This window comes from Populus nigra, chromosome 4 (assembly GCF_951802175.1).
Source record: "Populus nigra chromosome 4, ddPopNigr1.1, whole genome shotgun sequence".
Taxonomy (NCBI): Eukaryota; Viridiplantae; Streptophyta; class Magnoliopsida; order Malpighiales; family Salicaceae; genus Populus; species Populus nigra.
The window spans coordinates 506,717-784,552 of NC_084855.1; the positions used below are offsets into that span (position 1 = coordinate 506,717).

At 34.3% G+C, this 277,836-nt stretch overlaps 37 protein-coding genes, 1 long non-coding RNA gene, 2 other non-coding genes and 1 pseudogene across 58 annotated transcripts in view; 27 read left to right on the top strand and 14 right to left on the bottom strand.

Annotated features, from left to right (window-relative positions):
- Positions 1-1,497: 1,497 nt before the first annotated feature.
- Positions 1,498-3,068, bottom strand: LOC133692640 (high mobility group B protein 3-like). 2 transcript variants are annotated; one of them, XM_062113727.1, is made up of 8 exons: positions 2,913-3,067; positions 2,770-2,818; positions 2,493-2,609; positions 2,343-2,400; positions 2,209-2,253; positions 2,028-2,108; positions 1,852-1,941; positions 1,498-1,770 (listed from the first exon to the last, which is right to left on the bottom strand). In XM_062113727.1, exons 2-8 carry the CDS (start codon positions 2,808-2,810, stop codon positions 1,750-1,752), a joined length of 453 nt encoding a protein of 150 aa, XP_061969711.1. In that variant the 5' UTR covers positions 2,811-2,818; positions 2,913-3,067; the 3' UTR covers positions 1,498-1,749. The 2 variants fall into 2 exon arrangements, with proteins under 2 accessions (XP_061969711.1, XP_061969710.1); XM_062113726.1 differs by having other exon boundaries at positions 1,733-1,941; positions 2,913-3,068.
- Positions 3,069-9,822: 6,754 nt separating this feature from the next.
- Positions 9,823-14,532, top strand: LOC133692177 (uncharacterized). The gene is made up of 9 exons (XM_062112921.1): positions 9,823-10,345; positions 10,930-10,966; positions 11,128-11,206; positions 11,335-11,380; positions 11,464-11,562; positions 12,396-12,464; positions 12,545-12,884; positions 12,994-13,139; positions 13,432-14,532. Exons 1-9 carry the CDS (start codon positions 9,911-9,913, stop codon positions 14,257-14,259), a joined length of 2,079 nt encoding a protein of 692 aa, XP_061968905.1. The 5' UTR covers positions 9,823-9,910; the 3' UTR covers positions 14,260-14,532.
- An 11,038-nt stretch (positions 14,533-25,570) lies between these two features.
- Positions 25,571-28,690, top strand: LOC133691146 (probable serine/threonine-protein kinase PBL21). 3 transcript variants are annotated; one of them, XM_062111506.1, is made up of 6 exons: positions 25,571-26,021; positions 26,245-26,402; positions 26,560-26,749; positions 27,242-27,633; positions 27,923-28,267; positions 28,519-28,690. In XM_062111506.1, exons 1-5 carry the CDS (start codon positions 25,922-25,924, stop codon positions 28,223-28,225), a joined length of 1,143 nt encoding a protein of 380 aa, XP_061967490.1. In that variant the 5' UTR covers positions 25,571-25,921; the 3' UTR covers positions 28,226-28,267; positions 28,519-28,690. The 3 variants fall into 3 exon arrangements, with proteins under 3 accessions (XP_061967490.1, XP_061967492.1, XP_061967491.1); XM_062111508.1 differs by having other exon boundaries at positions 25,572-26,013; positions 26,254-26,402; XM_062111507.1 differs by having other exon boundaries at positions 25,573-26,021; positions 26,254-26,402.
- Positions 28,691-33,184: 4,494 nt separating this feature from the next.
- On the top strand, positions 33,185-37,621 carry LOC133691510 (probable serine/threonine-protein kinase PIX13). Of its 2 annotated transcripts, none has more exons than XM_062112046.1 (7): positions 33,185-33,493; positions 33,589-33,953; positions 34,787-34,922; positions 35,343-35,479; positions 35,570-35,693; positions 36,064-36,488; positions 36,880-37,621. In XM_062112046.1, the coding sequence occupies exons 1-7, from the start codon at positions 33,289-33,291 to the stop codon at positions 36,901-36,903; spliced, it is 1,416 nt and encodes a 471-aa protein (XP_061968030.1). In that variant the 5' UTR covers positions 33,185-33,288; the 3' UTR covers positions 36,904-37,621. The 2 variants fall into 2 exon arrangements, with proteins under 2 accessions (XP_061968030.1, XP_061968029.1); XM_062112045.1 differs by having other exon boundaries at positions 33,186-33,493; positions 36,064-36,533.
- A 10,752-nt stretch (positions 37,622-48,373) lies between these two features.
- LOC133691829 (uncharacterized) lies at positions 48,374-61,807 on the top strand. 2 transcript variants are annotated; one of them, XM_062112430.1, is made up of 39 exons: positions 48,376-48,688; positions 49,040-49,116; positions 49,225-49,324; positions 49,457-49,564; positions 49,648-49,764; positions 50,088-50,238; positions 50,620-50,867; positions 51,037-51,216; positions 51,350-51,426; positions 51,502-51,619; positions 52,051-52,134; positions 52,680-52,775; positions 52,949-53,050; positions 53,311-53,379; positions 53,501-53,596; positions 53,678-53,785; positions 54,312-54,425; positions 54,631-54,714; positions 54,886-55,014; positions 55,616-55,814; positions 55,925-56,068; positions 56,212-56,255; positions 56,499-56,582; positions 56,676-56,744; positions 56,842-56,918; positions 56,993-57,062; positions 57,176-57,325; positions 57,902-57,967; positions 58,126-58,270; positions 58,429-58,493; positions 58,577-58,642; positions 58,964-59,057; positions 59,501-59,537; positions 59,683-59,740; positions 59,850-59,960; positions 60,329-60,396; positions 60,977-61,043; positions 61,128-61,196; positions 61,532-61,807. In XM_062112430.1, the coding sequence occupies exons 1-39, from the start codon at positions 48,632-48,634 to the stop codon at positions 61,616-61,618; spliced, it is 3,885 nt and encodes a 1,294-aa protein (XP_061968414.1). In that variant the 5' UTR covers positions 48,376-48,631; the 3' UTR covers positions 61,619-61,807. The 2 variants fall into 2 exon arrangements, with proteins under 2 accessions (XP_061968415.1, XP_061968414.1); XM_062112431.1 differs by lacking the exons at positions 60,977-61,043; positions 61,128-61,196; positions 61,532-61,807 and adding an exon at positions 60,080-60,135 and having other exon boundaries at positions 48,374-48,688.
- A 184-nt stretch (positions 61,808-61,991) lies between these two features.
- Positions 61,992-69,187, bottom strand: LOC133691830 (protein NLP4-like). Of its 4 annotated transcripts, XM_062112436.1 has the most exons (6): positions 68,607-69,187; positions 67,035-68,055; positions 64,648-64,695; positions 63,586-64,555; positions 63,248-63,321; positions 62,988-63,125 (listed from the first exon to the last, which is right to left on the bottom strand). In XM_062112436.1, the coding sequence occupies exons 2-6, from the start codon at positions 67,926-67,928 to the stop codon at positions 63,120-63,122; spliced, it is 1,992 nt and encodes a 663-aa protein (XP_061968420.1). In that variant the 5' UTR covers positions 67,929-68,055; positions 68,607-69,187; the 3' UTR covers positions 62,988-63,119. The 4 variants fall into 4 exon arrangements, with proteins under 4 accessions (XP_061968417.1, XP_061968416.1, XP_061968419.1 ...); XM_062112433.1 differs by having other exon boundaries at positions 61,992-63,321; positions 67,035-68,043; positions 68,607-69,182; XM_062112432.1 differs by having other exon boundaries at positions 61,992-63,321; positions 68,607-69,182.
- Positions 69,188-71,515: 2,328 nt separating this feature from the next.
- Positions 71,516-75,548, bottom strand: LOC133691243 (catalase isozyme 1). Its single transcript, XM_062111670.1, has 8 exons — positions 75,387-75,548; positions 75,056-75,152; positions 73,950-74,227; positions 72,660-73,436; positions 72,391-72,480; positions 72,079-72,146; positions 71,887-71,980; positions 71,516-71,789 (listed from the first exon to the last, which is right to left on the bottom strand). Exons 1-8 carry the CDS (start codon positions 75,399-75,401, stop codon positions 71,730-71,732), a joined length of 1,479 nt encoding a protein of 492 aa, XP_061967654.1. The 5' UTR covers positions 75,402-75,548; the 3' UTR covers positions 71,516-71,729.
- Positions 75,549-78,038: 2,490 nt separating this feature from the next.
- Positions 78,039-80,893, bottom strand: LOC133692756 (U-box domain-containing protein 15). The gene is made up of 4 exons (XM_062113889.1): positions 80,579-80,893; positions 80,374-80,490; positions 79,270-79,695; positions 78,039-79,174 (listed from the first exon to the last, which is right to left on the bottom strand). Exons 1-4 carry the CDS (start codon positions 80,891-80,893, stop codon positions 78,119-78,121), a joined length of 1,914 nt encoding a protein of 637 aa, XP_061969873.1. The 3' UTR covers positions 78,039-78,118.
- Positions 80,894-85,895: 5,002 nt separating this feature from the next.
- On the top strand, positions 85,896-89,340 carry LOC133691163 (cyclin-B2-4-like). Of its 3 annotated transcripts, none has more exons than XM_062111534.1 (12): positions 85,896-86,210; positions 86,395-86,455; positions 86,557-86,689; positions 86,932-86,985; positions 87,095-87,146; positions 87,242-87,394; positions 87,481-87,606; positions 87,896-87,985; positions 88,086-88,307; positions 88,399-88,497; positions 88,578-88,756; positions 88,849-89,340. In XM_062111534.1, exons 2-12 carry the CDS (start codon positions 86,401-86,403, stop codon positions 88,991-88,993), a joined length of 1,308 nt encoding a protein of 435 aa, XP_061967518.1. In that variant the 5' UTR covers positions 85,896-86,210; positions 86,395-86,400; the 3' UTR covers positions 88,994-89,340. The 3 variants fall into 3 exon arrangements, with proteins under 3 accessions (XP_061967518.1, XP_061967517.1, XP_061967519.1); XM_062111533.1 differs by having other exon boundaries at positions 85,900-86,210; positions 86,929-86,985; XM_062111535.1 differs by lacking the exon at positions 86,932-86,985 and having other exon boundaries at positions 85,901-86,210.
- Positions 89,341-94,141: 4,801 nt separating this feature from the next.
- LOC133690899 (BTB/POZ domain-containing protein At2g30600-like) lies at positions 94,142-101,643 on the top strand. The gene is made up of 13 exons (XM_062111177.1): positions 94,142-94,296; positions 94,740-95,644; positions 95,814-96,143; positions 96,703-96,933; positions 97,284-97,445; positions 97,888-98,100; positions 98,182-98,229; positions 98,324-98,382; positions 99,044-99,176; positions 100,763-100,837; positions 100,918-100,998; positions 101,167-101,235; positions 101,336-101,643. Exons 2-13 carry the CDS (start codon positions 94,859-94,861, stop codon positions 101,552-101,554), a joined length of 2,406 nt encoding a protein of 801 aa, XP_061967161.1. The 5' UTR covers positions 94,142-94,296; positions 94,740-94,858; the 3' UTR covers positions 101,555-101,643.
- A 345-nt stretch (positions 101,644-101,988) lies between these two features.
- Positions 101,989-103,909, bottom strand: LOC133690900 (small nuclear ribonucleoprotein SmD3b-like). Its single transcript, XM_062111178.1, has 5 exons — positions 103,678-103,909; positions 102,899-102,951; positions 102,727-102,793; positions 102,582-102,638; positions 101,989-102,427 (listed from the first exon to the last, which is right to left on the bottom strand). Exons 1-5 carry the CDS (start codon positions 103,834-103,836, stop codon positions 102,365-102,367), a joined length of 399 nt encoding a protein of 132 aa, XP_061967162.1. The 5' UTR covers positions 103,837-103,909; the 3' UTR covers positions 101,989-102,364.
- Positions 103,910-106,458: 2,549 nt separating this feature from the next.
- Positions 106,459-109,194, top strand: LOC133692612 (dolichol-phosphate mannosyltransferase subunit 1). Its single transcript, XM_062113688.1, has 8 exons — positions 106,459-106,746; positions 106,934-107,033; positions 107,166-107,199; positions 107,281-107,357; positions 107,690-107,715; positions 107,834-107,998; positions 108,079-108,193; positions 108,791-109,194. The coding sequence occupies exons 1-8, from the start codon at positions 106,646-106,648 to the stop codon at positions 108,893-108,895; spliced, it is 723 nt and encodes a 240-aa protein (XP_061969672.1). The 5' UTR covers positions 106,459-106,645; the 3' UTR covers positions 108,896-109,194.
- Positions 109,195-109,911: 717 nt separating this feature from the next.
- Positions 109,912-110,777, bottom strand: LOC133692614 (uncharacterized). Its single transcript, XM_062113689.1, has 2 exons — positions 110,655-110,777; positions 109,912-110,567 (listed from the first exon to the last, which is right to left on the bottom strand). The coding sequence occupies exons 1-2, from the start codon at positions 110,761-110,763 to the stop codon at positions 110,050-110,052; spliced, it is 627 nt and encodes a 208-aa protein (XP_061969673.1). The 5' UTR covers positions 110,764-110,777; the 3' UTR covers positions 109,912-110,049.
- Positions 110,778-110,864: 87 nt separating this feature from the next.
- On the top strand, positions 110,865-114,514 carry LOC133692615 (uncharacterized). 2 transcript variants are annotated; one of them, XR_009841964.1, is made up of 6 exons: positions 110,865-110,982; positions 112,222-112,356; positions 112,435-113,094; positions 113,169-113,573; positions 113,667-113,745; positions 113,830-114,514. It is a non-coding gene; the product is annotated as an uncharacterized LOC133692615 (long non-coding RNA). The 2 variants fall into 2 exon arrangements; XR_009841963.1 differs by lacking the exon at positions 110,865-110,982 and having other exon boundaries at positions 111,557-112,356.
- Positions 114,515-115,247: 733 nt separating this feature from the next.
- On the top strand, positions 115,248-118,253 carry LOC133692332 (butanoate--CoA ligase AAE1-like). 2 transcript variants are annotated; one of them, XM_062113197.1, is made up of 2 exons: positions 115,248-115,682; positions 116,643-118,253. In XM_062113197.1, exons 1-2 carry the CDS (start codon positions 115,485-115,487, stop codon positions 118,098-118,100), a joined length of 1,656 nt encoding a protein of 551 aa, XP_061969181.1. In that variant the 5' UTR covers positions 115,248-115,484; the 3' UTR covers positions 118,101-118,253. The 2 variants fall into 2 exon arrangements, with proteins under 2 accessions (XP_061969181.1, XP_061969182.1); XM_062113198.1 differs by lacking the exon at positions 115,248-115,682 and adding an exon at positions 115,864-116,257.
- Positions 118,254-118,547: 294 nt separating this feature from the next.
- LOC133692758 (stemmadenine O-acetyltransferase-like) lies at positions 118,548-125,269 on the top strand. Its single transcript, XM_062113891.1, has 2 exons — positions 118,548-118,639; positions 123,518-125,269. Exons 1-2 carry the CDS (start codon positions 118,548-118,550, stop codon positions 124,911-124,913), a joined length of 1,488 nt encoding a protein of 495 aa, XP_061969875.1. The 3' UTR covers positions 124,914-125,269.
- Positions 125,270-125,574: 305 nt separating this feature from the next.
- LOC133692762 (BAHD acyltransferase At5g47980-like) lies at positions 125,575-126,297 on the top strand (annotated as a pseudogene).
- An 841-nt stretch (positions 126,298-127,138) lies between these two features.
- LOC133691846 (uncharacterized) lies at positions 127,139-130,431 on the top strand. 2 transcript variants are annotated; one of them, XM_062112457.1, is made up of 11 exons: positions 127,139-127,348; positions 127,442-127,502; positions 127,612-127,722; positions 127,927-128,064; positions 128,195-128,264; positions 128,337-128,392; positions 128,704-128,829; positions 129,002-129,141; positions 129,729-129,801; positions 129,889-129,963; positions 130,064-130,431. In XM_062112457.1, the coding sequence occupies exons 1-11, from the start codon at positions 127,236-127,238 to the stop codon at positions 130,379-130,381; spliced, it is 1,281 nt and encodes a 426-aa protein (XP_061968441.1). In that variant the 5' UTR covers positions 127,139-127,235; the 3' UTR covers positions 130,382-130,431. The 2 variants fall into 2 exon arrangements, with proteins under 2 accessions (XP_061968441.1, XP_061968443.1); XM_062112459.1 differs by having other exon boundaries at positions 127,141-127,348; positions 127,445-127,502.
- Positions 130,432-130,631: 200 nt separating this feature from the next.
- LOC133691845 (pentatricopeptide repeat-containing protein At5g42310, chloroplastic-like) lies at positions 130,632-134,792 on the bottom strand. Of its 2 annotated transcripts, XM_062112456.1 has the most exons (6): positions 132,914-134,792; positions 132,118-132,270; positions 131,951-132,022; positions 131,034-131,218; positions 130,794-130,929; positions 130,632-130,702 (listed from the first exon to the last, which is right to left on the bottom strand). In XM_062112456.1, the coding sequence occupies exons 1-4, from the start codon at positions 134,699-134,701 to the stop codon at positions 131,111-131,113; spliced, it is 2,121 nt and encodes a 706-aa protein (XP_061968440.1). In that variant the 5' UTR covers positions 134,702-134,792; the 3' UTR covers positions 130,632-130,702; positions 130,794-130,929; positions 131,034-131,110. The 2 variants fall into 2 exon arrangements, with proteins under 2 accessions (XP_061968440.1, XP_061968439.1); XM_062112455.1 differs by having other exon boundaries at positions 130,684-130,929.
- Positions 134,793-137,497: 2,705 nt separating this feature from the next.
- On the bottom strand, positions 137,498-140,525 carry LOC133690905 (uncharacterized). Its single transcript, XM_062111184.1, has 7 exons — positions 140,086-140,525; positions 139,895-139,984; positions 139,668-139,748; positions 139,421-139,555; positions 139,036-139,254; positions 138,562-138,654; positions 137,498-137,985 (listed from the first exon to the last, which is right to left on the bottom strand). The coding sequence occupies exons 1-7, from the start codon at positions 140,326-140,328 to the stop codon at positions 137,824-137,826; spliced, it is 1,023 nt and encodes a 340-aa protein (XP_061967168.1). The 5' UTR covers positions 140,329-140,525; the 3' UTR covers positions 137,498-137,823.
- A 783-nt stretch (positions 140,526-141,308) lies between these two features.
- On the top strand, positions 141,309-141,388 carry TRNAL-UAG (transfer RNA leucine (anticodon UAG)). Its single transcript has one exon. It is a non-coding gene; the product is annotated as a tRNA-Leu (tRNA).
- A 2,707-nt stretch (positions 141,389-144,095) lies between these two features.
- Positions 144,096-149,732, top strand: LOC133692527 (O-fucosyltransferase 16-like). The gene is made up of 10 exons (XM_062113550.1): positions 144,096-144,435; positions 144,541-144,600; positions 144,684-144,771; positions 144,956-145,032; positions 146,033-146,121; positions 146,234-146,417; positions 146,952-147,133; positions 147,887-147,989; positions 148,256-148,587; positions 148,681-149,732. Exons 1-10 carry the CDS (start codon positions 144,277-144,279, stop codon positions 149,093-149,095), a joined length of 1,689 nt encoding a protein of 562 aa, XP_061969534.1. The 5' UTR covers positions 144,096-144,276; the 3' UTR covers positions 149,096-149,732.
- Positions 149,733-150,101: 369 nt separating this feature from the next.
- On the top strand, positions 150,102-156,724 carry LOC133692528 (WD repeat-containing protein DWA2-like). 4 transcript variants are annotated; one of them, XM_062113551.1, is made up of 13 exons: positions 150,102-150,256; positions 150,342-150,425; positions 150,511-150,643; positions 150,767-150,878; positions 151,011-151,116; positions 151,355-151,482; positions 151,860-151,929; positions 154,770-154,858; positions 155,033-155,078; positions 155,324-155,625; positions 155,720-155,796; positions 155,872-155,930; positions 156,411-156,724. In XM_062113551.1, exons 1-13 carry the CDS (start codon positions 150,212-150,214, stop codon positions 156,450-156,452), a joined length of 1,293 nt encoding a protein of 430 aa, XP_061969535.1. In that variant the 5' UTR covers positions 150,102-150,211; the 3' UTR covers positions 156,453-156,724. The 4 variants fall into 4 exon arrangements, with proteins under 4 accessions (XP_061969535.1, XP_061969536.1, XP_061969537.1 ...); XM_062113552.1 differs by having other exon boundaries at positions 150,106-150,256; positions 151,011-151,110; XM_062113553.1 differs by having other exon boundaries at positions 150,110-150,256; positions 155,552-155,625.
- Positions 156,725-158,537: 1,813 nt separating this feature from the next.
- Positions 158,538-162,384, top strand: LOC133691455 (protein EARLY STARVATION 1, chloroplastic-like). The gene is made up of 11 exons (XM_062111970.1): positions 158,538-158,987; positions 159,076-159,167; positions 159,237-159,430; positions 159,888-159,927; positions 160,041-160,122; positions 160,247-160,324; positions 160,441-160,566; positions 161,102-161,223; positions 161,829-161,868; positions 161,945-162,019; positions 162,148-162,384. The coding sequence occupies exons 1-11, from the start codon at positions 158,692-158,694 to the stop codon at positions 162,314-162,316; spliced, it is 1,314 nt and encodes a 437-aa protein (XP_061967954.1). The 5' UTR covers positions 158,538-158,691; the 3' UTR covers positions 162,317-162,384.
- Positions 162,385-171,215: 8,831 nt separating this feature from the next.
- Positions 171,216-173,597, top strand: LOC133691231 (uncharacterized). Its single transcript, XM_062111650.1, has 2 exons — positions 171,216-171,996; positions 172,428-173,597. Exons 1-2 carry the CDS (start codon positions 171,430-171,432, stop codon positions 173,199-173,201), a joined length of 1,341 nt encoding a protein of 446 aa, XP_061967634.1. The 5' UTR covers positions 171,216-171,429; the 3' UTR covers positions 173,202-173,597.
- A 9,508-nt stretch (positions 173,598-183,105) lies between these two features.
- LOC133692974 (uncharacterized) lies at positions 183,106-184,357 on the top strand. The gene has a single exon (XM_062114158.1). It carries the CDS (start codon positions 183,319-183,321, stop codon positions 184,213-184,215), a length of 897 nt encoding a protein of 298 aa, XP_061970142.1. The 5' UTR covers positions 183,106-183,318; the 3' UTR covers positions 184,216-184,357.
- Positions 184,358-188,802: 4,445 nt separating this feature from the next.
- Positions 188,803-191,993, top strand: LOC133691419 (protein ALTERED PHOSPHATE STARVATION RESPONSE 1-like). Its single transcript, XM_062111914.1, has 4 exons — positions 188,803-189,832; positions 189,938-190,101; positions 190,227-190,450; positions 190,682-191,993. The coding sequence occupies exons 1-4, from the start codon at positions 188,980-188,982 to the stop codon at positions 191,394-191,396; spliced, it is 1,956 nt and encodes a 651-aa protein (XP_061967898.1). The 5' UTR covers positions 188,803-188,979; the 3' UTR covers positions 191,397-191,993.
- A 7,589-nt stretch (positions 191,994-199,582) lies between these two features.
- LOC133692238 (serine/threonine-protein kinase BSK1-like) lies at positions 199,583-205,447 on the top strand. Its single transcript, XM_062113026.1, has 9 exons — positions 199,583-200,190; positions 200,290-200,425; positions 201,101-201,234; positions 201,412-201,517; positions 202,626-202,711; positions 203,565-203,753; positions 204,132-204,299; positions 204,415-204,528; positions 205,074-205,447. The coding sequence occupies exons 1-9, from the start codon at positions 199,810-199,812 to the stop codon at positions 205,329-205,331; spliced, it is 1,572 nt and encodes a 523-aa protein (XP_061969010.1). The 5' UTR covers positions 199,583-199,809; the 3' UTR covers positions 205,332-205,447.
- A 684-nt stretch (positions 205,448-206,131) lies between these two features.
- LOC133692237 (ATP-dependent zinc metalloprotease FTSH, chloroplastic) lies at positions 206,132-209,361 on the bottom strand. Its single transcript, XM_062113024.1, has 5 exons — positions 208,009-209,361; positions 207,309-207,555; positions 207,024-207,207; positions 206,620-206,791; positions 206,132-206,497 (listed from the first exon to the last, which is right to left on the bottom strand). Exons 1-5 carry the CDS (start codon positions 209,296-209,298, stop codon positions 206,276-206,278), a joined length of 2,115 nt encoding a protein of 704 aa, XP_061969008.1. The 5' UTR covers positions 209,299-209,361; the 3' UTR covers positions 206,132-206,275.
- Positions 209,362-211,722: 2,361 nt separating this feature from the next.
- Positions 211,723-212,580, bottom strand: LOC133692769 (uncharacterized). The gene is made up of 2 exons (XM_062113905.1): positions 212,293-212,580; positions 211,723-212,151 (listed from the first exon to the last, which is right to left on the bottom strand). The coding sequence occupies exons 1-2, from the start codon at positions 212,578-212,580 to the stop codon at positions 211,723-211,725; spliced, it is 717 nt and encodes a 238-aa protein (XP_061969889.1).
- A 1,880-nt stretch (positions 212,581-214,460) lies between these two features.
- Positions 214,461-215,288, top strand: LOC133692771 (uncharacterized). Its single transcript, XM_062113909.1, has one exon. The coding sequence runs from the start codon at positions 214,461-214,463 to the stop codon at positions 215,286-215,288; it is 828 nt and encodes a 275-aa protein (XP_061969893.1).
- Positions 215,289-218,114: 2,826 nt separating this feature from the next.
- On the top strand, positions 218,115-218,578 carry LOC133692772 (non-specific lipid-transfer protein 13-like). The gene is made up of 2 exons (XM_062113910.1): positions 218,115-218,473; positions 218,563-218,578. The coding sequence occupies exons 1-2, from the start codon at positions 218,115-218,117 to the stop codon at positions 218,576-218,578; spliced, it is 375 nt and encodes a 124-aa protein (XP_061969894.1).
- A 791-nt stretch (positions 218,579-219,369) lies between these two features.
- Positions 219,370-219,487, bottom strand: LOC133693044 (U5 spliceosomal RNA). Its single transcript, XR_009842057.1, has one exon. It is a non-coding gene; the product is annotated as a U5 spliceosomal RNA (small nuclear RNA).
- A 6,010-nt stretch (positions 219,488-225,497) lies between these two features.
- Positions 225,498-232,095, top strand: LOC133691023 (uncharacterized). Its single transcript, XM_062111330.1, has 2 exons — positions 225,498-226,297; positions 231,857-232,095. Exons 1-2 carry the CDS (start codon positions 225,572-225,574, stop codon positions 231,956-231,958), a joined length of 828 nt encoding a protein of 275 aa, XP_061967314.1. The 5' UTR covers positions 225,498-225,571; the 3' UTR covers positions 231,959-232,095.
- Positions 232,096-237,412: 5,317 nt separating this feature from the next.
- On the bottom strand, positions 237,413-239,195 carry LOC133691025 (cytokinin riboside 5'-monophosphate phosphoribohydrolase LOG5-like). Its single transcript, XM_062111332.1, has 7 exons — positions 238,976-239,195; positions 238,803-238,900; positions 238,656-238,686; positions 238,474-238,573; positions 238,297-238,367; positions 237,894-238,037; positions 237,413-237,784 (listed from the first exon to the last, which is right to left on the bottom strand). The coding sequence occupies exons 1-7, from the start codon at positions 239,096-239,098 to the stop codon at positions 237,686-237,688; spliced, it is 666 nt and encodes a 221-aa protein (XP_061967316.1). The 5' UTR covers positions 239,099-239,195; the 3' UTR covers positions 237,413-237,685.
- Positions 239,196-247,657: 8,462 nt separating this feature from the next.
- On the top strand, positions 247,658-248,365 carry LOC133692781 (uncharacterized). The gene has a single exon (XM_062113928.1). The coding sequence runs from the start codon at positions 247,658-247,660 to the stop codon at positions 248,363-248,365; it is 708 nt and encodes a 235-aa protein (XP_061969912.1).
- Positions 248,366-248,919: 554 nt separating this feature from the next.
- On the bottom strand, positions 248,920-251,505 carry LOC133691084 (NADH dehydrogenase [ubiquinone] 1 beta subcomplex subunit 2-like). Its single transcript, XM_062111418.1, has 4 exons — positions 251,297-251,505; positions 251,081-251,126; positions 250,939-250,995; positions 248,920-249,171 (listed from the first exon to the last, which is right to left on the bottom strand). The coding sequence occupies exons 1-3, from the start codon at positions 251,398-251,400 to the stop codon at positions 250,939-250,941; spliced, it is 207 nt and encodes a 68-aa protein (XP_061967402.1). The 5' UTR covers positions 251,401-251,505; the 3' UTR covers positions 248,920-249,171.
- Positions 251,506-256,725: 5,220 nt separating this feature from the next.
- LOC133691181 (probable CoA ligase CCL5) lies at positions 256,726-260,455 on the top strand. Its single transcript, XM_062111574.1, has 5 exons — positions 256,726-258,000; positions 259,625-259,770; positions 259,872-259,939; positions 260,021-260,123; positions 260,216-260,455. Exons 1-5 carry the CDS (start codon positions 256,767-256,769, stop codon positions 260,327-260,329), a joined length of 1,665 nt encoding a protein of 554 aa, XP_061967558.1. The 5' UTR covers positions 256,726-256,766; the 3' UTR covers positions 260,330-260,455.
- A 4,210-nt stretch (positions 260,456-264,665) lies between these two features.
- On the top strand, positions 264,666-267,174 carry LOC133690796 (lysine histidine transporter-like 8). The gene is made up of 5 exons (XM_062111060.1): positions 264,666-265,176; positions 265,323-265,456; positions 265,677-266,104; positions 266,207-266,338; positions 266,457-267,174. Exons 1-5 carry the CDS (start codon positions 264,776-264,778, stop codon positions 266,940-266,942), a joined length of 1,581 nt encoding a protein of 526 aa, XP_061967044.1. The 5' UTR covers positions 264,666-264,775; the 3' UTR covers positions 266,943-267,174.
- A 90-nt stretch (positions 267,175-267,264) lies between these two features.
- On the bottom strand, positions 267,265-270,176 carry LOC133690797 (uncharacterized). The gene is made up of 2 exons (XM_062111061.1): positions 269,893-270,176; positions 267,265-267,915 (listed from the first exon to the last, which is right to left on the bottom strand). Exons 1-2 carry the CDS (start codon positions 270,003-270,005, stop codon positions 267,708-267,710), a joined length of 321 nt encoding a protein of 106 aa, XP_061967045.1. The 5' UTR covers positions 270,006-270,176; the 3' UTR covers positions 267,265-267,707.
- Positions 270,177-273,823: 3,647 nt separating this feature from the next.
- Positions 273,824-277,836, top strand: part of LOC133692681 (lysine-specific histone demethylase 1 homolog 1) — a 4,070-nt gene continuing 57 nt past the window's right edge. Inside the window, exons 1-3 of one of the 2 annotated variants that reach the window (XR_009841980.1) lie at positions 273,824-276,263; positions 277,024-277,191; positions 277,603-277,836. The exon at positions 277,603-277,836 is cut by the window's right edge and continues 57 nt beyond it. Coding sequence is in view for 1 of the 2 variants with exons in the window: in XM_062113786.1 (XP_061969770.1) it covers positions 273,842-276,229 (2,388 nt within the window). In the remaining variant the exon portion in view is untranslated. Of the gene's footprint in view, positions 276,264-277,023; positions 277,223-277,602 lie in introns of those variants that run through there. The other variant, XM_062113786.1, reaches the window with a different exon arrangement.

Consider the following 277,836-nt stretch of genomic DNA (forward strand, 5'->3'; position numbering starts at 1 on the left):
CAAGACACATAATGGGGTTAAATGTCAATAGTTTTGGAAAGTGAAGAGCTTTGCTTTTTAATCACCAAATCATGGATTATGACAGAAAATCAGCCTATGAATTTTTAATGCTTGCCCTAGCTTAAACCAACCATCAACAAAGCTAGCAAGACAGTTTCTTTACTTGCTTGACCCAGCCCCCAACTACATCGGCTTGACTTCCACCCATTGACCTTCATCTGAAATTCCACATATTTTTTTCCTTCTCTAAACACGTTTCTAATTATTGAACATTAAAAAACATAGCAAAAACTAAAAGTCAAACGAAATAAATATCAAGAGGTTTGAATTTCTTGCCAGATAGGAGTTAAAAACAAGGTTCTTTTCCTAAGAGATTGGGTAGAGTTCGTTTAAGAATTGAAAATTATTTCCCCTACCTGAGGGTGCAGATAATTTACTATGATGTTAGCCGTTGATTTACCGCTTTAATACTCGTCTATCTCTTGCTAGCCCTGATTTACCGAGATGATGTGGCTCAACTCCGCCGGAACTTAACAAGCATATCCAAAACACGTTCTACAAGCATCTTGGGGGTCAACGGATTTATCAAAGTAACAAAGGCGGTATCAAAATTAAATTTGTCATCATCTTCGTCATTGCACTTACTGTGAGAACCCCATCACCATGAGAGGAAAAGCACAGCGATTCCAATTGTGAATTTGTGAAAGCAAGAGGTGCTTCACCTCTCGACCCAGCACGGGTAACCATGCTCTCTCCTCGCAACGTGAGCAGCAATGAAAATCACCAAATCAGTCATGCAATCCAATAAAAATAACTGAAAAGTTGAAAGTACTTATTATCCGCGTTACCGCCCACAAATCACTGAAAGTGCAAACTAATTTTTTAGCCACCATAAAAGAAAGCTTGACGACAATAACCGTGTTGACTGAGGAAAATAAAATACCAAAAATAATAAATGTTGACATACGTGTTTCATGCAGCGTAAAGATTCGACCATTGCCATCCAAACAGCTCGGCAAGCAACAGATTCACATAAAAACTCATCCATATCCAAACCAGAATCATGCATTCAAATCTTCGACATTAGTTTGACAAGCGATACTGAAATTCAAAAGCGGGAGTAGAGGGAAAGTGACAAGCACGCAGGCTGCAATAAAAGTAAATTCAGTAACAAAGTGGAGGAGGTCACACACAAGGGAGTAAAGACGCCAACACAGACATCTTTAACCACACCAAAGTCGGCATAAACGCAATAGAAAAGGGACTGAACCAGAATAATGTTTTGCATTCACCAATGAAAACACAGCATCCAGTCAAAATTGCAGCCTAGTAATTAGTGAAACCATCCTGCCATTCAAAATGAGCCGAAATGCAGTGCAAAAGGCAAGACGAATAAGTTACACGCATGCTCTACCCTATTCGATCATATACCATCTTCTCCAGGCATAGCTATGGAATTGAACTGATGAAAGGGTAAATAGAGAGAACCACATAATCTACAGAAGATAACCACTTATCTAATTCATTAAACTTTGGTTCAAGTAAAACATAGAGTTCTCCCTTCTACACCTATTAACTTTTTTCCCTAGGAAGGAGGAGGATAAAATAACAAAGGGAGCAGTTCGCATATCCTTCCCTTAGAAGACAGTAATTGAAAAAAAAATTAGCATGCCAATACTCGGCCATTAACATACAATGTCCAAACATTGTCACGACCTACATGACTATGCTATTCCCCGTGTCCAAATCCTACTCGTCATCATCATCCTCCTGCACCAATTCCAAAATAAATTCCAAATTAGACAAAAGCAAAACAAGCAATGCCACCTAACAAGATGCACCAGCTCTAACCTCTGCACTGCCCTCCTCATCATCTTCATCTTCATCATTGACTTCCGACACTGACTTCTCGGATTCCTCTTCTTCCTTGGGCCCTTCAGCCTAACACTCACCAATGACACAAATCAATTTCACACCACAAACACGATTACAGCTTGACACTAAAACAACTAAGTCAACCCAATTACCTGCTCCTTGTTGTAGGCCTTCATCTTCTTCTCATACTCGACTTTCCTTTTATCAGCCTTGGCAACATAGGGTGCTTTCTCCTGTAACCAATCAATCAATTAATGTTAGCAAAATCAGTGAAAAACAATATTTACAAAAATTCACCCAGATATTAACATAAATTAAAAAAAAAATACTCACAGCCGCTGACAGGGACTTCCATTTATCTCCTCCAGCTTTTCCAACCTAAATTATAATTTATTTATCACATTAAAAACAACAAAAAATCGATTACAAACTATAATTACTAATTAATTAACAATATCTGAACTCACAGCAGCAACTGATTTGTTTTTAGGGTGTTCCTTCTTGTACTGCTCTCTAAACTCCTCCCTGCAGTCAAAGTCAACTTATAGCTAAATTATTGTTCCATAATTAGCTACAAATGAACAAGAATAAATATTAATCAAGAGTAAGAATATTACATGAAGACGAAAAATGCGCTAGCAGGCCTCTTAGGCTTGTTTGGATCCTTAGCTGCCTTGCCTGATTTCTTTGCTGCTGCTGCTCCTCCTTTGGTTGGTTTCTTGCTCACAGAGAGCCTGAACAACCACGTCAGAAAACGACATGAGCGTAATCACAAAACGACAACGAAAACTTGAAAACCGAATTTTCTAGATCTAAGATCTACGAGACCGCAAAACACGTTTCACACGTGACAATTGATGAAATTGAGAGAAAACGAGATTTGAAGAAACTTACTTAGCGCTCTTGGTATCTGACTTTGATCTACCTCCTTTCATGGAGAAACCTGCAGTTTTAACACCGGATCAGCTCAAAACACAATTTAAATCAATGAGAACCGATCAAAGGGTGAGAATCCGTTCAGAATCTGCGAGACTTACCGGTGTGGGGGGTTAGGGTTTGAAAGAGAGAGGAAGAGTGGTAGAGAGAGGATATTGAGTGTGAGAATAGGAAGAGAGTTGAGGGAGATGCGGAGATATTAAGTGTCGTGAAGGAAATTGAAATTCAATTGCGGGTGAAATGAAATTGGGGAGGTGGAAGGGGTTTAGGCGGGATTTGGAAATTTAATGACACGTCATCGATCTTTGCGCTTATAATCTATTGGTTGCGTGGGTCTTAAGTTTTGGACGCCTTACCCTTTGATATATGGCTTTCCTCTTTGTGCTTCTCTTTGTGCTTCTTTGCTCTCACATAAGTAATCATTTATGATAATGTAAGATTGGTTGGATTCCAGGGATCTCAGGCCCAACTTTGATTGCTGAAATGGTCCAGCCCATGGATCAACTCTGATTTCTGCAATAATCTGGCCCATTGCCAACTTTAGCATTTTCTTATTATTGTTACTGGATTTTTTTTTAGGATCAATTTTTTTTAATATAAAAGAAGATATTAAAATAAATATAACTTAAATAAACTTGAATTAACTTAACTAGCTCACAATCTAAGATAACATCTTAGAAATGAAAGGGAAAAAAATAAAAAGTTAGGACTCTAAAAATATAATTTCAAATGATAAAATTACAAATAAATTAATTAAAAAAAAAGAAACATAAAATAAAAACACCTAAACCGACACAGGTCCACTCTGCTAGCATATCAACCGTGATGCAGGATTGTGATAAGAAAATTATTTAAAAAAAAACTAGAGAAAAGGATCGGAGCTAAATAAATAAACTAAGTCACACTAGGTTAACCTAACGAAGATGTGACTAGTGATAACTCTATATAAATAAATCAAAAATCAAAAATCTCAAAACCCGGTAGCCCAACATCGACGGATTAAATTAAAAAAATATAGAAAACACTAGAAAACAATAAACTTGAGTTAATCCAGAATAACCTCAGAGGAAAAAAATTAAAAAAAAAATTCAATGCCCAATAACACTCGCAGTCGGACTGGCAAGAAGAGATGCAATGGGAATTGATTTCAAGATATTATTTGTCTGCCATAATGTTAAATGATAGAATTAAAAAAAATAAAGTTAAATCGGGATAATTTTTAAAATTAGAAACTTTGATCATAAAATTATTGAATAATTTTAACTATCAAAATAAAATTAGTAACTTTGACCCTACATAAAACGAAAAAGTATTGAATAAAATTATTAACTATCAAAAAATTAAAAAGAAAACAAATGGTAATCAAAACAATGAGGACCTAAGCTAGTATAAAACCAATAAAAAAAATATCAAGAGACTTTATTGAACAATAAAAATAATAATTATAAAAGATAAATAAAAGAATGAGGACTAAAATTAAATATAAAAAACAAATAAAATAAAATATTAGGGGAAAATTGAAAGAGAAAAACAAATAAAATAAAATATTATGGGAAAATTGAAAGAGAAAAACAAATTAAAAAAATGATAAGAAAAAAATTAAAAAAATAAGGATCAAATTGGATTAAAAATAACATGAAATAAAATGTTGATAGACTAATTGAAAGAAAAAAAATTAAAAAAATAAAAAAATAAGGATCAAAATTTATTTAAAAAAACAAATAAAATAAAATGATAAGGGATAAATTGAAATAAAAAAAATGATGAAAAAAACAATTAAACTTATGAAGACCAAAATTGAATAAAAAAAACAAATGAAATAAAATATTAAAGGAATAATCAAAAGAAAAAATTAATTAATATAAAAAAAATTAAAAAAAACGAGGACTGAATTTCTAAAAAAAATATAAAAAAATGAAATAATACCGCGAGAGACAAAATCAAAAGAAAAAAAAAACAGAAAAAGGATAATTAAAAAAAACCGTGAGGGACAAAATCAAAAGAAAAAACAAACAACGAAAAAGATAATAAAAAAATAGACAATAAAGAGTGAATTGCTAAACAACTCGATGATTTTAAAATCAATTTATGAAATCTTCATAAAGGTGACAATATCTGTACTTTTTGGTCGATAATGGTCGGTAGCCTGCTCTTGTTATTTGTCTGATGCCTCTGTTCATCTGCAACGGGTAATAAATCAGAGAAGAATCATGCGGGAAGGCGAGATGCGTTTAAATGGACAGAACACATGGATGATGCCTTCGGTGATGCACTTATCCGGCAACAAGGTCCGGGAAGCAAGTTTAATAACACGGTGAAGGAGCTGCGTGAAAAGATTTGAAAAAAGACCACTCGAAGAATCGTTCGAAAATCCCCAAGAAATAACTTCAACGAGTGTATTGAAACATTCAAGCTTGGCTTTGTTTGGAGTCCTGGAAATAAAATGCGGGGTGCAGAGCCTGAGACAATGAAAGGGCTCTCGACATTTTCTCTTATGTGATATACGCAACGTTTAATTACATCAATGCTCCTGGAAATTATGCGTCAAACATGCCTCATTTCATGTAGTGTTCGGTAATTTTCATGGGACCAGAGGGACAGAGATAATAGAGAGATTAATATATTTAATTAAAAAAATAAAGATAATAATATAAAAATAAATTTGTTTTTAAAAAATTTTAGGGTGGATTTTAGTATTTTTAAAAGAGAGATGCCTAGATTTTAGAGTAGATCTATGTACTTTATAATAGGTTAATTATTATTGAGTGTTTTTTAATCTTGAAAACAAACATATCCGAGCTCCGATAAATTTTTAATTTCAAGATGATTTTAGGTTTGAGTTGCTTTTTTTGTGTGTGTTTTGTGGTCATTAATTGGTTTAATGGGTTGAAGATATATTTTTTCATTAAAAAACTAACACTGGTTTTCCAGTCACGCCAATGGTTGGAATTTGGTGACTGATAGATGATACGTCGTTTTTTTTTGTCTGGAGCATTATGTCATCCACCCCATTTACTTATAAACTATTTGGGAATGCGGTGCAAACCACGTTGCTAAAAAAATCAATGTTTTTTGCTAAAATTTAATATGGTTTATATCTTTTGAATCGTTTTGGTGTGCTGATGTCAAAAATAATTTTTTAAAAATAAAAAAAATCATTGGCATGCATTTCAACATGAAAAGTTATTTGAAAAGCAACATCTACCACACTGCTAAACATACTCCAAAAACAATTAAAAGTCAGTGTGCGAGCCTTTTTTGGCCAAAAGTATGACCTGACTTTATTTCTAATTTTTTTACTAATAGATTTTTTTTATTAAAGATTAGATAGAAATGTTAAAACATGTGGGAAAATCATTATACATATTCATTTGTTTATTGTGAATTGTAATAATAAATTGACGGTCTTGCCTTTGATAAAACTATCACTTGGCTGTAATGGTATTTTCTTTTTGATCATTTGTCATTTTTTAATTGTTAAGGGTTGTTCTAGTCTTTTTTTAAATTTTTTTGTTTTGCACGGTTCAATGACATTTTACTCTTAAAAGCAAATAGTCAATTAACTATGGTTTAGAGTTTTTTTTTTTTTTGCATCTCATATTTTTTGCTAAATTCTATTACCGTTGGATTCAAATTTTTAAAAGCTTGACTCAAGGGGTAAATTTGTAATTCAAGACATAAAAGTACAACTTTCATGAGAAATGAACTCCAAATTGTATTGTTTCAAAGTTCAAAATCAACAATTATGGTAGCCTCTCTTTTACCACTAAAAATTTAGAGAACATGGATTTTCATCCCTTTAAAAAAAAAATTAACTTCCAACTTATTTTCATGCATAAAAATATTGTCCAAGATCATTTGACATTGTTAAATCACAAATTTAAACCAGTTTTATAACAAGACATTCAAACAATTTCTTAAAATAAGAAAATTCATCCCTTTAAAATTTCTCTTATTTCCTTTACACACTATATATATTAATATCAATGTTTAACATTATTAACTCAACAAAACAATGAACCCTTTATTTTTCACTTTCTCATTTTACAATTAAACATACATAACAAACCTTAACGGTTAATGTTCTTACATCGTCATCACAATAATAATTTCACCATGCTAGTTACAGTCCATGATAGTTTTTGTTAACTAAACAATTTGCCAGAAATATTATCATGGCCAACCTTAAATATATTTCATTTTCTAATTCTCATTCATTCAGATTTCTTAATGGTTCCACCTTATCCACACCCACACAACCTAAAAGTTAGCATTTTATTCATTAAATATGTTCATATAATAATGTTCATTTTTATTCTTACACCGTTATCATCCTTCCTCCCATTTTAAGAATACACAATTCATCCATAACAATAAAAACACATTTTACCAATACATGTTCCATAAACCTCAATACCCATACAATTTTAATTTCATCAAAACATGTATTCAATCAAGTTTTCTAAATTTTGCATAAACTAGCAAAAAAATTTCAAAAAACAATACGTCATTCATCTTAAATTATATTTTCAAACCCAACAGTTATAATATAGACCTTGCAATCTTTCACAATATATCTCAAACTCAGAGTGATCCAACAATTGAATATCTGTGTATCAGAATAAAAATCGAGCTAACCTAAGAAATAGTGAGCTATTGTTCAACGTGAATAAAACCTTTATGGAGAGTTTGTTCCCAATCTCTACCGTCTATGATGAAAACCACATCTAGGCGCATTGCATATCCAAAAATAAACGTGATCCAACAGTGTGAAATAGAGAAATTAGTCAATGATCGAAACTTCCCTGCAAGGTATTTTTTTTTCAGGATATCTCAGATGATGATTTTTATCAAACAAAAAATTATTTTTTCACGCCCCTCCAGTCAAATGGTAGAGTCTTATAAGTCAAACAATATATCCAAAACACAACATGGTCCAACAGTTTATGTCAAAGATATGATCGTCATAACACATTGCCTTCTATTATCTGGATCCTCTAGAGTATCCTATTCTCTTTTTAGCTTGATTCTCTCCCTTATTTCTCATGTTTTTTCTTTTTTCCATGTGGATTGGTCAGATTTTTTTTTTGTTCTAAAGGCATTTTTGTCATTAATTATAATTTTATCCCTCGTTTATGCCTTTAAGTATTTTATTTATTTGTCGCGTTAACTACATGATTTTCTGTTTAAATTGTTAGTCTTTATCAAACCTTAATCGATAAAAGATATTAAAACAAGGTAGGATAACATATTAATAGACTCTATGTAAATTTTTATCTTGGTCTAATAGTTGAATTGAGAGTCATGCTCTTTACCGTCAAATTGACTAGTGTGTGATTTTTCGTCAACAATCCAATTTTTCTTATTTAATTTTCACACAAATGATATTAATTTTCCTTTTAACTCTTAGGGTCATTTTATTATTTTGAAATGTGTTTATTTTAAATTTTCCAACTTTAATTATTTATCAGACTTATTTCCATTTCAATTTAACGTCACTGATTTTTAATTAGTGCTTGCACCTTTAATCTTGCCTTTTTGGTGCACTATCATTTCTTATGGTTTATTCTTTATTAACTCACTTATTCTTTGTAAACATTTTTATCATTTTTTCTTATTGTTTTATCCATCAAAATGTGTTACTGGTTTTGCGTCATTATGAATTCTAAACTAAAATTCATTTTATATAGGTTATCCTTTCCATTATACATCACAATTCTTTTTATCATCATCATTTATTTATTATTTCTTATCTCAATTTCCATCGCTCATGGAAATATTATTGCTTTTAATCTTATGTTTACACAGGGATTTACATTTTAAATTTGGTTGATTAAGAATTGAGATTTATAAATTTTTTATTTGCTATCTACGTGGTTATCACGGTCTTATAACTTAATTTGCAGGTTAGGTCGGTTGATTCATTTTTTTTAAATCAATCATTTAATATTAGGTTGATTGAGAATTAGACTTTATAATTTATTTCGATTTGCATTCTCCGAAGTTATCTAGGTTTCATGACCTGGGTTACAGGTTCGGTCGGTCGAGTAAGGTGTTTTTGATGTCATTTTTAATTGTTTTTTTAATTTATCTTTCAATATTGAGTTGACTGTGAATTGAGTTTTATAATTTGTTTTGATTTGTTTTTTATGAGATTTCAATATTGGATTTGACAGATTAACCTGAATCAGTCAAAGTTGATATAATAAATTGTTATTTTAATATTTTGAAAAATTATGCCATCCTGGTCATTTCAAGTCAAATTGCATTTTTAGCGGTTGTTCGTGTTATTTTCAAAATCTTTTAAGTTGATCGAGTAATATAAGTTAAATCTCCATATAATTAGTTGTTTTCGTTATAAAACACATTAATAACATTTATTTTTTTTAAAAAAATCTAATCTTACTCGCAGGCTCGCAGCATATCACACGAGCAATAATTTAGCACAATCTAAATTGATAACACATGCTTTTTCCAATTGATAGACATAGGCATGAGCAAAAGTATGATATTTTTTTACCGTGCAATAATACAAGTTAAATCACTCTATTAACTTATTATTAAGATAGAGTTTAGTTATTGTTTTAAGAAAAAAAACAAAAATAACGAGAATATATCTCTTCTATATTATATATTGTAAAAAATCATAAATATTTAACATTATAAAATTAGAGAAATTCATTTTAAAACTATATCGATACAACCATACGCTATACACTCTCACTTTTTGCATGCTTAACATACCCTTTTTAAATAAGTTTACCCATATTTTTTGAATCTCTTTCACTGTTCTAAGTATTATACTTTCGTATAGAAAATAAAATTTATGAAATTACAGTATATTTTAAAATTTCTCCATAGCTGTACCTAAAAGGGAACACCAAAATCCACCCAATCACGTGTCTCTCGCCCTCCACGTCACATTACAATTTCTCCTCGGCATTCCGTACGTTTCACACGTACCAACCACCCCCACACGCTCAAAAAAACTTCCCCTCAAAAAGAAAAAAAAACAGAAATAAAAGAAATAAAAAATAACGCCTGTTTGGAGAGAGAGAAAGATAGGGAGAGAGAGAAGGAGAGAGAAGCAAGAAGAAGAATGGGCGAGGAAGCAGACCCAACAATGAAGAAGAAGAAGAAAAAGGGACGTCCTTCTCTTCTAGAGCTTCAAAAACGCTCCCTCAAACAACAACAGCTACAGCAAACAACCCCTATTTCTCTTAAAAACCCTAACCCTCTCAATTCCAATTCTGCCCTCCCTAACCGTCGATCCGCTCGCCGGAGCTCTAATTCCTATGCACCGGAGTGGATTGACGGAGACGACGACGAAGAAGACGACGAAGACGATGAGCGTAAAGAGAAGAAGCATAAGCTCTTGCGTGGATTGAATTCTCAGAAAAATAACAATCAGAATTCCAATTCGTCGAGCCCTTCGAATTTGCACGGCTCTGATTCGAATGCTGGTGGCGGTAATCAAGAGGACGGAATTAGGAGGCGCAAGATCAGCGCTGTCCGTCTTGGATCTGATGATTTGGTGATTATCTCACCGAGAATTTAATTTAATTTTTCATTTTATTAGAAAATAAAACAAAATTTTTTCTTTATTTTTTTTCAGTGTTTTGGGATTTTTTTGTCTTCTATTTAAAGAGATTTTGAACGATACCCTTTTGGATTTCGCGCGTTATTCGCTGCTTGGGCAAGTTGGATCAGAGTGAGTTGTTGTGTTTGACTAGGTCATGTTTTCCAGGAATCTAATTTACTAAAAGATTTCTATTTTTCTAGTATTTTATTTTTTGGAAATCTTGGTACTGGTGGATTCAAGGCTTCTGTTTTATTTATTTATTTTCTTTATTTGCTAAGTGAGAATATTTACCATAAATATTTTATTCTTTAGCTGTTTGTTGTATTTAATCTTCTGGTGTCTGCCCAACACTATAGAAGCGAAGACATAGTGGTCTGAAAAGCTTAATTTGTCTTTTCTATAATAATTTTAAGCTTTAATTTTTTGTACTTGCTCTGCCTTTTAGTGTGACTTTCCTTGATTGTTTCTTCAATAATAGTTTAAATCACTGAGTTTGGGTGTAACTTGTATTGAAATGAAATTAATTTTTCTTGCAGGGTGAAAAGGTTTTGAAAGGGACAGACACTATTCATGGTATCAATTCAAACTCAAAAATTGATGAAAAGGGTTTTCTGGGAGTTCTTTAAAAAGTGTGTGTTGGGAAGTAATTAATTAAAACTGTGTCATATATGTGCGTGTGTGTGTGTTTGTTGTGTGTATATATTATGTATGTACATGTTTGTGTGTGTGTACAGGGTCATCTGTGGAGCCTGGTCCCACTACACCTTTGCCAGACAAAAAGTTGTTGGTCTTCATTCTTGACAGACTTCAAAAGTGGGTGTTGTTTTTAGCTGCTTAGATTTTTACTTTTCTTTTTGTAGTCCTCGTCTTTCAATTGTTGAGTTTAAGTAGCTGCTTTCAATTGGGTTTTGATTGGTTTGGTTTTAATTTATTGATTGCAGGAAGGACACCTATGGGGTTTTCTCTGAGCCAGTGGATCCAGAAGAGGTGCATTTTGTTTTACTTTGCAGTGCTGTGTTTGTTTGAAAGATAATTGAATATTAGTTGATACTGATTTGATTTTGGTACAGCTTCCTGATTACTTTGACATCGTTGAGAATCCCATGGATTTTTCTACAGTGAGGAAAAAGTTAGATGAGGGAGCCTACGCCCACTTGGAACAATTTGAGGTTGGTTTAAGATTATATTCTTTGCTAACTTGGATTTGCATGTAACTTTCTGTTAGTGGAGTTGCATCAATGACATTTGAGTCTTTGCATTGGGGATAGACAATCCGAGGATCTGCTTGGCTGCTTCAACTTTTCATAATCCTGTGGCTGTTTAGATCTTTTGATATGTTTGGAACCTGACAGCAGATTTATACTTAAACTGGAAGGATATATGTTTGAATAGAAAATGGATGTTGTAAGTAAGATATGTTTGAATCTGAAACTACCATCTTGCACTGGGTTGGAATCCAACTGAATAAAGACAATAAAGAATTCTATTCCTTAGAACAGTGTTTCCTTGAAGCTCGTTTCTGATGGTCAAAAGTATTTGTGCTAGTAGTTTTGTTAATTGCAACAAGAGCTGTTACATCAATACCCAACCCTTGAAGGCTTTTAGTTGCATTTCTTTTAATTGCTCGTTGCCATTTACAAAGGAAAAAGTTCTTGATTTGCCCTTGAATAGTTCATGTAGATGTTCAGATTTTCCCTGTGATATGCACAGACTGCCAGTCTCATTCTTTGTAACCTACCAAGCCCAGTTTGGTACTTTTGTATTAATTGCTTCCTAGCTAGCAATTACCAAGAGGCAAAAGATGATGATAGATTATGAAACTGCCGTGGACAAAATGAAACTGCACGAGGATGGATATAAAAGAAATGGCATATTTTACTTACCTGCCAACTAGCTGTTTGCGTTGAAGTCAATTTCCTGTACTCTTGGTATGCTTGTTGTAGAAATTATGTTTGATGTGAATCTCACTGGCATTTGAAATTGTGACAATTCTTTTGTGCAGAAAGATGTTCTTTTGATATGCTCAAATGCAATGCAGTACAACCCTTCCGATACTATTTACTTCCGACAGGTTTGGCTTTGTCTCAATTGTGCAATAATTCTATATAGTTATGTTGGTGTTATTTTTGAAAGCCATTGTTCTTAACTTAGGCAAGGGCCATGCAAGAGCTTGCAAAGAAGGACTTTGAGAATCTTAGGCAAGATAGTGATGACAGTGAACCACAAACTAAGGTTGCGAGGAGAGGGAGGCCACCAGCCCTAGGCAAGCTGAAAAAGGCACTTGAGAGGTCTCCAATTGACCGTGTTGGTCCTGAAGCTTCCTCGGATGCAACTCTTGCCACCGGAGGAGATCACAATAACTTGTCCAATGGTTACAATCTCAGAAAAAGTTCTTCATACAAGTACCAGCCTGGTGATGCATTTGTCCGGGCCTCTTACAGCAGTGAAAATTATTCTACCTGGTTATCTGAATGGGAAAATGAATTTCCTGGTACGGGACTGCTTGCTTCTGCTTCGTGCTTTATATTCCATCAGATTGCATGCCAATTTAGTTGGCTATCTCTATCCAATAGCTATTAAGGTATTTACCTATCATGCAGCATCTGTTGTCAAGGCTGTGATGAAGTATGGAAAGAAACCGTTTGTGCTAGATGAGAACAAGCGTGACACCTATAAGCATCCATTGGGCTCCCATGAGCCATCCATCTTATCGACCTTTGAAGGAGAATTAAAGCAACTAGTGGTGGTACGTGGGAAGAAACTTTTAGTACTTTGTTTTGGTTTTCCCAAATCGAAAGCTGATTTGACATCTGCTGGTCTCTGACAATATTACTTAACAAAGCTTTTCACAGCCATTTGTTTAGGAATGAACACACCCTGCTGCATGTGGCCTTTGCCCACACTGTTGTTTGCTTTAATCTCAACTTGCACTTATCAGCTACCTGCCGGTGTCGTAGTTTTTCCCACTTTTCAGTCTATAGGCAATTGATGGTTTTGTCTATTGCAACCTGATTTTGTTTGGCTTTGATGTGCATCAGGTAGGTTTAAGCTCTGAGCATGGTTATGCAAGAAGTCTGGCTCGATTTGCTGCTGATCTTGGCCCTGTTGTTTGGAGAATTGCTTCGAAGAAAATTGAAAGTGTTTTGCCAACAGGACTTGAGTTTGGCCCTGGGTGGGTAGGAGAAAATAAAGCAATGGAGAAGCAAAAGATTTTAAACAACCTTGTATCTGATAACCATTTAAGCAGATTTCAACCTGCTGCTTCTTCAAGTAGAGAGGCAGCATGGAATAGAGAAGGTGTGCCAGACTCTGTTGGCGGGTTAAATCCTCAAAATGAGTTAGCTACACTGAACAGTGGTGCTGGTGGGATGAAATCCATGCCTTCTCTCCAGATTCAGCAGAAACCAATAATTCATCCTGATATGAATGGTTTCAGTGGAGGATTTGGATATAACTCTTCACCTCAACCGGGGATGGCACGAACTGTGGCACCGACAGGAAAGCTCAATTTGGAGCAGACTGCAGTGCCTTCCCAAATGTTTGGTGTGGTTCCAACTGGCAACAGCGCCTTCATTTCAGTGCCCGGGAATGATTTTAATTCAAATAAAGCTATGCTGTCAGAAACTTCAAGTGGATTATTGCAGCCTGGAATTTCTCCAGCCGTAGGCTCCAGCTCTGACTCTCGTACATTTGGCAATGTGGGGTTTGGTGGCAAATCATCTTGGCAGGGATTTTTACCATATCAGCAACAAGGTACTGTTCCATTTCCACCAGATCTGAATGTTGGATTCTTGGCACCTGGTTCACCTACTTCGAGTGTGCCCATCGGTTCACCACGGCAGCCAGATTTAGCATTGCAGCTCTGAGGTGGATTGTATTGGATCATTTTCCTTCTAATCAGACCCGGTGGATAATGTAGTACTAGGTTTGAACATTTTCCAGTAAAAAAAAAAAAAACATAGAATAAGAAATTGGTGAAGTGGCAAGTCATCTTTTAACCAAGGCTGGCTGGCAACTCATTACTGGAATGATTCATAACATCAAATTGCGTAGGGGAGGAATTATGTACAGATTAATGTATCATTTTTTCTAGGTTTAAACCACAGTTTTATACTAGTATGGAACAGTTGAATTCTTAATCTCTAGATATTTTCAAGATATTCCCATCGAAAATGACAGCATTGATATGCCATTTTAGGTTGTTGTGTACCAAACAGCGGAGTTCTTACTGTAGATGAGAGGCTTTTCCTTTCCTTAATTGGTCTAGCTCTTCAAAGTTTTGCCCCCTTCTTGATCTGGGTTTGTTTGTGTAAAAAGGTTAGTGTTAAATCGTCTCTTCCGTTGCAGTTTGTCCCAAAAACTCGTCAAATTTTGGCACCTGACATTAAGAAGATCCATACAAATTCAATTTTCAAATTAGTCTCGCAATTATGTGTTGATTCTCAAATTGTCCCTAAACAAAATATCTTCTCAATTGAGCCCCCAGGTATCGTTAGGGTTGAATATTTTTAAGGTATGGTGTTCTCTTGGTGACATACTTGAACGGTAAAATTAGAAATTTTTTAATTTTTGATATAGCTTCTCAATTAGCCCTTAATTATTCATCTACTCTCCTAAACTCATTCCCCAAAAAACTTGAAGCTTAATTCTAAAAAAAGAAAAAAGAAAATATCTGAGCTTCTTTTGCAAGAGCAAGAGTAATGAATGGAGTGAGGTATTTATTCTACAAGGTCAAGATACCAAGTCGAAAGATTCTTACACCTTCCCTTTGCCTTTGCCGTGGAGCTGGCATGAGTACACTTGCGAATCGGGGATAGTATCAAGCAAGAACATGTTGTCAAATTTATTCATCATAAATTCTATTCCAGTGTGTTTTTTTTTTTGACTGAGACCAAACATTTTCTTTTGTTACGAATATGATGCCTCATAGCTGTTAAGACAATTTAATCCATCATTTTCATAATTTTTTAAAATTATTTTATTTAGTTTTGAAAAATTTCAATAATCAGTTGTTAACTTTTTAGTTTTTACATCTTTGAGCAAAAAATAAAATAAAATAATAATAAACCAAAACAATTTATCAACGGCATGCGTCTTTAAGATGGTTATTGATTTATCCCAAACTACACCAAATTGTTTTCTTAAAATCAATTAAATACAGAATTTGTTTTTATGATCCAACTGTACTTTTAAGAAATTTTGATTTTTTTTTTGTTTTGTTTTTTTTTCTTGATATTTTTGGACTGTTTTAATGTATATATATCTAAAAAAATTTAAAATAAAAAATATTATTTTAATATATTTTTAAATAAAAAATATTTTTTTAAAATAATCTCTATTATAATTTTATAAATGCTTTTTAGACCAGCTTGTTGAGGACTAGGAAGGGCTTCCCATTATAAGCCTAAACAATGTTGAGCACTTGCCTTCTTGGTCGTTAGTGTGCCCACAACTTAATCAATGGAAGAAGATGAAAAATTCACTTGAGGAACAAATTATGAGGATGTTTATAAGTGTGATAAAGATTATTATTTTAAAAGTATATTTTATTTAGAAATGTATTGAAATAATAATTTATTTTTTTATTTTTTAAAATTTATTTTTGATATTAACATGTTAAAATAATTTTAAAAAACTAATTTTTTTAATAAAAAAATTCAATTTTTAACTAAAAACAGATTAATTTAATCTCAATGCATTGTTGGTCGTTAAAATATAAAAATCCACGTATACTTTGCTTACAAATTCATGAATTCATGTTAATTTATTTGTTACAAAAATTTAACTTAGTGAATTCATAAAGCCTGTCGCTAATTGTATTAGAACAAGATATTTAATCCTGCCATTAGTTAAATCTAGCTTATTAATTCGATTAAACTGCAATAAAACCCTGATCCATGGTGGGATCATGAATTCCCAATTAACTTCTGTTAATTCCTGAACATCAGTAAATTAATTATTTGTTATCTGTAAAGATAATTTATAATATAATTACATTTGAATGTTGTCCGAAACTTGGAAATATCCTGTCATGGTTTTCTTCCGAAGCCATCTTTGTGTCAGCAACTTCAACCGCTCATCTTCATGTTCACAGAACATATTTTCCCACCCTGCTGGCTCCACTGCTTCAAACCCTAACCCTGGCGTCCTATATATCTTGAGACATAGGATTCAAATTTTGCGCCTAATCCACTACATACGCCGATACTCTTCTCCGAAACTTGGCCTTAAATTCAGACCATGCTTGGTACTTGTAATGATTGACCACAACAACTTTTAATCCAGTGTCTTCCGTGGATGCCTTTTCTGTTTCGACGGACCAGACTCGTTGCACCGAATCGAGACCTCACCAATAGTCAACGATGATGGGGTCTTCGGTAATAAAGATTGTAACATGCGATCATCGGTAATAAAGTTTGGCGGATCGCATCATCCTGGACGAAATTGACTGTCTTATAGGATCATGATTATATAAATTGTTTTACTATAATATGATTTCCTTATAAAAATAATTCAGATATTGGAAGAGGTCAATTATACCAAGTTTCTAAATATATCCCCGAGTGATTAATTTAATCAGCACGTAAGTTTTGAGATAGTCAACTATACCAATTATATATGAAAATAAATAAATAAATAAATTCAGATGTCTGGTTCCAAGTAATCAATCATTAATTTTCTACAATCTAAAACTACGTACTGAGTTTTTTTTTCTTCCACGAATTTCCAAAAGAGGGTGTATTTCTTGACAATGCATTCATGTTTCTGCTGGCATGACCATAAAATTTTATACACATTTTCTTTGTGAGGTGCCCACGCCTTGGTTTTCAATAATTTCAGTTTGATTTGGTGATCTAGGATGAAAGAGATAAATTTAGAAGTAATAAAAATATGTTTGACTAGAATGAAAAAAAAAGATATAAAAATAAATTTATTTTTTAATTATTAAATTTAAAGTAAATTTATATTTTTAAAGACATAAAGTACAAAGAATATATTTATATTTTCTCTATCTTAATTATCCTTTCAAATACTATTAGCCTATTTGTTTTTGTGTTTTAAAAGTATATTTGAAAAAAAATAATTTTTATTTTATTTTTTTCTTTACTTCAAATTAACTTTTTAGTATTTTCAAATTATTTTGATATATTGATATCAAAAATAAATTTTAAAAAATAAAAAATTTATTATTTTTATATATTTTAAAATAAAAAATACTTTAAAAAATCACTACAATCATAATATCAAATAAATTTTATCGATTATAGTGATGCACGCAAGGGAGGTTGGTAAAGGCTTGACCCTATATATGCTGACTTTACTTGAACAATATAAAATTTAGGATCACAACTAGTAAAATTAAAGTTTTAACCTCTATAAAAAAAAAAACTCTCGACCCTTTAAAAATTTACTTAATCCACCCTTGCATGCATGTTAATTTGTAATTGACTTATCTCTAGTTGAACTCCACTAAACCTACAATAACCTCTCCTACCCTTCGAATGTTTCTACGTTGGAGAATAATTACTGAGATCAAAATGTAATTAATTTTCATGTTTTCACAGCAAGTTCTGTAGAATTTCTAATTTTTCAAACTTTTATATACATATATAGGTAAGCCAGAGTCAATTTGATCAAATAATCAAGAGCACAACGAGGAGGCCATGTCATGGAAAATAATTAATTTATATCTACCAGAAGGACAAATCTAAAGGTAATAGTAAAACAACAGACAAATAATTTTAGAAACTAATAACAGTAAGACGTCATTTCATAATTATATATTATTTATCACCAAGAAGAAAATATGCAAAAGTCCTTTTTTTTCAATCCCATGATCACCTGTCCGTGCGATTATCTAATGTTAAAACAATAATGTAGAAATACTTTCAAGTTATTGTTTAATCTGAATTATTTTTCAGGTCCTAAATCTCGATCCAGGGTTTAACTATTATGTAGGTATATTTTTAATATTGTTTTAAAAATTAAACGGATAAAAATCAAGAATTCTAGAAAAATTAAGAATAAAATAAGATTAATACAATCAATTTAAAGTCGTATTTAAAGTCGTGATTTATTTGGTATAAAGTTTGGTGTATTGCATCATCTTGGACGAAATTGACTGTAGTCCTATAGGACCATGATTGTGATTCTAGTTGGGATTATATAGGTAGACCACACACACTATTATATCACTGATATTTCTTGTTTTTTTTTAAAATTATTTTCGTATTATGAAAATCATTGATATATATATATATATATCCAGAAGTTTGAACACGAGGAGTCAATGCTATTTTTTCTTCTTTTATTTTTTATTTTTTTCATCTTATAATCACGTGGCTGTGCAAGAAGCCGAGAATAATTGTTTATAACACTGTTCTGAAAATAGCTTGACAGGATTCACCATTTTAGGATGGATTAGTGGAAAAATAATAATTTTTTTTAATCGAAATAATGTTGTTTTATTATTATTATTATTATTTTAAAGTAAGAAATTGAATGTACCCAAATCCAATCTTTTTCTAAACCCTTTTAAAAAGTCAACCTCTTGATTAGGTCTCTGTGATTTATAAACGTTAAAGAGGAACCCAAACTGGTCCAGCATGTCAAGGACAGGAAACGGATTGCCTGATCGAGCAGCAAGTGAGCGGGGAACCATAGGGCATGGCTTTGCATCTAGGTAACGGATTTACACATCTCCTCACAAGAAAGTTCGGCCTTGATTCCATTGCACAAAAGTCCATTCCTCGACTTAATTTATGCTCCGAATATCGGCACTGCATGTGTATTGTATGAAGTGCATCTCATCCTTTAATTGCTTCAAAAGTTATCGCCTAAATCCAACTTTAACTTGCATATTGTGATCATAATAACTAACAAATTAAGATATAAAAAAAATCTATCAAGTTTGATTGTAACCAATTCTTTGTTGTAATTGAATTTAATTAATATAGTATTGTTCAATTGTGAATTCACAAGTTTAAAAATTATAGAATTTAATTCTTTTTATTTTATATACTACCATGGTTTCTTAAGAAGAAAAAAATGGATAGATAGGTATTTTTAGGAACCCAATTTAAACATTAATTTCTTATTTTTAATGTAGAAAATCAGGTGGGTTAACATCTAATTTGTTTTTGTATTTTTTTAGAAATTGAAATCCATATTTAGAATTTAATTGTAATTAACACTTAAAATGATTTCAAATATAAAATTTCATTAAAATATTTTTAATATAATTCAATTTAAGGAGCTACAAGCATGCTCTAAAGTCTAAAGACTTATTGCACGTGTTGGGATGTTGTCCAAGACACCCATTCATCCATGCATGCTATGGTAATTGTCGATCGGTTAAACTGTGTATCTTTTTAGAGAGGCATGCAGGAAAATGAATCGTGAAATATCACATGAAAGACATGGTGTAAAGCATGGGGTTGATTTCTCATGGGCAAATAATATGATGACATAGAAGTTGGGTTGATTTCCCATCACAATATTCCACTTTCTACATGATCTTTTCATGTTCTTGCGTTTTCTTAACTTTCACGGGTGCAGCAAAGGTAACCCTGTGGCTGCTGGAGCAGGTGAGTTGATTAGGAATAGCATGGGGACATGGATAAAAGGCATCATTATCAATCCAGGAGCATGCTCGATCGTCAGAGCTGAAATTGTGGACAGCATGTTATTGGATTTGAATTGGCTTGGTCGCTAGGACTTCACAGGTTAATCTTGGAATCGGATTCTTTACTCAAAATTGTTCAACTATTAGAAAAGTCTCCTGCCAAGGTAGACGCGAATTATGCCTTGATTTTCAGAGCAAAATAAATTCCAGGGAGAGAGTGAGAAGTCCAGACTCAACACACATTCAGAACGCGTAATTTATTGTGCTATCCAAATTAATTGTCACAGCGCGGGGAACCCCATGGTTGGAAAGGCAAATCTTTGGAAGTTTCACAAGATGAGAACAACTTTCAATACAGCAACGACATCGATCGATCTTCCCAAGGGAGTTAGAGCAGCTCTTGGTGAAGGTTTCGGTTCATAAGGCCAAAAACTATTGAGGTGTCTCCTGTACTTCCGTTTCTCTTTGGGTACTGAGACACACCAGGGATACAATCTGAACTTATTGCATAGACAAAAATAAATCTCATCCGTCGCTCCTGTAGAATTTGTTGGAGTTGTTCTCTGGAGTGAAAAACCTAGCATTTTTTATCCTGGAAATTATCCAAGTTCCTTCCAATGGTTCTATATATGATGATGTTCCCGCAATTGTCCGTGCCCATTAGTGTAGCATGAACTTTATAATCCCTCGAGGAGCAATTTCCAGTCCATCAAGAGATTTTGGAAGCTATTAGCTCATTCTCTGTCACATAATAATATAAATTATATTTTAAAATCTCATATAATAATAGTTTAAGTTATTAAATTAAAATAAATTTTTGACATGATATCAAAACCTGAATGATCAAATGATCACGAATATAAATCTTATCATCCCTATTTATTTGATAAAAACTAAAAACAATGTGTAATACTATGAGCCTATGCAAGTTTTAAGCCCGAAGGGCTTTCACTTGAGAAGGTGTATTAGATAATAATATAAATCATATCTTAAAATATTTCCTAACAGCTTAAGCTTTTATGTTGAGATGATTCTTTGATATGATATCAGAGTCTTTATGACTAAGCGGTCACGAGTTTGAATCTTATCATTCATATTTATTTAACAAAAATTAAGCACAAGGTAATGCGGGTCTATGCAAGTTTCGAGCTTAAAGAGTTTTCACTTGAGAGGGGATGTTAAAAAATAATATAAATCATATTTTCAAATCTTACCTAATAACTTAAGTTATTAGATTGAGATAGTTTTTTGACACTTAATCTCTTTTTTTATTATTATTTTTTATGCATGCATGTACTTTTTATTTTTAGTTGTAACATTCGTGGCATTCGAGATACTAGAGATACTAGGTGGGTATATGGGATACTAGCTTAATTTAGGGTTTTAAGCTCCTACTTATCAAAAATAAAAAAAAAACTTGGAAAAAAAACCATTTTTTAACCAATAAAAACACGAGAACATTCTATATTTACGATTTTACACATATATAAATTATACATTAAAACATCCTTCATTGGATCGTGCGTCAATATTCTTCTCAAAATGGAAAATATTAAACCAGCCCCTCGTTAAAACAGAAAAATAATAGTTCTTGCGGCAATTTTGTTGTAAAAAATTTCAATGGATATATATTCTCCCCGCTGATTCATCCTAGGATTTGAAACTTGGATAATAACATAGGAGGTCAAGGGTCTACGGGGTTTTGTATCGAGTCAACTCTAACTATGGAAGCTTAAGTCGCATTTGTCTATCTCTCAAAGCTGGACACTAGCCTACTAGCCTCGGACAGCAGCCGGTCCAGAACAAAGAATATGGGCTGGAAGTGCAGAAGATTAGAGAAACATCTAAAAAGTAAAGTAAGACTTAATAAGCCCTAGCCCATCAACAACACTTTACAAAAATGCTGTCCGTGAACCATTCTCGAGAGACCACATATCGATTCTCACCACAGTTATTAGATCTGTTCTGACTCGAGATCCACATCATAGATGGATTGACAGGTTGGCTTTTCAAGTGTTGAACTGAAGAGTTGACCTGCTGTTACGGATCGAGTTTCATAAATGTAACTCCAACATTTGATTATGGGATAAAACGACAAAGGAAAAGGAATAAATTTTATGGCCCTCAACATAAACAAGGGTATGTTAGGCAGTGCTGCAGTCTGGGTTTTAGCCTTTAGGTGTGTTTTACTCCTGTTGTAGTTTTAAAAGCATTTGGGTATTTATCACACATTACAGTTCTGTATGAGTCTCAATGAAACACCCTTTTAAAATCCTGCTAACAAAACAAAAACTATAATTTATAGTTTTTAAAAAATTTATAATATTTTCATTTTACAACCAACAAAACTAACATAATGTGATGGGCGGGGCTTGTAAATTCAAGCTGGGTCTACAGTGCTCGGGATAATGTGATGGGTTGCTCCAGCCTCCTGCTACTCGTGGCCAAGGCTATATAGTGAAGAATCATTCTCAATGTGGTCCTTGTGATGACATGTGATCGGCATTAACTATAGAGATAAATACAGGACCCGTGCATGTCAGTTGGTCATGAATCATCCTAGTGATATATGGGCCACTCTTTTTATTTTTATTTTTATTTTTATTTTAAAAGAGGCTTAAGTTAGGTTTTTCTTTCGATGGTGATTTCAGTTGAGGGCAAAAAAAGAAAAAAAGAAGAAAAGAATTCCTATTATTTCCGTATATTTATTATTTATTAGCCTTTGTTTCTTCTCGGGATGGAATTTAAAGGGTGCGGAAATCTATAACAAACAGGAGTAAATCATACTTGTTAAAGATCTTAAATGAATCCTATTTTTTCTATCGTAATTAATAATTTCTGTAGTTAATTAGAAAATAAAATGGTTGACTTCGTTTAGTATTACAAGACAATAACATATAAAAAACTCTGTTTTAATTTATTTTATTCCTATATGATAATTAAACACTGTCTGAAAAAACTAAACTAATCCCCCCACCACGAGATTTATTGAGGAAATAAATGAACTAGCGGCGGTTTATTTAATTTTACCTCTTGGGAATCGGCACCGAAAGGGCATGCAAGAAAGAACAAGGCTCCTCTTTGTGTGTGACGAGGAGGGACGGTCAAAAGGCGGAATCAAACTAACTTTGAGAGAATTAATCATTAGCCGACCGAAAAGTCAATTGATCAATCCAAGGCAGGCGTACCGGCGGATGCAGCAGATTGGTCCCCGTCCCAACCAGCATTCCCGGACATCAACTTTTCACCCGTATCCCCAGAAAAAGAGAAAAGAAAAACTTTCCCAGATAAAAAAAATTATTATCTCTCAAATCAACCTTTTCATAAATCCCAATGCATCCACCTGAATGCTTTAAAGCGGAGTTGTTGTTGTTTTTATTTTAAAAAAATATTAAATTAATGACTTTTCTAGTAATTTCCAATGATTTTAATATAATAATATAAAAGATAATCTAGAAGGTACCGTACACCATCATATCAAATAAACGCTAAAAAAATAAATCTCCTTGAATATAAATATTTTGAAAAATCAATTTTGTGTAAACATTTTTTTCTCCTTTTCTTTAGGGGGTTGTGTTTTTTTTTTCAATAATAAATTTGGCTAAAAAACAAACTAGCAGAATAAAGTACTGATTTGGGAAAAAAAAACTTTGACTATACCAGATAAAAATAAAATATTTTATGAAGGATGTAAAAATAATGCACCCTTGACTCCAAACCACGAGTGTGGTCAACGAGCCAGTTTTCACAGCAATTTTCTTATCGAAAGTACCTTTTTTAGAGCACCGAAGTTACTTTTTCAAAACTAGTGGAAAAACTCTTCATCCATGAGTCTTTGCTGTGGAAAATCCATGAAGAAAATGGGGAGGGGAATGGAGGCTAGCTGGAGGCTTTAAAAAGATATTTTGTTTTTGTATTTTAAAAAAAATTGATATTTTTTTTGTGTTTATCAAATTTTTAATATGCTAATATAAAAATATATTTTTAATATATTTTCAAATAAAAATTATCTTTAAAACAATTACTGCTGTCAAATTAAGCTGGAAGAGTAATTATTGCCTGGTTTTCTCTCCATCGACCCTCTTTGTGCTTCACGTCACATCCCATCTGTCTTTTACCAAACAAGCTTGACATCAAAAGAATTGAAGATAATCATATGGTTTTGATTTAATTGGACTTTTCTTTTTTTATGGTGGCAGATTAGACACAAAATTCTCAGTGATTTTGTCCTGAGAAACTAAAGAAGGATAGATGGAGACAACCTTACAACACGGAAACAAGGGGTATCTCACCCAAACAAAGAGGGCCATAAATCCCATTTAGTCCCTCTAATCTTGATGCTTGGTTAAACCAGACCACCCATTTTAACTTAGATAGATTCAGCCCCTTTTATCAGATTAAAGCTGACTTGATCCTCTTCTTAAACTACGCCACCAGCTAAGAAGCAAGGTGAGTGCCACGTATCACAAAACAATCCGCTGGAGGGTCAAAGACTAGCTTTAACCAGGCGAGAAGGGGTTGACTTGAAGCGATTGAGCACACAGGGACTTGATTTGGCTAGATGCGAAACATAGAGGCCGTGATCTTGAGCTTAAGCAAAAAGTGCTTCACGCGTATAATCCGAAGATTTGAAGCAACAGGGAGTTGACAGCTCAGTGTCAAGATAGAAGAAAGAGAGAAGGAACAAGGTCAAAAGCGTAAAAGCAACGGCATAGCCACACCGGAACGTTTAATGCCGGAAGAGAAACAGAGGTGAAAATGAAAAATCCAGAGGGCATGTGAAGAGCGACTTGCATTGATGCACTTTATTCAATAAGATAAAAATGAAAAATGAAAAAGAAGAAGGAAATAATAAATTTAAAAACAAAAAAAGCCCCACAAGCATTGATGGATGCACTTTACTCAATAAAATAAAAATAAAAATAAAAAAGAAGAAGAAAATAATAAATTAAAAAACAAAAAAACTCACATCTAATCCACTCAAACCCCTTAATGCAACAATTCCATCCATCGTTATATATTATTATTATTATTATTATTATTATTATTATTAGATAATTTGGATGGCGTTTGCGATAGAAAATATAAATACAAAGGACATAAAGAAATATAATTTTTTATATTCTTTGTTTTAAAAACATGTAAGCTCATTCCAAGATTATTTTAAGAATATATTTATTTTTATTCAATTATTGAATATATTTTTGTTATTTTTAACCTCAAGTTGAAATTTTAAAATTACATAATTTATTTTTATAAATACACTATACGAGTTTGATTTTTGAAATCATTTATAAATAAAAATTAGTTTAAGTTAAAATATAAACCGGTAAAACAAATTCATTCTTTTAATTTTAAGAAATTATTCTTATAATTACATCATCCGATATAAAGCATGGTTTTGGAATTATTAAGAAATAAAATTTAGTTATATTTTTTGTGTAAATTGATTGAAAAATCCTGCCAATAGCCATAGTAACAACAACAATAAAATTAGTAGTTTGTTATTATTATTAACCGCCGTTAAATCTGCCGCTTCATTTGTTCCTCTACTTGCCTTTCCTTGACTAGCAGACTAATTTTAGAAGTTCACGAGAGTTTCTCAAATTTGCCCTCTAAAGATCTGATTTTTCACAAGTGTTTTTCTGAAATTTAGGATCTTAAGAGACACAGACAGCATTGGCATTCAGGGTTTCGTTGTTTTTTCTCTCCTGTCTAGGAGGAGGAGGAGGAGGAGGAGAGAAGAAGAACGGAACTTGTTCGGGCCTTGTCTTTATAGCAGAGGCTTTTTGTTCCGATAATGTTGTTTGGTTTCTGTTTTTTAGAAACATAACAAGGACAAAGAAATACTTTTAACTACCATCTCCTCTGCGTGAGTGCGTGTGTTTTTTGGAGTAAGGAGGATGAGCTGCTTTTCTTGCATAAACCCACATCGAAAGGATATTAAGATCGACATTGAACACGCCCCAAGATCTAGTTCTCGATATTCATCTGGGTATACAGGTTTTTCCCTGATCTCCCATTTGTTCTTGGGTTCGTTTACGTTTTCTTTTGTGTTTTTTGTTGTTGTTGGTGAAGATAATGTGTAGAGTTTGTTGGTAGCCAGACAGCGAAGTTTAATGTAAATGGTGATTGTCGAATTCCGAACTCTTTTAGGATGTAGTTTGGGTTTTATAAGCTGTGTTTTGTTTTCAATTTGCTGTTTGGTTTTTTTAATTTTAATAAGGGGCCGCAGACAATGGGAAGGGTCAGGGTGCTGAGGAAGGGGCTCGTAGTTTCACATTTCGTGAGCTTGCAGCAGCAACAAGAAATTTTAGAGAGATTAATTTGATTGGTGAAGGAGGTTTTGGCAGGGTTTATAAAGGCAGGTTAGAAACAGGAGAGGTAAGTTGCTGTTAAAAGTTATGTTATGAAATTTATGCTGATTGTGTCAATTAATTTATGAATGCAGGTTCCTTTTGAAGTTGTAAATCTGTTGTTTGTTATGGTTCCGTGGTCAAGTTGTAATAAATTTATGTGTGGTTTGGTTTTTGATGATTAGATTGTCGCGGTGAAACAACTTAATCAGGATGGTCTTCAGGGGCATCAAGAATTTATCGTGGAGGTTCTTATGCTGAGTCTGTTACACCATTCCAATCTTGTTACCTTGATTGGCTACTGTACTTCTGGTGATCAGAGGCTATTGGTTTATGAGTACATGCCGATGGGTAGTTTGGAAGATCATCTTTTTGGTAAATTTCTTTAGCATCATCTTACACAGATTTTTTAACTTCATCTAATCTTATCCAAGGGTCTAAATTTGTTTAGTTTGTGATTTATTTTCATGTCATACGCTCCATTACGATTATTTTTGGTGGCACCAAACTTCCTGTCCCACCTTTCCACCCTCTTTCCATCCCTTGATATTGAAAACTTGGCTATAAAACCGAAACAGAAGATTGAGCAAGTTATTCTGGTATTACAAGTTTGTCATGTTGATTGTTCTGTTGCATGTCAAATCATATCATGGTAATCCCTAGAATTACGTCGTGGAATGATTACTTCATGGAATTTCATTTATCTGTATGATTTCTCCTTTTCTTGATAGATATATGTTCCCTCATTCTTGTTGGTCTTGATTCAATATTATGTGATGTTTTCGGCAAGGGAGAATTGTAGATAATTTAGACTTGATTTTTTAGCTGGCATGTGATTTGATAATTGATACTACTAGTGTTTCTCAGATCTAGAACCCGATAAAGAGCCATTAAGTTGGAGCACTCGGATGAAGATTGCTGTTGGTGCTGCTCGGGGACTCGAGTACCTACACTGTAAAGCAGACCCGCCTGTTATTTATCGCGACCTGAAATCTGCAAATATCTTGCTGGACAATGATTTTAATCCAAAACTATCAGATTTTGGACTTGCAAAATTGGGACCTGTTGGTGAAAATACACATGTTTCAACCAGAGTTATGGGGACATATGGTTACTGTGCCCCAGAGTATGCCATGAGTGGCAAGTTGACTGTTAAATCAGATATTTACAGTTTTGGTGTTGTTTTGTTGGAGTTAATTACTGGGAGAAAGGCTATAGATCGTTCAAAGAAGCCAGGGGAGCAGAACTTAGTTGCTTGGGTGAGTTAAAAACTTGATCTTTTTTCCAATTTATTTTTGTGCAGCTCCAATAGCTCATCCAAGCAATCAGCTTATCTGAGAGTTTAATCATAATTATTTGTTGTGATGAGTGAGCACTTCATGCACCTTCTATCCCCATCTAGATAAATACCAAAGCTCGACTTGTTTTCCAAATAGTTAGTTCTTTGGAGTAATTTGATTACCCTCCTTCAGAAAAATTTCAGACCCCAGATAATTATGACTAATGATAATGTGCTGATTTGTTTTTTCTTCTCAATCTCCTCTGCAGTCTCGCCCGTTTTTGAAAGAGCAAAAGAAATATTGTCAGTTGGCTGATCCTCTGTTGGAAGGTTGTTATCCTCGTCGTTGTTTGAACTATGCGATTGCTATAACTGCAATGTGCCTCAATGAGGAAGCCAATTTTCGCCCTCTTATTAGTGATATACTTGTTGCCCTAGAATATTTGGCTTCACAGTCCCGTGTCTCAGAATCCAGTACTGGTCGAGTACGAGGTACCAATCCATCATTGCCATATTCTGACACGAAAGCCGTTACTCGAGAACCAGATTCTAGGAGCAGAGCTTCCATTTAAAATGAAGTGGGACAGAAGCTAAAGCCCCTTTATTTCTGCACTGTAAGTAACCAATTCCCATTGTCTTGAACTATCACCATTTTCTTGCACGATCCTGCCCGTTTTGTTTCCATCCTTGCCAGAACCAAAACTCATTGTGACATAGCATTCTTATGGTTCATATATTTTGTTGGGTGCATGTTAGGGAGTTGATTTTTAGCTGCACTTGTTATGTTTTGTTTATATTTCCATAAATGATGCTTGATAGATTGGTCCGGGCTGCAGTCACAACTTCTGTTTCTCTGTTTTTGCAGGTGTCTCATCGAACTTAGAGGGGAAGCCTGTTACGTTTCATACCATGTATATGTTCATCAATACAGTGCGTAAATATGTTTGTTGACATGTATGTATAGACAGACATCTGGGGTTTGGAGTAGTGATTTTTTGTTTATGAAATCATGATAAACTCATGTTTCCTTTATGCCATCTGAGGTTCTTACTTGCATTGAAGTGAATTCTTTCCGAAGGGCATTAAGCAGCAGGCCATCAGGATTGTGTTTAGCATTCTTGAGAGGGATTTGGGATTTTGTTAGATATTTTTGTGCTCTCACTTCTTTCCTTTCTCTCTTCCCCCATTTGTGTCATTAAACTTAAAATAGGGAATAAATAAAGAACGTAGTGTGGATCATAAATCTGGGTTTTTAGCATTTTTGTTTTAGTTCTTTAGGTCTACCGGGCATCTCTAGCTCCACAGGAAAGTGGCTATGCTTCCTTCAAACACCCTCCCAAGTGTTTTATGCTTGATTTTGCTGGAATTTTTTCCGAGCACAGCCTGTTGTTATTCGCTTCATGAAGCTGCAGCAATTGAAAATAGGGGCATATATACTCACTTCATAGATGCTTACAATTTCCAACTGAAGGAAACCATTGAGCAGGAGTGTCTCTACTGTCACAACTATCGTATTGCAGTGTTAAGTTCAGAGATCATTGTTTATAATGGACATTATTCACTGTAACTTGCAAGTAATCCCTGAGGAGACCTCCAAGGCCTCCTCTCAATCATCGAAAATCATATTCTTGTGGCAGCAATTAATTATAAAGAATTAGCATTGGATCTTCCGCTCTGCCAGAAATCCAAGAACATGCATATGCAAATGTGGATTTTGGAAACATTCTGGTATCTTACTAGTCTTCGGACAAAATAATCGGATTTTTTTGAAGTTGGAATCTATTGATACAGCATGACACGAGGTAGAAGGGTTGATCCTATTGTTTTGACCAACTTTTCTTAAAAAGAAGGTAACATGTTGATGATTGGGTCAGATTTGGGTCGATCGGGTCCCTAAACTAACAAAGTTTTTAATCGGGCTAGCCAAATTTATTATTATTATTTTTTAATTGGTATCAGTTCAGATTCTAAATTAGCTGAATTCTACATCAACTCCTAGACCTGTCCATGTTTTAAAACAATGGTTAGGAGTGGAGGATGATTGCAACATTATTAATCACGGGCTTGTCTCTAAATCAACCTAAATTTTTAATAGGACCAGCCGAGTTTTTATTTATTTATTTTTTCAATCAATATCAATTCAAGCTCTGAATTAATTGAGATTCAAAGCAACCCGTTATACCTGTCAATGTTCATAACACTTTCTATCCTAAATATGAACGCAAGAGAGAAGACATTTGTTTTCCTCGGCCAAGAAAGAGTGAGGAAGATGTTGCCATAATCAATCACTCAAGTGCCGAAGACTAAACTCAAACACAAGATGCACATGCTTGTGTATCCTTGAGATAAGAATTCGAGTCTATCACTGCCGACCAGCCTTAAAGAAGTAGGGTCCTTTTAACCAAAAACAAAGAAAATAGAGTTCATGCGTCTGAACAGGGGGGGGGGGGGGGGGGACTAGTGTCTCTTCTTTTAAGAAGTTGCTGTTGAATTTCTCTTTGAAATATATCTTGGGCCAACCTATAAAACAATAAGTTCATGAATTATTATAAATAATGACTTTTTTGCTTCACCTTTTCGACAATGTCTTGGGTTTAAAATTGTTATTTGTTTAATTTTATTTTCATTTATAGTTATTAAATTTGGATCATAAATCCATATAAAATATAACTAACACTTCAAATGATTAAACTCGGTTAAAAATTCAGATAAACTCACAACTCAAGTTAAAACTCTATTTTCTAGTTGTCTCTTTTAAAAAAATATATAATATAATTTTGATTTTTTAAAAAACATTCTAGTTAATTTCGGTTAATCTTTTAAATTATAATTATAATTTTTTTCTCGAATTAACCGGACATTTCCCTGGATAACCATGAATCTATCATAAATGTTTATTTGAGGATTGTAGAATTTTAATTAGAACATGATATTGTCATCATAGGCATCAGCATCATTGAAATTACATGACCGGATCCAATATCTTTAACATGATAGCCTTCCCTGCCTGCGTTGCCGTGCTTATATAAGTTTCTGTTCTTGGTCTTATGCTAACACAAAAGGCATACATGGACTTTGCAAGTGTCAAATCTACAGGCAACTTTTAATTTGTCATCATCCACTCTATTTTCATTTCTATGGTATCCATTGGATTTTTTATTTATTTTTTTCTAATCAAATTTCTTGAAGTACGTATGGTTGCCCCTCGTAGATACATGAGGGCATGATCCTCCAAAAGAAATACATGTATTTTTGAATTATTCAATTTAGTCCCCCAATCTCCATATTTACTTGCATTATGAACAAGAAATAATTAAGGGACTAGATTATTTTTTTCTAATCAAGTTTCTTTTGGATATTTGGTTCCAATTTTTCTTCTCAAAAAGAGTATTTTCAAAAGATTCTTTTTCCATACATATAAGTTTTGAAAATATAGGTATACAATATGACTATCAAAGATTTTTCAAAGTGTTTTTTGAATTATTTTTTATTTGTTTTAAGTAATGTTTTTTTATTGTTTTGATATGTTTATATTAAATATAAAAAAAACCTTAAAAAAGTATTATTTTTAATTAAAAAACAATTTTTACAAAAATATTTTACACCGCATCACTAAAACACACACTTAATTACAAGGTCGACCTCTTCATACTTGATTTTTCTTACTTGGTATGGATTATCCCTGTGCAAGAAATTGAAATTCTATTCAAGGATTGTCATATCACCTATGTGCCTAAACCACACACACACACACACACACACACACACACACACATATATATATATATATATATGAAGGATCTTGTGTTAGTGGGATTTTACCCAATCTTCCTCTACCGATGATCTTGATCACCCACCAAGAATTAAGTATTAAAACTGCGTATAAAGATTGCAAATGTATCCATGATGTTTCACTTCATTAATTATAAAAATTGCAATTAGTGATCAATCAGTATTCAAGTCAAGCTTTTGAAATTCGGAATTCCACTAACTGATTAAGTTCACTTAATTAATTATGATACCATTAAGTTATGATTTCAAGACAGAAAAAATAAAGAGATAATTAATATAAAAAATGCATGTTTTTTAATTTGTCATTTATTTTCTTGAAAAGACATAAATCGATCTACTCTGAGATTATCTTTACATATATATTTATTTTTATCCTTTTAATTATATATACTTCCACCAGAAATTTGGGTGCGGCAATGTGGAAGAATGAAATCATAGTACAGTTATTCCTTGGGCCCACAATAAATTAGGACAAAAATAAAGAAACATCATCATCCCTAATCCTGTCGTGTTTCAAGGTGCAAGAATGAACGTACAAGGAAGCACCACAATATTATATCCATGTTATTTTTTAAAAAAATTAAATTAAAATAATATTATTTAAAAATATATATTAAAATCTCGTTTGTTTACTAGAAAGTATTTTTTAAAAAAACATAAATTCCAAGAAAAGTAAATTTTAGAAAAGTGAATTCTAGAAAAATATTTTTCGATATTTGATAGTGTAATAAAAAATAAGTTGAAAAAAACTTTCCAGTGTTTGATTATATTATGAAAAATGAACTGGAAAATAACTTATTAATATTTTATTTTTTAAAAATTTATTAAAATAATAAAAAATAAATTTTATAAATTAAAAAGTTGTAAGATTATTAGGAAACTACTCCTACACTAGTTGGAAAGTAATTTTTCAAAAATTATTTTTTAAAAAATAAATATGACATAAATAAACCTAGTTTTTCCAGATCAATTAACTCAATTTATCCATATAAACATATCGCTGGGTCAACTTGTCATACCGGGAAAAAAAAAAAAAAAAAAACTCCTTAGCGTAAAGAAAATATATAAAACAAACGTTCATGACTAAAACGTTGCTTCCACAAAATCTTGAAAATTAACGAAGTACAAAACAAATCAATGGTTAGACGATGAATGTACGTCGACTATCTATTGGTCCAATTGCCTATGCAGGTGATTGGTCGGAGTGATGCAATCGCCATTGACTTACGATGGAGTTGCGTGTATTTTTTAATATATTTTGTGTTTGAAAATATATAAAAATATTTTTTTTATTTTATAAAAATTAATTTTAATATTATAACATCAAAATAATTAAAAAATATTAAAAAATAAGTTTAAATTTTTTTAAAAAAATTACAAAACATACATGATCTGCAAAGATAAACAATATCTTAGTTGTGTTATGTATCTATTTATTTATTTTTATTATAACAAAAGAAAAAAAAATTTAGTATATTTTTTGGGTAAAACCATTACATTATAAATGAATAACCAAAAGATGACACGTATTCATTTCTCTTTTCTTTTATTTGAAAGATATTTTATTGAATTTTATATATATATAATTTCTTTTTATTTTTGTAGTGATTCTCTCATCGAAGTTCAACAACACAATCAAGTCTCTATATATTGCTTTCTCTAGCTAAACCTAAAACATTTACTAATTACAATACGCACATATTGTAAGCAAATATAATTAAGAAGAGGTGGGGGCATCGAAGGTAACAACTTAAACAAGGAACAAGAAAAGAAATGGAGAGTGCAAGAAGAAAAAGTCCAGATGCTAGCAACAAGTCTCCATCACTGAGATATTTCTCTATCTATGTTACTTCTTGACCCTTTCTTCTGCCTTTCGAGGAACCAACGCAACCAGTTTATCATTTCATATCCAAGGCCGGCAGGCCGGCCACAGCACAGCTCCAATCCAGAGACGATATCAAAAATCTCTATCCGCATGGGAAATTGTTGGGGAACTACTCCTGTCACTAACCATAATAGCCCCACGCCTACAAAGCCTTCTACTCCAGGTAATATTTCATTGATCATTACTTTTTTTTCTTGGATTCTTTGAGATTTGAGGGGGGTTTCTCGTAAATTTTGGTTTATGTACGTGTTAATGCAGAAACAACATGGAACCACAGCAAAGAAAATGGACTGGGGAGCAGAAGCAGCAGCCAATGTAAGGCAAAAGAAGATGACAAGTTTGGTATGGGTATGGAAAAGAAGGGAAAGGATGAAATAGCAATGATTTCTGCAGCTGCAAGTGGACAGATTATATTGGCACCAAAGCTGTTCACTCTAGCAGAGTTGAAAAGTGCTACTAGGAATTTTAAACCTAATACTGTGCTCGGGGAAGGTGGATTCGGCAGAGTTTTTAAGGGTTGGGTCGATGAGAAGACTTATGCACCAGCTAAAGTTGGTACTGGCATGGCTGTAGCAGTCAAGAAATCAAGCCCAGAGAGCTCTCAAGGTCTAGAGGAGTGGCAGGTAATCCCCCACCCCCCCCCCCCCCCCCCCTTCTCTTTCGTTTCCGCACTCCTTCTACCATCGACTAAAGCTGTTTTCTGATATTGGCTGGACACGCATGACAACCCTAACTTGATTTGCTTTCAAAAGTTCATACTTGGCCGTGTTCACGCATCATGTTGCCTTTCCATTGATCTTCATATGACGTTCATGCTGACATCTCAAATATTCATATGAATTTTTGTTTTGATTTATCTTAGTTTCTCGAACGATTGAAATATTCTTTCAGGAAAAACTCATATAGATCCATGATTTATCAATTCTCAATTAGGTTAACAACTAATTTAATTTTTAGTTGGATCCCTAATTTATTAGAAATCCTGGATTGATGTGTCCCACATCCATAATATAACTATATTATGCAATAAAACAATGGCATTTTGAAGAGAGAATATAATAGAACTATATATAACAATGCTTATTTTCTTTACAATGATTTTAGATCATAGAAGGGCCATCTTTGACTAATTAATCATGCATTCTTTTCAAATGTTCTAGTTACAAGAAAAATAAAATAAAAAAGTACGGACTCTTGAAAGAAGAGAAATCATTGTTCGATGATGAAAATAATTAAGTCAATACACCTAAAAAATCATATTTTATATTCTAATTAGAATAAAATTTGTAACGATCGATGGTGTCAATCCTTGACCATAGCAGAAAAGATAAATATATTAAACTGTCGTGAATTTAAAATTTTGCATCACCAGTAGTTTCGTTAATGTTGACCAGTTCTGCTATCTCTTTCGCAAAACTTTATTAATTATATATGTTGATTTTGTGCGTGGTTGCAGTCTGAGGTTGAGTTCCTGGGGAAATTGTCTCATCCAAACCTTGTCAAACTCTTGGGTTACTGCTGGGAGGATGAACATTTCCTCCTTGTCTACGAATACATGCAGAAGGGGAGCTTGGAAAAGCACCTTTTCAGAAGTAAGACCCCACGCATAATATTAATTTTAATTCTCGGAATAGAAAAGATAGAGAGAACAACAAAGATATATTTTCATGTATATTTTTTATTTAAAAATATAAAAAATTCCTTTAAAATTGCTACATAAACAATTTTATTTCATGTTTTTATCTTCGTCTCTTTAATTCAAGTATATTTTTGTTGCTTTTGTATTTTTTTTGTGTACCAAGACACTAACACAACACAACTTATTTAATTTTATCTAAAAATTCTTTTTGAAAAAAATTCATGTGGGTTGTATTAGTTAGATTTATTCGTTCAACGTGTGAGATTATTCTAGAAGTTAATATTGAAAAGAACAAGAAGAAGCAAGATTGGCGTTTTTTTTTTTTTGTCTGAATTAGTTTCACCGATGACATGATAAATTGTGGTTATTGCAGAGGGTGCAGAACCACTTGCATGGGACATTAGGCTTAAAATAGCCATTGGAGCTGCTCAAGGTCTTGCCTTCCTCCACACTTCTGACAAGAGCGTCATCTATCGAGACTTCAAGACATCTAATATATTATTGGATGGGGTGGATTTCTTTGTATTTTTGCTTTTTCCAGAAATAGACACGCCCACGGCCCCATCTTGACTTGACTCTATCTTTCCTTTCAATTTCCAGGCCTACAACGCAAAACTTTCTGACTTTGGGCTGGCGAAATTAGGTCCATTAAATGGCGACTCCCATGTTACAACAAGGATCATGGGCACATATGGTTATGCAGCTCCTGAATACCTTGCCACTGGTAATTACCCCTTCCCCCCCTCCTAATATTAATCAAGAGTAAATTGTAAATTATTCCCTTTAGTTTTTAAATTAATTAATCAGCTTAATTTAAAAAATAATTGATAAATCTCTTTCTCAATACTGTTCATGCTTAATTTAATCTTTTTTATTCTAAAGAACACCTTCCTTTCTAATCCATCTTTTCTATATTATTTTTCCCTTTCTATTTCTTAAAATAACAAGAAAAAATAAGTTGAAAGGGATTGTTTTTAAAATTAGAGGGATTCTTTAATTCTCTTTTACAAGAGATTAATTTATAATTTATTATATTAATAAAACATTTGACAAGAACAGTACTGATATCTAACAGTTACAACAAAAAATTACAGGTCATTTGTATGTCAAGAGTGATGTGTACGGGTTTGGTGTTGTGCTCCTAGAATTGCTGACGGGCCTAAAGGCCCTCGACACCAATCGGCCGAGTGGACAGCACAATTTGGTAGAGTATGCCAGGCCTTTTCTCTTAGAGAGAAGAAAGCTCAAGAAAATAATGGATCCGGGTCTTGAAGAGCGGTACCCTTTAAAAGCTGCAATGCAAGCAGCTGAACTGATACTGCGTTGTTTGGAATCTGACCTGAGAATTCGACCATCCATGGAAGAAGTTTCGGAGATCTTAATAAAGATAAAGGATGTGAAGGAGAAGCCCAAGAAGAGCAAAAGTAGTTGTTCCGATGGAAGTTATGCAAGGAGACAGGAAGAACGTTCCCGTCATCAATCTCCACTTCAGCCCAGACATGGTGGCACTGGTTACAAGGTTCGAGCCTTCTCCTCAGCTTAGATCGGTTCAAGTCAATGGATGGTGCGCCCTGGCAATTATATATTTTTCGTTACTCACGTCTAGTTTTGCTCTTTTATTTTGGAACACTCTGAAGGTGTACCACCTCCATCTGCTGCATGTTTATTAACTGTGTTGTAGAGGTCCAAACTTGTGTAAAATTTACTCGGCCCAGGTGCCTTGTTATTTTGCATTATGAAATTTTTTTTTCTGAGTTGGACTCTACCGAACCGAAATGACTCGAGATTCAATTCGGTTTGTTAATTTTTGAAACTGGACCGAGATAAAAACCGAATAATTTGTCATCTTCTTTGAGCCCGGCATATTTATCCAAATAATTCTGACAAAGTTAATTTGCTCCTTGAAAAAGCTTGGAAAGCAGAGAACACAATGATTCCGAGTCTCAGATGACAAGAGTTCTGAATTCCAAGTACAAGATAAGAATGAAAGGCTCTTGTAGTGGACGGGACATAATTAGGCCTAGCTTTACAGATTAACTACAGTTCATGTCAGCCCAGCATCGTCTAAACTATCATTGGCAGTGGCAATGTCATGCTCAGGAGTTATGGGCCATCTTTACTGGAGTACTTGATGCTTCCCTAGCCAGGGAGTTGAGCTATATTCATAATTCAGAGCTTGAAAGATTGTGGAACGAGTGCCTTGTTGTGGTCCATGCCTGATGGAGAGACATTTCTAGCTAGCATAGATCAATAATACTCTGGAAAGATGGTAGCTACAGCTTGACCCATGGAAATGCTAATGCTAAAGTCGTGGTGTTGCTTTCAGGCTCCCGCCAAGCCATTTTCAGCCACGAGGAACCCCGATCGACAAGTCAAGTGGATAGTGATGTTTGTTTGCTGACACTCTTGGCTGTGGTTAATGATGTTTGCTTACACTCTTGATCTCTTGAGTTTAAATTTTGAAAGTATAATCTAGGAAAACTAATTTCCTAAATGCGCCTTGCTTATTAATGTAGAAGATGTTTGGCATAACTTCATAGCTTGCCCTTGTTTTTGTTTTTAGTTGTTAATTTTACTCACGTGTTTCCATTTCAGTTAGTGTGATTTTGTGTTATTTAATCTTAGTTAATTACAAGCAATGATTTAAATCTATGCAAATCATATATTAGTTTTGAGTGATTATTATTATTATTAAACAATTTCAGTCAAAAAAATAAAGTTTATTTCCGAGTTTCATGTATATTATAAACGTAACGAGAAATGGTTGACAGATATGAGTTAATTTTCTTAATAATTCTATTTATTTTTTAAAAATTTTATCTCACATGTGCTATTCATTACCCGTCGACACATGCTAGATTCAAAGCAAACTTCTTCTATCTCTTAGAGTCACTTAATATCATATCATTTAAAAATAATATTTAATTTAAATTAAATTCAGTAACTTGTTTCAATTAACTTGAATCAAATAATATAAAATCACATTGATTAAATTGGAAGCATACGAGCCTAATTGATAACTAAAAATAAATAAAGGGGCAAACTATAGGATTAGGTCAAGATATTTCCTTAAGATTTAAATTTGAAAATCTAATCTTAGTTAACATTTAAACTTGATATTAAAAAAAGGGGGGGGGGGTGTTATGGGAAGGCCTGGGCCTTAGGTCACACACCCAAATAAAGTGGTGACTGTTTAATTCACTTTAAGCTGTAAAATCTATAGTTTGCATGCACATAAATATGCTATGTAAGTTAGTGCTAGGATTAATTAGCATAACACCCATGCTTCTCTTCTACACGTGAGACCTCAAATTGACTCATAAGATATGATTTGATTCCAGGCTAATTAATAATAATTAAACACAGTAATCACAGTTAATTAGAACTAGAAGCATGATTCCACATGCGGCACGCTCTCCATTGCTGGCCAACCTTTTCTTCTTCTTTTTTTAATCTAAGATGGCAGTGCTCTCTTTCTCATGATGCTTGGTGTGTATAAAAGGGATCTTCGTAATCTTCTTTCTTAGTGGGGTGGTGACTGCGGTGGACCCTTTCGTCGGCGCCATTCCATGCTAATCATGACTACATGATGAAGAAGAACCCATAATTTTCATTATATTTTCTTTCTTTTTCCAAACCAATGTTATTAAAACCGACTTTTATTATATTTTCATTTTTCTAAACTAGAATTATTAAATTCTATCCGCAAGTTAACATTTTAACTCATTAATTATTTTTTAACTTGAGTTGGATTTTAAATTAAATTATATAAAAATTAATCATACATTGTCCATTAATCCTATCGAGATCCAAGTATTCGAGCTAACTAGTTAAATAACTTTATTCTAGACACTAAGTTTTTGCTCCATATATCTTCATCTTCGACTATAATAGAAAATATAATTGAGGTTTTTATAATTGTTTGGTTCAAACTTTCAGAAGGCTGGTCCAAGGAAGGATGAGCGATTCATTGAATCTTGTCCTTAATTTGATTGAAAGCTCTGTATCAAGAAAAAACTAACCTTAATTATTCAATTTTGCCTCTGTAAATATTTTGGTGAAATTTAATGCTTCAATATTAGTTTGCTGCTTTAAGGGTATCGCATATCAACCAATGCTCAAGAGCATCATGGACTAGAAAGCAGACAGTAGTGTCTTTTCTTGTGGAGTCAAATGCTTAATCATGAGCTATAAAACGCTTCTCCACGTCAAGAAATTCCTTAAATGGCGAAATGATCAATCCAACTCGAGCATTTATCCAGATATTGTAATTATATTAACATTCTCTGAGTAAATATTTGGGACACCGGCCCCTTGTAAAAGGGACAGTGACCCTAACTAAAAGTATTTTACTGACAGAACTGGGAAGAAAATTTCATGGCTCGAGATGAACAGGCCAGTAATTATCCCTCGTTTCATAGCACAAGATCCCAGAATTAGTCCTTGGATCTAGAAACTGGATGCCTCGCGAGGCCTGTAGCCTGCTATCTTGTCAAAGGACCACCTTGCATACCCACACTTGTTGCCACCTATAAACCACAGCAGACACTGCTTACTTGATGCTCTAATTAGAAGAGCTGGATTGGAAATTGAGAACTGAGAGCTCAGTTATTAAACCTGGCTCGGTTTCTATTCTAGTTCAAAAGGAAGTTATTTTGATGAACTTGGTTAAATTGATTAATGCGTGACTCGTTTTTTGAGCCAAGTTATGGCTAGGCTGAGTTTAACAAGTTTTACTCACGAACAAAACTCCATTTAATTAGTTTGTTTTTGTATATCAAAATATAATCATACGTGACTAAAATCAAGTCTTGTAGCGAAAAAAAAAATTAACAATAATAGTAAATGTGAATGATATACGAGTAACGACTATGATAAAAAAAGAAAAAAAAAAGTGGAAACCAGCCAGAATTTTCGTGGTGTTGATGCAATGCAATTAACAAAAACCTTTAAAGTCTGTGGGAATTTCATTCTAGCTCAAGACATAGTTAATTATTGTTATTTAGAATTGCTAAGGTGAAATTATCATGTTGCTCATGAGCAGAAAAGAACGAGGTCTTGAGGGTGGGGTGTTTTAGTTTTTTTAACTGGTTTATTGATTATTAAAAAATTATATGGGGGTATTTATATTTTTTAAAATTTAAATAAATAATTCCAGTACATATAATTGGGTGAATGTATTATTCTACATGATTGAATATTTTGATATACATTCATCTCTTAATTTTTTCAGTTTTTTTCTTAGTTATTGTTAGAAATTTTTTAAACATGAATAGTTATTAATTTATTTGATTAAATATTCACATAAACTTTTAAATTTAAACTTTTATTTTTTATATCAAAAATATATATATTAAAACAATCCACATACCTAATTTTTAATATATATATATATATATATATATATATATATATATATATAACCCCCAGGAGAATCATGGAGAATAAGCCAAGAGGATATGTAATGCGAGGAAGTTCGTCCAAATTTTATGGACAATGGGTCTTACATTCATACTCGAATACCCACATCAAATTTTAATGAGGGGGGTCAAAATTATGCTAAAGTCAACAAACCATTGCAGACCTACTTGAATAGTCCTCGAGCTCAAATTCAATGCACGAGCACTCAATTTTATTTTTTTAGATTCATACGGGTGTCTAAATCAGCTTGCATGTATGTGTAGCTACAAATACCTTCTTCATCTTGAAATTTTAAATTATTGATTTTATATATTTTTTTATAATGTTCTAAAATTCGATATGCTCACAAATATTTAAATAGTAGTTAATTACATATTCATGCCAATATTATCTTATCTGAAACTCATGAAGTAGATGATTAATTATAGAAGACCTAACACCTGCAAACCATTCACTTTTAATAGGTTTTAGAGGTCCTCGTGTAACAAAACAGTAATTTTTAGTAGGGAATTATAATAAATGCTAGAATGACCTTTAAGTTTTAACAATGTGCATGTTTGTTCTTGTTTTATGATAAATGTTCTAAAAATTAAAGTATAAATATTTGAAAAATATAAATTATGAACCATTTATCTAAATAATTCAAGTAATATTTATAGTATTTAAACCTTATTGTCTTAATGGAGTTAAATATTAAATAGTTATTTTCTTATGATAACATTAATAAAGGATAAATATATTTTACACGTCATCAATAAAAAATAAATATATTTTACATATTATTAATGAGATAGAAATGTAATAAGTCATCGGTAAAGGTTTTATACACTTACAGGTGTAGGGAAACAAATATTTAAGACATTAATATTATATATTAAGAGTAAATAAACAAAGTCTTACACCCCTAACTCAAGTTTATAGCGATCTCCAAATCAATTGAGATTAGCATGTGGCAAAAGCCTAGGAATAAAGGGTCTAGTAACTCGTTAGATCCATGTTCGTTTGAGCTCAACATGTGGTCGGATTTGTGTTCACTTGAACTCACATGGACGAACCCATATATATTAGGTAAGACAACTTACCAAACCCTCCGATCAATGAGTTACCATCCTATTATTGATTTTTTTAGATAGGGTTTTAATTTTTTTCACATAGCATAAAAAATACTGATTCATCCACTTTTAATTTAATAAAATGATGAAAAAAAACCTTTTGTAGCCACTTTGCCTAAATATAGTTTTTTAATAAAAGTGTCAACGAGAATTTAAAATAGAAATACAGAATATATTGATTAATCAACAATTTTTTAATATATAGTTCGGAAAAAACACATATTACACCACATCATAGCATAAAAAAAATAAAAAAAGTAGCCCACGACATGACGGGGATGGAAAAGATTTGACAAATTACTATTTTCAGTCAAAAGCAAAAAAAAAAAGAACATTTATATATATATAAAATAAATAAATATATACATCACCAAGTTACAGCCTTTAACATCGTTAAGCATCTTTATTCACTGATTGAAAATAAAAGGCTTATAATCACCAATCATTTTTTGTGAATTTCCTAATCTCCCACCTGTCTCCAAGCCACATGATCTACATGCATGTGGGACTAAAATACAGAAGAAAGAGTCTCTAACATGACGTGTCAGAAACATTCATGAATCGCTGATCTAGGCGTGTCCAGAGTTACTAGAATGGCTATGCGGGTTTGACATTCTCGTACAAAGGCAATCGATGTGTGTGCAGCAGGCCGCCATGCTTGAAATCTAAGCAAGCCAAGCCTGCTTCAGAATTTACTGGGAGCGGAAGCAGCAGCAGCAGCTCCCTGGCTGGTCAAACAGTGTAGGGCCGGTCTCTGTAGGATGATTTGCCCATGGACCCCTGTTTTTCCATGTGAAAAGAAAGAAGAAGGACGGGCAGCTAGAATACTATACTGAAGTACACATCACTATCAAGCATTAATGCCACCTTAAAAGGAGAAGAAAAATTCGAAGTCACATGTCATCTGGTTTTCTTTTTTCTTTTTTGCTAAATCTTCTCCCCGGTCCAATAATACCGATGTATTTTGTATTGTATTTATAACGTTTTCGAGTATTTATATCAGCCATACGAATTATTTAACAGTTCGACATCTCTTTCTGTGTTACTCAAAGAACTACCTCAAGACTTTAAATCTCATCAAATTCTAATTCTATGTCAATGAATCACAAAATTAACATTTCAACACAGTGTTATCACCAGGCTTAGCAACTGCTGATGGGGAAAAAAAAAGGGTTTCAAATCTCATCAAATTCTAGTGGCATTTGAGGCTATCTGGATCAAATTGGTTGATTTTTGTACCAAAAAGTCAGCTAGAAATGTGAAAATAAACGGATAACTATGTGTATAAACAGCCATCTGGATATCTAACAGTACTCTTGACTCTCTCGTGAGAAAGCTCCATCCATACACACATGCAGAATCTGCATTGAGCCAAAAGTGTCTCTGTGGGAGACAACACAACAACATGCATGCAGAACGAAAACCTCGATTTAGCCCCTAATATATCAAACTTATTATTATTTGAGCTCCATACATTTCGATTTCATCTACATTCATTGCTCTAAACACAATTAACAATTAAATTAATTTCTTCATCCATCCACTCAAAAACATTAATGACAATTGATCACGAGTGTTTTTCAATCTGCACATGATTTTCAGGAGCTTCCATTAACTGCATATATAAAAATAAACTCTAGCATATTTTAAAAAACAATTTCAGTACCAATTTATATTAATTTTTTCTTCATTTTACTTTTTGTACAAGCCAATAAAGTTAATGGTGATTTTTATTTTAAAAAATATTAAATTGATATTTTTTTAGTATTTTTCAATTATTTTGATTTACCAATGTAAAAAAAATATTTTAATATATTTTTAAATAAAAAATATTTTTAAAAAATACTGTACACTATAATATAAAACACTATCTAAACAGAATATGCCGACACTGATTTTTTTTTAAAGAATTATTAGGGATTTATCTTGATACTTCGAACTACAGCACTCAACAAAGACGATGGACGGGGGGGTAAAATCATCCCGTCTACATGGATTATATTTAAAATAAAATTGATAAGATCAAAAGATTGAGGACTTATTGGTAACTCGTTAAAGATTAAATTTGAGTTTTCAATATATATACATACACACGTACGAATAACGTAGGGCAGTTTTGCACGATCGAGGCGTGGCCCGGGCTCCTCCAGCCATGATAACGTCAGATGAGTAGCAATCATGACCTTAAATGGGTCCTTGTCTTTTAACATAAAACCGAAGAAAAAGTCCATGAAAGCCAACAGCCAAGCCAGGGGCTAGCGAACTCCACCCCGCAGGTGTGTTGTTCTCTTTTCTCTCTCCCCCTTGGGTCCAGCATCTAGAACCAGTGTTTGGTGGACCCTCACCATCACCCTCAATCATCATTATTCCCACCCACTAATAGCCCAACTCCCTGGGTGTGCCACTCTAGCCATTTGTCACTCCTACTCGCCGTTGTTGCCCTCCTCATGCTCATCACATTTATGGTGCTGACGTTTCGCTATCTTTGAAATCTTAGATAAATATTTTTTAAAAATATTTATATTTTTAAATATATTAAAATAATATATATTTTATTTATTTTTAATTTAATTTTGATAAAATCATTTTAAAACGATACAAAAATAATAATTTTTAAAAAAAATTAGCACCACACATATGATAAAAGGTTTCAACAACAAAAAATAAATTCCTCTAATTGATCAACTATCCGTAATTATAAGGCAAATAAAAATAGTTAGATATACTATTTTTAATTCTAATTTGACCTAACCTAGTAGGTTAATTTAATGATAAAGTTAAGCTTTGTTTCAATAAAAATAAAAAAATAATATAAAATAATATGATAAAAATCTTGAGTTGATTTATTACTTGGTTAATCTTAAAAATAACTTGTTATTTTTTTTAAATTAAGGGAACTAACATATAAATTACTTGCTCATGAGCAGAAAAAATTACAATGCAGACAGAATAAGTATTATCTTAAAGAAACAAAATAGATAATAAAAATTAAATTCATAATTCGTTAAATAAAAATATTTCACCAAACCTGAAAAATATCTTTTTTTTTTCTCTAGTCCTGGCGTCTATCTCTTTTGAAACATTGCTATCTAAGGGAGAGAAAAAAAAGATAAATGGCAAAATATAAAAAGACAGCTATGATTGAAAGTTATTTTCAATATTTTTTGTAATTTAACTAAAAAAAAAACTTTCAATGTGGGAGTAATTAAAACAACCACCGTAGGTCACCACGTGGTTTTCAACCTCGTTCATTGACAAGCCTCCCCTGTCATTTAAAACAACCTCGTTTTACCAGGTGATTCCATACTTTCGTTTGTTTGAAATTATGGTATTAATAATAATTTAAAATGTTTTTTTTGTTTAAAAATATATTAAAATAAAATTTTTTATTTTTAACAAATTATTTTTAACATTAATATATAAAAAAAATTAAAAACATAAAAAAAATTATTTAATTTAAAAAAAAAACATAATTTTCACCATGTTTCAAAACACATCTCTAGTGGTGCCCACCGTAAGGGAGATAGAGGTTTTAAGGTGAAGAAGGGCACTCGTGCACTTGTTGAAAAACACCACCCATTGACTAGAAACTGGTAATGAAATAAATGTGAAAGGACAAATTTGTCTTTCTAATTAGCTGACGCGGCTGGGATGGGATAGCTTTGTCCCGTTGAAGAGGATTTTATATGTTGATGTAATATGTTTTTTAAATATATTTTTTAAAAAAGTATATGAAAATAACTTGTTTTAATATTAGTATATTAAAATAATAAAAAAATATTAAAAAAATATTAATTAATTTTTTAAAGCAAAAATATCCAAATACAATTAAAAACTAAATATCAAATAAGTAGATATAATCTTGTAGATAACATATATTACAGGTGACTCTCTAAATTATATTATTTTTAAATTGTATTTTTTTCTGGAATGATGTGAAATGAAATAAATCACAATGTTTGTCAACATGGTAGTAACTTTTATATCCTATTTGTTTTTGTATTTAAAAAATATTTTAAAATTAAATATAAATTATTTATTTTTTTCAAATTATTTATTTATGATTTTAAATTATTTTGACATGTTAATATTAAAAATAAATTTTTAAATAAATAATATTTTTTAAATATATATTTAAATAATAAATATTTTAAAAAATAATCACAATTATAATACTACGGCTTTTTTAATATCCCAACAAAAAAGGGGGAAGATTCTTTGCTCGGGTTAAGTCCTAGGGGATCATTTCGTAAAATTCTTTAAGATTTTTTACAAGTCTAGATGGGAGTTTGAAAACTTTCAAGACTTTCTATGAACCTCACCGTTTGCTTTATCCTTTCCTTTTTTTTTCTTTCTTTTTTTTAACAAACTGGCAGTTTTTTAAAAAAAATTATGAACTTTTCTTATACATGTAACAAATATAATATATTTGTTAATTTATACTAATTTAAGTATCATAAACCCCAAAATAATTAAAAATTTATATGTATATTAACTTTAGAGTCTAAAATCTTAAGGGATTGATAAAGATGTGCATAAACTGAAGCAAATATAAAAAATTTCCATCTAGAATATACTTGAATTATTCTTTTTTTTTCAAAAATTTTTCAAAAATAAAATATCCAAATCATAAAATTATTAAATATAGTATAAATTTCAAATTTGAAAAATATTAAGATATTGATATTTTGGTACTTATTGACTATAACTAGTTTTAAAGAAAGAGATAAACATAAAAAAAAATCCATATTCCACTAAAAATATCTCAATTTAAATGATTTTTCTCTAAGAATTCGATCTTTTTATCTATTTAAAGTGAGTTTCACATAATAACTAATAAAATATCAGTAAAGTAACTTTATTGGCACCACAAAATTACATGTACAGATGATTAAAAAATACTCTGTAAACACAGAAGTAATTTTCCATGTGTTATATTAAAAAATAAAGACTGCTAAAATCTAGCGGCTACGAGGCTATTTGTTTTTGTGGTAAAAAGTATAATGCGGTGTAATCATAGTCAATAGCTGTTTGAAAAATAATAAAATATTAGTTAAAAATGTGGGATCCATATAATAATTATGGCTTAACCGCAGGTTCATCAAAATCATGTCATACCTATTTTTCATGTTCTCCCTGACTTGCTTCTCATCATCCTTTTATTTCTATTAGCAGCTTACATTTTTTTTCCATTGATTTTTTTTTTTGAAACTTGTCATTGTTTTTTTATTATTAACTTGATACAGCATGAATTGAACTTGTCATTGTTCTTTTTTTTTTAATTTTCTAATATCTTAAAAATATCAAAAATATTTTTTTCAGGTATCGTGTTTTATTTGAAAAACTAGTGTTTAACATTATTCAATAGCACTATATAATTTATTTCGTGATGTAGTAGCAGTAGTTAAATCAACAATATTTAAATTTAAAACCATCAATATTAATTATATTTTTTAAAATTATTTTATAATCTTAATTTCAAAAGTATTCTTAACCAAATACATTAAATTATTTTTTGATCAATCTCAATTTTAACCATAATTTTAACCAAACATATATTTTTTCAAATCAATCTTAATTAAAAATATTTTTTATAAAACAATTTTTTTTAAATTATAACCACAACAATAACCATAATATCAAACACACTCTGAGTGTCTTAATTTCTGTTCTGGACAAGCGTTCCACGATTGGTCTGTAAGGGATAAACATGCGGTGAGCAGCGATGACCTAAAATATATCCCCTTATTGATTTCTGGAGTTTGGCAAATCGCAACACGTGTCCCATTCACCCACCGCCTTGCCAGCACTAAATTTCAAGCTGAAAAAATGGTTCACACTAGGAGAAGTCGAAAGTGCAGCAAGCAGACAGTTTTGCGCCTCCAATGCACTCCTTTTTCCGTCCATGGAGCCTCATTTTCGCCTGTCAGAAAATCAGCCAGTGGCCTGTTCGGTTCACACGGCAACCCTGAACCTTATAAAAGTGGGTAGAAAACAACAAGATAAAAACAAAGAGGATAGGAAAAAGGGAGCCAGTGAAGATTTTCTGGCACGAGAAATTCACTTCCAATTAAAATTAAAAAAGAATTTCCTGTCAATTTCAATTTTGGTAGGGAACCCAAATTCCATATCGAGAGTTTAATGACGGCTTGGCAGTCCAATGCCGCCTCATCAATTTGATATTACTCGTGTCACCCTTTAGCATTTCGTTACTGTACCATAATAATACTTGTAATTAATAGAGGGTAGTGTTAGTACGCTAAAGTGTGATTATAATTGTTTTTTAAAATATTTTTTATTTAAAAATATATTAAAATAATATTTTTTTATTTTTTAAAGATTATTTTTAAAATTAATGTATCAAAATGATCTAAAAACATCAAAAAAATATTAATTTTAAAATAAATTCAGATTTTTTCAAAAGCACTTTTAAACGTAAAAACAAATAGAACCTTAATATATCCATGTATTTTTTATTTCAAGAGTATAAAAAATTACTTTGAAATTATTTCAAATATATATTTGTTTCATATATATATTTATATTTTTTAAACCAGAGATGTTTCTATTTTTACTACTTTCATTTCTTATGTTGTGTTCTTTGAACTTTAATAATTTACTATTTTTTTTATTGTAGTGAGACATGAAACTATTTTAAAATTTTATTTCTAATTAAAAAATCAAAAATAAAAAACTATTCATCAATAAAAAAAAAATAGCAACACAGCATGGATAATTAAACTAGTTCTTAACAAAATTTAGTTGGCAAGCCATCACGGGAATTTTTTTTTTTTTAATATGAGAAAAATGGATAAAGTAACCGAAAGGAAGCGGCATTTACGTAAATAAAAACAAACCACATACCTCTCTATCCTCATTAATTTTCACCCTGAACAGAGTGATTGTTGCAAGCACCCAGTGAACAGAGAGCCTCTACTATGTTAAACTCTCCCTCCGCAGACAACTATAAATTCCGAAACTTTTGACTCTTTTCTCACTCTCTCTCTCACTCATTTTTCTCCTTTACAAACGTATCAATTCACGACTCTCGCTTCTCTCTCTCTCTCTCTCTCTCTCTCTACATGTACATAGACTGCAATTAGCGGCAGAGTTCATCGCGCTGGTTGCAATGGAGCTCTCAAGCAGGACGATGAAGCTTTTTCTGGTTTCGATTTTTCTATTACAGGCGAGGATTTTATTTTTTTATTTCCCCCCCTCGCATTCTCTTGATTTTTCCCCTTCTTCTTAAACGTTTCCGTTTGAAGAAGATTCTGTTTTTTTTTTTAAAAAAAAACATTTTCAGAGTTCGATTTTTGTTTTATAAGGGTTTCATTTCTTTTCCTCTGTTTTTTTTGAGAAAATTATAATTACTATAATTTGTTTGAATTTTTTTTGCTTTTAATTTTCACATTACGTGTCCTCATAGTGTGTGTGAGGACTAACATTTCTGCCGAGTCTCCAGTTTCTAAGAACTTAAGGACTGAATTGCACTTTTTGACGAGTTTTGGTACTGAATTTGAAATTTATGAACATGCAGGTGTTTTATGCAGTATCTGTAGTCAGCGCGGAGAGGTCTGATGCACGGTCGCTTAAAACACGAAATGCAGTATCAGGGTGAGATTTTTTTCTTTCCTTTTTTTTTTTAAATTTTCTTGTAATTAAAATAAAATAGCTTGGATTTTCTCGAATTGATCATCTATTTATTTTTGATATGATTTGCAGGGAGAGACATTCAGAGGAATATTGTGCAATGTATGATATTTGTGGTGCACGTGAAGATGGAAAAGTTGTGAACTGTCCTTTTGGCTCCCCATCTGTGAAGGTATCTGGGTTTTTTTTTTTTAAAAAAAATTAATTTTAAAAACTTGGATGCTGCATTTTGCTATAGTTCCTGAATATGCCAGTACGTGCTTCTTCTTCTTCTTCTTCTTCTTTTTTTCTATTTATTTATCAGCCAGATGACTTGCTTTCACAAAAGATTCAAAGCTTATGCCCTACAATTACTGGCAATGTTTGTTGTTCAGAAGCTCAGTTTGAAACTTTACGGTCACAAGTCCAGCAAGTAAGAAGACTTTCCGGCAACAAGATTGAGTACATGTGCACATGTTTGAGAAGCTTTTTAAGTGTTTTATTTATGTTTTGCAGGCAATTCCATTTCTGGTCGGCTGTCCTGCATGTTTGAGAAACTTTTTGAATTTGTTCTGTGAGCTTACCTGTTCCCCGCATCAGAGCATGTTTATTAACGTGACTTCTACGGATAAGGTTTGCAGTTCCTACTGTTTTGGTTGGATTTCTAAAGAGATTTTAGTGTTCTCGTATTATCATGAGCAAGAAAAATTCCAATGTGTTGAATCTGTTATGCGAATTAGCCAATAAATCAATGTCTTGCATCTTAGTTCTATTGCTTATCGCATAATAAAATGTTGTGAATTTTAAAAAGGAAATGCGAAATTGCTATAGCCTATTCTTTGAGCATTGTGTTTTTGATTGAACTGATGGTTGTTGGAATTCTTCTTGGAGCTTGACACATCATTCTTTTTGCTGAAGAGAGTAATTTTATTTAAGGTGTCTTATTCTCTTTTCAGGTTAAAGGCAATTTGACCGTGGGTGGCATTGATTTTTATGTATATGATTCTTTTGGTGAAGGGTTGTATGAATCTTGCAAGGATGTAAAGTTTGGGACCATGAATAGTCGGGCTCTAAATTTTATTGGTGCTGGTGCTAAAAATTTCACAGGTGATTTTTTACTTTAAAGCTGTAGCTTAAGATTCTGCTCCCTCATCTCTCTAGTCTCTTCTCTCTTTGTCTCTCTATCTCCCACACATGATGAGGGCGTCGTCGTACGTACAAAGCGAACTCAATATTTCTACTGTACCCATGATCTTAAAGTGGATGATGATTTTGGGTTTGAAGACTTTGCTGGAAGTTAGGCTTGAAGTGGAGAAGCGGGGGTCTATCTCAGAATGAATTTCTATCCGAGGAAGAATTTCTTTTGGACTATCTGTTCCTTGGAAGTTTCAGAGCTCTACTTCCTTGACTTATTGCTTCTGTTTTATGCATGATTTTCTATGTTTTTGTATGACTTATAGTGCTTATGCCATGAATTATTTTTGGCAGAGTGGTATGCATTTATTGGTAGACGAGCACCCCTTAATGTGCCGGGCTCACCATATGCTATGACATTCAAGCCTTCTGCTCCTGAGTCATCTGGAATGAAACCCATGAATGTTTCTACATATTCATGTGGTGATATTTCACTGGGTTGTTCTTGTGGTGATTGTCCTCAATCTCCTGTTTGTGCAAATACTGATCCTCCTCCACATCACGAGGGGGCTTCTTGTGCAGTGAGAATTGGATCTCTCAAGGTGAGGTATCATGCAGAAAATAACTTTTGAATTTAGCCTTTTCCACTGATTTACTTGTTTGGTTTGGATGCAGAGTAATTTGCTGATGATTACCATTTGACATTCCTCACGTAAAGTATTTTTATGTTTTGCTAATTCAGTTTCACTGTTCACTGTTCTCCTTCTGCAGGCCAAATGCGTTGACTTTATTCTAACAATCCTCTATGTTATATTGGTTTCCATCCTTTTGGGATGGGGCTTGTTTCATCGAAAAAGAGAAAGGGACCAGAGTTCTAGAATGAACCCAGTGTCGAATATCAAGGACAGTGGTGAAGTTACTGGGAAGAAGGATGAGAACCTTCCCATGCAGGTGCCTCCGGTTTCCTACCTATTCTTATCTAGTGGTTTTGTAGTTCTTTCTTTTTGACCTTAATCTGATCAGTGAAAAGGTCTACTCAATTCATTGGCCAATGTTGCTGAATTCTTTAAACTACTTTTATAAGATGCTTGAAGATTCTCCTCAAACCGGAAGCAGGGTTCAGCTTTCAATTGTTCAAGGATACATGTCGAAGTTCTACAGGTCCACCAAGTTTGCCATTAACGCTATCAGAGTAACTGAATTATTTTTGACCTTTTTGGTTTGTTTATATTTCAGGTGTTATGGAACATGGGTTGCTAGAAACCCAATCCTTGTGTTGAGCTTGTCGTTGGCTGTAATTCTTTTACTTTGTCTAGGTCTCATCCGTTTCAAGGTGGAGACACGGCCTGAGAAGGTAGAATTGAACATACAAATTGCTTCTTTAATCTTCTCTGTTAAAATCCTAGAGAAAGGGGGTGTTTTTGTTTTTTAACCATTCTACAGTTTTTACTAATATTTTTTCCCAACAAAGTCTTGATGCTAGAATTAACAAAATTGATGAATATTTCTGGAAAGAATTAGAGGACGTCAACGAATCCATTGAAATGAATATGAGAAACTAATGTGTATGTGGAAGTGACAAATTGGGGGGCAATATTCTGCTTTGGGAGAGTGGACATGATTTCCTGGAGAAGTCATAAAAAAATATCTATTATGCATTTAGTTGCTTAGTCGACCATGCTTCAAATTTTGGCAATTGGTCTAATAGAGTATTCATTATTGTACTCTTATTAGTGCTAAATTTCTCCATATGTCATCAAACTGCTAATACTTGTACTATTTCAGCTATGGGTAGGGCCTGGGAGTAAAGTTGCGGAAGAGAAAAGGTTTTTTGACACCCACCTAGCCCCTTTTTACAGAATTGAGCAGGTCCTGCAGTATTCTACTCATGTTTTTTTATATTTTTTGCTCCCTGTCTTGTTTCCTTGTGCTCTTATTTTGGTCTTTACAAATATACTCTTTTAGATGCTGGTTCTAGAGATTGAAAACTAGTTTCCTGTTAGTTATCACCAGTAGAACAATTTTTCTCTCCTTTTCTTCTCTGTATCAAGCGAACCAACTTACATTAGCTATCCTTTTCCTTTTCATCACAAAAATTTGCCATGAAAGTGACTGCAAATAGATTGACAGCATCAATCATCACACCAATGCTGTATTTATCATTATAATTTGCATGCATGTGTACTGTCATACCTGCATTATGTGATCGTTGCCCTTTTCTTTTTAATGTTTGAGCACAGAAAGACCACTATGCATTATTCTGACTGCTTTTTTGATACATGTTTTCTGATGATAAAAATTTACATGCACAGCGTTTTGTTTGCTTGATTTGGAATAGTTTTGAATCTTCATAGCTGCAGGATTTTTAGTCCTCTTCTAATTCTGGAAAGAACTAACGGTGACATGTTTTCCAGCTAATTCTAGCGACTGTTCCAGAAGCTGGGGCACAGAAAAGACCAAGTATTGTGACAGAAAACAACATCAAATTACTTTTTGAAATACAAAAAAAGGTATTCATTTGTCTGGTGCCACTTCCCAGACTTTTTTGGGAACAGATTGTTGCATGCATCACCATGTATCAATCCAGCTTTCATTTGCTGTTCTATTATATTATTTTTTCCATTTTCTTATTGGAAAAGGGTGATCTGAAATGTCATAGATTGATAGCATTCAGCTCTGACAGGTTGATGGAATCCACGCAAATTATTCTGGAACAATGGTATCTCTGACTGATATTTGCTTGAAGCCACTGGACAAAGATTGTGCCACTCAGAGTGTACTGCAGGTTTTTTTTTTGCTTGACGATCTTTATTTCGATGTATGTGTGCAACGAAATGCTTAAAATTATGTAAAAACGAATTTGTTCCACTCCAAGTTAGTGGTAACAATTTTAATAGGACTTTAGGAGTTCCTTATAAGGCTTTCCACTGTTCAGTTGCATGAGTTTGCAACAATGGAAGATGAATCTAGAGGTATTTATTTTGATTTTGATCAGTCACTAACTCTCTATATCTCTCTCTCACCCCATCCCCCCCTTCCCATCAGTATTTCCAAATGGATCCTCAAAATCTCGATAATTATGGAGGAGTTGAGCACGTGAACTATTGTCTCCAGGTATATCTTCTCAGTCTCAGGTTTTAATAATTCCCAAAATCATGTCTTCCTCTCCCACTCCCTATCTCAGCTCCAAGAATTCTCTCTGTCTGATTATTATGATGATACCATGTTATTTCAGCATTATTCCTCTGCAGACACATGTCGGAGTGCCTTCAAAGCTCCCCTTGATCCAAGCACAGCCTTGGGAGGTTTCTCTGGGAACAATTATTCGGAGGTATTTTTTCTATCCTCATAAATAGCAAATACAATTGGATCATATGTCTATAATAATCCTCCAACCACTTCTCTGTGACAGGCATCTGCATTTATTGTAACTTATCCAGTAAACAATGTGATTGATAAAGAAGGGAATGAAACTGATAAGGCGGTTGCTTGGGAGAAGGCTTTTATTCAGTTAGTGAAGGTTTGTTTTCTGTCTCAGTCCAGTGATTGTGTATATGGTGTCTGGAACAGACATGTATCTCCATTTTCAGATAACATGTTTACCGAAATGTTTTTCATGGTAGTTAAAATTTGTTGACATGAACAATATGAAGAGAAGGGAGAAATAAGAGAAGAACACAGAAGTGGCTGCGCTGTTGGAGCAACAGACCATCCTCCTTAGTACCCAGATTCCATTTGTTAAAAGTAGAAATCCGAATCTTTTGCATTTAATTAAGCTAATGAATCAGGGCTAAGATGTAGGAATCCACTATCAAACATAAAAAGAAAACAAAAGGGCTGCAGATATCAAAATGAGGGAAAGATATAAGATCTGATCCAAACTGTTTGTGCCTTTTTCTTCAAATTGGATCTGCTGCAAGCAGCAAGTGTTATCCTGAATACTTGACTGCTTAATAACATATATCTGCATCATCATTTCTATTGTTAATCAGTGGAGGTTTACTGCTTCATTTTATCTAAATCATTTCATGTTTTTCATGGGACAGAATGCATTATTGCCAATGGTGCAATCTAAGAATCTCACACTTTCTTTTTCTTCGGAAAGCTCCATTGAGGAGGAACTAAAAAGGGAAAGCACTGCTGATGTCATAACTATATTGGTGAGCTTTTTTCTTGTTGAAGAAAAAAAAGACATTTCCATTTTAAAGTTATGGAAAATTCACTGTTTAGGGCAATGATAAAGATCCAGGGTTTGGAGACGACAGGATGTCAATTCAAGCATGAGTGAGCCACTTCGTGTAATGGTTCAGGAGTGTGTTGGATGTCACTTATTTTGTTTAATTGTTGACGCTTCTTCCTTTTCAGATTAGCTATCTTGTGATGTTTGCCTACATATCTCTTACTCTGGGTGACACTCCTCATTTATCTTCGTTTTACATTTCATCTAAGGTATGTCCTTTTACTGGCTTGAACTTTGCCCTCTCCCTGGGTAGAACCTGTATTCCATTCCAAACTACTTATTGTATTCCATGAATGCTAGGTTTTCCGCATGAAATGTTCATATTTTCTTTTAACTTTCCCCTTTCCCTCATTCAGTTTTTGTGATTGGTTGACTTACAGGTATTGCTTGGTCTTTCTGGAGTTTTGCTTGTCATGTTGTCTGTTCTTGGATCTGTTGGATTTTTTAGTGCCATTGGAGTGAAGTCTACACTAATCATCATGGAAGTCATTCCTTTTCTTGTATTAGCTGTAAGTTTCTTTCTTCTTATTTCAGACTTCATGTGGTATTTGTCATTTTGCCTACATTAATTGTTGAGGGTAAGTTTTTAATAGGTTGCTTCAATTCTGACTAGCTATTGTGCCCCGAGACTACATATATCTTTTGTTGAAATGGTTCATGGATAAAAAAGAAAGGACTAGTTGCCATTCCACCTGCTCAACTCAGCAGTTGACTTGGGCCAACTAGAGCTGGATAAAAAAGAAAGTGACACAAGTGCTTGCAAAATGCAAAGGCATGATTTGTAATAACATGAAACTATAAAGTCATCTATCGATTGACTATTTGTGTCACTGTTGCATAAATTTATCTCTTGAGATTTAGCATAACTCTTTGGAGAATTCTTCAAATGTTTCATGCATATAACCTTTCTTGCATGCTGACCGACCATTATACTAGTCTTGAGGCTCTTAGTAAATATTATATTTATTTATTTCAAAAAACTTTTTTAATTTGAATGTTAGTATTAGATCAAATATTCTTCTATTTAATCTAGGTTAATTTCCAAAGCTAATTTTGACTAGTTTTTTCATAAAGTATTGCTATAGTTTATATAATTAACTGTCATATCAGGTTGGCGTGGATAACATGTGCATATTGGTGCATGCTGTCAAGAGGCAACCAATGGAGTTGCCGCTAGAGGGACGGATAAGCAATGCTCTTGTGGAAGTTGGACCATCCATCACACTTGCTAGTCTATCTGAGGTTTTAGCATTTGCAGTTGGAAGTTTCATTCCTATGCCAGCATGTCGTGTGTTCTCTATGTTTGCTGGTCAGATAATTTAATCCCTTTTCTTATACACAAGTTAATTTTTTTTTTTTTTAATTTCAACTCTTCTTTTCAAGACTGTAACACCATTTTATGCCATGCCTCTTTTGCAGCACTTGCTGTTCTTTTGGACTTTCTTCTGCAAGTTACTGCTTTTGTAGCTTTCATAGTTTTTGATTTTTTGCGAGCTGAGGATAAGAGAATTGATTGCATTCCATGTCGGAAAATTTCATCTTCATCTGCAGACTCTGATAAAGGTAGTGTTAGGAGGTTGTTTATAACTCATATTTGACTTGATGGATTATCTCATTTGCCACTTGGTTTTGTCAACTGCTTTATTTTGTTCCTTAATGTAAACTTGAGGTGGTCTCTTATTGAAAAATGCAATGTGAATGTTTAGGAATTGGTGGGAGAAGACCTGGATTGCTGGCTCGCTATATGAAGGTGCTGATTTGTATTAATGAATTTTTCAGAGAAATTATATCTTTTCAAATGCTAATATGGTTATGCTATATGTTTGCAACTGCATCATATGCACCTGTGATTCTGATTTAGATTCATGGTACTCTTGTTTAAGATTCTTGAGAGTTTTATACCTGATGAGGTGCTTCTTTTCTTTATAGAAGAAAGAGTGTGTTTCTGCTGAGCATTATTCACTAATCAAATTGACGTTCTTGTCATTATTAGGAGATCCACGCACCCATACTCAGTCTTTGGGGAGTTAAGATAGTAGTCATTGCCATCTTTGCTGCTTTCACATTGTCCAGCATAGTGAGATGCTCGATATCACTCTTACATATTCATACTTCTGTAGGTGCCTGTTACATGTCGTACTCTAACTTGTTATATATATGGATCATATAGGCATTATCCACTCGAGTTCAACCTGGTTTAGAACAAAAAATTGTTCTTCCGCGGGACTCGTATCTTCAGGTTCAATTTCTTGATACTGGTTTACAGCTTGCTATGTATATATGGATATGGTGTTCTATTGGCTGGGAGTTTATCATGCAAGCTTTTTTTCCTGCAGGGCTATTTTAATAATGTCTCAGAGTATCTCAGAATTGGTCCACCACTATATTTTGTAGTTAAGAACTACAACTATAGGTAATTCCAGTGCTTCTTTTTTGCATATTCCTTTCATTGCTTAGATCTTCAACTGATGCTACTGCACTCCACAGCTCAGAATCAAGTCAGACAAATCAGCTGTGCTCCATCAGCCAATGTGATTCAAACTCTCTTTTAAATGAGGCAAATCTTTCTAATCTATTGAACATCGCTCGTTATTTACTCCTTATGGGCATTAATTATTGGAATGGTTGTTTTTCCTTTGACAAGAATCTTTTGTCGCCTTGCTTCTGCAGATTGCAAGAGCATCCTTAACACCAGAATCTAGCTATATAGCTATGCCAGCTGCTTCATGGCTTGATGATTTTCTTGTATGGATATCTCCAGAAGCTTTCGGCTGCTGTAGGAAGTTCACAAATGGGACTTATTGCCCCCCTGATGATCAGGTTGTTTTCTAATCTTTAATAAAAGCTGGCTTTTATTCTGGCATGGGATTTTGTGCACATTTGGCCCTACTATTATGGTCACATGGCTGCTCCTGCCTATGCAGTTCATACGATCATTGTGTAATATTCTCCTTATGCAATGGCTTAAAATTAAAGTGAAAGTCTAGTAAATGGTAGATCAAATTAAAACTGTGGACTTAATTAAACTGGCCCTACTATTATGGTCACATGGCTGCTCCTGCCTATGCAGTTCATACGATCATTGTGTAATATTCTCCTTATGCAATGGCTTAAAATTAAAGTGAAAGTCTAGTAAATGGTAGATCAAATTAAAACTGTGGACTTAATTAAACTGGTAATGACACCCCCAGAGTTCAATATGAGACCAATTGCCAGCTCCTGTTGGTGATTATAGCGACTGATTACCAGCCTGAGCATCCATGGTAATTATGGGGATATTGTGATGATAACCTACCTTTTCATTTTCTGCTCTTATTTCTATTGCTTCCCATTGGTGTCATTATTTATTCTCATTAATAATGCTGAAGCTGACTTCCTTTTTCCTGTTTTGCCCAGTCTCCTTGTTGTTTATCTGATACAGGTTCATGTGGTCTTGGTGGGGTATGCAAAGATTGTACTACTGTAATCCTCATTCTTTTCTTCTTGAAATTTTATGAAACAATTTGCTGCCCATTTTCCTTTGAAATGTTTTGTGCTTGACTGTCATTTATATCAAGGCAGTAGTATCTATCATTTCTTATTTGTAGCTGGATTAATTACTAACATTTAGAATTTTTCAGTGCTTCCGTCACTCAGATTTGAATAGTGATCGTCCATCTACATCTCAGTTCAAGGAGAAACTCCCATGGTTCCTCAATGCTTTGCCCTCTGCTGACTGTGCCAAAGGTGGCCATGGTGCTTACACTAGCAGTATAGATCTACAAGGTTTGCTGAGTTGGACATTTGTTCTTTCAATCCAGTTTGATAAACCTTAGGGAAAGTCACGCCCAAGTATGCATGCTTTAAAATAGTTTGTCTGCATGCCATATGGTGGCTTGTTTTTTGAATGCTAATAAACTCCTCAACCCCCCTCTCCTTTTCAGGCTATGAGAATGGTGTTATTCAAGCATCATCCTTCCGCACGTATCATACACCTCTTAACAAGCAGGTAGGTAGTATTTTCTAATGTTAAAATTTGCTCAATGTGATATGTTTCTTGTTTCTGTATGAAAACATTAACATCTATTTTAGATTGACTATGTCAATTCAATGAGGGCTGCTCGAGAGTTCAGTTCAAGGGCTTCTGATTCTTTGAAGGTAAAAAATCAGTGATAGTGATTACTGCATGGTCAGACTGATATTATCTTTTTTAAATAAATTATCATGGTCAGATTTTCTAGTCTTGTCTTTCCCCTATGCTAGGAAGCCAACTCTTGTTGCTACTTTAGTATGATACTAGCCCTGCTCATCAAAGGACTGATTCTTTATGAATTTATTTACGACCTCCTACCTTAACATTAAAGAAGAATAGTTTTACCTGTTCATCCCATGTTCACTGTTGTTTGCAGACAGCACAGCCCATAGTTGGCTGTACGCTAGAAAGGCTGTCTCTTAAATGACGTTTGTTATCCTGTGCAGATGGAGATCTTCCCCTACTCTGTATTTTATATGTTTTTTGAACAATACCTTGATATATGGAGGACTGCATTGATCAACCTCGCCATAGCAATTGGTCAGTAACCCTTAGAAATTCAGAACTTGAACTGACATCTTCTTATTTTCTGTGGAGTTCATGGATTACGTGCTTGGGTTTTTTTCATCTCATTCTCGTGTTCTTGATGATAAAGCTGTCTTTTTTATTTTTCATGAATTGCTTCTTTTTTTCACTGAGAAGCTAAGCTTTTATTAACATGCTCTTCAATACTAGTAATCAGAAAAAATTCAGGCCTTTCAAAACTGAAGAGATTGTTTTGTCGATTTGTACTGCTTATGTCTATATCATTAATCATTTAATGATATCTCACTGTGGTCTGAGTAAAAAATTTACCGATGCAAATTTGCACTGTCAACCTTTATTGTTAATTGTTCTCCAAATGAACTTTTTCGTTAAACATAACTGGTCATTTTCCCTTCCATAAAACCTTAACTGGTTGGTTTTATTTGGTGATGTACCAGGAGCGGTATTTGTTGTTTGCTTGGTCATCACATGCAGGTAGGTGTTCTATTTGCCAATATTCTCCTTTTCCTTCACTAGAAAATACTGGCTTCAGTGTTCGGTTCTTTCCAAATGAACTGAACTGCTGTATTGGAGAATGACTTCATGATCACTTTGTTTCTTAACTTTCTTTAAAATGTAGTTTATGGAGTTCTGCTATCATTTTGCTGGTGTTGGCAATGATAGTCGTGGATCTCATGGTAACTCTGCTTCCTTTATCAATATCTATGTATTTTTCATTTTATTTGTAACAATTAACCTGTTCTGCCCATACTATAATCCCTCTGCTTACAAGATTAAACTCCACAGGGCGTGATGGCAATTCTGAACATTCAACTGAATGCAGTCTCTGTTGTCAACCTTGTCATGTCAGTGGGCATTGGTGTTGAGTTCTGCGTACATTTAACACATGCTTTCTCGGTTAGCATCACATCATTCTCCATTTTCTTTATATATCTTCTCTACTTTCTTCTGATAAGTCACTGCCAATTCTGTTCCTCCAATGGAACTTCAAGTTCATTCTCTTCTATTCCATTCAGTTAAAAGATGAATAGATGGAATCTGCATTTGGTTATTTTGGCTTAGTAGTTAACATGTAAGTTAGATCCCATATTATAATGCATCTCAATATTTTTCTGGATTCAGATACTTAGTTGATTACTAATGCAACTAGAGAAATGGTTTTCCTTCTGAATCTGGGAACTTTAATCTTTCAGCTCTAAGGTTATTATTGGTGCAATACTATACCTTTTCCTTTGGCTGCATGTTCTCACTCTTTTTTTAAACAGGTGAGTAGTGGCGACAGAGACCAAAGAGTCAGGGATGCTCTGGGTACAATGGGAGCTTCTGTCTTCAGGTTCCTTCTTTGGCTCATGTCATGAACTAGATTGCTGAGACCTCTGGGCAACTCACTCTGTCGATACAAATTATAGGATATTTTGATTGACACCCCCTTTATATTAGACTCTGTTCATCTTAGCTATTAATTATCACATGCAAGCCACTTGTTTTCCTAAAAAATCACCTAAGAATCATCAAAAAGTAAAAAAAAGAAAAGAAAACAGGACTTGATTTTTGATCAATTTTATCATATTGTAAATGATATTATGGTTTAATATTGGCGTGGTTGAATTTTTTTTTTAATCAATTTTTGATGATCTTTTGATTTTATAAGAAAACATGTGTAATTCACATATTATTTTAAATAAGTTTGATGCTGTCACCCTTTTTCCATGAGATACACCATGAAAGAACCAAATTAAAAATAGAAAGGCAAGAAAGGGAAATATAAAAACACATGTCTTTTGCACCCCTTCAATGCATACATCACTGCAGATGTGATTTTGAGCTCAAAGCACGTACCTTTATTTCCATGTGGAATTCTGTATTAATTGCAATTATCTTGTTGAAAAATTGTCTGTAATGTAATTTTGCAGTGGCATCACATTAACAAAACTAGTTGGCGTGATTGTTCTTTGCTTCTCAAGAACGGAAGTTTTTGTGGTTAGTGTTTCTCCACTCGAATACCCATCAAATGAGGCAATATTTTTTTCAGTTTATTTACCATCGTCCTCTCGTGTTCTGCAGGTTTATTACTTCCAAATGTACCTTGCACTGGTCCTCCTTGGTTTCTTACATGGGTTGGTGTTCTTACCGGTAAGTTTATCGAGCTTTCCAAAATCTCTCCTTCCACTTAAACGTTACCATTTAGCTTACAATCTGGATCAATCATGAAATTGATGCTGGTGGTAAATGTCAGTGGCAAGAAGAATGTAGCAAACACATCATCATATCTTGGATTTAGTGGTTTAGTAGCAATCTCCATATTTAGAGGGAAAACAAGTACATCAATCAGTAAAATGTTGTCTCAACTCTTAGGAACCGAACTTCAGGGGAAGCTGAGGTTTTTTATTTTGCCTTCAATATAGAATTTTCATCTCCTTTTCTCACCGAATCATATTGAAAACATTGTGCGGATCAACTGTTTGCAGGTTGTGTTGAGCATGTTTGGCCCACCTTCAAGGTGTAAACTTGTCGAGAAGCAAGAAGACCGGCCATCGGTTTCCTTGCGGCCTTGAGAAGCTGTATTGCTGTATCATAGTTCTTTTTGGCAGGCTAATCAATATTTTCTTTTTTCTTTTCTTCGAGATACCAAGTTAATTATAGAATTAGTGAAGCAAAAATGCTCAAATGGCAATCCTGAAATATGTAAAGTACGGTGTGTTTTTCCAAAAGGAAGAAAATCATTCAGCTGCAAGGTTGCCAGATTTGCCTGTTTTCTTTTCAAGCACACTTCGGCCGTTGATTCCAATAGCTTGTACTTCATTTGGGCTAAAGCCTTCTTGGCCTTGGAATAAAAACCAGATTTCTGGGTTAAAAGTAAAAAAAGGGAGAGAAATCACAAGAAATATACCTTGGATTGCAACAAGACTTGGGTTACGGATAGGAGAATTCAAAAAAATATTTTTTTCTTCTTTAATTCAGATTGATCCAGTCTTGGGTCAACCATGCCCAAGCCAATCCGGATTTTAAAATAATCAAAGTCAGTCTAGGTTTTAAAACAATAATTATGATAAGAACATACCCCGGAGATTTAGTTCTGGTGAGGAAGAAGAATAGTACATTTCTGACGAGGAACAGGGGATATCTTATATACTGAAGAGAATATCTGAAAACATACGCAAGTCCATCAACTTCTCTTACAAAGGCTCCCAACCAGGTCATGCATGAAACTCCAACCCTAGCAAAAACACAGGCTTCCTCTAATTTCATTGCATAGCTTTTCTTCTATACAGATCATGACGGAGAACTTCCTGTTCCTGTTTGTGGAATCGTTCTGATCTATCGTGCTCAAATCTCATGTCCATCAGAAAGAATTTAACATCGAATGGCAATGCCATGGACTACATGGAGGATTGAAAAGATCAAGACAGCCCACTGCTGTGCGAAGACCTCCCTAAGGGACGAGGAGAAACTTCGAGCAAGAGTTTAATTGTCTGGTTATCAGATGAACCGCATATAGCAATACACTCCTCCAAATCATCATCACATGTCAATAAGACCCACTCAGAATCATCATCCAAGTACTTCAGATCAAATCTATGTATGTCATCTATGTTAAACCGTCTGACGATCTCTTGCAATAGATCTTTGAATCCCCATTTGTTTGACATGCGGAGCCGAATTATCTCATTTCCATAAGTGACTTTCAATCTGTGAGCATCCGTTTCTTGAGAAAATCGGCTACTATCTTTAGATAAGGGCGGAATGCTCCCCAGTTCTGCAAGAGTTTTATGACTCTGGGATCTTGGCATTATCTCCTGTTCTCCTGGACTTGATGCATGGAGCTCCACATTGCTTCGGACCATCTTCAAAACAGCATTGCCTGAGTTTTCTCCAGACACAGGATCTTCACTAGCAGCAATTGCCCCACTGGAACAGCTATGGCTTGAACTGGAACTCAGACTACATGAGGGTGAAGGTGATTTTGGTGCAGTAACTTGGGAGCTGAAAGTACCTCCTTCAGGCTGCATGCCTAGTGGTTTCGGATGACTGCTTGGCTTTAAAGTTGATAGTGGACTAGTTCTGGACAAAGTTGGCGAGGCAAGCTCAGGGAAATTTTTATAAAAGGAATCAATCTGAACAGTGCCAGAGGCACCTTCAACTGAGTCGATAACACGTTGGAGTTTCTTTAAGGAGTGACCAACCTTCTTGATTTTTCGCGAAGGCCAGCGGTTAATTCCATGTTGCCTGCATATTCTTTTCAACGTAGTGGGGCAAACTGAAATTTGTGGAAAAAGCAGGTAAGATGTCAAAACAAAGACAAATTCAACTCTGCAAAGATAGAGGGTAATAAGAAACGTGTCATCAGTACTGTATGGGGGAGGGAATTTGTTCCAGAGTATTACCATACATGCAACAATGCAAATGAAGGGTGGACAAATTCAAATTACTTGGTGGCACACCAGTCACACAAAATGTGAAAACAAAGAGACATTTACTGTAAATAAGAAAATAAAATATTCTATAATGGAATAAAGCTTACCACCAATACTCTTCGCAGCATCCTTTAAGCTGCCAGCAAAATATTGCCGAAGAACTTGCAAGGTGATTGTTTTTTCTGCTTTGGCATGTTTTTTTTCTCCTGTTTTAGATGCGCCAGCACTTGAAAAGCTAACTTCAGCAGAAGTAGAATCTCTGCCACATTTAATACTCTCTCTAAGGCTATAATCTTCTCGATTTTCCCTGTTCTCATTGGATTTTTCAAGCAACATTACCTTTTGTTTGTCTTTTTGAGATAAAGAGTTGTTACTTCCACTTGGTTGGACCTCTGAGAGACAGGCAGTCCAGGGTGAATTATCTCTACTATGCCTTTCTGAACAAGACTCTTTAACTGTTGATGTCTCTTCTCCACTAGATCTACCATCCGAAGGTACTAACACTTCACTGAATGGCAGATCAGTTTCCTCCACGAGTTCTTTGTCTGTTACTACCCGTAAGGTCTGGCTAACATGCTGTATGATGGCAGACAGTGAATTAAGCATCTTCTTCTGCTCTTGAGGATCCCTGCAATTGACAGGCAAGAAGAACTCCAGGACAAAGTCTGTTGTACCAGTGTAAATGCTTCGCAAGCGAATTGCAACAGCAGCACACAGTCCAAACATCCTTGCATGGTGAGAAAGAGGATACTCAGTCTTGCCATATGAAGTTATGTCACCTGAGAAGCAGGGTTCGTTAGTCATAAAGGCTTGCCCAGCAACTCCTTGACCCTTTAGCAAGTGATGCTCCGAGCACGCCTCTTGAAAACCCTGGATAGCAGAATCAGCTACACAGCAAGCATCATCCACAGTAGAAACACATCGATAGTAATTCTCGTTGGAATGCCGGCAACCTCCCTTGCCTTGTTGGGTACATGGGACCCAAGTTTGAGCTAAGGGCAATCTGTGTGTCTCACAGGCAGCTCTCAGAAGCTTTCGAATCTCAGGTAATGCAGCTTGGTAGGACATATTACATGCCTGGTGAAAGGAAAACACCCCACTATGACGTCAAAAATACATAAGAGAACTTAAAGAGTAGCAATTTTCTTCTGCTATCTTTCTTGTTTTACCTGTAAGTTCTGTATGCTTGGAACTTCAGAACTCCTAAGATCAACAGTCTGCAAGTTAAAAAAGCTTATTATAAACACAAGTTTGAGTACACTGCTAACATACTTCTGAATTTGGACATTGCACTTAGTTTGAACACAAGGTTCTATCTGAAGTGAACATGTGAGCAATTGTTGTTTACAAATTGAAAACAAGAAGCCATAGTTGAACAAAAATAAGTACCCTCAAAAATGAAATCACTTGACAACAAAGCACTACCAAGTAAAATATACAGAAAAGTAGAAATTTGATTATTGATCTTGCTAAGTTACAAAAATCAAGCTCCCACTTCAAGGTTTAAAGGCCAAAACTATAGGCAATCGATGCTCCAAAAAGAACTCTTATTTGGGACCTAGCACCTAAATCTTAGCTCCTAAGACTTTCTGGCCCTGTGATTAGAATTTGAAAGGGTTCCAATCACACCTAGAATGGGAGGCTTAGGTGATTAAGCGGGATACTCTCCTTGTTTAGCCTAGTAACTGTGTCAAAAAACAAAAGGTAAAAAAAATGTAAGCATCCTGAAGGGCACCACCTTCACATATTCTGGCAGAGCAAAATAAAGAGTCAAGACCAAAAGGAAGCTGGATCTCATACCCCTCTCCTAATTACTATGATAATGCATCTTAGTTAAGTGTCTTTGATTATATTCACTTTAGAATCTTAGTTTAGTTAGCAAAGTAAACCAAGCTTTTTAGTTACTTTTTATTGTTATCTTGTGAATCAATTTACCAATCAAACATGCATTTATAAGTTTACACAACCTGCTGTCCATCACACAAACTTACATGACATCTTTTTATCTCGTCTAGTTCATTCACATATATTCTATATCTTTGTACATAGATTTTCTATTTAGCAATTACACATTAAAAGTGTCGATACATGATATGTTACATATGAATTTATATGTGTAATGCCACATACACAAAAACTAACCCATGAAAGAGACAATAGCACTAAGAAAAGACTACTTAAGTTACACTTCAAGCTAGGATTTCAATGACACTTCTGTTGGTAACCTATCACCCAAGCCCTCTTTTATTCTCACTTTGATTCTCTGAAAATTGTTTATCAATTATTGATGAGATAACCCAGTGAATGATTAAAGAAATAAGCATGGAAAACTTCACAAGTTTTCAACATTTAGGCCCAACATCATATTGACATAATATTTGCACAGGTTAACATGTATGACAATTCAATGTCCATATCTCATATATACTACCTCAATGGCAGCATATGTAGCATGTAGGTGGCCACTTTCATGTAAAGCAAGTTTTCCTCTTTTCACATGTCATGTGCTATTACATCAACACAAAATTTGGGCTAAAAACACATCCTTTACTTTAATAGAACACATCATAGTTCAATCTTTCACGATCATACTCTTATTTAGAAACTATCATATGAAGTTTCCATTCAAACTTAGGTCATATATATATATTCTGAAAATTCAGCAAGCATTTAAAGAAATTCTCCATACATAAAAATACCTAAATCAATAGGATTTATACATGTTAATTTAATCACTCACCTTAAACTTTAGCCCTTTTTCCTTTACTTTCTCTCTTTCTTTCCTTTTCTCTTCTTTCTTTTCTAACCTCACAATATATCTTTGGTTTTCTTTCTAACAATTTTATTAAATTTGGGCTCTAATACTCCACAATCTGTTTTTGGAATATATGGTTTAGTAGTGTTAGCTTGTAGGATGGTATTTAGCTCTCTCTTAGTTCCAAGAAATGGAAGAAAAAGATGGAAAAGATGTAGTTGATACTGAAAACTTTGAAGGAGAGCACATCTCTACCTTCCTTTTGACATCTCACAAGCATGGCATGCCAAAACTTGTCCTACTTCACTCATATGACTGCAAAATTGTCATGCTTCACCAACTTGGTCATTGTCCAACTTCACCAACTTAATCATGCAAAATCTATACTACTTCATCTACTTAAGTTGGTAATTGCATTTTGAACCTTCTTTTCTTTAGTTCTTTGGCTTTTGGCTCCTAATTTTCTCTAATCTTACTTTATTCTAAAGTAATCATCAATGATAGTAAATGCAGATTTAGGGGTGTTACACTGTATCTTTTGAGTATATCTTTTCCACTGAGCTTCAGATATGTGCAAGTATGTGCATATATGCAGGCCATATGGATGCCAGATTCTAGTGATTGGACATCAAGATTTTAGATAGCTTGTGAATCAAAATGTGAGGGCTTTCATCAATCAATTTAACATTCATCCTGGTGTTAGTTTATTAACACTCCTCAATGACGTGCTTTTCAATGGTGAAATACCTGAACTTTTAAACTGAGATGCAGAGAGAATCGTTCTGAAAATGGAAAACAAACCTCAAGAGCCTTGCAAACACTTTCAAGCTCGGGACGGTACTTGATCTTTTGTGAAGTGGTCACCACCTCAATAACACCCAAGCAAGTCCGGCTACCTTGTTCAAAAACAGGAAGGGCAAGAGTTCCACGTACATCATACAGCTGAGCGTGATTCACTCGTGGGTATTCATCACTTCTAAAGAATCGAACATCAGGAGTCCACTCAGGAACTTTACCCAAGAAAACCCGACCAGGCAAGCCAACTGAATCCTTGGAATCCTCCTCAGCAGAAAATTGATATTTAACGGATATGTCTCTGTAACTCGCCAGTTTCTCACTGCTGGGATCAAGTGAAAAAGGTTGATCATGGGTTGTAAGAACACGTCTACCTCCTCTATTAACAGGGACCCATATTTGTATAAGGACATCTTTATTTTTCGTTAAGTCTTTAATGCACTCCAATGCCTTAATTAATCTCCTCTTCACAGAAGTTTCAACACTTGGATTCGGAGTGGGTCCTATCCACCATCTTTTTCCAAGTTCAGAGCCATCAGTTGCATTGTCATCCCATCCAGCTACAGAAACCGCGGTCTCACCAGCAGGACTTCTGGCTTGGATATCACTCAGAGTAGAATTCCCTGGCAACATTGATATCTGGTTATCTTCTTGATTGCCCTTTTGGGATGGACTAGAGGCTGAGTCACCATGGTTAATCTCTGGAGTGGGCCACATATATGAAGAATCAAAAAAGGCAGCAGAATTGGACAGACTAGGATTAAGAAACTCAGATCCATCTGTTGTTTCTAACCAGCATCCTTCTAACAACAATTCATCCATGTAGTCGAAATCCATAACCGAGACTGAATCAACCGTTGCGCCCAGCATCGTACCCGGTGATAAACCACCATCTTCCATCACGATATTTTCTCAAAATCAAAACCAGAAGTACTGAAAAAGCTCAGCTTTTTGCATCAGATGACAGGGATCTCTAGGAACAATTCAAGTCTCGAAGCCTTCGAAAGCCAACAACCTGTCCGAATTACTGAAACGCAATCAACATAATAGAACACAGCAACCAACATAAAAACAACAAGTTCACTGGATGCAGGAAATCTCTATCCTATTTTACTTTGTCTGGAGAATGGAAAGGAAGGTTTCTACAAAAGCACCAGAGGTTTCTCATTTCATTTTCGCAATCTAAAGTTGACCAAAGAAGCAAAAATCAAAAAAGATTACGCATCAATACTTGCAAGCAACTAACACCAAGGTCAACCGAAGAATAAAAACCCAATTCGAAAACCACCATATCCATCGAAGCAGCATTATATTCTTGATTTAAATTCCAAAGAGACCAAAAAATACAATAAAAATGCAAACCCACTTTCCACAGATTCCTACTATATGATAGATAGAATAACAGCTTTCTCACTTTTAATTTAAGGTCCTCAATTTACCCACAAGAGATTAAAGAAACAGTGATAGTAATTCACAATCTCAAACTAATTCAGTAATCACCTCCAAAACAAGAACAGAAATGGGGGGGGGGGGGGGGGGAAGAAGAAGAAGGAAACAAAGGATTTATAGCTCACTCACTATCAAAGATTCTTGAAGATATCCTCAAAGGGTACTTTCCTTTTCTATTATACTCTATTTTATATCTGTGAAGCAAGAAACAGTCACAAAAGCTTGACCCTCATGAAAACCTCCTCCACAAGAAAATTACAGAGCCCATCCCTCTCTCTCACACACAGTAAGAATCTGTGACATTTTAGCCTCTTATGATTCCTTATTATTGTGCTTCAAGATTCTGCCGCTCTTCATGAGTGACCCCACATCACCAAACTCATCATATTGGGGCCTTGAAATTCTCGCTGTTAGAGCAAGAAGTCAACTGTTTAATGTCCATATCATCGAGCTACAGTAGACAAAGAGAGCCGGAATCAGGAACCGATCTATAGCTCATCTTCAACTTGATGCTGTAGTATTTTTTAAGTAAAAAACAACAAAAAAAAAAGGATGACTGGAATCTGATATCTTCTAAGTTGCTAAAATGGGTATTCCACTTTTGCTAAAATTATTACTCAAATGTTTGTTTATTCATGGATGTAATAATCAAGGAAGTGGGGGCTTAGGGTTGTTTGAGCCTTTTGTCTTTTTGTTTAACGTTAACTGTCAACGTTTTTTCAGCTAAGTTATTGTAATGATAATTGATTTGAATCATTCAAGATACGTGGCTTGAACGCTTCCTGTGTTCGCTGAAAAGTTATTAAATCCGGGTTCATATTCGAGTCAGAGTTAGGTAAGAGTTACATCGGTTATTTTAAGTAAATTAAAATTATTTTATTTTATTTTCTTAAAAATAAAGTTCGAACAATTTTGTTTAAAAAAATCAAAGTGAAATTTTACCCAATCAACTTTAATTTTATTTTCTTAACACATGATCAAAATTAGGTTTGAAATCAAATTAAATCTTAGATTAATCTGTCAGGCAAATCAAATTTAATAACTTGTTGTAAAATTAAGATCAAATTGAGTTTTAATCTAATTTTAATTAAAATTATGAGTTTATCACATTTAATTTTCTTAAAATCAGACTAGAATTAGATCTGAAATCAAACTAAATCTTACATCAACCCAACAAATAAGACCAGGTTTAATATCACCATTTGGTATGGTTTATGGTAAATGAGGATGTTCTTCGTTCTAGAAAGATCCTTGTAAGGGCTCATCACTCGTAAGAAACGCTATTTTTTTTTTTTTTTTTTTTAATGTTTATTTACAGATCAGAGTTCATTTCCCTCACCCATGTTCATAGTCTACACGTAACAAAGACAACTGGAAAGGGGTTTTCTTTTTTTTAAAAAAAAAAAGAAGCAGAACTATATATTTTTTTATTATCAAGAGATAACCCTCTTCTGTTACATATTAATCAAATAAATTATAATCACTGAAACTCAAATTTATTTTACCAAAAGACATATAAAGATTAAATTATGTTGTGTTTTTTTATATTGATTTATTTTAAAGTCAAACTCGATTTATAACATTATATTATCATTCACACAAACAAATGATAAATGTATATTTAATAATGTTGTGTATTATATTTTTTTTAAAAAAATTTAATTAAAATTATATTTTTTTTAATACCAGCACATTACAAACATTAAAAATATTTAACATTTTTTCAGGTTAAAAATAATTTGACACTTATGTTTGGTATTAATAAATAATACCTTTTAAAAATATTTTTTAATTAAAAATATATTAAATTTTTTTTAATTGTTTGTAGTTGTAAAAATATAAAAAACATGCTTTATATTTTCTAGAAAGAGCAATTTAAAAAGTACTTAGAGGCCGTTTGTTTGCATGGTTGTTTTTGTGTTTAAAGCAACCACATCAAATATTATTTTTAGTTACATAAAAAATGCAATTTAATTTTGATGGGACTCATGCAAACTCACATTTTGCACTCATGCAAACTCACATTTTGCATGCGAATTTGACGAAACAGCTCCTGGCTGCTTTTTGAAATTCTATGTTTATGTGCACAATACAATTCACTTGCACTATTCACGAGAACAGTGCAAGTGAATTGCATTGTTTGACTGTTCACGCACTGTTCGAGTGAACTTTTTTTTCTTTTTCAGTGTATTTAGTTTTTGTATATTTTTTTTTAAAAAAACTAGTTTAGAGTGAATTAAAGTTACTCGCATTGTCATGTAAACAATATTTTTTTCTCGAAAAACTAGTGTAAATTCACTCACACTGTAATATAAAATCAATTTTATTCCTGATAATATTTTATCTAATTTTATTGCACGCTCAAAAAATTATAGAAACTATAATTCTTATCGAATGAATTTTGTACATAATAGAATTGTAGATGGTTTAATGGCATAATAACAAATATTTTATATAAAGTATTATTTATTTTATAAAGTAATAGCAATAGTTAAATCTACAACATATAAATTAAAAACAATCAATTTTAATATATATATTTTAAAATTATTATATAACTTTAATTTCAAAAATATTTTTAACCAAACACAATAAATTATTTTTTATTTAATCTCAATTTTAACCATAATTTTAACTAAACACTAATTTTTTCAAACCAAAATCACAACCAAACAATTAACACAATCACAACCACACAATTAACGCAATATCAAGTACACTTACGCCTTTAAAAGCAAAAGCAGGTTGTAATTAAAAAAGGATGAGAATTCAGAATTGCATAGCCGCCTCGGCTTTTGAGCTCAGCCCATGGGAGTGGAGCGTGTAACAAGACGATTGAGATTGTACTCGTCGCCGAGAAAGATTTCTACGCTCGTGACTTAGCAGTTCAAATCTATTGAATGTGTGCAGGTGAGGGAAAGAAAAGAACAAGCAAGTTGTTTGAAACAAAATCTACACTCAACTTCAAGAAAAAAACGATCAAGAGTACGAAAACAGCAAGAAAAAATGGGAACTGCAAACCACACAGCAGATTAGAATTTTACATAAAGCCTAAAGGGCACACAGTTTGCATTTATTAGAGAAGAATGTTTGTTCAAGAGTAGAAGTCACACATAACATGCAAGTTTGATTCACTATTATAGCACAGCACAACTAGCAAAGATTATAATTTGATCTTCTGCTTGCAATCTGCAATCCCCTTTTCATTTACTCAGTTTCTGCAACTCGGAATATTGAGCTTTGGTGTCGTCTTCAAATGCTTGGTCTCACGTTGAGACGAGATGCTAGCTTCTGACCCAAAGATTTATCAGCCTGCATCGCATCATTGCCAGTAATGGATTTAGAATCAAAACATTTATATGCGATCCAGTATGAACATGACACTGCATAATTCCAAAGGGAGTCTTACCTGAGACCAGTACGAGATCCAGATGCTGCGAATCTCATGTGTGACGCGTGGGTCAGATAAGGCATCAACCCATCGGCAAATAAATCGTTCTTGCCTGTACAAAAAGATAGAGGGAAGAAAAGATAAGGAAAGAGCATGAAGGATCAGTCATATACTAGATCATTGTAAAGTACTCGCAGAACTATGGTTTACCTGTCTGGTGCCCAGGATCGGTATCTTTCTCCAGGTTGCTTGAAGTTGTTCTCCTTCTCAATGATGCACTGCAATAACCAGCAAAGGCTGATAAATTATGTGCTAATAAATATATCTCCGATCATATTAACAGCCCATCAATTTAACCCACAGCTCTATAGGATCATACAATAGCTTTCCAATCCCACTAGTCCTATTATTGCTCTGAAAAACATAACAAGAACCCCAAACTCACACACACAAGGACACTAGACAATTTCGTTTTAGCAGTGGACCCAAAAAAATAAGACAAAGAAGAGGGAAAAAACTTACCTTCTCACGCTTTCCACTGCAGACAGCAGGAGGAATGGGGAAACTCTCAGCATGGCGAACTGGATCATACCTTGATGGGAAATAGTTGACCTGAAGAATACACGATGATAATTGATCAGAACAAAAATTAAAAGCAAAGGCAAAAGGACACAAAAATAACCTCAACATAGACGAAGAAGAGAGAAACGATCCAATTAAACAGAAGGTGAAATAGCTGAGCTTCCGATTAAAGTAGTGTGTGTAGAGATAGATAGAGAGAGAGAGAGTACCTCCTCATCCCTGTGCATGAAATTCATGAAACCTTCATGGTGATTGTTATGATGAGCACACTTGGGAGCATTAGCAGGGAGCTGCAGATAGTTTGGTCCAAGACGGTGCCTCTGGGTATCAGCATAGGAGAAGATTCGAGTCTGGAGTAGCTTGTCATCTGAATAGTAAATACCAGGAACCACAATAGCAGGGCAGAAAGCAAGCTGCTCATTTTCAGCAAAGAAGTTGTCGATGTTCTTATTCAAGACCAAGCGACCAACTGGCTGCAGGGGCAAGATATCCTCAGGCCAGGTCTTGGTTACATCAAGTGGGTCAAAATCAAACCTGGCTTCATGGTCAGGATCAATTGTCTGGATGAAAAGTTTCCACTCAGGATAGTTGCCAGCTGCAATGGAGTCATATAGATCCTGAGTAGCATGACTGTGATTTGTGCCTCCTACTTTAACTGCCTCATCCTCCAACAAACATTTCACACCACAAGTAGGTTTCCAATGAAATTTCACATAATAGGCTTTTCCAGCCTTGTTGATCAACATGTAGGTGTTAACACCAGAGCCTTCCATATGTCTATAATCTTGCGGAACACCCAAATCATCAAATAGGAAGGAGAACATGTGCAAACTTTCAGGATGGTGGGAGAAGAAGTCAAGAATCCTCCAGTTCTCCTGAATATGAGACTTAGGGTTGGGCTTAAGGGCATGCACCATGTCTGGGAATTTCATTCCATCACGGATGAAGAAGACAGGGAAATTGTTTCCCACGAGATCAAAGTTACCCTGAATTAACAAGTCAAGGAAGGGCATAGAGAATAAGAAAATTGGAACCTTGAAAAGCTAAAGCAATAAACTTCATACAATCAACTAGAATTAATTATTCCTATGTAAAGGAATAATGCACAAAAACAAAGCTTCACGGATGTAAAAGGTTATGCCTTGTTGTTTGAGTACAGAAAAACAACAACATTCATGCTGGTGAATTGAGACACACAAATAGGAAAAAGAATTAAGTTCTCTCTTTTCTCAAGTCTTATTCATGCCAGTCATACCTTCATCAAAACAAGCAGATAAAGATTTTGCAAACAGTACATTTATGAACATCTAAAACTTTGTGGGATAATCATATTAAACTTTAATTCATCGATCCCTATGGATGTGATATATCTGCTGAATCTGTCTCCTATGGATGTGATATATCTGCTGAATCTGTCTACATCATCATCGGTGCCTCGCACATTTGCTTTCCTCCACCATATCACACTAACAGAAATAAAACATCAAATAAGACCTCACCTCTCTGGTGTAAAACTTCACTGCAAATCCACGTGGATCCCTCAGGGTTTCAGGGCTGCCACGCTCATGGATAACTGTGGAGAAGCGGACAATGACAGGTGTCTGAACTCCAGGAGCCCGGAGAAAATCAGCACATGTGAGGCCAGAGATATCATGGGTAACCTCAAAGAAACCCTTTGCACTGGCTCCCCTAGCATGGACAACACGCTCTGGAATCCTCTCCCTGTCAAAATTGGCAAGCTTCTCCACCAGATGGTAATCCTCAAGGAGGATTGGACCTGTCAGAGAACAAAGTATATGCAGATCAAACCTCAGTGTCTTAATCCTCTCTCTACATGACAAGCAAAAATACACTCCCAACAACTCAAAGTTACTCTCCAAGTCATACCACTACAATCATTATAAAACTTACAGCAAAAAAGGGAGGGAAAAAACACTTCTAAAAATTCACTCTACAATGCATAGACATTCATAACACTGATTCTGACTGAAAACAACATGCCAGTACTTGATCTGGGTTCATTTAATACATTCTGCCTTTCAGCACTAGGTTTGCCCTGGCTCACGATTCAGCTGACTTTATATTATATAAATAAGCTCGACTTGAATCACAATATCCAACCTCAAATAAAAAAATCAACCAGACCCAAAAAGGCCCCGCTCCTCAAATCATTTTGCATCTGATCGGAAACTTCACATTCTGCTATAAGCTTGCCACCAGCATAATGATTTCGACAACAGTACAATAACTCCTACCTTTTTCTTGCATCAATCTTAACCATAACTCTCTAAATATGCTACTTAATTCATCCTTGACATTTAAAATTCAGCGGAAACATAGGAAGCATCAAATAACCAATCACAAAGATGCAGCGAGAAACCAAAAAAAAAAAACTGATAATAACTCAAATTAAATAATAATTCTTCCAAAATGGACAACAAATTACTACACTGAAAAGTCAATCTTCATCAACATAAACACAGCAACAGTCTTAAAAAACATTAAGATATCAGAACAATATCCAAACCAGACAAGCATACATACACCTTAACCTAGCAATTAATTATCTAGCTCAGCAACCATAGATTTAAGAAACAAAAAATACCTCTAGATCCAACGGTCAAAGACGAGTTGTTGTTCCAAACCGGAGCTCCAGAATTTGTAGTCCAGTATGGGGTACCGAAAGCGCTTGATGGACGGTACTGCCACCACCACCATCGAATTAGTCAAAATGATGATCAAACGGGAAAAAAAAACAAGACAACACTACAACATCACTAATCTAATCTTTTTATTAGGCTCTAATTCCAAGGATGGGTGACAGTTAAGCTACAAGCTCATTCGTCGAATAATTTCATACATAAAAAAAGGAGAAAAAAGAGCAGAAAAACATGTTTTCAATAAAAAAAACAAGATGGATGAGGAAGAATCGGTACCTTGTAGGGATCCATGGAGGAAAGAGAAAAAACAACAACTCTACTGGTGGTTGAGGGGAGAGAGTAGCGGTAATCACAGGTCAATCAAAGCAATGCTTGTCTAATGGGAAATATATTTATAGCTGTGCTGTGCCTTGCACACCCATTTTCTTTATGTGTAGAATGCTTACCGGATAATATTTTTTTTTAATATATATATTATAATAAAATTATTGAGAATTATTGAAAAAAATATTAATTTAATATTTTTTAAATAAGAAATAATTTTAAAAACAGTTTTGAATCACAGAAATATAAACAATCTTTATCTACACAACGATGCACTTTAATAAAAAAATATCACCCATGTCTTTATAATATATAATTTAAACATGATATGGTTTATGATACTTGAAATTTAATTTGATTTAGGTTTTTAATTCAATTAAATATTAATTTAACAAAAACTTATTTAATCTAGTTAAATTTTTAACTAGTTTAATTACTTATTACGACATGGATAGTGTTTTTTTATTTATTATAATATTCTTATCGATGGATTAGTTAGAACACAAATAACGGGTCCTCAAATTACTCGTGATAAATTAGAGACTCCGTTGATATTTATAAATATCATGATAAGACAAAGTTTGAAATTGTGGTAAAAAAATTATTTTATTATTAAAAAAATATTTTTAAAATATTTTTAAAATTTATTTTTGATTTACCACATTAAAATTATTTAAAAATATCAAAAAATAATAATTAAAAAAATTCAATTTTTTTTAAAAAAATTATTTAAGAAGTTATGACCCACAGTGTGAATATCATGATATATTTGTGGCGAGAAAAGCAAGACTGAAGGCTGGAGTCGCAAATTGTTTTAAATAATAATAATAATAATAATTGAGTACGTCATCGATTCATGGTTCCTTATCCAAGTTTTGGTGCTTTGCTAAAACCAATTCGTATCCACGCATGCAGTGGGTGACATGGACCACTCTTTTTATGACACGTTTGCAGAAATACCTTGAAACGTAAACCAGGTAAAAAGGTCCCTGATAGAGCTGCTGTTTTGGTATTTTTCGAGAGCAGGAGGCTTGCCAAGAAGATTTTAATAGGGCATGAGGTGTGAGCTTAGCCACAAGGGATGAACCCTGGCCCACCCTGAATTAATTCTCTTGATTCCGTTCTCACTTGTAATTTGTTTTTTTTTTTTTTTTTCATTTTAACGATTTTTTTTTGTGAGGTGATGTATTTCATATTAGTTTGTATATGTTGATTTTAAAATTAAACTAAGATTAAAATATTTATGAAAAATACGTTTCGGGGAAAGAATATTTGGGTTTGGTTGTTGGAGGAGAGGGAGTTATGGATACATTCTTTCTTCCAATAATCTAGATTTTTTTGGCTTTACAAATACCGAGGCATAGAAACAATTATATTACGTTAAGGCCGTAATTATTAATATTTATAGTAGAAAAAAGAGATAGAAAAAATCATATCTAGTATTGAAAATAATAAAAATATTTATTTTCCTTCATAATTTTTTTTCAGTTCATTCTTTTTTCATGTCTTTTTTATTATATTATAAATAATTAAATATTAACGGTTGCTGTTTTACCTACTAAAGATAAAGATCATGTTTAAGAATATGTTTTTGTATTTTAAAAATATTTATTTTAATTTATTTTATCTTATATTAATATTTTTAATATTTTTAAATTATTTTAATAAGATAATGTTAAAAATACTTTTTTAAAAAATAAAAAATATTATTTTGATGATTAATAATTGAAAAACATTTTAAAAAACAGTTATTATTTTGCTTAGAAACTCCCATTAAGTTGTAATTAGTAATATCTATATAAGAGAAAATTCATTAAAAATAATAAGGATATATCTTTCATCCATAAAAAAATATTTTATTAATTTTTTTCATTTATTTATATATTTTATATATTTATTTACTGATGTTTCCGCTTCAGCATCATAAATTCGTAATAATCATGAAACAATTCTGTTTGATAAAAAATTAAAAATATCTATTCTCATCTAGAGCAGGAAATAGAAATGGAACAATAAACGGGCCAGGCCCACTTACAGGATGAGACGTCACCTTGATTCCTGTGCCGTTTCAGCCCACGAGGCTGGTGATAAGGTGATGATGCGTTACCACTCCGCCTTTTGTGTGGCCGTCAACTGCTCATGTTTGTTTTTTCCAACGCATGCCATCCAGAACCCAGCCTTTATTGAGCACACACGGAATGGATAATTATGGTGCCAACATGCCTTATTTCTTCTATACGGAGGAATTGTCGGTTTGCGTAGTTTTTTAAGCGTGGTTGTAAAACCCAGATCCGCACATTATTTGATTGACCGGAGTCAGGACCGGTCAATGTAAAAAAAAATTATCTTGGCAAAATTAGCGGGATCCTGAGTCGACCCACCATGCTGGGTTTAATAACTGCGGGGTCTTAGACATGGAGGAGAGAAGAATTTGTGCAGCAAAGTTTCCTTGAATCACTGAGCAACTGAGATTTCTGCAAGTCATTGTGTAATTAGCCTCAGATCCTGAGGTTTATGTGTTCACCAGATCACCTACTCCAATTCAAATTTCAAAGACCAAATGGAGATGACAGTGAACAAACAAGTGAATACAGAATTAATGGATGTCATTTATATAATTACAACAATTTAATATGGACACAGAACATTAGAAAAATTAGTATGTTCAACTTTAGACAAGTATCTCAAATGTGTTCAGCTTTGCTCATAAGCTGTAACAGAGAATTTGCCTTCCTCTGAGCTCTATTGGTTCCACTCTTTGAGATCTCAACTAAATTTTCGTACACACCAAATTGAAGTGCTGCAAGCATGAAAGAAGAATTGGTTGATCCCAGCTCAAGAAGAACTGAAGTTGCACATTCTTTGTTTTTGGGGGTGCCATCTTTCATGAGTTCTACAAGAGTTTCAATAAATGAGAGCTGTCCGATCTCATTTCGCCCTTCAGGATGCGATGCAAGGAGTAGAAAGATCGACAGGGCCTCATCGACCATGCCCAGATTCCTGTCCTTGACCAAGTGGAGTAATGGTGTGACAATGCCAGCATCTATAGCCCTACCTTTATTTGAATGGTTGAGGGATAAGTTAAAGAGTGCAGTGGCAGCATCTTTTTTTCCTCTTACAGTCCCATTCTGTAACAAATCTACTAATGGTGGGATGCCATCAGACAACCCTATGGTCACTTTGTTCTCATCAAGCATTGATAAGCTAAATAAAGCTGCTGCAGAGTTCTCTCTAGCCTCAGTGTTTCCACTATTCAAAACTCCTATTATAGCTGGAACGGCTCCCCCCTTGGTTATGAGACTCTTGTTATTCTCATCAATAGATAGATTCAGCAAAGCTGTTACGGCGTGCTCTAGAATTTTAGAATCCGGATAGTACAGGAGTTGAACTATTGGTGGGATTCCTCCATTGTTGGCAATCAAGATTCTGTTCTCAGGATTCTCTTTGGAGAGCATGCGAATCTTCTTCACGGCCCTTCTCTGCACTTCCAGCTGACTGGAAGATAGGTCCTTGACCAAATAAGAGACTTTCTCTTGGTGTTCAGAGGAGGTCTCGGGGTCTGAGCTTGCTGGAACATGCTTTTTGGGAAGCTCAAAATTATTATTCTCACACCACTGCAAGATTAAGTTTTTGAGTGCATAATTTGGTGCCAATGACAGGTGAGCCAGTGTTTCTCGAGTCTTCGGACAGGTCCGGTGATTGGAATCAATCCACTTCTGTATGCTCTCTCTCTCATAAGTCTTTAGGGGATCACCGAGGGAAAAGAAGGAAGATCACAAATTAGTATGCTGAGGAATTATGAAGAAATGTGTTTCACTTGGATATGACTGCTTACCTGACCGCTTGCAACAATAACAGGATCTGTCATTATTTCTAGTGTGATTGGACAGAGGAATTCATGTGGGATGATCAGAGACGGGCTCTTCTTCAGCATTTTAGGCACAACAGGATCATCAAGCACATCGATCACTTCCATGCCTACAATTTGCTTAAATTTGTTAAGAAGATCAATCATTTGCTGGGTGCTCTCAGTTACTTGGTTCCCTCTCTCTTTAACGAGATTCCTCATGGCCACAGTTTCATTCTCCAGGTCTTCAACGCTAAGCAGCTCTAGCTTTTTCGCTAGCCTTTCTATTATGGCCCTGTCAGCATTCCGGTCATCCTTTTTTGTTAGTACCACCATCATATCCATTGCGAGCTCTATATCTTGAGTATCCGTTCTCCTCTTTGCTCGTCTAAGCTGCACTTTCATCAGCTCAACCTGAACAACCATGTAGACTTGCCTCAGATTATGATACCACAACAGAATAAACAGCTTGCAGAAATTCAAAATACATCAGCTGAAAATGTCTCGAACAGACAAGTATCAAACTGCTAGTGCAAGTTCATGTAGAATCCCAGCCCAGCAACTTCATGTTCTTGTAACAATCATTTTCGTTCCAAAACTACCAACCATAAACCTCCAAACAGGCTACAGAGACTTAAAAAACATGAAGAGCACAAAATTAATTAAAGGGTAACTTTCCTTTTCCCATATCATTTCTTCAAGAAATCAATCCAAGCCAAAATGATCGAGGAGGGCTAATTCACCATCACATTCACCAACATGATCTAAAATTATACTACAATATCAAACACAACACATTATTTTGTGTTTGATATTGTGATAACTTTTGTTGTCATGATTTGAAAAAATAGATTTATAAAAAGCTAAATTTTTTTAAGAAAAAGTTTTCACTGTTACCCATACAAAATTGTAGTATATGTTGATTAAGCAAAAACTTTCCAAATAAATGGTTGTGACAAAATGTAGACCGCAGCACATAAATAAACAGAGCGTTACAAGCAAATTCATGAAGCACATAAAGGGGGGAAATCAAAGAACGAACCATTCAGTGTTCATTAAGATTACCAAAATTAAAATGCTCGATTAACATACCTGTTCTTTCACCTCATCAGAGATCTCAAATTCATCAAAAGGCACAGCTTCAAGAGCTTTCCATAATTTTTCAAGAACATTATGGAATCTCATCATAACCGCCTCGCTCTCGACAACCTGAACCACAAACAAGTCAGTAAATATGCATTAATAGCAAATATTAAATAATTAATCATCAGTTGAGAATTAATTGTAAAGTCATGACCAGATAAATTTTGCTTCCTTCATTGCAAGTTGTTAACAGCTTCTTGGCCAAAACAAGTGCCTTCTTCAAACTACTCAAAGAAGCAATACCCACGTCAGAAATTGGCCCATCAAAATCCTTTATCTCCTCTAAGAATGGCAACAAAAGTTTCATCCGTCTAACAAGGCCATAACATTCCTTCTTATGACTTCTTCTGTAATCTCCAAGTCTGGCAACAGATTCAATCACGCTCAAGATCTCTTGAGCAATATCGATTTCCTCTCGTGGGCTTAATTCATTTGATTCAGTACTTTCCTGATCTCTTTCTCCATCCATTACCATCTGCTGCTTGCAATCTTCCCCAGGAAAACTCGTGGATTCCAGCTGGGTTTTAGACATGTAATCAATCTTGGTCGTTTTGCATGAGAAAAAAAATGTTTGTAAGGGATGCGAAACTGGAAGGGAACGAAACCCTAACCCTAAATATTCTTCATGAAAGCCGTGGCTTGTTTCTTCGATGGATGTAAGCCTCTTCGCGGGCTTTCCGGCGGTTTGGTTCTTAAAATAGAATTTGAAAGTTAGTTAGTACGGGCAAAATGGATTTTGGAAGACACCTTCGCTTTGTCTGTCAAGTCTTTCTAGTAAAATTTGTATTCGGTTTTATTTATTTATTTCCGTTAGCATCCACATTTATGTATGTATATATATAAAGTTCAACGTGAAAATTTATTAATTAACCAGAATACTATATATTGGGTATAAATCAAATAAAAATATTATTTAATCAAGGTTATTAATTAATCTAAAATATACTGTAAATGTTAGTTAATTAAACCACTTTGAGGTTTAATCCATGAAGGATTCAAGAACATCGAATTATCAAAGCACCATGTCAATTTAGTTGTTTTTTTTCTAAACAAAGTTATTTTTTTATAAAAATAATCCGGGGCAGGTTAATATTAATTTATATGTAGATAAAAGAAGAAGAAAAAAAGGATTTCATGCATGTGGTGAATGTTATAATTGGTTCATATATATATATAGTAAGAAAACAGTGATTCATACATTTGCTTATGATCATGAAAGGCTGTTGATTTATAGGACCCAATCATATGTTTTCTCGCATTGCTTGAACTGAGAGAGCTGTTACGATCAAGGGATGTTTTCTTCTCAGGTTTTTTGGTTCTCCTCCACCTTTTGGTAGCTTAATTAATTTTGTGCTAATCATTGGTTTTCTCCCCCTTTCTGTGGCACAAAATATGAGAATCTGCTTGCAAGACGATACCAAACTGGATCAACCTTGATTTTCATCGTGGATACCAATTTTTAGCTGTCAGATCACAGTCTAGACAGTTTGGATTTTACAGCTATGAACTCCTTCCTTCATGCCTGCCAGGAGATAACCATGTTAGTTTAAGGCAATGTTTAGAAACACGAGTGAAATTGTATTTTTTAAATAAGTTTAATTTTTATTTTATTTTTTTATGTTTTTATATTCTTTCAATATATTGATATCAAAAATAATTATAAAAAAATAAAAAATATATATTATTTTAATATATTTCTGAGCGAAAATCACTTTAAATCATAATCACTACAATACTAGCTATCACACCCTATAACAATACTTTCAATAGGCATAACAAAATGAATAAAATTTGTTGCCATGTCCTAGCTATATCTATAAATTAGCCATGGATTCTCCGCTCAGGTCATGATGATTTTTTATTATTATTAATGTGGATGTCCAGATTAGATTGCGCGTACCTCGATTAATCTTACAAGCTTTAAAGTTAACAACCATATAAGTCTCTAATAACCCTAAAGTTTGTGAAATTCTCAAACTAGTGAACTTTAAAAAATAAATTTAAGATCTGACCATTTAAACTTTAGAATTGGATCATGATGATTTTGTTAACCATGTTACAGTTACAAATCAAGTGGCATAATTCAATCAAAACAACACAAGTTCTTTGGAATATATTAGTTAAACGACAGTTTCTTAAGTTTTGGCATAATGGAATCAAGGCCCGAACCAATAGCTTCTTTATATATATATATATATATATATATATATATATATATATATATATATATATATATATATATATATTCTGACAATTTATTTTTGAATATAAAACCTTGTCCAATATTTTGGGAGAGGGTGCAAAATTCATTACAACACTCCACCAAGTATTTTAATGTGTTGTAGTGTCTGTTGTTTGTTGCCTTCCAAGCCAATGAAACATTATTTTTATGTTTATAATGTTTTTTTTTTTTACTCGAATCGCAGTTTTCATCATGTTTCTATGAGCTTTAAATATTCTAGCCATTCAACTGCAAAACATATTGTATTAAACATTAATTAAATCAATGCTCAGTTCAAATGGACATGGTTTGAACTTGCTTCAAAATTCGAAAATTAGAGCGAAGAATTAATAACTCCCGACTCCAGCATAAAATAAAATAAAATAAAAATTGTGTCCTAGTTTGAATGAAGTCAAGATGCTCCTCAAACGACAGACCATTTTTCTAGAGAGGAATGTGGTAATTTTCAATGATATTTCTTATTAATTAATCTGTTAAAAATTCCGAATAAATCAATGAAGTAGTCCCTATTTAAGTAGCTAGTAGCTAGTTTAATCCTTATAATTGTATAAGTCACAGGTGTGTCTCGTTATTATTAAGATAGTATTTGATGTTGTGATGATGATGATAATTTTTTTTAAAAAAATTAGAAATATATCAAATAATATTTTTTTTTATTTTTTTTATTTTACTTTTTACATCAACATATTAAAAAGATCCAAAAATCCCAAAAATAATAATTAAAAATAAAAAAAATAATCATTTTCTTAAAGCACAGCCTAGATACATAAAGAAACAGTGCCTAACTCATTAACAAACTTCTCACCTCTTTTATATTTCTCAGAAATAGACAATAAAATAAAGAACTAGACTGTAAATGGATAATAATAATAATAATAATAATACAAGGATATCATTTGATACAAAATGATACTAGAAGGACTATATTTTTATTTATTAAAACTAAAATGCCCAAGTTATGATCTACTTAAAAATTCTTAACATAATCATAGTCACTGCAAACGTTGCCTGTACCAGGCTGTCGGCCTCCTGTTGTCGGGACACACAGTGCAGAGTCTACAGGCTCCATATTTATGAAGACCGAATTGTCCTTTTAAAAAATGGCAAAAAAAGAAAAAAAAGATGGCCGCTTTGCATTGCAACTCCGTCATCAAATCGATGATGATGGTCTCTCAGCCGCCCGATTCACCATGGTCACCAAGATGGAAATCCAATCAAGATCTAATCAATGCTTATCACGCATCGATGACGTGGATATTGACTCTCCTATGATCGTAGTATATAATGCCCCGTCCATTAAGGATGAACAACAGATTTTTTGTTTTAGCATGGTAAAAAAAAATTATAATAAAATGAAATAGTATAAAAAATATTTAGAAAAATAATATAAATAGTTGTAGATGATATATTTGATTTGAAAGTCACAAGTGTTATATATGACTAACTACAAAATTAATGAATAACATATTAAATAAAGAAAGGAGAAGAAAAAAAAAATTCATAAAAGTACATCAAAACTTCGATAACGATATCATTAATATCATTGAAAAGATATCGATAAAACAAATCAAATGATATAAAAAAAAATCACAGTCAGGATTGAAGTGGGTCACATGAGCAATCCAAAGGTAAGTAAACCCCAACACATTTGGATTGTTCATGTGATTCACTTTGTTCATCATCAATGACCTTGTTTGGTGTTTTCTTTATTTGTTTTTTCTCTCTCTCTTATATCCTCCTTATAATTTGTGGAGAGAGGAGAGATAAAAATAATTTTAAAAAATAAAGAGATCTTAAAGGCATAACAAAGCTCTAATAGCAACACCACCGGTACCATAAAAAGATCCCAACAACATAAATTCAATGACACGAGATAAGGTCACAAACGATGAATGGAGTGAACCACACGGGACGTTCAAAGGTGTTAAGGCTCACTTGCCTTTTGGACCATTCATGTGGCTCACTCTGGTCATCGTTAATAATATTTTTTGGTGTCATTAGATTTATCTTGTCGAGATTTTTTTAATGATATTGATGATGTTATCATTAGAGTTCTAATATGCCTCAAGAGTCTTTTTTTTTCCTGTCTCATCTCTCACGTCTCTTTATTGAATCTTATATCTAGCAAATTTATAATTTGATAAAGTCATATATAATATTTACAATTCTCAAATCTTGTATATCGTTTGTTATTTTTTAAACTTTATTATTTTTCTAAATAGTTTTTGCATTGGGTTGTTTTTTTTCTTTAATACTACTAGAGTACCAAAAACTCTAAATGAAAGGTATCACCTATCTATCATTGCCGTACTAAAATCATAGATATTGAAATCATATATATTTAGGTTTTGTATGCTTGTGTGGATCATTACACATATGGTGCAACACAGGCAAAGCAATCTTATTATATGGTTGGTAATTGGTATTATAGTAAATGATATTTTAAAAAATATTTTTTATTTAAAGTTATATTAAAATATTTTTTATTTTTTTATTTTTAATAATAGCATATCAAAATCACCAAAAATATTAAAAATATTAATTTAATATTTTTTAAAATAAAAAATATTTTTAAAACACACAAAAAAACTGAAAATTAACACACCACCGAACACATTTATATAATGCTCGGTAATAATGAATATCATTACTAATTTTTTTTTAAAAAAAATACATTAGTTTTGTTGCAATTAGAATTATTAAACTTGATTTATCAATCTAAAACAACACTGTTTCAATTTATTTTTTAAAAACAAAACATTATTTTATTTTTATTAAAAGAATTCAAACTAAATTTTAATAAGAACAATCAAATCATGAATTAACCATCAAATTACCCATGCTTGACAGGTAAACTTTCACATAATTTTTTTTAACATGACCAAAGTTACAAGTTAATCTGGAAAGCTGAGTTTAACATCATTGCCTTGCAGCATGACATGAATTTTTTGAGATTCAAAATTTTCCAAGGTGGGGGCTAAAGAGTAATAAACCCTTGCTTTAAAGACAACCAACCCTTAAAAAGGCAGTGTCGCAAGGATAAGGAACAAAAAAAATAGTAGGAGTCGAAGACAGTTGAGTAGAGTAATGGAGTGAGGTGTGTGGAAATTTTTTAAAAGGGGGCACATGGCAAGGTAGCCGTTGAGCGGCACACAGGAGAACGCGACTTTTCAATAAAAAAAGATCAGACGGTCAGAATTTACTAGCCGTTGGTTTTAAAAATATATAGAAGAGGGCACAGACACAAATCCGATATTTGCGTCTCAATTTCGCATACAGTTCAGTTCGTCTTCTTGTTTCTATCTCTCTTCTTCTTTCTTCCTCCTTCCTTTGCATTTCCTCTCTAGAACCCACAAAGATTTTGATTAGAGGGGGGAGAGAGAGAGAGAGAGAGAGATCGTGCTCCATTAATGAATGGGGTTCTTTTGATTAGTCTCTCTCTAAGATCAAGGCACGTACTTTAAGGGAAACAGGGTTGCATTGAATTTGAAGGTTTTTTGTTCCAAATCGAAGTAGAAGCTTAAAAGAATACTTGGATTCGAAGGTGAATTGTTTGATTTTATGATCTGGGTTTTGCGTTTTGATCTTAATTCTTGATTAGCTCTTTCTCTTTTCTTTTATTTATTTTTTTTTATAAAAAATCATATTTTGTACTTTTTATTAACTTTCTTTATAGCTATTTAGCTGTTCTAACAAAACCCCATTAATGGGGTTTTCTTTATTGGTAGAAAACAATGGCTGGATCCGATGAGAACTACCCGGGTGTGATCGGACCCGGAAATGTTCAAGGTAATAACAAAACCCCCAAAAGTTGTATTTAATTTTTATTATCTGTTTAGTTTAAAAAATGAAGGCTTTTTTTAAGCAATTAGTTTTTCTCAATTTTGAAGGGGTTTTACGTGGCGGAGTAGGGAAGTTTCCGGTGGCGACAGGAACTAATCGCCGGGCGTTGAGCAACATTAATCGGAACATCATTGGAGGTCCCCCGTACCCCTGCGCTGTCAACAAAAGAGGGTTATCGGAGTAAGTGTTCTTAAATCCTTACTAGTGTCTTAATCTTAATCTTAATCTCTTGTTTGGTTCCTGAGAAAATGAAGGAAAAGTAAAGAAAGTAGGCACTTGGCGGTGTGGAGTTTTCTTTCTTTATTTTTAATTGATTTTCCTGGGTCTTGAATGATGAAAAGTTTGAATCTTTCTTCTTTTTGCTTGTGTCTTGTCTTTGATTACTTACTTCTGAAAATGTTGTCTGTTTTACAATTTAGAAGAGAAGGTATTTGTATTAAGAACCCACCAATTCCAGTGCATCGACCTATCACTAGGTCAGTAACTAATTGACCTTTTGTCTGATGTTGAAGGTGCTGTTTTTGATGTCAATGAATTGATCTTTTAACTGAGTCTTTTTGGGTGTAATTCGTGATGTTTGTTTAGGAAGTTCGCTGCCCAGCTTGCTAACAAGCAGCAGCAACAATATAAACCAGAGGTACCTTTTAAAAGAATTGAATTTGCTGTTAATTTTTAGGGTGGATATACGGGGGTAAATTATGAGATGGGACTGAGAGTTGTTTATGTTAACAGGAAATAAAAAAACCAGTTCTATCGGAACCAATTTCTAGGGAGCCAGAAGATTGTAACATCATAGATGTGGAGGACTACAAGAGCAGTAATGACTTTGCTGTGCCAATGTATGTGCAACATACAGAGGCAATGTTGGAGGAGATTGACCGGATGGTATTAGCAATATAACTTTTTAGAATTTGTTTGTGTTGCTGTTGTATCTCTGGTTAGGGTGCCATTGAATTCTTGGTTTCCTACAGGATGAAGTTGAAATGGAAGATGTTGAAGAAGAGCCGATCATGGACATAGACGGCTGCGACAAGAAGAATCCACTTGCTGTAGTTGAATACGTTGATGATTTATACAATTTCTACAAGAAAGCAGAGGTGACACAGAATCTATCTTCGTATACAATTTGTGAAAAATAAACAAAAGCCTTCACTGCTCCTATCTAATTTAAGATATTTAGGCCAAAAAGGGCTGTTATAAATTTATTTTGAAATTTTAAATAAACAAGGGTGGAGCTTTATGTTACAAAACATGTTAGAAGGTCTATTTGTCTAACCATGTTGGATGGAAAATAGCTCTGTTGATGGTATGGTTATGGTTTTTCGTTTGAAGTATTTGCCTTCTCAGTTCACTTACCTAACTCTTTTTCTGGAAAATTATTTGCAGATATCTGGCTTTGTCGCACCAAACTACATGGAACAGCAATTTGACATCAACGAGAGAATGAGAGGCATTCTCATTGATTGGTTGATTGAGGTTTGCAGATGCAGTTTTTATTACTTAAATAATGATTAAAAGATTAAAGTTAGTTGTCTGGTTTCATCTGAACTGCTTACAAATCTGATGGAATTAACAGGTGCACTACAAGTTTGAATTGATGGAGGAGACCTTATACCTTACTGTCAATCTCATCGATAGATTTCTAGCAGTCCAGCCCGTAGCGAGAAAGAAACTCCAGCTCGTTGGAGTGACAGCCATGCTACTTGCATGCAAATATGAAGAAGTATCTGTTCCAGTTGTTGAGGATCTCATTCTGATTTCTGATAAAGCATACAGCAGAAAAGAAGTGCTTGACATGGTATATTAATATTTAATCAGTCATTGTTTTTTTCATTGCCATTATGATCAGAATGTCGATGCATATACGATATGAATTTTAATTCCTGCAGGAGAAGCTCATGGTGAACACCTTACAGTTTAATCTATCTGTTCCCACTCCATATGTTTTTATGAGGAGATTCCTAAAGGCTTCACAATGTGACACGAAGGTTTGTAAATAATTTAACTGCACTCGTTGGTTTTTTTTTAGTGTGCGATACTGATTAAACCGGTTGTTATTTTCATGCAGCTTGAACTTCTGTCATTCTTCATTGTTGAGCTCTGTCTCGTTGAATATGACATGCTCAAGTTTCCACCTTCATTGTTAGCTGCTGCTGCAATATATACTGCTCAATGTACTCTTAGTGGAACAAAGCAATGGAGCAAGACTAACGAGTATTATACTAGCTACTCAGAAGAGCAGCTCAGGTGAGTGTCTCTTTACCTGTTTCCATCTACATGTCAAGATCGACATTTGTTGACTCATCGTTTGTTTTTTCTGTCCTTATTGGGAAATACAGGGAATGTTCAAGGCTTATGGTTAATTTTCATAGGAATTCTGGAACAGGGAAGCTAACAGGCGTACATCGGAAGTATAGCACCTCTAAATTTGGTTATGCTGTGAAGAACGAGCCTGCTAACTTTTTACTGGAAGCTAAATTTTAGCAGGACTGACAAGCATAAGATGATTTGACATGAAAAGACTAACCTTATTCAAGTAAAATTTGGGGGTTGGGGGGGTTATAACAGAGCAACTGAAGTTGCCCCTGGACGAGGATCAGGCTTTGAGTTCTCTTTGAACTTTTGATATTCTTTCTTTTATGCTATTTGAACATAACAGGGATGTTTTCATTCTCCTTTCTCAAGAGTAAAATAATGTTTTCAAGGCTTGATTTTCTGTGTATGTTTCTTGTTGAATCATTCGCATTTGAAATTAGCGATTGAAGATGGGCACAACTGTTTTTTATAGAATGGTTTGAGATTTTGCTTGTCTCATGCCGTTTTTTATTGAAGATGGGCTAAGTTAGAATATGTGGTTATGTGTTGCTGTTGCTGCTGTTATTTATGCCATCATCATCACAAGCCAGAGAGTTGCGTCTTCACAGCAAAGTAGCCTTCAAGAAATCCTCTGTTCAATCTGATCCAAATAATTTATATAGGTACAGGTTCCAGGTAGCAGAGGCCTCGAGAATGAATTCAATTAATTATATAGATTGAACATGTTCACAATCCCTGTATTGCTTGAAGTCAGCACATTTCTTACCAGCTTTTCTTTAAGCTCGGCAGCACTTTTTTTTTAAACCACGTGAAATATAAAATTGTGTGTACAAAATAAATAAAAATATATTTGAGTAAGGAAAATAAAAATATATAAAATAAATTTGTTTCTAGAATATTTTTTATTTTAAAATAAAAAAATATAATAACTTAATTTAAAATATACGTCTTCTCTATTCATGGATTAACAAAAATGTGCAAAAACTTTATTTGTCTCTATCATTTTATGAGTTTTTTTTTAAAATGTGTGTATGGCATCGCCACTCTCTCCGGGAATATTCATCAATTCAAAACTTAATTTGAAACCATATTTCGACCCAGATATTTTAGGGATATTCCTTATAACCATCAAATGACAAATGTTTTTCCTTGTATAGATTCTATTTCAATGGAAACTTGATAAGTCAATCCGCTTGAACAAGTCTTGCTTCAGAATGTATTGCTTGGTGTAAAACAAGTAATGAATTTGTTTATGTTTTTTGTTGAAAATTTTTCATGGCTCAATAGAGAATTTGATATGCCAATGATTTTTTCCCTATGTTTCAAAAAAATAATGTTAACTAATTAATTACAATAATTTGAATCAGATTTTATAGTTTTTTTTTCTGTGGCACCTTAATGTGACATAAGTGTGCAAGGGATTGTAATAATCAATTTTCCTTTTATAAGAACTAATAAAATCATTTATTTTGGCTTTTTTACCTTATATTATAGGGTGGATCTCGAAAGAAATGATATACCTCCCTCCAAGATATACATACGACTTTCATTGAATACATCTTTCTACAAAATTCTATATGTATATGAGATTGAGTATGGAATTTTGTTCACTCACTTTAAATTGAGTATTCATTTCCCTCCTTTTCTTGCTAGGATTGTAAATCTTGTATTTTTCATATCCATGCAATTGAGTTATTGGGTTCCTAAAATAGTGTAAAAAGAAGTGTTTTAAATCATTGCTATTTGACTTAGACATTCTCTAAAAAAAATCAAGGCATTTTAAATTGTTTGTTGACACAGATAAAGTTAAGAAAAACCTATAAAATTATTCCAATATTGGACCTTGGACATAGAATAGTTCCAAATCAAAATCTCTTTAAAAAGAAGATCTTTTGTTTCATTGTAGCCTGTTTCAGTCCCTTTAAAAAAATTTTGTTACTGGGTTAGCCATACACTTTACATGTTTCTAGCAATTCACATGGCATCATCAAATGAAACAAGTCTTAGATAAGAATCTACAACGCACTAGAACGCCTTTATTGACGATCCTTTACTCTGACAGCATCTAGGATTCTTCGAACAATATGATATCACACTGGGTAAATCCTTCCCCCTCCTACTAAAAATATAAGATGTTCTTGCGAATTATGGCCAACACAAGGTATATAAGTACTAAGTAGTGGTTTCAAATCCAAAAGTTAATCGTACTCTAACAACTTTATGTAAGGCAGAGTTTGGTTTTCTAGGGGTGATAATGAAAAAATTGATAAATAAGTCATCTTTACTACCACTTTATAGAACCGTACATGATATTTTCACCTCATATGGCTTCTCCTTCAATTCTTTCATAGTCATTAAACCCTTTTCATAAGTCTAGAAGCTCTTTCCTCCATCCACTCCATCCCAAAAAGTAACTAGAACAAATTCAATCACGTCTTCATGTTCTATTTGAACACTTTTTTTATTATTATTCTTAAAAGAGAAGATTCTTCTTTTTATCAAACATATACAGTTCCAATCATGATCTTATAATAAGAATAAGAACAAGAGATCTTTTTCGATCAATCCTTTTGCCTCTCATTCTTCGAGAATCAAAAAGATTTTTTCAAGTTTGAATTTGTTCATTTGGAATATGGACTCTTTTTTTATATTTATATTTATTATTTTTCCTCTCTTTTTTTTATTCCCTTCCGTCATTCCTTAAGTCTTATAGGCTTGATCTTGTAGAATCTGACTCACTTTCTCATTGAGCGAAGGATATGAAATAAATCAGATTGATTTTTTGATCAAAAGTACTATGTGAAATCTTCGTTTTTTCCTCTTTTGTTATCCCTTACAACGTTTGAATCAATAGAGAACCTTTTCTAATTTATTTGTATAAATCGATAGTATTACATTCTAATTCTTTCCTGACACCTTCTAAGGAACATCCTAAATTGGTCCCAAGCTGATGAGTTAGTGTAAGTTTATCCATGCAGTTATGCACTCTTCGAATAAGAATCTATATTTTTGAAAGATTCTGGCATTTGTGCTTTGGTGGGTCTCCGAGATCCTTTCAATGACTTACATTTTTAATTAAGAATCTGATTGAATAAATCTAAAATTAAGGACTAAGATTGAGAGGGGAGATTTTAAACCTAATTTGAATCTAAAGCGCCAAAACAAGGTCGTTTCATTTAAATGAAATGACACATTTTATGTAAAATGACATCATTTTGGTAATTAATTAATAAAAAAAGGTTGCTGATTTAGGAGGCATTGTGGATTATCTTCAACCTCTCACAAGATAAACACACACCACCCTTACCGTCTGCAACAATACTACCTCCCAGCATGATTCTTGTCAAGTGGTTCCCCATGTAGCTGCTCCAACACCGATCCAAAACCACTGACTCGACTAGCTTTTGATAGCCTAGTTTAAGAGTACTAGTTGGTTTTGGCTTGGCATCAATGGTTGTGGTTAATCCCAAAGAGCTTAATAGTTGAGACTTGACAATGGGAGCCAAGTCACCTCCCTTATGCCCTATAAATAGGGACGTTTCATATCGATAAAAAAAAAAGAGAGGAGATCAGAAAAAAAAAAAGAAAAAAAAAGGGAAGAGACCCGAAAGAAAAAAAAAGACCAAAAAATGACCTCCCTACACCAGTTTGAATTTGTTGAAGATGCTAGAATATTTCTCTCGTTCTCTTTAAAAAGAAACCACCCTCCATTCTCGGCACCAACAACAACTCCTCTACATCTCAACTATTTGTTTCATCTTTTTTCTCAGCCATGCTAGCCTTCACCTCAAGTTACCAGGCACGCTACTAGTAGCACTTCTCCTCTAACTAGGCAAGTCCTCTCCTTTCTCTTCCTTCATTTGTATCTTTTCTTTTTTTGTTAAAACATTGCAGAATGTGAATTAATTCACGTTCTGCAAGCTTTGCATAGCTTGGTCATTTAGTCAGGCCAGTGACCAAGTTATATGGGATGGACCCTTAGCCCAGCCTAGCCCATCCCATCCCATCCCATCCTTATAAAAAATAATTGGGCCTTCAGTCGATCCAATAAACTAGGCTAAGATTGGGCCTCAAGCCCAATTAGTCCAGCCCTTTGAGCTAAGGGTATGTTTGACAAACACACTCTTATGCTTTTCTCTTAGTTTTTTAACTTGTTTTTATTTTAATATTTAGTCAAATAAGCCCTTTAAAAAAGCTAAGAAAATTTTGAAAAAATTCAGGGATCATTTTGAAATTATTTAGGGTCCCTCGTATATTTGTTTTTAGCAATTTTACCTAATATAGGACTATAGACTTTTACTGCAAGATATAAAACTGACATTAAAAAATACCTGATTTTTCTCCAAAAAAATCTCAAACAAAAAAAAGGTAAAAATCCTTTATTTCAAAATACAAAAATATATTTTAACTCTAGAATTGTTAGATTTTAACCTAATAAGATAAGGATCTCATTACCGATGAGGATTTTTCTTAAACCTTAGATAAATCAATAACTAGAAAACACAACAGTATCTTAGTTTATATCAGATAAATAAATAATGTAACTTACCTTATATAAAATGTATTAAGGATGATACGTTTTTTTATACACAATCAATTTTTTTATCCAAACTCTGAGACTAATTATGGTTTTTAATTACCGAAATATTAGATGATGACTTCATCTCTCTTTTCTAATAAGAAATAAGAATTTTTTATTCTTTTTCCCATCACCAAATAAATTCCAACCTAAAAAATGATCACCATAATACCACATACATGCAACATTAAAAATAACAATGAAGTGTCATAAAATTAGATCGAGGTTTCGAATTTCATATCCACCTTTATATCATTTTCAATGGACTATATTTATATATTTTATATAATTAATTTTATTAAGGTATAAAAATTATATATAAAAAAAATTATATTTAATAAACAAACTAAATTAAGATAATTTTAGAAAAATAACTGCATAAGTTATTTTAGATATATATTTTAAAACTAAAAATATAATATATATAAATTCGAGTATAGAATAATATCGAGTCGAGGGATACCAAGATTCTCTTTATATTGGTATTTTTATTCATTTTTACATAAAAAAATATCTCCGTATCTATTTTTACATGACTTTGATGGAGGCAGTTTCAATTCTCATCCCTGAACTCTAGCTGGCCTTGTCATGTCAGGACGGAGGTAACAAATATGAGAGAAGCATCCTTGTCCAAGCATGCACACCCAGCTGCCCAGCACTCAGTGCCACGTCTCGCTTTCAAACAATCTCTACAGCCACCATTTACCTATAATCCAAGTGGCAGCCTAATCCTTACAAAAACAAGACTAAAATCTCCCACTCCACCACTTCACTCTTTCATAAGATTTAAATCCTTTTCAAGTTGATCAAAGTATATTTTTCTTTTGTCTGGTTCTCGTTACATTTCGTGTTCAAGTTGCTGACAAAGATGGTTTCTTGAATATTCTACAAGGTAAAAATCGACGGAAAAAAAAAAAGAAACCACCTTTACATTGAATCTGATATTTTGTTGCTAGTTATCATCATACATATTGTTCACGGGCTTTTTTCGGTATGAATTTTTTTTTTTTTTGAGGGGAAGGTTAATTTTTGTAAAGATTTTTTTATGTATGTTCTTGTCTTACAAATAAGAATGTGGTGTAGGATTGATGATGAGTTCAGATTTGTTGTCAAGTTGGTTGGTTGTTTCTCTGGCAGATTCCAGCTTTCTCTCTAGATAATTTATTTTGGGTTACTACCATTACTACTATTTTTATTTAATTCAAATTTCTATTACTATAAATATGTCATGATTTGATCGAGTTTGATGGGCTTTCTTTATTTGACCTATGAAAATTTTTGAGCCAGTTACTTGTCTTTAAAATCTAATACAACTGTTCATGTCTTCTTTATCAGAGAGATAAGGTGGGGGCCCTTTTCTTGGTGTCTTGAGGCTCCGATAAGTATTGCTTATTCTATAGCGCAAGTGCGTCAGTTGAGTGTGGGCTAGCGGTTTTTATAATAGTAAGGAAGAGATGATAGAAGAGAAGAAGTTTCTCACGGTAGCACCATTTCAGTGTGCTTGGAGAAAAGATTTGAAATTTAAGGAAGCAGGAAGAGGCTGTGTGGCTTTTGATGCTTTTGCTCACAATGATGTTACAGTGGTGTTTAGGGAGAATGTAGGAAGCCAACACTACCATTATAAGAGGGATAACAGTCCTCATTATACTGTGATTCTTGGGAGTCATAGGAATCGCCGATTGAAAATTGAGGTTAATGGCAAAACAGTTGTTGATGAGGAGGGAGTTGCGCTTTGCTGCTCTTCCACTTTTCAAAGTTATTGGATCAGTATTTATGATGGATTGATTAGTGTTGGCAAAGGGAGATACCCTTTTCAGAATCTTGTGTTTCAGTGGTTAGATTCGAACCCAAACTGTAGTGTTCGGTATGTTGGTCTTAGCTGTTGGGATAAACATGTCGGGTATAGAAATGTCAATGTGTTGCCATTACCAAATAATCATATGTTGCTATGGAAGCAAGTTGACTCCGGAGAATATGAGGGGAAGGAAGAGGAGCTAGAAGGTGAACAGCTGAGCTATGAGAAATGGGGACTTGAAAATTTTCTTGAGAGTTGGGAATTGTCTGATGTATTGTTCATTGTTGGCAAGGACAAAAGACTTGTCCCAGCTCATAAGGTTATCTTACAAGCATCTGGTAATTTTCCTCTGAGCTTGCATAATGAAGATGTTATTCAGCTCCAGAACATATCATATCCAATTCTTCATGCACTTCTTCAATATATATACACTGGCCAGACACAGGTATCATCACCGCTCCACATTTCCAGATTTTATGCATCTTCATTGAGGATGATTCCGCCTTTTGTTTTATTGTCATGTTCATTTCTTTTAAGAATGAATCTAGCTTCCCGCATCACTTCTAGTTACTCTTGGGCTGTTTAATCTCACTGGTGTTCCCTCTTTGATATAGATTTCAGAGGCGCAACTTGGTTCTTTGCGGGCTCTGAGCTTACAATTTGAAGTGATGCCACTGGTGAGGCAGTGTGAGGAAACTGTGGAACGATTTAAACTGAATAAAAAGTTATTTGACTCTGGTAAGAGTGTGGAATTATCATATCCAAGCTTCCAGCCCCATTGCTGTATGGCATTTCCTTCTCAACTACCTATGAATGTGAAAAGGCTTAAGCAGTTGCAGTCGACTGGAGACTATAGCGACATAAACATTTACATTGAGGGTCATGGTCTTGTTGCTCAACTTCACAAAGTCATTCTAAGTTTATGGAGTGTTCCATTTTTAAAGGTGAGCCATCTTCATCTAGCTTGTGTTGTGTCTCCATGTCCTCTGTATAGCATGTTTTGGAAATGTTTATGAAAGTGTATTTCATGGTAAAAGGGACTGATGATTCAGTAATACCTGATTAAATGAATTTGACTAGTGTGCACTGATATCCAAGAAATTATAGAGATGTTGTAATATTTTTAATAAAATGATGTAAGGATATTTCTGTAAAGGTCTTTTGATGATTTTAAACTATGATACATGTTTTCAACTTTTCAGCTCAGAATTGGTTGGTGGTGGTATTTAATAATTATCTATCTGAAACATTTACATGTCATTGGTATTGACACACACTGATGAGATAGTCTCTTAGTACACATAGAACAGAAACTTCATATGCTCCCAAGGCAAACCTTGAAAACATTTTATCTAATGGCTGACCAAATATGTGATGGTCTATATATGCCATTTGTGTTCATTGCTACTGAGGTTTTATCCTGAATTTTCTTTATCAATGCTTTGGTCTATTGATTTTCCAAATCAGATGGATTATTACTAAAGGAAATAGTTGCTTTGGCAGATGTTTACAAATGGAATGAGTGAGAGTAGCTCCTCGGAGGTTTTCTTAAGCGATGTGTCACCTGAAGCCTTCAAGGTCATGCTTGAATTCTTGTATAGCGGAGTACTCAGCCTGGAAGATTCTGTGGAATTTGGAACCTTGCTACTCCAGGTTCTTTTGTTAGCTGATCAATTTGGGGTCACTCACCTTTACCAAGAATGCTGCAAAACACTTTTAGAGTGTCTCTCTGAGGTAGCTAAGCCTTATATTACTAATAATTTAATCCAGAAAATTTTTGTAGAATCATATCTTTGTTTTGTTGATACAGTATGCTTCTTGTTGACTAGAATTAAAAGAAGGAGAAGTGGCTTGCGATTTCGGGCTTCTGAAAACAAAAGAAGTGACCCCTTTATGACATTGAATTAAAAGATATTGATACCTTTCATGTCCATATTATATGCAGGGATGGAGTTCTCCTTGTGGAAGAAGGTCATACAACAAGTGTTTTCTATTATGCACAAATTTAATGGACGACGAAGCAGACAAATTTGGGAATGTAGTTGGTTATTGCTGATGAAGCTAACTATTGAACTTTGTTGCAGGACTCAGTATGTCCAATCCTTCAAGCGGTGTCATCAATTCCATCATGTAAACTCATTGAAGAAACATGTGAGAGGAAATTTGCTATGCACTTCGATTATTGTACCACCGCAAGCCTTGACTTCATCTTATTAGATGAGTCAAATTTTAGCAATATCGTTCAGGTTGGTTCTCATTCTTCAAATTGACAACTTTGAAATTGAGGGTTGATTAGAGGATTTATAGGCTGTGTCAATACAAGTGTGCTCTGCCAATAGAATCCAGGATTGAATGGTCCAAAAAATCCAGAAGAGCAAGCTCTTTGTATGTAGAATACTGTTTCCTTTTTGACAGTGGAGGTAGGTCCACGATATGGTAGTGGTTTACTGCTATGTTGCTCATTAGTTGCAAAGGAATGAATGGATTAGACAGCTCAGTACATGGGATAAAAGAGGATTTTGGAGATGGAATTTCAAAGTCGTGCTTTAGTTGTTTTAAATTTAAAATGGACTGAGGATAACATGTGAAATACATTACTCTGATAAGTTCTTCCTTAAAAGCAATTTGTGATTGTTGGCAAATAATATAATCATAAACATTCTCTATAACAAAGGATGGGTTTTGCAGCATCAAGATCTAACTGTAACATCTGAAGAAAGAGTCCTCAACGCAATAATCATGTGGGGTATGAGAGCTAGAGAATTGTGTGGATGGGAGGAGGTATCTGAGCTACTTGCACTTTCAACTCCTGACCTCCTTTTCAAGGACAAGCTTCAATCCCTGGATGACTTCTTGCCATTTGTGCGATTTCCATTGATGCCACACGACTTGCTTAAGAAGGTAAGTAAGCTTTGAATATGGAAAGAACAACTAGCCAATCTATTGAGAATTGTGCCCTGAACTCCTGCTATCACGTTGCAGCTGGGGCAGAGCAACCTAGGCAGGCATGTTCCCATCTTTCACGATCTTGTAAGTTATCATGTTTCAAAAGAGTTGAGATTTTTGAGAAAAAATGTTGCTTTTCATTTTCACCATCTAGATTTCACGCTTGCTAATGTCACAGGTGAGAGAGGGCATCAGTTATGTAGAATTCGAATCCCTAAGGCCTGGGAATGAACAAAAGTAAGTATAAGATGCTAGTTTCACTTTTCACGTTCATGTGTCTTGATCTTGGTTGTAAGAGTGCCTAGCCTTTTGATCCTTTTTTATCTTAACCTGTCCAATAGTGGAGATTGATATCTGTCCAAATTAATCCAAGTTTTGCATGGAGGCAGCTGATTATTATTCCTTGGCTCCACTAGAGTAGTAGAGGTTCTTAACTACTACCAAAATTCCCCAATTTAGCTCCTATGCTTGTATAATTTGGCGAATGAGCCACTGCAAAAAAAAAAAAAATTCATCAATGGCCACATTTTTTTCAATTCAACCCAGTTGGAATGAGTTGTAAACTATATAGTCTGTTCTATAAGGTAAGTTTGTCATAGTTTGTTTATAATTTAGTCCCATTAGGTTGGGATGGGTTGATGAAATGTGATGAATATATGGTAAATGTGATTTTTTCCATGGGGGTTTGTTTGCCTAATTGACACAAACGCCAATAAATAAATAAATAAAATTGAGGGCTTGTCAAAGTCAAATGAGAGTGAACATCTATTGAGTCATGTTACTAGCTTATGTAATTTCTATGTCAAAGTGGTTACTTTTTAATTCCATGCTTCTGAGGTGATGCTTGTTGATGAGCCATGGCATAATAAAATAGTAGCCAAGTGTCTTATTTTTGTAGCCTAAGGTTTCAACATAGGCGATCTAGCTACAAGGAGCTTCAGTACATATCTGATGGTGACAGCAATGGAGTACTCTACTTTGCTGGTACATCTTACGGGGAACATCAGTGGATTAATCCCCTTTTGGCGAAGGTGAATTTTGTGTTTTATATATATATATATATATATATATATATATATATATATATATATTGTGGAAGTATCTATAGATAAACCAGTGAAATGTCGGGTTTCTTAAAATATATGTGTTCAGTGAAAATTATAAATTAAATTTTTTTTTCAAGAGTTAAGGATTTTATTAGACATATTAGGATTGTTAAGGGTTTACATGAAGATTCCTTGAAGATTAAATGTTTTTTTTTTCCTTTTAATAATTGCTTTAAAGTTGAGTTATCGCAAACTATAAGTCATTTAAATATTAGGTCTCTAATGATAATCCATATAAACCACTAGTGATAATTCCCTTAAATCTTTTTAAGAGAAAGAGATTGTTATACCTTAAAGTACTAGCTTTTTTCTTTTATGTTTTAAGTGTTTACTTGCTATACTTTATTCACCTTGACTTAATCATACTTCAGGAAATAAGAAGTATGATATTTTATTTATAAAAAAGTCCAAAAACTTATAAATAGTAAATAAGAACTGTTTCTAGGTTTAGAATTATAATCCCCTATATTAATTACATTCTAGTCTTTAATTTTTAAAAATTTATTTACAATCAAGTTACACTTGATTAATCATTTCATTTTAATTTTTGACTAATTGTTTTTATATGTGTGAACTATTAGATTTCCTAATAAGTTGGTTCAAATATAAATCATAGTCCTAAATAAAGTATGATTAAATAAATTAAACAATTTAATTTATTATCAATTCAACAATTAATTTATTTCTATTTGAAAATCAAATATAATGTCTAGTAACATGTCATGATCCCTCAAATATTAGAAAATTCATAAGTGGTTTGATTTAACTTTTTTGTGACTAATTTCTTATTGTATTTATTATCCTTTCACCAATAATGTTTTGATTTAGATATTATAGCATGTAGTGTGTTTATTATGTTAAATCATGTTTGTTCTCAATACCATAGGTATTGATTATTTGAATAAGATTTGAAATTCTTTTCAAATCTCATTCCACCTTACGCAATGATTTACAATCAATATCGTCTAAGAACATGTGGAGTATTTTTCTAATTCACTTAGAATGATGAATCCTCTCTTGATTACTCAAATACTTTTATATAATTCATGTTATACCTAATATCTGCCAATTTGTTACCAAGCATCTACATATTAGTTTTAGGTATCTATCATACATCAGCTTATGAGAACAACTGTTTTTTTTTATATAAAAAAATAATATAATATGTATTAGTCAGATCAACTCTAATTAATATTCAGTCCTAATAAAGCATTGACTATGAACATTTAGGAACAATGCTTTAATGCAATAGGAATCTCATAAATATAACAACTTAATAATTTTTTTAGAAAAATATTTTTGTCTCGGGAATTTTATCTTTACTTTTAAATTTATTAATTAAATATTAGATTCATTAATAAAATATTTGATGAATATTAATATTAAATAAATTTTAATTAATAAATTAAATATATTTATATAAACAAAGATAACTTGTCACCTGTAACCATTTACACTTACATCAAGCATATTCAATAAACCGCTGCTTATCCTCGAACTGAATGTTCCAGAGAATCACGATCACTGCCAGCAGCCCCCCTTCGAGATACACTGACCCCAAGGCTTTAGTGTCTCGAACTTACCAGGTTAGTATGAATGATATGTCCGCAACATATATTATGTATAGTGTGTTTCTTTGGTAATTGAGTTGCCTTTCGTGCATCAGGGAACGTGTTTTGCTGGGCCTCGTGTGGAAGGTGGACAAATACATGCATGGTGGATGGTTGACATCGGCCAAGATCATCAGGTTTTTGTCCAATACTCATCGCAACCTTTTCAAAATCCTCTTTTAATAAGCTATATTTCTGAGAATCTTAAAGCAAACAGAGAAATATTGTAACAATCATGAAACAGTCAACCTCCAACTTATTAGTTTTCGACCCGAGTTGTAAGCTTCCTGCTGTGACTGATGCAGCTTATGTGCAACCACTACACTTTGAGACAAGATGGGTCAAGAGCCTTCATAAGATGTTGGAATTTGCAGGTACAAGTTCATTCATCCCTGTTCAGTTCTCCAAAAGGGTTAAATAGATTAAATGCTCAATAATCCACCATTGTTACTGTCGTTCCTTAATGCTTTCCAGGGTTCACTGGATGGGAAGACCTGGACAAACTTGAGAGTGCACGAGAACGACCAGACAATGTGCAAGGCTGGTCAGTTTGCATCATGGCCCATAACCGGGCCACAAGCTCTACTTCCATTTAGATTCTTCAGGGTTGTTCTTACAGGTCCCACGACAGATGGCTCGAACCCGCACAATTTGTGCATTTGCTTCTTGGAACTCTATGGTTACTTCCACTAGTTTGATGATTATGGGATTGCACGCCTCCGTGTTTTGTGCTTCTTTTTATTTTTATGGTATTTATAAATGCTCCTTCCCGTCCAATAAAATGCATCCATCCATTGCTGTAACCAAACAAGAAGGGAAAAAAAAAAACTCGACTGCACCTTTGTACAGTTCCTGCGTACCGATATTAAAATTTAAGTGCCTGCATACAGGAATATGGGTGGGAACACAGCTGTATAGCCTGGCTTTACAGGTATGCTCCGTGACCTGGCCTGAATCGAATTTGTTTTAACATGGCAGGTCAATGATCCGGTTTGTAGTGAAATCTTGCGGGGTCAGCTCTACAATTTTTTTCAAGAAAAATTATTTAAATCGACATTGTACATCATCCAAGCAGTGCCAAAAGGATGAAAAGAAGACAGGAAGAGGAGTTTTAAGCTCCTCGCATCTAGCAGTTAATTGTAGATATGCATTCAATTTTTCAACACGATCAAAATGTCTTTCTGCGGAGCAGATACTGATTTTTTGATGCCAAACTGCTAGAACCAACAAGATGACAGTGGATAAAAATAAGAACATAAGCATCTACAAAGCACAACACGCATTCGAGGTGACATGCTTTGCCCCATGATTGGCATATGAAGTTGACTGGTCATCATATCACTAGAAGAAACAATCCAATACCAAAATTGAACACATGCATAAAAGACGAGATTTTGGCACTCATAACCCAGGATTCATTTTTCGTTATCTCAAAAGGCACTACGAAAGTCAACCTTATACACCAAATTTGATTGAAGAACAGGGATCCTAACTACTCGCGGATTACCTCCTGACAGGTGGTACAACGCCTCTGCCAGGGGCTGCTCCACGACCAGTAGCTTGAGCCTGCAGGAAGAGTACAGCCGCTAGTTAGTCCTTACAAGCTGACCACAAATAAAAATAGTTGGAGGTGCTGAAATACAAAGCTGTTGAAGTGTTTTGGGCTCAAAAGACCACAAAAGAATTAAATTTAAGATATCAATGAGAGCAAAATGCTTACTTTGGACCGCATTGCAACAGATCTTCCCCTGCCAACACCTAGCGATGCACTCTTACCCTTCAAGCACATAAGAAATGGTTAATTAGAGATTGCCACAAAAATGACTCATTCAATAGAATACAAGGGCTCGCAAAGTGGGAGATACCTTGATTCTAGCATCCAAACGCTTGAACATGGGTGCATTCTTTAGCATATCAGGTATGACCATGAATCTGTTTAAATTTCACATTATCATCAACCAATTACAGTCAATATGTTAAAATCCAACAAACTGTCTCAATAACTACATGAGCTTTACTGAGGATATTATTAGCTACCTGACTTTACTGCCACGAATGAAAACATGCTCAAGCTGTGAGACCTTCCCATCCTGTCACGTGGAAGACCAAAATTAAAAACCAATAAAAACCCAGATACAATAGCCATAGCATCCAATCTCAAGAGATTTGCATCGGCGAGCATCAAAGAGACAGCAATTCAAATTGATTAGCTTGATCGAAAATCAAAACACTGATCGCTACGGGACAATATAAAAACCAAATGGCAAGCAATTAAAATCAGCCCTCTAAAATCTTTAAGCATTACCACATCTGCATCCATCCATCCATCTCAAAACTGAAAGTTCTCATTTAAATCTTTATGACTGATTAACTGCACTTTAAACTAAATTTATTTCACATTCCATTGCAACAACAGCAACAGCATTATTTAACATCATATCATAACCATTTCATCAATTTAAACAGTTAAAAGCAAATACATTCAAAATTCACGGAGAGCATAGCGTGTCAATGCATGATTAAAAAAACATCCCACATCATTACCTGTAAAAAGCACTTAAAAAAGCCGGCAAAGAAAAACATACTCAATTTAGGGTTTCAAGGTCACAACTTCCTTCCCCTCTCCTCCGCAACAAAACACTAACATTGGTTAACAAATTTTCAAAAAGCCCACGAAACTTTTCCCAATCTCACGCACTAGATCCCAGGGTTTCACAAAACAGTAAACGAAAAGGCTTCGAACTCGTAATTTCACTCTACAGCCGCAAAACCTAAGGTTTCATAAGCATGGATAAAAAAAAATAAAGGAGTGGTACCTTAGCAGTGTAAGTGATGCTCTCGAGCTGGCAATTCCAGTTATCCTCGCACTCTACCATGCTTCCTCTATAAAGCTCTCCGCTCTTCAGCTCCACCGTCACTATGTGACCGGAAGCCTCGTGTAGTAGCTTCACCGGAATCCCTAAGCTTCTGCTCATCGCTCCTCCTCTTCTTCTCTCTCTGTGCAAAACCCTAATTAACCCCAAGAGACAAACAATCTAGTTCTTTCCCTGTCTAATACTGAGTTTTATTTATAGCAAGCAAGGGTACATTTGCCATTTTAGTGAATACAGGGACTCTTTCGTAATAACAGAGATTAAGTCCTGATGTGGCGTGACTGCACCATCTCTTTTACGGTTCTTGACGTGGCTTGCTAAGAAGACCATGTAAACGGCTGTAGTCATCATAAAAGTAAACGGCTGTAGAAGAAATCTCTCTCAGTCTAGAGAACCAGAGGTCGTTGGATATGAAGACTTTGTTGATTAACTCTCTGCCATCTAATCATCGGACTTTTTGTGGCAAATTGTGATTTCATGACATTTTCGCGGTGGTTAAAAGCTTCATAATGATCTATACCAGTTTTGTCTCATTTAGATATATTTTTTTAAAATATAATATTTATTATATTAAAAATTTAAGATACCCTTCGATCATCAAGCTACATGTCATTATATAATCATATATGTCCAATAAATTGGAAACACAGATAGTTCAATATGACTTGATGATTCAAAAATAACTCGAATTTTCGATCAAATAATTTTAAAAGTAAAGAATTGACATTGATATAAATAAAATAAATCCAATTGTGTAGTTTTTTTATTACTTTTTTCTATAAAATAAAAAATATTTTATTTTTTCATAATATATGTATTTTATTTAATAAAAACTAAGTATGAAAAAAAAATATTATGAACATCCATCAACTTTTGCTTTCAGGTAAAATTAGAGGGTATGAGATTTATATTAGGTAAATTTAGATGATCCAAAAACTTTTATTGTCTAAAAAACATTAAATGGCATGAATGTTTTACTGTAATTTAATTTATAATAAAATATCTCTTGAGCTACAATAAAATTATTTATTTATTCTTCCGTCCAAAAAAATCAAACCTTTTAAATAAAGGTGTTGATGCTTTTTTTTCATATTTTTTTAATGATATGAATATTATTTTCCCTATAGTCAACAAGATATAAACTTGTTGATCAGTGATTTTCTTAACTTTGTATAGGTTTCTAACACAATAAAAATACACATTTGCTCTTATAGTAAATAAAAAAAAACTACTGTGCTGCTAGATAAAAGTATTTTAGGGTTTTTAAATTTTAATGCATAATGCAATCATATTTTTAATATTAGAAGAGACAAAACATAAGCTTATCATTCGAAGGTATTTTGATATTTTTCAAGAATTTTTTTTTAAATATTTTTAATGCTTAAAACGGTTAGAGTATGTTTATCATATCCTAATGTGTGAATGGCATTCAAGTAATGCGTGTGACGTCACCCAATAAATGTAACTGGCATTTTGCTATCTCTCTAGATGCTTTACTGTGTCCTCTTCCATTTAGAATGACACATGGTACCTGACAGTGGTTGGATTGTCACCACTAATTGTTTGATTTTTTTTCTTTTATTTTTTTGTTCATAACAAGTAATTTACATCATTGTCCTATTTATTTTGTACTTTTCAATCCCAATCTTCATTCTATTAATTTGTTATTTCATTTCTTTTTCATTTATAGAAGTTTTTATTCTTTTTAATTTAACCATCCAATTGCAATTCCTCACATGTTTGGTTTTTCATTTTAGTCATTTAAAAAATTTTAATTTTGTTCTTGACATTTTTGTTGAGTTTTTTTTCCCTTTCAATTTCATCATTCAATCAAAATTTTTGTTGTTTTATTCTTTACAGTTTAACCCTCACTCTTTTTATTTTTTTTCTTTTATTAAAGTTATTTTTCAATCCAATTAAATCCTCTAATTGAAAATTTTTATCTCCCCAACTAATGTTTTTCCTCACCCTCGGTTTTTTTTCTCAAACTTTTTGTGTAGTTATTTTTTTCTTTATAGTTTCATCTTTCAACATTTAATTTGTTGGGAATTCGGTTTCGTGCGGTTTTATTGTTCTACATTAGTTTTTTTAATACTAGTTTTGTGATTATTTTCAAGTCTTTTTCTATGAGTTTATCCCGATCTCATGACGCTGGTCACGATTTTTGCATGTTTTTTTCAATATAATACTTTTTTAGTAGTTCTGTTTTATTCATGTTTTATTTTTCAAGGTATTATTCTAATTCATCTATATTTTGTTTTTATTCAAATTAAGTTTTATTTTTAAAATAAAAAAATATTCATTTTAAATTATATTGTTGATGTGTTTGGCCTTGCATAATATTTTTTACGATATTAATTTATTTAATTAGTTTCATTTGTGTTTTATCTTTTAAGTTATGAATTTTTTAAGATATATATTTATTATTTATTTATTTAAATAAATAAGTTTAATAAACTCAATCGATTGCATGTCTTATTTTATATTATAAAATATTTTAACCTTACTTACATTGACTTTTAAATTTACATTTCAAATTCTTTATATAAAAAAATATCATATCTGATATTTTTTTAAAAAATAATTATAAACCGTGGCCAGTTGTTATCTCTATTCTTAAGGACTGCAATTAATTTTTGAAAACTTTTTACCGTGGTTTCTACTTTCCAGGCTTATGCTCCCTTCCTTCTTAACCGTGTCTAGCCCATCTAAGGTTGACCCAAAAGACGAAGCTTCAGCCCATATCGAACAAACCGGCCTACAAACCCAAATCATCCCTTCGTTCCTCGATCGCCACCACCACACCACCACCACGGATTCGTACCGGGGGACTTTTCTCCCTCTGTAAAATTTTGCGCCTTCTTCTAATCTCAGCTCTGCTCCAAAATTAGGGTTTACAATCAGAACAAAAATGGAGAAAGAGAAGAAGAACAAATACAGCATAATAGTGCCAACGTACAACGAACGTCTCAACATTGCACTCATCGTTTATCTCATCTTCAAACACCTCCGGTTATTCCACTCTTCGAATTCTCTCTTTTTCTCTATCATCATGATTTGATGGCATCAAAGTTTACTGCTTTCGGAAATTTTCTGCTTCGAATTCTGCTTTTTTTAGCATAGAAATGATTAAATTACTGTGATCATCTGTTAGTTGGAAGGTTAATTAATGCAATTTGTGTTGTCATGACTGGATTAGGGATGTTGATTTTGAAATTATTATCGTGGATGATGGGAGCCCTGATGGTACTCAAGAAGTTGTTAAACAGTTACAGCAAGTATATGGTGAAGATCACATTGTAAGTGTATCATGGCAATCAAAAGTTGACTCTTTTAGACCTTTTCAATGGGGTTGATCAATCTTTCGTTTTTGGGTTTGCTTGAGATGATAGTGTGTAATTAATTATCTCTGATTGGTTTTGATGATGCAGTTGTTAAGACCTAGAGCAAAGAAGCTTGGACTAGGTAGGTAGCATTGTTTCTGTGTTTGATAAATATAATAAGAATCGAAAAAAACTGCTTCTTGATGTTTGTTTATGTTGCTAGGCACGGCTTACATTCATGGGTTGAAGCATGCGTCGGGGAATTTTGTTGTCATCATGGATGCTGATCTATCTCACCATGTAAGCATTACGCAATTGTTTTCACATGTTTAATATTTAGTTCTAACTTGTAACTTTTGAGTGATTGAAGCCTCTTGGTGGTGTCTATATTTATAGATGTCTACTAATAGAGTTTTTTTCTTGGGATCTTCTGCATGTTGTTTGTGTATATCTTACTTGAAAATCCTGTCCTTTCCCATAGAAATGAATGAAAAGTTCAAACAGGAATGCATGATGGGCCATATGAGCTTTAGCTGCTTATTTAGCTTTTCCAAGCGTGCTCATGGTTGGAATTGGAAATGAAAATAATGGCTTGTTTTGTTAACCTGATCTGTGTTCTCTATATTTTGCAGCCAAAGTACTTGCCAAGCTTTATCAAGTAAGCAACCTTTTCCAATGTGCATTTATATGCTCTATACACTCATTTGCTCTTTCATTAGACCATAGTTGCTGATGTCCTAAAGTTTTCTGGCCTTTTCCCCATGATATGCCATTAGGAAACAGTTGGAGACTGGTGCAAGCATAGTTACTGGGACCCGATATGTTAAGGGTGGAGGCGTACATGGGTGGAATCTAATGCGCAAGCTAACTAGTAGGGGAGCTAATGTTCTTGCTCAAACACTTCTGTGGCCTGGTGTATCTGATCTGACAGGATCTTTCAGGTATGAATTTTTGTAAGGTTTTCATTCATTTAGTGCCTGATACTTGGTGATTTAGAACTGAAATTACTTCTTTCTCGAAGACTTTATAAGAAATCAGTGCTTGAAGATATTATCAGTTCTGTGGTTAGCAAGGGATATGTCTTTCAAATGGAGATGATTGTTCGGGCCTCCAGAAAAGGCTACCATATTGAGGAGGTAGTGTTGTATTTCAAGTTATTGTGGTTTATCATTAAAATCAATATACATGGACTGTTATTGTGTGCTTTGGTTCATTTCACGTCATACAATATTGTGACTGTTCTTGCCAACTTTGACTACCCTGACTTTTGAGATTACGCTTTTCATGCATGTGTGGCTATGCATCTTGATTTATGCTTTCTTCATCTTGGTTGTGGCTTGAACAACTACATAGCCTAGGACATGCCAATAGTTTACCCTGTTCCATAAACGTTTCAATTCCCTGTTCATTTAGTGTACACTATATTCTTGTCATCATGCCTGTTGGATAATAATATCTGTTGAACAGTAAAATTCCAATTGAATTCTGAATATTTAAAGATAGTGCTGGGTAAACTCTAGATAATTCTGAAAGCTCTACAGTTTACAGCTTCTTTTAGTTGTATTGCTTCTTTTCTCTGTTAACAACCTCTATCTGTGTGGTTATTGATCTCACCCAATTTCTCTTTCATGTATGGTTATGTTGTTTGTGTTGAAATTTGTACTGTAGACTACTTGATAGTATTGTCCAAAGATCCTTGACTTTAGTTGATTTTGGTTTTGAATTTGGCTCAGGTCCCGATTACCTTCGTTGATAGAGTATTTGGGAGTTCAAAGCTAGGAGGATCTGAAATTGTCGAATATTTGAAAGGCCTTGCATATCTTCTAGTTACAACATAAGATACAACGCTGTTTACGAACACTATCAGTTTTGTACACCTTGTGCACTTCTGCACTTCCTGTTGCTATCTTAATAGCCATAATCATAGTTTTTTATACTTGCAAAAATCGTGATCCTTCGTAGTTTTGTAAAGATTTGTTGACTTCTTCCTCGTACTGTGATAGGTTTTGGATTCAAATTAGAATTATTATCATATCAGCTCTTGTTTGATGATTTTTGTCAAAATTCAAGGCATAATCATCACCAGCACTGAACAGATATATTGCAAGAATTTCAATGATTTTTCCCCTTTGATGCATGTTCCGTCCATGGTTGCTAAAATCTCTCCCAGCTACTGTAGTTATCCCCAAAATCCATGTCAGTCTTGAGAGTATTGAGGCGGGTGCTACTGACATGTTGGAAAAATGCAAGCTGAAGCCAAGCTGGGAGAATATTAAATGAGACCGTTCTTCACAAATTATCAAGTTGCGTAAATTATTTACTAGGTAAATAACAATTTGTTTATTTTTATGTTTTAAAAATATATTTTTTTAAAAATTATTTTCTTTAATTTTAAATTAATATTTTTTTGGGTATTTTCAAATTATGCATTGATATAAAAATAATTTTTTAAAAATAAAAAATATAAATTTAATATATTTTTAAATAAAAAACAACCATAACCATCCATCAAATAAATTCTAACAAGGACTCTAAATCTCAGAAAAAAAAAATCCTTGCCTCCAATCAAGTTTCTGGAGAGAGATGCAGCCAGCTGATAATAATCCTATCACCTCGTGCATCTAAGGACAAAACAGAGATGCAAGGAATCAACAAACATTAATTCTGGTTTTTATATTTTAAAAATATTTTTAAAATAAATTAAAATTTTTTATTTTAAATTAATATTATTTTAGTATTTTAAAATTATTTTTATACGTTGATTTTAAAATAATTTTTTTAAAAAATAATATTATTTTAATATATTTTTAAATAAAAAATTCTTTAAAAAACAATAAAAACTATACTCCATACATGCTTGAACCCAAACAGGCTTTTGAAACAATAATAATACTCATAAGAGTATGACGTAGGATCCAGTTTCCCTTACAAAGCAAATTCCCAAAGAAGATTCAAAATCAATAAAACCATCTTTAAAACCCAATTCGAACACTCAGATTTTCCTAGCCTTCCGAGCAGTAACTTTCCTTTCACTTGCAAGCACAGATTTCTCGTAATTGTAAACAGGCAAAGGAGGCTTCTTGTTCTCTTTATTCATGCTCCTCAACATGTACCTTGAATTCTCATTTCTCTCCACATAGTAAGCAGCAGAAACAGATTTCCTCAAGCTCTCAAGCTTCTTCGAATCCCTCCTCTTTGAAGACTCAATAGTTACTCCAAGATTACAAGGAGTCTTCACCTCATTACCTGTGTCTCCTTTCTTTCTCTTCAACCTCTCATTTCTCCTAACAGAATACTCCTCATAAAACCTGCCTCTCTCAAACAAAGGGCTAGAATTTGCACTCAAACTTAGACCAACTCCACCATTACTAGACTCCCCATTTCCAAATTCACCGCGAGCCATCTTCGCTAGAGCACGTAATTCCCAGGATATTGATTGGTATTCAGGGCGGAGATCAGATTCTTCCATGTCCCATTTCCGGTTTGGTCTCTGAGATTTAGCTAAAGAACCTGACACAACCAAAAACTTTGTTAAAAAACCTTTAAACCCAACAAACAACAACTGCAAACAAGAACTATAATAAACAACAAACCTACCAGGAGGAGTCTGTGAAGTGGTGGATTCAGATCGAATAGAACGGCGAGGACGCAGCCTGGTGGGCGATTTAGCAAGTGGAGGCTTGCCAACGGTTTTCATCCTTGACATTTTCTTCAAAGAAAACTGTGCATGGAGAAAGAGGGTTAAAGAGATGACAGAAAATTAAAGAAAGAGATGGAAGATGGTTTACCTTTTGATTTGAAATGTGTGGTTTTTAGGGTTTTATTGAGAGGCAATGGACTGTGTGTTTGAATTGAGGCAGGGGAGCGGCTCAACGGTCAAATTCTTGAGCTGGCGGTTATGATTAGCAAGTATGATTTGATTAAGGTATGGCAGTGATTTCTTTCCTTGACATGTTCGGATTTTGCATAAATATATTTTATCGTTCGGATTTTGCATAAATATACTCTTATTATAGTAACTGTAACTGTCCCTTAATACCCTTTTTAAATTCTTAGCTGTAACTGCCCCCCACCAAAAAAACAAAAGGAAACAGGCTGAATAGGTTAACCTGTAGATTAGTTACTATTTGTTTTTTTTTTAAAAATTAAAATAAAACCTAGTTTCAGGTCAACATAATTATTACTTCAATAAAGGACTACAATGCTTGAATTTCTTTCTTTCTTTCTCCTTTTGAGAGTGATCTGATTTTTAATTTTCAGGCCAACATAATTATTACTTCCATATAGTTACCGAATTCGACCAAGGTGTAGAAACTAAACTAGTCTAAGGTCTGAATTACGAGTTGAGTAACTAGATTCAACTTAAAATGATGTTTTTAAAAACAGATTTTTTTCACTACTAGACTATGAGTCAACGGATGATCAAGTAGATCCGATTTATCCTTGTGTGGTCTGTACACTTCCAATGGGAGCAAAGTGGAAATTATCAGAAGCATACAAAAAGAGTGAGAACAACAGGGAGGAAAAAAAGCCTCAACAATTATGGCAACACCAACATCTTATGACTCTTCTTCTTCATCAAACAAAATTTCTCAGCATATGATTCAACAATGATAAATATTCCCATGAAATGAAAAGAAAAACAGAAGAAAAAAAGTTGGAACTCCAAAAACCACATGTCATCCATTACTGTTTTGTCAACAGCAGAAGAACACTGCTACTGAACTTCCACCTACACCACCATCTTACAGAAGCTCAACATTCAGTAATAGAAAAGAGAGAAAGATCTTATCTTAACATTTACTTCTCAAGCTGTGGTCTAATTTTCTTCTGTGTGGCTATTATTTAAACTCAGAATTGGAGACTTGACTAGCTGAGAGTATAGCAGTCGTAGTTGGATCATACTTGAGTCAACCTGATATAAATCAGTTAGGTGCCAAATGTATTCTTATACTTATCATATGTAGTAGCATGATCACAGATAGCTAGCTACCTGTATAAAAGGTCACTAGCTAGCACGATCTTCAACAAGAATCCAGCTAAAGTGCTTGTTTTGTCATGTTTTGAAACTCTTTTCTTAGATAATAATGGAGATGTGGTCTGTTTACTTCTCAGTTCTGGTAATAATTTTGCTTGTAATAAGCACCACTCATTGGATCTATAGGTGAAGGAACCCAAAATACAATGGAAATCTACCTCCTGGCTCCATGGGCTTCCCATAGATTGGGGAGACCTTGCAGTTTCTCATTCCAAGCAAGTCACTAGACATCCCAAATTTTATCAAGAAGAGAATTAGAAAGTGAGCAGAAAATAGCCCTCTTGATTTATTTATTTTTCACATTAATTAAGAATAATATCCATTTTTCTGTTATTGCAGATATGATCCACTGTCTCGAACCAGCTTGGTGGGTAGGCCAGTGATTGTATCATCAGATCCTGATTTCAACTATAACCTTCTTCAACAAGAGGGAAAATTGGTTGAAAGATGCTACATGGATTCCTTTGCCAAGCTTCTTCACCAAGACGCCACATCAGTTATTTCGAAACATGGTTCCATACACAAGTACCCCAGGAACTTAGTCTTGGCTTATTTTGGCCCTGGGCCCCTCAAAGATAAGCTGCTGCCAAAGTTAGAAACTGCTATAAGCCAAGCATTGCAGGATTGGTCTAAGCGACCAACTATAGAAGTGAAGAGTGCCAGTTCATCTGTAAATCAATTTTGAGCTTAAATTTCCAGTTACCTTTTGAATAACTTCTAAATTGTAGCTCTAGATTGATGGAATGAAGCATCATAAGCGCTGCTGTTTTTTGATGTCTCGCAATAAGACTTGTAGCTACTATCACTGCCTCAACATCTTTTTCTCTATTTTCTTCCAAAAACTTGCAGATGATATTTGATTTTACTGCAAAAGTATTGTTCAGTTATGAATCAGAAAAATCAGGGGAAAATATAGCTGAAAGTTTCACCAACTTCTTGCTAGGACTCATGTCAATCCCTTTGAATATTCCTGGCACAGCATTTCATAGATGTTTAAAGGTAATTATTTTGGAAAACCATAGCTCTTTTTATTGGCTTCATTCAAGTCACTTACTGTTTATGATTATATGCAGAACCAGAAGAGGGCTATAAAACCAATAACTGAAGAGGGACGGCGCCATCCAGGGATCCGCAAAGGAGATTTTCTTGATCAAATTGTGGAAGACATGCAAAAGGAAAATTTTTGGACAGATGAGTTTGCCATTTACATGATGTTTGGGCTGCTCCTTGCCAGCTTTGAGACTATATCCTCCACACTTGCTTTAGCCATTAAATTTCTCACAGACGACCCTCCAGTGGTGCAGAAACTGACGGTAAGTAAACTAAAAATTACTGAAAACTCTTGAAAACAAGTAGTTGATGAAGATTGATTCTGTACCTTCCCAAGTGGAGCATGAGAGAATCCTTGAGAGAAGAAAAGGTACAGATTCTGGACTTCCAGGAAAGAATATAAATCCATGACCTATATTACCCATCATGTAAGTCTTCACATCCTGGCTCTTTCTTCATCATCTCAACATATCTTTCTTTTCCTGATAAATTTTTCACCTGACCATTTCTGATGAATTCAGGTTGTTAACGAATAACTCAGGTTGGCAAGTGTTGCTCCAGGAATGCTTAGAAGGGCCATAAAAGACATTCAAGTTGAAGGTGAATTCCAATCCCAGATCACCTTGGCTAGTCTAGATAGTTAGCAAATTAGTCCTGAACTAATTAAGCCAAAACTGCTTGCAGGATACACAATCCCTAAAGGCTGGACTATCATGGTTGTTCCAGCAGCTGTTCAATTAAATCCCAACACCTACAAAGATCCCCTTACCTTTTTTTTTCTTGGACGGGTCATTGCTAGTTTTTAGATCAGATTGCTCCTTTATAAATTTAACCATTAGATTGCTTTGATTTTGTATATATTATGCTATACTCTTATTTTTTAGGGTGAGAAAGTATAGCATAATATATACAAAAATCAGAGTAATTCAATAGTTAAATTAGCTTTGATCTATAAAAACTTCATGGGTAAAATGAAGACATAGAGAGTTTGGTTTGGTGAGAGAAAAGGAAAGAGACGTTGGGGCTTGTTTTTTATTATTTTGATTTTAGGCGTTGTATTTTGTAGGTTCCATAAATTCAAGTTTAGGTAAAAAGCAAGAATCGTATCTCTTTTATGGACATACCAAACACCCTTTCTAATCTTCTGACATGACATTGCTTAATTAGGTTGACATATTATTACAGTAAGCTTGATTTGAGGGCATCATCTCTCTCATCCTCATCAATGAGGGGTTTAATGGCGCCGGCTGCTCCATCTCTTTCTACTCTCCCTTTCAGACCACCTCTCTAGGAGTTATATTTTTGTCCACGTATGATTGTCTAAGGAATCATTCTTTTTTCTATGAATAAAAACATCTTTTCCGTGCAATAGATGTGTTAGATAAGTTAAATAAACGCACATGAATGCGTATAAGTAATTATTAATCATCATTTAGATGTTGATGTGCAAATAAATAAATAAAATCAAGGGTATTAATATTATAATTATTAAATTGAAGATAAAAATAGAGTCACGAGTTTAGTATATTAATTTATTTTTAAAAAAATTAATAAATTTATTTATTAAACTTAATTTTAATCAATTAAATTATTAATTAGCTCGGATTTTCTCCTCAAAATCTCTCATTTGAGTATTTTTTTTATAATTAAAAATAAAAATCTTGCATTAAAAAATAGGTAACTTTATATTCAATGCTTTGACTTCCCATGAACAGTACGAGCTAACAATTATCTTTAAAACACCTGATGTGCATAATTTAAATACATTAATTAGATGTTTTTTCTATTCATTTTATAAAGAAAATAAATGAATATGCTTTTAAACTTTTTTTATTATATTTATCTCATGTTTTCCTCTCATATCCCCATTTTAAATATTTTAATTTTATAAAAGAGGTTGAAAATTCCTGTCGTCCCCTCGGGTTCCGTCACTCACTTTTCGAAAAAAGGCATTTTCGGGGCTTCGACACTTGATAACCTAAAATAAAATACAAAAGACATCCAAAAAAACAGGCTATTTCATGGCTATGGCTAGTATTGGAACTTTATAGAAAACAGGAGGGCAATATTGAGAAACTCTACATATAGGGGCAGAAGTTGAACATTGTTGACTCTACAGGGACAGAATAAAATTTACTCCAGCAAATCCCTTAAAGGGGTCCCGTCCCTTGTTCAGACAACCCTTTATTATTTTCAGCTGCAACTTTCTTGGTGTCAATGGCCGTAGAAACTAGTTAGTTCTTGCTGACATTAATTAATGTACGGATAGGCTTTGGTGAAGATAAGAAACAGAAAAAAAAAAAAAAACAAGAAAGGAAGTGATAATTTTGGTGTCAGAAATGGAGGGCATGGTCAAATGCTCAGCTAACTACGTTCCTTTGACTCCAATCAGCTTTCTCGAACGCTCAGCGATTGTTTACAGAGACAGAATCTCTGTTATCGATGGTGATGTTAAGTACACCTGGAAGGAGACTCATGAGAGGTGCATCAGACTCGCTTCTGCTCTTGCCCATCTCGGGATTTCCCCTGGTGATGTGGTAACTACTCTCTCTCTCTCTCTCTCGTTTTAAAGCGTTTTTGTGTTGATTTGCTGAAAGTTATGATAATCTTTACCTTCTTCATCTCAAAATATTTGAGGGTTTTGATCTTTTGTTTTTGAAATGGATGAATTTGGCTTCTCGTTGAATTTCATGTTGACTTAGTGGCAAGATTTAGCAGTATTTGTTTGTCTATTTTGTGATTTGTGGTTGGCCACACAGTGTCGTGGTGCTTGTAATGTCCATCACCTTACTAACAAAATGCCAGAGATCATAAAAGATAAGGAAGAATACAGGACAGATTTTTTGTTTCAACGTGTAGCGTACATTGCTCTTGAATGGACCGCATAAGATTCCCTGTCTGGGTTCACTTGGATGCAAGAAGTTGCCACAATGTAAAGAGTCCAATTTAGGTTTTTTTTTCCTTACCAAATGGTTGTGGTTTCTTTGAAACTTGAGATTATTTTCCAATGCATTTTGGGTAAAATGGGATCCTGCCCTAAACCATGATTGACACCCCCCCGCTCTCTCTTCGGTGCTATTCTACTATGATTGCTTAATAGTGGACCAAGAAGGTGGGTGGCTTTTGATTGAATGAATAGAGAAAGGACTTTGCTTTATCTCCTCTTACTCCCTTTTTCTTTTTAGAGAACTTTATCTCGTTGCTTTTAATCATACTGCTAGTCTTTGGCCTAAAATACAATATAACAATTCACCAATTGATACCTTGATACTTAAATTATGGATTTTTTTTTAAAAAAAATGGGATATTGTCTTGAAATAAATATACCCTCACAAATGGTAAAAAATGATGTGGTTTCTGCAAAAGAAATTACACCACTTGCTCTTGTAAATTTGCTTCTTAATCTATCCGGGGTTTATTAATTTCTTCAATCCTTGCATATTAATTGTACATAATGTAAATTTTTGCTAAGCTTTAACTTCTAGTAATTTTAACAGGTTGCTGCGTTGGCCCCAAATATACCAGCAATGTATGAGCTACATTTTGGTGCTCCAATGGCCGGGGCAGTTTTGTGTACTCTTAATGTCCGCCATGATTCTTCAATGGTTTCTGTCTTGCTGAAACATTCGGAGGCTAAAGTTATTTTTGTAGACTACCAATTTCTCTCAATTGCTCAAGGAGCACTTGAGATTCTCCGGGAGACAAAAACCAAGCTGCCGCTTCTTGTCTTAATCTCTGAGTGTGGTCAGCCGGCTGCCATTTCCTCTCCTGGAATCTTGGAATATGAGAGTCTCTTGGCAACCGGAAAATTGGACTTTGAAGTTAGATGGCCGAAAGACGAATGGGATCCCATTTCGCTTAATTATACTTCAGGCACTACATCAAGTCCAAAAGGTGTTATTTATAGCCATAGAGGAGCTTATCTTAATTCTTTCGCTGCTGTTCTTCTAAATGAGATGAGCTCAATGCCTGTATATCTATGGTGTGTCCCCATGTTTCATTGCAATGGATGGTGTCTTACTTGGGCAGTGGCTGCACAAGGTGGTACTAATGTTTGTCAGAGAAATGTCACTGCGAAAGATATATTTGAAAATATTGCTCAGCACAAGGTTACTCACCTGGGTGGTGCACCGACAGTTTTGAACATGATAATAAATGCATCAGCTAGAGATAGAAAGCCTCTTCCAGGAAAAGTGTCAGTCATGACAGGAGGTGCGCCCCCACCATCTCATGTGCTGTACAAGATGGAAGAATTAGGATTTCACGTGACTCACGCATATGGTTTGACAGAAACTTACGGTCCTGGTACAGTTTGCACATGGAAACCTGAATGGGCATCCTTACCTCGAGAAAGTCAAGCAAAGATCAAGGCTCGTCAAGGGGTGCAACATCTTGGGTTGGAGGAACTTGATATAAAAGATCCCGTTACCATGAAGAGTGTACAGGCAGATGCAAAAACCATGGGCGAGGTTATGTTTAGAGGCAATACTGTGATGAATGGATATCTAAAAAATTTAAAAGCAACAAAAGATGCATTCAATGGTGGATGGTTTAGGAGTGGGGACTTAGGGGTGAAACATCCTGATGGTTACATAGAGCTAAAGGACCGATCGAAAGACATTATAATTTCAGGGGGTGAAAATATCAGCTCGATTGAGGTAGAGTCTGTACTCTTTAGTCATCCTGCAGTTCTGGAAGCAGCTATAGTAGGACGACCTGATGATTACTGGGGAGAAACACCTTGTGCATTTGTGAAGTTGAAGGATGGCTGCAATGCGAATTCTGAAGAACTTATCAAGTTTTGTAGAGATCACTTGCCCCATTACATGGCACCTCGAACTGTTGTGTTTCAGGAATTGCCAAAGACTTCAACTGGGAAGGTACAAAAATTTGTCTTGAAGGAGAAGGCCAAGGCCATGGGAAGCATTTCAAAGGGAAACACTAGTAGACTGTAAATCAATGTTGATTGGAAGATAACAACCGGTTCCTGTTAGTATATTGAATTACATTGAACATGGTTTGTTGATTGATTGTGTTGTAATTTTGTCAATCTGCCTAAATTTTCTGCCTCCAATATGAACAATCGATAAAGTGTACTGTTGGATGAACACTTTTTTGCCCTTGTAGATTTCCACCCCTAAAATTTAAAACTGTCCGATGTTATCTTTCTAGTTTGCTATAGGATGACATGTATGGTGATGGTAGAGTGGGGATAAAAAAGGGAAAAGCAAGAAAAATAAAAATGTTAAAAAAGTAAGGTTTTTGTTACTTATTTGTAGTAAAAGGGCAAAATTGAATTTGTCTGGGAAAGATGCATGAGGAACTATGCGAATGAGAGCTACCAAAGATCGTGCGTTAGAGTTTCGCTGCAAATCTATTGGAACGATCAGCTGTGCAGGAACATGGGCTTTAATCCAAGAAGGAAAAAGTGGCTTCTAGCTGAGCTATTGGCTCCTCCTTGTCATGATGATGACAAATACCTATGTTGCCACAAGTAGATTATTCTAGTTAAGACAAGGTAGATGTAGTCGTGCTACACTTGTAGCATCAGCATATGCCTGTGCTTGTTCTCGAATGGTAGATCTCACTCTAGATTCTAGGACCCTTGTGGCTACATGTCAAGTGGCATGTTCTGTAACGAGCCCCGACCGAGTGAGGTTGTCGCAGATCTTGTACTGTTCCGCAAAATAAAAAAATATCAATGAAATCCTTGTCAAAAAAAAATAAAAATCGATCAAATCTAACGGAAACAGAACGGAAATATTTGCAGGACACCGCAGTGGGACGCCGGGAGTTGTAAATTTATTCAACTCTTCTTTTGAGAAGCACAGCATCTATAATTTTCTCGAATTCAGGAGATTTTATCAAGTTATTTATCAAACCCTGCATGCCCGATAATTCAGCCCAAGGACCTTGTTATGGGTTGGCAGGTCGATCCGTAGCTGTTGTGTTTTATTTTTTTTCAATGATAAAACAATATTTTTTAATTTGTTTAAAAATTACACTAGTTTTTGACCGGAATAATTAGGTTGTAGGTTATCCTGTCATATCAACGAGGCCTGACATGATCAGTTCACTTGTGATTTAATTTAAAACTAGAGTAGATCAGATCTTAGATCCACAAATCATTAGATTAACATGCTGGATCATGCCGTGCCAGGATTAATATTAATGGTGAAACTCCTTGACCACTGACTACTACATCATGGGATCTGATTGTCTGTGACAACATATTGTTGGATCTGCCGAAGTTGGTGTTTTATTTTTTGACACACTTAAAACATCGAAAGAGATACAAAAAACTGAGAAGTTGTAAGAACTCCTTTCATGTTCTAGCTAGAGACAGAGAACTCTTCGATGCTGTGCCTGAAATTTAATTTAAGTTTCCTTGTTCGCAAACAACAACACAGACGACTCGACCTAACTTATTATGCACACCTTATGAAAACGATGATGTGAAATCCAATAATTGATAATGCAGAAAGCTGCAAATGGCATTTTAATGAGTTAAAACCAAGAGTATCAGATGCTGTCGTTGCCATCAATCTAGTTAAAACAAGAAGCAGCAGGAGCTTTCAAGTGATCTCAAGATACACGTACCCAGGGAGTTTAAGCAAAATAATTGGATAGATATTCATATAATTAATGGGTGTCCAAAGATATTTAATTAAGAATCTAATGACCAAGAATGATGCTCAAATGATTCTCTGTTCCAAGATCACTTGTTAAGATTTGTCACTAAAGATTCTTCGTTCAGAAAGCCTAGTAGATTTATTTATGAATTAATATAGTATATTTAAGTTTTTTTATAAAAAAAAACATTTCCGTGCTAACAAATAATTTGACAGAAAAAATTTGTTATTTTTAAAATAATTATTGAATCATGTTCAAATTTGATCGAAAAACTCTATACATCCTATTTTATAAAGCTTTCGGCTCACTGTAACTATTCAACCCTAGAAAATTCTTAAATTAGACTTGAAAAATGTTGTTTAAGTTAATTTTGTTTTTATTTTTTTTTAATTTTAGTTTAATATGAAATTTTATGTTGTTTTTTCTATTTGACATTTCCCTACCTTGTAAGGGTCGTTTCTAACCTATTTAAAAAGTTAAATTTTTTTTTTTAAAAAGGCAAACTAGATTAGGAAGAATTATTTAGTTATAAAATATAAATTAGAGTTATTATGACGAGATCAACTCCAGGAGATTCTTTTCATAACTAGTAGTTGGATTTGCCAGAGTTAGAGTTGTATTTTGTGACACACTTAAACATCAAATTAAAGAGATTAAAAGAAAAAAACAGAGCAAAAGACAGAGAACTCCTTGACGCTGTCCCTGGAATTTAATTTTAAGTTTCCTTGGTGGCAAGCATCACAGATGTCTCCACCCCAGCGTATTATGCCCACCCTGTGAAAAAAGATAATGTTTGAATCCAATAATTGGTAAGCTCTCTTGCCCTTGTAATGTCGTCGTTACTCTATAATCTTGAAGGCTGCAAATGGTGTTCTAACGAGCTCAAACTAAGAGTATCAGATGCCTTTGTTGCTATCAATCTAGGAAAAAAGTTGTTTTCAAGTGATCTCACTCGACGATATACACATACATGACAAAGCAGTTTAAGTGGATATATATATATATATATATATATATATATATATATATATATATATATATATCCACGTCACGTGCTTTCCTAAGGGGACTGGTCTAATGGTTTGAACATTGAGTATTCATTGAATGATGCAACGGGCCCTCCGATTCAACAGAAACAGTTCAAACACGAATCCCAAAATAAATTTTTTGTTATTATTTTTGGTTAGGTTTGATTTTTATAAAAAAAACAAATAGAATTTTTTTTTAAAAAAACCGAACTGAAACCGGTTCAAATCGACTGATTTCGGTTTGGTTCTTTAGAACAAAAACCGGTTCAAACTGGTTTGGCTCAGTTTTTTCTGGTTTTTTTTGTTTGGGTTCGGTTTTTTCGGTTTCAGACTTACAAAACCAAAACCGAACCGAACCGGTTAGTTTTTTCAGAATTCTAATCGGTTTAATCAATTATTTTCATGATTTGATTTTTTCAATTTAATCTGTTTTTTAATTTTTACTCACCCCTATCCAAAACCATGATAAGAAGGATGCCATGATTTTGACAATTTTGGAATTAAAAAAGGGGTAAATTTAGCATTTAGCACACAAAATACAAATAAATAATGAGATAACATATTATATGTTTTTAATTTTTTATATAAAATAATACAGTTTGATGATATCACAATTAAAAAATATGACATCTTAATAGCATGATCATGAAGCTCAAACATTTGTAAACACTATGATAACAATTGTATGGCCACGAAAAATCCTTGTCATCGAAGCATTTTTTTCTTCAGGTGGCCTACCAGAGAAGGCAACTAGTCTGGCAAAATGAATCAATTCAACTGAATTGATCTGAGGGATCTTCGAAGCAATTTCAACAAACAAACAAAAAAGGACAGGCGTGAATCGTTTTCCACATGCTATGATAATTTGAAAGAAAGAAAAACACAAAAAGGGAGGCCTGAATCGTTTTCCACGTTGAAATCTTCCAGTACTAACGTATACTTTGGGTGATGGTGCTGGTGATGGTGAAGGGATAAGGTCTTTCTTTCAGTGGGCTGTGAGCCTGTGATGTTTTTTTAGAAATTGAGGGATGATAAAAATAAAAAGAGAAAGTTAGACTGTTTTTTTTTTTTAAATAATTTTATTTTGAAAAGATAATAAAAATATAAACACAGGTGAAATTGATTGAGTAAATTTACACCCTAAAAACGTATCATGCAAGGCCGAGCATTTAAGAAATATTATTTAAAAATAAATATTTTTTATTTTGAAAAATAAAATTTATTTGTATAAAACAAAAAAACTATAGATGAATTAAAATAATATCTTAGAAAGTTAAATATAAACAAAACAATTTTTTTAAAAATTATCCAAAAAAGATAAGTAAGACTCCTGATCTAGATCATTAGACTATGATAAACCTATAGAAAAGAAATCGAAGATAATCAAAAAATAAATATTTAAAAAAAAACTAATGCAGGACGATAGGATCATAAAAGAAAATGAGCAAAAAAAAAAAGATTTCAAACAACATTAACTTTTCAAAATCGTGACATGAGTTATTAGACCGAAAGAGCTACAAATAAAAAAAAATACGAAGTTAAATTCACAACAAATCAAATATCAAAAGATGAAACTAATAAAAGAAATCAATTAAACAAAAGAATATAAGAAAAAAATAATTAAAATAATGACGGTGAAAATAAAAAAATAATAATTAGAGGGCAAACAAAAAATTTTAATTGGAAGGTTAAATTGAATTGAAAAATAACTTTAACAAAAGAAAAAATAAATCAAGAGAATTAGGGTCAAGTTGGAAAAAATAAAACAACATAAACTTTGATTGAAGGATAAAATTAAAAAGCAATAAAACTTTAACAAAATGATCAAAAAAATAAATTAAAAATCAAAAGAATAAGGAACAAAATAAAAAATATATAGAAGGAATTGTAATTGAAGGACTAAATTAAAAACAAACAAAACTCTTATAAAAAGAATAAGAATAAAATAAAAAATCAAAAGAATGATGACTCAAATGGAAAAAGCAAAAACAAAGAACTTTGATTGAATAATAAAATTGAAAGCCAACAAAACTTTAGCAAAAGAACTAAGGAAAAAAATTACAAATTAAAAGAATAAAAACTGAAATGAAAAAAAACATATGAAAAATTTTAATTGAAGGACTAAGTTGAGAATTTTTTTTTATAAAAAGAATAAAAATAAAATAAAAAATCAAAAGAATACGGACTGAAATAAAAAAAACAAAAAAGATAATTGTACAATTTAATTAGCAAGAGAGGGAAAGGAATAAATAAAAACAACGACCACCGGTGACAATTTGATTATCTTATATCATGATGCATCATATAATGAAAAAGAAAAGACATGGTGGAGTTTTTAAAGACACGATAAAAAGTTATGTTTGGGTATCGGGTGTGCTGTCACACGTGTCACCCAAACACCACCTATTTATTGGCATGTAATAAGCACACATCAGTAATTTTCTTGAATAAAAAATAAAAAATAAACATGAAAAATATCAAAACACTTTTTATATCTTAATAATTGTCGAAAAAATAAAAATAAATTTTGTGATAGCATAAAGGTACCTCCTAATACAAACCCTTATCCAACAGCCCAATATTTTTATTTTGATCCTAGGGGTAATTGGACACTGACAGGAGAAGAATCTTGGATATATCAGCTCTTTTGGGAGCTGTGTGTGCTTAGTTTGGATCATCTTTGTTCTTTCAAGTATAAAAACATGTTGAAGCTTTCTTAGATTTCTCAAACAACTTGAAAGGAAGCTAAAACCAGTGCAAATGGAAGTGCAAATCATTTCCAAACAAAATGTAAGACCATCTTCTCCAACACCTCCACACCTGAGAAATTTCAAGCTGTCCCTTTTGGACCAGCTTATTCCAGTTCCATACGCACCGCTTCTCCTGTACTATCCGCTGCATGACAATTCTGGTGCTAGCAATCTTGATGTCCCCAAAAGACTAGGAGTGCTTAAAAAATCTCTATCAGAGACCTTGACTCACTTTTACCCACTTGCTGGAAAGATCAAAGATGAGCTTTCCATTGATTGCAATGATGAAGGAGCCTATTATGTGGAAGCACAAGTCAACTGCCATCTCAGTGAATTCCTTAGGCAGCCTGACCTCCTGTTAGCACATCGATTCTTTCCATGTGAACTCCTTCCGAAAGCAGTCACACATGTTGCTAATTTTCAAGTAAATGTTTTTGAATGTGGTGGTATTGCTATTGGCATATGCATATCTCACCTTATCCTAGATGGTGCTGCTTTGAGCACCTTTCTCAAGGCATGGTCTGCCACAGCCAAAGGCAGCAAGGAAGCAATTATAAACCCCGAGTTCATTCCCAGTTCTCTCTTCCCTGCAAATGATTTGTGGCTTAGAGACTCAGCAGTTGTTATGTTTGGTTCCTTGTTCAAAAAGGGCAAGGGCGTTACTAAGAGATTTGTGTTTGATGCCTCATCAATTTCCAGCCTCAGAGCCCAAGCAGCCAGCTTAGGAGTGAAATGCCCCACTCGCGTCGAGGTGGTCTCATCTTTCCTGTGGAAGTGCATCATGACAGCCTCAGAAGAATGGCGAGGATCCCAAAGGCCTTCTTTACTAACCCACTTGGTGAATCTGCGAAGAAAAATGGAACCAAAGTTGGGAGAGAATTCCATGGGAAATTTCCTGTGGTTAGCAGCTGCAAAATGCATGAACAAGTCCAGGGTCGAATTAAACGACTTGGTTGGTGAGGTGAGGAAAGCAATATCAAAAATTGATGCTGACTTTGTTGAGCAGATAAAAGGTGATAAAGGCAATTCTCTGGCGGAGCAAACACTCAAAAAAATAGGTGAATTTGGCTCCAAGGATGGAGTAGACTACCTTGGTTTTTCTAGTTGGTGTAGATTTGGCTTCTATGATGCTGATTTTGGATGGGGCAAGCCTGTTTGGATTAGCAGTTTCGCTGTGTCAGGTTCGCTTACCATGAACCTTATCATTTTGGCTGACACAAGGTGTGATGGCATAGAAGCTTTCGTGACCTTGGATGAAAAAGACATGACTATTTTAGAAGGCAATCCAGAGCTCCTCAAATTTGCATCTTTGAACCCAAGTCCTTTGGACATCGATAAATCAGTGCAGTGTACATGAGAGCTATGGTACTGACAGTGACGCTGACAACAATCTTTCTTAATTAAGCTGTGTCCCGTGACACAATTGTTGCTAGCATTCCTACCGCGGCTTGTAACTCAACATGATTGCTCAGAACTAAATCATCTTAAGCTGTATTTAAGGCCCTGATGCCGTTAATCACTTTCGTTAAGATGGCCAAGGTAGGAGACCTGGAAACTTCCATCCAACAAGTTTTGGAGTGTAAAAGCATCTAGAAGTAGGTTCTTGTAATATCTCCACCACTTTCTTGTGCTTCTGTTAGCAGTACTGCTGCGTCATAAGCCAGTTTGTGACAAGAATTATATAAATTTGGAGTTTTTACTTGGATTGCCACACCTTAAGGTTGTAAATTATGTTTCATCATTTGCTCACCACAGCACTTGCCAAGAACAAGTACATTATTTTAAGAGTCGTGCAGAGGTGGTGCTTCGGCTAGAATAGACTAGAGAAATCGTAACATTGATGTCCAAACAGAAATCACTACAATATATTTGGTATTTACCGTGAAAAGAGTATCCCTTGATATTATTTAGGGACAAATGAGCATATACGCCCCCACATGTACAAACTTCATATATATATATATATATATATATATATATATATATATATATCATAGCCAATCATCTTATTCTATCCCATGAATGACAACTTTAGTCCTAGCCATCCTGATGTCCCACAAGACTGGAGCTGCTACAGATTTTACCCTCTTGGTGGAAAGATCAAAGACGTCTCATTTTCCATTTACTGCAACGACAAAGGGGCCTATTATGTGGAAACCAGGGTTCTTGACTTCAATCTTGATGAATTCCGTGGCCAACCTGACCTCCTGGCAGTGTGTCAATTTCTTCCCTGTGAACTCATTGTGAAGGAATCAACTGCAGCAGTATACGTGACTAGTGTTCAAGAAAACGTCTTTGAGTGTGGTGGCAATGGCTTTGGCATGTGTACATGTCACAAGTTCCTGGATGGTGCTGCTTTGAGCTCGTTTATGAAGGCATGGACTGCTACAGCCTGAGGCAGTAATGAAGCAACCGTGTACCCTGAGTTCATCGCTAGTTCCCTCTTCCCTACAAACGATACATGGCGTGGAGACTCATCGATTGTTATGTGGGGTTCCATGTACAAAAAGGGAAAGTGCATAACCAGGAGGTTTGTGTTTGATCCCTCAGCCATTGCCGACCTTAAGGCCCAAGTAGCCAGCTCTGAGATGACACCACCATTGTCAGAGAATTCCATGGGAAATCTCTTTTGGACAGCAGCTGCACGATATGTGGCTGAGTCCAAGCCTGGACTTGATGACTCGGTGACTGAAGTGAGGCATGAATCTCAAAAATTGATGATGATTTTGTTAAACAACTAAAAGGCAATGAAGGCAGCTATGCGAACCGGTCAATCAATCCAGATTAAAAAAAAAAACAAAACTTGACTGACTTGCCAGGTCAGTCAATCAACCCTTTAATTTTTTTTAAACTTTTTTAAATTAAAATTAACATGAAAATAGCTGATTTCGTAATCTAACATATATATATATATATATCAAGATCATGATAATTATATCGAGTACTAACTAAATTCAGGTGACACTTCAACTTAAATTGATGAATTTATTGAATCTCTCTCCATTAGTTGAAGCCATTTTGGAAAATTTTAATTATGGTCTTTGATATATTATAGAAATAAGATATTGTCATTTTGAATATGAAATCAGAATAAAATTAACAAAAACATTAAATTAATCAAAATTAACTAAAATAAAGCCCAAACACAACATTAACATCATTGTTATTTTACCTTATCTAGCTAAATGGTTCCGTCCAAGACCGATTGACTTCTTTTATGCCGAGTATAAAAAAAATAAAGTTAATTTAATATTAATCTTGTTTAACTGGGTAGTTAGTTACCTTATAATTCAATCAAAATATAATTTTAATTTTTAAAAAAATAATGAAAAAAAATATTTTTATGTTTTTTTTAAATAATATATCTTAAATTAATATGATTAATCCGTAATTAAATTCATATCAAATTAACCCTAGAATTAACAATTATGAATATCATAATGTTTGTGTGGCCATTTACCGTGGGAAACCTAGATTAGAAAATCTCTCTCCTCATCAGGACCACCATCATCATCGACAGTGAAGCAAATAATTTTTTTTTTTTAAATCACTGAAATTAGATCATCTCACAGTTATTACCTCCCCTTTTGGCCTGCCAGCCAAAAAAATAAAAAAAATTAAATGAAACACAAAGCAACACATAAATCAAGAGGAAAAAATATCCCTCCTCCTCCAACTTATGGCTTCTCTCCTCCCTCTCCTCTTTTTCTTCTTTTTCGCTTCTCCTTCACTTGTCAATGCTAAATCTAATTCCACTATCACTTCCATAAATCGCGATCTCTACCATTCCAGGTAAATTCTAAATCAAAATGCTCCCCCCCCCAAAAAAAAAAAAATTTACTTACGAAATAGTATTTGAGTTTTCATTCTGATTCTTTTTTTTAGCAGTGCTGATTTGTTAGAGCAAATAAAGGCATTGGTACACCGTCACCCAGATAAACTTACCGTAAGTTTCTGTTTTTGGTGATAAAAAGTTTTTTTTAATTATTATTAATGTTGTTTTTAAGGTTGTAATGATGGGTTGCTGTTGTTTTCTTATAAAAACATAATAATAGGCGGAGACGATTAAAACAGGAAACAAGGGTTATAAAGCAGAGATCACTGTAGTTACTTATTGCAGAAGTAGGAAAGAGACTGATGACAGGTCAAAGTTTCGGATTCTTCTTGTAAGTTTTTAGCCCTTTTTTTTATTTGTTTATATATTTATGGAAGAACCCATCAAGTTGTTTGATTTAAGGAGTTATTGGTTTTTGTTGATTGGATTTAAGGAATTCGATTTGGTGTGTAGTGGATTAGGTTATTGCATACTGGTATTTTGGTGTGATTGGTAATTGCTGGTTTTGTTGACAGATGATTCCCTTGTCTTCCAGAGTTTCGGGCAACATGGGAGGGAGCTAATTACAACAGAACTTGCGTTTCGGATCTTGTCGGTTTTAAGCGAGGAACAGTTTCTACCTGATGTAGATGCTGCTTCTTTAAACAATACCCTAGACAAGCTCATCGTAAAGGTAGCTTAAAATTTTTCGTGGGACATTAATTTCACTTGTAATCGAAGTATGTAACCTATTGAGGCAATATATGTATTACTGGTGTTTACGGGCTGATGTTTTGGGATACTTCTTTTGAATGGCATGGCAGGTGGTGCCAATGGAAAACTTGAATGGACGGAAACTTGTTGAGGAAGGAGATCTTTGTGAGAGAAGAAATGGTAATGCAGTTTATTTTAAGGTTTAATTTGACTTTTTGGAGAAATTGTGGTGCTAAGTTTTCTTTTTGGCAGGTAGAGGAGTTGATCTCAACCGGAATTGGAGCGTTGATTGGGGAAAAAAGGAGAAGGTCTGTTCTGCCTATTAACTTTATACTCTTGGAATACTATTTTGCATAACATCATTACATGTTATATGCTCATGATCTGCGATGATGTCCTCGGGCTTTAGGTTGAGGTGGACTCAAGTAGTACGTGCATTTAATAAGTGAATTGAAATCTTTGTACGATGGGCAATAAATGAGCCTTTAGAATAATCAGTAAAGTCTTTATACTCCTTGTATTTGTCACTGAAGGATACGAATGTTATAATTCAATTCAGTGGTGTGCTCCTATGTGATGTGGTTTCTTTGTCTCATATTCCATAGTTCCCCATTTACAGGACTATGATCCATATGAAGAAAATCCTGGAACTGGTCCTTTTAGTGAGCCTGAAACTCAAATAATGCGGAAACTCGCCTTAACGTTCGATCCTCACATATGGGTTAATGTGCATTCGGGAATGGAGGTGAGTGGTCCTAAGTAAATATCCTTTTTCATTGATTGCTGAACTGATCCTAAGAAACGTTGTTTTGTCAAATTTTCTCATTTTTTCTCTACCCTTAGTTTGGTTCTTTATAATGCGTTCTTTCCCTTTTCATTTAGGGTTGCATGATCTCTTATTTGCTTTTGTTGTTCAGGCATTATTTATGCCTTATGACCACAGGAATACAACCCCTGATGGTGTGCTATCAGAACGTATGAGGTCATTGCTTAGTAAACTGAACAATGTTCATTGCCACAAACATTGTATGATTGGCTCAGGAGGAGGTTCTGTTGGGTTTGTATTACTTAAACTGCAAACCTGTTTCTATTCAGAAATTTCATAGTTCCACCCGTTGTTTCTAGAGAGACACTACACCCTCTATTTTAGTGTTTTGACAGTGGTTGCTGATGACTGTCCATGAGCTTAATAATATACAATCAGTTCCCATTTCTGCAAAGCATGCTGTCATATGGACTTATCACATAATCACAGTGCATTGCATACAAATGACACACATGGACATGTTAATGGCTTTGTGATATGTCTGGAGTTTTTTTTTTCCCTTTGGGCTGTCTTTAGGGACAACATGTAATTTTAGTAAATGTCGCCATTCCTGCATTGTCCAGGCTTCTGAATTATAGTTGGTTCATATGTATCATTCTAGTGTAAAACATCTGGGTACTTCGGCTGTTATAGCCTAATGTGCGCAGTGCTTCCAGGGCCTTTGTTGCCTGTTTCCACATATTATCAACTTGAAGGAAATATGATTTACCGTGCAATGTTGAAAATTAGATGATCTTGTTGCTGGAGAGTGGTTATTCAGCAGGTCTGCAGTGCCAGTTGAGATTTTGACATGTTTATGCTTTAATGCTTTAATTTAGGTATCTTGCACATGGGACAGCAACAGATTTCATGTACGACATTGTAAAAGTGCCTATGGCTTTCACCTTCGAGGTAACATGAACACCTTTCATAAAAATGCTTTAAAGTTATAAGCCAGTCTTTCTGCCTAACCTTTGTTTCATATGCTGTAACTGGCAGATATACGGAGATACCGCAGCTTCTTCAAAGGACTGCTTTAAAATGTTCAATCCTGTTGATCTTACTACCTTCAATGTAAACTGGATTGCAATTTTTTTTGCTTTACAGAAATAGCACTTGGTTGGTGATGGAAAAGAATCGAAATTTGACGATCATATTTTCATTTTGGGTACAGAGAGTTCTCAATGACTGGTCTTCTGCTTTTTTCACAATTTTCAAGTTGGGACCGCGCCAACTAGATGGAAACCATTCGAAGGCCATGGCATCTGGTGCGGACAAGTTTGTATCCATTGATGAATATCTTGATGGGTACTTAATGGAAAGGAGAAATAGATATGGTAAAAAGTTGGAAGTGCTAGATGTTGGAATGCAGGAGATAAGAACGTATTTTAGGCTCTTCTTATTATCCTCAGTTTTGTTATTGTTCATGTTCTGTTCTAGAATTGCAAAGGGCAAGTCAAGTAGACCTATTGTCTCAGCCTTATCCATCTGACATTGTATCTTGAGGTATCTTATAGAAACATTTTTTTGCCCATGGTTCAACATCAGTTCCTCAATGATTTGCCTCTGCATTGACGAATTCAAAGAGCTTCCACAGAGCATTGTTGATCATAATTTGCTAATATTCCTATAGTATTTAGTTTCCCTCGAAGAAACTATTCTCTGCTCTAGATCAGCAGCCTTGAACCTGATGTATATCAACAAGCTACAGGGGAAGCAGATGAGGAAACCATTCTCATATGAAAAAATTAGTGTTTTTGTTTGGTCGAATCTTTGCACCATGGGAGGATGATGTTCAATTGAATAGCAGTACCTATATTTCCATTAGGATAAAAGAATGATTAGAACTGATGCAATTATAGAATACAACTCAGGAGCTGTGACAAGAATGTTAAGAACTGTACAGTTGGGAGGAGGTTTCCTCAAATCCTGTGTTTTGATATCAAGTAGGTAACTCTTCATCATGGATGCAGACAATCATTTGCTCCTGAAGCAGAAACCCTTTCCAAGTTATGTGGGGATGCACGTATGAAGCATTTCCTGCAAAACCATCGAGTCTAGAGAATGAGAATAATTCGTGCGATGGAGGATAATATGTTAATCATGATAAAATGATGGCAGCACAAGGGACTGCAGGCACAAACCTTGAACAGGGAAGCAACTTCGGATGTAATAACGATCTTGTATTTTGTATGGCTGGATAGCTTGGGCTTCTCATCTACTATTCCAGTGTTTGCTTCATGTATTTCAGAGCAGAGCGTAACATTGCTCTGGCTTTCCTATCTGGGGTGCACCCAGACAAAATCATTTCTTCATACACAGATGGCACCTGAAACATGCAGGTCGATTATCTTCATATAGAACCACAGGGGTGATTGATAGGTATATATTAGGTCAATGTAAAGATACAGCTAGGGCATCGAAGATGTTTGTTAGACATAAACAGCAATCTCAGATGGCATACCCAAAGATTGACCTTTCTATTATATCCTATAATGCAAGCTCGAAATTAGTAGATGCACTATAATGTTAAAGTGAACCACCTAGTTGCTAATCGACTTTCAAAGGCTCTGTACTTCCAGCTCGGATACAGACATGGAGTGTAAGCTAAAAAAAAGAAATGCAAACAGAAATGTGGCGTGACACACACCAAGCAATAATTATGCAGTTTCAAGTTAACAAAGTGGTTATAAACTATGCATCAGGTATTTGGTATGATGCTTCATTTCTAGGTAGAAGCAAAGAGAAATTATGCATTCATTTGATTATATTACTTTTAAGGCAGGTAAAGTATGATTGATGGTAAGAACTGAGACATCTATTTTTGATATAGGGGTTGCAGCAAACAATTTATCAGCCCATGAAATATGCAAGGTCCAGCTTATCATGTCAGCAACACCTTAAAAGAAGGAGATCAACAGTTGTGGTGGATATACAATGGGCACAAAATGCAAAAGGGTGCAGTATCATTGTCCAAACATGTCACAAGAAAGAAAAGGCAGCACATCAAATTTTCCAAACATTGTCTGCGAGCACTCATACAGTATAATGAATATTATACCTTATCAAACTTCTCAACAAGAATCAGAGCTTTCATAAGTGTTGTATAAGTAACCACATCTGGCTTCAAATCCTGCAGTTAGAGGACCACTGGACATTTTATACGAGGGCAAGACAATTGCAGTTTCAACAAGGAAAATAGATACTCTGTGGGTAACAACAACTTACATTTTCCTTCATGTACTGCAGCACTACGAAAGCTTCAACATCCCTCCTATCCTTTCCAAATGCATTAATCAACGAATTGAGAGCTAAGAGACTAGGCTTTAGGCCATCATCCCTCATTGCCCAAAATGCACTTACAGCTTGATCAGACAAACCCTGTGAGAAAATGGAATGGGAGATCCTTAGGAGGACAGAACAGTAGATCCTATGTATATCAGAGTTCCCATTTGCAAGAAAAGGGTATAGAACGCATTCATTTGAACCTCCTTACTGTCTACTTTGTGCATACCAATATCTGAGCTTGATCTTCTGAGTTTAGAAGCAACCAGTGAATTGAAGATAGCACAATTATAAAACAAGTGATAAACTGCACAACCTTCCCAATTGCATCAGAACTATGTGTTTTGGTAAGGTTGACAGTGTCATCTTACTAAACATTAAAATGATGTGTCAGTGATCTCAAGTGCACAGCAACTGTAATGTAGAAGTTCATCAGTAATTATCTAAAATATTAGCATGTTCTCCTATGTCCTGCCCATACAGTGTGCATGAAAATGATAAGTCGGACATCTAGGCACATGATCATGGATATATAGCTTATTCCCGGTAAAGATCTTATATTTTGATGCACAAGTTTATTTGTATACCCACAACGAAAATAGTCCATGTGGCCAAGACTATGACTATAATATACCATCATCTGACTATCAGTAACCATATGAATAAAGCATTTCGCAAGATCCCATGAAAAAGTAATCATATAATGGAGTTGATGTCAGTGCCAAGGCTGTTGACTTACCCTCTGTGCATAGGCATTTAGCAAAGCATTGTACATAGTAGAGGATGGTTTCAGTCCTGCAGCCTTCATATCATCCACGCACTCAATTGCATCATCAAACCTACCTGATTTCCCGTAAATATCAATAAGGGTAGTATATGTCACGGCATTAGGCAATAAACCCTGACTCCGCATATTTGTCAACAAATTCTTCACATCGCCCCATCTCTCCTGGTCCCCAAATGAATTAATCATAATGTTAAATGTAGTATTACAAGGCAAGTAGCCTTTTTCCATCATTTCCTCAAACAACTCCTCCGCTCTATCATGCTTCCCTGCCTTACAATGACAGTCTATAAGTGTATTCCAAGTAATTGTGTCAGGCTCTATCCCTTCCGATAACATCCTATCAAAGGTAGCCATGGCATGATCAAGACAATTGAACTTGCCAAAAGTATCAATCAAAACATTATAAAATATCCTATCAGGACGCACCCCACTGTCCTCCATTTCCCTTAAAACCTGAAAAGTTTTCTGCCACTCTCCTTTATCCCGATAACTCGCCAAAATCCGACTAAAAAAATATGCATTAGGCTGCACATTACTTGCTTCCATTTCCTTCAACACAATCCTCGCACTCTCCCATCTCTCCGCATTCCCATACGCATCAATCAACAAACTATAAGTCTGTTCATTTGGCAAAACACCACTCCTCTCCATCTCCGAAACAACAAACTCTGCGTCTCTCAACAAACCCGCTTTCACATACCCTCTAAGAAGTGCATTATACGCCCTGGTCCTCGGTTGCAATCCATTGTCTCTCATTTCTTCAAAAATTGCCTCCGCTTCCTCTGTCCTACCACAATTCCCCAAACCCCAAATCACTGTCACAAGCGTGGCAGTTTTCACACTCAATCCACTTCCTTGCACCACACCCAAAAACTCCAACGCTTTATCTAAATCCCCAGCTTTCGCAAACCCAACAATAATATCATTCCATAACTGCACATCAACTTCAAGCTTATCACGATCAATTTCCCTGTAAATCTTTTGCAAAATTGAAGAATCTGCTCTGTTATTCTTCATTAATGACCTAATTATTAAACTATAATTAACCAAATCCGAAGGATAGCCGTCCTTCCTCATTCTACATATCAAATTAAGCGCTTTTTCAATATCATTATTCCGTGCACACGCGCTAATCAAGGCATTATAAGTTAATGGAGTCAAATTTTGCTTTTGAGAGAGCAAAAAGGCCTCGTATAGTTTCTCTGACTGACCAAGTGCGTGGATCAAAATAGAGTAGAGCAGCTCGTAAGAGAAACAGAGGTTATGCTTTTGAAGCCAAGAAACGACAGCGTAAGCGAGAGGAATAGAGGAAGAGGAACTACAGAGAGATTTTAATAGGGAGTGCCAGAGTGGACCAGGGACTACACGGTATGACTCGGTGAGTTGGAACTCGGTGGAGTCTAATGATGTAGGAGAGGCTGAGTCGGAGTCCGAGTCGGTGGAAGTGGAAATTTTGTTGGAGAGGTAGTTGATGAGTGGAGTGAAGTCGTAACGGAGGCTTTGGAGAGGGAGAATGTCGTCGTCGTCGTCGTTGTAGTAGTCTTCGATGTCATTTTGTGAAGTTTCGTGATGTCGTTTTGAGTAAGGGAGGGAGGAGTCGGTGAGATTTGTGGCGGTGAGGGCAGTGGTGGTGGGAGTGGCGGAGAGTTGTGGTTGGAGGATGTGGTGGTGGTGGAAGATTGGAGAAGTTATGGAAATTGAAGAAAAACGATTTGGGAGAGGTTGCGGGAACAGAAGCATTTTAGGTTTCTCTTTTCCGAGAGAGAGTGATAGAGAGGCTGAGGGTAGAGATGGCTTAACGGGAAGCGAGAGGTGCTGGTTTATCCGGTTTGGATATTTTATGCCTTTAGGTGGTGAAGAGGACGAAGACAGATTTTCATTGTATGGCCCCTGAAGTTTTATAATTTAATTAATTAATCCCTTAAGTTTAGTTTTAGACATACAACTTCATTTTCTAAATGAAAGATTCTAATAGCCGCTGCAAATTGAAGCCATTGTTCCAATAACCGGACAAGCCTTACGGTTCAATATAAGACCTGGTCGGACTAGGATTTACATCTGTCTAAGTTAAAAAAATAAAAATTATTTGACTCACTTGACTATTAAGTTTTTAATTTAAAAAAATAAATCAAAATAATATAATTTTAATTTCTTTTTTTATAAATTGACTCAATCCTTTTATAACTCAAATCTCGTAGCAGATGAGTTTTTTTAAAATATGATTGAAACATGGGAGTTCAAACTTCAAAGTAATATAGGTTGAAATTTTTTTTGGTTAATTAGAAATATTTGGGTTAATTTATGTATATCTTAATTAATTATTCAAGACTTTAAAGTTAATAATCATATAAATTTTTAATAATTTTAAAATTTATAATATTTAAATTAACTGTTAAATTTTCATTATATATATATATATATATATATATATATATATATAAAGAGAGAGAGAGAGAGAGAGAGAGTTTTTGATGTCCTACTTCACAAAAATCCTCCATTAGCCATGGGAGGATCTAGAGCTTCATATACTAATAAGAAAAAACAAAAGAGATCTATATGGAATGGTAAAGCTCTATATATTTTATTGATAAAAAAAAAAGGCCTATAAATTAGTTTTACATCATAGCACTCACAACTCCTATAAAATAGTATCATATAAGATATTTTCTCAGCCAGAAAATCAGTAACCAAATTCCTAGAGACTTGGTCACCCCTACTACTGACCAGAGCTTTCAATAAATATAAATGAATATGAAATAAAACATTTAAATTTTAACACTCTTTTTTAAACTGAAATCTATATAAATCAGTTTAAAATAAATTCAACCCTCTGTAAATTTCTCATTTACAGCAGCACGTGAACAAACTCCGAATACACCGTGTAGCTTCACAAATATAGTCAACTTGAGAGGCCTGTATATCTGCAACCTGGTTTTTACTTCGACAGTAAATCGATTTGATTGTTCCATCATTGTTGAGATCTTTTAAAAAATAATACCTCACATCAATATGTTTGCTTCTTCCGTATGGCACATGATTCTTGAAGAGTTCGATTTCTGAGTTGTTGTCACAAAAAAAATTGTAGTATTTCCAACTTGCTTGAACTGTAGCTCTTCAAGAATTCTCCCCAACCAGATAACCTGACAAGCACAAGCTGTTGCAGAAATAAATTCAGCTTCTGTAGTTGACAATGTAACAAATAGTTGCTTTTTAGAATACCACGAAACGGCCTCTGTGCCCAACATAAAAACATGTCCTTGCAAAAGTCTTAGATATGGAGCAAGAGAAAAGGATGACTGTAAACCAGCAGGCCAATACGCGAGGCTTCATATTAAGGAAGTAACTACTCTTGTTGCTTCAAAGTTATGTTTGCTTGCAAAGAGAGCACATGTGATAGCATCTGGCCTTTTTCAGAATGAATCCAAGATGCATGTTCTTCACTTTAGGTATTCTGGTGTTTACACTGCTGTTTACAGTTTTCAGTTCTTCAGAAATCGTCTACATTACTTTAATTTCTCTCACAATATGTGTTTTTCAATGTTTTTCATCATTAAGAAGCATGATACCTGTGATGCTCCTATCAAAGCCAAAGAAGAACTAGTATTTCATGTTGGTTTTCGGCAATTTGTTGCTAGGTAATATCATTGGCCTACTGAAGTGTTGCAATTTTGCCCTTCTGTATGTCTAGATGCATGCCTCTGCAATTTGACACTGTTTGCTTTTCAGGCCTATATTCTCCACCGATGATTTGAATTCAGACAAGCACAAGATGGAGAGGTATACGAAATGTGTCACTGGTGCTTGCAGCCTGTGGAAGTGTATACGAAATGTGGTCACCATGGTCGGATTAAGGAACCTGTTGGCACACATGGTATGATTTTTTTGTCTATCTAGCCTAAACTTTGAAGGGATCGGATTCCATTTTCATCCAAAGCAGGATTCCAGCATTAAGTTTTCTTATGTAGCGGGCATCTTATGTTCCATCAGATGATATAAATGATGTGGTGTCTTTTAGTTTTTTGCTGGTAACTTCTGTGATTTATGCTCAGGGGCTATGAAGTACACTTTCAATGGGATCCTTCAGCAGCATGACACTGTTTGCATGAGCTTGTATAAACGTGCATATCCCAGAACACAGGTTCCCAATTCTTGATACTTGATCATGCAGTGGCTGTTTCTCGATCATATAAACAATAACAGCTATGGTTGTTCGTGGGAATGAAGCTCTGGTTCAGATTGTCGATTCATTTTCTTGATTTCTGGGAAGCTACAAGCAGTTGAGTCACATGGTTTCACTGCAACTTCCCCGTCTGTATGTGCTCTGCCCTCGATTTATTTTTATATTTAATTTTTTATTAGTGTGACAGTGGAAAGCATACTTTTAGGTTTGCCCAGATGTAGGCAGCAGGGATGAAAAGAAGTTGGGGAGGGGAGCGAAGCAGAGTTATCTTGTTGCATTCCTTCGATCTTTGATCTTTGATCCTTGATCCTCCATGTGTGGCTGCACTATTTCTTTTCATGTCAACAATTGAGAGGTGTTTCAAGATGCATAATGACATTGCAGATATTGAGAATGATTTTGCCGACAATCTTATTACAACTTCCTTAAAAATGACTGCTTCTGAAAAGCATCTTTAACTGCATAAATTTAACTCAAAATCTGCAACTAGTATTTGATCAAAGGATTATCAATAATTTTAGAAATCCAATCTCCTGTGGCAAGGGAAAAGAATCGTACTGGCATTGAGCCTGCTTCAAGATATGAACTCAACAGCAATATCTGCCACGTGATCAAATCCAACATGAAGATCACTATGCTCCTGCTTGGTCAACAAAAGTCATTAGCACACCTATGCAACTGGTTAAACATTTTCTCCAGGTGGTAACTCTGCAAGCTTTGGAGGTGCACCAAGTACTCGCTCCATGTCAAAACGGACTTCAATGTTGCGAATGCCGTACCCAACCACCATCAACCAATAAAGCAGCTTTGCAAGCTCTGGTGCACTAGTCTCTGTTACAGATGTCTGCAATTGGAATCGAAGTCAAGAATGCATGGCTCTTTAAGTTTGCTCAGAAAAATCAAACGATTATTCAAGAAATACAGTGATATTATAATTGTTCCGAAGTATCTGCATCTAAAACTAATTCCTTTCATCAGCCTTGTCCTGAAAGGTTCAATGCACTACACTTGCTCAAAAGATATCTAAGAATGGTACAGAATTCATAAATGATATGGTCAATGCTTGCTTGATATCAAATAAAATCCAGGGAAGAAAATGCAACTACCAGATATTCAATGGGACACAATTTCTAATACGAATGGCTTTAAATTATCCCCTTTCTTCATGTAAATAAGGTTATGCCCTTATTGAGAATAAGAAACTATACAAAAACACAAATAAATAGAACATTTATTTGCAAGGGTTGAAGAAATGCTTGACTATTCATCCAAATTGATTAGTTCATAATCAGATATAGAACCTTTAAGCACTCTATTTACATAGACAATCTTTTTGAAAAATGAGCATGTTTTCTTTTTACTAATACGAATCCTATTCATGGCAGTAAATCAAGAAATTTGAGTCGGTTTTCAGGGAAACCTTCATTTGGTCGGGACCTGAAACAGCCAAAAGACGCTTGATGAACGTGTTCATTGCAAGAACAGCATCCTCTCCAGCACTGCTTGTCAAATCCTGCAAAATGATAAACAAGCAATTTGAAGTGAAAATGTGGAAATAACGTCAAAGTTACTCCATACAGCCTGGCAATCTGGAAGTGGGAAGCAAGGTGGTTGCGGGAGTATATTTTCTATACACTTCTATTCTTTCGTTACTTTATGAAAGAAAAACATTCCAAAAGTAAAATTTTGAACCTTTCAAAAATGAGAAGGCAAAAACAAGTGTTCTTTAGATGGCATTCAAAGTAATGGGCACTGGTATGCAAGAATAATAAACTATTCAACTAGCTTGGGTGCGGTGCATCTCGCCAAGCAGAAACCTGACAGTAACTGTTAGCTGCATTAATTGACCGAGGCACCAAGCCAGGATACATCAAAAAGCGGCAACTGTATTTACCTTCAAATTTAGGGGCTCAAGAGACTTGAGATATTCCAATAATTCATTCTGTCCATTTGCAGATTTTCTGCCAACTTGACTATTGAGTTCTTCAATCTCCGCTTCAAGTAACTCGATGTATTTTTTAGCATCAATTCTTTCAGGGCCGGAAACATTATTCCACCGAATAACTTCACCAGACACATTTTTCTGTGTACCAGGTGCATAATCTGGCTCATCCTGAACAGTCATAACATCTACTTATATACTGGGAAAAAAATGATATTTTTTTGTCAAAACAAAGATAAAGTTATATGCCCCTTTAAGACAGAGATAATGTTAAACTTGTAGACCCATTAAACCTATAGCAGTGAATTGTATCTTTAGATTTCAACAAACCAATTACCTTATTTTCTTCTTGTGCATCAGGAAGTGCAACCTGCTCCAAACTTTGTTGCAAATCCAACCGGTATTGTGCATTCTTGAACATATAGCCCGTCATCATAACACTATACATGAGCTGCGCAAGATTTTCAGCCACCTGAAACAAAAAAGCCCAAACCGACCTCTCTCAATACCAAAATGCCTGCAGTTTTCAACACTAAACAATGAATTTCCAAATGCGCAATCCCAGTCAAACACAATATACTCACAGTAGTAACTGTTACAGCGAAAAACTGCGGAGGCAGAGTCCCAATCATATTAGCCACTGTCTGTCTCATCGCATCAACAACCTAAAAAAATGACAAGGATGCTTCATATCCACATTTCCACTACAAACAACGCTAGAGAAACTGAAGCAATGCCTAAGAGCCAATGAAATGATGCCAAGAATAATAATGAAATGATGCCAAGAATAATAAAAAAAAAAAAGCAAAACCTGCTGGGGTGCTCGTTTTACAAAAAGCTCCATGAACTCAGGCTGAACATTTTTGACATATTCCAATAGAATTTCCCTCCTGGTCTTTGGCTTTTGATTTCAAAAAAGAAAACCCAAAATTCCATTTCAGTCAGTTTCCACTAAAAAGTAAAGCAATTCATGCAAGAACTACAGTAGATTGATACAATTACCATAGTACCATTAGGCGGCTTGGCGTCACCAGAGTTATTATTATTAGAAGAAGAGTCATTCTTAGAAGAATCGTAAGCCTTAACTCGAAAGCCAAACCTCCTTTCACTACAGTAGCTCCCCTTGTTTCCTGGAAAACAAACTGAAGAACATAGTCGAGATCGAGTCGAGACAAGAACTGTTGAGCTGTTCGAAGAAGAAGATAATTTAGATACAAAGGAGCCCGTCACTGTCAACGAAACCATGGCCAACTCGGTGACTCAAACTCAATTACTTGTTTGCTGAAATGGCCTGTTCCTGAAGTGTTTTTTTTATAGTTTTTCCATCGACGGAGGTAGAGTATACAAGAGTGGAGGAGGAGGAGGACGGGAGTTTTCACTTTTCAGAGATGAGGGTTTATTTTGTGGGTAGAGGGGGAGAGCGGTTGCACTATGGAAATGTGAGGTGGGTTGTAGGGGATTGGTGTGGTGGAGGGTCGGATGGTTGGTGGTTGCTTCAGATGTTTTGTCTGTTCTATTTGTAACCGTTGATTTGAGGACCTTATGACTTGGAAAGGTTATGGGAGCAGGTGGATAAATGAATCAGGACCCTTGTTTTGGACTAATTTATAAACCTAGGGCAGATAATCTCATTTTTATTTATTTGTTTTGGAGAAAAATAGTGTTTTTTAAAATAATATTAAAAAACAAAGTTAATTCTCGAATAATGTATAAATATCTTTGCCTTAATATTAAAAAAACAAAATTAAAATTTATCCAATATCATTTTCTTCAACAAGTCATATCGCCAGAAATTATAATAAAAGTTATAATGTGAATTTTTGAATTTATATGTATCAATTTTATATACTAGAAGTATATATTTTTTTAACATAAATTACTTCTTGTTATATATATATATATATATATATATATATATATTTGTTATGATAAGCATTATAATATTAACTTTTAATTCATATATATATCAATGTCAGATACCAAAATTTATTTTCTAGTAGGATGTTAAAAAAATTATATATTAAAATTTTGTTAAATTATTTTTATATTCATGATTTTGCCTTTATACGATTTTATTCCCTACAAGCTAACCCTGAGAATTTTCCACGTGAAAGAAAAGGTACTAAACTTAAAATTTATCGGGGGATTGAAAATACAGATTTTTATTGATTTACAGTAATAGTAAATGATATTTTATAATATTATAGGACGCTACTGATCATCAAGACAGTTTGGCCGAGTGGTCTAAGGCGCCAGATTTAGGCTCTGGTCCGAAAGGGCGTGGGTTCAAATCCCACAGCTGTCATTTGTTTTTTCAGTTTTTATTTTGTTTTATTTGATGCTAAGAATTAAGTCCGGCAAATCTGACAATCTTTTTAATCTGTTCGTCACGCCATTATTTTTTAAAATTTATTTTTGATATTAATATATAAAAATATATAAAAAATTAATTTTTTTTCAAAAGCATAACAAACACATCCTAAAAAAGTTTAATATTGTGACCCCACAAGGAAAAAATTATTTGATTAGTTTTTATTTTTGTATTTAAGTTCACATGTAATTATGTTTTAAATTTTAATTTTATTAAAATTAAAATAATTTATTTTTTATTTATTAAGACTTGTTTTTATTTATTTTACATGTAAAAATTAATCTCACAATAGTTTTAATAAAATATATATTTTTTAAACTACAACTACAAATATTTTTTAAAAACTTATTTTTCTAACAACAACCATACGAGTTTGGATATCATTGCTCTGTTACTAATTAATTAAATCAAGTATTGGAGATCGAGAATTAAAATAATTAATTAATGAAATCATTAATGTTTTAGCAGACCACTTTAGAGTTCAAACTTGTGATTGTTTTGTCATAGAATTCCCTGGCCCTCTCGCTCTCCCGACCATGGATGTTTTTGATTTTGTGGCTGTGATGATCCTCGAGCATTCGCTTCTTTGTCAAAAGGTGAAGAAGCCATGCTGGTGCTGCTGGTTTGAAGAGGGTGAGGATCCCTTGACAGTATATAATGTAAGGACTATGGACACCACTTATCTCCACATTGGTATGATATTGTCCACTTTGGGCCTAAGCCCTCATGGATTTACTCTTGGGTTATACCCAAAAGGCCTCATACCAATGGAGATATTTGTCCATCCTTATATACCCATGATCCTCCCCATTTCTAGCCAATGTGGGACTTTGGTTGTATACCCAACAATCCTCCCCTCAAACAAAGGACCACCGAGCCTCCCCTCAAACCGATCATTCATCCATCCACTCTCAACCAACCAGGATTCTTCATTCTCTACTTCACCATGTTGGGGTCAGGACACGTCCATGAAGCATCTGGAGAGCACTACCTGACTTGAGAGTTTGCTCTTTCTAGGTCAACTCCTCTTCACCGTGTTGGGATCAGGACACGTCCATGAAGGGAGCACACCGCCTATCCAATAGAGCTGATCCATGGATTACATCGAGATTGGGGGCCCACCACCTTCTGTTCGGCATTCCGAGGATTCATCCATCATGGCTAACTCCGGGGCCTGGCTCTGATACCACTTGTAAGGACTATGGACACCACTTATCTCCACATTGGTATGATATTGTCCACTTTGGGCCTAAGCCCTCATGGATTTACTCTTGGGTTATACCCAAAAGGCCTCATACCAATGGAGATATTTGTCCATCCTTATATACCCATGATCCTCCCCATTTCTAGCCAATGTGGGACTTTGGTTGTATACCCAACATATAGAACGAAGGTTACAGATAAAGGGATTTGTTCTGAACTTTTACAGATCGATCTTACACCTTTCATGAATTTTTCGGGTGAGCTTTTATCTCCTGGGTTTTCAGGATTAACTCAATAAGTCTGGATCGATATCAATCGAAACTAAGTTTTAGTTTTGTTTCTTTTATGTTTTTTTTATATATATATAAATACTAGCTTCGACAAGATTAAATATTCGAATATAATTTTTTTATTATTAAAACAATGCTTTAAATTTTCATATTAAATCATTAAACTAGTGGAAAATAATATTGTTATAAATGGAATAAGCACAGCTTAAGTGGACGACACCAAAAACATCCATGGAGTAGAGTGACAAAATATACTCAACCCTCCAACCATTTCCTCGTAGCCTCTGCATGATTTTGGCGACTTGCTTTTTGGGTCCTTGGCATGAGATGTGAGCCTTTCATGCCTTCTGGGGTGAGCCTCTCAGCATTCCCACGTAAGCAATTCGATTTTTTATATATATACTTTTAAATAAAAAATACTTTAAAATATAATTGTTCATATAATTTTAAATATGCTGTAAATAAAATAATCAAACAGTTATTTCCGGCTAAAACTTACCATTGATGGCAGTAAACCAACAAATCATCCACAGCTCACGTGCTGTGGACCTGTCAACTCCAGATTCTCACTGACCACTAGGCAGACTGGCAGTCACCATATCCTTTTCTGGCTTTGCCAATTGGATACAGCTTAAGCCCCGCTGGCATCCACGTGGAGTATACTAATTACAAGATTAAAAAAAAAATTAAACTTCTCTGATTACGTTATTACCTCAACAAAATTAAAATAGAAAAGCAAACGTCAAAAACATCCTCGGCCCGTGTTTTTTTACAGTTATGATTATTTTTAAAATAATTTTTATTTAAAAATATATTAAAAATATATATTTTTTAATTTTTTAAAAATTATTTTTGATATTAACGTATCAAAATAATTTAAGAATACCAAAAAATAATATTAATTTAAAATAAAAAAAGATAAAATTTTTTAATTTTTTTTAAAATACTTTTTAAATAAAAAACAAACAAGAATTTATTATGAATAAAAATAAATATAATGTAAGAGGCGATGGTTATATAATAGATTAATTTTTTTAAATCATAAAATATACTTGTTATTAGACATGTCAAGTAAGCAATCAACCAGAAAAATTAATATTATTTTGATGGCATCATTTAGATAAAAAAAAGTATAGACACGTAAGAAACTTGAAAGATGTCCAGCACAATGCATCGGTGTTTCTCCTCTTTTCAATTAACATGATTTATTCTTATAAACCCTGGCTCCTCTTTCAGGAAATGCTGGAGTCATAGCAAGCATATCCGCTTTCGCTCTTCCTCACTCTACACGCCATTTTTTAGAGAGGGAAAAAAATCACTTCCGTAATAATGGCGTTTCACCGGCGGCGCAACCACTATTACAACCGTTTCCGGTCTATTCTTCCTCTAATATTCTCTATTTCTGGAGCTCTTCTCATTCTCTTTGCCCTCCTCTCGTTTCTCGCTCCTACTCCGATTGATTCTAATAATCCCCAACATACGAACTCGGTACTGTATCGTACAGTATAGCACATTTCTCTATACGTATACGCACGCGTATAAATATACGATTATGAACTTTTCTTGCTTGTCTCTGTCTTCTTTTGTATTCAGCTGTACGCTAGGAATGGTGTTGTTGAAGATACGATTGGACAATCTGTTCTTCACATACCGGTTAGGGCTTTGCCTCTCTTTTTTATTATTATTAATGATGCCATTATTATTTTTTGCTTATTTTTTTTGTGCTTGGGTAATAGAAAAAAGGAAGGACGGATCGTGATATTTGGAGCTCGAAAAATTCGTTATATTACTATGGATGCAGCAATGCTAGCATCAAGTTTGCCAGTAAGTGTATTGAGCAGAGAATTATTATTATTATTATTACAAAACAGCAATCTGAGCTACTAGCATTGGACGAGTTGTTGCTCGTTTTTATTTGGTTTTTGTTGAACTGTAAAATGTGGCATCTTTAAGAGTTTCTTGTTTATTTGTAAATCTTTTATACTGAGGTTTTTAATTCATTTTGTAGATGCTGATGCTGTTACACAGCCCAATCGGTACTTGCTGATTGTTACTAGTGGAGGCTTAAATCAGCAAAGGACCGGGGTGAGTTTCGAGCTTATGTATTGTTTAATAGTTGATTATTTGAGGAAATAGATTTTTGTTTCTCTGTTTTGAGGTTTCAGTTTATGGGTTATCAGGGATGATCATGTAACTGAGGTTGTTTGAAAGTTGGCTGCCTCGTGCTTGGAATACCGGGTCTATTATACAAACCTAATGCCCCCCCGATCACTTTAGTACATGTTGAAACATCTTGAAAAAAGCAGAAGCAAAATGGTGGACTCAGAAGGGGACAACCTTTGAGATTATGGAAACAACTTCCGCCACATTAAAATAGTTCAAAGTGCTGCAAAATGCACACACCAAGATCATTCGGTCACTCATGGGCACACTACGCTAACTTGTGATGCACTCTGCTAAATATTTTTGCATATTAATCACAAACCGAAGGAAAGCTCTATTTTGTCTATACCTTACCATACATTTACTTGGAGGCAATGTTTTGCACCAAATGTGCAAGACCCGCTTTTATAGCTTTTAGTTGTCTGTGAGCTACCAACTTTAAACGCATATAGTGTGTTTTACGAGGATTGGCAGTGAATGAAATAAAAAAATGTGGCAGAAGTTTTTGGTGACAGTAAAATTCCAGAGTACGACTCGAGGGATGAGAGAGATTGGGAGAATTGTAGAGGGGGATCAGAGAACTGTTAGATGAGAGAGATTGGGAGAATTGTAGAGGGTGATCAGAGAACTGTTAATAGTGGCTCTTACTAGATTGACATTACTTGAATCATCATAAATATGTTTGTGTGCTAATACAGAACTAGAGAAACAGTCTGAGTTACTTATTCTCTGCAAGGCATTCATTTTAACTTATACTGGCTGTAATATTGGGATTGAATGATGCTCTTACGCATGCTTTTGTTTTCTTTCTCTTTACTGACTTTCAGGTCATGTTTTCATGTTGCTGCAGTGCATAATGATTATTTATCACGTGATTAATATTTTGCTGTTGGCATTGATGATTCACTGAACACTTTTGCAGATTATAGATGCTGTTGTTGCTGCTCGTATCTTGAATGCCACTCTTGTTGTTCCACGACTTGACCAGAAGTCTTTTTGGAAAGATTCAAGGTTCGTTATTGAATGAGTATAACCAAAACCTTTGCTTGGAATCTTATTTGCAACTACTGGTAGGCATTTCTGTTGTAATATTTTGACTGTTATGTTACTTTGTCTTTTGCAGTGATTTTTCAGAGATTTTTGATGTTGATTGGTATATTTCTTCTCTGTCAAAGGATGTCAAAATCATTAAATCTCTCCCTAAAAGGGGAGGGAAAACTTGGATTCCACGCAACATGCGCGTTCCAAGGAAGTGTAGTGAGAGATGTTATCAAAACCGTATCTTACCTGCTCTTTTGAAAAGGCATGTAAGTTCTCCTTTCTCTGCAACCTTCTTCTGATTGCTTTTATATTTTACAATTTTTTACCATGCAATATTAAGTTGCAGAGTTCTTCTTGTTTATGTTTGTATCCTTGCTTCTCTGGTCTTGCAACAACACCAATAGTTTGTCAAATAAGTCATGTTTAATAGGTAATAACATCCTAGTTGCTTGCCTTGAGAACCATTAGGCGTGGGATAAAAATTGTGTTTGTTAAGTCATATGAATCATTATCAATTAAAGGGGATATACAAATACTCAAGTGTTGACTTAAACTATTTGGATATTATGGAGGAAGTTTGATAGCACAAAATTTGACAAAACCTTTCCTTGATCCAATTTTGAACTTAAAAATATTTTTGTTTTTAGTAGAATCTACTCATGAGACTCCATATGGATGCATTACTTTTTCTGTGCTATGTTGATTAGGATGCATCCCTTTATTTTATGCACTCTGTTTGCTGGCAATTTTTTTGTTTATTTTAAGAATGACTTGACTTCCTGGACTTAATTTTATGACAGGCAATTCAGCTCACAAAGTTTGATTATAGAGTCGCAAATAGGTTGGATACCCAATTGCAGAAGCTGAGATGTAGAGTCAACTACCATGCTTTAAAGTTTACTGATCCTATTCTTCGAATGGGTGAGAAATTGGTCCATCGAATGAGGATGAAAAGCAAGCATTTCATTGCCTTGCATCTGAGGTATTCTAATTCATTTTCTGCTAAAACTGGCTGTATTTCTAAGTTTTAACCTGCTATTTGAAGAGTTTCACCTATTGCCTGATAAGGGGAGCCAATGGACTCCATATATGATCCATGTGAGCCCCACTAATGTGATCTATGGTTATGGTAGGGAAACTATCATAACTGTACAGTATAGCTTCATCATTCTGGTTTTCTCTGCATTATTAAATTGGATTATGCGTCCTTTGTCCACTTATTACAATAAAATGATCTTTTCTCTTTCTATTTCCTGGGTTTATTTGTTAGCATGCATATTTTGACCTCATAGTTGAAACCATGTGTCTGAATCTCATCACCTGAACTGATCAAAGGCTGCCACTTTGTTTGTACTTGTTTTGTGGCCTGTGCATTTGTACCCACGGTCAGTAACTCCTGTGCTTGTTAGTGGTTACAGATTACTGCGTGAGACTTAAAATTACAAATACAAAATCAAAACGTGTCTACCTTGTTTGCTCTAGTTAAATAGTTAATAAAAACATGACTGGTTGAGAGCATTAATTAGATTTTCATGAACGGGTGACTGGCCTAAGACCAAGTGTGCTTTTGGCAGGCCACAAAACCCAATTTCTTAATCATAGGTTGTGCATGCATAATGAGAAGCCTGTTTTTATTGGATTTATAATTCCAACTGATGTATTCTAAATTCAAGAAGCCTAACTTGGGACAAACTCAATTAGTTTTTCTCAAGCAGCCAAATTATTCTTGCTATAGGTTTGAGCCCGATATGCTGGCATTCTCTGGATGCTATTACGGTGGAGGTGACAAGGAAAGGAAGGAACTTGGTGCAATAAGGAAGAGGTGGAAAACTTTACATGTAAGGCTCAATTGATGTACTCTTCCACCATCAATTTAAAACAAATAATTACCCTACTTTCATCATCAGGATATTGATAACCTGAAGTTCAGTTTTCATTGAAATTACTTAATTCTGAAGCATTTGGAAATTTGATTTAGTGTTGAATCTAAACCTAAGTGAATTTTACTTCCCTGAGTGAATTAATTGGCTTCTGTTATGTGTGTTTGTACTCTGGATCTGGTGCATCTAATGTGTTTATGAGTTTTATCTTCATACATTTGCAGGCAAGTAACCCTGATAAGGAAAGGAGGCATGGAAAATGCCCGCTGACTCCAAGAGAAGTTGGCCTTATGTTGAGAGCTCTGGGTTATAGCAGTGACATTCATATTTATGTGGCATCTGGAGAAGTGTATGGAGGGGAAGAGACATTGGCACCCCTAAAAGCACTCTTCCCAAACTTCTATACAAAAGAGACTTTAGCCAGCAAGGAGGAGCTGGAACCATTTTCTTCATTTTTGTCAAGGATGGCTGCACTTGACTTCATTGTTTGCGATGAAAGTGATGTATTTGTTACCAACAACAATGGTAACATGGCTAGAATATTAGCTGGAAGAAGGTACTTTGACTTCTCCATCTCTTTTCTTCATTCTTCTTTGACTCTTTTTTTTCTGTCATTAGGGACTAATTTTTAAATTTCCTTAAATTGCAGGAGATATTTTGGACACAAACCTACCATTCGTCCAAATGCTAAAAAGCTATATAGATTGTTCTTGAACCAAACAACCATGTCATGGGAAGCATTCACCTCTAAAATGCGTACTTATCAGAGGGGCTTCATGGGGGAGCCAAAGGAGGTGAGGCCGGGTAGGGGAGAGTTTCATGAGAACCCACACACCTGCATTTGTGAAGATTCTGAAGCCAAAGCAAAGAAAGATTCAGGACCTGGAAAATATGGAAAGGGGTATGATGATGTATTAGGCGACGATGAGCCAGAATTGCCTGATCCTGATGATGATGGATACCAAGATGGCCCTCAAGAGAAAGAACAGTTCAATGGAACAGGTATGGATTATGACGGAATCACCAATGAAGAACCCGAGTTAGAAGAAATTCTTTCAGACTAGACAGTGCTACACTGGGTTCTTTGCTGAGCTTAAACAATTCTTTTGTTGAATGTTCAAAAGATCATGCTGCATATGCCCGACCTGCTGTTTATAAAACTGCCAGGATTTAGATCCCCAAAAGCCCGCCCCCCCCCCCCCCCCCCCCACCACCCTCGGAACATCGCAACAATATCAAGACACAACACTGAGCTGTTTTAATGAGTTATGACTTAGGAACATCTCCCGTAAGGTGTGATCTTGAGTTCAACATCATATCTTTCACGAGCCTTTCAGCCTCTTTGCAGTGAAATTCGGGGAACGGGTCTGAAGACTAAGAAGGGTTTTCAGAACCCTTCTTGGTTTTAGACTTCTGCTAGATTGATGGCTGTCTGTTGTGGTGTCTTAAGAATGAGATTAGTGTCCCGCAAAGCTGTTCTCTTGCCAGAGGCAGTTAAGCAGCGACGTGTGTGTACATTGCTGATTGGAATTTTCTTTTTTAACATATTTTCTTTGGAGGCTAGTCATCAGTGATAGTTGGAGAATTTGTTGTAAAAACTAGAATATAGAAAATTTTGGTGCTCTTACCGTTCCTTATCCTAGGGGAATCTAGTTCACCATCTAATTGATTTATAAGAGTTTTACTGATTTTGGATGGTTCTGTTTTGTATTCTATCAGAGCTCATCAATAGCAGCGCCTGTTTCCAAATGTAAAGGGGATTAAGAATTACTTTCCGAATAGTTATTAGGCCCCTTTTCTCGGATCAATTTACACGTCATTATCCTTTTCACGGCAATACCAGGTTTTTTTTTTTTTTAAAAAAAAATATTCCCTTGTTCGTGTAAAAGTAATGAAACCCATGAATAGATATCGTAAATTTATAACAACGAGAGTAGGCCCTGGCCCTCATGCTCTCCCTCATCGAGGTCACTCAGAGCAAGCTAGCTTTCTCGCCTTCATTCGGGCTTATCTCAAACCGAACCAAAAGTGGGCCTCATTGAGCCCACCCTTTCTAGACAAACATCGTTCCTTAACGGGCCTGCAAGACCAACCGGGAGAAAACAGAAAGAAAAATCAACAGGTTGCATGAAGAAACGTAGATAGCTCCTCTCTGCTCTCATCACCGCAAGCAAAAAAACATGCAAGGAGGATCAACTGGCATTGGCTATGGCCTCAAATATCAGGTGGTCACCATTCCAAAACCCAAAATCACTCGCTATTTCTTCAAATCTAACCCTAATCTCGTTCAAAAAATTCAATGTCCTTCAGGCAAGGTGCATATCAGATGTGAAGGCAGACACGGATCACACCAGCTTCATCACTGGAACTCTCAGTCTCGGAGAAGAAAACGAGGTCAAAACTATTTCTGATTTTTTGTTTTTTGTTGTTTGCTGACTATTTTGTTGGATCTAATGAGTGAAATTGTAATGTGGAATAGGTGCACTTGCTTAGGTTATCTGCAGGCGGAACTGAATTGATATGCGAAGGGTTGTTTTCGCACCCTGAAGAGATCTGGAATCTCTCTTCTTGTCCTTTTGATCAACGTGTTTTCTCCACTGTTTTCTCCGCTGGTATAATCAATCACTTAGTTTTTTTTAATTATGTTTAAACAATTCATTTAGAGCGTGATCGATGCATTACTGTGCGTATGTGAGCTGAATTAGTCTGGTTTGATGGGATTTTTTGGATTGAAGGTGAGTCATTTGGAGCAGCAGTGTGGCAGATTCCTGAGTTATATGGGCAGTTAAATTCTCCGCAATTGGAAAGGATTGCGTCTCTTGATGGACATGTTGGGAAGCATAATTGGTGAGTTTGAAGTGTTCATGTGATGTGTGTTTTATGATGTGGGATTTTGAGTTCTGTTCTTAACTTGTGGATATTTGGATCCTTACATGGTTTTGTTGTTTGTCGCAATTGCCATATGTGGGTACCCAACAGTGTCCTGTGGTGGCCATCTGGAAGGAATGATAAGTTGATAAGCATTGATCAGGAAAATATCTTCTTGTGGAGTTTAGATTGTTCAAGACAAGCAGCCCAGGTAGAGGTTGTGCTGGGATTTTTTGTATGATTATGCTTTTCATATTTGTGTTTATGATATGGTATAGGTATTTGTTTTATGCAATGTGAAAATGATGGAAATTGGTGTTTTGAATGATACCATTATGCTGTTGTTTGGTGACAGTGGATGGGATAAACTAGTGAAGTAGAACTGTGCAAGTCTGTGGTAATTCACTCTTGAATTCTTGTGCTGATACTTATTCAGATGTTACTGAAAAATCTAGGTGCAATCGAAGGAGTCGGCTGGTATGCTGCATTACTTATCTGGTGGAGCCTGGGATCCACATGACGTGAATGCTGTTGCAGCAACTTGTGAATCCTCAGTCCAGTTTTGGGATCTACGGGCGATGAAGTATGATAGTTCTGCATATCTTTTTTATTTATTTATTTAACTTATCCATTAATAATAGCCAGCATTCCAAGTCCTGAACTGGAGGGTTGTTACCTCTTTAACTTGTGTTTGACTTTAATACAGATGAATTAGTTTTAAAATTCTGTTTTTTTTTTATTATTATTATGTTATTATTAGTATTATTATTATTTTGAAAATCAGCTTGTTGCCTACTAGTGTAGCTTTATGAACATTTCTCTACATCAGTGGTTGAGAATCTGACTCTTTTTTTTAACAAAATCTTGATTGGTGTTTTGGAACTGCTAATAAGCTTATGTCTTACCATTAAGACAGATGCATTTCAATCATGTCTAACAGTATGATTTATGTGTTCACAGGAAAACAAATTCAATTGAGTGCGGCCATGTTCTCAATGTAGACTATGACACCAGGAAGAAACATATACTTGTAAGTGCTATACTGTAACTCTGTTTTTTTTTTAACAAAATCTTGATTGGTGTTTTGGAACTGCTAATTAGCTTATGTCTTACCATTAAGACAGATGCATTTCAAGTCTAACAGTATGATTTATGTGTTTACCTCTAGGAATGCATCTCTGCGTCGATATATAATCTCATATATCTGCAGTAGTGAGGAAATCTTTTTTTTTTTTTTTTGTAGCAGTTGAAGGCATCAAATCAAAAACTCTTTTTGGCTAAAAGTGAATTTCAAGAAAGTGAATTATTTTTTAATATTTGGTAGTGTAATGAAAAATAAGTTGGAAAACACTTTCCAGTATTTGGTTATGTCATGGAAAATGAGCTGGAAAATAACTTATTAATGTTTTATTTTTTTCAAGTTTATTAAAATAATGAGGAATAAATCTTACAAATTAAAAAAGTTGAAAGAGAATGAAATTGAAAAAAAAATATAATTTCATAAATTATCTCAAATAAAATAAATAATAATCAAAATAATAGAGATCAAATCTAAAAAATAAAAAAATTAAAAGATAAAGAAATTAAAATAATAATAATAATCATTTCATAAATTATTTCAAATAAAATAAGTAACAATCAAAAGAATGAGGATCAAATTTGATAGATAAAAAATTTTAATTAAAAAATAATAAGAGAAAAGCAAATAACAATTATAGAAATGAGGACCAAAGTTAATATAAAAATTAAATTATAAGGGATGAAATTGAAAAACAAATATTCAAAACAAAATATATATAGCAATCAAAAGTTTGAGGACTAAATTTGATATAATCAGCAAATAATATGATATTTCTAATTTTTTCACAACTTCCGAAAAGTGTTTTCCACTCAAAATAAAAGGAAAACACTTTCCTGGAAACCAAGTCAAATTTTGCTTTAACCGGAAAGTGTTTTTTGTTGACCAATTTTCTTTATGGCAAATAAACACAGAAAGTTTGAAAAGTGGTTTTCCATAAACCACTTTTCAGGAAACAAACACACCCTTTATTTAGAAAGATATAGGTGGCTCACATTTCATTACAGGCTGGATCAATATTCTATAATGTAAAAAAACAATACTCAAGCGTTGTCAATGTATTTTAAAGAAAAGAAAAAAATTCACGACTTGACATTATAAATTTTTTTATTTTTTAAAATTACGATTGCCAATCCCCAAGAATCAAAACATACAAGGATGAGATCTGTAAAAAAAAACCAATTAACAAAAAGAAATTTAAAAAAGCAAAAACCAATAAATTTAGGAGAAGTCGCCAAAACTCACAAGGAGGATCATGCATACATGATAATCCAAAAGAAGAAAAAATAGTTGGTTGACATGTGACACGGGTGATCTAAGGCTTAGGATCGGTTGGGTTTCAAAAGAAATTTGTTGAAAATTGACCCAATGTGGAACGATTAAAAACACGGGTTGATCCATGACCTAATTAACCCGTGGCAAACCTAGTCAAAACTCGTTGACTATTTTTCTTTATTTTTTTATTTTAAAATAGTGTTGTTTTTACTTTATATATATATATTGTTTGAATTTGGTCAACTCGAGTTAACCCACTTGACATATGACCTCGTACTTGCCCAAGTCGACTCCTAAAATGAGAGGACGACCTAAAATTTTAAATTGAATGGCAAAATCAAAAAGAAATATCCAATTAACATAAGAATCCAAAACAAAATAATAAAATTTAAGAGAATGAGAATCAATTTTGAAAAAATAAAAAAACCAAGATTATGGATTTAAGGATAATATTGAAAACAAATTAAAGTTTGACAAAACGTCTTTTGAAATCATTAGTTTTTTGGTTTAATAGACGTTTTGTCTTCTAGTCCAGATTTCAACCACCACTACAGTGGCTGGACAGTCGGGCCTACATGTTTTGTACTTAAAAAAACTATTTTTCAAATCTTTTCAACCACAAAACACCCTTAGAACACCAAAAAACTAACCTATCAACTTATTAAACCCAAAATATGGTCTAAACCACTAAATCAAACTAGAAAAAATATTGCATCCTTGACCTAGATTTTGTTTTTTGGGTTATATTAAGGCTTAAAACAACCATCATAAGACTCTTCTCACCAAGTGAAACTTGTTGACACCAATTTTAACCTGTTTGGTGGTCAGAATCGTCACCAACAAAGAGTTTTTTTTTTCTTTGCTGGAATCTAATAATTGCTCTCTCCTCTCATGAAAAAAAAACTTAAAATGAGAAAAATAAAGTTTTGTACTAAAATATATTTTTAAAAAATTAAAGGGACTAGTCACCTTGTGGCATAAAAAGTTGGGAGACTAAAATGTATTTTATAAACAAATTTGAAAGCACCATCTATATTACCTCTATTTTTCACTTTAGTCCTTTATCTTTATCATTTCTCCCAAAAATACGTGTAATTGGGTGTTAATTTTGGTTCAAAAGGCTCACTTGTGTAAAGAAAAAATTCAAGAAATAAATTAAAATAAATTTTAAAAAATCACTGTTTGAGTTCATAGTGATTTGTAAGAAAATAAACACTGATTTTATGCACAGAGAAAATGCCACGAGCTTAAGTTTTTGTTAATATAATGACAGTCCTTCAGGGATTTGTCTAGATTTGGAGAAAACTACAATGGAGAGCATAAGGGCATTGGTCTTTCGGAAATGTGCTTCTAATGCAAAGAATAATTTTCTGTTATAAAGTTAATTCTCTCGTGAAACTTCGTGAACTTCAGAATCTGTGAAAATAACCTTGTTAGATAATGTTGTTCTTTGGCAATAATACCAACATACCACTGCCCATTGAGATCTATTGGCATTAATGAATTAATCATTGCAGGTTACCGCAGAGGATGAATCTGGGATACACATTTGGGATCTTAGAATGCCCAATGTTCCTGTAAAAGAGCTTCGTGGACATTCACACTGGTAATCCATTTCTTCTATGTTGCAGTTCTGATAAGCTATTCTGGCCATATGGTTGCATGTGTATTATATGTTCTTATTAAGTTAGATGTTTTCTATCGGCTCCTCCTCCAGTGTATAAAATTGTTAAAATTCAAGTATTTATAGTTCTCTCACTGTGTTTCCAAATGTTGGTAGGACATGGGCTGTCGCATGCAACCCTGAATATGATGGACTGATCCTGGTTCTCTCTCTCTCTCTCTCTCTCTCTCTCTCTCTCTCTCTCTCTCTCCCCCTCTCTCGCTCTCATCCCCCACAAACACACACACACACACACACACACACACACACACCATCCTCTTCCACATTAGTCACTAAAGATCACCTTTTATCTAAAAATGTCAAACACAATCGAGTACAAAGGTGGAAAGTCAGCAATAAGTTTATTGTTTGCATTGCCTGTAACCATGTGCTTTCTCAAATGGACAGCGCTTATGGAATACGGGAAGTATAAAAAACTGGTCACAAGTATCACTGTTTCTTGGCTGTTTATGTATCATCAATTATATGCCTTGCAATAAGGCGGTGGGGAAGATGCCCTTCCATTTGAAGTCATTCATTGTCTGGATGGTTGTTATGATAACGAAACAGGTTACGCTGTCCCTTCTAGCTATCCTATTTATTAACATTTTCCTGACCAAAGGTAAGTTATTGCAGAGTGGTGGTTCAGACTCGACTGTCAATTTGTGGTTCGCTTCTACGACAACCAGTGATGAGTTGACATCTGAAAGGTCATTTTTTCTAATCTGTTTAACAGATGCGTTACTCTTGACTTTTTCATTCTTCTTTTTACTGATATCTCATCAATGTGTTTGTATTGAGCAGTGTGTTAAAATCACCAACTCGGGAACTTGATTCATTGCTGCTGAACTCATTCAGTGACTATGACGACAGTGTCTATGGTAACGAATGAAGCCATATGGTATCTTTAAACGTCAAATTTTAAAATCAACCTGACCAGTAACCTCTGATGATAGGGCTTGCTTGGAGTTCTCAGGAACCTTGGATTTTTGCATCTTTATCCTATGATGGGAGGGTAAGATCACTAGTCCTTTACTGTAGCGATAAACATTAGAAGTGTTACTCATTTCATTTGGAAAACAATTGTACCACTGATGCATAGCCTCATGTTTTGCAAAAGGCATATATCTTCTTGGCCCAGGCCGCCAAGTAAATTATTGGTTTGATGCCTTTCATGCCTAGGCTATGATGGGCTGATGATTGTTCTGTTGAATATCACACAACATAACTTCCCTTGCATTACCATCAGAAGTTTCAAGTTTAATTGCATTTACAGAGTCCATTTTCTTACGTTAAGGGTGTGAGGCATGTGAGCATGTCTTGTCGGTTCTGGAAGCACGGTGCAGTAGTTTTGTTCCAGAATCTGTGTCAAATTATCCTCGTTGTGGATGCTTTGCTCCCACTAATACACACTATGGAATTTAGATTGCATTGGGAAACTCCTTTGACCTTTGTTCACAATCTAATTAATTAAATTGATTGTCATGTCTTGCAGGTTGTAGTAGAATCAATAAAGCCTTATCTCCCCAAAAAATGAATTCATCGCACATATGCCCTATGTTAAATCATCTTCTGGCTGTTTCCACCAACACTAAATGTCAGGTAGGACTCCATTGAAAAAACAATTCTGCAATGAAGTCTTATCATGTCAATGCAAGTTTCATTGTACTCTTAGATGCTGAAGAGCTTTTTTCGTTACATTTGACGCTATATCGTCACCGAGTTTGTCCCGTGTATATTGTATACTAACTCTGCAAAATGCCCAAATTCTTTTTTATCAGTGGAATCCATGAGAACATAACTTGTTAATTTCACCTGATCATATACTAATCCAGCGAAAATCATTTTCCTCTATCATTTTTTGAAGAATCTCAACCATTGGGTTTGAGGAACCAACCTTGAGGATGCAAAATCTATGGAGTGATGATTTCAGGAACAACCTTTTCTAAAACTGGTACTAGGGTGTTTTTAGATGCTCTTTTAAAATGTTTTTGGCCTTTGGCTAAGAGAAAAATTTAAATTGAATTTTTTTAGTGTTTTTTTATGGTTTTAATGTGTTGATATTAAAAAAAATTATTTTGATATATTTTAAAGTACAAATTTATTTTAAAAAAGTACTAACATAATTTGGATGAGATTAGAAACCATGGATTTTCAAATAAAATGTCATTCTGCGAATTTAGGGTTGGTCCAATACTAAACCACTTTGATTTGCTCACGTCGTCGAAGAGTCTGGGTTCAAATTGAAACACGCAGTCCTTGATGACAACTCTTACCTTCAGGAGCTCTATTTCCAGCCTTGTACTGTGATAGTGTACACACAAAATTACAAGTTTCAGCGGATTTTTTTTTAAAAAAATAGTACAGTAAATTAAAAAAATAATAATAAATTGATGTAAGTTTAAAAAATATATCATGTTACATTTTTAAATAGCACTGTTTAGTAAATATTGTGCTTCTAAGACGCAACATGATTAAATTCTAATTTTTTATCTCAACTGGTTGACTTGTTGAATCTAGTTGTATTAACTGGTTAACTGTTTCACATAAAAACTATAATTTTATAAAGTTTTTTTTAAAAAAATATGTTTTAGACTCTAATTTGTTGAATAAAAAATAGTTTCTAATTAAAATCTTTAAAAGTTATTGTTTACACAATAATGAGTGATTCCGAGCAATCAAGTGTGAATTTGACATAACTAAATAAAAATTTATCTCAAATAAATTACGTAGATAACATAACAAATATATTTATGGACTAGTAGGATAAGTTTAGACCTAAGAGAAGATCTGGTCAGGCAAAATCAAAATAACAACTTAAAATAACCATAACTTTAATCCACCATTATTTTGCGGTTAAATTTTTAAAAGAATTTTAGAAAGTTATTTTGCATATAATAATCACTGTGTAGTTATACAAACAGTTAAATTTTTAAATATAAAAAAACTCGTCAATATCCTTCAGTTCTGATAGTTTTGAAATTTTTATTATTATTTTCAGAAACGGTTAAGCCAGAAACAACAGAACTTGATCATTTAATAAATCCCGTGTTTTTGAAGCATGGTATAATAAAACTATAATATTTGGTTTTTTTAAATTTACCGTTCTAATAACCTAATTTATTCGGTTTCAGCCTTGTATTGTTATAGCGACTGCTAAACAAGAGCCACGTGTAAAAAGGAGGAAGGAGGAAGGGATCGCAGAGCACTAAAGTTGGAACTGTCTTCTCACGTGTATGATTCATCCCAGGGGTGGCATCATGCCGATCTAGTCTCTCTTCTCCACCCGTACCCAAAGTTATTAAACCTGTGTGGCTAATGAACTAATTCAAGGTTTAAGTTATTGATTTAACAGGTTGGGTTAATTATGGATGATCTAGTTTAATATACAATTCTATAGTTTCAAGATTTTAAAAAAAATTAAATCAAATTAAATTTTAACTAAATTTTAAATTGAAATGACCAACTTTTACTCCATTTAATTTGAAATAAAATATAAATTAACATGCTAAAATTATTAAAATATATTAAAAAAATATTTTTTAAAATCAAATGCACTTTTAACAACTAAATAATACAGTCAGTAACAGGCACTCAGTCTCCGTAGTCAGTCAAATGTCTCGCCTCCTCTTTTTAAATTCCGCGATATTCTCTCCTTTGCCCCTCCATTTTTTAATTTAATTTACCAAAATTCCAAGCTTCCACTCTCTCCTTCTCTCTCTCCTTCCACTTCATAAACCACTCTTGCAGTCTCTTGGATGACATTTTCGTAATTAATGGCTGTGAGTTCCAGTGGTTTTACGACTCACCCTGATTTCAAGCGCAGCCGACTCAGCAGTTCTCCTTTCCACGCTAACAATAACGGACTTGAGTTGAGGAAGAAGAAGCGGAGACTGAGCCTGTTCCTTGACGGTAATGGAGTTCGGGTGAATCGAATCAGTAGTTGCTGTTGCTCTGACTCAGTGGTTCGCAGAGCGTCCGGGTCGGGTAATAGCATTGATAAAACCGAGGAGAAACGCTCTCATAGAAGTCGTGTCCAAGCCATTACTGCATTGCCATTTCCCTCTCCTCAGTACGTACAACACCGTATTTACCCCCTTTCTTTATGATATTTCTTAGGTTTATTGATCAATTTCATTTTTTTAAAATAAACTTTGGAGGTCTCGCTTCGGTACGAAACAAGAGAAGTTTTATTCGAGATGTACGCCGAGAAATTCCGGCCCACAGTCGCGAGATACACCGCCGAAGAGAGGTAATTAGCGGTGATTGAGTTGGATTTTGCGTTAATTGTGTGTTTTGAGCAATGATTGGGTTAATGTAGATACTGGTATTGCGAATGAGAAAGATATGGGAATCGACTTGTTAAACGAGAAAGTGAATGAGAGTGGGATTAATGAGGATGGAAGTAGTTGGTTTCGAAAAAGTGGAGAGGATCTTGGCGAAAATGGTTATAGATGTAGGTGGAAGAAGATGGGTGGTCGATCACATGATACTTCTTCTCAATGGGAAGAAACGGTATAATCTTTTATTTTTTTATTTTTTTTTGCTTGTTTGAGCATATGTTTTGATATTTTGCCCCATTTTCGTACCATGCATCCGATGTGATTATAGCGCCAATATTGCAAAACTAATTTCATTATTACTCACTCTATTGTCGGCCCTCCCATGATCAATCCACCTGTTAGTTGAATTGCACCATAGGAAAGGTTGTTGATTCAATGCTAATTAAAAAAAAGAAAAATTACGAGGAACTTGCATCTTGGCTCTGCTCCTTTCCTTGTCCTCCGGTGTAGGAATGGTGATATAGGTTGTGCATTCCTTCTTTTTGAAATGTACAGCTCGATTTTGCTAGTCAATTGTCATATTTTTGTTTTATTTTTAAATCTTTGTTATTTTGGGATTGATCATTAACCCCAGTAGAGTATCATCCCAGGTGGATGCATTTAATTGGATTTATTGATCTCCTTGACAGTGGTGGGAGAAAGGCGACTGGACCGGATACAAAGAGCTAGGTATATTGCTTGTCTTATCATTGACATGATATGATGAGTAGTTTCAATTTTTATTGGGTTGGAAATTTAATCATATTGAGGCTTTCACCCTCATTCGAGATGATCTTTCTCAGGCGTGGAGAAATCTGGAAGAAATGCTGAAGGGGACACGTGGTGGGAAACATGGCAAGAGATGCTTCATCAAGATGAATGGAGGTTTAATTCGTATCTTGTTTCCTATCCCAATAAGATTGAAAGTTTTGCCAAGAATGATTGTCTTCAGTTAATCACGTGTGGAACTTTTCATTAATAAATCACCTGTCTTATTTTGTTACTGCAGTAATCTTGCAAGAATAGAGAGGAGTGCACAGAAACAAGCGAAGTTGGGCACTGAAAATGCTGGATGGTATGAGAAATGGTAAGCTAATATTCCGATACAGAGTCAATATGATGAGTATGAGTTATTTTGGTCAAGCATGCAACTGAGCAGAACAACAAATCCATTTATTAACTGCGCTTTAATTTTGGACTTAGGTGGGAAAAATATGATGCTAAAGGTTGGACTGAGAAAGGGGCAAATAAGTATGGAAGATTGAATGAGCAGTCATGGTGGGAGAAGTGGGGGGAGCATTTCGATGGAAGAGGCTCCGTCACAAAATGGTTCTTGCATTCTCCATTTTTTGTTTTCTTTGGACCCCAATCTATTTTTAGCCAGCTTACTGTTTTGGACTTTTTAATACCCTGTATCATCGGCCATTTAAAATTAATAATCCATTAGTATCATAAGAAAATAGTTTTTGAGTCAGTCATAAACAGTTGAAATTGTCTGTTATTCAGGCCCTGACTGTTAGAGTAGAATTTTTCAGGATTCTAGATGCTGAAGTACGGCGCAGTCGATGTAGGAAGGAGGGTTATCATAAAACATGTGCAAAACCTGAAGATTTGAATTAATTGTTTCTTAAAAAAAAACATTTAGGTATTAGTCAGTATTTTGAGTGATGATATAATAAAAGTACCTCGGAAAATATATGAAACGTAAGTGATCTAGAGTTTTCAATGGAACTTCCTTTCTTTGTACCACTCTGCTTTGGGAATAATTGCACCAAGTTTTATATCTCCTCATGTTTCTCAATTAACTTCATAATTGGAAGAGCTTGAAAATAGTTTCACCAAGTTTTATTTTTTCTCTCCTCAGGACAGATAAATGGGCTGAGACTGAATTGGGAACCAAATGGGGAGACAAGTGGGAAGAAAAGTTCTTTGCTGGCATAGGTTTGCGCCATGGGGAGACATGGCATGTTTCTCCTAGTGGTGGAGGTATGTTTTTAATCATGTTATATGCTCCTCTATCCTAGCTTCCTGTAATTATTTATGTTGATTGTACTTTAGACTACTGCTTTTGTTTACTAGAAATGTACATCAAGTACATTCTTCATAGGGGTGCATAATTTTTTTAATGTGCCTTCTCTTGTCCTCACTGATACGAGAATTGCTCAGTTTCATAAGATACTCTCATTACTCATACATTAAGGTGGATACTTGCCAACATTCACAGTTAGTTCGTTGCCTGTCAACATTCAAAATCCAGGAAAGCAACCTTCTCTCTAGATATCCATTAGCATTTGTTGCTATCTTCTTTGTGATCGTCAGGTTATATATATGAAAGACTCTTAACTTGCTAGATTTTTTTAAACAAGGTCCAATTAGTTAGTGATTCCTATATTGAAGAATATCTTTCCACCAGAGCTTCAAACTTGTTTTTTCTGACCATTCCCCTGGACATTAAGCAACTCAGTACATCAATGATGTACACTCGTAGAACAGGAGTCTGGTGTAACTTGCACGATCACTGAAATGTTCATGTTTGACTTTATTTGCTTAGTTCTTGGAGTCTAGTGTCACTTATTGTGTTTCATGTCCAGGCTGGTCAAGGACGTGGGGAGAGGAACATCTCGGGAACGGGTATGGAACTCTGTATGTATGAGTTTTTTCTGTGTGCTGTATTGGGACCAGTCTGATGTTTCTTTATGCCTACCAGGAAAGTTCACAAATATGGAAAAGGCACAACAGGTGAAAGCTGGGATATTGTTGTGGACGAGGAAACCTATTACGAGTAAGAATGTGCTTTTCCTAGTCACTGAATTTGGCTAATCAAAAAGTACTTGTACTAAAGATGTAAATTTATTTCTTGGAACTATTACGAATTGGATTAACTAGCAACTTTTTTGGTTTTGACAAAAGGGCTGAACCCCATTATGGATGGGCTGATGTCGTGGGTGATTCAAGCCAGTTGCTATCAATCGAACCTCAGGAAAGGCCACCTGGTGTCTACACGTATCTCGATTTTGGGTCGTCACCTCCACCTTCAGCTGATGACTCGCTGGACTTGCCTTCCCCTCCCTTGCAATGAAGACCTGATTTTTCAGGCTCCTCATTTTCTTGTAGGTGTTTCATATTTATCTCATTTAATTTCAATCATATTGTTTGAAACGTCTCACGTTAGAGTAATTAGTAATATATGTCAATTTATTCATTCTTTGGATGATAAATGCATCCATTCAGGTCTTGTGCAGTTTCTAAATACTGGACAGTATATCATTTCCCCTGAAGGTAGGATGGTTGTAAGACGTTATTTTTAGTCTTTAGATGTTATGAGTTAGAGCTCCTTTTTCGGAAAAAACATAGGTTAGTCCCTTGAAATGAGTTGATTGTTTGCTTCTTTTGTTGTCTTTAGTAGGTGAAAATTTGAAATTTGAGTAGAAATGATGAATATTTTAACAAGAAAACAAATTAAATTGTCATGAAAAACTAATGAAATAACTAGGTTACAAAGAAAAAAAAAATACGGGATTTATCAGATTTAAAAAAAAAACAATTGAATTGTCATGGAAAACTAATAGAAGAATTAAGTTACAAAAGAATATGTGTGTGTGTGTGTGTAGCTTTAAAAAACATATATTAAAAAATAAACTATAGAGATTGATAATTATTGTACTAAAATGTATAAATTCAATAGTAGTTTACTACAAAAAAAAATTATTGTCGGTGTTAAAATTGGAATATAGTTATTGAACTTGGCTATATGGGTTGACTTAGTAAACTCTTTATCAAGTATGAATGACTTGCTAGGTTGTTTCACAACATGATTGATTTAATCAAGTCATGTGCTCGATAGGATTTTTTTTTATTTATTTTTTTGACTTGGCTTGTAAATTAATTTAGAGTTTATTTGGTATCATGATAATAGTTGTTTTTTAAAGTGTTATTTATATAAAAATATATTTTATATATTAAAGTAATATTTATTTATTTTTTAAAATTTATTTTTGATATTAACATGTTAAAATATATGAAAATATCAAAAACAAATAATTTTTTTTTATTTTCATAAAATATAAAAATAAACTTCTTAACTTGGAGGATTAGGTTTGACAATTATGGGAACGTTTGGTACTGCGTTTGTACCTGCGTTTCGTTAAAATTTGAATTTTTTTTTCTTTCTAAAATTGAGTGTGGTTTATACTTTTTGGATCGTTTTGATGTGCTGATGTCAAAAATAATTTTTAAAAAATAAAAAAATATCATTGGCATGTATTTCAGCATGAAAAGCTATTTGAAAAATATCCGCAATCACACTACCAAACACGCTATGAGATGAGAGCTGAGGAGAAAGTGTGAAAAGAAACACAGTGGACCCAACAATTGATGGGCTACATGCTCGACAAAGGAAATACTTGAAATGAAACCTGCGCCTTCAATATTGGTTTAGAAAAACAAGAAAAGTGAGGAAAGAAAAATAGAAAATGAGATAAATGACAAAACACTTTCTTTCCTCTGGACAAATTAATAATAAGATGAAAAAAAAATGGAGAAAAGGTTCGCTGTTTTCAATGTTTTAAATGGTAAAAACTTGGAGGGAAATCTTTTTGGAAGTTAAAATTACTAAGAAAACATCCTGATTTAATTTCAAATATTTTTTAAAAAACAATGTTGTTTTGATAAAAAAAAAACCAAACTAACCCCTCTCTCTCTCTCTCTCTCTATATATATATATATATATATATATATATATATATATATATTAATCCAACAAAACTTCCAACAAGCTCCTGTCCAAATCTTGAATTAGGATAAACCTTCAGCCCATCCGGTAACTATTGAGGTTTTGTTATTTCAATTTAAAAGTCAAGCTAAGCTAATTTAATGAATTTTTAGAAATACAGTTGTTTTTTTAAAAATATTTTTCTTAAAAATATATTAAAATAATAATTTATTTTATTTTTTAAAATTAATTTTTTATTTTAGAACAATCTAAAAATAAAAATAATAATTTAAAACTAAAAACAATTAAAAATGAGATTTGAATGAATGTGAAATATCATCCAAGACAAAGCTGAGCTGGATGTGGGATCCACAAGGAAAACCTTAAATACGCAATCATTTTCTACTCGTCTTTTTTTTCCAAACGGACATCGTAATACTTTAAAAGAAGTGAGAAAACTACTCTAGATTCTAAAATATTGGATAAGGGTCTGGTTATAAAATCGTGTTATAAAAATATAATAATTAAATAGATTAATTAAAAAAATAAAAAAATTAATAGGAAAAAAAAAACTAATAATAAAAAAAATCTGAATTAATTGGATTAACCCTTCAAACCAGGTTAACCCGTCAAACCTGGAACTCACGTCATGAAAGTTTGATAACTAAACAGAAAAAAACAATTGACGGGTTTATCCAAAATTAACTGGGTTAACCCGTCAAACCAAGTTAACCCGTCAAGTCCGAGATACGTGTCATGAAAGTCTGATAATTAAATATAAAGAAATTTAACATTAACAAACTAAACTAAATGAAAAAAATTAATTAAAAAAAAATCTTGGTTAATTCGTTAAACCAGACTAACCCATCAAACCCGGGATCAAACAAAAAAATTCATTAAAAAACAAAAAATAAATAAATAAAAAAAGACAATTTAATGTTTCATTTAACTACTGTAGCTTTCCCACGCCTTTCACTTTCCAATCATTAATATATTATATTATTATAATAATAATTATTATATTATATTATATTATATACTAAAAATTAAATGAAACGCTAAATTGTTTTTTTTTTTGTTTTTTTAATGAATTTTTTTGTTTCATCCCGGGTTTGATGGGTTAGTCTGGTTTGATGAATTAATCCAGATTTTTTTTCCTTTTAATTAATTTTTTTTCATTTAGTTTAGTTTGTTAATATTAAATTTCTTTATACTTAATTATCAGACTTTCATGACACGTATCCCGGACTTGACGGGTTAACTTGGTTTGACGGGTTAACCCAGTTAATTTTGGGTAAACCCGTCAATTGTTTTTTTTCTATTTAGTTTTCAAACTTTCATGACGTGAATCCCAGGTTTGACGGGTTAACCTGGTTTGAAGGGTTAACCCAGTTAATTCAGATTTTTTTTCTTTTTTTTATTAGTTTTTTTCTTCTTATTGGTTTTTTTTCCTTTGTTTTTTTCTTTTTAATTAATCTATTTAATTATAACACTTTTATGACACGACCTTATAGCGAAACCCACATCCAGTGCTCTAGGGTCTGGTGTTGCAGCTAGACTCACTTAAACTTAAGTCATATAAGTTTAATGTTATTATTAATATTATAAATAATATTCTTGAGTCAAGCGTTGCAACTAGATCCAAGGTTTTTGGGTATATCTTTACAGAAAGACCTAACACTCTTAGATCTTAGCATTTTTTGATTTTTTAATGCAAGAAAAAAAATTAACCTGTGGCATATGCCTTTATTTTTTTTCCTTTTTAAGCCTTTTAATTTGAATAGCACGGTGCAATTCACAGTGAAAAAGTTTATGCCTTTAGTTTATTTTTTTTCTATAGTTTCTTAATATTAAATTTTTTCTGTTTAATTATGAGGCTTTCATGACACGGATTCCAGGTGTCGCACGTGTGCGGCATCGCGCGCGATCGTCCACCCTCATGTATGGATATATATCTAGTAAATGTGGGGAGACAAGGAATTCTTTCTCTTATCAGTGAAAAAATAGAATGAGAGTCGTCACCTAGTACTTTGGTCACTAGGAACCCTAACTGGTCTCAAAGATTGGGTACGGACACTGGTTGCATAAAGGAAAGGTATTATCACCCTAAATATGCCCTACCTACAGTAAGCTGCATTGTTTTATTGTCTGATAAAAATCTAAGGTCTTGTCATGTTGGTCTATCTATGGTTCAAGAAAAGCCCTCGTCAGTAAGGAGATTCTTATCTTATGTGGGAAAAAAACCTAATCGGTCTAATGTCTATAAAAGAACTATATTTTTAATACCGGGAATACGTTTTACGTATAAATTCGTAATCCTAGACATTAAAACAAAACAAAATATTTTTTTTATTTTTGAAATATTTGTCAAGTTCTCATGACCTTAATAAACTTGTTATTAAAGCTAAAATGCATGCTAAAATAATTTTTTTTTGAAGTTTTCTTTTTTGTATAAAAATACAATATGATTTTTAGCTTTGAGAGACTTGGCCGTATGCATGAAAATAAAAATATTTTTTTTTGAAAATCGAGTATTTTAATACCGGATTTGTATCTTTACGATATAAAAATACAGACCGATATTAATCAAAATGGCGTAAAAAAATCCGTGGGAAAATCACAATTTTCAAATATACATATAAAAAAACAAACAACAAAAAAATGAAAAAAATGAAATGAACTGGGATGGGCCTGTATTGGCCCAGCCACAAGGCTAGACTCAGCTCAGCCGCATGGGTTGGGCTACTGTTCCTGTCCACAACAACAGGGCTGGACTCAGCCCAGCCGCGTGAGCTGGGCTGGTGTTCCAGCCCGCAGAAAAAGGGCTGGACTCAGCCCAGCCGCATGGGCTGGGTTAATGTTCCAGCCCACAGCAACCAAGACTGGTTACTGTGCATGAGCACAGTAACCAGTTAATTAATTAGCTGGTTACTGTGCGCATGCACAGTAACCAACTAATTATTCTTCTTGCATGCAGAACGTGCACAGTGCATGTTCTGCAAGCAAGAAGATGAATAATGGTCGGTGACTATGAGGGGGAAGAGAATTACCTGAGGCGATGATCTCGGATGGCTGAGCTGGCGGTGATGCTGGTGACCATTCTCGGTGGTGTTGCGGTGGCGGTGACTGGGAAACCCGATGACAGCGGCGATGCTTCCTCTCCGCGGTGTAGAGACACCAGTCTGTGTCTTCTCCCCCCTGTCGGTTTGCTCCTTCTGTCTTCTGTTCTTTCTTCTCCCCGTCTGTCTCTCTGCCAGCTTCTCTTTCCCTCTTTTTCTTCTTTCTTTTTCCTTTCTTCTTCCTCCTCTGTTCTCCCCTGTTTTTTTCTTTTTGTTTGTCTCTCTCTCACTCGATCTCCCTGTCAATCTATTCCCTAGTTTTTTCTATTTTCTACTGTTTCAGTCCCTTCTCTTCACTCTTCTCTCTAAAAGAACTTATTGTTTCTCTCTTTTGGTCTGTCCTTTCTCTCTAAAAAAAACTGTCGGTCTCTCTCTCCCGATCTCTCTTCTGTTTCCCCCCTTCTTCTTCCTTTCAGGACAGTATTTATAGGGGCAGAGGGAGCAGGGTCGACCCTACCCCGTCCCATCGCCGCCCATGCATGGGGTGCACGTCGCCTGCTCTGCCACAGCGCCGACAATGGTGGCTAATGGAGGCGTCGCTTGCGGGGCACGACTGCTCTAGCATCTCATCATAAGATAGGTGGCGTCTGATTTTGGCTCTAAAGCACGTGGGAGGAAGAGACAAGGGGAAGAAAACAAAACTTATCTTCCCTTGCTGCACGTCCAGGGGAAGAAGAAGAAGAAACAGTGCCGCCTCAAAACAACACTGTGTCGTCCTTTTTTTTAACGCATGAAACAACGTCGTTTGGCTTAAAATGTGCCGTTTCATTTAAATGAAAACTAGCGCCAAAGCACTAGATTTCAAGTCAATCCTTTAATTTGCGCGAGTTTTTCATTGTGGTCCTTGGTCTTGGATTTCTTCGATTAAGTCTCCAATTGGCCATCAAACTTCAATATTTATGTAATTTAGCCCCTGATTTGACCAAATCAACTCTCTAAAATTATAATTTGACCACAGAACTTTAATTTCTTCTAATTAAAACATAAATTGACTTAAAAACATTTTTTTTCTGCAATCAACCCTCCATAAATTCAATTACACCTTCAATAAAATTTAATTGAGTCCATAAACATTTGATTCTGTACTTTTCTTTCTCAAATAAAATTTTCTTTATCAATAGGGCTCTTACCGGTCAATTATATACTGTCAAATTTCAATTTTTATATTTTTAAACCTCCTCAACCAAATTTTGACTATTTTATGAGCGTTCTGACATCCTCTTTTCACTGTTATATTTTTTTGATTTTTTTGTATTTTTTTTAAAGAGAGAGGAAAAATGTGAATTGAAGAATAACCCAAAAATGGGTTATGACACCAGGTTTGATGGTTTAACCCAGTTGATTCAGATTTTTTTTCTTTTTCTTTATTAGTTTTTTCCTTCATATAGGTATTTTTCTCTTTGCTTTTTCCTTTTTAATTAATTTTTATTAAAAAAATTAGTTCATTAATATTAAATCTTTTTTCTATTTAGTTATCACACTTTCATAACACGAATCCCATGTTTGACGGGTTAACATGATTTGGCAAGTTAACCCAATTGATTTAGTTTTTTTTCTTTTTTTCTCATTAGTTTTTTTTCTTTGTGTTGGTTTTTTTTTGTTTTTTTCTTTTTAATTAATCTATTTAATTATCACACTTTTATGACACGACCTTGCAGCCAGACCTATATCCAATGCTATTGGATATGGTATTGCAGTCAATCCCACTTTAAACTTGGGTCATGCAAGTTAATGTTATTATTAATATTATAAATATTACTCTTAGATCAGACGTTGCAGCCAAACCTAGGATTCTTGAGTATAACTTTGCAGAAAGACCTAACACTTTTAAATCTTAATTGTTTTTTATATTTTTTATACAAAACAAATTGACACGCGGCATCACGCAGGTCATGTAACTAGTAATACTCTAAAAGGCGTGGGAAAACTACTTCACTTTCCCATCTTTAATATATTATATTATTATAATATTATTATTATTATTATTATTATATTATAATATATTATAATATATACTAAAAATTAAATGAAACGCTAAATTGTTTTTTTAAATTTTTTTGTTTTTTTTTAATGAATTTTTTTGTTTGATCCCGAGTTTGATGGGTTAGTCTGGTTTGACGAGGTAACCCGGATTTTTTTTCTTTTTAATTAATTGTTTTCATTTAGTTTAGTTTGTTAATGTTAAATTTCTTTATATTTAATTATCAGACTTTCATGACACGTATCTTGGACTTGACAGGTTAACTTGGTTTGACGGGTTAACCCAGTTAATTTTGGGTAAACCCGTCAATTGTTTTTTTCTATTTAGCTATCAAACTTTCATGACGCGAATCCCAGATTTGACAGTTTAACCTGATTTGAAGGGTTAACCCAGTTAATTCAGATTTCTTTTTCTTTTTCTTTATTAGTTTTTTTCTTCATATTGATTTTGTTTCCTTTGTTTTTTTCTTTTTAATTAATCTATTTAATTATTACACTTTTATGACACGACCTTATAGTCAGACCCACATCCAATGCTCTAGAATCCGATGTTGCAGCCAGGCTCACTTAAACTTAAGTCATGTAAGTTTAATATTATAAATAGTATTTTTGTGTCACATGTTGCATCTAGATCCAAGATTTTTGGGTATATCTTTGCAGAAAGACCTAACACTCTTAGATCTTAGCATTTTTTGATATTTTTTATGCAAGAAAAAAAAATTAACCTGTGGAGTATGCCTTTGTTTTTTTTTTCCTTTTTAAGCCTTTTACTTTGAATAGCACAGTGCAATTACAGTGAAAAATTTTATGCTTTTAGTGTATTTTTGTTGTCTATAGTTTCTTAATATTAAATTTTTTCTGTTTAATTATCAGATTTTCATGACACGGATCCCAGGTTTGATGGTTTAACCCAGTTGATTCAAATTTTTTTTTCTTTTTTTTCATTAGTTTTTCATTCCTGTAGGTATTTTTCTCTTTGTTTTTTTCCTTTTTAATTAATCTTTTTTTTAAATTTAGTTCATTAATATTAAATCTTTTTTCTATTTAGTTATTACACTTTCATGACACGAATTCTAAGTTTGACGGGTTAACCTGATTTGGCGAGTTAACCCAATTGATTCAGATTTTTTTTTCTCATTAGTTTTTTTTCTTTGTGTTGGTTTTTTTTTATTTTTTTCTTTTTAATTAATCTATTTAATTATCACACTTTTATGACACGACCTTGCAGGCAGACCTATATCCAATGCTATTGGGTCTGGTATTGCAGCCAAACCCACTTAAACTTGGGTCATGCAAGTTTAATGTTATTATTAATATTATAAATATTACTCTTAGGTCAGATGTTGCAGCCAAACCAAAGACTCTTGGATATAGCTTTGTAGAAAAACCTAATATTTTTAAATTTTAAATTTTTATATTTTTTATGTAAAATAAATTAACTCGCAGCAACATACGAGTCATGTAACTAGTTGGTTTTCCACAACACGTTATCAAATTCCCGTGGTTGAAATTTGAAGTCAAGTGATTGAATTAAAAAAATTACTTTGAGAAGTTGAATTCATAAATTTCCTTTCCAGTATTACAAAAAAAATGTATCATTTTCTTACCTCGAAACAGAAGACTTTGTCAAATAAAAAGTCGTTGCGAACTTTTACATAGGAATTTATGCTAAAAGTAGGTCCACGGATAATGATACCAAAAAACAAAAAAAAAAAAACAAGAGACCAGACGTGAGGGATGACGAAGAAGCGTTGAGTTTAATTAAATCGTGATTAGTTGATGATCTCCTTAAAATTTAATTCAACGCCTAATTGTTTCCTGAAAAAAACTAAAGTAACGTCGGCTAGCAGAAAAATAAACGATATATTTTATTAATTTGAAGCTCAATTTATGGTTTAGACGTTAAAAAATGAAAACTATTAATTCTTTAATTAATAATACAATTTTTTAAAAAAATTTAACCGTTATAAGCCAATTCAGGTTTTGTAATTATGATTAAATTATAAATATATAAATATTTCGAGAATGAAATCATAAATAAACTTGATTTCATTAACTATGTCACGAATAAGCAAATGAATCATAGGCATGGTCTAGTTTGTCATGATAAATAATAATAATAATAATAAAGTATAAAAAACAGAAGAACTCCAAAAGCATCCTCCCATAAATAAAACCCCGTGTACAGTGAGCATCTTGCCTTTTACCAAACCAAAAGGCCACTCGTCTCCAAACCAGAAACCACCATTACAAAACCAGATCATAACGCCCAAATTTCCTTCAAGTTTTTCAGCAATTTTCCCCGTCATGGGCGCAGCCAAAACCAGGATCCAACCCTTCTTCTTCACCTGCAAAGCATGCTAGTCCAATCCCCACAAAAAAATGACCAAACCTCCTTTCATGTCCAGATGGTTCTCTGATCTATATTGGAAACCTCTCCTCTTCACCATCCCTACTCTTGCTCTCCTCCTTTTCCTCACCGTCTCTTTGACACCCATCAAACCTTTTTCCTCTTTCGCCCCCTTCGCTCCCCACTTCCTCAACAAAACCGCGTCCGTGATCACCCTCCCCCTCACCACCACCACCACAACGACAACAACAACATCGAATTATTCCTCAATTGCTCCCCCGGGTTTGGCGCCTGTGAATCGCAGTGCGTCAACTTCGTTGAAAGATGAGTTGGGTCGGTCGAGAATGGCGGTGTGTTTGGTTGGCGGGGCCAGGAGGTTTGAACTGACCGGGCCCTCGATTATCAAGAATATTCTCCAAGTGTATCCAAATTCAGACCTTTTTTTACACAGTAATTTTGACGACAAAGCATTCAAATTTTCTCTCTTGAAGTCTGTTCCTAGGCTTGCCTCTGTCCGGATCATCCATCCTAAACCTCTGCCCGAGACCTTGCCTCAGCTCCGTGTCCTCACTGCTGCTAACTCTCCTAATGGCATACAGGTCTGCTTCCCCTTTTACCTTCCTTGATTTGCTTTATAGTTTGCTTTGAATTCCATTCTCAAAGTTGGTTTTTTGTTTTGATTCATTTTCTGTATGTTAATGATGGATTAACTCTCTCTTTTTTATTCGTTTTTTTTCCCCGTATAATTGCATTATTTATCTAATTTGTTTCCATAAATTACAATTTATGGAAATTTTTGTGGTCTCTTCTTATGGTTTCTCTTCTAATTTATGATAAGGTTGTGAGAATTTTCTGACTTTTATTTCTGTTTTTATAAATAGTTCCATAGCCTTTGGACTATTACTGTAAACGTGTTAGTAAAGTTCAATCACCATCAACTTGTTGTAATACAGTACCTGTCGTTTTGGTACTCGAATAACGGACAAAACGAAGGTGAATTCATGTGTTGTGTCGTTTTTAATTGTTTCAGGGCCTGCTTCAATATTTTAATCTCGTAGAAGGATGTCTGACAATAATCCAGGAATACCAAAGCCTAAAGGGATTTAAGTATGACTGGATAATCCGTACCCGTGTTGATGGGTACTGGAATGCTCCATTGGGGCCTGAAAATTTCATCCCGGGTCACTACCTGGTTCCACCAGGATCTACTTATGGTGGCCTTAATGACCGGCTTGGCATTGGTGATCTTAAAACCTCAACAGTAGCCCTTTCGCGTCTTTCGCTGGTTCCCCACCTTGACGCGGCTGGATTTCGTCAACTCAACTCGGAAACTGCTTTTAAAGCCCAGCTTACTACACAAGGTGTTCCTTTTGTTACTAAAAGATTGCCCTTTTGTATTGTTAGTGATCGTAGATATGAGTTTCCTCCTAAACGGTTCGGGGTGCCGGTGGCTGCGTTGTCGAGTCCCGGCCCGTTAAGTGGTGCGAAATGCAGGCCTTGTAATCCTGTTTGTGAAGGGACTTGCGCAGGTAAAGTTATGACATCGCTTCATAAGGGTTGGAGTTGGACTAACTGGGAAAACGGGACACTTAAGTTATGTGATGCACATGGTAAGTGGGGGAGTGGGTGGGAAAATATTTTTGATAGAGTTGCTGGGAAGGAACTTGCCTCTGGAAGGAAGAGGATTATGGGTCTAAAGGAGAAGCAATGTTTGGATGATTTTAATGAAATGAAGAAAAGGGCTTTCAAGTGGGATAGTCCTCCAGTGGAGGAGATATGTAGATTAGGCCTTGGACAGAATTAGAGAGGCAGAAGCTTGATTATTTATCTTGGAGGTTAATTTCTTGTTAAAGTATAGGAATTAAGAGGGTTTTTGGGCAGTTTTTTTTTTTTTTTAAAAAAAGTACATTGGATCATACACTAGAGGAGTAGTCTTAGTGCCCGTTTGGCTCTGCAGCTGCGTTTTATTTTAAACGCAGTTTGTATCCGTTTGATTAAGGAAAAAATCGATATATTGTTCACTGGGCCCCACTTAATTTCTGTGTTAGAAACGCAGTAAAAGAAAAGCAGCGATTTCTTACTTTTTTCACTGTTCATGTTAATTGCACTGTTCATTATTAACATGAACAGTGTATAGTGTACTCTGTTCACATAAAAATAATGAACAGTGCGATTCTCTTGCACTATTCACTTGTCTAAACCTCTTTTTTTTTTTTAAATAGTGTGTTAATTTTTTTAACATTTATTTTAAAAAAAAAAACTAGTTTAGAGTGAATTTTATACCTGATAATATTTTATCTAATTTTATTACATGCTAAAAATATTAAGAAAACTGTAGTTTTTATCGGATGTATTTCGTATGTAATGGAATTATAAATGGTTTCATGGAATAATAAAAAATATTTTATATAAACTATGATTTATTTCATGATATAATAGCAATAGTTAAATCCATAATATTTAAATTAAAAATCATCAATATTAATATATATATATATTTAAAATTATTTTGTAACCTCAATTTTAAAATTATTATTAACTAAATATATTAAACTATTTTTTTTTTCAATCTTAATTTTAATCATAGTTTTAATCAAATATTTATTTTTTCAAATTAATTTTAACTAAAAATAATTTTTTTAAAATCATAATTATAATACGTGGCGCAGTATCAAACACATTCTTAAAGTTTTATAATGTTGTGGTATTGTTTGACGTGAGAGCTGTCCCACCAAATCCAAGCTACATATAGTTCTGATCTGCTGCTGGCGCCCACTAATCATCATCGAGGGAAACCAAGGTTTGTGGTGCTGAATTTTTTCCTCAGTGACAGCATCGACATTGCCACAGGCAGATTTTTCATAAACAGCTCAAAAGGACTGTCATTTAAAATTTTTATAGCTCAGCAGTCTATCTTGTTCCCAAAGATTAGTAATTTTATTTTTATTTTTCTTAGTTTAAAAATTCCTAAAATAATTCTATAATTTTTTATTCGAATACATTTCTTTTCAAGATAGATTTGAGGAGAATATTATATTCTCATAAATAAAATTATGAATTAAAGATATATATGATAATTGTATCTTTTTATACTATTATGAATAATCCACCACTCTTGAAGGGAGGCCTAAAAACACCAAAGCAACACAAAGAATTTTGAGGCTAGAAGGTTGTGATCACCTAACCATATTATAGAATTTTTTTAGTTTTTTATCATCAACACATAAAAAATAATAAAATAATATCAATTAAATATTTTTTTAAATTAAAAATACTTTTAAAAAAATCCAAAAAAAAAGAAGAAATTGTGTTAACCACCCCTCCATGTGATATATATATATATATATAAACCAATTGATTTCTACCCAGAGCAGTCAAATGCATGCTAACCATTGATTATAATAAAAGGGAAACCCATACAAGACTTCGAAATTCATCACAAACAACATAAACAATTCCAAGAAGTAAATCATATATTTTTAAAATTTAATTATTATTCTATCAACCTCCACATGGTTTTTTTTTTCTTACAGATTATTCCACAGATCTAGTTGACTTCTACATGTGGTAAAATGAAAAGAAAAAAACAAAGAAACTAGTTGATATCTACGCTAAGCAGTCAAATGTTTGCTAGCCCTTGAACAAAAGGGCGAGACAAACAAGACTTCGAACTCAGTCACAGACAAATCCCACTCTTGTCACAGTCAAATGTTTGCTAGCGCATCCCACTCTTTGTCATATTCTATGATCGAAACAGTTCCATGAATTAATGGCTGATGAATAATATAATGTAAGGGTTTCAACTTTCAACCTTGCTTCCTGCAAGTAAATTAACATAAATAAACTACGAGAACAATAACAAAAACATTGAAAAGAAAATAACCACAAAATCAACTTCAAAATTCAAATCAAATCCACCACTTAATCATACAATCAGGAGCAAAGCCTGGGAAATCTCTTGTAGGGGCCGGGGCCTGCAAGCCCCCGTCTCCGCCGCCACATAAATATAAGGATTCAACTCTCACATTTATAATAGTAAGCCAAACTAATCATGCCTGATGTGATACGAAGTATATAGTCCATAAATTTCATCACGCCAAAAATTCAATCAAGTTCAAATCCAAACCGTGTACGAAATATGAAGTTGGCATGAATAAAAAATAATGGCCGAAGGGGCCACATAAAAAACCATGGGCCACCCGTTTGTGCCACTACAAAAAACAGAAAAAAACCAACCAGGTCCATGCACAGGCATCAACCTGCTACAAAGGAGACTAGATAAAAACTGTAGTCCCCATCTGCATCCATCCATCCATCTATCAATCTATAAAGAGAAACTCTAAGCCCAGGTAGGATAAACATAGCTGCGAGGATCATAGCCATAAGCATAGCCATAGCCATAGTAAGTGGGTGGTCTCTTCGGATAGTAGCTGGTCATGGCATAACCTGGGTGATAGCCTTGGTGATATGCTGGTCCTGGCTGGTGGTAGCCTCCTGTGGGGGGATACTGGTAGCCATTGTTCATGTAAGGATTCATGTTTCCTGTCTCGACCCAGCATATGTCTGCATGTTTTCCTCCTTTTGATAACTTTTTAAGCAGCTTGTTTGGATCCACTCTACCTCTGATGTATGCCATGCCTTGTTCAACATCTATGGCGTAACTAACCCCTGAAGAAGATGCTAGTAAATTAATATGCAATATTCAATCCGTTGACTAATTAGAGATGAGATTAAAAATCTCAAACCAAACAAGAAATAAAATTAAGTGCTTGGTTACCTTTGATTCTTTTCAGTACTTTGGTTAATGTCCTATGCCATTCAGGGTCTTTGGTCTCCACTTTCAAGCCACAAGACTGCAAGAGAATTAACAAGTCATTAAAAAAATGTAAAAGAAGAAAGAAAAAAATTCATAATGGATGGAAATGGCAGGTATGAACAAAGGCTAACCATGTTCGAGTTGAGATGTGAAGCCATGATGCTCTCAAGAATTACAAGAGTTGACGACTTGACTTTGCTATGGAGTATGGGGCAAAAGGGATTGCCGAAAGACGTGCGCAAGGGTTTATGGATCGTGTAGGTATTTATAGATTTTTTAAACCGATTGAAAATGAAAAAAAATTAGTCAAGCAAAGACAAAATCTTCATGGCACATATTTAGTTTAGGCTAAAAGGACATGTGAATTATCTGTTGCATTAATTGCTTTTTAATCGGAGAAGATGATTGAAAATTAAAAGATTTACTTTCCCTTCCAGAAATTATATTTGGGTGTTGATATTCCCAAGCCCACGAACATTAAAGACGATCGAGCAAAAAGTGTAGTGTGATTTTTAATTACGATTTTAAAAATCATTCACATTTTGAGAGCTGGTGGGATGTGATTTGTGTGAAATTAAGCATTTTAAATTATATATATTAGCTTTCATAAGATGAAGAAATGCTTGTTTTATTTTAAAAAATAAAAATTATTTCAAATGTTTTGAGATCAACTAGCTTCAGTTATTTTTATTCTATACGTAGCTTTTAGCTAGTGTTTGATTACATAATTAATAATTTTAAAAATCTTAAAATTAACTAATCTCAATTATTTTGTTTTAAGTATATGGTATCTCGGATTGTATGGATATTAATTAAATTGGTTAGTTGTTCTATTTACTTAAAAAAACCATATAATGTTTTAATTATTTTTTTGACTTGCATTTTTCTTGCGATATTTGCGTGTTTTCTAAAGAAACAATTCATTTATTTTTTAAAAAATATATTTAATTTCAAAAAAAAACTACTGAATTTAAATTACACATTTAATAATAATTTAAATTTGAGTAATTTCACTATATATCAACACCACATAATATTTCATTACCAAACAATTTTTAATGTGTTTAACCCTCTATAATAACAGAACAAAAACCAGATATATATATTCAAGATTATTTTCTCACTAATAAACCAAATAATTTCTCTGGCTAGTGGCATGCAGTGCTTAATTTGCACAAGTAGTTCTAAGTTCTAGCTCCCATTATATTTAAATAAATCATTTTAATTATAAGTTTAATATATCAGTTTATAAACACAATTTAACCCATTCATTGTGTCATGCCCTTCTCGCAATTGTGAGAATCTTGAACTACGGTCCTCAAATTTCTCTTTGCACAACCACCTGAGTCTCCGCCGTGAACCTCCTCAACTCAACCATAGTTTTTTTCTTTCTTTCTTCTGCCTTTAATTTGTTTTTTAAATTTACACGTTAAAAAAATAGAAACTCTCTGTTATTAAGGTCTGATTAGTATAATTATCTGGATATTCCAAATAACCGAATTAATAATAAAATAAACTAAAATAAACAGCAGAACAATAAGGTTGGACACAATTAATTCCAGAACTCAAAATAAATATCTTAAAAATAAAAAGTTTAATACAACCTCTTTCTTGAGTTTTCAATTATGAATTATATCTACTGCTCTATTTATTTTTGCATTTCAAAAGTAATTTTGAAAAAATTAAATTTTTTTTATTTATTTGCTTTAAATTAATATATTTTTAGTGTTTTTAGATTATTTTGATGTGCTGATATCAAAAATAATTTTTAAAAAATAAATAAAATATTATTTTAATATATTTTTGAATGAAAAATAATTTTAAAAACTACGACAACTATATGTATTATAAGAATTGATCTTATACATTATTATTACCATTAAAAAAAAACAACAACGTTGTGCAAGGTATCCTCTATAATTATAATTAAGGTTGTAATCAATATAAATAAATCTAACAGATTTTTTTGCCTCATCGGATCTGTAGTTAAATATAATTTATTCAATCACAACCTATATATATACACGAAATTAACTCATTTAATATAATTTGTAATTCTAACGGATTCTTCTTGCCTTATTCGAGACCCAATATAACTTTGTTTCTATATTAAAATTCATTTAAGAATATCTAAATATTATAATACTAAGTCTAAAAAATATATTAAAAAAATCAAATTAGTAATCTTATAGATATTTATTATAGGTTTAATAAATGGAAATATTTGTTTTTACCTTATGTAAATACAACAGAAATAAATCTTTCCCATGTTCAGAACTCTCAGCGTTCAAGGAAGAGGCCTAGAAAGAGCTTCTGAAAGCTAGCGCGGGGCCCAGAAAGCCAAGTATGTTGGGCTTTATAGTGATATTTTGAGTGGAGATGGGTAATCGAATGTTTCCATCAATAAGGCCCAAGCCCGCATTTGAAAATGGCAGATGGCAAGGGAGCCCAGTCACATGCTTACGTGTTGTTAAAAGAAAATCAAGATTGGTAAGTTCAATGAGCATTGGTTCGAGGGATAAAAAAATCAACCGGATTGGGTATAAAAATTAAGCCAATCAATTCGATTTAATTCATTTCGGTTTTATATTTATAATTAAAATTAAATAAATTTAATTTAAATTAATGAGTTTTAGTTTGACTGTTTTTTATAGACTTTGATTTAATAATATTTTTTTATTTATAATGGTTTTTTCAAGTTTGGGTCAATTTAGTTTTTCAAGTTTGTTTTGTGTGAAATCAACATTCCGCATGGCTAGAAAAAATGACTTAAAAACTTTGATCCAAAAAAAATTAATCTCCACTCGAAACTAAGGTGGTCCAAGGAAAAACAAAAAAGATACAAGACTTGCCTGTGATATCAAGATATCGGTCACCTGTTGAAGGTGGAGATTGGTGTTTGGGCTGAAAAACCTGGCTTCTCCGCCGGCCCATCAGCACTCTGGGTCTCACTAGCTGGTGGTTTGTCTCTGTCCTGCTGCCCCTGCCCTGGCAGTGTCTCGTTAGCATGCATTGCAACACCATCAGTCACTGGCTTCATTGTTGTCATTTGAGGTGGCTGATTCAGTGTACCCTCCTTTTTCTTGCTTCTCCCGAACCGCTTCAATTGTCTGCTTGCTCCGTCCGGTTTAATGAGTCAGTCATCTGTTTAGATACGTGATATATGATATTTTTAAAAAATATTTTTTAAAATATCAGAATATAAAAATCATCATGAAAAACATAAAAACATTTAAATTGATGTATTTTTACTACAAAAAGCAATACAAACCACGAAAACAAACACTCATATGAAAAAACAACTTTTAAAACAAATAAAATAGTGTTTTTTAAGTATTAAAACCCAATAAATATTACTATAAAAATACCCAATATATAGATGAAAAATAAAATAGCTTGATTTTAGTGTAATTAGGTAAACTTAACAGGTCAATCAATGATTCCATTAAATCAAAATATAATTTGAATTTTTTTTAAAAAAAAAACAACATCATTTTTATTTTTTCTTAAAAAAATACTAGAACAAATGTTTTAAATTAACTCGGTGAATCCATCTCTCCTATATATGATCGGAATTGGATTTAATAACTTCAATAATAAACATGGAGGCTATGACAAAATACAAGACGAGAATTATGAATGATTAAAACGTGTAACCTCATCTCTGTTTATTTTTCAGTCTCTTCAAGTTTTCATGTAAGATGCCTTCCAATCATCTCCACATGGGATGGCTTAGCATCAATGCATGGCTATATTATACCACCGTTTTCATGTAAGATGCCTTCCAATCAAAGCAGGAACGTGAATTCCTTAACACTACTCTTTTTGTGCACAAAATTTCCTGTACCGTCCAGCTTCACGCATATTACCACCGTTTCGCAAAAGAATCTCGTGGCTTATACTTCATGTCTTATCTCTTAGCATATATAACCCATGATGTAAGAGGCAGAGATGGTCGAGGACAAGTTCCAACAAGCTTATCTGTCATGTCTGCCTCGAGTTCCACCAGTGTCTTGTAAGTCCAACAATGGTGGAATTTTAGTTAATTAATTGATGGAATATTTTGGTTTTAATAAGAGGGAGGGAGGGACCCTTGACGAGTCAGAACACAACGTGGTCAGCTCGGAACCTTGGAAGTTCAATTCTAAGCTCCAGCTTTAGTTAAACAAAAAACATGATGGTTGACATTAGAGATTTAGAGGACTCTAGTTAAGTTAGACTTGAAGTTGCAGTTTCCCAATTTTGTATGAGTGAGCTTTCAACTTCCATGGCCCTGGGTGGCTGTTCAATTGTCCGATTGCAATGATTACTACAGTTTCTGGAATCAATGCATGCATTCAGGATTTTAGTAATCGATGTCTAGTCATTGTTGCTCGTATCCAAGTTCTATGCATGCCACGAAGAATAGCAAAATGCTGCTGGGTATTTGCAGGCATGCCATCTCATGTCTTAATCCATGCTGTACTGACCAATAATTACTTGGTGCCAGGCAAGGGTTTTGTTAGGTACATGGAGCAGGAGAGGCTATTTACTAAGCCAGTTCTTAAATCCACAACTCTTGGGGGTTGGAAAACTGCTATCAATGTTCGTTATTGGATAGGACATGCATTCCAAGGTTTCTTCTTCTCAAAATCAGCTGTTTTTCTATACGATTTGTTTTCTTAGTAAATGATTCCATATTCTGTGGTCCTCAAAAACTAATTTTTTCATCAAATATTGAGACCAAAATCAGAAACCATGCGAAAAGGAAGAAAAACAAAGTACTAAAAACCAATCCTCTCAAGTAGAAGTTCAAGTCCATAAAATAAAAATAAAAATGAAATGATCATCCTTCTTTGGTCGAAACATGCATGTACTTGAACAAACATCTCACTAGCAGCAGGGTTAAAGCTTTTGAATTTGTATGGAAATTTATATATTCAAAACAAGATTTAGGATATTTTAAAATCCAGATCTAACAATTAATTAATTATTATAGAATTTGAAAAATAAAAAGAACTCCCACCTATTTTATATTCAAGTTTATTATTGTAATGTTGATTGCTTTTTTTAACAATCCTTAATTTTAATATATAAAATTTGTGTGTACAATTGAATCACACGAAAAAGGAAGAGAAAGAGGGATGGATAATTTATTGTAAAAAAAAAACCTTCTCGAGGCTAATATTTGACTATAACTGGATTTGAAGCGTGCATCAATCTGAGCTCTAAAGATTTTACGTAATATGTTATCGAAGATTCTTAAGCTGCGTGTGATCTTTTTCGAGTCCCTAGTTCGGCGTAAAATAATTGCTAACCCTGTGTATCTCTTCATCGATCGAGTCCCTAAAGATTGTAAGTTGCTGCTTTAATTTCCAAAAAGATTTGCCTTTTAATGCTCCACGTGAGTTCGACCCACATGCCGCCGCTTCGAATTGTAGTCAAAATTGAAGAGTCCATACCAAAGAATTTATTTATCTGTTCAAATTTTTTATTCATAAATATTGCGATGAAATTAATAAATAAAACACATTTATATTTTTGTTTGTAAGTGTAAGTAATTATTTCATCTTGAAATTGTGTTCCCTCGTTGCAATTACAGATTTCTTTACTAAATTACAATTTTATTTCCTGTTTTTATTTCTTACTTAGTAAATTTTTGATATTTATAGCTATCAAATCATGGATTCAAAAAAAATATTAAAAAATATAAGATTATTTTATTAGAAAAAAATATTTTAAATTTTTTATATAAAAATATCTATTTTATATTTATATTTATGATTCTTCAATAAAATACGTTTATATTATATTGTCCCTGTAATACTAACCAAACTAAACACAAAAGTTTAGTTACCGATATATATATTTATTGAAGTGTGTGAATTTGAAAATACTATACATTACAGTAAAAACAGAATAATCCTTTTAAATTGATATTATTTAATGTTTTATGGCAGCAAAAGGTCGCCCAGCTATGATTAGCAAGGTAGACAGGCAAGGGAATTAATTAATAGAAGACTGGGACGAACTTATGCAAGTGTACATTACATATTAGGTGCATGAACAGTACTCAGAACCAACGCGTTTTTACAAATTGGTGCGCACCAAACCCATAGTCTCTTCCTTAACCCCCCACATGGTGATCCAGGCACCATTACTGCTGTTGCCTGTAAGGGTCTGCCATGCACCCTGGCATTGTACATATGTAAACCTCAATTAATTGCAATTTTATAGTCTTGTGATTATTAGATTAATCCAAGGCTCTTAAGTAAATTGGGTTCAATAAAAGGTAAAATTAAATTACATCTCATATGGTTTCGATACCTCCAATACATGCATATGTTCTTTCACAATCCATCAATATTCTCTCGATATGTTACTCAAAGTATCTGATTCGTTCAATTAACAAAGAGGTCTTGACAGAAGTGCCACATGAAATCACGCGCCATTTTGCATAGAAACAGCACACTTATTTTTCCAGATAATTTCAGTTATATGGAACGCTAGAATATTTCCCATAAATTAATATATATCAAAGTTAGGAACCAATGAAAAAATCATTCAACGTTAAGAAAGAAGTGAATTGGTTAGAGTGATATATTCATAATGTTTAAAATTTAAATCTGATTTACATATAAATTGATCCGAGCAAGATTGACATTAATTTGGAAGTAGAAAAATAATTGAAAGAATCACAATTCACCTAGGGCATGACGAATTCATAAGTAAAATTAACGATTAACCTCACGAATCCTTCCAATTCGGGAAAGAAAAACTTGGAGCAGAGTAAGAAATGAAAGCTGGGCTACAATCCAAGAAAGCCAGCATGTCAAAACCATGTGTGTCTCCTCTCCAGTTGAAACATGAAATGGTGATCCATAACCCATGCCTCCTTGCCTCGGTTTGCAAACCCTAAGCTAGCCCACTTGGTTAAAACTAAAACTAAATAATTAACAGCTGGATTTCTTCGCCGATCCAGTCCCCTCCATTCTTAATCCCCTCGTGCGCCTTCGTTTTCCTACCTTTATATACCTCCCCTCTTCTTTCTTCTCTCCTCACAAAAAAAAAAAAAAAAAAACATTACAACTCCAAAAACACTACCAAGATTCAGCATCGCTTGAAAATGGTAGGCGTGTTCAAGCGCTCTCTTTCATTTCCTAACAAAATTCCTAGCCGTACTCTATCAAAACCAACCATCTCATACCACAATAGATCCATTAGTCTTCCATGCAGATCACATCCCTTGATTTCCCAGCTCATAAACGAGATCAATGAGCTTAAAACTTGGTCATCGAAGCTCGAAAACCGAACTTGTGTTTGGCTTTGTGATGGCTTGAGTCATCTTAAGGATGTTCAAGATTCTTTAGATGATTTCCTCCAGCTACCTCAAACACGAGAATCTCTTCGTCGACAGCCTAAATGGGTGGAGAAGCTTCTTGAAGACTTTCTTCGTTTTGTTGATGTTTATGGAATCTTCCAAACATTAGTTTTGGCTGTTAAAGATGACCAAGTTGCTGCACAGTTAGCTATAAGAAAGAAGGATGACTCAAAGATTGCTTTATACCTCAAGTCTCGCAAGAAAATGGCTAAAGAAATGGATAAACTTGTTTCCACAGTTCGATGCATCGCACGAAGCCCGTTTCCTGGATTGGGTTCAGGCCCCTCTGTTGGTGATGCTGAGTTGGTCCGTGTTATTATAGATGTTATCGAAGTTAGCGTGTTGGTTTCGTTTGCACTTTTTAATGGAATGTCGTTGTCCTTCGCGTCAAGAAAATCATCCTGGATTAGACTAAGGTTGCCGAAGAAGGTTAAGATTGATGAAGGAATTCAAGAATTTCAGCAAATTGGAGTTGAGAGTTTGTGGGGATTGGGAAAGAAGGAAGATGAAGAGGTGAGGATGGTTTTGAAAAGGATGCAAGAGTTGGAGGGGTGTATTGGTGATATTGAAACTAGTGGTGAAAGAGTGTTTAGGAGTTTGATTAACACTAGGGTTTCATTACTCAATAGTCTCACACAATAGAGAGGAAAAAAGGAAGATCATGTAATTTAGTTTTTGTTTTATTCTCACTTTTCCCCTTTTTTCTTCAGTAAAATCAAATGAAAATGGTCAAATTTAGTGGTAATATTTCTATAAGAAATGGATTAATGGTGTGCGTACAGTCTGATCATTTGCATCGCAAATTAATTAATCCTGCTTTGTCTTTAAACATTCTTTTTTATATATATAAAATACTTAATTAAGAATTAATTAAAAGAAACCTCTACAATCAGAAAAATGATGGCGGCGCATAGACTTTTTAATTATGAATAAATAATTGGAGGGATACAATTACGTGAGCAAATGATAGAGTCATATTACATTAACGATATCTATATATCTTCTAATAAATAAATAAATTGCCTCCACATGAGTTTTAGCTGTAAGTGCAGCATTCCCAAGTCGGTCGTTGTATCCGATATCGAAAATGATTTGGTGAATACGCATCATATTACATTAATTTGAAAATATATTTCATAAAAATATGTAATAATTGTGGTATTGCTGGAAAGCTAATTTATAATTAAGCACAATCATCCCTTAATCATGACCTTAATTTGTTTCGAGATAATTGAAGATCACGCACGTACGTACCACGCTTCCTATCATTGGCATTGCCTCCCTTTCTAACCTGTTCTCGAGACCCAATGGCCTCCGCTGCCATTGACAGCTGAATTTAGCTCAGGGCTTGAATTGTTTCGACATCCCAGCTAATAGAAGAGAACAAAAAGAGACATGGACGTGGTCCCTTGATGTTTGTTGTGCTGCTTTTATGCCTTGTGGAGGGTAGAAAAATGAACGAGAAGGTCTCTATAATGCATGCTTGAGCTTCATTAGTGGATCATGACGTCTTGTTGTTGGGCTCCACTTCCTCTCCTGTTTTGGGCTCGTGCTAGCTAGATTTCTTTTTCCTTAGGGATGATTACACCATCGGTACATTAACTTTATATGCTTTCTTAAATCCATCCATTTCAATTGCTATATTAAATATAATAATATATCACAGCATCTGAGAAGTAAAATAATTATAATGTATTGAAAAAAAAAGTACTTAATTTTATTTTCAATGAGGCATCTAATTAATATATCACACACGTGTTCCCTTAATGAAGTCTGATGGGCCTTCTCTCCGACAGTGCAGCTTACTAGATACTAACATATGGGCCTACTGCCTGATAATGCTAATGTCTCAAGAGTAGGCCCAACACGAAATCCTTAACCAAATTCCAGCGCAAATTAATATAGAAAAAACAACAGTAATTGGGCTGGAGAAGGTCCGTACATGAGGCCCGTGATACTATTTATGGTAATAAATAAATAAATAAATATGGATTAAAAAAATCCTGGATTCGTAAAAACACTGGAGCTCTCAAAGATTAATCACCAAGAATTAATACTGAAATTTGTGAATTATCCTCTTTATACCTTTTTTAATCACCATCATAAACTTCACTCAACAGCACAGCCATTTCCTAGTATAATTTATGTTGTAAGGATTTCAAGGTGGCTTCCCCAAGTGCCTCTGTCTGGTTCTCAAATGGTCCATTAATCATCTGCAGAAATTCTCTTCCGAAACAAGAGTCTAGGAGGAGACGAGCTTGTGCTACAGATCTAGCTTCTGTGTATGTGTGTGTTTTATTTGTTTTAACAGTGTGAATTACCCCGTGTAATATAGCAAGCAACTGGACCCATTTCATATTAGACCGTTACAAGATTATCATGAAGCTTTCTTCTCACAATTGTCTTGTTCAGGCTACAAGCTCGTCACCTTTTTTTTTTGAAAAAAAAAAAAAACTTTGTTAAATCAGAGAACGTATTCTTGTTTTTTGGTCCAGGTCGAGAATAGTTGTAGGGCACGACCTGTCTCGTCTTTAAAAGGGAAATTGCCCATCAAGCAGGGGCCACTGCTTGTGATTCTTGATAAGCTTCGGTTATGTCTCCGAGAGAGAAAATTGATCACCATCTGTCATTTACTTCTCACGTTCCACTCTTCCGTTGCCGCAATATTCCGATAGGTAGTTCTGAAAAATGAATTGGAATCTTCTACATGAACAACAATTATAATAATAATCTATTCTAAATAAAGAATTAATCTTCGCAAAATTGACGGCAGAATATCTGTAATTGCATCTAGAAAGAAAAGAAAAGAAAAGAAAAACCCGTTACCTTAACCAATCTAATCCAATCCTCGTCCAAATCATGGGTTTGGTATAGCTGTTTCCAGTTAGGTTTTAGTCTATTTGTTTCATTCAGTGTAACATAACGTGTAGGCATAGTTAACGTACTCGTCTGATTTGGTAAGGGCTCATGTCATTGGGTTATTAGGTCCCCTTCATTATTTTATTTATTAAAATAACATTACTTCGATCTATCTTAAAAAAATTATTGATTTGATACAGTCATGTTTAATCTTGATGTAATCGAGTCAACTAAATTCTAAATTAACCATCTAAAGCTTAAACTAAGATTCCTGCAAATCAAGAATTTATTATGTAAACCCTAGGCTGTGCTGAATTTAATAAATAGGTGCGTGGGCTGGGGAGGGGACCCTGCCCTTTTTTCCTTGGCGACACCGAGAATCATGTGGTGGCAGGAGTTCTATTTGCCGATCAGAACCTCCATGTTTGTTTTAGCAGGCATTATCGAAAGCAAAAGGGTATAGGCTTTCCTCCGAATGAGGACAGGATACAAGGCTGGAAACGAGGAACATGGTTCCATGCCTCCTAGCTCGTCATAGGGAGAAGAAAGAAAAAGGAGAGACAATACAGACAAGCCTACTCGAGTTGGAACTCCACTCTAACCTCCCTTTTAAGATAAGATGCAATTAGATTCAAAATCCCCGTCGTGAACGTGACTCTTTTGTTTTCACCTGTTTTCCTGAATCTAAAATGCTTGAAAAGGAGATCACATAACACTCTACCCCTTCCTTCATTATTCCCATTCCCTTCACTTTTAAACGTTGTGCTTGTACTTTCTATCACCCGTTGTAAAACCCGAATGGATCTGATGAGACAATTCTACACCCGATCAATCTTAGATCTAGCATAAGATGGTTTTATAAGAAATAAAATAGAATTAATTTGAATATAATTATTTCCAGTTTAGTGAGAATATATATATTCCCTCCACCGAGCCAGACTCCAATAAACTGTAGATCTATTTATTTTCTTTTTGCCACAGCAAGAAAGAATATAAAAGGAAACCAATCCGCGCTGGTTTCAATCAACTGAAGAGTTGAAACATCCTTGTCCATGTAATTTCCTCAACATCACTAAATTATGATCACAATTATTACCAAAAATAAATGAATGATGATCGCAATTATGGGCTGATTTGAAAACAGGATCGTCCTTGGCCTTTTCAAATCCTCCATGATTAGGTTTAAAAGCTCAAGCCATGGAAAGGGTGAAACGTATAAAATCCCTCCATCATGTGTATGGTGTAGTAGCCATGGTGTACGGAACGAAGATTGGTCCTCCATTGACCCCTGCAGTCTCATGGGACCAACCCCTTTTTACCTTCTTTCTTAAAGAAGCGATCATCGATCTACATGTAATGTCGGGTCATCACCAGACGATCCTGATTGCTCTTTGGTTGTATAACCGACGGCGACAGCCCACTTTCTAAGCAGATGCAATTCTCATTTTTTCTTTCATGGAAATAAACAGAGCTTTTCTGTTTCTTATATAAAATAATTCTTACAATAGATCCTATACTTTTATTTATGAAAGTTTTATGAATATAGGAAGGGATGTTTGACAATGCGACCGAAATATCATTTACCATAATTTTTTTTATTTTTTAAATCTTTTTAATGTATAAATAAAAAAAAAAAAGTTAAAAAAAATATTATTTTAATATATTTTTAATAAAAGAAATTTTAAAATATAATATTTGCCATGCTCTCAATCAGATTTCAAGAATAAAGGTAGAGTTGATAACAGAGGACCAGGGAGATAAATTTTCAAGAAATTTGGGAGGTAAATGTCTAAGAAGAAAGATGATAAATTTGAAATGTTAAAAAAATAAGGGTGATAAATTTGAAATGTTAAAAAAGGAAGGGTTAAAATGAAATTCTTGAAATATTTTTTAATACGGGACACACATGGTTGATATAAGTAAATAATTAAGACTCCATTATTTGTCTTCAAATAGATTTGTCAAAAAAAAGCTCCTCTATTGTCATTTCAATCAATCGAGCATGTGTATTTTAAATTTCAAATAACTTGTACCAATTTACTACTATTAATATCAAAAATTACGATCGGTTTTTTTTTTTTTTACTCTTGTTATGTCATTGTTTTTTATTAATTTAAAATATGATTAATTTAAAAAAAAAACTGAAACAAATTCTTGTAATAAAAGATCAACTCGAAGTAAAATCGAATCAACGGGATTACTGAATTGGCCTCCTTGTTTTATATCGATGCTTGGAAACATAAACAACAGAAAGAATACTCTTGGGCACAAATGTCAATGGCAAGAACTCAAAAATACCAAAGAGACGTTACGCCAATCCCGCCAGCCCCTCTCCTCTACCACTCCTTTAAAGCTAATCCAGTACACTACTACTTCACTTTCTTCCTCTCTCTCTCTCCCTCTCCCCTGATTTATGCAGCTTTAAATGCACACCCCCTAACCAATATTTAAACCTCGTATAACGTTCCTCAAACATTCACTCCCCCCCTCTCAGAGTTCAGACCAGTCCAGTCATCTTTCTTCCTGTCTGGTTCTACTCTTCTCTTCATGGGTTGCTCCATTTCAAGGATTGACCAGCTCCCTGCAGTGTCTCTATGCCATGACCGATGTAAGTTCCTTGAAGAAGCTCTCTACCAAAGCTATGCCCTCGCCGATGCTCATGTTGCTTACATGCACTCCCTCAAGTCCCTCGGCCCTGCACTTCACCGCTTCTTTGATGAAGCCCTCATCAATAACCAGTCTGACTCTCAATCTAATGGCGATTCCGCGGCTGTTACCAAACTCAGTAAACCCTCTTCGCCTGATATTTTCTGTCCCTCAAGTTCTACAAACTCGGAGACTTCTCACATTGATTTCCGTTCTGATTCAGAAGATGAAGAATTTAAAGACAACAAAGATCTTGATTCGCTTCATAGAGTCCATAAAAGTCAGTTTAATCCGTTTTCTTATGATCATCTTGACGATAATGAGTACGATTACCCAGCTTGGAAAACTCCTCCACCTCCGGCTCCAAGTAGTTCAGCCTGGGATTTCTTGAATTTCTTTGAAACATATGAAAGATATGAGTTACCGACCAAGGATAAGGAATTTGTGAATGGAATTCGTTTAGAAGGTAAATGTGGTAAAAATGGAGAAGAAGATAGGAGGGAAGCAGAGAAAGGTAACAATGTGAAGCAGAAGAAGGAGGCTAAAGTGGCAGAAGAAAAGAAAGTTGAATATGTGAAAGAGGAAAGTAAAGAGAGTAAAGATTTAGGCCATCAGGCTAAAATCCAAAGTGTCTTGGAGGTTATGAAAGGAGCAGAGGTTTTGTTTGACAAAGCTGCAGAGTCAGGAAATGAAGTCTTGAAAATATTTGATGCAGGGAAATTCAGATATTATTACAAAAATTCTGTTTATCAAGGTATTAACATTACTTTTCTTTTAAACATGGCTTCATCTCTTGTTTAATAATTAGTCTGTTGCTGAATATTGTCAAGAATAATTTGATTTTTTTTCCTTTGTAAAGGAGTTTCTTCCAAGATGTTGCACACTGTTACTCCGTCTTTTTCAGAGAAGAATGGTTCTGTTCATGGGGACTTTGATGAGGATTTGGGGATAATTTCTGTGAATCTGTCTTCTACTCTTAGAAAGCTGTGCTTGTGGGAGAAGAAACTCTATCATGAAGTCAAGGTATGCTTTACTCTTTTCCAAGAAGAACGGTCCTGTCATGTTGCTTTGTTCTTTTCCTTTTGCTTTCGTTTTGGAATGCTTCCTAATCCACACGAAAAATAAAGAAATTGTTCATTATATTGTAGGCTGAGGAAAAATTGCGTCTCATTCTTGCGAAGAACTGTGGGCAGATGAACATCTTGGGTGAGAAAGGCGCTGATGCCAATAAAGTTAACTCCACTCAACCTTTACTCCGGATGCTGTCTACGAAGATCACAGTTGCAATTCAAGTTATTGACAAGATATCAATTACTATCAGTAAATTGAGGGATGAAGAGTTGTGGCCACTGATCAGTGACTTGATTGAAAAGTATGTTGTTGTTTAATCTTGCACAAGTTAATTTGTAGTTAACACAACTGAGTTCTGGATTTCACTTGTTTTGCAGTTGTCTTGTAGTTACAATGTTGCTTCCTTACTAGGGACTGCTGATCTGCAACAGCTTTTAAGATGTAGCATTGTAACTTAGTCTTGTTGCTTGTTTGCTGTCTATTTTTTTTTTTTTTTTTTTGTGCCGGTTAACATCGATCCATTTAATCACAGGTTACTGGATATGTGGAAAGTTATGTTAGAATGCCACAGATGTCAGTCCCAGGCAGTTGTCGAAACCAGGAGTTTGGATGCCGTTGCTTCCAATGTGAAGTTTAGTGATGCCTGTCTTGAAGCAGCAATACAGCTCAAGATTGAGCTACAAAACTGGAATCTAAGCTTTTCCAATTGGATCAATGCACAAAGAGGCTACGTCAGGGCATTGAATGGTTGGCTTCTGAGGTGTCTTCCATCTGAACTTGAAGAAACTCTAGATGATGTGCCACCATTCTCCCCTGGTAGGACAGGAGCACCTCCGGTGTTTGCGTTCTGTAACCAGTGGTCACTTGCCATTGACAGGGTCTCAGAGATGGAGGTAATTTATGCAATGAATGGATTATTCGATAGTGTAAATCAGTTCCTGGAACGACATCATGTTTACCTACAGCAAAGACTGACTACAGACAAGGACATGGTGAAGAAAATGAAGATCTTGGAGAGGGAGGGGCAAAGGTTGCAAAAGGTGATTCAAGCTCGAGGGAAGACGTTTCAAGCCGGTAGAGCTGTACATCGAAGCGAAATGACCGATAATAGTAGTCTTCAGTTTGGTCTGAGACAAATTTTTGTAGCCATAGAGCAGTTCTCTGCCGATACCATGCACGGTTATGAGGAGCTTCATGTGCACATTGAACATAGTAGACTCGGTCAAGAGAATCCAGCAGCTCCTTAATTATTCACCAATAATCAGGCATTACATATATCTTTGAATTTATTCCCTTCCTGGATTCGACGAGGCTGGTCTATGGATTCATTCTTTCCATCCTATGCTCATTCCACCTCCTCAACAGTGGATAGTTGTGATACTATGTGCAATAACAAGTAGGGCATCCGAGCTGCGGTTTTTGAGCTACAAATGTGACATGTTGTGGTTCAGCTCAGCCTCCATTGAGGCATGATTGCAGTTTTGATCGGATGCAAGTGTAATATTGTCAGGTTTTTTTTACATCCACTGAGGTATCCTTGATTGTTTTTGTTGTGTTTTTTGGGACATATATGCCCTGCTGTGTTTGACACTTTGCAGTTTCAACAGTATCATTTTGAAGCTTAACCTGTCAGGATCATTCTCGGCTTCCTCGTTAGGTTATACTAGTTGTTCTTTTAGCAGTACAGAGGAATCTTGTTGTAAATTTGTTTTGAGGTTAACAAAACCTTTTCTTTGTCCGAGCTATCCAGAGAGCAAGTGCTTTCCTGATTTAAATTCGAGTTTGTCTTTTGTAATTTATTTATTAATTAATTCGACAGCATGGATTTGCGTCTTTGATCAACCTATCTTTTGCCCAGCAACTTCAGTTCCAGCCGGTAAACTTTTAGGTTCCGTTTTACAGTGCAGTACCGTGTTGTTGAAACCATAGTTATGAATTCTGTCTGATAGGTTGACTTAGACCAGGGTTTTCATTTTTGTGTCAACCTAGAACAGATTCAACTTTTTTTATATATTTTTTTTAAAAAAATTAAAAATATAAAATTAATTTATGAATATTTAATCTTGTATATTTTTTTTATTGTTTATAAAATGTTTCTTATTTTTTCAATATAAAATATATATATATAATATTTTCATATGGAATGTTTATTAACTTTTTTCATGTGGGATATTAAAGTCTCAAATATTATTTTTTAATTTTTCAGGTTGACTCGCATCAACCCATGTGATCTGGGACTTGGCCCCTTGATAGGGTCAACCCCTGAATCGAGTTTAATAACTATGATTGAAAACTATATTTTACTCCAATCACAATTTTAAAAGTGTTTGGTTTATCAACATATACGAGCGCAAAAATAAAACATCAAACCTAATATTGAGATGTTGTAAAAAATAAGTGATAAATGAAGATAAAAATATTTAACATCGTAACACAAGTAATTTACCTTATTGTGTTTAATGAATTTTCTCTATCAAAATAAATTTATAATAGAAAAACACGTAAAATTTGTAATAGAAACCGACATATGTATAAAATTAATTGAATAAAAAAAAATGCAAAGCTGCATATATAAAAAATCTTATAAAAAAATCAATATTAAAAAAAATAATCTATATAAAATTAAGAAAAAATTATAGATGAATTATACTTATTACATACCTTTTTAAAAACTAAACATAACCAATATCATTAAAAAAATCATCACAAACTAATTAAAACATAAACTCAAAATTTATTTGAAAAAAAATCAACTAATACATTATTTTTTTTAAAAAAATCAAAATAAAAAAATCAGGCCAGGTCTAGCGCTTGATCCAATCAAACAATGTCCCTGCTGCTTTATATTCTTTTTTAAGTTTAATGGGGCGGACACCATAAAAAAATAAAATTAACTTGTCGCTTGCATCAGCAAATGACATATCTTTTGTTGATCCTTGGAACTATGGTGGCTAAAAAATAAGGTCCTTTATTTTTTTACCCAAAACTCATTTCAGCCAATTTTTGGTTTTAAACATTTAGGAAACGCTCTAGAAACCTCGTTAAACCAATCCATGATAACAAAAAACATAAAAAAACACCCTAAAACCTGAAATCCACTCGAAAATTAAAAAAAACTTTTCAAGCACTAGATATGTCTTTTTTTGGTGTTTTCAAGGTAAAAAAAAATATAATCTTAACTCTCATCGTCATATGAAACCATTTTACATAAAAAATAATTATTTTAGTGGTCGGATTCCTCACCAACATACACTTTCTCTCTCTCGTTCAACCAAAAAAGGATTGAAAAATAAGTAAAATAAAGTTTGGTATCAAAATTAAATTTTGTAAAATTCAAAGAGTTGGTCACCTAATAGCTAAAAAAGATGGGGACTCAAATGAATTTTTAATCGAGATTTTTAATATGTCATCTATGTTACCTGATTTTTTTACTTTAGTCTTCTTTCTTTTAATTCAACCTCTTTATATTAAAACATGTAATTAGGCTCTAATATAGTCTTAAAAATGCTTAATTGTGAAAAGAAAAAGTTTAAAAATTAAATTGAAATTTTTTAAAAATTACACTATTATAATCTATAGTAAAATATGAGAGGGTGTGTTTTTGTGATCAGTAAAAACAGCACATATTTTAGCTTTATACAAGATAAGCGACAGGATCCCTTTTTTCAATGTTAACGAGATGACATGTTCGTGTGCTGCCGCGGGTTTAGAAAATAAATGCACTTAATAGCGTTATAATTATGAACCAGCGCTAGATAAGTAATAGAAATTAAAAGTATGATGGAGCAAATATTTCATGATGAAAAAAAAAGTTGTGTTGGTGATCAAAAACTTAGAGACTGAACAAAATGATTTGTAGCAATTTACCGTGTTTTGTGAGGAAAAATACAGTGCTTTCGCCACATGATTTAACTTTTCAGTTAATAAAAAGAAAAAAAAATAGAAAGCTAAATTCTCTACCAACTTAATATTAAAAAAAACCAACAAAGATAATTTTGGAAGGAAAAAAACCCATGAGAAAAAACGTTGTAGCAATTGACAATGTTTTGTGAGGAAAACTATAGCGCTTTTCCCAATAAAATAAAATAAAAAACCGTTTAGAGAAATATTATAGCAATCCACAGTGTTTTGTGAGAAAAACTACAACGCTTTCCTCATATGATTTAGTTTTACTGTAATTATAATTCTTAACCAACTCAATATTCAAAAAAAAAATTGACAAAGATAATTTTGGAAAAAATCATAAAAAAATCACATGGGAAAACACTGCAACAATTCACAGTGTTTTAAAGAAAAAAAAATTACAAAGCTAAATTCTTAATCAGCTTAATATAAAAAAAATCGACAGAGACAATTTTAGAAAAAAAAATAACAAAACAAACACAAAAAAAAAATCATGTTGGAAACACTGTAAGAATTCACAGTGTTTTGTGATGAAAGCTACAGTACTTCCCTACATGATTTAACCTTATTTATAATGACTTGTAATTATAATTTACAAACAACTCAATATTAAAAAAATAAAATTAAAAAATAAAATTTGAAAAAAGTTATAACAAAAAACCATGCGGAGAGACACTATAGCAATCCACAATGTTTTATGAGCAAAGCTACAATGTTTCCCCTATATAATTAAGCTTTATTATAAAATTAAATTATAACCAACTCAATATTAAAAAAAATAAAATCGACAAAAATAATTTTGAAAAAAAATATCACAAAAAAAGAAAACACAAAAGAAACTGGAAGAAAACCATGTGAGGAAAAATTGTATCAATCCATAATGTTTTGTAAGGAAAAACTTGTATTTACTTGTAATTGCAATTTTTAACCAACTTAACATTTAAAAAATAAAATTGACAAAGATAATTTTAGGAAAAAACATTATAAAAACAGAAAAAAACTATGTGGGGAAAAACATTGTAGCAATCAACAGTAATTTTCAAAAAAAGCTACAGTGCTTTTCTAATATATTGTAACTGTAATTTTTAACCAGCTCAATATTAAAAAATAAAATAAAAAAAGATAATTTTGGAGAAAAAAAATCATGCAGAGAAACACTATAGCAATCAACAATGTTTTAAAGAAAAAAATTACAAAACCAAATTTTCAATCAGCTCAATATTAAAAAAAATCGACAAATATAATTTTAAAAAATAAAGAAATAAAATAGAAAAACTATGTGGAAAAATATGCAGCAATTCACAGTATTTTAAAGAAAAAAATTACAAAGTAAAAATTTTAACCAGATCAATATTTATAAGGTAAAATCAACAAAAATAATTTTGGAAAAAAAATAAATGAAAAAATAGGAAAGTTGAAAAAAAAATTTGAAAAAAAAGGAAAAAAAAAAGAAAAAAGGGAAAAGTTAAAAAAAAAAAACAGGAAGATATAACAATATACCATGTATAAAATATAATGTATAATACATTAACTGATAATTAGACGAAATCTCTTCTTCGAGTAGTCGTAAAGCTGGTGCTTCCTCTGTATCGTCCTGGTTTTGCGAAAAAATTGCTTCGGTGGTGGCTTGATCTCTTGGGGGTTGCATGACAGAATTAGTCTTGCATCGGGACAGAAACCAAATCTAAACAGACAGACAAGTGTAATTAATTTATAAGTAATTTTATCAACAAACTTCATGGAACGAAATTTAGTTCTTTTAACCCATAATTGAAGTTTATAAATTTGTCAAGCACTGGACAGCGACTCTGCCGCTTATGGAAACCACAGGAAGTGTACACATGCTGAAGTTAATCGGTTTGGGGTTCGGAACATAGAAAGTCGACAAGAATGGACATTGATTGATTTTTTAGGACCAGCTAATTCGAGCTGAAATAAGATCTGGACACCTTACAAGGTTCAGTGGCCTTGGACCAGCCGGTCCCTTTCCGAGGAATTGGAGATGGATATGCTGATTGGCCAATATTCCAAATGCAAGAAATACTCACACTCCCAACCATACCATGTGTTAGAAAAGGCATGTTATCTGCTTATTTTGACTTTTATTGATGGCTGCTGATGGCACCGCAAAGTTCCGCCGCATCTTCCATCTTTGTACCGCCTGCTGAACATTAATGGTTGGCATGCCAACGTTGTTTTGCTGTTCAACGTGTTACCAAAAAATCAAGCAGTGTCGAGCTAAGATTACTATGATTCAAAGGAAGAAAGGTAGCAGATTATGATATTACTAAAGGCCCTTACAGTTATAGTTCCCTTCGTGCATCGCTTTTCTCGTCAAGCCGCGTTGGATCTTCTCCTCCTGGTTTGTGTCGTCTTCTTTTAAGGGATGCTATTGACTCTGTTTCTGTTCATGTCTGGTTTTTTCTTTCTTTCTCCTTTGCGCCAAAAAATATAATAATAATTACGTTTCTCGTTGCTATTTTTATTTTCCTTTGGAAGAATCCATATCATATTGTTCAGTGAAAAATCCAAAAAATACTAGCAAACCTGACAGTGAACCCATGAAGAGAAGTCTTTTATCAAGCAAACTATTATAATGATACTTGAGTAATTCTAGCATCCTTGTAATACCAAACTTGATTTGATAGGTTATCTTATTAATTTGTCAACTTAGGAACCCAGACGCTATCGAGTTAGTGAAATATCAATTTCTTTAAAAAATTAATATTCTTTTTTTAAAAACTTTGTTTAACTTGGATTAACAATTTTTTTATGATTCAATACTAACTTTATTAAAAACATTAAAAATATTTTTTTATTGTGTAGATACATGTTGCATTCCAGGGGTGTTTGGAAGTATAATAAATGTTATTTTTTAATTTTTTTAATATATCAAAATAATTTTAAATTTTAATGAAAAGTTAGTTGCATCGCAATATATTTGGTATTATGTTATAAAATGTTTTTTAAGAGGATATTTATTGCTTGATAATACATCAATTTTTTTTTATATTTTTATATTAGCACATTAAAATTATTAAAAAATATAAACAAAATAGTATTATTTTTAAATTAAATACACTTTTAAAATATACTCTTATGTAGTTTTAAAGGCAAAAACAACTATGACTAAATATTAAACCAGATGAGATGGTCTTTTCATGCTGATAATATTTTATTTTAAAAGATACGCAACAATTAAATTAAGCATGCTAAAACAGTTTGTTGTCTTTAGCAATCATCATCGACAAGTATGAATGATGCGACGCTAGAATGCAAGCTCGCCTGAGGCTTGCGGGCGAGCAAGATTCCATTTTCGACCAAAGTAAACGTCCAGGTGTGAATCCAGGCCTCGACGAATAAAAGAGTGAAAACCATATCTCACGAAACTACACAACCGCATTCTCTCGCCGAAACTCGAAACGCGTGTTATGTTTCACGCGGAGTTTTCTTCTAGAGCCAATCATTGTTTTTTCCATCCATCTTTCACACTAATAACACGATTTATATTTTTTTGCTTATAAGATAGCGCTAGATTACAGTTCTATAATAGAAAAGAAAAAATGAGTTTAATACGGTGGTAGAAATTATTTTTTAAAAGCATTTTTTATTTTAAATTATATTAAAATAATTATTTTAAACATTATCTCACGTTGAAATAATTTTAAATATTAAAAAATAATTTAATATTTAAAAAATAAAATATATTTTTAAAAAGTATCTAAAAACAAAAGTTTCTACACTCCCAAACACTATCTGAAATAATAAAAATAAAAATACATTTCATCAAATAAATGCAGATAAAAATATAAAAATAATTTTAGAGTGATTCTTCATGCTTTTAAAATATAAAAAATAAATATTATTTCAATCTCTTCTATATTAAAACAATAATCATATATTATCTAAATTATTACTTCTAATTTTGAAGATGCACTCATCAATTTGCTTTTTTTTTTTTGGGAAAGAGGAAAAATAAAAAAGAAACAAATATATACAATTTTTTTTTCATGGTTTCCTTATCTTGTGCTTCAAATTCTTCGCATTTATGAGTTATCTATAATCCATTTATTTCTGTGATTTAATAATATTTTTGAAAAAATTTCAATTTTATTTTATTCTTTATTTGTTTCAAATTTTTTTTTTGTGTTTTTAGATTTTTTAATATTTTGGTGTAAAAATAAATTTTAAAAATAATAAAAAATATTATTTCGATATACTTTTAAGTAAAAAACACTTTAAAAAGTAACTATTACCATAATATCAAATGAGTTTCTAATCAAATTCTATAACGAGAATTATTGTAAAAAAAATAAAAATTCGATTAGTTGTTCAATGTCTGCTTGATATTGCATATAAATTATGTTTAAATATGTTTTAAAATTATATATGGTTTGAAAAAATATCAAATTGATATTCTAATATTTTCTGATAATTTTGATATGTTGATATAAAAAATAAAAATATATATATAAAAAAACTATTTTAACACATTTTCAAATAAAATAACATTTTTAAAAAATACATATACCAAAATACCAATTACATATTTAGTAACCATTTGACAGTACGTTAACTTGTGTTCTTTAAAATCTTTTTTTATCAAGAAAATATTAAATTGATATTTTGTAAGTGTTTTTTAATATTTATAATGTGTTATTGTAAAAAATAAAAAAATATTTTAATGTATTTATAATTAAAAAACACTTTAAAAAAACATTATACACCATAATATCTAAAATATTTAAAATCGTTGCAGTATGTGATAGATATCATGAAACTAATTTATTAATTATAGAGCAGCAGAAATATGTATCTTGTTCAAGCCATTGATACTTTAATAGTCGAGAAAAATATTGTATAACTTATTTATTTTTCCTTTTTCCAGCCCTCTGATTTTAAATTCATGGCTTTTCTTCGAATTTTGAGTTCATTTTAGTACACGTTTATCGCCGGGTCTTTAAATAATTTTTCATCGATACCTAACCTAATCTGAAAAATATCAATATATTAATTAGCATGTAAATCATGCTAGCAATTATGTTAATTGAGCAATTAACAAATATTATATAATTAATCAAGATGTTATTTGATCAAGATATTATTTAAACTTTAAATTTTAAATGGGATCAAATAAAAATATCATTTAATTAAAATTATTAATTTATCAAAATTATTCTATATTATTGTTATAAAAATGAAAATAGTAAATGGGTATTGCTCGAGGATTCATTTAAGTAAAATAGATAGTTTCATTTACTATTTATTAATAATTATATTTAGGCATGGGTAATTATAAATATTGACAACTCCAAGCCATCTTAACTCAAGTATAAACATAGAAACATACAACGTAAGGGTTTTATATTTATAGTAATAAGAAAAAAATAAAAATATCGCGATAAATTACAAACGTATTGTTTTTTCGTTTTGTTATAATGACAAAAGTACCCCTGCGTCACGTAAAAGGACAACTCAGTAGTAGAAAGCAAGACAGAGAGGGACAGAGACAGAAGTTTTGTCAGTACAGAAACCCAATAATATATTTTTTTTTATATATATTTTGGAAAAAAAAGCAACGAAAATGAAACGAAAGCTGCTGCTGCTGCTGCATCTGCTCTTCTTCTCCTTCTTCTTCTTCACTCAGTAGATCCCTCTTTCTTACTCACTCACACGAGTGGATAGCCAGCCAGCCAGTGCTCCCATTCTTTTTCTTTTTTTTCTTTATGGTGCTGAGTCAACTCGGGGTGAGATATTATGGGTTGTTGCCAATCTTCTTTGTTCAAAGCACCAATCTCCGATGACAGTAAAAACAATCAACAGCAACAGCAAAATCAACAGCAACAACCACAGCATGTACGAATTAATCATGCTTCACGGCCAACAAACGGAACGGAAACAAGCGGTGGTCTTGGAGGTGGTGGTGGGGTGCTGTCTTTCACGGAGTTCTCATTGGCTGACCTGAAAGCTGCGACGAACAACTTTAGTCCCGATTTTATCGTGTCTGAAAGCGGTGAAAAAGCGCCAAATGTTGTTTACAAAGGACGGTTACAGAATCATGATAACAATAATAATAGAAGTTGGATCGCTGTCAAGAAATTTACCAAACTTGCCTGGCCTGATCCCAAACAGTTCGCTGTACGTAAATAAATTATATTTTCTTGTTTTTACTTCTAAATTCGTTTTGGGGTTTTGATTTTGTTGATGGGTTTTTCCTTTTCTTTTGTTTTTTTGAAGGATGAAGCGTTGGGTGTTGGGAAATTGAGGCACAAAAGGTTAGCGAATTTGATTGGTTTTTGTTGCGTCGGAGACGAGAGGCTGTTGGTGGCTGAGTATCTGCCAAATGATACCCTTGCAAAACACTTATTCCACTGTATGCACCTTCTTGCATTATGTATTTATATGCATTTTTTTTTCTATGTTGAATTTGATTAAGCTTTAGTTTTTTTTTATTGATGTTTATTGAATTTGTTTGAAATTTTAATGTTATTTAGAATTTTATGTATTATCTATTCCTATATTTTTACAATGAAGTGAGTAGGATAATGTGGTAAGAAACTTGAATACTTTTAGATTAAGCTGCAATTTGTTGTCATAATAATGGGATTTCATTCTTGGTGTTGCTAAGTGCTTGAGCTTTTTGTTTGTGTTACCGATGACCATGTAGCATTCTTATCACCGGTACGGGTATATTAAGAAATTGTTCGTGTTCAAGGCAATGATGGGGCTAATGACATTCTGATCATTTAGATGATTTCTGTATGGATACCTCAAATCGATTGTGACGTGTAAAAGGAATTTGTTTAAAAACGAGTAGAAGAGGAAAGATGGAATTGGTTTTTACTCTGTGACTTGAAGGTATGAGCTGGGAGGGTTGCAAAATTTAATATCAGCCTGTAACAATGTCTCTTTCTATTCAGCTTGCAGAAATATTGGTATCTTGTATGTTGAATTGAACGATTATTAAATAGTCATCAGCAAATTTTTCTACCAGAATATTAACATATTTTCCGTCCATTAATACAATTTCACCGTGCTTTCTTGACAGGGGAAAACCAAACTATTGAGTGGGCAATGCGTTTGAGAGTTGCACTATATATTTCTGAAGCTTTAGATTATTGTAGTTCTGAAGGTCGTCCTCTGTATCATGACTTGAATGCTTACAGGGTGCTTTTTGACGAGGTATAGTAAGTTTATCTTTTTTGGTAAGCTTGATGATCTATCATAATCTAGCCTGTCTATCTAACATTTGCATAAATTTTTTTATCTATGATTTCCATTTTATTTGATTAGTTTAACATCTCTGATTGTTTTAAGATATTTCCATTTGCATAAATTTCTAGTGGATGGTTTTGGCAGAATGGAGATCCCCGGCTTTCATGTTTTGGATTGATGAAAAATAGCAGTGATGGAAAGAGTTACAGTACAAATCTTGCTTATACACCTCCTGAGTACCTACAAAATGGTAAATGCTTTTGCTTTGTTATAAATCTACTTTGACTGTTGTTGATGCCTGTTTGCTGTGACTTTTCAGTAGTCAGTTCATTCACCTCTGTGCTACGACATGTCATTTGTGTCTTCTCTGCTGTTGGAAATCCCTTGAAAACAATGGTTTAAAATGCATGATGACAATATTTTGGTTGAAAGTATCCTAGTAGCTACACCTTGAAAAAAAAAAAAGCTCCAAGTATCACGAGGATAATCTTATTATGAATTTTATAGAATCTGTAGTGTTTCTCAGAAAAAAAGAGGTGAAAAATCAAAGAGAATTCATGTACCATAGAGGAGAAAAAGAAGAGAGCTGGGTCTTTTCACAATTGAATTTAGTTTGTTCTTAAATAAGATACAGAGGAGCTGCTTCAAACACAGAATATTTTGAGGACCGTTATTGGAAGACAATTTACAAGAGAGCGATAAAAATACTTGGTCCAACTTAATCATATTTGTACAACCCTCCGAAAGAGAAAATAAGAGAATATACATTTTGAGCAGCTAATTTTATCTCTGTTTTTCTGTGTGAAATTGAACTGATAACCTCATAAAGGTAGTGGAATTTTTTTTTCTAATTGAAATGTAAATATAATGCCCAAGGATTGCCCAACATCAGTATTTATTGAGATAAGGACATACTCAGACAATGCGCCTATTCTCATTAATCAATCCTCCATGCATGTAGGACTGGTGCCTCAAATCTTTTGTTCTATTTTTTGAGTAGCCTTTCGAATTCAATAAAATGTTCTACGAGTTCATGTACTTAAGGCATTGCACTTTATGTCGACGAAAATTTCATTTTTCAAATGTGAAAACTTAAGTGGTTGGCAGTAGCCCTGTATAACACAATGTAACCAAATCTGGTATGAACAAAACTTCGAAATTTACAAACTAATATAATGATTTATGCCTGGTGCATACCATTAGCAATCTTGCATTTTCATTTCCAAAGAAGTGCCTTGCTCAATTTCTTTGTATTGCATAACAGCCCTCATTTTTGCTGCATTGCAATTCATTTTTGCTTGTATTAGTGACTACTATCTGATCATTGCTTCATAAAAGTAACTAAATCTTATATCTAGGAAGGGTCACTCCAGAAAGTGTCATCTTCAGCTTTGGGACTGTCCTTTTGGATCTTCTTAGCGGGAAGCACATCCCTCCTAGTCATGTAAGTAATTCATACTGTCATTCTGTGCTGAACATCAGAATGCACAGTTTCCATTTAGTGGTTCAACAAAATGATCTTTTTTTTTTGGTGGGCAGTGGAGTCCTATATGGCGATTCTTAATGGGATGCCATTTTGATAGTGCTTACTCTCAAGTTTTGTACATGATTAGTTAAGTAGAAGCTGGAGTCAAAATCATTGCTCAATGTGTTTGGATAATTTTGACTGAATTCTAGCTGGAGCCTTGGATTTGATTACTTGCTGTCCATTGTCACAATCTTGAAATTAAGAATACATTTATGTTCTCAATGCTCAACTGCTCTTTTCTCTTAATTACACAAGCTTCTCTCTCCCCTATGAAAACAAGCAGTGTGAGATTGAGTTGCATGAGGATGTACAAGTCGATATTATTTTATGGAAGATGGCTGACTGGGAGTGTATATCTAGTCCATGTTGATACTCCATTGTTTGAGCTTTGAACCTGTTCTTGCTAATATTATGCCCAAGATCTCTGATCATGATGACACATTGTCATTGCTATGCTATAACTTAAATGGTTGAATAGATAAAATGACAGTTAATGCTATGCTAATGCTTAATAGGGAAATGGGAAATTGACAGCAAATGGAGTTGTATTTTTTTTTTACTTATAAAAGTACTTCATGTTAGTTTTTCTATTTGAAAATATGTATTATATATATTTTCGAGCATCTGTAAAGCAGTAGCCTGCATGGCAGAAATATGTATTATTTATACTATCAAATATATTTAAAGCAGTAGCCTGAATGGTAGACTAAGCTGTAGTTACTAAATGTTAGATTTTTTGTTGGACGTTTGACTCATGTGCTCCTTGCAGGCTCTTGATATGATTCGAGGGAAGAACATTCTTCTTTTAATGGATTCTCATTTGGAGGGAAACTTTTCAACTGAAGAGGCGACTGTGGTTTTTGATCTTGCCTCACAATGCTTGCAATATGAACCAAGGGAGCGACCAAATACCAAGGATCTTGTTACAACGCTTGCACCTCTGCAAAACAAACCTGATGTAAGCTGCCCACTTTGCATCATTCCTTCTGTTTCATACAATTATCTTGTTTTAGTGTAATTTGATAATACTTGGGATCAGAATACAGGGGCTAGTTAAAATCTGGAATGACTAGATTGCTTGCCACAATAGAGCCCTTTGTATTACTTGATATCTTGCCATTAATAAAGTATTTTTGCCTTAATTATTATCTTCCTCAACAGATTTGCCTCTATCTCTCTCTCTGTATCTCAAGGAGGGGGTTGGTTTTTTGTTGCTATTTAGAAGTTGTTCTTCCTAGACAATGCATTTAAAGCAGCTTTGAGTAGCTTCAAAATGTAGATGGTTGTATTCATGTAAGACTGGTACAGTTTTGGGATCTTAAATCTTCGCTTCCAGGTTCCATCCTATGTGATGCTGGGAATTTCTAAGCATGAAGAAACAGCACCACCTACCCCACAGCACCCGCTCTCTCCAATGGGTGATGCTTGTACACGGATGGATCTCACAGCTATCCATCAAATATTGGTAATGACACACTACAAAGATGATGAAGGAACCAACGAGGTAATTGAATTGTACAAATATTATTTCTGTGATATCTATTTTACAAAAAGTACTTTTCAAGATATCCATTTCTAATTCTCTGCTGAAATCTTCCATTTTAAATGGGTATTCTCAGTTATCTTTCCAAGAGTGGACACAACAAATGAGAGATATGTTGGAGGCTAGAAAGCGTGGAGATGTAGCATTTCGTGACAAAGATTTTAAAACTGCTGTAGAATGTTATTCTCAGGTGTGTTTTCTCTTTTATCTGTGGATGAGATAATGGCTTTTCCTGTATAGAAGTAGTAATATTCAGGATGTAATAGGCTTTATGTTGCTGAGACTTTGACGCTACTAGTTACTTGGATACTTTGGCTCAATATTCTTACTATGTTTAGGTTGTGATGGTTTCGCCTAGGATGGTAAAGCCTGGGTGAATTGATTTATATCTTTGGTTTCGGAATTCTGATGTCTCAACCATGAAGTTTACTGTTAATTGTAAATTGTTGTGCTTCATCCATTAGGATTTGAGATTATCCCTGTCGACTGGACTCATACTATATTTCTCTTAACAAGGTCCTGGGGATGCCTTGTTAATTTGCTGGCAACAACATAGTTCCTGTTCTTAATCAACTACAAACTATGAAATATACTTGAATTAGTTTGAATACGCAAGTCGGTATTCATGTAGACTTGGTTGTCCATGCCTCCCTACCTCTTCATCTTTGAAAGACAAAAGTGTAAGTGGATTCTGTAGGTGCTCACTGCTCAGTTATAAAATGCTTGTTCGTGCAGTTTATAGATGTGGGAACAATGGTATCTCCAACTGTTTATGCCCGGCGTAGTCTTTGCCATCTCCTATCTGATCAACCAGATGCTGCTCTCCGAGATGCGATGCAAGCACAATGTGTCTACCCTGATTGGTCTACAGCATTTTACATGCAAGCCGTTGCCCTTGCCAAGCTTGACATGCACAAGGATGCAGCTGACATGTTGAACGAGGCTGCTGCATTGGAAGAAAAAAAGCAACGTGGTGGTAGTGGTGGAAGATGATCTCAAGAACACGACTCTGTATTATTCTTTTGTAATCAGATCAATCATTGCAGTTCTTGTATAAAAAATGTGGGTTTGATGTGGAGAGGGAATTTGAAATGTTGTTTTTGCCCAAATGTACCATAGCGTGGCGGGGTTCGGGGTGGGGTGGAGAAGAATACTACTGCACTGGCCATTGCACTATTTTTTCAGAAATTAAATGAAATAATTGATTTTGTTGTTTCGTATATAAAGAGAAACATCCAACGTTATTGTTTTTGTATATGAAGGGAAACATATAACATGAACTAATTGTGCAATGAGGACACAGAGCCCCGAGGTTCGATTAATCATATGTATTCTTTTGGAGGTCATTGATGGCTGTTAATATTAAGCTTTCTAAGAAGAGAATGCAGCAGAAATCAAGAACAAAAAAGTTTCACGAACAGAATCTGAAAGGAAATGCAGCCTGAAAGTTTCCCAAGAAAGAACAGAATCTTGGGGTAAAAACTGGCAGGATGTTTGGCTAGAAACAGAGAACGCTCTGAGGATATAAATGGTAGGTTCCAAGGACATTGGCACACTTTAGGCAATATAATTAATATAATAATAATAATAATTATTATTATAGTTGTTTTTAAAAATATTTTTTATTTATAAATGTATTAAAATAATATTTTTTATTTTTTATAATTTATTTTTAACATCAATATAGAAATACTATCTTAAAAAAAATAATTAAAGCAAAGAAAAATATAAAATTTTTTAAATACAAAAACAAACGGTTTTTTCACATCACATCCTAATGAGAAAAGCAATGATTTTAAAAACTAGTAGCAGAATCTTGCCTATACAAATTCTTGGCCTTCATATTACAAGATTCATAAATAAAGAATAATTGATTTTTGTGTATGCGTGTATGTTTAACTTATAATACAACATGGTTTAGATACTTAAAATTGCAATCAGGAAACATATAGTTCAGCTTTTCCATCAATGAAGAGACTCATGAACTCTTCTCCATCAACACTTTCTTTTTCTATGAGGAGTTGAGCAAGCTTGTGGAGGATGTCAATGTGAGTTGTGATGATTTGCTTGGCTCTTGTATAAGCTGTCTCCACCAACTCTCTTACCTCTGCATCCACCACATCAGCAGTCGCCATGGAGTAGTCTTTCTGGGATGACATCTGTGATTGGAACACAAGAGGGGTCTTAATCCAATGTTCTTGTTGTAGAAGAGTAGGAAATGGTGAATACGAGAAAGCTAGTGGACGGGAGAAGGCAATAAAACTTCAAGCACAAACCCTACCTGTTGACCCAAGAAAGGATTTCCACCAGGTCCACCAATGGCAACCTGACCAATCTTTTTGCTGAACCCAAATCTCTCAACCATCTGCCTTGCCACACGTGAAACTTGCATGAAATCATTGGATGCTCCAGTAGTCACATTTTCCTGACCAAAAATCACTTCCTCGGCAACCCTACAGAAGTAAAAATCGCAGGTTCGGTAAAACACAGGCAATTCCCTTATTTGCATAAAATTTCTTTTAACTCAGAAAATAAAGCTCGCAGTTCAACTAAGGTCCAAACTAAAGGGAAATTTGATGATGCTTGCTCACTCTAGAATAGCAACTTGAAGAGCAGGAAAGTACTCATATGCCTTGCTACAATTTTTCCCCTGGAACTAGGCCAATCAATACGAGTAGAACTAACCTTCCACCAAGTGCAACAGCCATTTGATTCTCCAGGTAGCTTCTACTGTACAATCCAGACTCGAGCCTTTCCTCACTTGGAGCAAAAAATGTTAGACCACCAGCTTGGCCACGAGGAATGATGGATATCTTGGCTACTGGATCATATTCAGGCATAAGTGCACCAACCAAAGCATGCCCAGCCTCTGCAAATGGAGAGTAACACACATAATTAGCCTCACAAAATTGAATCCTGGGATATAACAAGAGACCAGAGGAAAGGCCAAAAGGTTATCACGCATTTTACCGTGATAGGCAACTAATTTTTTCTTTTCATCCGAGACAACAGCATTTTTCTTTTCTGGTCCTGCAATGATCCTCTCCAGAGCATCAGAAATCTCATCTTTGCTTATTTCCTTAAGGTCACGCCGAGCTGCAAGAATGGCTGCTTCATTCATCAGGTTCTGCAAATCAGCTCCAGTAAATCCTGGGGTCCTCCGTGCAATCTTTTCAAAATCCACATCCTTTGCAAGTGCCTTCCCTCTAGAATGCACCTATAATTCATAAAAGTATAATTGTTCACTATTCTAAGGTCAAGCAAGAACAGAATTTGTAGACAATGGGACAGGCTTACAAAACAACCTGATTCTAGGATGCATTATCAGACAAATCAATCTAGTATCCATAATCACACCAATTCAGAACAGTCCATTTTTCTCTAGAAACAAACATATCAAATTATAGAAAATTTATTTAGTATGCAGTGTCGGACCAATTAATAACTAGACCAGAAAACCATCATTTTGCAGAGAATTTATCTTATAACACCAATATTAACATTCAGAGTTTAGCTGCCCTAAACTACTGCCTCTTAATAGACACGACAGGACACACACACATGCACGCAAACACATTCTGCTTCAATTGTTTGTTTCCTTTTCCTAATCTGTGTCCTCAATACATCTTTACGAGGAATAGAACAACTTGGTTGACATTGTTGAACTTACCTGAAGAATCTTGACTCTACCAGCGACATCAGGCCTATCGACTGTAACCTGTCTATCAAACCTTCCCGGTCGCAACAAAGCCGAATCAAGAACATCGGGTCTATTTGTAGCAGCCAACACAATAACACCTGAATTACCCGAAAATCCATCCATTTCAGTCAACAACTGATTAATGGTCTGCTCTCTCTCATCATTCCCCCCTCCAAGTCCAGCCCCTCTCTGCCTCCCAACCGCATCAATTTCATCAATAAAGACAATGCAGGGCGCTTTTGACTTTGCTTTCTCAAACAAATCTCTCACTCTCGACGCCCCCACTCCAACAAACAACTCAACAAACTCCGAGGCTGCGCACGAAAAGAACGGCACCCCCGCCTCTCCTGCCACAGCTCTGGCCAACAATGTCTTCCCAGTCCCTGGCGGCCCAACTAATAAACACCCTTTAGGAATTTTAGCTCCTAAGGCTGTGTACTTATCAGGATTTTTCAAGAAATCAACCACCTCTTGTAACTCCAATTTAGCCTGATCAGCTCCGGCCACATCAGCAAACGTCACACCGGTTTCCGGCACTTCTTGAAACTTCGACTTCGACCGGCCAAAATCCATTGGTCCACCCAACCCACCGGGTCCACCTGGCCCACCTTGCGCCCGTCGAAACAAGAGAAACAAACCAGCAAAAGCAAGAAAAGGGAACAAAAGATTTCCAATAAAATTAAAGAGCCCATTACCAGAATCCCCCTCGGCAACCGAAATATCAACGCCGTTCATCGCTAAAATGTCGATCAGATCAGGGTCATTAGGGACAATAACGGCGGCACGACGACCATCTACGGCGGTGAGTTGTAGGGCAGAACCATCTTTGCTGAAACGAACTCTTTCCACTTTCCCTTTCTTGACCGCATTCAGAAACTCGCTGTACCGCCATTGACTACCTTCAGGAAGGTCAGAAGTTGACTGAGACTGGGGTTTCGGAGCTGTTAAGAGAAGATTTTGAGCGACAGGAGAGGATGGTCTGGTGGGCTGGGCTTCAATAACAGGAGGAGGAGTAGGTGGTGGTGTAGGGTTGTCAATTGCTAGCGCCTGAGGGGTTAAAGAAGAGAAGATTAAGGCAGTAGCTATGGTTGCTTGTGACTGAAGGGATTTTAAAGACTCATAATTCTTTTCATTCACAATTTTCTGAAATTTTTTGGGCAGAAGGAAGGATAAGGAGGGTCTGGTTGTTTTAGGACAAGGCAAGCTTCGGGAACCAAAGAAGTTTGAAGTGAGTAAAGGGTTTGTAGTTGATGATGCCATGCTCTGGTTTTCTGGGATGTTCTGCCTGAGTCTTTGACACTCTGTGGTGTGTCTTTGCTTTATATTTATCTCTTAGAGAAAATTAATTTTTGTTCAATTTTGATTTGGAATCCAAGTGGATTAAAAAGGAGCCATAAATTTGGGGTGTTGTTTGAGAAGTATTTACGTGTACAATACAATATCCACTTGTTTCAAGTTTCCTACAACTTATATGCAGCCAATCGGCAATTTAGGGTATATTTCATTGTTGCCCCCCTTCAGTTTGAATGTTTCAATATTACCCTTTTTTTGGTTTCGAAAAGATCCATCATTACCCTTAATCATTAAATAAAATAATTTTTAAACTTGAAAAATCTAAATTGAGTGTTAATTAAAAAAAATCAAATCAAGTTTTTAATTAAATCAGATAAAATATTTACTCGGCGAGACTCTGTTGGTTTAATCATGTTTTTATCAACTCAACTGACTCAATTAAATTCAAAATAATAATAATAATATCATTTTAACAAAATTGATTGACTTGGTGATTCAATGACTCACAATATCTTTTTAAGATTAGTACTTCAATCATGTTTGACAATTATATCAAATGACACATCTCTTATTTTTCAAATTTGGTTTTGATTTTTTTAATACAAGATTTTTGTTATGTTTTCATGATATATTATGAGAGGTATGGAGGGGAAATGAGACATAATCATATATAAATAAAATAAAAAATATGAAAAAATGACCTATTTTTTTTTAGCATAAAGGAACAAAAGAAACTTTAAAAAAAAAAATTCAGAGCTAATATTGAAAAATTTCGAACTTTGAGAGTAAAAGCGAATTATTGACTAACTAAGAGAATAATTGTTTTTTTTTTTTTTTAGAAATATTAACAAAGCCTCGGCCTGTCAGCCATCGGTGGTTCTCATTTTCAATGGGGTAGTGTTTCCGAAGTTGCAACTTTTAGGCCCATGGTTTCAAGCCCATTTCGGTACACAGAAGAAATAATATTAGCCCGTTTGGCTAGTGTTTCACATCGTGGCCTAAAGTCAATTTGACATTTTTCGGTCCAATAACGACACGAGTATTCTCTTTTTAGGCCCATGAAACTAACCATTGATTGTTTTTTACTCATTCCCTGTATTTCATAGTTTCCCTCATTTCATGTGTTTGGTATTGTGGTAACTATTATAATTATAATTTAAAAAATTATTTTATAAAAAATACTTTTAGTTAAGATTGGGTTGGAAAAATATATGTTTGGTAAAAATTATGGTTGAAATTGAGGTTGAACAAAAAATAGTTTAATATATTTGGTTAAAAATACTTTTGAAATTAAAGTTATAAAATAATTTTAAAAAATATATATTAATATTTATGATTTTTAATTTAAATATTATAGATTTAACTATTACTATTACATCATGAAATAAATCATACTTTATATAAATTTTTTTTATTGTTCTATTAAACTATCTACAATTCCATTATGTATAAAATTCATTAGACAAGAATTACAAAATTAGGTAAAATATTATCAGGAATAAAATTGAGATTACAGTACGAGTAAATTTAATTCACCTTAAACTAATTTTTTTTTTAAAAAAATTGTTGTTCACGTTCACGTGAACAGTGCGAGTGAAATCAACTAATTGCATTTGTTTTTCAAAAAGAAAAAAAATTGTTTACGTGAATAGTGCGACAGTGGAGCATGGCTCCACTGTTCATTAGAAATCCCCATGAGAAGCAGCAAAATGTTGCTTCTCCAAAACTTGCGGCACGACTGTAAAGTTGGTGAGTCCTACTAAGCAAAATTACTTTTTTTTTCTCTATCAAACACTGATATGTGTGGCTGCGGGTGAACCTCACCCGCAGCCACATTACCAAACAGCCTTATGAATCCCAGTGTTACGGCCCCTCGGGGACCAACCTAAAAAAAATATGAATTATAAATTATTGGGTAAATTATTTATTCTCTTTAAGAAAATATTTTTCAGAGTTGATTTTATTGGATTTGACGGTGGCATTAAAACAAATTGCTCGACTGAACTAAATTTTATCGGATTAATATTTTTTTAATTTAATTTAGAATCTAATTTGTCTGATAGGATATTTGTTTGAATCATTGTAAAACCAAATTTAATAACTATATGCTCTGAATTCAGCTAGGCTGTACTAGTCTATTGTAATTTCAAGATTATTTGGAGATTAATGTACGGTAAGAATTTCAAGATTATTTTTGCTGAGACTGAGGCCGTGCTAGTGTACTGTAAGAATTTCAAGATTATTTCGAAATTAATGTGCTGAAGAGAAGGAGAAAGATGTTGCTTCTAAATTTATGTATGTTGATTATTTTTCTATGTACCAAAACTGTATGATACAAATAAATCTGTATAAATGGGCAGTTGATAGAAGCAAAAACTGCCGAGGATTAAACTAGTGGGTGAGAATGTTAAGGAGAGAGACTCTAGTTTTCAGTAATAGCCTGTAGGCAAACTCCAGCTCCTCTTCTACTTCTTGAATGCTTGACTGTGAGGCCTCCAAATGTTTCAATAAGTTTTGGACTTGTACAAGACTAATGTCTTTGCTTGATCTCCAGGCAAGAACCTCGGCATTTATCATTCCAACTTCTTTGGCATCAACTGTACTTCTGGACTTGAGTAGTTTTGAAACAACTGACCAGCCATTTCCCTTTGATTTTGGTGTCAGAGAAATAGAAGACAAGAGGGATGCAAACACAGCAACACTGATCTCTTCGACTTCTCTTGTTAGGGTCACTAAGGTTGTGTCTTTGTCTTGGGCTACTGATATGTCTTTCTCCTTTGTCTTCAAACTTCTAAAGGACTTGGATTTAGAGATCATTTTCTTCAATTTTTTTCTAGAGATCATATATGCTTCGATATCTCCTGCCAAGCTAGATTATCCTCTTTTTCTCCGGATGGATGACTCCAGATCCTTTAAGCATTCTTTCATCTGTGAAAAGATATCTTTCGTTGCGCCACACACCTCTAGCAACCTGAGAGATCTATCCAACACCTCATCCACTGATCCTTGATGTTGTACATTTGAGATAGCTTGGTAGGTGAGTGGCAATTGAATAAAATCGTCCACGCTTTCGTATAAACTCCTGAGGAGGCCACTTAATCCTTGGCAATTCAATGAGGATGTTTCTTGTGAGGACCTCAACCTTCCCAACCGCACCTTAACACTCTGAGTTAGGGGATGGGATTCTGAAGGCAAACTGATGGAGCGAACATGGCAAGAAGCCTTAGAGGTTCCAATCAAAACATCCATCTTTGATCTTCCCCTTTAGCAGAAGAAAGCCTACACTGATGTGAATAATGGGTGATGTAATACAGTTCAAACTTCGAAGTTGTTCAAACCAACTCCTAGAGCTTCTATTATATATAAAGCAAGAATTAGCCAGTCAAATTCCCTTCCAGCCTTTCATTTGCTGCCATGTGTTGCTTTCTCCGACAGCGACCAGGTTTCTGTCACCATTGCTACAGTTCAAGATGATTACCGCCAATAAGATAATCCAAAAATATCAGCATACGTGCTGATGAATCCCAGACAGAAAAATTATCATTACATCATCTCATAATGCAAGTGTCAATTCAAGAGGCAAAGCTGAAGAACCATTACTAATAATATCATCTCGTAATGTTAATGAAATGGGAAAAAAATCAGATACCTGACAAAATGTTTGCTGGTTCATTGCCATGACACCCTGCATATAAGCACATCAATCAACTAAAATATTGGTGCACAAAAGTGGATTAGATTGCTGCAATGTCTTCCATACAAATATATTCATTCGGCTCGAGCATCAAAAGGGATCATGAGGCTCGGAAATAGCTTTCATTGATGTAGTTGGCGATGAGCAACTGGAATCTTGACAGCAATGACACGGTGATGCACGTGTGATATAGCTAGGTCAATCAACATGAGATTTATTTTGTTAATGATTGAATATAAGTGATAATTACAAGCTGGTTGGCGTGTGATGGAGCAAGATCCATCTGTTTGCTTTACCTTTCATCTTTTTTTTCTATCTTTTTTTTTAGTTTAACTTAAGTGTTCGGGTCAGTTTGTGCGTACCTCGACTAATCCCACGGGCCCTGAAGTTAACGATCATGTAAGCCTCCAGTAACCATCATATGAGTAACCACAAGACTCGAACCTGAGATTACAGAGGGAGCAAATCTCTTGATCCCAAACTTTTATTACTGGACCACCACCTACTTTAATTATTCATGTTGATTCCCTGTTGTAGAGCAGCATGTCCAAAATTTTCATTTTCCGATTAAATTAAACTTGGCTCAATCTCTTCCTAAAAGGATTGAGCGGATACAAATATCTTATTTTATATATATTTTTTGATAGTCACATAAGATATATAATATCTTAAATATAAAATATATAACCAAATAACTCAAACCTTTCTATTCTTATCTTGAATCTTTAATTAATACAACGAATATTCATTCTTTTATATCTTGTAGTTTTGAGACATGGGTCAGGCCAAGTATAGTTATTTTTTTTTTATTAACATGAGTGTTCGGGTTAGCTTGCGCGTACTTTAATTAATCTCACGGGCCCTGAAGTTAACGACCATGTAAGCCTTCAGTGACTATCATATTAACAACTATAAGACTCGAACCTGAGACCACAAGGAAAACAAATTCTTTAATCTCAAATTCTTACCATTAAACCACCTACTATATAGTTAAAGTATAACAATTTTTACCCGTCCTTCTTGTTGATCTTTCATTCTATGTAATCAATCATTTGATAATTACCATCAAATTTTTATATCTGCATTATGAATAGTTCCAAAGACTACATTATGAGATTTGAGATTTAATATTCCAGCTAAATTATGCATATGGTGTGACGATCATATTTCTGTGTTGGTTACAAGGAGGCATGATAATATTGTTTGGATCATTTGGAGGTATATTATAATTAGGATTATGCTTCCTGAACTACAACATTATTGATGAGATAAAGTCGGCATTGTCAGAAGACGACCTGCCATGTGACAGCAATTGCAAGTCTGGATGCATGCATCTTGTCTCTGTATAATAGGCCCAGAAGAGGAGTCTTGAACATCATTTTCCAAGATCATTAGTATCAGCATCAGTAACAGGACTTCTTTCCAGCAAGATAAGATGGTTACTTGTCATGTTCGTTCTATCAGCTGGCCCTCAAGTTCTCATCCTCTAAGTGTAAGCGTTGAAGATCAATTGGACAGGTTGAGATCATCACAAACACCTTCCACTTCAGTTTACCAAAAAGCGAGGGGCCTCAGAGTTTTGTATGAGTGCGTAGATGATTTTCTTCAGTTACCACTAACGCAACAAACACTCTCCAATGAACAACAGAAGGAAAGGGCAGAAGAGGTGTTGAATGGATCTCTGCTGTTGTTGGATGTGTGCAGCAACACTAAAGATGTTTTCTCATCAATGAAAGAATGCTTTAAGAGATTAGAATCATCCCTCAGGAGGAGAAAAGGTGGGGAATCTGGCATCGCAAGTGAAATTGAAGCTTACGTGGTGTCTAGGAAACAATTAAATAAAACAACCCGCAAATGCTTCAGAAATTTGAAGAGCATGGAGAAGCATAACACTTCAGCAGTCGATGCAGTCGGCATGCTAAGAGACGTTAAAGAAATAACCATGGAAATTTTCCAATCTCTCTTGTCTTTGGTTTCTCAGCCAAAGACAACATCAAGCTCCCATGGCTGGTCTGTCGTTTCAAATTTATTTCAATCCAAGCGTGCATCATGCGAAGGCAAAGCCACCGAATTGGAAAAGATAGATGCCGAGTTGCTTGTCCTGAAGTCAGGCAAAGACATCAATCCTATACAAGTGAAAAATATATTGAAAGAACTAGAGCTATTAGAGTCAAGCATTCACGAAGCAGAGGAGGAGCTGGAGGCTGTTTACAGGGAATTGCTGAAAACCAGAGTTTCCATTCTCAACATTCTCAGCCACTAGCTGATGTTCATCTCCAGATGGGGTAGCTTTGCTTTCATTCCTTGCAACAATTTTGTAAAATTCTTTTGCATGGTTGTAGACATACTGTACTTGATAAGGGTATTAAGATCAATATACCATACACCAGTTCATTCTAACCTTGTAATATTTTGAAATGAAGAAAGAAAGGTTTAATAGGAAATGACAACAATACTTGGAGGAGTAAGTCTTATGTATAAATGATTGAAGGACATTTTGGTAATTTGCTTAACAATTGGTAAATATAAATAAGAAGAGAAAAACAAAAAGAAAAAAGAGAAGAATCTAATTTGAAGAGAAAAAACTGAGAGTGAGAAAGAAGAAGAAGATAGAGTTAGAGAAAATAAGTTTAAAAAATAAAATTTATGCTTTGATGTGTATAATTGTTAGTATTAATTAAGATTACAAAAATGTTAAGATTTAGGGTTTTGAAGTGATGAGTTGATTGGAATGTTATGGATTAATTGTTATATGTAATTATTTAATTGGTTGGTTTTTAGATGATTTTGTTAGGAATTATGATTTTGAGATTAATTAGTTTAATTGATGTATTAGGTGTCAGAAATTATGAAAAACCCTTGTTTGAAATACTAGACAAAAGTGTCTCGAGATTGAGGATGATAAAATTTCAGTTTGATTTCTCATTTATGAAAATCATAGTTTAGGCCCCAACTTTGAAAAAAAGTTGCAAATTGATCCCTGGAGAAAAATCCTAGATTCTAGAAAGAATTGAGGATGATTATGGGTAAATTTTCAGTATAGTTATGGATTTATAATATTTTTTGTCCAGTCCTTCAATTTGGTAAAATTACAATTTGACCCCTAAAATTCTGAGGAAAAACCAGATTAGTCCCTAATTGTAATTCTATTTTTTCATATTGGTTTTGATGAATAATAGAGGTTTATTGGTGAATTATTATAAGTCTTTTGATTTTTTTTTGAATTAGATTTCATGAAATCGTTTGATTTGGGTTTTTTTTATAAAAAGACCACTTTGGTTCCTAAACGTACAAGGTTATAAGTTAGACTCTAAGTTAAGTGTAGTAAATTAAACTTATGTTTCTTTTGAGTTTTTTTTAGTATGTCTTTTTTGTACTAAAATATTCATGATATTTCACTTGTTGGACATCAATAAGATTTATTTTTTTACCTACTTCTGTGTTTGTTATGCTTTGAAATCAGGTGAGTGAATAATATCATATATGCATGATAAATAGTATAAATATTTGAATTATTAGTATGAAATAGATAACGCTTGTTGAGATATATATATATATATATTGATTATTATCCTTTATTATGATTAAACATGATTATTTATTGAATATGAATTCTAAATATGAGATATGTGTAATCTGATTTGATAATTCCTCATTTAATTGATGTCATGAGTTAAGTCTCGAAATATAATTCTATTTGCTTGATCATGATATGACCCCTTGGTATGCCAACCCATGTTAACAAGGCATTGTTAGTCTTTGTGCACATCGTATCTAGACTCTAATTGGCTTGAGGGAGTCAACAATTCATACGGACTGATCATACCAAAGTCTAAAACAACATGTTTATTGCATTTTGATTTTTTGACGAGACTTACCTTATGATATTTCTTGTTATAGCTTGTTTGTGAAACTTTCTTGTAAAAGTCTAAAGTCAAATTTGTATATGTTTCTCTTTGTCTTATTATCTCGTATGTGTACATTGAACGCTATCTACTAATTGAGTTATTGAACCCACCCTCTCGTTATTTATCATTTTCAGATGGGTAGTTTTGCTAGCAAATCATTTTTGTTGGGCTTCAAAACCTGCTTTTTAATTGTAATTAATGTTGTTCTGTTATGTTTAGTTAAGGCTCCACAATTACGGTATTTACATTAATTCCTGTATTAAGATGTTGATTTATAGTATGGACTTTAATTATGGAATCAGAAGATATGTAAAGCTCTAGTTTATTTAAATGGTAAAAATTTGTATCTAAATTTAAGTTTCTATAGGTATGAAAACATAAAGAGAGATTTTGTCTATATATCAGTTATTAATTTAAAAATTAAATCATGACAAATTTGATATCACAGTTTTAGTTTAAAGAAATAATAATATAATTAATTTTATAATATGTGAAGCATTAGAATTTGTATCATTTTTATTTGTTCTTTTTGAAATTTTAAATTCTCTTTAAGCATGTCATTTTTAATTATTTAAATTTTATAATAAATATGTTTTTTCTATAATTATTTAATAATTACCTTGATATTGTTCTAGCATTATTTAAATGCCAAGCCCAGGCAAGCATGGACTTCTAATAATGGAAAGTTGTACATTCATCTCATTTAAAAGATTTTATAAAAATACTAGACGAATTATTATAGAAATAAACGATTAAGATAATATTGAAGAAAATAATTTGGATTTTTTTATATATTCTCTCAATAACTTGTGATTGAGTTACTTGATCACCTTATTCATTGATTGACTCGATCGATTCATATTCTTGAATGTATCATAAAATTTAAATACGTTGATTTTTATTTTCTTAACATAAATTTTCAAAATAATTTTCAAGAATTTAAAAAGGATCAAAATATGGAAATCTTACCCAATTTAATTTATCAAGATTAGAATTTATGCAAAAGTTTGTTTTATGGAGTGATGAAACATTAATCGTCAGAAAATCATGGAGAATAATGGCAGTCAAGTCAACAAAATCTTCCAAAAATAGATAAGATGCTTATAATATATATGTAACCCTATCTCACAACCATCAATGACTCAATTCTAACTCTTGAAAAAAAAAAAAAAAACACAGCAATGGCTGCCTTTGTTAGGAGTCTAGTGCTTGCCCTCATGGTTTCTAGATTCATCAATATAATGGCATCCGACGACGACCCTTATGACGCAATATGCTCGCCGATATGGGGTTACTTCCCTGACTGTGCTGAGTATTTGGGAGGTTTAAGCCATCACCTGCCGAAAAAATGCTGTCACAGCATCAGAAAGCTCAATGAAATTGCTAAGAAAACCAAAAAGGGACCAAAGGTGGTCTGCTTTTGCATTGAAGCCTTCATGGTTCCTCAAGATTTTCACTTAAAACCTTCACGAATCAAAAAGCTACCAAAGAAGTGCCACACAGATATTCTTTTCCCGATTTCTGAAACAATGAACTGCTCGTACGTAAAGCTTTCCCAATATTCCTTTCTCTCTTTCAGATTCTTTAAACTATGTAACTTGCTTACTGTTCTTGATGTTTTATTTTCAGGTTTGACGAGCGTTGAGAGGTTGAATTCTTGAAGGACTTCCTGCCTTGATTGATAGACTAGTATGTAGAATACCAACAATAAATGGTTTTATAGGCAAGATGTTTTTTTATTTTCTGTAATATTTTATAATCGGTAGTATATCTCCATTTTCTTTTAATATTTTTGGTCATTTGTGTTCTGGGATTTTTTATTTCAACTTCCCTTTACAAATTTCAGCTTGTCTTCAAAGATGAATTCATCAGAGTTTAGATTTTTTGGTGGCATGTAGTTAAATCAATGCCGCGATGAATTCTCATCGGCAGATGGTTGGATATTATTATTCATCAAGATCACACGCACGGCCAGCATATATTTTACTATGACCCTATATAACACAAATCATCCTGACATGAAGATCTGCGCAATCTGCACAATAAGATTCAAATCAAATTAATATTGTGATGGTCAACTACTGTCTGAGAGCCATGGTGGCAAAGTGCTCGTGCAAGTCTTTATATATTCTTTCAGTATTTCTTTTATGGGAGTTCTCTTCTCAAGATCCGACCGGGACACAACATTGGCAGAACTGCCAACTCACCGCTAGATAAACAATTACAAGCTCAAGAGGAGGATGGAATTCCTCTTGTTATCATTCTTCTGCTACACACACACACACAGACACAGAGACTGATGTTAGCCAGGACAACCATGCATCATCTAATTAAGAGTTGAAATACTACTTCAGCAACTACAATTATCAAAAACGTTAGTTATTAACTAAATGAAATTATGACTTTAAGACACTTAGACTACTATTGGGCAGGCGCTCTCTCTCAAGGAAAGAGAACCCTTCAAAAAACGGCGTATGCCGCTATCTGTGGATGGCACACGGTATTCTTTAGTAAAGGCTAAAGAATAGCTCGGTTTGTGATCACCACAGGCTAATAATTTTATTAGGCAAACGCCCATACTCCAATCTGTTCATCGAAGAAATCATGAATGTACAGTAATTATCATGGGAAAGAACTAGTGAGGAAGAAATGCAAGACCAGTGGAAAGAACTAGTGAGAAAGAAATGCTCAGCAGCCATTCCAAGTGCAATAGACGTCACTGACCTAGGCCATGGACCTTCTTGATCGCCCATTGACCCCGTCCAGGTAAGCATGTTCTGCAGTTTCTCTATGCTTCTTATTTATAGCCTCAGCCCTTTTTCTCTTTTAGTTTTAGCCGACGTGGGTATGGTTATTTTCACACAAGCCAAGTTTCCCTGTATACGGCCCTGTCATCTTCTGGGAAACATTCGTGCAGGGCAACTAATCCACTTTCTTATCTTGTTATTCAATCGTATTGGAATTTTTGATCGGATGGTTACATAAATGCACTGGTAGACCATGGAAATTATAACAATCACGCCAGAAAGAAAACACTTCTCCACGTTTTTCCAATGGATTGGTTGTGTCACAATTACTGGATTCTGAAGGTTCAGAATGCATAGCTACCTGTATTTCTCATGGTATTTCAAAACATGATTGATCCTTCAATGTTTGCACCTGCAGGCTATTCTGTATATTTCTGTTACTTTACTTGCTACTTCTATGCAGCACTACTGATTAGATGCTATTGTCTGCTTCGCTACCGGTTACATCTGCAATTTTTGGTTCCTACTCCAAGCTCTAGGTGTTTTTTGCAGATTACTTGTTGCTTCTGATTGACAGGCTGTTTCATTTCTCTTAACAGGCTGATATTCAAAGTCAGCATCTGCTTGCTCTTGCAAAGTTTGTTCAATTGCCTTCCAGCTGCGTACTTCTCCTCTCAGTTGTTGCCTTTCGGATATTTTCCTGCTGCCAGCTTCATCGGATTTAGCTTCTTTCTCTGGTCTTGTTGCAGCACCTCATATATTCTCCATCGAGCTGTTTTTTCATAACGCATCCATCTTCTCCTTTAGCAGAAGAAAAGGCCTCCACTGATGCGATGCACGCAGGATGAAATTCAAAGTAGTTAAACGAACTCCTCTAGCATCCATTATATGTGCAACAAAAGTATCAATTCCAAGTCCATCGTTCCAGACCCGAATTTGCTGTCATGTGTTGCATTTTCCCGACAGGCCCGGCTTTCTGCCTGTAAAATACTCTTGATATTAAAGCACACACCCCTATGCAGACAGAAAAATTATCATCACAGCAGGATACATTTGAATATTCTGAAATTTACAGATCATATCTTAGTGAAGTGCTATTAAAGAGGCAAAGATAAAGAAACCATTGCTACGAACACTATTTTTTAATGATAATGAAATGAATATAGATCAGCTATTAAGGTCTCTGACAAAATTGTTTCCTTGCTTCATTACCAGGACACCCTGCATAAGCATATCAATCAAATAAAATATATATGCACACAAGTGGACTGCACCCATATTTTCCCAACACATATATTTATTATTCTTGAATTTCAATATGAAAATGGATTTCGAGGCTCGGAAGTATCAAATAGCTCTCATTGATATACTGGGTGAGGAGCAACTGGAATCTTGACAGCATATTGCTTGCATCTAAATTTGACCTGGTGGTGCGTGTACGACGATATAGATCAATCGAACATGGAATGTATTTGTTAATGAATGCACACAAGTGATCATCCTAGCTGGTTTGTGTCTGATTAAGCAGGATCCACCTATTTGCCATACGTGTTCATATTTAATCTAGTTTGTACAGATTAACTATTGAAGTTGATACCCCATTGTAGAGCAGCATGTCAACGAAGCAGGAAGCAACTTTGTCAGAGACTTGTTTTAAGTAATCAATTAGCTCCAAGAACTTCATTGTGAGATTAAGATCAGAACATTTCACGTGATGAGATTCCAGCCAAATTATGCATATGGTGTGATGATCATATTCTGTCTACTATTGTTTGTAAATTTATGTTCAGTTGAGCTTATTTTATTGGCATTATGCTTCTTGAACTACAACCAAGATGAGAGAAAGTCGGCATGGTCAGAAAACTTGCCACGTGACAGCAAATGCAGGTCTGGATTCATTGCATTCCCTATTGTTGTTTCCTATTCTATATATAAGAGGCCCAGAGGAGGTTTCTTGAACAACAACTCCGAAGATCAATTGTATCAACATCAGCATCAGCATCTAAGTTTTTTCTGCTAAAGAATAAGATGGCTACTTGTCATGTTCGCTCTATCAGCTTACCCTCCAGATCTCATCCTCTAAATGTTAGTGTTGAAAATCAATTGGAAAGGTTGAGATCATCACAAACAACTTCCACTTCAGTTTTCCACAAATTGAGTGGCCTCAAAGTCTTGTATGAGTGTGTCGATGATTTTCTTCAGTTGCCACTAACCCAACAAACCCTCTCCAACGAACAACACAAAGAAAGGGCAGAAGAGCTGTTGAATGGATCACTGCTCTTGTTGGATGTATGCGGCACAACCAGAGATGTTTTTTCGTCAATGAAGGAATGCTTGCAGCTACTTGAATCATCCCTCAGAAGAAGAAAAGGTGGGGAATCTGGTTTGGCAACTGAAGTTGAAGCTCATATGTTTTCTAGGAAACAAATTAATAAAACAATCCGCAAATGCTTCAGAAACTTGAAGAGCGTGGAAAAGAAAAACCCTTCAGCAATCGATACAGTCGGCATGCTAAGAGACGTTAAAGAAATAAGCCTTGAAATTTTCCAATCTCTCTTGTCCTTGGTTTCTCAGCCAAAGGCAAGATCAAGCTCCCATGGCTGGTCTTTCGTTTCAAAATTATTTCAATCCAAACGTGTATCAAGCGAAGACGAAGCCAATGAATTGGAAAAGATAGATGCTGAATTGCTTGTCCTGAAGTCAAGCAAAGACATCAATCATGTACAAGCGCAAAATGTATTGAAAGGACTCGAGGCATTAGAGTCCAGCATTCAGGAAGCAGAGGAGGAGTTGGAGGGCGTTTACAGAAAGTTGGTGAAAGCCAGAGTCTCCATTCTCAACACTCTCAACCACTAGTTGATGCACTTCTCAAGATGGACAGCTTTGCTTTCACCATCCTTCAGTACAATTTTGTAAAGCAATTTTGCCAGAGTTGTAAATATACAGCATGTACAAGTCTATCAAAATCAATATGAATACAGCAATACAATAACAATGATCTTAATCACATGCTCCATCTCTATTTCAATATCTTTCTTTGAGAATTTATACGTTTGTCCTTCAGAATTTATCTGAAACCTGTTTTCAGTTCTTATCTCATCTCGCAGTGGTCATTACTTCCTGAATACAAACACATCTCTTTTACTTACAAAGCACATAAAAAAAGTTGGATGGAAAAGAAAAGAGAAGGCAGAGGTTTTATAGTTATTCCCATTCCCTCAAATCAGGAAAAATGTCCTTTTGTTTTTCTTCCAAAGCATGATCATTGTCAACGGAAACAGATCCGGAAATGTTACGAAAGAAGGTTGAGCAGGCTTAATGACCCGAGTCGGATAACACCATCAGCTAGCATGCTGATTTAATAGTTTTTTAGTCTTTCATTTGTTGACTGAAGGCAAGAGCTATTGGATGGTCTATGGTTCCCAAATTATTGAAATCCAGGCGTGTTCCATGTGACGGGCAAGCTGATGCGAACGAAATGGAGAAGATGGATGATGGGTTGATTGGTCTAAGTGGAAAGAATTTCAGCCATTTACAGGTGCAAAATAAAGATTCTGCCCTTTTCTTTTTAAATGATGAGAGGACCACCAGGATTTCCAACAATTTATAGAAAAGCCATACCAGCCCTGAAAAATCCATGAAACTGAGACAGACAGAAGAGGCGCACATCCCTGTCATGCAAAAACAGTTTTCTATCTCTTTATCTATTGTTTAAAAATAATAATAGTGAAGTGTTCACGTGTCAGAGATAGCTAGAGTATGAACGAGAGGGAAGGCTTTATTTGAGATAAACCAATCCAATTACACTGAGTATTATAGATACAGCTAGCGAATTTGTATGAGAGAAATTGTACAAATGGACAGCTGATAGAAGAAAACATTGCCCACTACGAGGAAGTTACTTGTGTACTAGTGATTGAGAATGTTCAGCAGAGAAACTCTGGTTTTCACTAGTAGTCTGTAGACACATTCCAACTCCTCTTCTGCTTCTTGAATACTCCAATGTAATGCCTCCAAACTTTTCGATACATTTTGGACTTGTGCAGGAGTAATGTCTTGGCATCAACTACACGTTTGGACTTCATTAGTTCTGAAACAATAGACCAGCTGCCACTCCCCTTTGATTTTGTTGTCAAAGAAATAGAAGATAAGAGGGATGCGAACACAGCAACACTCATTTCTTCAGCTTCTTTTGTCAGAGCTACCAAGGTGGTGTCTTTGTCCAAGGTTGCTGATATGCCCTTCTTCTCCATTGTCTTCAAGTTTCTATATGACTTCGAGATCTGTAGCTTCAGTTATTTTCTAGAGATCATATATGCTTCAACGTGACTTGCCAAACCAGATTCTCCTCTTTTTTCTCAGAATAGATGATTCAAGCTCCTTTAACCATTGTTTCATCTGTGAAAAAATATACTTTGTTGCTCCACAAGCATCTAACAACTTGAGAGATCAATCCAATACCTCATCTGCCAACTCTTGAAACTGTTCATTTGAGAGAGCTTGATGAGTGAGTGGCAATCGAAGCAAATCATCGACACACTGGGACAAAATTTTGAGGCCACTCAATTTTGGGCAAGTTGATGAGGGTATTTCTTGTGATGATCTCAATCTTTCCAACTGCAACTTCACACTCTGAGCTAGGGATGGGATTCTGAAGGCAAGCTGATGGAGCGAGCATGATAAGTAGCTTTAGAGGTTCCAATAAAGACATCCATCTTCCACTTTAATTAGCAGAAGAAAGCCTCCACCGATGGGATATAAGTTCGAACTTCAGAGTTGTTCCAGCCAACCCCACTTGCTCCCGTTGCACCCGTTATATACAGAACTCAGAGTAGAGATTCAAAGTCCACTCCTTCCAGGCTTGCTTTGCTGTCATGTGTTGCATTTTACAACAGCAGCCAGCTCTCTATCCTCATCGCTATAGTTCAAGTTATGTACTGCCAATAAGGTAATCCTAATAAATTATCCTCTCTATCCTCATTGCTGTCAATGATATGCAAAAAAAATCATTTATTCAAATCTCTGACAAAACTGTTTCCTGCTTCATTGCCATGACACCCTTGACGAGGATATCAATCAAATAAAATATATATGCACACAAGTGGATTGCACCCATGTCTACACACACATATTTATTCTGCTCGAGCTTCCATACATGAGGCTCGGAAATAGCTCATGTTGATATACTTCTGAGGAGCAACTGGAATCTTGACAGCCTACTATTTGCATCTGAATAATTGACACAGTGGTGCTTGTGATATAGCTCAATAAACCATGAAATGTATTTGTTACGATGCACTTATGTGATAACTACAAAATGGTTGGCAAGTGGTCAAGCAAGATCCACCTATTTGCTCTACGTGTTCTTCTTTAATCAAGTTTGCACAGGTTAATTATTGAAGCTGAAACCCTGTTGTAGAGCAGCATGTCAAGGAAGCAGGAAACAACTTTGTCAGACTTGTATTATGTTATCAATAATTTGATTACCATAGCATTTTAATATCATCGTTATGAACAGCTCCCAAAACATTATTGCGAGATTGAGATCTGAGCATTTCACATGATGAGATTCCTGCTAAATTATTCATATGGTGTGATGACCATATTTCTGTGTGGGTTACAAGGAGGCATGATAATATTGTTTGAAAAACTATAATCAGTTGAGATTATATTATTAGCATTATGCTTCCTGAACTACAACAATGATGAGAGAAAGTTGGTATTGTCAGGAAACTTGCCACATGACAGCGAAAGCAAGTCGGGATGCATGCATTCCTATTGTTATTTCCTATTCTATATATAATAGGCCCAGAAGAGGTTTCTTGAACAACAACTCCCAGGATCAATTGTATCAGCATTAGCGACTAGCTTTCTTCTGATAAAGGATTAAGATGGCTACTAGTCATGTTCGCTCGATCAGCTTGCCCTCCAGATCCCATCCTCTGAATGGAAGTGTTGAAGATCAATTGGAGAGGTTGAGATCATCACAAACAACTTCCACTTCTGCTTACCACAAATTGAGTGGCCTCAAAGTTTTGTACGAGTGTGTTGATGATTTTCTTCAACTGCCTCTATCCCAACAAATCCTCTCCAATGAACAACACAAAGAAGGGGCAGAAGAGGTGTTGAATGGATCTTTTCTCTTGTTGGATGTGTGCAGCACCACCAGAGATGCTTTTTCATCAATGAAGGAATGCTTGCAGCAACTTGAATCATCCCTCAGAAGAAGAAAAGGTGGAGAATCTGGCTTGGCAACTGAAGTTGAAGCCTATATGGTTTCTAGGAAACAAATTAATAAAACAATCCGCAAATGCTTTAGAAATTTGAAGAGCGTGGAAAAGAAAAACCCTTCAGCAGTAGATGCTGTCGGCATGCTAAGAGACGTTAAGGAAATAAGCCTTGAAATTTTCCAATCTCTCTTGTCCTTGGCTTCTCAGCCAAAGGCAAGATCAAGCTCCCATGGCTGGTCTGTCGTTTCAAAATTATTTCAATCCAAGAGTGTATCATGCGAAGGCGAAGCCACAGAATTGGAAAAGATAGATGCTGAATTGCTTGTCCTGAAGTCAAGCAAAGACATCAATCCTGTACAAGTGCAAAATGTATTGAAAGGACTCGAGGCATTGTTGTGCATCCTGGATCGAAAGCAAACACAAAAATAACACAAAACAAGCAAATTTACGTGGTTCCCCAAAACCGGGTACGTCCACGGAGGCAGCAGATTGTATATTAATGGAGGAATGATACAAACACTCAACTCAACCCAGTACAATCCCACAAAACCCAGTGTTTCACTCTTCACTCGGTGTTTCTCTCAAATCTACACTTGCACTCTCTCTCAAAGTTGCACTGTCTTCTTCTCTCTGCACTTCACACACACACTGCACTCTCTTGCACTCTCTTTATAGGTGAATGGAGAAGCATTGGCAGCAACCCATGTGCAGAACCAACTACTACAATGACAAAAGTCATGGTGGTTGGAGAAAGGTTGACAAAAATGTTGACAATTGCTACAAATCTCCACCTTGGCAAGATTTTTCCATGCAATCCTCGTGATCAATCAATGCTGCCTCTAACGCGCCATATGGCGCTGCACCCTGAAGGTGCTCAACACCGAGAGATGTTGACCAAGTCCAAACAATGTTGGAACTTGATCCCTGAGACACATTTTGTGAGCATGTCAGCTGGATTATCTGCGGTACCAATCTTCTGTAGCAGAATATCCCCTTCATCCACAATTTCTCGAACAAAATGAAATCGAACATCGATGTGCTTGGTGCGGGAATGATGAACCTGATTCTTTGCAAGACAAATAGCACTTTGACTATCACAATGGACATCCACGTGCTCTTGAACAATTCCCAAATCTTCAATCAACCCATGTAACCAAATAGCTTCCTTGAAAGCTTCCGTTACTGCCATGTACTCTGCCTCAGTTGTTGACAAAGCTACTGTTGATTGTAACGTTGACCTCCAACTTACAGGCCCTTTAGCAAGTGTAAACACATAGCCTGTTGTGGAACGACGCTTGTCTAAGTCACCAGCATAGTCTGAGTCGACATAACCAACTAAATTTTGTCCGAGTCTATCATCCCTCTCAAACTTCAAACCAATATCAGTTGTGCCATGAATGTACCGTAGAATCCACTTAACTGCCTGCCAGTGACCCTTTCCAGGATCATGCATATACCTGCTCACCATACTGACAGCATGTGAAATATCTGGTCTCGTACAAACCATTGCATACATTAATGCACCAACTGCATTTGCATAAGGAATTTGAGCCATCTGTTTGCGCTCTTCCTCTGTGTGTGGAGACATTGAAGCACTTAGCTTAAAATGAGGAGCTAAAGGTGTGCTTACAAGCTTGGTCTTACCATCTACCCCAAATCTCTGTAGAATTTTCTTCAAGTATTGGGTCTGTGTCAAACAGACTGTGCCTTTTCTTCTGTCTCTCTGAATCTCCATGCCAAGAATCTTCTTAGCTTCTCCAAGGTCCTTCATTTCAAACTCAGTTCTCAGTTGAGCTTTCAGTCTATCAATCTCCACCTTGCTCTTCGATGCGATCAACATATCATCCACATATAAGAGCAAATAGATGAAAGAACCATCAAGAAGTTTGCGAAAATATACACAGTGATCAAACTGACTCCGTGTGTATTCATGTTCTGCCATGAACTTATCAAATCGCTTATACCACTGGCGAGGAGATTGTTTCAATCCATACAATGACTTCTTCAGTTTACAAGCCCAATTCTCTTTCCCAGTGACTTTGAAACCATCTGGCTGAGACATGTAAATTTCCTCTTCCAAATCTCCATGTAGGAAGGCAGTTTTCACATCAAGTTGGGCTAACTCCAAATCAAATTGTGCAACCAAGGCTAACAGAATACGGATTGATGAATGCTTAACAACTGGAGAGAATACCTCATTATAATCTATCCCCTCCTTCTGAGCATAGCCTTTTGCTACCAATCTTGCTTTGAATCGAATGTTGTCTTTTCCAGGATTACCTTCCTTCTTAGCATATACCCACTTGCAACCAATTGTCTTCTTTCCTTTAGGGAGTTGTACCAAATCCCAAGTCTGATTCTTGTGGAGAGATTTCATCTCTTCATCCATTGCCTCTTTCCATTTTGCACTTTCTACACTCTGTACTGCTTCTTTGTAGGTGTAGGGGATTCCATCATCAATCACTGGAAGTGCATAAGCCACCATGTTACAATACCGAGCAGGTTTCTTGATAACCCTTTTTGGTTTACTCGTTGCAATGGATTCTTGTTGTGTGGTTGCTGGAGTTGTTGCATCCTCTTCATCTGAACTTTCATCTGAATCTCCTTCAGTAGGGATTGTCTGAACAGTCTTTATAGGGATGACTGAAGTCTCCAACTCCACCTGTTGTGCATCACCAGACTGTTTTTCCTTCTCCTGTGATTTCTCTTGCTGTAACATGCCAGACTCATCAAAAGTGACATCTCTACTCAAAATCACTCTTTGATTCAGAACACCAGAGTCTGTAACCTTTCACTCCTCCACTAAAGCCCAAAAATATAGCTTTCTTGGCTCTAGGATCTAGCTTGGACTCAGTAACATGATAATATGCTGAGCAACCAAATATACGCATAGAGTCATAATCATTTGCAGGAGAGCCTGACCATACCTCCAAGGGGGTTCTTCCATTTAATGCTGCTGAAGGTAACCGGTTAACAATATGACGAGCATAGTTTAATGCCTCGCCCCAGAACACTTTGCTTAGTCCTGAATGTGATAGCATACATCGGACTTTCTCCACCAATGTGCGGTTCATGCGTTCTGCTACTCCATTCTGCTGTGGTGTTTTGCGAACAGTAAAATGTCGTTTGATCCCTTCATCCTGACAAACTTCAAAGAAAGGATCTGAAGTGTACTCACCACCATTATCTGATCGAAGAGTCTTAACTCTCCTTCCAGTTTGAGTCTCCACCATTTTCTTCCATTTTAGAAAGATATCAAGGACCTCATCCTTGTGTTTCATCATGTACACCCATACTCGTCTTGAGAAATCATCAATAAAAGTAACAAACCAACGATTACCTCCAATAGATTCATTCTTTGAAGGTCCCCATACGTCTGTGTGAACATAATCTAGGATCCCTTTTGTGTTGTGTACCGCAGTGCCAAACTTGACCCTTGTCTGTTTTCCAAGAACACAATGCTCGCAGAACCCATGCTTCCCAGTCTTGGCGCCTTTTAATAGACCTTGCTTGACTAATCCTTGCAAAGCCTTTTCACCAGCATGCCCTAAACGCATGTGCCAAAGTCTGGAATTATCTGCTTCATCATCTTCTATGCTTTTGGAGACAGCTGCTGTACCAGTAACTGTAGATCCATCCAGGAAATATAAGTTTCCTTTCCTCGTGCCTCTTAAGACAACTAATGCACCACGGATTGCTCTCAGAACTCCACCATGCATGATAATCTTATAACCACTGGATTCTAGGACTCCAAGTGAGAAGAGATTTTTCTTCAAACCAGGTACATACCGTACATCTATTAGTGTCTTGACTACCCCATTATGCATCTTCAGATGGATAGTCCCAATCCCTTTGATCTCACTAACATCATCATTACCCATCAACACAACTCCTCCATCGAACTCCTCGAGTCTGGAGAATAAGTGCTTGTTAGGGCACATGTGATAGGAACATGCAGAATCAAGAATCCATTCACCAGAATGGTTTTCTGGTGATGAGACCATGAATGCAGAGTCTCGTTCATCCTCATCTCGTGCAATGTTCACAGTTGGTTCATCTTTTTCCTTGTTGCCCTTGATTGGACAATCTTTCTTCCAGTGCCCTTTTTTGTGACAAAAGGCACACTCATCTTTTGCAAGATATCGTCTGTTTGATGATTCTCCTCTAGATTTTGAGCGAGATCTCCCTCGCCCTCGAAATCTTCTGGGGTTTGTTCTGCCTCTAACTGTCAATGCTTCTGACGTTGACTCCTTGTGAACAATCTGGTCCTTCTTCCGATACTCATTGTTCACCAAAGCATTGGACACATCAATGAATTTAATCTTTTCTTTACCATACAGTAAAGTGGTGACAAGATGTTCATATGTGTCAGGCAGTGAATTTAATAACAGTAGAGCTTTATCTTCATCATCAATTTCCACATCTAAATTCTTCAAATCAGCTATCATTTTATTGAAATCATTCAGATGCTCATTCATAGAAGTACCTTTCTTATGCTGAAAACGGAAGATCCTTTTCTTCAAGTAGAGACGATTCTCTATACTCTTCTTCATAAACTTGTCCTCCAGTGCTTGCCATAATTCCTTTGCAGAGTTTTGTTCTGAAAAGGCGTACTTCTGATCCTTTACAAGACAAAGTCGGATGGAGCTGCAAGCCAGCCGATTTATCCTTTCCCAGCTTTTATCATCCAGATCCTCCGGTTTATCTTCTAGAGTGAAATCCAAATTCATTTGGACAAGCATATCAATGACTTCACATTTCCACATGCCAAAATTACCTTTCCCATCAAACTTCTCCACCTCAAATTTGGTATTCGATACCGGGATGTATTGTGGAGGTATACTAGCATTCCCCACTGATTTTTCTTCTGGAATATCAGCCATTAGGACGTCTTTGGATTACAAATGGAATCCTGAACTTGTTAAAACACACACTTTTATGCTCAAAAGTGCCAAAACAGTAACTTCGGTATGCTGTTTAACAAAACGGACACCACGGTTGCGTCCGGAATGGTTGAAAATGTTAGGCACCAACTTGACTCGGCCAAAAACGGGTCAAAAAATCACTGAGTTGGCCAAAAAAACCAATCTGACCGAGTTGACTCAGGAAAGGAATATTCTGTCTTTGATAAAGAATATTCTGTCACAGGAATATTCTCTTACTGTTAACGGAATATTCTTATTCTGTCAAGAGAATATTCTGTCACTGTTGGATGACGTGGCTGATGACGTGGCGATGTGGACCCTCTGTTGATGACGTGGATGCTGACTCAGCGCCTACGTGTCGGATGACGTGGCTGTCTTCTCAGGCGAGAATTCCGGCACTGACTGGTTTTTCCGGTAGTTTTCCGGCGAAACTTCGGCGAGCTCTACAGGGCTCGTTTCAACTCCGATTTCGACGATCTTTATATCGCCGGACTCGTGTCGACGAGAGGAATCTCCGCAGCTGGTCAAAAGCAAGATCCGAGAACTTTGAAAATTCTGCAACTTTGAACAGAGAGCTGAAAAACGTGTTTTTTCAGTGTTTAAGCTTCCCTAATGCTCTGATACCAATTTGTTGTGCATACTGGATCGAAAGCAAACACAAAAATAACACAAAACAAGCAAATTTACGTGGTTCCCCAAAACCGGGTACGTCCACGGAGGCAGCAGATTGTATATTAATGGAGGAATGATACAAACACTCAACTCAACCCAGTACAATCCCACAAAACCCAGTGTTTCACTCTTCACTCGGTGTTTCTCTCAAATCTACACTTGCACTCTCTCTCAAAGTTGCACTGTCTTCTTCTCTCTGCACTTCACACACACACTGCACTCTCTTGCACTCTCTTTATAGGTGAATGGAGAAGCATTGGCAGCAACCCATGTGCAGAACCAACTACTACAATGACAAAAGTCATGGTGGTTGGAGAAAGGTTGACAAAAATGTTGACAATTGCTACAGGCATTAGAGTCCAGCTTTCAGGAAGCAGAGGAGGAGTTGGAGGGAGTTTACAGGAAGCTAGTGAAAACCAGAGTCTCAATTCTCAACACTCTCAGCCACTAGTCGATGCTCTTCTCAAGATGAGACAGTTTTGCCTTCACAATCCTTCAAAACAATTTTGCCATAAGTGTAAATATACAAAAAATAGACAGGTGTATATTAAAATCAATATGAATATACCACAGCGTTCAATATCCAAATTGCTTGTCACACCCTCTTCTCTAATATTCCAGTCTTCATAATTTTATAGTTGATGCTCCAGAATCCAATCCAGTATACCATACCAGTAACTTGAGTTTTTCATTGTTTGGATAATGAATGTTTTTGACTGTTCGGCCAATGAATGATCATACGATCATATTAATTTTCTATTCTTCATAGCTCATGGTGTAAAGGGTTAGTAATAAAGATACGAATTCCTGCAAAATAATACTTTTTAATGGAATTTAAAGATTTTCTAATGATTAAGTTAATAATTTTTTAGTGAGAAATTATAATAAATTAATATTAAATTTTTAGAATAAGAATATTTATTTATAGTTCATGCATTATAAATACTAAGAATATGTTGTAAAAAGTAGAGATTGTGAATCTTTTACCTGAATTGTTTAGATAATATTTATAATATTTATATTTTAAATTTTATTATTTTTATTCAAGGGACTGTATATTCAAGTGGAGAGAGAGACCATACAATTGTTTTTTTTTATGTAATTAATGTTAATAAAATAATATACAAGGCGGCTTTATGTCATTATGTATATGATATTAATGTAATGTCGATGACATTAATCTTTATACTTAACACTAATATTTATTGATGTATGAATAATTTTTAGAGAAATTTTTTTTTCATTATTAGGGTGTTTGAAGATAATGATTCTAGATTTATTTTTTTAATGGGTGCTTGGATCCGAAATAATCGAGGCCCAAATAAATGAGCAATTGATTTGTTAATTAGCCCAACAACGAAGCTTTTTGGTGAAAGAGCACCAAGCAGACTGTACCCTTTTGGTTCGAGGAGTCATGGTCGGTGTAACTATTGAGCCTTTGTCATCGAGCCTACATGGATCAACATAGGCCAAGCCAGGGTCACAAGACATTATCGTACACCATACAATTCTAGTAAAAAGGGTGAGGGGACCATGGTCCACCCTATGGTCAGTACTCCTAGCATTAAAATTGGTCCTTGGGGCATGTTATAGGAACCATTATTAAGTCACGCGTTCAATAAAGCTATTAACAGTAAGGAGCACCAACCAACTGAAAATCCAAGGATGGTGTAGGGACATGCTATGACCAACTTGTCAAATATGTGTGGTCCATTTTTCAAGCAAAAATACCACAGAAAGTCATTGACTTATCAGGTTTTAAATTAAAATGAATATAAATTGACTGATTTGATCAAAATCATGTTTGATTTTTAAAAAGCAAAACAATGCATTTTTTAATTTTTTAAATCTTAAAAACGACTTCCATAACCTATGTAGGGTTTAATAAATATGGTGAATTATGTTCCCAATCGACTCGGAGAGGGAGAACTCTACACTACACGTATGAAGGAGAGTAGTGTTGGGTAGGGTGGAGGATTAGTTGTCTCATGGTATATTTCTTTCATTGACCCAACAGGCCCATTTGGAAGGTGAAAATGATGGAGAGGGACCATTACAGAAACGGAACAGAACCATCTAATCAAATACTTTTCCAACCTCCACTTGAAGAGATTACTATTAAATACTTTTCATTGTAATTTATTTTCAATATTAATATATTAAAACAATATAAAAAAATAAAAAATTTATTTAAAAAAAAAAAACGAGTTCCAGTCGCGGAAACAAATGTTGCCTATAATCAAGAAATGTACTCTCATTTTATTCAAGTGATTTCTCACGTCAAGAAGCTCGATGTGTGTAAGCATATGAAGCTTCGTCTTGGCATCATAAAATTATTATGATTTTGTGATAAAATGAGTCTCGTTTTTATTAAAGAAAAAAAAAACAAGAAGAAGAAGAAGGTCAAAGCTGCTGTTGCTTCATATATGAGCTAGTTTTCCTAAATTAAATTTGATCAGAGGACAATATTTGTCCACGAAAGACCAAAGAATTATCTGTCAACACTTTATTGATCTGTTCTTGAAAAGAAAAGGGCTTATAACAGAGATTGATCTTCAATATATATTCCTTCTTCTGGGCCATATAATTGAACAATCTTGGTTACTCCACGTATCAGAGATATAAAGTGTGTCTTGTATTCTCGAAGTAACTTAGACTTATTAGGCTACAAGGACACCGATTTCTAGCTGGCATCCTTACCAAGTGCACTCCTAGCTAGCTGATTCATGGTGTAGACTGGTGATGGACGGACGTGTGAGCCTAGTTATTGTAAGGTTGTGGACCGCCCGCCGGACTGTCTTCTCGATCACCTTTATTGAAAGAGATATTTAGATGGATACAGGAGTCGGTGAAAAATACTTGTTGGACTTGATTCCATATGGAAAAGGATTTGGATTACCAGATTATTACAACAATTTGCATGTTATTAGGTTAATTCTAGTTAATTATTTTCATTAAAACATTTTTACTTATTAGATTACCGAGTTTTAACAAAGTAATTAAAAACCCCAGTAATTTTACTGAGTTAATGTTTTATTCAATTCCACTAAAAAATCAATCTAAATCAGATTTTAATTCTCGAATTCATCGAGTCAACGGTTGGGACACGGCTCAAACAAAATTGATGATCGCCTCATGTTCTTGCTTTGATCTCTACGACACAAGTAATGTTTTTTTATGGTAACATCAACATGGTTTTGCTTCGCAGATGAAGTCATGCATGAGCAAATAATTGCTAAAATATCACGTGGAAAATCGGAGTCACTGGAGGATAAAGAAGCTACCGTGGCAGCTTGCATGATCAATAGACCATGGATAGGGCACCGATCTGGATAACAACGGAAGTGGAACCCATCTCAAGAAATGTTTCTTCCCAGCAAAAGAGGTAATTGACATTTCTTGAAACAAATGACTATATCAAAGGCTTCAAAACAGGCAATCAACTATCCATTCTGCTGCGAAATGAGATTCACCGAGCAATTAGCTATAATCTATCATCAGGCATCAAGCAATTACTCAATCAGAACTTGAAAGCTGTACATGCTATAATTAATCGCTAGCTACTATTGGTATCCTTGTATTCCTTACTCCCTCTGTACAAGCACTAGCTAGTCGTTCATCATAGGTTTTGATGCGTCCACCAATATCCGCCCTCATGAACAACATTCATATGTGAAGCAAGCTTTAATCAGCACAAATTGCGCATGCCGCACTATCATCATTGCAATAATAGTGGTCAGATCCGACCTATTATGTGATTTGAAGAGGACTCGGGATAAATTTTTTTAATAAAAGATTTGAAAAAGATATTATTTTAATTTTTTTAATAGTGAAAAAATTAATTCAAATCAAATTAAGATAAATAGAATAGATTTAAAAGACCAGGTCAATTTTTTGGTTGGTTTAATGTTGAACTTGATTCAAGTTTTAGGACATAAAATTTTCCGAATCAACCCATAAAGATAGATTGGATTTACTACAATAATATCAAGGCATTTTCCCTTTTTAATTCCACAAAGGTAATAAAAGAATTTTTGTTTATCCAATTTATAAGACTCGTGTTTTGGCCCGTTGAACCCTAGCTCAAGATTAATCCAAACACAACTCAACTAGCCTAGGTATTTAAAAAAAAGATTGCCAGAGAATTATTTCTCTCTCTTTTCCTTGTAACTGTCTTATAAAATACCAAAGAAATTAATTCTAAACTTAAGTCTTTGTTGAAAGAAGGTTTAAAAAATAAGAAAATATCCCCTCTTTTGTTATTTTCTATTAGAAAATTGATTATGGAAGGATTATAGAAGTGTTTAGGGCTTTTATGTTGATTTAATGATCAAATGATTTAAGGGAGTTAATTGAAGTATTAGGATGTTAGTTGGCATACAACGAATTGATTAGGTGAATGGAATTATGGGTTTTTGAAGAACAAATTGTTTAATTATGGGATCTGCAGATTTGAAGACTGGCGGATCGGGATTCTAGAAACCCCGATCAACCGATCGACCGATTAGTCTAAATCGGCCAATTGGTTGGTTTGATGCTGCTAATCGACAATCAGTCTAAATCACCCGACCGGTTGACTTGTGATAGTGTTCGACCACTTGGTCATTTTGGTCGACCATTTGACCCTCAATAGTAAGGTTAATCGGGTCTCTTAGGTTCGATCAATATGAGATATGTTTAGAATCGATTGAGTGAATCTGTTTGGTATTATAATTATGTTTTGGTCTCCAAGTTTAAAGTTTAAATCTTTTATATTATTTTGCTTTAGGTTTTTTTTTTAGTATTTATCTGTATCCATTATAAGTTCTGTTAGTGTTCCTCCTAACGATCTTCAATAGTCTTTCATTCTATATCAATTTTTTTTCTTTCATTTTCTAGGTAAATAAGATAGTCTTTAATATGCATGTAATATAAATATTATATGCATGTTGATTATATGATGATTACAATTAATAAATTCTTGAATATTTATATATGTTGCTTTATTTCTTAAATACTCATCCATACTTGATTTTGCACTCGTATTCTGTTGAATTAAATTCTACTTGATATGACATTCATTTGCTTTTATAATTATGTGAATATATATCATGTTTTGATATTAGATTTATCAATAAATTTATACTAACAGAGCATAATTAGTCTATGTGCACATAGTAATATGTATACCTAGCTGGTAAGAAAGGAACTAACCTGTGGCGACAAATCCTACCATAGTAATCAAAGCTGCAAACCTCGTCTGTTATAATAACTTTAGGGTTTTGTCTGTTAACTGACTTAATAATTTTGTCTGATCTCTGACATGTATTCCATTTTCATATGCTATAAATAACTAAAATGTATATTAAATGTTATTTCCTTAATAAGTTGGTTGAACTCACCCCTCCATATTAATATTATTTTAGGTTTCTATTTTTCGTTAGTAGGTTGACATTTGATTGAGAGTTCTTGCTACTTTGTTTGTTGGTATACCTTACTTGCTTCCACGAGGTTTTTTTTATTTTTTGTTATTCAATGTTTTAGACACTCTATTATTATGTTGTTTTCATTAAAGTTTAGATTTTTATTTCAAAGATTGATTTATTTAATGTAATAAGTATTTTGAATTACAAATTATTTTATTGATTCTGAGGAATATTTAAAAAATTATGAAATTCTACATAAATTTTATATATATTTATTTTATAATATGTATATTTTAATGTTTAACACAGGTGAGATGTTACCACTTCTAATGTTGCTGGTCACATACTCAAGATTCGGGTCGTGATAGTTACCGAACATAAAATGCGTTTTACCTAAGTCATGGAAGAAGGAACCCTAACTAGGCATATGTTTTGAATGTGTCGAGGGAGACAGGCAGACATAAAGTACAGGTAGAGCATAGCAGCGCAGGCATGCAAGAGAGAATAAAAGGTTTTTTTTTTTTTTTCTTTGCAATTTTCTGAAAGAATATAGCATTTGCTGAAAGAATACAGCATTTGCCATTTTCTTTCAATACATGATAAAGCTAACAACCACCTACCAAATTTCCTTTTCCTTTTTTTTTTTTCTCCATGGAGATTATCCTCTTCCTTTCTAGACCAATAAATACAAATTGAAGAGGAGAAAACCCTAGATAATTTTAATAAAATCCTACAAGAAAAAAAGAGGAACCGTATCAAATGGTTTCTGATAATTAACGAGCAATTTCAGTTTGCAAAGATGCATTAAGCTCCATCTGTTCTGCCTCCCACTTAGCCTTGGCTACAACCCCATCATGCACAGGCACATATTCCTGAAAAAATGAGAAAAAACAAGAATTAAAAAGAAAGGAAAGGAAAATACTAATTCAAACAAAAAAAAAGGTAATGAAGTACCAGAACAATGTGATTACAAGAACCTACCTCAAGTTTCTGAACAAGCTCTTTAGCATTTGGGGCAGAGACAATAATACTGCGCTGAGAGGGCATGATGAACCCATCATCCACTGCCTTGTCTATGAAAGTCAGCAGATAATTGTAGTAGCCATCCACATTAAGCAAACCCACCTGTTATATCAAGAACTATGGTAAGAATTGACCTTAGAGTATACCAAACTTTGTGCCCATTTTGGAACGCGGGTGCGGTTGCATCTGCATTCCTAAATGAAAAAAAGCATTATTTTGATGCTTTTTATTTAAGAACACGGATGCAACCGCAGTAGTGCTCGCGTTTCCTTAAGCTTTTTTATTTCAGTAGTGAACGCGGGTGGCATCACAGCCACGCTCACGTTCCCAAACGAAACTTTAAAACACAAAGTAGCTTTACGGGCTTGTCGTGGATGCCAAGTTGGGCCCATGTGATGACTTCCAATAACTCCTCCAAGGTTCCATACCCACCTGGTTTAATCAATAAAATATCAAGGCATACCATCGGACACTACATCATTTGAGAGAGGGAGGAGGAGGAGGAGGAGGAGGAGAAAGAAAGAAAGAGAAGAGGTACCTGGTAAGGCAATAAAACAGTCAGAATGGCGGGCCATCTCAGCTTTTCTTTGATGCATGTCTGCTACTGGCCTGACCTCCCCGACTGTTTCTCCTGTCAGCTGCGCATAACAAAACAAAGCTGAGATGGCCCAGCAAAATAAAATAAATAATTCTATGAAGAATCCTAATTTGCGTACATACCTCTTTGCTCATCAGAGTTTTAGGTATGACTCTGTAAGAGAGAAAGCAACAAAAGAAATAGCACTAAAAATTAGCTCTTGAACAAGAAAATGAAATTATGTGGCCCAGAAAGCTTGCTCCATAGCTATAATTCATGTACACGCATACCCTATGACATGTCCTCCACCTCGATGAACCTCCTGAGAAACTAATCCCATTAGCCCAACACTTCCTCCACCATAAACAAGATCCAGACTCCTTGAGACCTTCACATAGAATCAAAATTCAAAAGAAATTCAACATTTTTGGATTTAGAAGCTAAGGTTTTTTAGTGGCTATACCAATTCTTGGCCAAGTTCAAGAGCAGCATCACGGTAGCAATCTCTTTTGCCAGTACTGCTACCACAAAACACACAAACCCTTTTAAATTTCGATGATTTAACCGCTACTTTACCGTCCTCCATCTCTCAGCTCTCTTGTATTTATTCTTTACGAGAGATTTTTCACCAAAAAAAGAGAGGACACAACTATGCCAAGTGAGAGAGATGGATCAGGTCCATATATAGAAGTATCCAAGGAGAAAAGAGAGCAGGATAATTTCGGGCAGCCTCGGAATCCTGTTATGCCACGTGTACATAACGAAAAAAATATTTGCCAAAAACGCCTCCGCCATACACCGGTCCCGTTAGATTCTTCAGCCCACTAATTTCAGCCCACGTGCACTCTATTGCCAGCTCAGCAATCACGTAGTCCATAGCATTGACAAGACCTAGAGAAATTATTCAAAATTACAGCACTATACATCCCAATGTTATTAAAACCCGGCTAGGCTTGTTAGCTTGAGATATAACCCCAATCATATTATAAAAGTTAAACTCGAGTGATTTGGTGGGTAAACTCATAATTTAATAAAAAATTAATTTGATTTTTTAAGAAAATAAATTTCAAAATAATAAAGTGTTGACGTTACATCTTGATTGCTAGTGATAGCAGCTTTCCTTGCTGGCTTCCTGCAGGGATAGCAGCTTCCGTAAAACTAGAATCGTGATTAAATTCTCTATATGGTACCAGACTAAAGCCTCTTAAACTCCAACGAGTGTTCACTATAATCTTGTTGCTTCCGCCATTGCCACTACCTTCTCTGACAGTGCTTCAATAGCCCTATATCAATGCTTCCCAACAAATCACTGCACATTTCGCGCCAAGAAACTTCCCTTCATGTGGCATGCTCAATTTGAGTCGCCGCTTCTCGGCTATAACTTAGTTTCTCCGGCATAAATTCCCCTAATCGCAACTTCCAAAACATCGCATCAAGCCTGAACAAAACTAACAAAACTTCCATGCTAGTAGATCCAGGGCTCGTGTCATGTGACTCAAAGAGGAACTCACCATTATGCAACATGGAAGTCGCAGCATCATAGAGTACCTAGCTACACTCTGATAAAACAATTGTTGATGATCAGTTTGCACTCATTGATGCACCTTATCTCAAGATGACATCACAATATATTTCCTCCATGGCTTGGGATCTGAATTTCACGACATTGTTGCTCCCATTCAAGAGTTACATGATTTGTTCCTTAGTCTTGAAGCCTATCTTCTGAGGCTGCACTCCTATGCACAATCCTTAGTGCTTCCTGCCATTAATACTCACGCAACTTCAAGAACCAGCCCTCCTCCAATTATAAACCACCCAAATCAGACTTGAAAACCAAGCCTCATCAAATCAAACCATACAGGTACCATTCGAAATGTCAATATCGTTATCAACAAGGACACGTTGCATCTCCTGTACCATTTGAAACATACCATCATTTACCATCCAATCCTTAATTCATTATTCATAATGAATTTGACTTTTTACTTAATTATTCTAATTCACCACAGCATACAAGTTTTACTTCTTTTATATAACATAATCACAACCATTTAAAATTTATTTTCCACGCAAGATTTTGTATTTTCTCTCTCATTATTTTCTTAAGCAAAAACAATTTTAATACATGATAATTTGTTTTTAATTTCTTGGCCAACCATGTACGCCGACAACATGTTTTTCTTCATAATTTAACACTTGTCACAGGTTAATCTAATTAACATTCTAACCCAATTGGTTCAATTCACCCTCCATTTACATTTTTCTCAATTTCAAATTTTAAACCCTATCTCAAAAGTATGAATTAGTTATTATTTAGAAATGTGGTTAGGCTGTATTTTTTAAAATTTTAAAATTATATTTTTTAAAAAAATTAAATTAATATTTTTTATTGTTTTAGTATGATGATATTAAAAATAAATAAAAAATATTTTTTAATAAAAAAATATTTTAAAAAACGATTTGCCTTGCGTAATATCTTAGTAACTAGTGATGGCTTCAGAACTTTCAACATCAAATTACACTCACAGACGCAATAGCAACCCATCACACACATGAGAGATTTTACTGGGTCCCCTCCTTGTTTGACTAATATTAATCTCATAATTAATAAATTGGATCTGGTCTGCTAGTTGGATTTGATAAGACATTTTAAGGATTAATTAGTATGTTTTGTTTTTACAGTATTTTCTTTTTTTTTAACAGTATTTTCTTTTCTAAAATAATTTAAAAAATAAAGCTTTTGTGTGTGCGTGCGCTTTTCTAAAATAATTTAAAAAATAAAGCTTTTGTGTGTGTGTGTGTGTGTTTTTAGGTTTCATGTATGTATAGGGACCACGAGTGAGATATTTTTTCTGGGGATATTTTACTTTAATAAATTAAGAATATTTTATTTTTTAACGAGTCAGATATTATTTTTATATATTTTAGTTTTTAAAAAAAACAAGTCACAAGAAATATAAGAAAGTGTCGTGAAATCTTTCAAGGAGGTTCAAGATTTTTTCTATTCTCTAATACATATTTATTCTCAATTATTTTTTAAAATATGATTTTTTTCTAAAATAATATTTATTTAAGTATTGAAAAGTCCTTAAATTTATAAAAAATGATCTTTATAGGTATCAAATATTAGTCATTAGTCATCTTAACTGAGAGGAATGGATCAAATTATCAGAAGAGTTAACCAATTATTCAAAATATAAATTTTACCTTCAAGTTAAATGGATTTTTTAGGACATTGTTAATGCCAATCTAAAATCTTATTTGAGCTGAATTTTACTTTAAATTAGTTGAAAAGTTTAGCTTGTAAATCCACTGAAGACTTGATTAACCTAGTATAGTTAATTTTATTTTAAAAAAAAATTATTTAAAATAACTAAATTTATTTTAAAAAAAATAACATTCTTTTGGAATTGACCCAAAAAGTTGTGACTGAGACTCAAAAAAACTTATTTCACCTGTGGCCATTATTAATTAATTTTAATTATAAAAAGCATAAAAATAATAAAATTCAAATTTATAACTGTTTAGTTTTCAACTTCATAATACCATGTCAAAAAAATAATTTTAACTTAAATATTTAAGTTGTTAGGTGATGAATTTTAAGATATGAGTAATATTATTCTCTAAAATACAATAATTTCACCGAAAAATCCAACAATTTTGATAGAATTAAATTAAAATATGTTCAAAAAAACTTTCAAGCTTTTGTCGAAAAATCCAACAATTTTGATAGAATTAAATTAAAATATGTTCAAAAAAACTTTCAAGCTTTTGTCTCTCACAGTTCAGAGAACCACTCGATCAATTCTAAAGCTCGCGTGCCATGCCAAGAACAGTTTGAAACCAAGAAGTCAAGCCACATCGTTCTCATAGAGAAATCTACTGGTTAATTTAAATTCCACTGGTTATTATCCAAACTCTTAAACAAATCATTTATTAAAAAGCCAAATGAAAGTCGCAAAACAATTATTATATAGACCTATTTTAATTATTACTATTTTTTTTTCTTTTTTACAGGTAAAGTTATCCTTTTGTCAGCTTTTTATAGATTAAAATCAAGTTATTTTCAGATTATTTCAGATAAATTCATCCCATATCTATATTTATAAAACTCTCTAATAAGCTTCTTAAATCATTCCATAACCTTCAAAAACATGAAAAACTACTTTAAAATTCAAAATCAATCCAAAACTAAAAATCTTATTAAGTTTAGATATGTTTTTTTAAGCACTTTCAAGGTAAAAAAATCATCTAATTTAAACTCTCTTTATCATATGAAACCATTTGAAACAAAAATCTACTATTTTGATGGTCGAAATCATTGCAACGATACTTTTATCTCTCTAGGCTGAAATTCGGCGATCCCCTCTTTCTCCTCCCACCCAAAAAGGATTGAAAAAATATGAAAATAAAGTTTTGTAATGAAATTAATTTTTCTAAAATTAAAGGGACCGGTCATCGAATAGCTAAAAAAGATGGGACTTAAATGTACTTTTCAAACAAATTGAAAAATCACCACCTATTTTACCTATGTTTTTCACTCTAGTTCTTTGACTTTCAATTCAATCTTTTTTTCGGAAAAAAACATGCAATTGAGTGTTAATTTGGATTTAAAAAAACTCAATTGTGTAAAGAAAAGTTTAAAGATCAAATTGAAAATTTTATAAATCACTACCTCAATCTACATTAATTTATAAGAGAATGAAAAGTAATTAAGAGTAAAGTGAAAACTCCACATATTTTAGCTTTTTACTTAGGCCATGTTTGTTTCCCGGAATTCATTTTCCGGGAAACCACTTTCCAAACTTTCATGTGTTTGTTTGCCACTAGGAAAGTTGGTCAACGGAAAACGCTTTCTGGTCAACGGAAACACTTTTCGGTCAACGGAAAACACTTTCCAGTCAAAGAAAAATTTAGTTTGGTTTCTAGGAAAGTGTTTTCTCTTTTGGCTGTGTTTGTTTTCCGGAAAGTGGTTTCCGGGAAACCACTTTCCAAACTTTCATGTGTTTGTTTGCCATTGAAAAAGTTGGTCAACGGAAAACACTTTCCAGTCAAAGGAAAATTTGGCTTGGTTTTCAGGAAAGTGTTTTCCTGAAAAATTTGGGCGGAAAACACTTTCCGGAAGTTGTGAAAAATTTAGAAATGTCATTATTTGCTGATTATATCAAATTTGATCCTCAAACTTTTGATTGCTATATATAATTTGTTTTGAATATTTATTTTTCAATTTCTTCTCTTAAAATTTAATTTTTATATTAATTTTGGTCCTTATTTTTATAATTGCTATTTGCTTTTTCCTTATCATTTTTTTATTGAAATTTTTTATTTATCAAATTTGATCCTTATTCTTTTGATTTTTACTTATTTTATTTGAAATAATTTATGAAATGTTAATTATTATTATTTTAATTTCTTCACCTTTTATTTTTTTTAATTTTTTAGATTTGATCTCTATTATTTTGATTATTATTTATTTTATTTGAGATAATTTATGAAATTATATTTTTTTTTTCAATTTCATTCTCATTCAACTTTTTAATTTGTAAGATTTGTTCCTCATTATTTTAATAAACTTGAAAAAATAAAACATTAATAAGTTATTTTCCAGCTCATTTTCCATAACATAACCAAACACTGAAAAGTGTTTTCCAACTTATTTTTCATTACACTACCAAATATCGGAAAATACTTTTCCGAAATTCACTTTTCTGGAATTCACTTTCCCAGGAATTCACTTCCCAAAAGAAAATTACTTTCCTACAAACAAACGGGGCCTTAATTAGAATAATGAACAAAATACTAATATTTTTCTTTCATCAAACTTCATATGAAAGGAATCTTTCACCTCTAACCCTCTATGGAGTTTATTGGATAGATAAGATTTAAAAAATCAACTCTACAATGAAATTTATTACGAACATAATTCACACAAACAACATCAAAGGTTATAGAGATTTTCTGATGGATCAAAGAAAATCATAGAAAAGAAATATTTAAATTATATATTATTATTCTATTGAAAAAAAAAACAGAGAAAGAAAAATTGAACATACCCTTTCAAGAGATAGATTATTCTTAATTAGGGTGGTCTGTTTGTTTTACATAAAATATTTTCTCATAAAATAGTAAAATATTTTTCAAAATTTAGCTTAAAATTTATTTTTATGTAAGATATTTTCTTAATAATGGTGGTAGAGGAGGAGGTGGTGGTGAGATAACAATGATGGCAAAGATGATGTGGTGAGATGACAACGGTGAGGTGATTATGGTGGTATTGCAAGAGGAGGTGGTGATGGTTGAAATAATTAAATAATATTGTAAGTTAATTACTATTCGTAAAATATTTTACAGAACTTCATAACCGAAAAATAGTTTCTAGCAAATAAACTAAATTTAAAAGTTGATTGTAAAATATTATACGTTAACCTCTTTTCCTGTAAAATATTTTATGGGAAACAAATATAGAAAAATATTTTTTGAAAAATATTTTATGAAAACAAACACAAGAATATTTAAAAAATATTTTCTTGTAAAATATCTTACACGAGACAAACATACCCTTAGGTTCATACACTTTGATATGATAATTTGAAGATTATTCTCAATTAGATACATACACTTTGATGTGATAATTTGAAGATTACTCTTCCATGAATCTTCATACGAAGAGAGCCTTCACCTTTGACATGCAAATGAAAAATAGCAAAACACCTTCCCCACAAAGGAAATTTTTTATTGAGTGGATAATATCAAACAACAACCCATTTCATTGTGGACATTATTGCAAATGACAAGGATAGAATGTATAAAATTTTCTGGTGACTCAATTGACATATATGCAGTTCTAACTTCAAGAGATGGTGTTTAGCCTGGATCGTGATTTGAACTTGGCAATTTAAGAAAGCAAGCATGGCCTATCATTAATTATATCATAGCTTGTCATGATCTCATGCTCCACCATGAAACCCGATGGCTCGAGGAAGCTGGCGAAAATGCGTGGTCTCAGGTGCTCACTGATCATTTTCACCACATTTAGATATCATTCTCCTTAGCATAAGGAAAATGGAATGATGATAGGTTCGTTGATCCTAGCAAGTGTGTGGGTTTTCCGTGTACGACTTCTCTAGGTTCACTTCAAGAGAAAATGACCTTTGTTTGAGCTCTTTTGAACCGTCGCAACCAAGCTAAACAAAAGTGAATCACAAGAGGAGAAAACGGCAAGGATCGAAGGTGTGGTTGGTGTCTCTATGATTATGTTTTTGTGCGGTGGTGGCCGCTTGTATGGTGGTGGTTCAAAAGGTGACAAATCAAAGACAAAGGGATGCATAAAGTGAAGGTGGGTTGACTACTGAGGGGGCATAGAGGCAAAAGGTCCAAGGGCGGTAGGCGCCTCAAAGTTCTTTGAAGTTTTTAATTATGTAGATATTGGCGTGGACTTAGACTTTGAGAGAGAGAGGATTTTCCACCTAAAACTTTACAATGACATCATGCATGTTTCTTATATGTAGGCAGACATTCCCATCCCCCCTTCCCATTTGATTCCCAAAATTCCAAAGGGCAGCAGTAAAGTGAAAACTTCCATGGATGTTCTTACATGGTAGGGTTCTACATCAGTGGGTATATACCATCCATCGATTGAAAGACAATTCAGTAGTTTTTCTTCTAGATAAAAAAACCATGTATTATTCCGGCAAGTCAACTCGGGATATGAACCGGTTCGAATTAAAAAAAAAAGAAAAAGAAAAGGTGACTTGTTAACACGCAACCCCATCAATCCGGAGTAAACTACAAAACCTGAAGAAAAGAAGTTCTTCTTCTTCTCCGTCCTTTCACTTCCCCTCGCTATCATATATTCTTAGAGAAATATGGATATGTGTGGCTGCAAGAATGATCTGAATCTTGAGAGCTAGGCCGAAGTAGATAGGTTGGACCAATTAACTATCAATAAAATACCAATTTAATTTCAGCATTTTGATTCTCTTTTCATCGATTAGGCTTTAGTAAAACTTCAGTATTTTAAAACCATATTTTGCATAAAAAAGAAAAAAACTTAAATATACTTTTTTTCATATTCTGATTCTTGTGTATGTATCACTTTTTGGAGATTTGAATATGAAATTCTCAAATAAAAATCCCACATCCTAATTAAATATTAGATGATCAAAATAATGCTTTAATTCACCTCAATTTCCATCGGCCATCTCCAATTGAATGTGATGTTCAAGACTTTAAAGTAAGCCAATATTTTGGAATTCCACCTTCCAACTACAATTTTTATCTTGTGTTCGTCATCTTCTATTTTCAAAAATATAAAGACTAATTATCTTGTTATTTAAAGTCATAATGGTTCATGTTACAAGTTAACTTAAATATTTTTTAAACGATAAAAATAATAATATTTTGATTTTAAAAAAATTAAAAATAATCACCAAGATTTTGAACAAATTTTTCATTGATTAACTGGGTCATGGGTCAGTTTCAAAGATTAAAAAAAAATTGATAACGTTAAAAATTAAAAATTAAATTGATAATTTTGAGATGTTTTTTAATGGTCTTGATTTGTTAATGTCAAAAATTAAATAGAAAAAAAGTAACATTTTGTCTTCTAGCAAGAAGCTGGCATGGACAAGGAACCTTCAGAAGAATTTCTCGGAAGTTCCTTGCTCAGTAACTCAAACCATGAATCTAAATCCAGGATCATGTCCATAGAAAACAGAGGCACGTACAGTAGAAATGGCCTGTTCTGCTTCATTAAGCTCGACAGTTTGTCTGGTTTGCAATTTTCAAGAATTGAACATAGGCTGGCACCTCCCTTCCGTGCATGCAAACCTGACTAAATCAGTCTAAATCACCAAATATAATATTGAATGCCTACCTCTATCTGAAATGGAAGCTTCCTCTGGGACATATTTGGTCCCCAAAGCTGTTGCCAGTAATTCTAGGTTCGTGCTACAAAGGATACTTCATTGTCCTTTTCCTCAAGATCTGAGATCTTGATCAGGATAGCCTGTCTTTCAAGGTTTTGTATAAAAACCAGGAGATGTTTTAGTCTGGTCACTAATGCCAATTACCTGAAAATTGAACCCTCTATTTGTGCCTAAATCCTCTCGACAAGTGCCACAAAATTCTTGTATCTTCGTTGAGAATGGCACTGCCTGATTTCAATGCTCTCAGAGACTTGCACAATTCTGCCAATGACCTCCTCCATTCACCAGAAATCCAACAAGTTCTTGTCAGCCAGAAACAAGAAAAATGGCTTCACGAAGTCTCAGAGGCATCTCTAAGAATGTTGGACGTGTGTGGTGCATCTAAAGATGTTCTTTTGCTTGTCAGAGAACATCTTGTAGACTTACAATTCACAATACGTAGAAAAAGGGTTTGCAAGCAAGATATTAGCACCGAAATTGCAGCCTATAATCTCTACAGAAAGAAGCTAAAGAGAGGGACATTGAAATGCCTGAAATCACTCAAGGGAATGACAGGCAAATCTGTAACATCAGATGCCTCACATGTAGACCACAGCATTGTGGTGGTTGTTGAAGTGCTAAGAGAAGTAAGTGCGACAGCCATCACCATTGTTGAATCTTTATTATCACTCGTTTCAATTCCATGGCTGGAGCAGGGATCAAGTAAAGGGTCCTTTATAAGGTCCACGTTTTTGCGATCAACTGGCCAGAGACTGTATGATTTTTTTGATGAAACTGCACTTCATAGTGCAAATAAAAGATTGGAGGCAGTTGAGATTGCTGTAGAGCTAAAACTTTTGAGAAAAAAAAGGTCGAACCATGCTGTTTACATGGCATGGTTACAACTTACAGTAAAGGCTTCTCTGTTCTCTGATTACATCTTCTAAACAAAAGATATTGGACACATAACAATTACATCATACATGCATGATAGTTAAACTATAGATTAAACCAAATTATAGATTTCATTAACAACAATAAACCACCAGTAAAATGATTTTTAAAACCAAGAAATTGCAACTGCAGTAAATCACTCAATATTGCCATGGGTAAGCACTTACTTCGTGGAGAAAAACCAGACATAAATCTTATCCAATGTGAACAGGATTTATTGCATTCTTTTTCGCTTTTCAGTAAAGGATTCTTTTACTATCTAATAAAATTGCGAGCCCCGGCTATTTTCTTTTGTTTTTAATTAATCCTCTTGGCCACAACCAATGGTAGGCATAGTTCGGAAATGAGGTGCTTATTGATCATGATTTAATAACCATGAACACTGTGACCCAAACCATCACTATTTGTAACAATGGGAGAAAGTTCACAATCTTGATTATAGGAAGGTAATGCGAGCACAGAGAGTAGTGATTTTACCATGATCTGCTATGATTCTGCTACGGATTTTACTGACGACAAGCTGAGATGAGCTGATATCAGCAAGAGCAAATGAAAAGCCTTCTGTATAACTTCAGCTTGATAATGAAAATCAAACAAAGTACCCATGTCTAGAGACGAATACATGCACACTAAAATCCATGCTCACAAACAAGAATGTTCAATGTTCACGAGAATCTTTTTCTGCCAACAATTTATTGAAAAGAAGAATGAAACGGAGCTATTCCAGACAACATCACCAACAACTCATGAACAAAAACTTTCATGCTTGGCCATTCATCTTCATTCTTCAATGGGATGCCTGCAATCAGCAAAATAAAAGTATGGTTGCCCCATTTCCTTGTACATTCTAATAATGGTAAAATAAACTGCTGACACAAAATCATAGGAGGATGAAAACGAAATGTTTGTCCAGAATGCCAGATGCCAACTAGAAATAGCTATGACATGCATACCCAATGACCAACAAACTAAACTGAACCTTCACTTGTAATGAAGAACCAAGGCCAAGCCGGTAATGGTTAAATGAAAATAAAAATTAAATGACAACCATATGCATGATATTGAGAACCAAAATATAATATTTCTTCCACCTCTCTTTTTACTTTTCTTCTTGGATCCCCTCTTGATATATTTTTTTTTTTTCAATCTGTTGCCTAAGATGTTGCAGCATGCCACTTCCATAAATGGGCTACAAGTCATGAGAACAGAGTGGCCACACCAGTAAACACCTTCAAAGTATTCACGCATAATCAACCACGATGCCATCCACCTCTTGAATGGGGCACGATGAAAGTGAACAGTACATCAACCATATTCTGTTTTCCTACCCATTATGAAATTTGCATGAATAAATAGAAAGGATACCTTTCGGCCTTCAAGTTCAGTAAACAACTTTCATTTGCATAAAATAAAAGAGGTCCATAATAATGCTTTTCTCCTCTAACCAATGCCATAAAATATCTTAATCCTCATCATTAAAATCACAGCTATTTGCTGCCAACTACTTGAATGGGGCACGATGAAAGTGAGCAGTACATCAACCATATTCTGTTTTCCTACCCATTATGAAATTTGCATGAATAAATAGAAAGGACACCTTTCGGCCTTCAAGTTCAGTAAACAACTTTCATTTGCATAAAATAAAAGAGGTCCATAATAATGCTTTTCTCCTCTAACCAATGCCATAAAATATCTTAATCCTCATCATTAAAATCACAGCTATTTGCTGCCAACTACTTTATAAAAAAAAAAAAGGATTGCCAAGTTCTTCTTATAGAATGGTTGCAGGCTTTTGAAAGTGTCTTTGGCTCAAAAGCTTTGCAGGGGATCTAAAAGATGCTTTGAATGAGTATACTCTTTTCTTAAGTAACCTGATTTAATCTCAACAAGAAGTGCGAGATTTTCATAAAAATACCAATTTCAGGAAAAGAATCTTTACAATGGCAATAACTCCATAACTAAGAGCTAATCATTGAAGTCTTCTCTTCTCTCCTAATTATTATCAATCAACAGTACTATTCCTATGATGGTATGGTGCAAGCACACAGATCATTTCGAACTCATGATAGAAAAATCACCACCCCATCCATCTCCATTTTGATATCACATGATACACCTTTCCAAAACAAAAACAGTTCTACATTTTATTTCAATCAGTGGCATTTCTCACTCAATATACTCGCTAATGACTAACCAATTCATGACAGAACTAAAATGATAATTTGAAGAATACCCGGGATATCTATCGTTATTTTGAAGAATCAAATAAAGTATGACCACAGCGTAAGTTATCATAATCAGTAAAGACCACCTCCAGTTTGTAAATGCTACACACATTAGGGTTTCTTTATAATCCGATCTTTTGTATGGAAAAAAAAAAAGAGAGAAAAAGAAAGAAACTTATCCATGCAAGTAATAACAAGAGAACAATAACATCACCGTTTGCTCCTTAAACCGGCAGAACAAGTGATATACTTACACTACATTCACATCTATAACAAGGAAGATAACTAGTACACCAAGAAACAAAGACATTTTAACAAACAATAGGATTGAGAGAAATTACCTAGTGCCCATGTCCATGGCCATGATCATCATGGCCCTCCCACGGATGCCGCCAGCCCTGCAGAGCACAGCATAACACCATGAAAGTGAATTAATGCCGAATGCAAAAATTCATTAAAGCTCAATGAAGAATAAAGTCTTACCAATACTACAGGACCATCTTGTTTAGCCCGGTACAAGACCCAGAACCTGGAATCACAAATTACAACAAAACCCCAGCAGTCAACTTCCTTCCAGATCAAGAGCACAGGAATCCCATAATTTCAGTGTAAATTATCACAAAACAGATCGGAAAACAACATGAAAAAATATAGTGATTGAAGCTGCAAAGGGGGAAACAATGAAGTATAACCACTAACCACATGACAGCACACAAGCCCTTTCCAGTTACAGTATGCCATCGCTTTGGCTTATGCATAGTCAAGCCCTTGTAAGCGATGCCCTCTCCATGCCCTCCTGCCATCTCTTTCACTCTCCTCTGCCTCTCAATTGATCGATCGCAAGTGCGATTTTGTCTCGGGATTACTTCGTGTCCCGATGCCGCACCTGATCTTGACCTTGTGTGGGTATTGGGCTGTAATGGGCTAGAATCTGTATAGTATTGATAACATTATATTGGTCCGAGCCTTACTTTCTGGGCCTCTTCTCATAATTTTGTGGCCTCTCGACAAAATATTAATCGTCCATGGGCACTTTAATTCAAACTCAGGAATACCACATCAATCTAAATTAATGAGTTTTTGTTTAAATAGTTATTTATTTAATAAATAAATGAATACCAAATCAATTAAATTATTTTTTATTTAAATAATTACTATATCCAATGAATAATAAATATGGTATTGGATCAAGTTTGAGATGATTATTAATTAAAAAACACTACATCATACCCTTGATTATTTAGATTATTTAGATTTAAAAAGTATTTTTTAGATTATTTAGATTTAAAAAGAATTTTTTTCTCTCTCTAACAATTAGAAGATATCAATTCATTGCAAGTTTTTTTTTTATCTTTTCGTTTTTTCTATGAACGAATGATACAATGCCATCGTTGACTGTCTTTGTTTTTTTTATTATTATTATTATTATTAGCGCTCTGTCTTTGTCGATTGTTGTCGGAAGACACCATATTAGTACAAAAATGGATTATATCGAGACAAACACTAAAACGAGGACCAAAATAAATAAATAAATCCAAGGCGTGGAGAATTTGTGGTAGGAAACCAAATGCACCGTTGACCACGTGACTGCCAGACAAGAACGCGGTTAGAAACAACAGCAAAGGGACGAAAAATAGCACGTGTAAAACATTTTTATCATTTATGCATCGAGGTGTCACTTGGACGGAAACATATTCTCTCATGTTTTTTTTTTTTTTTTGCATTAATCTGTTTAACTCTCCATAATAAAATAAATTTTGGCATAAATGGAAGTATGTTAGGCCGGAATAAATTATCTAAAGTATTAACTACTACTCTAAAACATGGAGAGAAACTACTGTAGATTTATCCTCGTGTTTTTTTTTCATTTGTTTTTTATTGTTTATTTTGTCTTTCATTCTTTCTTTTTTTTCCTTTTTCCCCCACATTTTTTTCATTTATTTTTCTCCTTTTTTGGGTTTTGCATTTTTTTTCTTATTTTCCCAAGACTGTATTCTTCTTTTTTTTATTTTTTTTGTTTTATGTTTTTTTTCAAAATTACCTTTGTTGATTTTTTTTAATATTGAATTGGTTTAAAATTTAATTTTGTAGTTTGTTTCTTTAAAACATTATGGATTACTACAATATTTTCCTATATGATTTTTTTTATTTTTTTTCAAGATGGTCTTTATCAGTTTTATTTTTTTCATATTGAGCTGGTTGAGAATTTTACTTCGTAGTTTTTTTTCTTTAAAACATCATGGATTATTACAATGTTTCCCCATATAGTTTTTGTTTTGCTATAGTGTTCCCCACATGTTTTTTTTTTAAAATTATCTTTGTTGATTTTTTTTTAATATTGAGTTAGTTGAGAATTTAGCTTTAACTTTCTCTACATGTTTTTTTTTCCACTTTTTTTTTTTGTTTTTTTGTTTTTTTTCAGAATTCTTTTTGTTGATTTTATTTTTTTTAATATGAAGCTCATTGAGAATTTAGATTTTTTGTTTTTTTTTAATATTGTGGATTGCTATAATATTTCCCCACATGATTTTTTTTCCTTTGTTATGATTTTGTTTTGTTTTTTTCTAGAATTGTCTCTGTCGATTTTATTTTTTTCATATTGAGCTGGTCGAGAATTTAGTTTCATAGTTTTTTTCTTTAAAACACTATGGATTGCTACAGTGTTCCCATATATAATTTTTTCAAAATTATTTTTATCGATTTTATTATTTTTAATATTGAGCTATTTGAGAATTACAACTATAGCTTTTCTCATGAAACACTATAGATTGCTACAGTGTTTTTCTGCATGGTTTTTTTTCCTGGTTTTTTTTATGATTATTTTTTGAAATATTAAGCTGGTTAAGAATTTAGCTCTGTAGCTTTTTCCTCAAAAATATTGTGAATTACAACAGTTTTTTGCCATGTATATTTTTTAATTTTTTTCAAAAACCCACGACAACGTATAAGCATGTCATAACCCCGCAACATCACATGAGCATGGTATCTAGTAATAAACTATAAAACGTGTAGCCTTTTTATTATTATAGCCACTTTATTTTTTATTTTTTATTTTTTTATTGTGAATTTTAATAATGATATTTTAAAAAAAATTGGTTCTAGAATTTTTTTTTGTTTGCACAATTAAGCTCTTTTGAACTCGATTATATGTTTTTTTTAGGTAATGGTTGAGTTGAAAGAAAGATATCTTAAGTGAAAAATACAATGACATAGGCGGCAGCTCTGTAATTTATTTAAAAATTTTATTTTAGCCCTTCATCTTTTTTAAGTTATTATGTAATTAGACTATATAATAATTAAATATCACATTTTGGCATCATATTTCAATTTTCTTTTTTTTTAGGTTTTTTTAGTGGAGGAGAGGGGAGGTCACTAGGTTCTGGTTTTGAAAGAGAAAGTAGTGGCCAACGACAAATTCCAACAATAAAAACGATCCAATTTTTATGGCAAATAATTTTATATGATAAAGGGGGTTAAGATTAAATATTTTTCTTACCTTGAAAACACTTAAAAAAAACATATGAGCTTTGGAATGTTTTTTTTTTCGGGTTGATTATGAGTTTATAGGCAGTTTTTTGAATTTTTTGAGGTCATGGATTGGTTAAGTAGGGTTTCATGGGTGTTTTATAGGTATTTTAGATCAAAAGCATATTGAAAATAGGTTTGATGTGAGCCCTTTCTTTGTGGACCAGGCGCTAGGCCTGACTTTATTCTTTTCTTTATAATTTTTTTTTAAAAAATACTATTTTCTATATGCATTTTTTAAAAAATATTTTTTACATATATGTTATGATCAATACTCATTCTTTGTGATTTTTTGCTTGCTTATGTTACCTTTTTAAAATAAAGATTATTTTTAATTATATTGAGCGCATTTAATTTTTTTTACGAGGTTAGTGTAATACATCTATAATTTTTTATATATTTTATATATATTAAACTTTTTTTAAAAAAAACCATTTATTTTTTTTTACAGTATTTTTAACATGAACAACCTTATATAGATTTTTTTTTATTCAATAAATTTTATATGTGTGTTAATTTCTGTTGCAAATTGATTTAAATAAATAAATTTATTAAATAAAATCGAGTAAATGACCCGTATTAAATATCTTGACCTATATTCATCTCTTAATTTTTTTAGTTTCTCTTTTTATTATTGCTAATGATATTTTTTATTATTATTTTTGTAAATAATCATCTGTTTATCTTATCAAATGCTTGCATGGGCTTTTTGATTTATACTTTAAATTTTTTTAGAAAATAACATGCATATGCTTAGGATTTTTTTAAAAGAAAGATTTACGTGCTACCAAATAGCTAGTCTTATCTTATTTCATGTTAGCTTTTCTAAACTTTTTTCTTCTCCATAGATACACAATAAAAGTTTGTTTGCACAATATTTGCAATAATTTAATATATTCTTGAACGATGCCTAGAAATTAAACCACGCACGTCGTTTAAGGCTAAATGATGATCATTAACAACACACGCAGATAGATTAACTTATAAGTTCCTCAATGATGCACGCACGCACGCACGCATAGATTAGGTTTATTTATTGTCTACTGAAGAATTCCTGTCCGATAAAGTTTTCCATACAATTACATGGACGGTGCAAATTCAACAGAAAAGTCGACATGCTTGTGCCGCGTTCAATATACATTAATCAAGAAATTCTTGGTGTCTACAGTTTTCAATTTTCTTAATCAAGTCCAATATTCCACCTCATACATAAGCGCATTCATCAATCCGACGAAAGAAATTTTGGTGTTCATATTATAATTACTGGATATATACAGTATAAAAAAATGAATTTTATTCGGTTTCGCTAGAAAGTGATAATACTTTTTTTATATAGAAAAAAAATAATTTAATTTTTCTTTTTTTATTTATCTATTTCTTCTATATTATTGAGTTATAAGTATTTAATAATTACGCTATGAATAACACAAATTTCTCCTATCCAAGGGCAATGTACCCAAAAAAAAAGGGTAGCCACGCAATAGGTTTATAGTTTAAAAAATGTAACTTTATAGTTTATTAAAAAAAATTAAAAAATAATAATAATAAATAACATATATCTGATGCAAAGAAAATATAAATTAAAGGGGTGGTCCTAGTTTTAAAAGGGACCAACGCTATTTTTTGAAGGGAAGAAAGAGAAAGAAAAAAAAAAATAGTTGTCATCACCAAACCAGAAGGGTTTCAGACTTTCAGGCATACAATTCGCCTCGCTATGCAGGGGTGCAGGTGTCAAGAGCATCCAAGCTCCACCTTGAAAGGTGGTGTTTGGTGGCTGAACAACCCCGCATGCACTGTTTGGACAACGCAAAAATCGTTTGCAAATTGGAGCGTGCCACGCACTCTATGGTAGGTTGTTTTGATAATATTTAGTATATGTTTATTACAGCAATGCCTTTAAGTAATATCTAAGTTTATATTAAAACCAAACCAGTATAAAATGATATAAAAACTATTATAAAAGAGTTATATTGATTTTGTTTTTAATGGTATCAAAATAATCACACTATTTAAAAAAAACAAAGAAAACTAAAATGCTTTTGAACAACAGACATTACAGTTTTTCTTTCTCATAGGGTTAAATTAATAATTTCACCTTACAACAAAAAATAAAATGATCAATTTAACTATATATAATTTGCAGAAGATAATTGTATCACAGTTAAATGCTACTTTACCCCTAAAATCTAGTTCAAATATTTAATGGCTAATAGAGAATCTAAGTAATTATACGATTATACTATTACTTGAATAGTATTTTATGTCTTGGGCACAATAATTTTTCTTCCCTTCTATTTTATTTTTAATTTAATTTGGTTACTAGTCTTAAATTCAAAATTCACTGTTTTCATCAATTTCTATTTTTTCTAATTTATTTTTTTACTTATTAAAAAATAAGTGGATAAAATGGGAAAATTTAATACGAAATAGGGTTTTTTTCTTAAAAAGAAAAGTACTAAATCAATTATAATCAATATCAACTAAGGATATTTACTTAACTATTTCTGATACTATAAAGATAATAACTTTTATTAAACTACAAGGACCAAGTTTATAATCAACCGACTAAAAATGGGGTCCATCGACATGTCCATAAATACTGCCAGTCCTGTTTCTTCCGAGCAAGACGAAGAACTTAGCAGCCATGGCAGACAACAGCAGCAACCTCACAGTCCACCCAAGAAGCGGCTTTTGCAAATTAAACTCTGTTTTCTACAGCAAACGCAAGCCAATCCCACTCCCACAAACTGACTTCCTAGACACCACCACCTTCATCTTCTCCCGTCCTCACCACGGCAAAACAGCCTTCATCGACGCAGCAACCGGCCGCCACCTCTCCTTCAAAGACCTATGGAGAGCAGTAGATTCCGTTGCAACGTGTCTCCACGACATGGGAATCCGCAAAGGTCAAGTGATCCTCTTACTTTCTCCAAACTCCATTTTCTTCCCCATCGTTTGCCTCTCCGTCATGTGGTTAGGCGCCATAATTACCACCACTAACCCTCTCAACACTCCTCGTGAAATCGCTAAACAGATCGCCAACTCGAAACCTTCACTTGCTTTCACTACTCCCGAACTTGTTTCCAAACTCACCGAGTCATGCTCAAACCTACCCATCGTCCTCATAGACGACGAGACAGGAACCTCCATAAAAACAAAAGCCAACATTTTGACCACATTAAGCGAGATGGTAAAAAGGGAACCGAGGGAGAGCCGAGTTAGAGAGCGAGTTAACCAGGACGACACAGCTACGCTTCTCTACTCTTCAGGCACAACTGGAGAAAGCAAAGGTGTGGTGTCCTCACACAAGAACTTAATCGCGATGGTAGAAACAATTGTTGAACGGTTCAGATTAAACGAAGGAAGACACTCATTTGTTTGTACGGTCCCGATGTTTCACATCTACGGTTTAGCAGCGTTTGCCACGGGAATTCTGGCATCAGGATCAACGATCATCGTTCTCTCGAAATTCGAAATGGGAGAGATGTTATCAACAATTGAAAAATACCGGGCCACTTATTTACCACTCGTGCCGCCGATTCTTGTAGCGATGATTAATGGGGCTGATCAGATAAGGACGAAGTATGATTTGAGCTCGTTGCAATCGGTTTTATCTGGTGGGGCTCCATTGAGTAAGGAAGTGATTGAAGGGTTTTCGAATAAGTATCCAGGGGTCACGATTTTGCAAGGTTATGGTCTGACTGAGTCGACGGCGATTGGTGCCTCGACGGATACGTTGGAGGAGAGTAGGAGGTATGGTACGGCAGGGCTTTTGTCGCCGAATACGGAGGCTAAGATTGTGGACCCGGAGAGTGGTAAAGCTTTGCCGGTGAACCATACCGGTGAGCTTTGGCTTCGAGCTCCTTCTGTCATGAAAGGTACGCTGCGTGTTACTTTCTTTCCTTTTCGCGGTTCTTCGGTCGTTTTTTGTTGTGCTGGAATGCTATAATTGACCGCTGGTCAAATAATTATTTAATTTTAATTTTAAGTTATGATATATGCATAACTGTTTTCGAATATACTTCTTAACATCTAATTAAAGAAAAACAATATTATTATTGCATGTTTATTAAATCATTAATGTCTTGCCGGGACAGAACTAGAACTGATCTGCCTGGAAATGAAATGATCTTACATTTTTAGACACAGATGAACATTTTGTTCAATTTCGGAACACAACCCTTTTAAGTTTTATTGGGCCACAAGATTAGATTTAACTCCAAAATCCAATTACTGTGCTGGGTTATTTACATGGAGGATCCAAACATTTTTCCAAGGGAATAAATAATAAAGTTGTTACAGAGGAAGAGGGTGGATGGGTCTGGATCATGCTTCCATCTTACTAGATTTTTAATAGTTTTTGTTTTTTAAATTATTTTTTACTTGAAAAAAAATCAAATTATTATTTTTTTAGATGTTTTTTTTTATGTGCTAAGTTTAAAAATAAAAAAATCTTAAAAAAATCATTTTAATACAAGAAAAAATATATGTTAACTATATATACTTGATCTATAAGAGAAAGATAGATGCAAGAAGGGGGGGGGGGAATCACATCCAAATCTATCAAAAATAATAAAAATATTTTTATCTATTAAAAAATAATCAATTTCTTATAATTTCCAATCCTCTTTGTTCTCTCCTATTTGTGTAAATCTCTCTCCTGTTAAATCTGTTCAATCAATATCGGTAGTTACAGCCTAATCACCATAAAATTTCTCATTTGAGAGAACCTCAAAATTTTTTTCTCACTTCTGGACTGTGTATCTTGAAGTCGGTTTGCTGCTAAGTGAAGGTTATGGATGATCTAATAAGACTTTCTAAATTTTAGATTATGCCGTAGCTATCAACAAGGACATGAATGTTACAGGACTTGCACAAAGTTAGGGTAGTGGACCAATGGGATGGATATTTACAATTCGAACAAATCCTAGCATCTTGGGGGTGAAGGGAGCCATAGTTTATGGAGTTGGTATTTATGGTGTAGAAAGAAGTTGGTTCGCTAGTACTTAGCACCGTTGGTGTTGAAGAAACAAAATTAAGTAGTGGTGAAGGAAACAAGTGTTCATGTTCTGCACTTGGAGATAATGTTCTTGATGATGTTGATTATTTGATACCCTTTATATCGGAAGGACAGGGAAAGTTGTGGTTATTTGTGGTCTGCTCCACCTTAGCCCTACCAGCTTCTTAAATTTCTTATCTCTTAGTTGCCTTATGGCGAATCATCCCTCTTTTTAAAGCTTGTGTGGACCTAAAAGCTGATGTACCACTTCAAAATCCATCGTTTCGTAAATGCCTGTTGTTAGACAGTGATATATTCTATGATTCAAAGCTTTTTCCGTGTTGCTCTTCAAGCTCAATTTCCAATGTTTATTGTCCTGTCACGACTGAATGAAATCGCGATGTGTGCTAATTTCTATGTTGATTTTGAATAGATTTCAGACGTCTGCATGTTTCCCTTGTAACTTGTTTGAATGACACTTGTTGATGGGGGCTGTTTTTCAGGTTACTTTAGAAATGCTGAAGCTACATCATCGACAATTGATTCAGAGGGATGGTTAAGAACAGGGGATCTCTGCTACATTGATGATGATGGCTTCATTTTTGTGGTTGATCGGTTGAAGGAGTTGATTAAATACAAGGGATATCAGGTTAATAGAAGATTCAATTTATCATTTCTTTAGCTTTGGTCTCTTCTGGTTTCAAAACTTTGACTTAATGGGCATGCTCTAATGGTCTTGTCCGGCGACAGGTCCCTCCGGCGGAACTAGAGGCCTTGTTACTCGCTCATCCAGAGATTTCTGATGCTGCTGTAATACCGTAAGTATTTCTTATCTCTTGGTACCAATGAACTTGGGAATTCAATCTAACCTTGTGTTATGTGCTGTAATATTATGGCAGATTTCCTGACAAGGATGTGGGGCAGTTCCCCATGGCTTATGTGGTAAGAAAAGCCGGGAGCAATTTATCTGAGAAAGCTGTCGAGGATTTCATAGCAGGACAGGTGTGTTGTGTTTTCTAACTGATTATTTTTATCAAATGATTTTGCACAAATCAGCTCCTTCTGTTCTCAAATCACGAAGCTGCTATTTCCAGGTGGCTCCATACAAAAGAATTCGGAGAGTTGCATTTATTGCTGCAATACCCAAGAATCCGTCTGGCAAGATTCTCCGGAAGGATCTTATCAAGCTCGCAACCTCCAAGCTATGAATGCTTCAGGCTGATTCAAGATCAGAATAAGTAGAGCAGGCGTACATGGTCACATCTACAATGTTCATGTTTATATAGCTCTAATAAAACTTCTCGATAATTTATTTTATTAAGAATTATAATCCATTCTGTTTTTCTTGTTTTGATGACGCAACATTACAGTGCGTATAAATACTAGGGTTCTCAATTTTAAGATTACAGCCTTAAACAGTAAAGAAATAGGCAAAGAAAACTATGATTCTTTCTATAAAAAAAATGTAATTCAGTAATCTGAATAAAAAATAACACATCAGATTTTTATTTTTATTTTGAGAAAACTATATCGTGGCTTAAGATTTAAAGCTGCTGGAGGGTCCTGCACGAGAACTACAAAGCGATGAAAGACAAAATTAGAAAGGACTTTAAAACCAGAACATGGCCACCTTCTCTGAAATTTTGCTGCAGTCTCGAGTCACTTGCAGGAGAACTCCTGGAAACTTCGAAAAGGCCCTCCATCTCAGAATTTTAGGCTCCTGAAAGAGACAAGGAATTTTAGGCTGTCAGGAATTTACTTGGGTCGATATCAAACAGCCAAAATAGTAATCCCCCGAGGCCAAAATCCGTCAGCTTGCAGAGCAGAAGGCAACAGGAAGGCAGCCACCATATTTGAGTTTGCACGTGTAGCAAAGAAACTGTGATACTCAGAAAGACGCCTCGCTAAGAAGAACTTCTAGTCATCTTCTTCACCTTTTTTTACCCCATGTAAGACAGCTTCGTCATCAATACATTGACTTCCTTTTCAGCTTCAATGTCCCCATTTCTCTAACCAAAAAGAATTTGCATCACATAGCACAAAATTAACAAGGAATTTGTAACTTGTGACATGTTAATTACTTTTAATATGTACATATAAGTAACGTGAAACATGTTGCTTCTAGAGTTGATACCTTGCATCTTAATTTGACGATAGATAATGCTTTTGTTTGTTTTTGTATTTTAAAGATATTTTTAAAAATTTTTAATTTTTAATTTTATTTAAAATTAATATTTTTCTTGTGTTTTCATCGTATCATTTTGATATACTGAAGAAAAATAAAAATAAAAAAATATTATTTTGATATATTTTTAAATAAAATATATTTTAAAAAATAACTATAACAACACTTTTAAATATCATTGTAAATCTCTAATTAGGCTGATAATTCGTTTATTTACTGCGGTAATTCAAGCAAAAAAAAAAAACATAAAAAATAATGCTTTCTGGCTTGAAACTGCAAACAAATATATAGACAAACAGGTACTAAACAGGTCTGATCTTCTTTGATCTCGAAAATAATCATGCTCGTTATTTTTTAAAAGCATACTCATTTCCTCAGTAAAAAAAATCACAAAAACTGCATAAACATGCGAATAAAATTATTGGTAGGGCACTCGTATCCTCATCAACCACTAGTTGAATTCTAAAATCCTGGGATCTTGAAGTTAAATTGGTTTGGAGACCAACCAAAAGTGATTTTTTATGTATTCCCATTAAAAATTACTTAATATACTAAAAGATATGACGTTTTTTTCTAATTGTTTCATTATTATTTATATAAACAGCAAGGCATCTCCAGGTACATATATATCAATTCTTCTTCTTCTTCTTCTTTTTTCTTTTTGGGCTCTCATTTCCAGATTTTCTAGGAACAATCAAGTCCACCTCCGCTCCAGGCCAAAAAAAACCTCTCCCGTAAAAATATGCCAAGATTTTCCAATCCCAAAACATAAACAAAAAAAATAAGTCGTTTTTCATCTATTTACTTTATTAAATTTCAAGATCATTAACATACTCTTTCTCAGATAAAAAAATAAAATAAAAATAAAAATAAAAATATAAGCTTCTCAACTGTTGAAACACGGTAATTATACTAGTGTCTAGTTATTTTCAACGGGTGGTTAATGAATGTGATGGAGATTTACAAATGGCCAACGACCCATCAACTCCTTAATTTCTATGAGCAATTCTACCCTAACTTGCAAACAATCAGGCGATTCTAGAAGGTGAGGTTTCTTTAATGTTTTTGGTGTTGATATGATGATAAAGAGAGTCTTCTCTGTTCTCTCTCACTTGCAGGCTTTCCTTTCTCAAAAGTAGCTTTGAAAAAAAGATCCCTTTCTTTTCATCAAATGTCTATTCGATTGGATTCAATCCTGATTCTTCGAGATAAAAACTCATTTTAAAATTATAATAAAAATATATTCAATATACTTATATTTTTATCTTTATTATATATGTTTTTTTCAGCCCTAAAACAATAATCAAATGTTGTCTTAAATGAAAATCGATAAAATAAGTTCTTTTGCGTGGATTATCTCCCTTGATTATTAAGAGAATTGGTGAGTTGCCAGCATTGGTTTGCTCTTAGCTACAATAGAGAACCCTCCCGTGCTTAGTTATATTTTATCTTAATGCTATTAAGCAGACGTGCAAATTCAAGTTGAGTTCTCCATGGAAACTTGTCTGCTTTCTCTCATTTTCTTTCCAACTTTCTCACACAACAAACGGTCAAATTTCAGCCGGGTTGAAGATCACCCTCTAGGATTCTAATATATATTTTCCATTTAATTATAATTAGCTAATGAGTGGCTGAATGGCAATGAAGAGGATAGCTTGCGTGTTAATCGGAACTAAATTTCTTTTTCATACATTTATCAAAAAGATTTAATTAATTATTTCTTGTACTAATTTTAAAATTTTGAATTGAAAATACTTTTCAATATTATTGCTTAAACTAAGATTGCACGCTAATCGAGATTCTTTTTCGAATATTTTAAGAATTCATCTTTTTAATCAGTTTAATATATCTAAGTGGAAGGATAATTAAAAAGAATCATGAATATACAGTTTGTTCCAGCACGATCTGCCCTGTTAAAACAAGAGAATATGATAATTTACATAAGAGGATTCAACATGCATGGGCCTCCTGAGTGGCCACCTCGCGAAAGAGGAAGAAGCTTCACGTGAACATGCATGTTCTTTTATAAACTATCCCAGCAGACAATATAGAAATATTATTGCAGCAGAAAAACTTTGAACAGAAGAAGGAAGGTTATAGAAGAAAAGAAAGCCAGTGAGACTTTATGTATCGTGCGAGATGATGTTGCCGAGGTGAGCTCAGCTGCCTATGACTTGAAATCGTCATCTCCGTGACGACTTACGTGTAGATAATTACTATAGTGGTATCCAAGATAATTCTGCATTAATAATGGATCGAAGGGAATCTTTGCCTAGAACCACATGAAAATTAAAGGAAATATTAAGAGTTTATCATTCTCCAGGCAAAACCAATGAAATATCGCTGTCTTAATTACGTTTTATCTTCTAATGATCTAGAAATTGCTTTTAATTTTTCTACTTCTCTAGTTTCTAGCAAGAGAAATGAATAACAAATCAGTTAAGATTCTCACAAGGTTTCCTTTGATTTGATTAATTTCTGCCCAATCAAGCAACACAGGCAGCTTTCATGTTTTATATATATATATATATTGCTAATCCTAGTACTGTAATCCGAGCTAGACCAAGTTTATTTTTAACAAAAAAAAAAACTCAAGGCTCTTTGTTATTTATCAAGATGTGATTTTGGATCTGATTTATTGTCGGTAATTCTTCTATCTTTCCTTCATTGAGTTTTATCTCTCGATCGCTTGTCATGTGATATTTTATCTCCTTCGAATGAAAAATTTGATATTACATCTTCTGATTTGAAAGTGATATATTGACACTATCTAGCAATCATGATGGGATGAAATCTTTCATCGGGTGAAGTCTATAGCATGGCCATTTCTCCATTGATTAATTAATGATAACTTGAGATTAATTTCTATGCGTGCATGAGCTGCAACTTGATAAGAAAATCAAGAGAATCCGATTTTATATTCACAGACAAAATTAGTGGTGGCATGAATATTACTTTTTTAAATTATAAGTTTTAATTTTCATAGACACCGATCTTAACAGTACTGCATAATGCATTACTAGAGTAGCTAGGCAATTTAAATCAACGCTTAAAGAGACGAGGCAAACCTTGAATTGTGGCTGCAGCGTCAGCTAGCTTCAAAAGAGACAAGAGCTCCTAAAGCATTAGAACCTAAGTGGTTGCGCTATCTTTATCAGAGATAACAGCAGCCACACACTGGGGTCAGTCAAAATTCCAACTTTGAATATTGGCCCTTGTATGCATGTAAACTTTCATGAATCCTCACCTACCAAGCATGCACGTCAACGTCAACCTAAAAGCCTAAAAGCACTCCACAAAGTTGTGTTGTATATAGTATGTTATCTCGGGACCCAATTTCCTCACTGATTGGCACGATATAAATCAATCGTTCACCTATGCAGATGCAACACAGCAATCACTGATCACTCTTAAGAAGAAGTGGGATTTGTTTGTGAGGGTTAACTAAGCCTGGTTTTTGCTATCTGTGATGGAAGAGAAAAAGGAAATGAAATTCGTGAGACCTGAAAGTTTGAGTGTTGGGGCAGAAATTCCTGCAATTTCTGCACCTCCATTTCAGCTCCACTGTCCTTCAATGACGAGGTCACCATTGCTAGACATAGCTCCCAAAACTCCCAAAACACCCAAAAGTCCCTTAGCTTCGCTTCTGATGAGTACTCCTATAGCCAGCCCCATGAAGAAGGCAATTGCAAGCATGCAATGTTACTTAGAAGAAGTTGGCCACTTCACTAAGCTTGATCCCCAGGATGCATGGCTTCCCATAACCGAGTCTAGAAATGGTAACGCATACTACTCGGCATTTCACACATTGAGCTCAGGAATTGGAGTTCAAGCCCTTCTTCTTCCACTTGCTTTCACCACTCTTAGCTGGTAATTGAGCATAATTAATCTCAACCCCTTCTAGTAAATCTTTCTTCACTTTTTATCAGCAAGAAAAACCTTATGATTCAGCGTGCAATTAGGCCTTTTCAAATGCAAATTTTTAGTTTGTTTTCTCTTTTTCAATTTGTCTGCAGGACTTGGGGAATTCTATGTCTATCTCTAGTGTTCATGTGGCAACTATACACTCTATGGCTACTGATTCAGCTACATGAATCCGAGTCCGGGATGCGTTATAGCCGATATCTCCGGCTATCAATGGCTGCCTTTGGTGAGCGTCATGCCTTTATCTTCTTCATGCCAATTATTAGCCGATTAAATCTCACATATATATGCCTTAATTACAAATTTCAACCTTATTAACTAGTGCCTAATCTATTCAGCTTGATTAAATTTTCTGATCATAAAGAACTTCTATGCTAGATAGAAGCATAGAACATTGGAAACGTGTGGATCTTCAGAAGATTAAAATATATGGTATATATTTTCAGGTGAAAAGCTGGGGAAGCTTCTTGCTCTCTTCCCAGTCATGTATCTATCAGGTGGAACCTGTGTGACCTTGATTATGATAGGTGGTGGAACCATGAAAATATTTTTCCAAATTGTCTGTGGAGATACATGCAGCATGAGGCCATTAACAACAATAGAGTGGTACTTCCTGTTCGTTTGTTTGGCAATTATTCTAGCTCAGCTCCCCAACTTAAATTCTATAGCTGGAGTTTCCCTGATTGGAGCAATCACAGCCATTAGCTACTGTACACTGATATGGGTAGTGTCCATTATTCAAGGTAGGCCTGAGGGTGTATCCTATGACCCTCCGGAGACAAAATCCGACATGGCTAGAATTTGTGACATTCTAAATGCACTTGGGATAATCGCCTTCGCTTTCAGAGGTCACAATCTTGTGCTCGAAATACAGGTAAGATGATCAGAAATCTCACATCGATTCATTTTTGCCTTTTCTTTTCATCTTGCACTAGATCTGATAATATGATTTGTTTGCTGATCACGAATGTTTTAGGGGACCATGCCTTCCAGTGCAAAGCAACCATCCCGTAAGCCAATGTGGAGAGGAGTAAAGTTGGCATATGTGATCATAGCGATGTGTTTGTTTCCTCTTGCAATAGGAGGCTATTGGGCCTATGGTAACTTGGTAAGCGCATGTATTTAGGTCTAATTATGGTTGAAACTAAGGCCTCAACAACATGAGGACTGACTTTTCGCCTATTGTCTGAACTAATACCAAGTTGTACTCTACTTCTGATGGTCAGATGCCAAACGGAGGGATGCTCAATGCTCTACACAAATATCACGGACACAGCACCTCTAAGTTGCTACTAGGATTAACAAGCCTATTCGTTGTGCTTAACTGCCTCAGCTCATTTCAGATATATGCAATGCCAGTGTTCGACAATCTGGAGCTCAGATTCACCAGCAAAATGAAGAAACCATGTCCCTGGTGGTTGCGCATAGTGTTCAGGATCTTCTTTGGATGCTTGGCATTTTTTATATCAGTGGCACTTCCTTTCTTGATGAGTTTGGCAGGATTGATTGGAGGGGTTGCACTCCCAGTTACCTTGGCATATCCATGTTTCATGTGGATACTCATTAAAAAACCCACAAAATACAGTGCAATCTGGTGCCTGAATTGGATACTGGGAGTCTTGGGGATGGTGCTTAGCATGCTAGTTATAGCTGGAGCAATATGGACTATTGTGACCATGGGTATCGAAATTCACTTCTTCAAGCCCCAGTAAGCAGGGTCTTAACAATCATTCGATACCGCATCTCGAGCAGATCTAAAACTAAACCGTTCATCTGATCCCAGATGGATGAAATACCTTCAGGAGTGGCAAGCACAGCCACTGCTTGAAGAATCTCCCCACGCACCAACTTAATTTGTAGTTTCTAAATCTTTACCCTTGAATGTTGATATTGACCTGTATCATATCATATTGTTGATAAATATATAACCATTTTCAACAGTAAGTCCTTCGGCTCCAAATTCCAGAAGAATTAACTCTGCCAAGGCTTGTGCACAGATTGTGCATGCAGAGTGTAAATGTAAAAGAAAAAGTCTCCAAAAATCTCAGCGCCTACTCATTCCTTTACATTAGTGATGTATACCAACAAAAAAAAAATCATGTCCGATACATATTACAAACATTTGTCTCGTAAATCAAGCCTAGCTAGAGTCTGTTAAGGCCGCGATCCATGCTACAAGCATGTAGCAAGAAACAATACCTTCAAAACCAGCATCCACCCAACCCACATTCGATGACTGTCACGGCAGTGGAGGAAAACATCTCAATCTTCCATCCCGAGTGATGAGAAATCTCCAATTCAATCAGCACGTATTTTAATGATCACCTCAATCATATTCCTTGATCAACTTGCTTTAGTATATAATTACAGATTGCAATAAACCAAGGAAAAAGGGGCCCAACGCAAAAGTCAGAAATTATATCAATCTACTCAGCAAAGTTGTGTTGGTATAGGAAAAGGTTCACTACTAGTAAAGTTTACATAGATAAAGGAAGAAGCATCCTTCGCTTCTTTTTCCTAGCCAATCGAACTTGCTTTGTAATTTTCATGCATAAAAGCAATAGCATAGTGATGCATACTAAGATAAATGCAAGTCGCTTATGCCTAAAATATAAAGAAACTGCAGAGAAAACCAAGAATGCTATGACAACGAGTTCCCATATTACAAACACCACAACGTCCATCCTGCAAGAACACACAGGACAAAGAGGGGAAACAAAGTCAGGATCGATGTCATCTTAGATGAGTTATGTATTGGCATTCTCAAAAAAATGATAATCAAGCAGAAGAAACATTCACTTGTCAAAAGTAATTTTTTTATACAATAGATTTCCATGAAATGACACCAGTAACATGAAATATCCAAATCTCTGCTGGGCAGGAAAATAAATCCACTCTCTCTTTCATTTAGCCCTGCAATAACTCTACTACTGCATACAAAAGTAAAATAACTGGATCACATTTACGAGACAAATGTTCCAAAAAATTATCAGTTGAATTATTATCTCCGACTTACACAAGTCAGAAGCAACTGAGTTAATCTAGTATCTAGACGAGTTTCTTTGAGTCAATCAGGAATCAGACTGCTTTCTCCTTTTCCAAATCTCCAGCAGGAAACTGTTTAAATCAAACAAACATGGCCAAACTGTATCCTATGTTAAAGTTCACCATAAACTACCTTTTCAATCCCCCAAGTCCCCTTCAACACTGAATCCTATCAAATTGAGTATCAATGATCAGCTACAGGGCTGCATTCCACTATCTTCCATGCACAACAACACCTAAATCTAACTTTAGAGCCTAGCATGTCATCCCAGATCTCATGTGCATGAAACTGCAGGCAAATGTCAAAAGTACCCTAGCAACAAACAACATATTTCATAAAAAAATGAACCGTATTCTGTATTTTCTCACTTATTTAAACCTTTATAAATTATTCCTCTGCTCACTAGATGTTCTAATTCAAAGTTTATTTTTCTTGTCCTTTGTGGACATCCATGTTCTTAGTGGATTAACATCAGTGTTGTCTACAAGAAAATAGCAAGGATATCATCTTGAAAGCATTTTATGTTCTCACCTTTTTGCATCTCTGCTATGGGAAGCAGCACAATTGGAAAAGATATCTTAGATGATTGTAACTTTTATGACCTTAAGATAAGACCTTATCCTCTTGAATGGGACCATCCAGGGAAATTAACCACTGCCAAGCCTAATAAAGTGGAACGACATGAAACACCACCAAAAATATTTTTTATCACAACAGATACGTTCCGCACCCATTCAGAGTATGATTTTTTTACCATAAAAGAGGATCTACTCGTAAAATGCTACTCCAACCAAAAGGATCAATCGGATTTCACACATCTAAACAAGCTCTTAACATGTGGTAATTGGCTTGCTTGTGATTGAAACTATCCAGTAACCAGTAAAAGGTGTTTCTTGTTCCAGCAAGTGATACAGCACCAGTGCTTGAAAAACACCTTGTCCATAAAACTTTAAATACCTTCTAGCAAAATGTTATCATCAATTCCTCAAGAGTTCCAAGTGTTCAACCTTCTGCACATTTTGCTTAAACATCCATAGTGAGTTTGTTGACGTAATTAAGGCTTGAACCTACCACAACTACATTCACACCTCAGAGCTCAACCTTTTAGGAACCCATTTCGATATTGAAATCTAAACAAGTTTCCTTGTTTTTTAATCACCTCAAATTTTCTCATGCACACACAAGCAAGCATGCTCATCTAGTAATAAAATTCCTTAACATTCAAATTGAACTAAAAAGAGAAAAAATCCAAACTGTTTCCACATTCAAGAATACCATAAAAAGCATGAAACGAGGAAATTCATTTCCTTAACCTACTAAACCAAATCCAGAACCCAAAATACTGAGCCAGTTAACCAACCAATCTTCTAAAGCTTCAATTTTCAGCTTCTATGTTCAAAATCCCTTGCACAAAATCCACAATCCATCAAAAAGAATCCAAACCCAAAACATAATTTCTCTGCAATCATATCATTTTAAAAACGGAGATCTGACAGTCGAACCAATCAAAGCAGCAATCAAGAAATGTAAAACCTGAAGGAAATAAAGAAAAATATCTACCAAAAAAATAACCGAATCTGAAAAATTAAAAAAGGCAGTGGGTAAAGGTGCGTTACCTAGGAGAAGTGAAATTGGAAGTGGAAGAGAAGAAGGAGACAGAGGCCCAATCATGCCTAGATCGAATCTGATACTCTCTTAATTGGTCTGCCAAATTCGATCGCGTTATCATCTCTCTCTTCGCCTCTGTCTTCCGCTGTTTTAATTCCTCCTTTCTTGAGCTCCAGGAGGAGACAGCAATGGTGATTTTTACAGATCGAACGATGAACAGAAAGAGTTTCGGTCTGGCTTGGGTTCGTTGGCCTGGACCCTCGCCTCCCTCCTCGCTATAAAACTTATCTCTTGTTTGGGCTCAAATGTGTTTAAATAGGCTTCAACTCGATGGGCTTGACCAGTGTGGCTTTAACTAGATTTGTCACTTTGTTTTGTTTTTTCTTTTCTTCCAGACATGGTTATTAAACCGGTCTGATTAATGGGTAAATTCGGTGATTCGTCAATCCATGACAGAATTAGGTTTTATTTTAAGTTGTTTTAAACATTAACATGATCAAATATGAGTGATTTAACATTTTAATCCTCAGTACTTTGATTTGAGTCAACAAAAACAATTAATTAACAATCACATTATGTATAAAGCTAAAATATATCAGGTTTTTACTATGCATTATCTCACAATATCATTGTTGATTAAATTAGTTAATTTTTATAAAAAAAAATTAATTTGATCCATAAATTTTTTATATATAAATAAGCTCTTTTAAGTCAAAGTTTGCACCCAATTGAATATTTTTTTTGGAGGAATGGTTGATTTAAAAGTCAAATGACCAAAATAAAAATAATGAGCAACAATAATGGTAACTTTAAATTTCATATGAAAAGTTTACTTTATTCTCCTATTTTTTTCAGGTTATAGGTGATTGGCTCCTTTAGTTTTCAGGAATTTAATTTTGGTATCAAAGTTCATTTTTCCTTGTTTTCAATCTTTTTTTGTTAGAGGAGAGAAAAATAAGCTTGCTGGATCTTGGCTTAGAAAGAGAAAATCATTGTTTATTTCTATTTCGATCACCAAAATAGTTGAAATTGATGTAAATGAATTATATTTGGTAAGTAGAGTTTTATAGCTGTTGTTTTATGCCTTGATTTTGCCTAAAAATAGATTTAAATCAAGAAAGAAAAAATTTATTTGATTTTATTTTGTGATTTAAGCCATTTTTTGGGTTTATTAGGTTGTTAAATTGGTTTCTACATGTTCTATAACTGGTTTTTTTAGTGTTTTTTGCTTTAAATGTGTTAAAAAATGAGTTTGGAAGGTTAAAAACCCATAGCCTCAATTTTTTTGACCACTACAGTGGTGATCAGAAACTGAGCTAGAAGATAAGGCGTTGTTACAACACCTTATCTTTATATTTTCAAAGAAAGAAATAAAAAAGAGCAAACAACATGTCGTTCGTCCTTCAAATAAGAAAAAAAAACATGTTTAGGTGCGCAGGCCTAGGCTTAAAGGCTCACATGTCTGGGTTGTTCCTTTTAAAGCCCAGTGCGTTAGGTCATAGGCTAACATTGTTGGGCTTTTTTGGCTCTTTTTTAGATACAAAAAAAAATAACCTGGTTAGTTTCATGATACAAATCATAAATTTGACAACTTAAGCAACAACATCCAGTTTATTTTTTATTTTTTTGCTTTTTTGTTTAATGCACTTTTAGTACCTTGATTTAAAAATATATATATATAATTTCACATTTTATCATCGATGATTTATTTTCTTGATTAACTTGAAATTAAAAAAAAAATTATTTCACCCCTTGTTATCAACGTTTTGCTTTTGTTATCTCAGTCTCACGAGTATATCATGTTTTGTTTTAAAAAAAAATCACCATAAAATATCATATTCACTTTAATGTCATGTAAATCTATTAAATAGAAAAATAATACATGGAATAAAAAATTTATTGAATCCGATGACATTCATGACTTGCATTGAAAGTTTGATTGGTTAACTCAAATTCACTTGAGTTTTTTTTTTTTATCAATTTTATCTTTTAATATTAAACTAATTCAAGGTTTAGGTTCTCTTTTTTTTGTCAAGATTATACCTACAACTTTCAAATGTCAACCTGAAATGACCTAGATTGATTTAGTGTGTTTTCTTCTCAATGTTGGATAAAAATATCATTTAATATGCATTTACTTTTAAATTCACGGATACAATATTTTTATTTATTTAAAAGACACATTGCCATTTCCTAGATTTTTTTTGCTGGGTCAATTATTTTTTTTTTACATAGAGCGGGCCAATAGGCTAATCTATGTGTCAATAAGTTTCATTTCACAAGAGTAGTTTGGCTTGGTTTTTTTTCATTCTCCTAACCCGAGAAAGTAGATCTAACCATAAGAATCATTTTAGCTTTGGATTGATTTTGTTTTTTTAAGATGTTTCTTGGGTTTTTGGTGGTCATTGATATGTTTATCAATGTATTTACGATGTTTTCTAGGTGTTCTGGGTTGAGAATGAGTTTTAAATTGAAAAAAACTGAACCCCTAATATTCCAACAAACTGTAAAAAGCAGGTGATGTTTTCTGTTAACCTTTTTAAAAAAACATTCCACCCCTTTAAAAAATTAGAATGAGATATACCCAGTTGTATTGGTTGGGCAGAAAGGCCCGCACACTCGAACTGTTTTTTTTTAATGTCCATCCCAACATGGCTAGGTTTTTTTTTTCTATTTTCTATTTGGTTTTTCAAAAATGGAAAATCTTTGAACTCAATTGAAATCATTATTTAGGCAGTGGTTTGACGAGTTGATCAGCGACATTCAAGGTATTATTTGTTTTTTTTTTTGTTTTTGTTTAATGCTTTCTTTCCTCTTATTTTTTTTAAATACAATTTCACAATTTGTTATCGATGATCTATTTTTTATATATATAACTTGAACCTAAGAGAATGAAATCTCATATTTTATTGTTGGTGATCTACCTTTACTATCTCAACCCCACTGTCTTTCATGGTTTTTTTACTTTCTAAGAAATTATATTGTTTTACACAAAAAGAATTTCTTAAGCTTTATTGCTGTGTAATTAAATAAAAAAATATGTTTGGAATAAAAAATTTACTAAATCCAATGACATGCATAACTTTCATCGCTCGTCTGTTTGGTAGAATTAAGTCCATTATATTTTTTAATTGTATGTTGTTTTTTACTAATTTCATCTTTCAACATTGAGTTAATTTATGATTGATTTTTTCAAAAAAAAATTAAGATTATCCTCGTGAGTTTTATAAGTTAATCTAAGTTAACTTAGGTGGATCAAATATTTTTTCATCTCAGTATTAGATCAAAGTATCATTCAATTCATGACTAAAATCAATTTCTTTTTTAAAAGACAAGTTTCTAATGCCTAGATATTGTTTTTGCTCAAAAGAATTTGTACTATGACTCATAGCGTATCGCAAGACAATGAGTTAGTTTTATGGATAAAATAATTAAAATAGTCTTGAATTAAATTATAAGAATTGATTTAATTAAATTTATTGCATATTATTTAATTTAAACAATAAAAACTTGAGAAAAGAGTAATTGTGCCTTGATTTTTTTTAAATATTTTATCTTAATTTACATTGATGAAATCCACAAAGTTGAATATTGTGTATGTTTTTGTGTTCAATATAAGTATGTGGTTTTTGTTATTGTTTTGAGATTAAAAATAATATAGATAATGAAAATAAAAAAATATGTAGTTAAAAATTATTAATATAAAATAAATATATATCTTAAATTTTTTTAAAATAAAGTTTTATATTTTTAAAATAAAAATGCATGAAATTCTTCACATCTCTATTATATCTCGAGCAACCAAACCATACCTCAAAAACATAACAAATGGCTCAAGAACAAAATTCGTTGGGCCTGTTCTCTCTAGCAGCCCAGCCCATCAAAAAATCGATTTGAACTTCCAGGCAGGGCATAAAAACGAGCAATGCAGTAATATTAATTTACGCCTTGAGCTAAATGGAAACAACCGCTGAACCTCCTCAGGACCCCTCCGATAATGCAAACGATGTCGTTTCCGAGGACTCGTCACCAGAAACCGACCTCAACAATCACCAAAACTCGCCGGAAACCAACCTCCCACCTTCATCTGAAACCCAGTCTCCACTTCCCAATACAATACTCGACGCTCCAGTTTCAGACTCCCAAGACGACTCTTCTGACCCCATACAGCCACCCCAAAACCCTAACTCCACATTCCCTGCTCCACCTCCCAAAAAACGACGCCGTAGAAAACGCTTCTTTACCGAAATCAACGGCAATCCCCCCTTCCGCCGCCACAGAATTGGCGGCGGTCTCTCAAAAGAAGTCGATGTCGAAGCGTTAATAGCGATCTCCGTCGGGTTTCCTGTCGATTCGTTAACTGAAGAAGAAATTGAAGCTAACGTGGTGTCTACCATTGGCGGCACGGAGCAAGCTAATTATATTGTCGTGAGAAACCATATTCTTAGTCGCTGGAGATCCAGTGTCTCTGTTTGGTTAACGCGTGATCATGCGCTCGAGTCGATTCGGGCCGAGCACAAAGCCTTAGTTGATTCTGCTTATAATTTTCTGCTACAACATGGCTACATTAACTTTGGCGTGGCGCTGTCTATTAAAGAAGCGCAGTTGAAATTAAATGAGGGAGTGGAGAGAGCCAATGTGGTTGTTGTGGGTGCAGGACTCGCGGGGTTGGTTGCGGCGAGGCAGTTAATGGCTATGGGTTTTAAGGTTGTTGTTTTGGAAGGGAGGGCTCGGCCGGGTGGGCGTGTGAAGACTATGATTTTGAAGGGGGAAGGAGTGGTGGCTGCGGCGGATCTTGGTGGGAGTGTTCTCACTGGAATAAATGGAAATCCACTTGGAGTTCTAGCGAGGCAAATGGGATTGCCATTGCATAAGGTGAGAGATATTTGCCCTTTGTATTTGCCGGATGGGAAGGCTGTTGATTCCGAGATTGATTCTAGGATAGAGGCTTCTTTTAATAAGTTATTAGATAGAGTTTGTAAGCTTAGACAGGCTATGATCGAGGAAGTTAAATCTGTAGATGTTAATTTAGGGACCGCTCTTGAAGCATTTAGGCATGTTTATAAGGTGGCTGAGGATCCACAAGAGCTAATGTTATTAAATTGGCATCTTGCGAATTTGGAATATGCGAATGCTTCATTAATGTCTAATTTGTCTATGGCATATTGGGATCAGGACGATCCTTATGAAATGGGGGGTGATCATTGTTTTATTCCAGGAGGCAATGATACTTTTGTTAGAGAGCTTGCGAAGGACCTTCCGATTTTCTATGAGAAGACGGTGGAGAGTATAAGATATGGGGTTGATGGGGTTATTGTTTATGCGGGTAGACAGGGATTCCGTGGGGATATGGTGCTTTGCACCGTCCCTTTGGGTGTGCTTAAGAAGGGATCAATTGAATTCGTCCCCGAGCTTCCACAAAGAAAGAAAGATGCAATTCAAAGACTAGGATATGGGTTACTAAATAAGGTGGCGTTATTGTTTCCCTATAATTTTTGGGGTGGAGAAATTGATACATTTGGTCATTTGACAGAAGATCCAAGCATGAGAGGCGAGTTTTTTCTGTTTTATAGCTACTCATCTGTTTCAGGGGGTGCTCTTTTAATTGCTCTTGTTGCTGGGGATGCTGCGGTTAAGTTTGAGACAATGTCTCCAGTGGATTCTGTGAAAAGGGTCCTTGGCATATTGCGAGGTATTTTCCATCCAAAAGGGATTGTTGTTCCAGATCCAGTTCAATCGGTTTGCACTCGCTGGGGAAAAGATTGCTTCACGTATGGATCTTATTCATATGTTGCAGTGGGGTCTTCAGGAGACGATTATGATATTCTTGCTGAGAGCGTGGGGGATGGAAGGGTTTTCTTTGCAGGAGAGGCGACAAACAAACAGTATCCAGCAACAATGCATGGAGCTTTTCTTAGTGGGATGAGAGAGGCTGCTAACATATTGAGAGTGGCCAACAGAAGGCCATTATCTGTGATTGACAAAGTAAATAATAGCCTTGAGGAAATTGACGATCTTAATGAATTATATGACACCCCTAATCTGAAATTCGGGAGCTTCTCTATTTTGTTTGATCCCAGGTCAAATGATGGGGAATCTCTGTCATTGTTGAGGGTCAAATTCCAAGGAGGAGAATCAGATTCTTGTTTTCTATGTCTTTATGGTTTGATTTCTAGGAAGCAGGCTGTTGAACTTAGTGAGCTACAAGACGATGGAAAGAGGATGGAAATGCTGTATAATAACTTTCAGATAAGGTTAGTTGGAAGGAAAGGTTTGCCTAATGCTGGGGAATCTCTTCTAACATACATCAAAGAGGCTAGATCCAAACTAAATGTAGGGAATTGAGATTGAAAATTCTCCCATGTGCTATGCCCCATAGGTCAGTTGCTAACTCATTATTTCAACTGGTGTTGATTGAGTTCAGTTATGTGGATGATTGCTCGGGTGCTTACCTGATTTTAGGACTAGATTAGTGGGTTTGGATTCAGCATGCAATCAGATTATTTGTTGCTCTTGATTTATTATGAAATCCCTCGAGGAAATGAACACTGTTGTGTTAATACCTGATCTAATCCAATTGTCCTCGCATGGTTGTACATCTATGAATGGCAAAATCTTATTTTGTGTTGTTCACCCGGGTCTAATTTCTGCCCATCTTCCGAAGTTATTGAACTTGCCTGGATATGGAAAATCTGATAGTCAGCTGTGGTTGCATATGTAGTCAGCTTTTGTTATATATGAATGACCTGCCTTCACAAACTCAGCAACTTTGTCATTTGAAGATTTGTTCAAACCCGAGTTGGCCATTCATTCATGCTTGTGAAGAGTGTATTTGTCCCTATGTTGCAGTTTCCTTTTTTCTACAGCCTTCTTATCAGTTGGCCCATTCATTGATGCCTATGTTGTTTCTATCTTGAGCTGGTGAACTCTCATTGATTGCACCAACACGTACATATACACTAGTTGGAATATTATTGATTTAGCAGCCGCATGTGAAGCTGCAGATCATTGCTATTTGCTATTCAATTTCGCTTTTTCCCTGGAATTTACAGCTACACTCATCATCAGCACTGACATATCTCTGCATCAAAATTCCTATGCCCATTTCAAATTTATTAATCAATATTTTCCCATGGTAGGATTTTATGTGGTCGGGTTTTCCACTTGGCAATTTGAGCCAGGGTTTCTTTTCTACTTGTTCATGCTTGATTGTTGCCTGGGACATCGGGGTCTGCTGGGTGTGCTCCTTCTACCTTCTCGCCAGGCTTTTGAAGCTTCTTGGGCTAGCGTGAAATTTTCAAATGACGGTATGTAGCTCGCTGGCTCCTCTTTCGACCATCTCGTGGCCCGTTTAGTTTGTTCGGATGGAATTGGAGCCTTCTTTCCCAACCAGGCCAGGCCTCTTTTATATATATATATATATATAACCTAATAAAAAAACATCACAACAAATAACTATGAATTTTAAACACTAAACATTAAAAGTTAAACATAGAATGACCCAAAAAAAAGTACATGTGAATAGCTGGATCATAATCTTAAAATGAAATACCTTATTAATTCAATAATTGATATATATTTTTGTGGTCGTTGTCTTATCTTTATTCTTTTAATTAATTATAATCCAAATATATCAAATAATAATCACAGCACATAATAAATATCATATCTATGAATAAAATGGATTACATTAAATATATCACGTAACTTAATTGCAGGGCCTAAAACACAAGCCATCCTCAACACCAACGGATTCCATTGTCGTAACGTCGAATTACGGTTGGAGAAGCAGGAAGGGTTGGAAGCCGTCGCTTCCGCTCACACAGTGCACTGTGCCAACAACAAGAAAAGTGGATTAGTGCGTAAATCATAAATCAATATCTTGAAAATATGATTATCTGCTGCCCTAAACGACAAGGTGGACGTCTGATAGCATGTTTGGGAGTGTAACA

Coding starts and splice junctions, on each gene's coding strand:
- LOC133692974 (XM_062114158.1), top strand. CDS start 183,319: ATGGTAGGCGTGTTCAAGCGCTCTCTTTCATTTCCTAACAAAATTCCT.
- LOC133692758 (XM_062113891.1), top strand. CDS start 118,548: ATGGGCTTTAATCCAAGAAGGAAAAAGTGGCTTCTAGCTGAGCTATTG. Junction 118,640..123,517: donor AAATACCTATGTTGCCACAA/GTAGATTATTCT, acceptor AACATGTTGAAG/CTTTCTTAGATTTCTCAAAC.
- LOC133691845 (XM_062112456.1), bottom strand. CDS start 134,701: ATGCTTCTGTTCCCGCAACCTCTCCCAAATCGTTTTTCTTCAATTTCC. Junction 132,271..132,913: donor TAAATGCCTATGCACAGAGG/GTAAGTCAACAG, acceptor ATTTTCTCACAG/GGTTTGTCTGATCAAGCTGT. Junction 131,219..131,950: donor TTGTTGAGAAGTTTGATAAG/GTATAATATTCA, acceptor TGCATGTTTCAG/GTGCCATCTGTGTATGAAGA.
- LOC133691455 (XM_062111970.1), top strand. CDS start 158,692: ATGGCTGTGAGTTCCAGTGGTTTTACGACTCACCCTGATTTCAAGCGC. Junction 161,224..161,828: donor TGTTTCTCCTAGTGGTGGAG/GTATGTTTTTAA, acceptor TTTCATGTCCAG/GCTGGTCAAGGACGTGGGGA. Junction 162,020..162,147: donor GACGAGGAAACCTATTACGA/GTAAGAATGTGC, acceptor TTTTGACAAAAG/GGCTGAACCCCATTATGGAT.
- LOC133690797 (XM_062111061.1), bottom strand. CDS start 270,005: ATGATAACGCGATCGAATTTGGCAGACCAATTAAGAGAGTATCAGATT. Junction 267,916..269,892: donor TCCAATTTCACTTCTCCTAG/GTAACGCACCTT, acceptor GTGTTCTTGCAG/GATGGACGTTGTGGTGTTTG.
- LOC133690796 (XM_062111060.1), top strand. CDS start 264,776: ATGGAAGAGAAAAAGGAAATGAAATTCGTGAGACCTGAAAGTTTGAGT. Junction 266,105..266,206: donor ATCTTGTGCTCGAAATACAG/GTAAGATGATCA, acceptor CGAATGTTTTAG/GGGACCATGCCTTCCAGTGC. Junction 266,339..266,456: donor ATTGGGCCTATGGTAACTTG/GTAAGCGCATGT, acceptor TCTGATGGTCAG/ATGCCAAACGGAGGGATGCT.
- LOC133691025 (XM_062111332.1), bottom strand. CDS start 239,098: ATGGAGGACGGTAAAGTAGCGGTTAAATCATCGAAATTTAAAAGGGTT. Junction 238,901..238,975: donor TTGAACTTGGCCAAGAATTG/GTATAGCCACTA, acceptor TTCTATGTGAAG/GTCTCAAGGAGTCTGGATCT. Junction 238,368..238,473: donor CTGTTTTATTGCCTTACCAG/GTACCTCTTCTC, acceptor TGATTAAACCAG/GTGGGTATGGAACCTTGGAG.
- LOC133691231 (XM_062111650.1), top strand. CDS start 171,430: ATGACCAAACCTCCTTTCATGTCCAGATGGTTCTCTGATCTATATTGG. Junction 171,997..172,427: donor ACTCTCCTAATGGCATACAG/GTCTGCTTCCCC, acceptor TAATTGTTTCAG/GGCCTGCTTCAATATTTTAA.
- LOC133691846 (XM_062112457.1), top strand. CDS start 127,236: ATGGCTTCTCTCCTCCCTCTCCTCTTTTTCTTCTTTTTCGCTTCTCCT. Junction 127,723..127,926: donor CAAAGTTTCGGATTCTTCTT/GTAAGTTTTTAG, acceptor CTTGTCTTCCAG/AGTTTCGGGCAACATGGGAG. Junction 129,142..129,728: donor TCAGGAGGAGGTTCTGTTGG/GTTTGTATTACT, acceptor GCTTTAATTTAG/GTATCTTGCACATGGGACAG.
- LOC133691181 (XM_062111574.1), top strand. CDS start 256,767: ATGGCAGACAACAGCAGCAACCTCACAGTCCACCCAAGAAGCGGCTTT. Junction 258,001..259,624: donor AGCTCCTTCTGTCATGAAAG/GTACGCTGCGTG, acceptor GCTGTTTTTCAG/GTTACTTTAGAAATGCTGAA. Junction 259,940..260,020: donor TCTGATGCTGCTGTAATACC/GTAAGTATTTCT, acceptor ATATTATGGCAG/ATTTCCTGACAAGGATGTGG.
- LOC133691023 (XM_062111330.1), top strand. CDS start 225,572: ATGGCTACTAGTCATGTTCGCTCGATCAGCTTGCCCTCCAGATCCCAT. Junction 226,298..231,856: donor ATGTATTGAAAGGACTCGAG/GCATTGTTGTGC, acceptor CAATTGCTACAG/GCATTAGAGTCCAGCTTTCA.
- LOC133692237 (XM_062113024.1), bottom strand. CDS start 209,298: ATGGCATCATCAACTACAAACCCTTTACTCACTTCAAACTTCTTTGGT. Junction 207,208..207,308: donor AAAATTAGTTGCCTATCACG/GTAAAATGCGTG, acceptor CTCCATTTGCAG/AGGCTGGGCATGCTTTGGTT. Junction 206,498..206,619: donor ATCCTTTCTTGGGTCAACAG/GTAGGGTTTGTG, acceptor TTCCAATCACAG/ATGTCATCCCAGAAAGACTA.
- LOC133692614 (XM_062113689.1), bottom strand. CDS start 110,763: ATGTCAAGGATGAAAACCGTTGGCAAGCCTCCACTTGCTAAATCGCCC. Junction 110,568..110,654: donor CACTTCACAGACTCCTCCTG/GTAGGTTTGTTG, acceptor TGGTTGTGTCAG/GTTCTTTAGCTAAATCTCAG.
- LOC133690900 (XM_062111178.1), bottom strand. CDS start 103,836: ATGAGCAGAAGCTTAGGGATTCCGGTGAAGCTACTACACGAGGCTTCC. Junction 102,952..103,677: donor GCATCACTTACACTGCTAAG/GTACCACTCCTT, acceptor TCCACGTGACAG/GATGGGAAGGTCTCACAGCT. Junction 102,428..102,581: donor CTGTTGCAATGCGGTCCAAA/GTAAGCATTTTG, acceptor CTCTTCCTGCAG/GCTCAAGCTACTGGTCGTGG.
- LOC133691829 (XM_062112430.1), top strand. CDS start 48,632: ATGGAGCTCTCAAGCAGGACGATGAAGCTTTTTCTGGTTTCGATTTTT. Junction 56,069..56,211: donor ATCTGCAGACTCTGATAAAG/GTAGTGTTAGGA, acceptor GTGAATGTTTAG/GAATTGGTGGGAGAAGACCT. Junction 56,583..56,675: donor CTTTCACATTGTCCAGCATA/GTGAGATGCTCG, acceptor TGGATCATATAG/GCATTATCCACTCGAGTTCA.
- LOC133691163 (XM_062111533.1), top strand. CDS start 86,401: ATGGCTGGATCCGATGAGAACTACCCGGGTGTGATCGGACCCGGAAAT. Junction 87,986..88,085: donor TCATTGATTGGTTGATTGAG/GTTTGCAGATGC, acceptor TGGAATTAACAG/GTGCACTACAAGTTTGAATT. Junction 88,757..88,848: donor TACTCAGAAGAGCAGCTCAG/GTGAGTGTCTCT, acceptor TGGGAAATACAG/GGAATGTTCAAGGCTTATGG.
- LOC133690899 (XM_062111177.1), top strand. CDS start 94,859: ATGATAGAAGAGAAGAAGTTTCTCACGGTAGCACCATTTCAGTGTGCT. Junction 96,934..97,283: donor TTTTAGAGTGTCTCTCTGAG/GTAGCTAAGCCT, acceptor ACTTTGTTGCAG/GACTCAGTATGTCCAATCCT. Junction 98,101..98,181: donor CACACGACTTGCTTAAGAAG/GTAAGTAAGCTT, acceptor ATCACGTTGCAG/CTGGGGCAGAGCAACCTAGG.
- LOC133692772 (XM_062113910.1), top strand. CDS start 218,115: ATGGCTGCCTTTGTTAGGAGTCTAGTGCTTGCCCTCATGGTTTCTAGA.
- LOC133692527 (XM_062113550.1), top strand. CDS start 144,277: ATGGCGTTTCACCGGCGGCGCAACCACTATTACAACCGTTTCCGGTCT. Junction 144,772..144,955: donor TGCTAGCATCAAGTTTGCCA/GTAAGTGTATTG, acceptor TTCATTTTGTAG/ATGCTGATGCTGTTACACAG. Junction 148,588..148,680: donor AGAATATTAGCTGGAAGAAG/GTACTTTGACTT, acceptor CTTAAATTGCAG/GAGATATTTTGGACACAAAC.
- LOC133692769 (XM_062113905.1), bottom strand. CDS start 212,580: ATGGATGTTTTGATTGGAACCTCTAAGGCTTCTTGCCATGTTCGCTCC. Junction 212,152..212,292: donor GATCTCTCAGGTTGCTAGAG/GTGTGTGGCGCA, acceptor AAAAAATTGAAG/AAAATGATCTCTAAATCCAA.
- LOC133690905 (XM_062111184.1), bottom strand. CDS start 140,328: ATGGTTTCGTTGACAGTGACGGGCTCCTTTGTATCTAAATTATCTTCT. Junction 139,985..140,085: donor AGCCGCCTAATGGTACTATG/GTAATTGTATCA, acceptor TGAAATCAAAAG/CCAAAGACCAGGAGGGAAAT. Junction 139,556..139,667: donor TCGCTGTAACAGTTACTACT/GTGAGTATATTG, acceptor TTTTTGTTTCAG/GTGGCTGAAAATCTTGCGCA.
- LOC133691084 (XM_062111418.1), bottom strand. CDS start 251,400: ATGGCAGGAGGGCATGGAGAGGGCATCGCTTACAAGGGCTTGACTATG. Junction 251,127..251,296: donor GGCTTGTGTGCTGTCATGTG/GTTAGTGGTTAT, acceptor TTGTGATTCCAG/GTTCTGGGTCTTGTACCGGG. Junction 250,996..251,080: donor AAGATGGTCCTGTAGTATTG/GTAAGACTTTAT, acceptor TGTGCTCTGCAG/GGCTGGCGGCATCCGTGGGA.
- LOC133692528 (XM_062113551.1), top strand. CDS start 150,212: ATGCAAGGAGGATCAACTGGCATTGGCTATGGCCTCAAATATCAG. Junction 150,426..150,510: donor GTCTCGGAGAAGAAAACGAG/GTCAAAACTATT, acceptor AATGTGGAATAG/GTGCACTTGCTTAGGTTATC. Junction 155,797..155,871: donor CTATGACGACAGTGTCTATG/GTAACGAATGAA, acceptor CTCTGATGATAG/GGCTTGCTTGGAGTTCTCAG.
- LOC133692177 (XM_062112921.1), top strand. CDS start 9,911: ATGGGCGAGGAAGCAGACCCAACAATGAAGAAGAAGAAGAAAAAGGGA. Junction 10,346..10,929: donor GTCTTGGATCTGATGATTTG/GTGATTATCTCA, acceptor TTTTTCTTGCAG/GGTGAAAAGGTTTTGAAAGG. Junction 10,967..11,127: donor AGGGACAGACACTATTCATG/GTATCAATTCAA, acceptor GTGTGTGTACAG/GGTCATCTGTGGAGCCTGGT.
- LOC133692612 (XM_062113688.1), top strand. CDS start 106,646: ATGGAGAAAGAGAAGAAGAACAAATACAGCATAATAGTGCCAACGTAC. Junction 106,747..106,933: donor CTCATCTTCAAACACCTCCG/GTTATTCCACTC, acceptor TGACTGGATTAG/GGATGTTGATTTTGAAATTA. Junction 107,999..108,078: donor GATCTGACAGGATCTTTCAG/GTATGAATTTTT, acceptor TCTTTCTCGAAG/ACTTTATAAGAAATCAGTGC.
- LOC133692756 (XM_062113889.1), bottom strand. CDS start 80,893: ATGGATGGAGAAAGAGATCAGGAAAGTACTGAATCAAATGAATTAAGC. Junction 80,491..80,578: donor AAGGAAGCAAAATTTATCTG/GTCATGACTTTA, acceptor TTTGTGGTTCAG/GTTGTCGAGAGCGAGGCGGT. Junction 79,175..79,269: donor TTATTGTTGCAAGCGGTCAG/GTAAGCAGTCAT, acceptor GATCCCCTAAAG/ACTTATGAGAGAGAGAGCAT.
- LOC133691243 (XM_062111670.1), bottom strand. Junction 74,228..75,055: donor TTTGACCGTTGGATCTAGAG/GTATTTTTTGTT, acceptor GTTCTCTGACAG/GTCCAATCCTCCTTGAGGAT. Junction 71,790..71,886: donor GGATCTCGTACTGGTCTCAG/GTAAGACTCCCT, acceptor GATGCGATGCAG/GCTGATAAATCTTTGGGTCA.
- LOC133692238 (XM_062113026.1), top strand. CDS start 199,810: ATGGGTTGTTGCCAATCTTCTTTGTTCAAAGCACCAATCTCCGATGAC. Junction 200,426..201,100: donor TGCAAAACACTTATTCCACT/GTATGCACCTTC, acceptor CTTTCTTGACAG/GGGAAAACCAAACTATTGAG. Junction 203,754..204,131: donor CTCTGCAAAACAAACCTGAT/GTAAGCTGCCCA, acceptor CTTCGCTTCCAG/GTTCCATCCTATGTGATGCT.
- LOC133692640 (XM_062113726.1), bottom strand. CDS start 2,810: ATGAAAGGAGGTAGATCAAAGTCAGATACCAAGAGCGCTAA. Junction 2,610..2,769: donor TCAGATACCAAGAGCGCTAA/GTAAGTTTCTTC, acceptor GTGGTTGTTCAG/GCTCTCTGTGAGCAAGAAAC. Junction 1,942..2,027: donor AGGCCTACAACAAGGAGCAG/GTAATTGGGTTG, acceptor GGTGAGTGTTAG/GCTGAAGGGCCCAAGGAAGA.
- LOC133691510 (XM_062112046.1), top strand. CDS start 33,289: ATGTTACTTCTTGACCCTTTCTTCTGCCTTTCGAGGAACCAACGCAAC. Junction 33,494..33,588: donor TACAAAGCCTTCTACTCCAG/GTAATATTTCAT, acceptor GTGTTAATGCAG/AAACAACATGGAACCACAGC. Junction 34,923..35,342: donor GGAAAAGCACCTTTTCAGAA/GTAAGACCCCAC, acceptor TGGTTATTGCAG/AGGGTGCAGAACCACTTGCA.
- LOC133692332 (XM_062113197.1), top strand. CDS start 115,485: ATGGAGGGCATGGTCAAATGCTCAGCTAACTACGTTCCTTTGACTCCA. Junction 115,683..116,642: donor GGATTTCCCCTGGTGATGTG/GTAACTACTCTC, acceptor TAATTTTAACAG/GTTGCTGCGTTGGCCCCAAA.
- LOC133691419 (XM_062111914.1), top strand. CDS start 188,980: ATGGGTTGCTCCATTTCAAGGATTGACCAGCTCCCTGCAGTGTCTCTA. Junction 190,102..190,226: donor AACTCTATCATGAAGTCAAG/GTATGCTTTACT, acceptor ATTATATTGTAG/GCTGAGGAAAAATTGCGTCT. Junction 190,451..190,681: donor ATCAGTGACTTGATTGAAAA/GTATGTTGTTGT, acceptor ATTTAATCACAG/GTTACTGGATATGTGGAAAG.
- LOC133691146 (XM_062111506.1), top strand. CDS start 25,922: ATGAGCTGCTTTTCTTGCATAAACCCACATCGAAAGGATATTAAGATC. Junction 26,403..26,559: donor GCAGGTTAGAAACAGGAGAG/GTAAGTTGCTGT, acceptor TTTGATGATTAG/ATTGTCGCGGTGAAACAACT. Junction 26,750..27,241: donor TTTGGAAGATCATCTTTTTG/GTAAATTTCTTT, acceptor AGTGTTTCTCAG/ATCTAGAACCCGATAAAGAG.
- LOC133691830 (XM_062112433.1), bottom strand. CDS start 67,928: ATGGAAGATGGTGGTTTATCACCGGGTACGATGCTGGGCGCAACGGTT. Junction 64,556..64,647: donor CAAGCATACAGAACTTACAG/GTAAAACAAGAA, acceptor TCCTTTCACCAG/GCATGTAATATGTCCTACCA. Junction 63,322..63,585: donor TGCTGCGAAGAGTATTGGTG/GTAAGCTTTATT, acceptor CACAAATTTCAG/TTTGCCCCACTACGTTGAAA.
- LOC133692771 (XM_062113909.1), top strand. CDS start 214,461: ATGGTTACTTGTCATGTTCGTTCTATCAGCTGGCCCTCAAGTTCTCAT.
- LOC133692781 (XM_062113928.1), top strand. CDS start 247,658: ATGGCACTGCCTGATTTCAATGCTCTCAGAGACTTGCACAATTCTGCC.